At 36.5% G+C, this 243,793-nt stretch overlaps 4 protein-coding genes, 1 non-coding gene and 1 pseudogene across 10 annotated transcripts; 1 reads left to right on the top strand and 5 right to left on the bottom strand.

The window, feature by feature from the left end:
* The first annotated feature begins 858 nt into the window (after positions 1–858).
* RPE (ribulose-5-phosphate-3-epimerase) lies at positions 859–17,303 on the top strand. Of its 2 annotated transcripts, none has more exons than XM_045855453.1 (6): positions 859–1,044; positions 7,124–7,203; positions 11,827–11,966; positions 12,345–12,479; positions 13,042–13,128; positions 14,718–17,303. In XM_045855453.1, exons 1-6 carry the CDS (start codon positions 923–925, stop codon positions 14,838–14,840), a joined length of 687 nt encoding a protein of 228 aa, XP_045711409.1. In that variant the 5' UTR covers positions 859–922; the 3' UTR covers positions 14,841–17,303. The 2 variants fall into 2 exon arrangements, with proteins under 2 accessions (XP_045711409.1, XP_045711419.1); XM_045855463.1 differs by having other exon boundaries at positions 909–1,033.
* Positions 16,523–130,200, bottom strand: KANSL1L (KAT8 regulatory NSL complex subunit 1 like). 4 transcript variants are annotated; one of them, XM_045855422.1, is made up of 16 exons: positions 129,987–130,200; positions 126,601–126,671; positions 112,329–113,445; positions 92,370–92,511; positions 83,713–83,910; positions 81,316–81,437; positions 65,811–66,015; positions 39,240–39,405; positions 36,848–36,955; positions 26,269–26,397; positions 24,319–24,434; positions 23,419–23,543; positions 22,092–22,146; positions 20,532–20,644; positions 18,970–19,123; positions 16,523–18,147 (listed from the first exon to the last, which is right to left on the bottom strand). In XM_045855422.1, the coding sequence occupies exons 3-16, from the start codon at positions 113,414–113,416 to the stop codon at positions 17,920–17,922; spliced, it is 2,949 nt and encodes a 982-aa protein (XP_045711378.1). In that variant the 5' UTR covers positions 113,417–113,445; positions 126,601–126,671; positions 129,987–130,200; the 3' UTR covers positions 16,523–17,919. The 4 variants fall into 4 exon arrangements, with proteins under 4 accessions (XP_045711378.1, XP_045711361.1, XP_045711369.1 ...); XM_045855405.1 differs by lacking the exon at positions 126,601–126,671; XM_045855413.1 differs by lacking the exon at positions 126,601–126,671 and having other exon boundaries at positions 130,023–130,200.
* Positions 34,150–35,327, bottom strand: LOC123829585 (annotated as a pseudogene).
* LOC123830070 lies at positions 57,853–57,959 on the bottom strand. The gene has a single exon (XR_006787689.1). It is a non-coding gene; the product is annotated as a U6 spliceosomal RNA (small nuclear RNA).
* Positions 130,201–144,802: 14,602 nt separating the features above from the next.
* On the bottom strand, positions 144,803–176,932 carry ACADL (acyl-CoA dehydrogenase long chain). Its single transcript, XM_045855141.1, has 11 exons — positions 176,831–176,932; positions 171,387–171,542; positions 167,721–167,858; positions 166,255–166,419; positions 162,559–162,625; positions 161,545–161,709; positions 160,758–160,859; positions 159,446–159,559; positions 153,317–153,444; positions 150,105–150,191; positions 144,803–145,928 (listed from the first exon to the last, which is right to left on the bottom strand). The coding sequence occupies exons 1-11, from the start codon at positions 176,905–176,907 to the stop codon at positions 145,838–145,840; spliced, it is 1,290 nt and encodes a 429-aa protein (XP_045711097.1). The 5' UTR covers positions 176,908–176,932; the 3' UTR covers positions 144,803–145,837.
* A 39,465-nt stretch (positions 176,933–216,397) lies between these two features.
* Positions 216,398–239,494, bottom strand: MYL1 (myosin light chain 1). 2 transcript variants are annotated; one of them, XM_045855487.1, is made up of 7 exons: positions 239,236–239,494; positions 226,275–226,302; positions 222,263–222,406; positions 220,051–220,224; positions 219,517–219,594; positions 217,251–217,293; positions 216,398–216,703 (listed from the first exon to the last, which is right to left on the bottom strand). In XM_045855487.1, exons 1-6 carry the CDS (start codon positions 239,347–239,349, stop codon positions 217,265–217,267), a joined length of 567 nt encoding a protein of 188 aa, XP_045711443.1. In that variant the 5' UTR covers positions 239,350–239,494; the 3' UTR covers positions 216,398–216,703; positions 217,251–217,264. The 2 variants fall into 2 exon arrangements, with proteins under 2 accessions (XP_045711443.1, XP_045711451.1); XM_045855495.1 differs by lacking the exons at positions 226,275–226,302; positions 239,236–239,494 and adding exons at positions 226,567–226,591; positions 227,353–227,530.
* Between the last annotated feature and the right edge of the window lie 4,299 nt (positions 239,495–243,793).

Below are 243,793 nucleotides of genomic sequence, written 5' to 3'. Positions count from 1 at the left end.
AAGATGGAAGAAAGTACACATTTTCAGCACATTATGTTTTGTTATTTCAAAAAAGATTAAAAAAACACAACTGAACTGCAAAGAAAGGTGTGTGCAGTAATGGAAAAGGTGCTGTGCTTGATTGAAGGTGTAAAGACTGGTTTGTGAAGTTTCATGCTGGAGATTTCTTGCTGGACGATGCTCTAAGGTCGGGTAGACCAACTGAAGTTGATAATGATCAAATTGAGACATTAATTGAGAACAATCAATGTTATACCACAGGGGAGATAGCCAACATAATCAAAATATCCACATCAATAAATTTATTGATGAAAATGAAAAATGTGTCTTCTATGGAAAAAAACAAGTGGACTTTTTGGACAATGCAATGCATGCTTTCCCTCCCTTATTACAATCTATAATTAATTTGGTTTTAACCTTACCCAGCTGAGTGTCTGGCAGAGCTACAATTCGGCCCTAAATCTGTCTTTTTTAGGTCTTAAGATGAGTTCAAGGAGAGAAATATGAGGAAGGGGTTTTTGGTCTGTGTTTCTTAAGGGTAACAGGTGCTGGAGAGGAAAGGGGCATAAGTGGTAGAGAAACAAAATGTGAAGCAAGGGCATGAAGGAAAATAAACTATATGTATGTAAAGTGGAAAAAGATGAAAATAAACCCCTTGGGTTCTGAAAGGACCAAGTACTTTTTCAAAAATGAAGGTCACAGGAAGGGACCTTTTTTTGAGACGCCCCATCCTTATACTTTCAAGCTGGTCGCCCCACCCATTAGGAAAAGGAGGGACTTCCGCCTCACTGGGCAGCTTCTTCCGGCGGAGTCCGGAAGACTCTAAGGGAAAGAGGTGGTGTCAAAACTGAGCAGCCAATCAGGGCGACGCCTTCGTCTTGCCCGGGACTCGTGAGGTAACTTGCTCCTGGGAACCGAGACCATGGCGTCTGGCTGCAAGATTGGCCCGTCCATCCTCAACAGCGACCTGGCCAACTTAGGGGCCGAGTGCCTCCGAATGCTGGACTCTGGGGCCGATTATCTGCACCTGGATGTAATGGACGGGTAACTCCGCGGCGCTCGGGTCCGGGTTGCTGCGCGGGGCGGGATGGGTGCCCCTGTATTGAGTGCCTGTCGGTGCACGGCGTCCCTGTGCCGCGGAGCGCCCCACTCGGAACTCGGTATTGAGAACGAGACCGGGCTGGAAGCCCTGGAGGCCCTGCCTGGATTGAAGCCGAGGCGGCATCCCGGACCGCGAATGCGTCGTAGACCTCCACCTCTTCCCCTCTCCCCGCAGAACGGGTGGTCGGTCCCCTAGCGCTTAGCACCCGGAAGCGACCTTACATCTCTAGGGCGGGCCTCTCATTTTCAGACGGAGAAACTGAGGCCCAAGGGGATAGGCATGACTTGCCCAAGCTCATATAGGTTATTGGTGGCAAAGCTTGAGGAGACCGCCTTGGCACCTGGAGTGAGATCGCCCGAGTTCTGCCACCTGCTGGGATGACCTGGAACAAGCCATTTAACCTCGTTGAGCTTCAGTTTCATTACGTGAAACATGCGAGTAATAGTAGAATATACCTCTTAAGCGACTTTGAAAGGTGAAATGAGGTTGTACGCGCCCAGTTCATAGTGCCTGGCATAGAGTGAATTCTCTATAGTTGTTAGTGGTGTCACTGTTCGAATTTTGATTTTGCTGTCCATTTTCTCTTCAGGCACCCTGCTCTTCAGAGAGGTCAGTTTTTTTTTTTTTGTAGTTGTAGCACATAATCAGTATTGTTTAGAACCAGGATGGTGCTGGTTTCTTAATCTGATTACAAAATGAGGAAACTTAGAGAAAGCAGTAAGAATCGCCCTGGGTTCCTCAACCTTGTGACAGAGTTGCAACTTGGGTTTACCAAGTAGTTTCTGAGCCCCGCTGATAACTCGTCATAAAATCATAACAGCCATTACCTTGGGCTGGGGTAGGAAAATAAATGTATTTTAAATGGGTAAAACCTCTGTGTGCCTTTATGCAAATTTGCAAGTTGTGTTATTTACAAAACAACCAGTTATTTCTCTTTTTAATGTCGTTCCTCTTAGGAGTTTTATCTTTGTTCTCTCTGGTTCAGTTGTTGTTTCTCTTTTGCATTCTCAGTTGCCTTGCCCACCTTACCTGTGTGCTCACAGGTATAGTGTGACAGTGGCAAAATCTTGACCTTAGAGTACTCTGTAGGTCACTGTAGGCAAAGAGTATAAGAAGATCAGTAAATATCTCTCACAAAAGCTTGATTTTTAGTTTGCTATCATATGTAATCTACTTAGATACTTTTTTGACCACCTTGCTGGAAAGCCCTGAACGTTACCCTCAACAGGTAATATTGTTGAATGGAGTGTGTACCTCAGAGATGGTAGCTACATTTTTTTTTTTGTCTGAAACACACAGCTTTGTGTCAGACACCTGGGCGTTTCAGGGTAGAACGGGCTCCATGTATGTGGATGTAGTCTGTTTGACACAGAAAACAGTATGGTTTTCAGGAAGTCTTGTTTGGGTAACTGAGTGATTGGGAAAATAATTTTCAGTTCACCAAATTCAGAATGTTAATGATAGCAGTAGCTCTCAACCGTTTCGGTTCTGACGCTTCTTGTGAATGAACTCGTACAACCTGAGGAGGTTGGCACTGTTACCAGCACCAGCACCTGACAGTGGGGAATCAGATGCAAACAGATTGTCACCTGTCCTCAGTTTCAAAGCTAGGACTGGAAGCATGCAACTGCTGTGTTGTCTCAGAAATTAAATGTCCTCTGTGGGTACTGGGCTTACAGAGAATGGCTAAGACATTCTCTGTACTTAAAGAGCAACTCATAATTTATATACTTATTTTTGCTACTTATTTCAGAGCTCTTTAGCTACACTGTAAGCTCCCTGAAAAACAAGGTGTGTCTCTCTGGTTCAACTCTGTATTCTCTGCAGGTAAATCACCATAACAAGCCTAGTTATAGTAGCTTGAATGAATGAAAGGCTATATCATAATCCTGAGCTTAATATAAAAGTATTTGTGTTTTTATTGACTCCACTCCCCATCTGCCAAGAAACTTGTTGGTTTAAAAAAACTACATTCTGCATACACTACCTTTTCCTTTTAAGCTTCACAACTTTTTGAGCTAACTAACAGCTATTCCTATTCCTCTATTACAAAGGAGGAAATCAGGTTCAGCCCCTTCCTGAATGTCCCACCAGAGGAGGTGAAGCCAGGCTGAGCTGTAGTGTCTCCTAGGCTGGGGTGTGAAAGTCAGGGTGCGGACTCCCACTGTGGCCAACCTCATTTTACCTTCTCTCCTTTCTGGGAACTGATTCCATGCTTCTCTTGGCTGGTTCCCTTTACAAGTCTCCAACTTTACACTTGGTTTGGATGTGCTTTTGTTTTCTGGTCCCCCACTCCCACTGAGGCTTCCATTTCTCTCCTGATTAAAACTGAATGTCTTCATCTTGAAAAACAAGTTCTGGAAACACTCTCGGGGGTGGGGCACCAATATGGTTAGATAGTTGAAATAAAAGACAAGAGGAAAAGAAAATTAGAAGGCACATAAATGTGTCATGACCAGGTAGGAACTGGAAATATGTTGGTCCTAGGTGTGGAAACAGAGCAAATAAGCAATTTCTAAATTAAGTACCAGAATTTAAAATTGGAGAGATTTCACATTAGTGCTAGATTTTGACTTGGGGAAAACACCTGAAGGTTTGCCAGTACCGGGAGGTTTCCACAGTCTCACAAATCCCCAACAGGCTGGAGCTGAACGGCGGCCACCGTTAGCCAGGCCAGATGTTCTTCGTTGGTCTCCTGTCCCCATTTCCATTCTGCTCTCCCCGTTACCTGCCAGCCCGTGTAAGCCCATGAGTTTGTGATTCCTGGCTCACAGGAATTGTTTTCTGATTACAGTTTTGTGAAATTTTATATCAGTTAGTCTTTGCCTTTTTGGGAGATTTGGTAAAGGCTTGATCTGTGTGAAATACATTGCGTGACAATTATAAACAAAGTTTAGGGTTGATAGAACATGATGAGAGAAAATAATTGTGTCTCTGTGTTATAGTAATTAAAGTATGATTTCAGTAAGTCCTTTGGGGAAAAAGATTTTTCTATCGCATTTTATTCTTTGCAGACTTTACTCCCAAAAATACCCTCATGGACAAAAGAAGTAATGTACTAATAATGAAGCAGACTTCCCTGATGAAATTTCTTTTCATTAGAGTGAAATGTAGTGTTTTCCAAGCTGATCTGATAAGTGCTCCCTGTGAACTTAAGAATTCAGATTCCCAGGTCCTCTTTGGTGTCAGTAGGCTTGAAGTAGAGCCTGTAAATCCTTTTGTTGCAAGTGTTCCATGGGTATTGTTGTCAAGAAAATTGGGGGTCACCCTGACTTCATGCTGGGGTGTGTAACCTTTTTTTGTTATGTCTTAGCTCTGAGCCTTTGGTTTCTTAGGGCATTGGTGAATTTTTGTTTTCCCAGTGTACTTGCTGAACCTAGTGCATTGAATTGACCTTCAGGTGGTGCAGTTCATCATGTAATTGGCGGGGGGGGGGGGGTCAGTAGTTTTATACACTCTGTCTCCCAGTGAAGTAGAAGTATATTTGTTTTAATTCTCATATTTTCCCAAGATGTGGTTATGCTTGTTCTCATGATATGAATCCTAAGTTTGAGACAACGAAAGTACCGGCATACCTTGGAGATATTGTGGCTTCTGTTCCAGACCGCTGTCATAATGTGAGGATTGCAGTGAAATGAGTGGTCATCTTTTCCCTGCTGTAGGGGTCTTGCTTTTGGTTTGTTTAAAAAAAAAAAAAAAGCAACACTAGTGAAGTGCAGTAAAACAAGGCCACACAGCAAATTAAAAGAACTGTGAACAAAATACAAATCTTTCAATTCCAGAGTTGTATAATATTAATTAAGCCTCACTGCCTGCTTCTCTGACCCTTGCTTCCAGGTTATAAGTAAACATAAGCCTCTTATCTATAACCCTAGCAGCCGTTGCTCTTAGGCAAATGGTAGAATGATTTCTTAAATACTAAAACCCCAATCTCCAAGGATCAAGGTGCCAAAAGTGAAAGTGTCTTGTACCCACCCACCTTACCAGTCCCTCTCAGATGTGTCCTGAGTCCTTTACATCTCCCGCTTAAGTCTCTCCTTACCTGGTTATTATATTGTTGGTGGAGTGGCAGGTGAGCATAATAAAGAACTTGGACTTTGGAGCCAGGTTGCCTGCTTTTCCTGCTTGCCTCCAGCACTGTCTTGCTTGGATGAATGCAGATAATGGAGTACCTATCTCATAGAGTTGCCGGATTTTAATGAGTTAATGTGGAAAGTGTTTAGAATGGTGCCTGGCCGATACAAATTTGAACTTTTAAATTAACAGTCTTTCTGCCTCTCATCTAAGCTTAAAATCCTAACCATGATGTATTTTCTGTCTTCAATGCTCACCCCCCCCATTTTATCAGTGAACAAATCCTGTCATGTTTACCTGTTCTCGTTTCCGTTGTTATTGTTCCTTGCCACAGGCCAACACCTCTTACCTCCCTTCTTCCAATTTACTGACAAGTCTACCATCCTACTTTGTCATGTGCATCTTATTTTTTTGTTTGTTTCTTACTTCATATTTGCAGCAGGATGACGTCCAGGCACTGAGCCTGGCATTTGATATCCTTGTGAGGCAGAGTCTGCTTCCTGCTTTTCATGCAAGCCCAGCTGGTCAGCACCATCTTCCTCCTTTGAATACAACTTGTGTATTTCAGCCTTTGCTTCATTTCTTTCCCCACCTTTACAATTCTGTTTGTTCTGTAAATTTCATGATGTCATCCTTCTTGTAAAGTGCTATACTGCTTGCCTCTGGAGTCGTTTTACCTCCTATTTGTCTATTTGTTACTGTTGAGCTTTTCCTGCAATCCTCACATGGGGTAATACCTATTACTTCTAACAAATAAAGCCCATATTTCAGTGGCTTACCATTATGAAGTTTATTTCTGATTTATGTAACAAATAGTTCAGTGTGAATGTCCTTCGATAATGAAATTCAGGGGCAGAGACTCCTTCCATCCTGTGGCTCTGCTGTTCCTTAAAGGCCTCTTTATTGGCAGAAGGGTAAAGTGAACGCAAAAAGGGAATACTGTTTAACCTGCTGGGTGCTGCAGTGACCTCCATCACTTAAACAGTCCACTGGTGAAGACTAAGTCACATGGGCCAGCTGGATGTAGAGGGAGTTGGGAATTGTGGTTCTTGGCTGGCTGTGATGGCTTCCTAACAACTGTACTATAACAGTAGATCATGAATTCTGGTGAGTTTTTAGGCATCTCTTACCAATGAGATTGTAAGGTTTTCTAGGCTAAGTAGGAGCTCTCACATATTTTTATAAAATACAGTATTCTGAAGCACACAGAGTGGTACTTAACGGAACACAAGGACTAACTGGGGTAGCAGGATGTTCAGTAATCCAGGCCTGAAACCTGGAGGACTTAGTTTGAATCCTGCCCCCACAAGTAATTAACTGGTTGACTTAAGGAAGTTATTTGCCCTGTGTTCTTCATATAACAACACATCTACTTCTGTTGTAGGGAGTAGGCTGTTGGGGGGAGGAAATGAAGAGTAAGATACAATACCTGACATGATGTAAACCCTCAGTGAATAGTGGATTTTAGTACACACCTTAAGTTTCTTTATTGATGACCTTTAAAAATGTCTAAATAAACTCACTGAGTGCCCTGTGGTATAGGTGGATTAGAAGTAGCCTCAGGTAGCCCGTGACAGACTAGGGTCCTGTGAAGACCCATATTAGAGTCTGGAACTTCCTAACCAGTATATGACTTGGGCAAGTCATATAACTTCTGGGGTTTTGATTTTGTCATCTTTCTAGTTCTATCTGTCAGGGATTACGAATAGCAGAGTTAAATCATGTAGCATTATTATGACTTGTTTAAATATCAAGGAGATACTGCATTGTAAAACCAAAATTATCCAGATATTTTTGGTGCTATTTAATACTGATGATGTTAAGTATTAAATTGAAAAATATTGCAATCATAAACATTCCGCTCTACCACCATCAGAATGCATATTGAGCAAAATACAGAAACTGAATTGAAAATATTTTCAGAGTAAGATTTTGTTTGTCTTGTAGGCATTTTGTTCCCAACATCACCTTTGGTCACCCTGTGGTAGAAAGCCTCCGAAAGCAGCTAGGCCAGGACCCTTTCTTTGGTAAGTGGGTGTTCCACCATCTGAAGCTGGATGTGTTGCTCCACTAAAGGAAAAGATGGTTGGTTTTATCAACTTTCAATTTCATCTAGAACCCCTTTTTCCCCTCGCTCTGTGCTGGGGCTTCCTTGGCTGCCTGTAATAAGCCAAACCCTTTCCTGTCTTGGGGCCTGGGCACTTTTGCTAATTTCTTTGCTTGGAAAACTATTCACTTGGCTAGCTCTGCTTCATCTTTTGGCCTCAGATCATTTCTCGTTTCCTCATAGAGGCCACTCTAAGCACCCTATCTTAAATTAACCCTTATCTATTTATATCAGCTTCTGGATAGTCTTCTTAGAGCTCCCTTTAATTTGAAGTTACTTTTGTTAGACTGCAAACTCCTTGAATGCAGGGATTTCATACACTTTGTTTATTGTGGTTTTCCTAGAGCTAAGCATAGACACAAGATTAGAGCTCAGTGTAATTTTAAATGAATTTATGAATTGATTCATTTATGGTCTAGAAATGAAGCCAATGATCTCATACAGATGGGAGCTTTCTGCACATGGGGCCTACATAGGTTCCCACTTCAGTGCTGTAGGATGTGAATTAAGACATTTAAGATTACACAGTAACCTAGAAGTTACTTCTCATAGATCATGAATTGAGTCCACACATTGTTGCTGCTCTTTTAAACTTAGTTAGCAGTGGCTTACTTAGCAAATCTCTTGTACATAAGTTTCTCGGTGGCTTTAACCATACTACAAGTTCTCAGCCCCATGTGGCTAGTGACTACTGTATTGTATAGGGCCACCATGGAACATTGCTATCACCATAGAAAGTACTGTTGGACAAAGCCTCATCCATCCACTTTGAGCGTACCAGAGAAAATGTACATTATTGCCTAATGTATATGATATGAGGGACACAATGTTCCAGCAACATGTTCATCATTTTGAAATTTCCAAGTAATGGAATGTAATCCTCTGGTAATCTAAACTTCTTTTTTATTACATTTTGGAAAATGAATTTCCCACTATAAATTTGCTCTTATGACTATCAGAGGTAGATGAAATAAGTAGCATTGTTTGCCTACAATGGCCACAATGCCCTCTGCTTCTGGCTTTGTGTGGATTTAAGCCAGAATTTTTATTCCCTTTTCTCTCCCTTTTATTTGGGCTCCTAGTGTTGCTTCTCACTGCTGTTTGTGTCTCTTACTATCAGTGCTTCCTGCCAGCCCTACTGCCACCATCACACATAATCTTCTTTTTCTTCCTGTTTTAGTTTGTTATTTGTTAAACTTAATAATTTATCTTTTTAGGATTGGGTCTAAAATAAAGATGAATGGATTCCATGTGCTTTAATGTTTGGGTTTGTGACCTTTTTTTAATTTTTAATTCTTGGATCTTATTTGTTGGTTAATTGAAACATGAATATATTTTAGGAACTAAATCATACGTTGTATGTATGACTGCTAGAGTTCTTAACTGTGTAATCTCAGTACTGAGTAGGAACAGCCGTCTAAGAATTAAAATGGTAGGGGAAAGTCTGTTTTTCTATTATCCAAGTCAGTGGATCTTCAGGTTTGGTCTGATGACCCATGGGAATCCCTTCCAGATGGTCCATGAAGTCAAAACTATTTTTACATTATAACATGATTTGCCATATTTGTACCGAGGATGCAGAAGCAATGGTGAATGAGTTTGCTGGTGCCTTAACCCAAATCAAGGCAGTGGTATTGAACTGTACAAGTAGTCACTAACATTCTTTATCATGGTGTGTTCATAGTAAGTGCCCTTGATGAGGTAGTGCAAATGGTTAATGTAGTAAATCTTGATCCTTGAATGGATGTCTTCTTAATATTTTGGGTCACCAAGTAGGTGATCTAAGGCACCTCTCCTACATACAGAGTATGCTGGCTTTCTCATGGAAACCGCTGTGCTGTTTCTTGAGTTGTGAACTGAACTACCTGGTTTTTGTTGTTGTTGTTGTTGTTGTTGTTTTAAGAACAACATTTTCACTTGAAAGAACAGCCGACAGATGAACTATGGTTATCAGACTTGGGTATTTTACTGACATTTAAAAAAATTATGTTAGCCTGTCACTTTAAGGAAAATATCTTCTTAGTTTTTGTTGCCCCCCGATAAAGTTATAGCTTGCAAGTAAAAATTAGAATTTTGATAAGCATGTGTACCTGCTGCTGTGAACTTTTCTGGTAAGATCTGTAGTGATATACTAAATGTGATTTTTTGGATAGCATATAATGAATGTATCTTACATGGAAGATCTGTGTAATGCAGTGAACCAGTACTTTAAAGGTCCATTCAAAGTGTAAGGTAAACCAACAGATTTTAGTGTAACAAAGTAGGAAAAGTTTACTGGTAGGGTTTACAGATTCCACATTGCAGGTAACGGTTAGTAAAGTACAACTTGCTGAGTTTGGGTGTAGAAATGAATATCCACACTTGTCTGAAAAGACTGATAATGTGGTCCTCCCTTTTTTGTGTACTATTCTTCCTTCTCTTCATATAAAGCAGCATATTGTAACAGACTGAATGCAGAGCAGATGTGAGAATACAGACATCTTCAGTTAAGGTAGACATTAGAGATTTGCAAAAATGTAAAATAATACCACTTACATCAACACATAAGATTTGTTATTGCTTATTTTTAAATGAATTGATAAGTAGACTTAAACATTTTCTTAATTTGAATTTCTAATACACCAACTATAGATAAATCTATCCCACATCAACAGTCCTTTTTGGGGGTTTTCAGTAATTTTTAAGACTGTAAAGGGAGCCTGATAGTAGAATATTTGATAACTGCTCATTGTGGTATGTTAATCACAGGCAAATTGACTGAATTGCTGACTCCCTCCCTGATCACTGGAGATTCTCCAGTAAGCATTGTTAGTGGTTACTGCAAGCTAAAAATTGAATGACATAGCAGTTTGGCAACTTAAGGAATGAGTAAACTAGATATTTTAAACCAGATTGAATTTTCCTTGTTTATAATAGAGAAAGGCCAAAGAGCTCTACCTTTTAAAAACAGTGTTTTGTCTGTTAAAGTGTGTGGATTGTTTTTTTGTTACTTTTGTTTAGAAATGTAAATTTTAAATCTTGATGTTATTAGTCAAGTGGTATATTCTTCTCTAGACATTTTTTCAAAGCCTTAATGCCTTTCATAGTCTTATTTGAGTTCTGGAATACTAGAATTTTTTTCTTTAATATAGTTGAGCTGTGTCAGAAATGTGCTTCCTTAAGCAAAATAAAAGACTCAGGTCTTCTCACTGGTGTCTGTCCCACGCGGGAGCATTTACTGTTTCCTTCTTCACCACAGTTATTTCTTGATTTAGCCTCTTTTAATCTGTCCTCTCCTTCTCAAGTCAAGATCTTGAAGAAGGCCATGCCCATTTTGCTTAACATAATATTTATATGTGACTCAAGCTTTTAGATTAGGGTACATGTCAGACTTCTGCTAACATGTCCTTCCCCCTCAAATTTGTGCTTTCCTCGGCGGCTTTCTGCCTCTCAGTTCATGGCGGTTCTGTGCTGGCTACTCCGACCCCAGTCCTTGCACCATCCGCCTCTCCTCTCACTGTCCACATCTGATCCTCAGCAACTTCTGTTGGCTGTGCTTGGAGACCATACCCAGAATCTCCCCACTTCCCACCTTCTTAGTTGCTGCCATTGTCCTTTCTCACCTGGGTTATTGCCATGGCCTTTTAGGTCAGATCTTGCCACTTCCTCACTTAGAATCCTGGAGTATTTTTTCTATGTCATTTGGAATAAAATCCAATGGCTTGCAGAGCTCTACACTGTCACCTCACCCCTTGCCTCTTTGCCCTGATCTACTCTCTCCATTGCTCCACCCCCAGCCTCATGGGCTTTGTTAGCTACCATCCTAGTGAGTGTATTGTATTTACTTTTTATTGTTTTTTTAAATTATGTGTCTCCCCCACTGAGAATGTAGGTGCATGACAGCAGGGATTTTTGTCTGGTTTTTTTTTTGCTCTATCCCTAAGGCCTTAAAATAGTTAATGATGCAGTAAGTGCTCAATAAAATATTGCTGAAGAGAATCACTTAATTTAGCTTTCTTATTTATTTATTTTTAAGGTTTTATTTATTTTATCTTTAGAGAGGGGAAGGGAGGGAGAAAGAGAGGGAGAAAAACATCAGTGTGTGGTTGCCTCCTACCCGCCCCACCACAGGGGACCCATCCCACTACCCAGGCATGTGCCCTGACCAGGAATCGAACCAGTGATCCTTTGGTTTCCAGGCCAGTGCTCAATCCACTGAGCCACACCAGCCAGGGCAGCTTTCTTATTTTATAAGTGAGGAAACAAGCCTTCATAGATAACATGACTTTTTAAAAAAGTTTTTTACAGTGGCATTTCCTGGACCTAGGCATATGCTTATTGTAGAAACATGTTTGTTTGTTTATTTGTTTTGAATGAATTTTAACCAGAACCTCATCTTCAAGATAAAAAGAGGCTAGTTATACAGAATTGTGACTATTTAACAATTATTGTGATGTCAGAAGAGTTTATATATGAAATGGGAAAGACTACAGGTTGGTTTCAATAATAAGAGCCAAGTATTTTCCTTTCAGTAATATTTAGGAGATGTGTCTTTTCTTTCTAGACATGCACATGATGGTGTCGAGACCGGAACAGTGGGTAAAACCAATGGCTGTAGCAGGAGCTAATCAGTATACCTTTCATCTCGAGGCTACTGAGAACCCAGGGGCTTTGATTAAAGACATTCGGGAGAATGGGATGAAGGTGAGAGGTCAGCGGTGACAGTAATGTGCTATACTACTCACACTCAGAGTTGGGACTGCAGGCAGGAAATGACAGGTAGATAAGACCGGACTTAAGCAGATGTTGTTCATTGGGAAGCCAGAGTTTTAAGTATAACTTGTTTTTTGTATAAATGTCATAATGTATAATACTTCTTTGGAATATTACTGGTTTTTAGAAACATTTATATTTAATCTCCTTGTTGACTTTTTAAAAAATAATTATATAGTCTGAACAATCTATGCTTTCCATTTGTGTTTTGTTTTTTAAGAATAGGTATTTCTACTGGGCCCGATATGCCACAATAATATAATGTGAAGTAGTTGTCAGTGTGATGTAGCAAATTTGTCTCTGTCACAGGTTGGCCTTGCCATCAAACCAGGAACTACAGTTGAGTATTTGGCACCATGGGCTAATCAGATAGATATGGCCTTGGTCATGACAGTCGAACCTGGGTTTGGAGGGCAGAAATTCATGGAAGATATGATGCCAAAGGTAAAAGAATTATTTGAATCTGGGGTGAGACTTTTATTATGTGTGTTTATTCAATAAACATATATTGAACCCCTTGTATATTTAGGTATGCCCTGTTCTGAAGGTGGGGAATGGAAATGCCTACAGATCCCTGAATACAGTATGATCAATGCAAAGAGATTTAGGTGTGGAAATCAGAAAATATATCTTAATCTTGAAATTTTCTTTTGAAACCATTACCTCTACAACCTTTAGAGCTTTGTGGGTTTTCATTTACTATTGAGGGTATTGTGTTTGTCTTTTTTCCATGAAGTATTTTCTCTGTAAAACCATGACAAATTTGATGCTATTTGTCAAATAGAACAAAGCTTGCATTTAGGAAACTTAATTTGGTTCACTATATTAGAAAGGAAGTTGTCCCCAGTCATAATTTGTATTGATATAAAGTTATTGTGTGAGACATTTGGAGTCCTATGTTAGCGGCTTGTACTGGCTGTTTGATTTTTTCGTTTGTTTATTTTGTTGTGTCCCCATCACCCTCATATCCACTTCAGGAGTCACTTACTTCCTTGTGTGTATCTAGGTTCACTGGTTGAGGACCCAGTTCCCGTCTTTGGACATAGAGGTCGATGGTGGAGTGGGCCCTGACACTATCCATAAATGTGCAGAGGTGAGACTGCTCCTCAACTGTGGCCGTTTCCATTGTCTTGTGGGCCAAAGAGGTTTCCTATACATTTCCTAAAGTGCCTTTCTTTCTTGGAAAAGTACTTTTTGTTCAAATGTAGAACTAGGAAAATAAAAAAGCAATAAATGAATATTCTAAAATCACATAATCATTAAACAGTAAGTTTGATTATATCAGAAAGTTCTTTTTTGAAAAAGAATGGACTGAGTGCCCGTCTTTAGAAGATCATTAACTTCAGGACCTTAGAATGAGCCTTTTTTCTAAATAGGGAAAGAAAAGATACCTTTCTGTAAAGGGAAAAAATTGTTATTCTGTAGAACTTATGTGTTAGTTACCAATCTGTCTCTTGTAAGAGCTTACTAGAATCGTTTTTGTTGAAGTTTTAGATCTGATCTCTGAATACTTCCTAACACTGTGTAGAGCTGAGATGAGCTTTTCCCTAGTAGTCAGCCAAGCTGCGTGAGTACCCTGAGCCTCATTACAGAGGTGCCAGCCCTTCGTGAAACACTGCTGGTGGTTAAAATTTATGTAGCCTGTTCTTACTAAGCAACATGGTCTAGTCTGCACTTCCTGCTTTTGTATAAGTGCTACACTTGTCTGTTTGGTATTTGTGAAAAGCTTGACTGTAATGAGTATTTATGGAAGAAGAGCTGGCCGAATGATTAGTGAGGGTAAATCCTTTGACCCCCTCATGGAATTCTTTTTCCTAAACTGCTTTGCCATTCTGCTGCTCCTGTTTACATTAAGAGATGTGTTAAATCGTAACCTTATAAAGCTTTTTTACTTTTATGAGGAATGTTGTAGAGGTATAGAATGCACTGTATCATAGAGTTGACAGCATTTCATTGGAAAAACTTTCTCAGCTTTAGTGGTTCTCCAAATAGTCCCCCTTTCTTCTGCCCGTGAATCACATAATGGATTGGGTTTCTTCCCTCTTTGAGTCAAACCCTAGGAAGCAGAGAGCTAAATTTGGACTCCTATTATTTGCTTTCTTGTATTTTTGTTTTTACATTTAAAAACATCTTGAAGTTCCTTAAACCACCTCAGAATTGTTTCAGAATGTAAGGAAGCCTAAGTAAAAAGTCATTCCATTCCTTCTGGCATCAAAATGAGAAATTATTTAATGTTGCCATGTTTTATAGTTTTACATTTTAGCAACATTGTCCTTTCAGACTATCTACCAATTCATTACATAATTCAAAATTAAAACATAGTTTTTAGTACTAGCTATGGGGATATTGGTATATTTGGAAAATCTTAATAGAGTTGAGGATTAAGGGTTTTTAATCCTTACCTAAATATTAGCAAAGATGCAGTATAGCTTATTTAGAGGTCATTACAAAAAAGTCAGTGGTTTCTTAGACACATCAAAAACCATTTCGCATCTTCATTTGTTAAGCATTTTAACGTCTTTCTTCATTGAACCAGATTGCTTAAATTTGTTTACCTCAAAGGGGCGTCTGTGCAATTTAAGTGCTGACAGATGCAAGCGTAGAAACTCTAGTCCGGGAATTCTGTTGTAAGTTTTTCTGCTCCTTTCTTTGAGGCATAACCTAAGTGTTTACTTCTTCCAGGCAGGAGCTAACATGATTGTGTCTGGCAGTGCCATTATGAGGAGTGAAGACCCCAGATCTGTGATCAACCTGTTAAGAAATGTTTGCTCAGAAGCTGCTCAGAAACGTTCTCTTGATCGATGAAAGCGCCAGGAGTCCAGTGTTTCTGCCCATGAAATCCTTTTATTGGAGAACAAGAATACTGATTACCAAATCATACCACAATTTAGGCAGTGCTGCTTTTCTGAGCAATTATTCATTCCAGTGACTAGCATCTATTGTGCAGAATATTCCAAGAGGTTATAAATTGTTATGTATTGCTTTAGTGATGAAATTTAAAGATTAGTGTGGCGAAATATCATTTTTACTGGGAGACTTGATTTTTATAAACAGTAAAAATGTGGTGGCTGTCTTAAGGTTATAAAAAATATGTCTTCTAGGGAAGGCATATTAGCTACTATGAAAAAATGTTTTTCTCCATTTAATTTTCTGTTGTTTCTCAACTGTTTTCCAAAAGCAAATTAAGTCCTTATGTTTTCTGTTCTGTGTCATTTTTGATTTGTGTATATATGTGATAATGAGTAGAAAAAAACTTAGGGAAAAAGTCTAAGTTTGAATCGGGCTGGGATGGCATACTGTATTCTTCCTGGTTTTAAAACATCTATTATTTACTTTGCACCTTATATTTTATATATGTAAACAATGTGTGAAGCCCAAGGATTTTCAGGTGATCTGTTCTGAAATACAAGCATAGATTTTTATCAGGGCGTTACGTTAGCTTTGCTGCAGAGGCAGGTTATTCAGTGATTTCCCTACCACCACCTCATCCTCAATCACACCCCGTTTTTAAGGACATGAGATAATGTGCTAGCTCCAAGCAAAAAGAAAAGCCTCTATTTAGAAGTAAAATTGGATTGACTGTTCTGCTTTCCAACTATTTGACCTAAGCAAATCAAATCAGCCAGCCTCTTTGAACTTCTATTAACTGATTTATACATTGAATGTAATAATTATAACAACTCTGCAGGGTTGTGTTGAGTATTAAAAGAGATACTATTATATATGTAAAACTTCTGCTACTCTTCCTAGAATTGTAGCATAGAATTGAGTAGGTATTATTATAAAGTTTGTGTTTTGTAGGTTATAAAGTACTTTGATATAATCTCATTAAATCTGTAAGTCACTCCTATGAGTGGGCAGACAGGTATTTTTGTCTGTGTTTTAAAAAATGAAGATACTAAAGCTCAGCAACAGGCTGCTAGCATGGAAAGGATCCAGTAGGGATTTCTGGTTTATACTCTTTGTAGATGGAGGCCCTGGGAGGTGGACTAGGCAAAGGGAGCTCCCTTTACTTACCATTGTCTTATTTCCCGTCTAACTTGACCCTGTAGCAGAACCAGATGGCTGAGGATATCCTGGAACTGTGGATTTTGACCCCAAGGATATATATTTTATTAATCCAAGAAAGACCAGGTAGGCTAAGAGATGGGAAGGTACAGAGTCAATCCATAAACTAAGTGTTTATAATTGTGTCCCAAATTATTCTTTGACAACAGATGTGTGTGAACCACTTCATTATTGTAAATACTCTTGCTGTGTAATACATATAGCAAGAAATAATAGGAGCAGTGTCATTAAACTTATCTAGGCTACTGTGAGTTTTAAGAAAAAAAATTTGAAAAATAAGATCAGCACATATGGAATAGAGTTTGCTTGGTTTTTCCAACTTTACAAGGTAAAAGTGTGTATCTTAATGTTGTTTATTTTGGCGTGGGAAAGTTTTGTGCCATGAATAGATGACATTTAATCAAATCAGACAACAGGCATATAGAAATAACTTTAATTAAAAAACTTACATAGAAGATTATAATATCAGACATGACAGAAAGATTTATTTGCTCGGACAACTTGGGTTTGTCTGGCATTTGTTTTCTTTTTAAAAAAATAAATGTACAGTAAAACTACAAGCAAGAAATTGTCAGTATTGAGTTTGAATTCTTTTTCTTTAAAGGGATTAGCATAATTTCTAATCCCTAACAAAACAGTGTCAAATCCCCCAAGTCTAGGCCAGATGGCCAAGATTGTCGGTTATTTGGGTACTACAACTTGGAAAACCTTTTTTTACATGAGAAGGAACGATTCATATAAATTGTCTTCAACTTTTACACAGGAAAAGAAAATGATGTCATAGCTTCAAAGGGAATTTTCCTTAATGTACACCCCAATATCCAATATTGATGATATTGAAGCATTTTCCTTTAAAAAGGTTTGATTCTCACTCTAGGATACAAGTAAGAATAGATGCTTATTTGAACAGAGTAAGCTATGGTAAAGAATGACCAATTAACTAGAAAAATAGTAATATTTTTTATACTGACAGAACTTTCCTGTGTGTTGCTTATTTTAAGTTAGTGTCTTCTCTTCATGAGGTACATGACGTAGATTAAACTCAAGTTTTAAAAAAGGTGATAGGTGATAGTTTTTAAAACACCAATGTTTAACTTCACTTTGCTTGTCTTATTGTTAGGGGTACATAAAAAATGACCTGTGTGTAGTCTAACCGATATCAGTGATTTCAAATAAAGGAATATTGTGTTATCTGGTGTAGAAATTGCCATAAATAACTTCTATTGGTTAATCACATTTTTTAAAATCCCTCTTCATAGCCAATACTTTTAGGTGTCCATTGCCCTTGGAAACCTACGCTGCTTTATCTATAGTGCAGCTCTTATTTCATGGGGTAGTTCATACATGCATTTTTTAGTGGTATCTGTCAGTGCATATGTGTGTATATATGTATACTCTATACACACATTTGTATATTCTAATACCATTTGTGTAGAAAAAAGAAGAGCTGTCATTCGATGTATAGGGGTATATGTGTTTATATGTATGTATATGTGGGTGTAAAATCTTTTAAAAATTATTTACCCAGTAATGTGATTTGATATCAAATTGTAGCAGTTAACTTTTGGTGCTTTTGATTTGCATCATAAACACAAATGACTAGCACTTGTCTGTAAGTGAAAAGCCAGTTAGTTGCCCCTGTGGTTTAAGAAGGAAAGACATACGTGCCCATTGTATAAATAGCATAAAAGATTACTACATGCAGTACATGCTCGTACTCTGGAATTGTGACTGCGGGGGTCGGAGACAGAGAACAGGGCTTATTTTTTCTCTCCTGTTTTCCGTTCAGTTACATCGTTTGCTTAACCTGTTTTTGTCACCTATTTTTTTTAACATGAGTAAGTCCTACAGGAAAGGTTTTGTACTCTTCCATTCCATCTGCGTGCTTTTTTGGATGTTGGCTGTTCTCTGGTGCACTGGTACAGAAGACTTCACCGTTGAAAGCTGGGCTTGATCTTTCAATCTGATCTTTTTCATCTTGGCATAGTAAGGTTTCTGTGTCTTCATCCTTCAGTGGAAAAGCCCGTCGTTCCCACCCCAAAGACTGAAAGAAAAAACATGTTCAGTTAAGTTTCAATTAATTTGTTTTGTTTAATCAGTGTATCAAGTAATCTGTAAATATCAACTTTGTAATAACTATCTATAGTTTTGTTCTTAAGCACATAAAGGTGCAAATTTTCATGTGAATTTAAGTATTTAGCAACTCAAAAATGGAATCTACTGAGTATTGTGTAGGGACCTTAGAGAATTATTTGTCCACTTTGCCCGTCCCATGAAGAGGAAACACTGCCACAGGGCACTGGTCTTCACTGTCCGCCTAGGCGCGCTTTGAGAAAGCCCCTTTAGACTTGAGCCACTTCTCCACTTCACTCTCCATTTGCGTCCCCTAATTACAGACAGACACTTATTGACTTGCCCTTTCTCTCAGCTTTCTACACTCTCTCCACTCGAGATAATGATCCAATGCCTACTTATGAATAAAAATGCAAGAACTTTATTGACACAGTGTTAGAAAACAGTCCCCTTGCAACTCTGTGGATCTGTGGGGGTGGGGAGACAAGGGCAATAGCAGCTAACATCCACTGTGGGCCAGGTGCTGTTCTCCACTCAGATTTGTTTTGTAATGAAACTTTGGTAGTATCCCCATTTCCTGACATAAACGCGTAGGTGGGTATTGACATGTTCCATTAAAAAGTAAGTATTTATAGTGACAGAACTAGAATGTTGGAGTACAGACCCTCTGATTTGTTGTACTAAGTTTGTTATGTGATGATGACTCCTTAATTTATAACAAGTAATTTTTACAAACAAGTTTAAAAAGGATAAAAGGCAATTAAAAGGTTTAACTGGTCATGATTAGACTTACCTTGATTTCTTGATTTTCGTTTACTGAAGGTGAGCCATGTGCATGCAGATCCTGGCTCCGAGGACTTTCGCTAGCACAGTGCTGACCGCTGTTACATTCACTAGGGTATTCTTTCAGACGTAAGTCTTGTCCTTCAACACGTTTACTGTAAGCCCTGGCAAGAAAATCAAGAAAACATTTAATTATTTCTTGAGGTCTTAATATTTTAGGAACAACCCAAGGTATCATTAAGCCAATTTAATTAAGTAGGTATTTCTTAAACACTCTGCCACAAACACGTTTAAAAATGCATCTGCTGATCTTCCCGGTGCTATTATTGTCATATCTCAAAGACTTAAATTATATATATATATATATGTATTTTTTAATTATATTTTTATGAAGGCTTTTGCTGAACTACGATACTGGTTTTCGTTTTGTTTTGGTTTGACTTTTTTTTCCCTGTAAGAAAACAAGAAATGACATTTGCTTGACCCTTAGAGTTATTTCTGAGTTTCCATGGTATCCTATGATTACTGTAATGTCATCCGTGAAGGACTCAATTCACATTTTCCTCTGTACTTCTGGAAAGTTATATCTCTGGAATGTGGAGAAAGATGAGACTTGAATCCCATATATATTTGGATATTCTTAGAATAAGGATCTACAAAAAATCTGGATATCTTGAGACCCAGAGAAATGTGTTTTAACAATACTGATTACATAAGAGATGCCCTCACACCAATGTGACTGACTACCAGACTCAATATGATTTTGAGTCTTGGCTATATTAAAAAATAGTCAAATGTAAATATAAAATACCAGGGATTTTTCTCAAATATAGTCACACCTTGGTACTCATCTGCTTCAGAATTTGTCAAACCCTGTACTCGTCGAATTTTGACAAAAAAATGTTTCAGCACTCGGTGCTTGCAGGCCACTTGACACTGCTCTCTCGTGATAAAACAGAGTTGATGTGTCGGTCTCAGGGTAGCTCGTGAACAGTTCGGCACTCCTCCCAAGTTCCAGAACAAGTTAACGACAAGTACGAGGTACCATGTATATAATTATTAATATTGTTTTTAGGGTTTATACCCTATTCTCTCAAAGTCATGTTCAAAGTACAGTATTTTAGACTATTGGTTTTTTAGACTAAACAGGTTGTTGTTGTTTTTTTGTTTTGTTTTGTTTTAGAATTTCTTAAGAAAAACATTTTTGACATGGTTTTGTTAAAGCAGATTACCCAAATTCTGATCCCTAGTGTTAGGCCCACTATTACAATACACTGAAGTGACCTCCTTTATCTAGGCAGAATTATCACATTTTCTCAGTTAAATCTATTCCTGAGGCTGATAGCATGAGATATGAGTGCAGTAAAATAAAGAAACTCATTTCATCACTATGTATTAGCCCAAATGTATTTTGAGTGTAAGCTATGTGCAGTGTTTCCCTTCTCGTGCAAATAGCTGATGTGATAAAGGATCTTTTTTATTCCTTTTTAGTGATCCCTCCATATTCACACAGAATTTTTGTTGATTCCTTGTGGATTCTGTGCTTTTGGGTTTTAAATGTATAACACCTGCCTGCAGCTTCTTCGGTGCCACTTGCTTTGCTCCCATAGTGACCATCTGGCTTGCTCTCTTGCTTCATATTTTTTGTGTCTTAGGGAAAAGACTTCATCAGAAAGATCTTCTATCTGGAATTAGAAATAAAAAGCTTTGCTTTTATCAGAAACACTTTGAAATGTGAAACCAGGTATTCCTCATCAAGAGAGCAAGAGGAAGAATATTCTCAAATGCAGTCTAAATCAAGAGAACAAGTGTTTTGAGATGAGCTTCAAATAGAGAGTTAAAAACTTTTGAAAACTTTTTTTTAACTAGTGGATCACATTTGAACACTTAACTAGATTACTAATAGGTTCACAGTACTTTCGTTTTGTATCCAGTATTCTAATGCTATATTCAGTAGTTGTACTGATTGCTCATTGTGAAGTGCACTGTTCTAGGAACATGTTAATATTGAAGAAAAGTCAAGATTGTCTGAGTTAAATTAGAATTATTTTAACAAATGACTTACCTGGAGTTTTAAGACTTTGGTGACAATGTTTTAAGAATTTGGGTTTCCTGACTGGGCTCACACTGAACTAGGGAAGTGGATGGAAGGAGGGAGGGACATTAAAAAGTAAATTTTGGTAGTTGAAAAACATGGTCAGAGGGCACAGAAAGACTGTTACAGAAATGAAACATCTTTTACATAATATACGGTTTCTATATCACTTTGGTATGTGTTTGGTTAAATAGTATGTTCTTTAATGTTTTACCCATACAGATGCCCAATCCCTTTCCTGCAATTCCAAAAATACGGGAAAAAAACAAATTTTCATGAATTCATTTGGTGACATAGCCTGATCTGAAATGGTGTGAGGCTATTCTATGTCTTTATAAATTTTTCACTATAGAAACATTAAATTCTGATTATGAGAACTGTTCTAGACTCCTTACTTGTATTACATGATATATGTACTGCATTATTTTTCTAAAGTTCAAAATTTTTCAAATTCCAATCAAATTGTTCCCAAGATTCTGAATATGGTGGACTTGACTATTAAGACTAAATCTTGTCATGCAGGAAAATATGACTTAATATGGGGAATGAATGTAGAGATTCACATAAATTCAGTATTTTAACAATTCATGTAAGCAAATCGTATGTTTTTATTTCCTTTATTATTTTTTAAAAAATTTTAAAAGATTTTATTTTTAGAGAGAGGGAAAGGGAGAGAAATATCAGTGTGTGGTTGCCTCTTGTGCACCCTCTACTGGGGACCTGGCCCACAACCCAGGCATGTGCCCTGACTGGGAATCGAAGGAGTGACCCTTTGGTTCACAAGCCGGCACTCCATCCACTGAGTCATACCAGCCAGGGCTGTAGTTCCTTTATTTTTTATACATTATTATCTTTATAGTCAAATTTGCAAAAAAACCTTTTTTTCTAATCAAAATATCCTTAATGAAGAACTTTGTTTTCATAAGTAAAATGAAAAAAAAGTAGTATGTTAAAGGGCTTATATTTCCACAAGTATCAAATTCAGCAGACTTTATAATACATAAAGTGCTTTTATCCCATAATAAAAGGCAACTTACCTCTTCTTCACATACATCATATTCATCCAAAGGCTGAAGAACAGCCATCCGCCAGCTGTTGAAGATACAAACCAATTTCAAACAGCTCTAGGTCAGTAACTGATAAACTGGCTCAGACACACACACACACAGCACACCATCCTGGCCTTGTTTGAATTTAATAACCAGATCACAAAATTTCTCAAGATTAAACAGCCATCTCAACCATCTAACCCTAGCCTACCACATAAATTCAATTACTGTTGCTATAGAATATCATAACTACAAATAATAAATGTTATTCCTTATGTGGAATATATCAACATTCTCTGTAGTAATTCTCATAATACCTCCTAGAGTATTAGGAGTTCTTAAACCTCCACTTAGTTACTGAACAGAATTAGAAATGAGCTGTGATAGACAGCAGTAGGAATTACTGGAGTTGTCACCCAGCTCACACCTGTTTCCAACCTCTTCTTTTTTTTAAATTATTTTATTTTTCAATTACAGTTGTCTGTATTTTCTCCCCACCCCTCCCACCTCCAACCTCTTCTGTCAGTGCTTCCTGGGGCCAGATTCCTAGTCTTAAGAAACTGCTTTCAGCATTGCTGAAAAAAATCAAATGATTTCATTGCCAATAGGAAGCAGATCTGTGTATGACATTCAAGGACCTCCACAGTTGGGTCCTAGCTCTTCTAGCATTTAACTCCCTTTATTGCTCTGCACAGAGCCTTGCCTACGTGTTCATATGCCTTTGTTGTGGTCTCCCTATGTCAGTACACTTAACCTTCCACCTATAGGATGTGTTCACAGACTTTCCCATTCATCTTTGTGTTTACTGTGTTTATTGCTGACTTGGCAATTATCTACATCAAAATCTTATTTTTGTTGTCACATGTGTTACTGTCTTAGAGTGTAAATACTCCTTGTAAAAAGAGTTGCTTGCTTTGAATTCATTTTGCAACCTTGTGTAAACCTTCATTTTAAAGAGCAATTATTAATTAAATGAAGTACAATTATTTACATTCCTAAAATACCTTTTAGAGCCATACACATAACAGATAACTACATAGTGAATAAAGAAAAAAAAGACTGCTAAAGTAAGTAAGTCTCAGGAATTCCCAGTTCTTCACAAAAACTGAGAAGTAAAGTTGGGATACTGTACGGCACTTTTTTCAGCATAAGTAATGTAAAGCTGGCTCCATTTCCCCTCCGTAGTTACACAAGTGGGAGGAAGGGGAAGAGGAGCAGCTTTCTTTTATTAATTAATATTTTAGCTTTGCTCTGAAAATGTAAGTTTATTCAAGAAAAGGAAGGAAGAAAGAAAACAGAATGTAAGTATACATACCTTGGAGTAAGTATTTCCTTATACTGGAGTTTCTCTAACTTAGCTGGGGCCACTAGTGACATGGGAATCACAATATTATCTATGTCATAAGAACTCTCACTCCGCAGTCTCCGTCGTGCAGTGTTCTGCAGCAGAGCAAAACAGGGTTATTATAGTTGTACAGCACTATTTAGTTACCTGTGACTATACTCTCAAGTTGTATAAAGATGATCTGGAAGCATAACTTTTATATTTTATAAAAATACTATTAAAAATATGACCATAAAGTGTTGAGAAAAGCAAGGAAGTATACCTGTCTTTTGTAAACCAGACAATGTCTTTTGGGAGGCGGGGCAGGTATGCAGCGTACATTTGTGTGTGCACATGTAACAAACTTTTTAAGACCATAAAAAGTAGGAATGCCTTAAAATGCAAAACTCTTTATTATAAAAGAGTACCATAAGGCAAAGATCATTTAACAAACTCAATTTTTATTGGGAAAGACTTTACTTGGTAAGTCATTTAGTAAAGATCGTTACTACAATCTTCATTTATGTGTTCCTGGTCCCTGCGCTTCACACTTTTTTCTAAACCTTCCCAACTTTTTACCTCTACTCTGATCAAATGAAAAAATAATGCAAGTGCTGGATTCTTACTAGTAATGTTATATTTAGCTTCATGATAATGAGTAGGGAAGGTTATGGTAGTTTGTTTTTAACAGAAATAAAAGCCATAACCAAGGATTAATGAACAAGTAGCTCCCTACTGAAAGTTAATCAAATTTATTGTTCCCTAATAAGTTAGTTCAAAATATTCTAAGATGTGCTAGTAAATTAGGCTATTAACAATATGTACTTCATTCACATTGGTCAGTTTTAAAATTCTGTGAAGCAATTTTAGAGTTTAGTATGCAAAACGTACTTGTGATGAATTCTGGGTTCCTGATGTAACACTGGCATTAGTAGCAGCAGTCAAATTGCTATGGGATCCTGGTTCTGTGCGTTGAAAAGCAAATTTTTCACTTTTGGTTCTTTCTCCTGCCATGGGGGAAAAACATTGAAAATGTCAAACAATGTGACTTACAAGTATTAGAATTATTTTCCTACTAACGTGATTCCTTTTATGTTTATTAGTTTTCTTTTTATTATTTTTTAAACTTATATCAAAAACAAGAGAGTGGAAAAGAATTTTACCCACAATTTTATTTTCTGGGGTAATTACAGTTTTATACATTATTCTACTTTTTGGAAGATCTTAGCTTGATCTTCTATTACTTTTTGAAATTTTTTCTAATAAATTACTAATTTAGAAAAGTTCTTTTTCTCTATTATTTTTATAACATCCTGTTACTTTATCAATGAAATTTTTCTTAGGGTAAGTCTACTTTTTTTAGAGGGTAGGGTATTTTCTGTGTCTCTTTCATGATCCTTTTTTCTATTTGTTTTGGTTCCCTACTTGTGAGTATATATATAATTTATTCACTTATATATTGCCCTTGTTTATTTTACTTTAGTATGACCTCAAAAAATACTTTTCTGTGTAATATAAAGTCTGATACCTAGTCCATATTTAGTTTTTCCCCACTTGTTAAAAAATGTCCTTTATGTAATTTTTTCAAACCAGGATCCACATATTGAAATTGATTCTTGTCTCCTAGGTTTCTTATAATCTAGAATAGTTTATTTTTTCATGATATTTTACTAAAGAGACTAGATGAGGAGTCCTGCACTTTATGGAATTAATCTAGTTTTTTTGTAGTATAGAATCAAACTTGTTCCATTTCCATGTTTCCATCAAACTTGAACTTATATTTATCAATCCAAGTGAAACATTTACATCTTAGGTAATTTGTATTTCATAGTGCATCTTATTAAGATATGCAGGTTTTCCTGTGTTTCACTGTAGGCATGTCTGAACATTCTTCAAAGGCTAGGTTGTCTTAAGAGTGAGGCACTAAAAAGCATAATGAAATCTCTGGTTGTGGGTAGGAATTTAATTTTAACTTGGTCTGTTTTAGCGGGATTTCTAGAGACAGTGATAAATCTGTGACGTCCATCATGTATAATTATAGTCAGTACAGTACATCTTGAGTAAAATTAGTATATCTGGGGAACATTTTATTAATGTATATACAGGGTAAGTTAAAAGAAGGTTTATAGCATATGGAAAATAATACAAAAGTTAAACAATATAAAAATAAACTTTCACATACAACTGTAAACCTACTTTTGCCCCACCCTATATTATATCCACTGGAACAATGAACAAAAAGTATATAATTTGTTACTTAATGTATATCTTTTCAGTTGTTTCATTTTTATCATTAATTAGCCATAACATGGGAACTTTCTGAAATCCCCACAAAATCCTCACTTTATATTACTAGAAGAATCTTAGTTTGAATGATATCTCTCTCATTCATTTTGGAACTGTTAAGTTCGTAAAGGAAATTGAACTAGGTGGTTGAGTTACCTTAAGTGAATCTTATCCAATTTCTCAAAATTCTGACTAAGAGTCAGTGTGTTGACACCTCCACAGTATGTACCAAAAGTGGGGATACATTTCTCTGTGTCAGCCTTGCACTAACATAATTTTAGTCCAGAACACAACCTTTGAGAGTAAGTCCTGTCCAGGGCTATAATACATAACTCTGGTCAGGGAACAAAGGAAAGAAACCCTTAATTGACACAAAGTGGATGGGTGCACAGTCCACAATTAATTCTAAATTGATTATGTGCATGTGCAAATTAATGTTCATAGGACCATGGATGTTTTGTATAATTAGTGACTCCTGAATTATCAATTCCCATGAAGCAGGGCTGGTTTGGAAATCAGAATTTCAGTTTTAGTAATATCCTCATTTTAACCTACCTAGTGCTGTTTCACTCAAGTGTCTTTTCTTTCTTCCCTGTACCAGCTGTGCAGAAGATTCTGACCTTATTTGAGGCTTGCATATAGGAGAATATCCATTTCTCCACTGACTCAGAGAAGCGTTGTGCACTAAAACAAGTGGAAAGAAAGGAAATGGATAGTTTTAATTCCTTAACACAGATAATGGACATTTTAGTGTTTCTGCTTACAACATTGCAGGATATTAATATACTATTTGAAATTACATATAATAAGATTCCTTACATCTTTAGGAATTGTCCAGTTTCCTATAGTAGCTCCATGATTTAAGGGGATGGAAAGGGATCTTTTTTCAAAGTTTTCTACATTACAAAATGTTACAGAAGAGATTGGTTCTTTCTATCTGTAAATCTTGGTTGAATATGACTCAAATCCTTGTTAGTTCCTGCTTACCCTTGGATCTGGAATTAACTCAGGACCAATTAAGATTTTACAGAATCTAAACAGACTGGGACCTCTTGAGAACATAGATTTCGTCGGCCTCTGACAGTGCCTACCACTATTCTTTCACTTTTTTAAAGCAATGAATTGTTAAAACTTTATGTCACTTAATATCTCTGTGCCTCAGTTACTTCATCTGTAAAAATAGGGATAATAGGCATTAGAAGGATGTCTAACATGGTTAAGTACTGAATAAAGGTTAGTTTCTTCATGATCACTGTCTCTTGGAACCCCATATTACCAGTACTTGACTGATCAAACTGGCTGCTTGTTTGAAGGGTTTGGAAATGTGGGAAGGAGTGGAAAAAGGAATATGTGGGCTGAAGTGCCAGATTCTCACCAACACTGAAAAGAAACACAGCCTAGTAAAAGTAACTGGGATTCTTGATTTCAAGATGGCATAGCACTCTAGAAATGACAGATAAGATTTTTATAGACAAGCACAGATCTGCACATATACATCCATACTAACAAGCAAAAAAGGGAAATTGTCAGTGGAGCAGAATCAAAGACTACCACATGGAATTAGACTGAAGAGCAAACTCAATGCAAAAACACATGGAAAATGTTACCACAAAAATGTGATCAACATCAAAGGTGCTCTGGACCTGGAGGAAAGGGGAACTGAGCAGGACAACCACCTGGAGCAACTGATCAGGCGCCAGCACCTTAGCCAGGCTGAATGATGAGAGATTATCCACCTGAATAAAATTGGAGAGTCTTGAGCACAGAGATGGAGAGAGAAGGCAATGTCCATGTACCCGACTTTGAAATGTCCTGCCCATCCTTAACTGCCTCTGAAAGATAGTATAGAGTGCAAATTTCTACTCTTCCCATGAAAAGAAGTGGATACTAGTGTTAGAACTTTAAAGATGAGAATACAATCAAGACTCTAAAAGTCTGAGTACCAGATACACCATAAAAAAAAAGAGGTACAAACAGGAAAACTACCTGAAGAAATAGTTGACAGAACAGATCAACAAGTCTTCAAAGTACTAGCATTGCCAAGAAAAACAGGTGAAAGGCCTCTAGAGAGACCTTAGAGATGGAATATAAAATTTTCATATTTAAAAACAAAATCCAACAGCCGAATTAATGTTCAGAGCTAAAAACCAAAATCAGTGGGTTGGAAGCAGTCCACAATTCAAAGGAATCCAGAGTGATGAAAAAAACAAACCAGAATTGGGGGTTAACGAGTGAGATGAGAGAATGAACAGAGGGCTATATTTGAAGAAATGGTAGCCAAAAAATTATATTAATGCTAAGATTTTGAGAACTCGAGTGTCAAATGGGAAAAAAACCATAAAGCATACAGCACATCACAATGAAAATATCCTCAAGTTACCAGAGAAAGAAGGATATGATGATTGCAAAGGAATGATAATCAGATGGACATAAAGCAAAACAGTGCAGGGACGCGGTGGCTTCAAAGAGCTCAGAGGAATATTAGAATTCCTAGATGGCCTCTAAGATTTTTTTAAGGGGTCAGGACATGTTTTATTATACGAAAAAACAGATACCAACAGACAGCAGGACAGCAAGCACTGTGACGATTGTAGGAGGCAGCTGGGGAGTAGCTAGGAACCAGTATGGCACTGTCTGGATTGGGAGACCACTTGGACACTAAGCCACAGGAAACTTGTAAGCAAAGAGGACTTCCACCTCCTTAGAGCACACTTGCTTAATGAAAACTGAAGGAGTGAAAGGATTACAAAGTACAACTTCAGTAACTGGCTGGTTGGAGAGTTGTTTCTGGACAATAAAAGCAAGTGGGAAACAGCAGATTAGTGAATGTCTGCACCAGCAGCAGGCCCTAGACCACCAGCTTATGTGAGAGCACTTAACGGTGCATGGCCACAGCAAGCCACTGGGTGTGCCAGCGTGGATGCACTTTCCAGGGGGATGTAAGGGAGACTGCCAATATACCAAGTGCTCAAGCTTACTAGGAAACAAACACCAAGAGGCACGGACTCTAAAAACAGAACCAGTATGCCATGTGGGTAAGTCTGCTGCCAAGATTTACCGCTCAAAAAGGAATGTAGAGAAAGATGTTAAGCAGAAGGCAAGATGGCAAGCATAATTCTAAACTCTTCTCAAAAGATATAACTATAATTGTGAAAGTTAGGTTTTAATATGTATGTGTGCCTGGCACATGTAGATGTTCCAGTAGTGCCAACTCTTGTTTTAATAGAAATATTTTTAAAATGGAGCATTTTAAAGCAAAGGCCGGACAATTCACCTTTTTCTTCTAAAAGCAATTCACCACCCTCTTTATCTTCTAAAAGCACATCATATATTTTGAAGAAAACCACGTAAGTGATGCTTTTTTATTGAATTTTACTCAAAAGTTTTCTTCATACTTAACATGTTTCTTTTTTTTTATTGTTTTGTAAGGTTGCAATGGACTCTTGAAACAATGGGCAATATATGACATTTCAGTCTAATTCCACACATTTCTCTTAGTCTGTTTTATTTATAATAACTTTCCCAGCCTTTGGGTTCTTGCTTTCCCAAATCCTGCCCTAAATTCTATCCTAAAACACTCAGTACCTCTCCTGCCTTCCCTTTTAATTTATTCATTCAGTAACTTCATGGAGGTCCAGTTATGCCAGACATAGACATAGTGTTACATATATCTTAGGGACACAGTGGTGAGCAAAAACCAGCATGGTGCCTGCCTGTGATGTAGTTTTATAGGCATTATCTCCACAACTGCAGCTAGTGTGCAGACAGAAGTACTATTGAGAGAAGTTAATAAGAATAAGACAACTCTAGGAAAGGCTTTCCCAGATAAAGCAATAGATTTCAGCTAATAGAAGTAGCTGACGGCAAAGGGAAGGAAAAAATGGTGCATATGAAGGCAAAAGGAAGCAGGACGAATTTGTCAACAACAACAGCAGTAGTGTAGAGTAAGGAAGCACAGTGAAAAGTGCACCATGAACAGGTAGGAGCCAGCCTACATAGGTAGGGCTTCCGATTAAGAGTATTTCCTGTGTCAAATACTGGAAGGGAATGGGGTTAGGGAGCAGGTATGATGTCATTAGGTTTGCATTTTCAAAAGATTGCTTAGTACAGGGATTGCAGGGAAATAATTGATTAGGCAATTTCGGTGGTATAGATAAGGGATCATTAAGCTGGACTGAGAGTAGTAGAGATGAAGACAGTAACAGATGTGAAACAGATTGGTAAGACTGCATTGAAAATGTTTTGATACGAGAATTGGAGGGTGGATGAAGAAGGCTACTGTGGTTGTGCTACTGTTCTTCTCTCATCTGTCCACTCAAAGAATAATAAACTTCAATTTGTCATAATTTCAGACTCAGAAAACTTGGCAGTAGTACAAAGAAGTCCTGTGTACCCTTTACTCAGATTCCCCAAATGTTAACACTTACCACATTTGCTTTTATCTTTCTGAATTCCAATGAAATTAAGTTGCTGGCATGATACCCCTCTAAATACTTTCCAAAATAAGTAAAAGGGCATTCTCTTATATAGCCACACTGATCAAAATCAAGAAATTAATTCTAGTAGCTAACTACAGACCTTACTCAAATTTCATCAATTATTCCTATGATGTTCTTTATAGAAAATTCTGATCACTCTGTATTCAGTTGTCAGTTTTCATTATATCTGAAACAGTTTCATTGTCTTATCTTTTATGACTTTGAATATTTCGATGAGTACAGGCCCTTAAATTGGCATTGTCTTTTCTCTACGTCCTTGTTATTCTAAGTCAGCATTGCTGTCACAACTGCCAGCTATAATGGGCAGTCCACAGTAAATCCAAAGTCTGGAGAACACATACCACTATTTACCTTCACACAATCTACCCTACACATATACCAGGCCATTTGTGTGTACTTGAACACATTGCACTGTCTCATGGCTCCATGACAAGTCACGTGTTTGTTTCCATTTTAAAACTTTGTTACTCAATATGCCCCAATAGCATTTGAGTCACCTAGGACCTTGTTATAAATGCAGAATCTTGGACCCCATTCTAGAATTGCTGAATCAGAATTGGCATTCCAACAACACGGCTAAATTCCATTTAAGTAGAGCTATACATCACTGTCTTACTGGAGTTCATCTTGCTCTTTTCCTATCACTCTTAACCTCTCTTCCCCTGCCTTCCTCTAGGCAGAGTTATACACTTCCTCTTCTTTTTAGAACATTTTCATTATATATGTACCCATTCACGTCTCAATAATTGTGTCTGCTACCCATTACAATTTCTTTGATTTCCTGATTCACCTTTGATTCTTCACTTAACGCTCTACCTGGCACAGAGTAGACACTCAATGAATGTCTACTTTTACTTAGTTCTCTAGAAGTCACTAACAGTAAAATTAATGACTAGCGAGTTAAAATATTTATACAGGATGAAACCTAAGTAGTGCTTATTTGGGTTGGGAGTGGTAGGACAGGAGAGAAGTGGATACAAAGAATACTTCATTATTTGCCTAATAATACAGCATTCAACTCAAATGTCCTTAGTTCTTAATTTCCCATTACTAACATTTCATTACATTACTGAGACATTACTATTAATTCTATGCCTAACACATTTACACTGATCTATTTTTTTTACAGTCAGATAAGAGCAACATTAGAATAAATATAATCACCTCACCTCACTAACATATAATTTCATTTTTGTATATTTCCTTTCAATAATACATTTCATACTTCAAGTATAATTTTATTTGAATATATGTGAAATGTTTTTTATCTGATAACTAACTCTTCATTGTTATTTTTTGAGATGGTCGCCTAACATTCTTCGATTAAATATAATTTAACTATTCCCTAGCCATTAGAGCTGTCATATTATTTCTATTAAGGACATTTTTGAAATAAATTATTTCATGCATGCATTTTTCCTACTTTTAAAAAAGTTTAGTCTCAGGATAAATTCTAAAGAGAATTAAATTATGAAAAAGAACCAGAACATAACCTATATTTTTCTATTATTTCTTTATTCTTTTTTCCTAAACATAAACAATTGTTCCTTGTCCTAAGCACTTTAAATTTACTGTGGGAAATTAAAAAAAAAATGGAGACTAAGATAATGAACTCCCACGTACCTATCATTCAACATCAAAAATTATAAATTGGTAACCAATCCTGTTTCGTCCCCCACCATTTTTTGCTAAAAGTGTTTTAAAGTAAATCCCACACATATCATTTACATGTACTCATATGTCAGCTTGAATCTCCTAACAGATACAGTTTGTGTATTTATATAAGCACATGCATTATCACATCCAACAAAATGAACAATTCACTGATGTCCAACATCCAGTCCAGGTTCAAATTTCTCTGTCTCAAAAGTTGTGCCTGTGTTGGTGTGCAGGTGTGTGTATGCACAGCTGAGTTCAAATCAGGATCCCCAAAAGGCCTACATGTTGCCTCTGACTGCTAAAAAGTAGCATTTTTACATGTATCATACATAAAAGTAAAGCCTTTTTTTTCCTTTTAGATTACTTAGCATTCTTTGATAAATGTTTCCATCCTTATATGAGTTTAAGATATTATTGACCCTGGCAGTGTGGCTCAGCTGGTTGGAGCATTGTCCCGTTAACCAAAAAGCTGTGGGTTGGATCCCCAGACGGGTCAGGGCACGTGCCTGGGTTGCAGGTTTGATCCCCAGTCGGGATGTGTACGGGAGGCAGCAAATTGATGTTTCTCCCATATTGGTATTTCCCTTTCTCTCTCTAAAGGCAATGAAAACAATGGTCCTCAGGTAAGGATAAAATTTTTTAAAGATTTTATTTCTTTTTAGAGAGGGAAGGGAAGGAGAAAGAGAAACATCAATGTGCAGTTGCTGGGGGCTGTGGCCTGCAACCCAGGCATGTGCCCTGACTGGGAATCGAACCTGTGATGCTTTGGTTCGCAGCCCGTGCTCAATCCACTGAGCTACGCCAGCCAGGGAGTATAAAATTTTAAAAAATAAAAAGTAATTTTAAAAAGATATTTTTGAAAGCTGTATATTCCACTACATTAGATAGCTAACCATGTCTATTGTGCTCAAGTTGTTTCTAATTTTTTACTAACACAAATATACTAAGTAAATATGTTATAAATAAAGGTGGTTCTATATTTAAGATTAAACTATGTTCTTGGAAATGGGTTTATTGAATCAGAATACAGAGTTGACAGGTTAGTAATTTATTGTGAGCAAGTATATAAGTAGTTGTTTTCATTTTCCTCAATGGTCTTATTTTAAGAAGTAGATACTTTGAAGGTCTTATAAATGCAATTCACAATACTTCCCAGAAGGCTTATATCAATTCTTAGTGGTACCTCAAATATATGGAGGGTCCTATTTTAGCTACAGTCTTACCAAAATTGATGATTATAATGTTTAAATTTATTAATATAACCAGAAAAAGGAGTCTGGCATATAAGTATTCACCGAATACAAATAGTTTTTCTAATTCATAAGATAGTTTTTACATTAATTTTTTAACTCATCTGGAATGTATTTGAATGTTTATCCATCTTAAATTTGTTTTAAGTTAGAGGTCTCATTTTATCTTTTCCTAAAAGTCATTATTTAATGCCACTAATTACTACAGAAACAGCAGTTTGAGCATGTGCTCTGAGCCATATTGCTTAGATTTGAATCCTAGCTCTGCCACTACTCAACTGTGATCTGGGGAAAGTCAGTCAAAGAGAAAAGTAGTACTTGCTGTACAATATTGCAGAGATTAAAGCAAACAGATATATAGCCCTTCAATTGGTACTGGCATATAAGGAGTACTTCCTAATTGTTCTTTATTATTTATTGACTAGGCCATCCTTTCCAGCTGATAGGAAGCACCACCTTATCATATAATGAACCCTTTGGTCTGTCTCTAGGCCTTTTGTTTCATTTCCTTGATCTGGCTTCCATCAGCACCAACATGTCACCACATGTATTTCTTCTTATGCAGTCTAAACTGAGAATGCATGTAAATGGGTCTATGCAAAATGCACCAATTTAATTTTTTTCCAATCAAAATAAGAAACTAGTATGATCTCATTTCTATTAAGTTCTGAAGGTTGACAGCAAAAGTAATTTTGCTCCTATGAAGGTTAAAAAATCATTTTTTCATAAAATACAAGAGCAACCAATTTCACCATTGAGTAAAAGTAAAAACTGGATTCTTGTTTAAATTAGTCCAAAGTAGTATTTAGGAACTTAATAGTTATAGGCTGCTGCACTGACACCATGACAACCCAAACTGTAGGGTTGGGTCTGGTTTTGTTTTGGTTTTCAATATCTAGTGCTTATGGATTTAGCTCTGGAAATGTTGTAACTGTAAGGCAAGGATCTGATTGGATTCCACCATGGGTATGCTCCTTGGGTTGGATGCCGGAGGGTGAGGCACATTTTGCCAGGCCCGTGTCAACTACCTAGTAGTCATCAAGGTCAAAAAATTTATCTTTTCCTCCTTGGTATTCCATTCCCTAGAAATCTACACGGTACCACAAGATACCTCTAATTTCACCAAATCCTTTCACAAAGTACGATCTTTCTTGTGACTTATCTGTGACAATTCCCAGTGTAGCATAAATTTTTTATAGTTGTTTGCAAACCGTTCCAGCAAAGGCATGCTCTAGTTCATGTTTTTGTCCTCTTTGCCTGTGAAAAGAGATTTACCCATCTCTTCTGGAGTTAGAGAATTTCCTCCTCTTCTGTGCCTTGGCAGTGAAGAACGTATCTCACTACATTCAGATTTTCATGGCCTATTAGAATTTCTACAGCTCCCATTTCTAAAGCCTTTAGTGTATCTTCAACTCCAAAACAGTACTTGCCATGTCCTGGCTGATTTCATCAAAGTATCATTCTAGTAATTCACTCTCTTGAATAAATTTCACGTTGAAGAGTACTTCAGTAGATAACTCATTAGCTTGGTGGAATCCATTTTCACCACCACAGAATGTATCAGATAATTTTAAAACTTTTGAATGCACCCTCTGATCAAACATATCAGATTGACTTAGTTCAGCTTTAAAGTCAACTGATCCAGCTAAAACAAGACCAGCCCCATTCACTTTGTCCCTGGAAGTAGACAGCTGCATAGCAGTCTCAGCTGCTTTCTGAACATAGTTAATGTCACTTTTCCATTCTTAAATGGGCAAAACTCAAGGCTGACTGACCTCTACCATATTTCCTTGGGGAATTCAGAGTGAATTTGTGTAGGATTTCACAGGTGTTTCCTTGGAGTGTGCCAAAAAGTGCACCACTACCATCTATTACAATGAAGCCAAACTTGCTACCCTCTGGTGGTAGCGCTGTAAGAGCCTCTGGATGGAATTTGTTGTCACGCAAATACAATGATGCATTAATTGGTTTGAAACTTTCTTTTCCTTTCCTTCTTCTGTTATAATTGTACCACAGTAAACAACCAGGCCATTTGGAGGTGCTTTGTTATAAAGTTTGAGACTTTATTGTACAGATGTAAGGGCTCCCAGGATTGAAAGGCAGTTTGATTGTGACTTAATGTTAGAGACACAGTTCCAAACTCATCTGCTAACATTTTTGCCACTCCTGAAATCTGGTCTTTGGGAGGAATGGTCAGTGATTTCATGCCTGTGCATCATCGCAGGCCACCTCCAAGCTTCTTGATTTTCCAGATCCACACATCCCTGTCCCCAGCACTGGGCCATCTGCCATCTTCTCACTGCCTCCGCCCTAAGGCCCAGGCCTGGGAGGCTGCAGTTCCTCACTGCCAGCTCCACAGGACTTGAAGGAGTATAGCTTCGTAATACAGTTTGATATCTGACACCTTCTTATTGATTTTTTAGTTTTTATTGGCCACTCAAATATTCTCTGAGATAAACTTCTGAATAATTGTTTCATTATAAGAATACCTATGTGATTCTGACTAGAACTACATTATAAATTAATTTGGGGAAAAGGGACATCTTAAGTTATTTAAAACTGTCTTTTGACAGGAATGGGGTATTTCTCTCCATAACAGCACGTCGTCTTATGTTCCTCAGTAAACTTTTGATGTTTTCCTCATATAGGCCCTTGTTAGGTTTATTCCTAGATATATTTTAATGTGTGTAGGGTAACATTCCTTTACATATTCTAACTTGTTATTACTGGTATTTATAAGTTAATTTATAAACTTTATTTTAAAATCTGGTACTTTTCAGAATTCTAATTCTAAGAGGCATTCAGTTGATTCTTAAGTTTTTGAGTAGATGATTATTTCTTCCTGAAATAATTTTATCTTAAAAGTAAAACATTTTTATGACACTTTTAATACTGATGTTTTAGCTTTGCAGATAGTAAAAATATGTTGATACTTTTTTCTGATAGCTTCCAAGCACAATGTCCCCACCCCCATTCAGAGTACTCAGAAACATTTCATTATAATTTTTCAGGTTTTATTTTATAATTTTAGTTTTTTACTTGAAATTCTTGAACCAGTTAGAATTAATTCTGATACATAATATGAAATGACTGTGCAAATGAACTTTCCCCCAAAGACTAACAATATTCTTTAGTGAATAGTTCTCCATTTTCTCACTGATTTCACTTATATAATAAAGTATAAGCTGTTAGTCTACCTCATGGGTCTACTTTCTTAAATGTAAGTAAAACTGAATCTAAGCTAATAATTATAGGTTTTTTGTCATACTTCCATAAGTGGTTGTGCTAGATTCTCTCAATACTTTTTCTAGCAATTCTTTTTATATCTTCTCTTTATTTTTCCCAATGGGCTTTACAGTTATTTTGTTAAGTTAATCAAATTCTATTAGAATTCCTAATTATACTGCATTAAATATTTAAACCAATAGGGAGAACTTACATCCTTATTAATCTTACTGTCCAGGAATGCTGTTTATCCATATTTATTTAAATTTCTTTTTTTATTTATCAGTAGTATTTCATAATTTCCATTCAGTAAGTATCACACATTTCTGGTTAGGATTACTCCTGTGTATTTTCTGTGTGTGTGTGTGTGAAAAGTGAATATTAAAAATTAAAGATTTACATTTATTCCTTTGATAAGTTTTATTTCTTTCAAAAGCAAAAATAGTATATGAAAAATATAAAAGGTATATATATAAAGTACAAGATCTGTAAATGACATACCAGGGGACGGAGATAGGATACAGTCTCCTACAAATTTATTTTCGGCAAGATCTCCTTTTATTTCAGTCTTTTTTAACAATGTTTCAAAGTGAAAATGGAGAGGCACATCTGGAAAAATAAGTTAAAAAACCATATTTTCAGTGAACACTACTCTTTATAGATTCATTAAGATTGCTTTCTTTCCATAAATAGCACATACCTTATAAGCTTAGAAAAATAAGGAAAAGCTTAAAAAGTCACAATTCTCACAAGTGGTAGAATATTCTTTCAAACATATAGGTAGTGGTATTTTGGAATTGCTGATTGAATGTTCTAAATAAATAAACATGATGAACAACTAAAATAGTACATAGATGAACAGAATTGTAAATATTCACAAATGAAAACAGATGTACCCAAAATGTCTTTAGTCAAACATACAGCCAAACCTGGGGACTCTTTTTAAGATCATTCTATCCCATCTCCAAAACCTTTGCATTGGAAATAATGAGGTTTCCAAAAGATAAAATAGATGGCTTTAATTACTTGAAGGAAAAACTTTTCAGATGCCACTTTTTATGAAAATGTCAATTTTTACATTTTCTTAGGTTACCAGTATTATGAATCACAAAATGAATCTTTTACAAGTATTGAAGCCTATTGACAAGATAGCTCTCATTAAAGAGAGACATTCAAGTCACTGTTTGCATTCTATATTCTCACAACCAAAAGAGAAGCTAAGTAGTAAGATGTGCTTCACATTTATCAAGGGTTATTTTTTAAATCAAGAACACAAAAACAAATTCATCTTAAAAAGCACTTATTAAGAGAAACCTAACCTTTTTCCTAGGAAACATAATTTTATAAAGCAGTTGATATACTGGACATGTTACTGAGAGAAGGTATTTATTTTTTTAAGAAAACTATGAACACATAGCAGGATAGACCTAGGAAGGGTCTGAATTTTAAACAAAGAAGCATCTCTCCCTCAAATGATGTATTTTGATGGCAGATCCATACTAAAGTGTGAAAAAATATGGAAAAAAAAAGGGTTCATGAGTATCATCATGGAGGCTGGCTGAAACATTTCAGGATTCTGATATTTCCAATTACCAAAACATAAGTTTGTTTCTCCAAAGAACTAGCACTTACTTTCATAAAGAGACTATCATCTATTCTACCATTGTTCTTCATGAGTTGTGAGAAAACATGATATAACTAGGGAAGGTTCTTGTTCTACCCAAATACCTTCCTTAGCACCCACACTGTTGCTGGTGGGCTTTCATCAAAATTCTTCATAACACTTTATTATACGTATTAGTTTACATTTCTATTGTCTTAAACTAGACTGCAAGTACCTTGAGGGATTTATTTATATTTATACTCCTAACTCCTATTTAGTACCTAGTATACAGTACTAGGTGTTCAGATTTTTACTAAATGAACACAAGAAGAAAAGAATAATCCTAATTAGTAGGTGAGAAAGATAATCTTATTATAGGGGGCATAAAAGGATTGAGATAAAGGACTAGCTCTCAGGGTTATATCGTCAGAGCAAATGTACTAATAAGAAACAGGCAGTGAAGAGTAAAAGTTAGGAATATGGCTCTGGAGGATGACTATCTCAGACCAAATCCTACCTTTATCACTAATTATCTGTGTCATCCCAGATGAGTAATTTAATATCTCCAACATTCTCGTATGTATCTAAGATAGAGGACAATAGTGCCTACCATCATAGAGCTGTAAGAAATAAGAAAGGGTAACATGCTTTTATATGGCCCAGTGTACACTAAGACCAAATGCTAGCTGCATTACTATTATATTTATTAGTTTCTTTCTATTAAGGTTTCCTCAAAGATGTAATCAAATAGTTCTTGCCAGGAACTCACTTCAAAATATGAAGTACTTAAGACACCATTTTAATTCTGGTAAAAACCAAAGTAAGATTCAGAGCAGGGATAAGTACAAAGACTAGTGCTTTACAAAGAGCAGCAGTCCCTGGACGATTAGGACCAAAGGCTGAAAGGAAACGAAAGCCCATTTGAGATATTCCTATAAAGAGAAGAACCTGAGATAACCAGAAGGTAAAATGTTTGTTTGTTTGTTTCTTTTTTTTTTTTAAAGCTCAGTATGTACTTTAGTTCTTAGATAAGACGGGAAAGGTTCCAACAGAAGCCAGTAACTGGAACCTTAAAACCACTTTGGGATGTGGGGATGTATATGTCTCATTTACCCTGTTGTAGATTATAGATATTCTCAGGCTGTGACTTAATTCCTCTATGAAAACTGTTTAGTTATAATATCCAGGATAATTGATAACTAAAATGTTATCAGATTCCTTGTATTTATAGGATTAAATTTCACTTAGAAAATATTCAGTTACTTAGAAAATTTCTATAAGGGGGCTTACCTGATGGCAATGATAGAACAGAGTGGAAAGAAGAATCTAGCTCTGATACATGTTCTCTGAATATTTGAGACTTTGAATTGTGTTCACAGGTACTCCAAGTTGAAGCTGACTGCAGACAAGGCATTTGTGTAGTATTTAAAAACACAGTTTCTTTTGAAGGCAAAGTCTGCAAGAAAAAAAAACATCATTTAAAGACTTCATTTTTTTTCCCCTTGAAAACTGAGAAAGAGAGAATGTAACAGTTATAGCACAGTATCTGAATAACAGAGAAAGAAGTCCTGGCTTAAGTCACCTTGGAGAAAGACCTTTAAAATGACAGGGTGAGAGAAGTTACTTAAGGCCATGAATGTGATGAGCCTTGACTATTCCTTTTCAGTTTTTCAAAATGAAGAGCAACGTCTATAAAAATGGGTCTTTTTTCCATCTTGTAAAATAACAATGAGGAGAAATGAGTTTGAGAAACTTTGGGTAAAAAGAAAGTGGTTACACTCCAGATTAGTGAGAACTCTAGGAGATCGTGAGCAAGGACTATGGTAAGAACTGTGCATATTCTTTGCCTCGTTGCAACCTATCACAACCAATGAGTGAAACTTAAATTTCTGCCTTAAATTCTACTGACAGACAATATCTTCAATGGAATAACAGTGAAGTACTATGAGTATTTTACATGTTTACATTAAATTTAATTTAAAGTAAAACGTTAAAAAGATATGCATGAAATATGCAATACATTACATGAGTCTGAGGCTTTTAAGATAAAGATTTGAGTCCAGGAACCTCAAGAAAACCATGTTAACTAAATCAAAAAAGTATGAATGCTGACCAAATGAATTTTAACTTATTTGCTTAAAAAAAAATTAAAAAGTGAATAAAACTTCAAGTGCATGTATGCCTGAGACTATTTCATTGGAAAAAAAAAGTCCCTGTTAATGTATGCTAAAATTTATCACATAATGACTTCTGTTTACATTTCATTGGCCAGGACTTAGGTCAGATGGTCACACCTAGTTACAAGGAAGGCTAGGAAATGCAGTCGTTATATTCTGGGTGATCTAGTAAACAGATGAGTTTTTATAAAAAGATACAACATGTGGATACATGATTATAAGAATGTTGAGTTATTTCCAAGATTTATTTTAATTATATGTATAAATATATAGGAACAGTTAGTTGCTGTTTCTTACATTTACAAGACGCACTGGTATTTTTGACTCATTATAGAATTATTTGCTCTTTCTTGATGTAGTTCAGAAAGGTATAAGGAACACTTATTTGAAATTACAAAGAGAAAAATGTTAATTTCGCTTTTTCCATATATGGCTAGAGCATTATGAATAAAAGTTAATAAAATCTGAATATTTACCATATAATTAGTTTTCTCTTGAAATTTTTCCAAATCCGGGAAACCCATTAGCCAATTTGAAACTATCCTAAATAATTATGGAGACAAGTGAGGGGCATCTAGGAAAAGGCCTTTTTTTTCCCTGCAGAGAAAGTGAAGCCCAGGAGGCTGAAAAGGAATGGATGGAGAAATAAGAGAAAAACCAGGAGATTCTTGCCAATAAAAATGCAAATGTCTAGAGGGTGTGATCAACAATACCATATGGTGCATAAAATTCAAGTCAAATCCTGGAAAATACTCATTAAATTTTATAACTTCAATAATGAAACATTTCATATGTACAAAAGAATATATAATTTATATTTTTTAAAATAACTTAAAAAATGCCTATACTCACCATCCTACTTTACGAAACAGAACATTACCAATACCTGTGATGTCTTTTCCCTCTTACACTGCCCACACAAGGCTGTAAAAGAGACTGCTACTACATTGCCACTTTCCTCCTGATACCTGTGCTGTCTCCCTGTTCAAAGCTCCTGATTTTTGGCTGGGCTCGTTTGTTAAGCTTTCTTGCATTTAAAAATGACTGAGTTCTAGCCAGAACATCGTGAAGAGAAGTCATGTGTGCAATGTCCAGGAAGTGATCTTAAGAAAGTCACTTACTCCTTCATTCTTCCACCGTGATACCTGTAACAGCTGTGGTGGTGAGCCTCTGTGCCCACGTGGGTGAGGGTAATGCAGAAACCATTAAACAGGCAGGAGGAGCCTGGCTCCTAGGTAACCGTGTAAAGCACAGCTGTCAGGACTAGAATATTTTCAATCTACTACAAGACAAATAAATTCACATCCTGTTCATGTCACTATTTGGGGTTTCTGTCATTTGCAGCTAAACCTGTATCTTAACCAATACAACATGCCTCCTTAATCATATTTCTCCTACAATACCCAGGAGTAACTGCTATCCTGAATTTTATTATTTTCATAACCTTTCCAAATATTTACTGCTTAAATCTGTATGCTTTAAAAATGTAGAAGGAATAATATTAAGCATATTTTCCTGCTTTACTACTCAAAATTATGTATAATCAATTCATCAGTTCTCCTGTTTATAAACATCTCGGCTATTTTTTGTTTTTATTATTAGGGACAATGCTGGTGTAAATATCACTATACAAGAGTGGTCAAAAGTAAGTTTACAGTTTGTATGAAAATAATACAAATAAATAATACAGTAATTAATATTAATTATTTTCATACTCACAACTGTAAACCTACTTTTGTCCACCCCTGTATTTGTGCCCTGACACATGGGCATAAGAATGTCTCTAGCGTGCGGTGATAGAAATAGAATTACTAGGTTATACAAATGCATGAATTCACATATTCAACTTGACTAGATGATACACTGTATTAAAAAGCACTGGTAACTAACTGACACTTCAGAGCAGATCTTAGGTCTCATTGCTTCGGACCCATGCCAACACAGTTATTGTCAGACTTCTTATTTTTGCCAGCCTCAGAGCATACAAATAGTATCTCATGGTTAAAATACACATTACTGTTTATTTTGAGCACCTTTTCATGCCTATAATTGGCCATTCGTGTTTCTTTCTTTAGGGAAACACATTCTTGCTGATCTTTTTATTGGGATGTCTTTTTCTTATTGATTTTAAAAGTTCACTTTATGCTTCTAGAAAGTTCTATATATTGCTCCCTGTCTGAGCTTCTTTTCACTTTCTTTGGTATCTTTTAATCAACAGATATTCTTAGCTTAAATGTTTCCTTTTATAAATATCTACCATTAGAGGTGCCAGGCCCATTCAAAGGGGAAAAATAGCCTCATCAACAAATGGTGCTAGGATAACTGGATATTCACAATTAGGAAGCAAAAGAATGAAGTTGAACTCCTACCTAACTCCATATTACAAAAATTAACTTGAAATGGATCAATGACCTAAATATAACAGCTTAATGCCATAAATATCTTAGCAGAAAACATAGAATAAATCTTCATTATACTGGCTTAAGCAATAGAGTCTTAGGTATGACATCAAAGCACAAAAAAACATAATTGGACTTCATCAAAATTAAAAACTTGTATATCAAATGTTATCAAAAATAAAAACAGAACCTGCAGAATGGCAGAAAATATTTAGAAAATATATACCTGATAAGGGACTAGTACCAAGAATATGTAAAGAATTCTCGTATCTCAAAAAAACAACTCAATTATAAAATAAGCAAAGAAAAAAATAAGCAAAGGACTTAAATATTTCTCCAAACAAGATACACAAATGGCCAACAAGCACATGAAAACATGCTCAGTATCAACAGTCAGGGAATGCAAATCAAAACCACAGTGAGGTACCTCATCACACCCACTAGGATGTCTATATTTTTTAAAAAAGGAAGTAATTAAGTGCTGTTAAGGAATAACAAATGTAGAAATTATGGGACCCTCATACATTGCTGATAGAAATTTAAAATAGTTCAGCTGGTGTGGAAATTAGTTTAGTGTTTCCTCAAAAAAGTTAAAGCGTAGAATAATCTGCTCTTGCATTTTAACATAAATAGTAGCATATGAACTGTTTTATATCTTGTCTTTTATCCCCCGGTAAATGGTACATCTTAGAGACCTTTCAACATTAGTTTGTGCAGAGCTTCCTAGTTCTTGTTTATAGTATTCCAGTGCATGGAGACTCTAATGTATTTAACCAGTTGCTAATGAGCATCTGGGTTATTTGTAGTTTTTGCTTTTACAAGCAACGGTGCAATAAATTATTTCATATCATATATAAATTCATATTTAAAATAATTTGAGGTAGAATTTACATTTCATAAAACTAACCATTTTAAAGTTAACAATTCAGTGGCCCTTAGTACATTTACAATGTCGTGCAACCACCATCTGTAGTTACAAACATTTTTTATCACTCCAAATAAAACTCCTTACCCGCTAAAAGCAATTTCTCCCTATTACTTCACATCCCTAGCCCCTGGCAACCACCAATCTCTCATTATGGAGTTATTTATTTTGAGTATTTCTTATACATGGGATCACACAGTATGTGACCTTCTGTGTCTGACATTTTTCAGTTAGCATAGTTTTTGAGGTTCATCCAGGCTGCAGCATGTGTTGGTACTTCATTCTTTTATGGCTGGATAATACTCCATTGTGTGTATATACCACACTTTGTTTATCCACTCATCCACTGATGGATATTTGGACTGTTTCCACGTTTTGACTATTGTGGCTAGTGCTGCTATGAACTCTGTGTGTATGTTCTTGTTTATAAACGTGTTTTTCATTTTGGAGGGATATACAGGCATACCTGGGAAATATTGTGGGTTCAGTTCCAGACCACTGCAATAAAGGAAATATCACAATAAGTGAGTCACACAAGTATTTTGGTTTCCCAGTGCACGTAAAAGTTATGTTTATACTATACTGTAGTCTATTAAGTGTGTAATAGCATAGCATTATGTCTTAAAAAGCAATGTATATACCTTAATTTATTACTTTATTGCCAAAAATGCTAACCATCATCTAAATCTTCAGCAAGTCATAATTTTTTTTTTTTTTTGCTGTTGGAGGGTCTTACCTTAAATTTGTAAAAAAAATGCAACACCTGTGAAGTGCAATAAAGTGAAGCACAATAAGACAAGGTATGCCTGTACATGGAATTCATCCATGTTGTTGCATGTTTCTGTATACACTGTGATATAGAACTTCATATATCAATATATTTATTACAGTGATTCATACAATTGTAATTATATGAATAGCTCAAACTGGACTGTTTACAGTTTGAAGGGACTATGAATAGTGCTTGCCCGAACACTAATACACCCGTCCTGTTGACGCACAAATGACGCTGTTCTAGGATATCATTCTAGAAGCAGAATCTTAAGTTACAAGTGTGTTTATCTTCAACTTGACTAGGAAATACCAATTTGCCAACATACTGTACCAATTACTCTCCCACCAGCACTGTGTTGCTGTAGCTCTACATCCACACCACTACTTGGTATTATTTTATTTTTGATAATTTTCCAATCTAGTGGGTGTAAGGTGGTATATCTTGTTTTTTTTTTTTTAATCTGATTTCTTTCAAATTACCGACACTTTTTAAATTTGTTGGATGGGCAGAATCTCTCTTTTATTAAGTGGCATGTTCAAGTCTTTTGCTCATTTTTAATTGGTTGGCATTTTTCTACTTTAGTAATTCTTCATATTCCAACTATGAGTTCTATGGTTGTTACATGTGTGGCAAGTACCTTCTCTCCCACAGCTACTTGTGTCTCACTGTCTTTTGAACAGAAATTCTGCATTTTAATGTGGTCAGTTTCACAACTTCGTGGTTTATTAGAATGTTTTCCTACTTTGAGATCATCATATATTCTGTAGTATCTTCTAAAGTGCCTTTTAATGTTTCCTTTTATATTTAATTCTATAATGCACCTCTGAATGATTATTGTATGTCATAAGGGACAGAGATTCAATTGTACTGTTCCCATTAGAATCACCAATTTCCCCATCACCAGTAACTTAAAAGATTACCCTCGCCTGACTGCTCTCTACTACCACCTGCCACTACCTGACTGACTACCACCTGTCTTAAATCAAGTGTCCATGTACACTGGCTCTGCCTCGGAGCTCTCTAAGACTTTACTGTTTATTTCTCCAGCACTACACCAATACCACACTGTCTTAACACTTATATATATAGCTTTAATATCTGGTAGAACAAGTCCCCCCAATGTATTCTTTGATATTGTTATATTTATTTTTAACCTTTGCATTGCCATATAAATTTTTCAATGAATTTGTCACATTCTGAAACAAGCAAAAACCAAAAAACTACACAAATACATAAAACGAACTACACTTTGAGATTTTAATAAGCATTGTATGAAAGCTATGAGGCAATATGAGAAAACTGACTTCTTGTAATATTATAGTATTCCTAATTATGAATATATAACCATTCATCTACCTCTCAATAATACCTCTAATAAAGTAGCATTAAATACCTCTCAATAAAGTTTTAGAAATTTTTCTGTAATAAATTTGTACAGCTACATATATTACAAAATACTCTAGCTAACTATATTACAAAGTACTTCACAAATTTTGTTAATATTGTAAATGTTATCTGACTGACTACTAATTTAAAAGTTAATATTATTTTTTTCTGAAAAATAATTTTACAAACTGATTATGACTCTAAATAATTCATCTGTTTATTCTTTTGGATTTTCTACAAAAACAATCTACAAATAACTATTTTGATCCCTCCATTCCAAATTATATATATCTTTTATTGTTTGTCCAACTGTGCTGGATCATCCTTACAGCAAAAGGTGGAATACAAAATGACAACAGTGGGCATCTTGTGTCATTCCCAACCTGAAAGGAAAAGCTCCCAGTGTTCACCATTAAGTGTGATGCTTAACATACACTTTTGTAGCTACCTTTAAACAATCAGATTAAGAAGCTTTTCTTTCATCACAGACAAAGCAGTTTTAAGAGGGAAGTTCATAGCTATAGAGGTCTACCTCTATAGGTAGACCTCTGTAGGAAACAAGAAAAATTCCAAATAATCTAACTCTACACCTAAAGGAACTAGAAAAAGAATAACAAACCCCAAAATACAGAAAGATGAAAATAAAGATTGAAATAGAAATATAACAGAAATTTAAAACAATAAAAAAATCAGTGAAACTCAAAGCTGATTCTTTGAAAAGATAAACAAAATAGACAACACTAGCCAAACTCATTAAGAAAAAGAGAGCAAGAAAAGTAACAACACCACAGAAATGTAAAGAATCATTACAGAATACTACAATTATATGTCAACAAATTCAACAATTTAGAAGAAACACATAAATTTCTAAATGCATATAACCTTCTAAGACTGAACCAGGAAGAAATAGAAATTCTAAATAGACTGATCATTAGCAATGAAATTGAGGGAATAATCTAAAACTCCTAGGAAATAAAACTCCAGTGCCAGATAGCTTCACAGGTGAATTCTAGCAAACATTTAAAGAATACCTATCCTTCTTAAAATATTTCAAAAAACAAGACGATGGAATGCTTTCAAACTCATTATATGAAGCCAGCATTAACATGGTTTGAAAACCAAAGATATTAATTACAAAAGAAAATTATAGGCCAATATCCGTGATGAACATATATGCAAACATACCTCAACATAATAAAGGCTACATATAACAAACCCACAGCTAATATCACACTCAATGGTGAAAATCTGAAAGCTTTTCCTCTAAGAGCAGGAACAAGACAAAGATGCCTACTATCACCACTTCCATTCAACAATAGTATTAGAAGTCCTAGCCATGACACTCAGACAAGAAATAAAAAGCATCCAAATCAGAAAGGAGGAAGTTAAACTCTCTTTACTTGCAGATGACATGATACTATATATAGAAAACCCTAACAAGTCCACCAAAAAACTATTAGAATAAATTCAATAAAGCTGCAGAATACATAGTCAATATACAGACATGTATTGCATTTCAGAGACTTCTGGTCAGGATGGAAGCATAGGTAGACACACTGCCTTCTTGCACAACCAAAAGAAGAAAAGCAACACATCAAAAAACCACTAGAACTGAAAGAAAATTGAACTGTATAGAAGTCTGATAACCAAGGAATTAAAGAAGAAACATCCACCCAGACCAGTAGGGGGGCAGAGATGAGCAGCTGGGCAGAGAGGACTCCTGGCGAGGCAGTGGTTGGAAAACTGGGGCAGGCAACGTGGTGGCAGGAGGGCCCAGGTAAGACTGGCTGGTGGACTGGGCAGTCCCATACTCGTGTGCAGACAAACTGGAACAAATGGGGGTGAGACACTGAGCAACCCAGGGTTGCAGTGTGGGGAAATAAAGCCTCAAAATCTCTGACTGAAACACCTGAGGGTGGGGGGACTGCAGCAGCAGGAGAAACGCCCAGCCTCACAGGAGAGTTCATTGGGGAGACCCCCAGCATCCTAGGATGTATATAAACCCACCCTCCCAGGAAGCAGCACCAGAAGGGCTAAATTTGCTTGTGGGAAATGGGTGAAGTGACTGAAAACAGGCAGAGTGGAGCAAGTGCCATTGTTTCCTCTTGGACCCCTCCCCCATATACAGTGTCAGCAATGTGGGCTGTCCTGTCCTGGCAAATACCTAAGGCTCCACCCCTTACTACATAAGAGGAAAGCCAAAACAAAGAAATATGGCCCAAATGAAAGAACAGATCAAAGCTCCAGCAAAAACAGAACTAAGCAATGAAGAGATAGCCAACCTATCAAATGCACAGTTCAAAACACTGGTAATCAGGATGCTCACAGAAATGGTTGAGTATGGTCACAAAATAGAGGAAACAGGGAAGGCTATGGCAAGTGAAATAAAGGAAAATGTATAGGGAACCAACAGTGACGGGAAGGAAACTGGGACTCAAATCAACAGTTTGCAGCATAAGGAAGAAATAAACATTTAACCAGAAAAGAATGAAGAAACAAGAATTAAAAAAAATGAGGAGTGGCTTAGGAACCTCCAGGACATCTTTAAATGTTCCAACATCCTAATCATAGGGGTCTTCACCAAAAGGAGAAGAGGAAAAGCATGAAATTAAAAACTTATTTGAAAAAATAATAGAGAACTTAACTAATTTGGCAAAAGAAATAGACTTCCAGGAAGTCCAGGAAGCTCAGAAAGTCCTAAAAATGTTGGACTCAAGAAAGAACACACCAAGGCACATCATAATTACATTACTCAAGACTAAGATAAGGGGAGACTCTAAAAGCAGCAAGAGAAAAGGAGATAATTACTGACAAAGCAGTTCCCATAAGACTATCAGCTGATTTCTGAAAAGAAATCTTGCAGGCAAGAAGGGGCTGGAAAGCATTTGAAGTTATGAAAGGCAAAGACCTACATCCAAGATTACTTGGAAAGCTATCATTATCAGGAAAGCTATCATTTAAAATGAAAGGGCAGATAAAGTGCTTCCCATAAGGTAAAATTCAAGGAGTTCATCATCACCAAGCCCTTATATGAAATGTCAAAGGGAGTTATCTAAGAAAAAGAAGAAGACAAAAACTATGAACAGTAAAATGACAACAAACTCACAACTATTAACAACTCAACCTAAAACCAAAAACGAACTAAGCAAACAACTAGAACAGGAACAGAATCACAGAAATGGAGATCACATGCAGTGTTATCGGGGAGGGCTGGAGAATAGGGGAAAAGGTAGTGGGAATAAGTAGCATAAATGGTAGGTAGAAAATAGTATAGGAGATTAAGAATAGTATAGGACATATAGAAGCCAAAGAACTTATATGTACAACCCATGGACATGAACTAAGGTGAGGGGGGAGGAAATGTGGGTGGGAGGAGGGTGCAAGGCAGAGAGAAATAAAGGGGGGAAATGGGACAACTGTAATAGCATAGTCAAAAAATGTACTTAAAAATATATTGCATTTCTATACATCAATAATAAATGAGCAGGTGGAGAAATTAAGGAAACAATCAGCCCTGGCTGGTGTGGCACAGTGGATTGAATGCCAGCCTGTGAACCTAGGAGTTGCTGGTTCAATTCCCCGTCAGGGTACATGCCTGGCCTGCAGACCAGGTCCCCAGTAGGGGGCCCTCGAGAGGCAACCACACATTGATGTTTCTCTCCCTTTCTTTCTCCCTCCCTTCCCCTCTCTAAAAATAAATAACATCTTTTTTTTTTAAAGAAAATAATCCCATTTACAATGCACCAAAAGCATGAAATACCTAGGAGTAAATTCAACCAAAGAAGTGAAGTCCTGTACTCTAAAAATGATAAAACACTAAAGAAAGAATGTAAAGAAGATACAAATAAATATAAGGACATACCACACTAATGGACTGAAATTATTAATATTATTAAAAATGTCCTTATTGCCTAAAGCAAAATATGGATTCAGTACAATCCCCATTTAAATACCAATAGCATTCTTCTCAAAACCAGCACTACCAATCCTAAATACATATGTGGAACCACAAAAGATCCCAAATAGCCAAAGAATCTTGGGAAAGAACTAAGTGGGAGGTATCATGCTCCTCAACTTCAAACTATACTAGAAATCTACAATAAAACAGCTGGTACTAGCAAAAAAAACTGATCTACAGATCAATGGAATAGATCAGTAGAGCGCTCAGAAATAAACCCTTGTTTATATGGTCAATTAATCTACCACAATGGAGGCAAGGTTATGCAATGGATTAAAGATAATCTCTTCAAAACTGGATAATACATGCAAAATAATAAAATTGAACCAGTTTCTTACACCATATACAAAAATAACCTCAAAATGGATTAAAAACATAAATGTAAGACCTGAAACCATAAAACTCTTTCCGGATACGTCTCCTCAGGCTTGGACAACAAAAGAAAAAAAAATAAACAAATGGGACTACATCAAACTCAAAGTTCTAGTACAGCAAAGGAAACACCAACAAAACAAAAAGACAGCCTACTGAATGGGAGAAGACATTCACAAATGATAGATCCAATAAGGGTTAATATCCAAAATGTATAAGAAACTCAAATAACACACAAACAAAAAAATCCAAATAAAAAATGGCATTTCTCCAAACGGGACATAAGATGGTCAACAGACATACAAAAAGATGGTCAACATCACTAAACATCAGGAAAATACAAATGAAAAACACACTGAGATATCACCTCACACATGTCAGAATGGCTATCATTGAAAAATCAACAAGTAATAAGTGTTGGTGAAGACGTGGGGGAGAGGGAACCACCGTACACTGTGGATGGGACTGTAAACTGGCACAGCCACGACGAAGAAGAGTATGGGGAATTCTTCCAAAAATTTAAAACAGAGCTGCTGTGCAACCCAGCAATTCCACATTTGGGTATACACCACTTTTACCTAAGTACACTTGCCTCGGCCCGCGAGGCAGTCAACGGGGTCCGCCGATATACCTGTAACGGATGAAAAAGGATGGGACAGGAGGTGCGAAAGAACGACAGCAAGACAAAGGATTCTGATCAAGCTGTAGTAAACTAATTTATTTTCCATTGTTAAACCAATCATGCATCCCTGGTATGAAACCAGCTTTGTCAAATTTCATATTCTTTTTATATACTGCTAGATTTAGTTACTACCATTTTGTTTAAAATTTCGGCATCTCTGTTAAGAATGAAGATCAGCCTAAAATTTTCCATTTCAAAACTGTCCTTGTTTATATAAAGAGTATGCAAGACTCAATTTATTTTCTTTAAGTTTGCACAGGGTTGAGTTATATTTTCCTAGAGACTATTCAGTAGCATTCAATGTTCAATTCGGTGAAACCATCTGAATCTCAAATTTTCTTTTAAGAAGAGTTTTAATTATAGATTCAAATTTAAATGGTTATAAACTATTCAGGTTTTTCATTTCTTTTGGTTTAACTTTGATATGCTACACATTTTTAAGAGTCTGGTCCATTTTGTATAAATTTTCTAATTTAAGGACATAATGTTGCCTATTTTCCTCCATTGTTATTTTTTGAAAGATCTGTATTGTCAGCAGGACATACTGCCACTCTGTGTAAAATTTAGGACTCTAATTTTAAGAAAGGAAGTTGATATTGCATAGGCAAGTAGCTGGGAGGTAACAGAACACAGCACAAACAATACTGACTGAGCTGTAAAATGACCAGCTCCAAGGTACATCAGGAGTAACCTTGATATAACTAATAGAGCACAGCAGCATCTTGGCAGCTGAATTATAGCAGAACACTTACAAGTCAAATTAAAGTCTTACTTTAAAACAGTAGAATATCATTAAAAGACCTGTATATATTTTTTTTCTGAAGATATTCTATTGTTACTGAAATTCTAGATATGTTATTTGTTTAACCTTTGTCAGGATCCAACTGTGGCCATGAAAAGGACAATGGATTTTTAACTTCAAAGAAATCCACAGGAGGACTGTTTATATGCCAATATTCTTCTTATACTCAGCCCTTCTGGAAGAAAGGCAAAGAAAAAAAGAAGAGAGTAATAAAGCAGCCTAGGAATAATAAGAATGTATGGTGTGGGCCAAGAAAATCCACTTTTAATGAAATAATGAATAAAACATTTCATTCCTTAGAAATGTTTTAAATGATTAAAAAATAGCTACCTTACACTTTGAGACTCTTGCCAAAAATGTTATGCAAGTAAACAAAACTACTACAAGATTTAACATTTTAACAAATGTGTTTTTAGAGAAACATTAATAAGCCATATATAAACTAGTAATGATTCGGTATCACTAAGCGTTCTTAAAAGCTTTTAGATACAGTTAACACTCAATATTATTTTGTATTAGATTCAGGTATACAGCACAGTGATTAGACAATCATATACTTCATAAAGTATTCCCTCAAGATTTTTGAGAAACTAAAAATCTATTACTATTTGTTAAGCAACTCCCAAACTGCATATGCAAGTGATCTATAAACAATAAAGCACTGCATTCATCTATATATTTATAGATTACATTCTTCCAAGTAACACAGAAAGTAAATTAGTCATTTTAACATATTAATGTTGATGTGACACATTAGTACAGGAATGGCAAAAAATACAGCACGTCTGCTGCTAGTCTCTCCTCATTTGTGACCAACATTAACAATTGCTCAGAGCTCTCCCCCAAGCCCAGACATCAAACTCTTTCTCAGGCAGAGCTTCAGACAGCCAACAGCCACTACCAATCAGTTCCAATGGGCAAAAAAGATGGGGAACATTTTCTATTCTTTCGTAAGTGACTGGAAAGAATTAATACACCACATCAAGGAGAATGAAATGGGGCTATAATAAAAAATAATCGAGGACCACATAAGTTTAAAGTAATGACTTAAGGCTTGTTTATTTGGGTTCTGAAACATGTTTTGCTCATCCATTTCACAATGGAGTTCACAGAATTATGAATCAGATGACTCCAAGGCAGGTTTCGGTCATGTTCTACTGTAATGTATTTCCTAATGTGGGTATTAATTATCACAAGACTTGATTGGGCATTTTACAAAGTGAACTAAGCAATATCATAATTTGTTATGCCTCTTCTTCCTCTCTTTAAATTTTTTCTTCAATCATATTAAATCATTTAAGTCTAATCATTTCTTCTTTGAAGTGTTTTTTATACCTGTCCATTTCATTCACTCTTTATAACCTTACATCTGGACTACAGTAATTTCTTCTTAATAGATCTTTTTTTCTAGTCTCTTCTCAGACCAAGTTATCCTGTTAAAAGGAAACAAGTCAATCTTTCAAATACATTGATCATATCACTTCCCCAAACCACAACCATCACTGATTTGATTCCTCAGAGTTGTCATAATCATTGAATCATAATCACCATCATCTCTGTTATCCACATTTGACGAGGACTTATATGCCAGGCATTGGGGCTAGGTATATTTCAACTGTGATATCTTATTTAATATCCACTAAATTCTATAAGATAGACTTATGTTTTCTTTTCTTTACTGCCTGATTCAGCTGATGTCTTAATTTGGGGTTACCTAAGCCTCAACACAGATCCCAAGTGAAAGACTGCTTACTGGTGACATACTCCTCCCATCCCTTATGCTGTAACTACCTTCGATTGATGGTGTCTATTTCTCCATCCCCTTAAATCTGGGTTGGCCATGTGACATACTTTGACCAATAGAATGCAGTAGAAATGATGTTACTGAGATCCAAGGCCTAGGACTCAATAGACTTGCAACTTTCTCCTTGTCATCTTGACGCATTTTCCTGAAGCGTGATGTAGTAAGGCCATTCTAGCTAGCTATTGCAGGATGAGAGGCCACAAGGAAGAGACCTAAGTCTCCTCAGCCAACAGCCAGCATTACCTGCTAGAAAAGCAAATGAGGCTAACTTCTTCCAGCTCCAGCTGACTGTAGGCACTTGAAGGTAGTCCTAATTTTTTCTGGGTCAGAAAAACGAGGCAGTGATTTTCACAATACTACATGCTATTAAGAAGTAGAACTTCAAGTTCAAGATTTCAACCTGAACAATACATTTTCCATAATTCAAGCATAAAATCACTAAAATGTGTTGCCTCCCCATGTGAAATAAATTTTAGGCTCTTTAGGATTTGTTACCCTCCACATTTATCTACAATAAAGCATATCTTTTCAAAGATATAATGTTACAAATACTATACATTTAATTCAAGAAGGGACTGAAGAAGCATATTATGACCAAAGAAATTTTTCTTTAATTTTTAATTGCAAATAAATTTGTCCTTTAAAGAAAGCAATCAGCCAAATTTAGTTAGACTTTTATACCAGAGTATTATTCTGAAGAATATTAATATCTTAAATGTGCCTGCCAATGCATTTTCTTATATCTAAAGATATTTTTATACTAGGTGGATCAAGCAGTATTACACCAAGCTTTAAAAAGCATAGATTTTTCTAAGAATAAACTAAAGTGTCCTAGTAATGAATAGGCTTAGACAGCAAAAGATGTGATTCAGCTAGAAGAATAAAAAAGCCAAAAAAATTGAAATAGATTTAAAAATCACATGGAGTTTTAACAATTGTTGGTATGGAGGGAGATTTCATGGGAAGAAACAGCCTGAAACAGTTCACAAAAGATTCAGATCAGATGTTTTTAATCAAGCTCATGAAAGACATAGTGTTAAGGCTGAGCGTTACCACTTAAAACTACAAACCTGCATTTTGTCTACAAAAGCCTAATTATGTGTCTTTTCATTCTCCTTCGTGCTTTCAGTTTCCCACATTAAATGGGTAGTGAATATTAAATAAGAAATGTATATATATATATATTATTTATAAGTTAAAACAGTGTCTGGCAGATAATTGCTTAACAAATATTAGTTGTTATTATTTGATATCCTCACTGGAGATTGATTAGTATTCTAAAAAGGGCAAAGTAAAGTGAAAGTTCATAATAATTTATACTTGTCATTAATTTTGACCAGCAAAGGAATGGTAACCCCTCCAAATAATGATTCTAAATAGTTATTCCAATCTTTGTGCCTCTATTTCTTTCATCTTATGGCTCTAGCAGAATAAGTAGAGTAACAGTTGCCTATAAAAATGTGGGGGATAAGAAGGGTATGTAATAAACTCTTAGATCTGCCAAAGGAGATTTCTAGGCAGAATGTTCAAAGTGCCAGTTGGTTTTATTTATTGCCTGTGATAAAGTTTGGATGGAGTAGGATGAGCTTAATACAGAGCTGTAACGTTTTCAAGCAGAATTTAGAGGAGGTAAGAGCCAAGGCTTGCTGGGTTCACAAATAAGAGTTTCTTGTTTCTGACCACTTCAGACAGAAAAGGGTTCACACAGTAAGCAATGATACCAATTCAAAGATCAAATCCAGGGAACTGTCAGTAAAACTGGGGCCTCCATCTCAAGGGTGAGACTGTAAGACCTTCGTTAAGACCTTGGAATGGTTTTAAGGGTGTTCATAGACTGTACATCTAGTCAACAGGGCGTCTAAGGATCTTAAAGTTGGGCATCAGTGATTTTCTCTTTTGGTCCAAAATTGTTTCTAAGTATCTTAAGGCTATTATCCCATAGCTGCCTCATATGAAGTCCAAAATCAAGAAGAGATTTGTAAATATTACTTTTTCCCCATGGAATTCATTTTAATATGATACATAAGAAGTCCACAAAGTTTTAAAGACTTGAATCTTTAAAATTTAATCTGTATTATATATATTTTTCCATTACCATTTAGTTCCCTAGTGTAAGACAGACGTAGTTCAAATGAAAAGGCCTCCAGGCCTTCCCCTTCTACAGACAGGTAGGTACGGATAGTGAGAAAACTAATACATATGCAAAGGGCCAACTCAAATAACACATGGATTTTCAACCATGTGGGCATCCTTTTTCTTGAAGGATAGTAAATGTTGGTAGATGAATAGCTCTGCTTGCCTGTAAAATTTGGGGGTTCCCGCCACTTTGATTCATTTTGTCCAGTCTCTGTCCCTTTCTGGGTGGTGTTGCTGTTGTTATATTTTTTAAAACCTAGGGGGTCTCCCCTACATATATGTGAAGATGGCCTATGTCATTAGACAAGTGTGTTCTCCCCAGAGCTTTTCTGAATAACCCATCTTTAATTCTGGCTTCTGCTGAGAAGGTTCATTCCTTGAGTCATATGCCTAATCTCTCCAGCAAAAGTTTGTCCAGTCACACCCTTGAGTTCTCTCCAGAGCATGCTATAGAATTTCTTGCAACAGGATAAGACTTTTCCAAATTATCAAGCTCTGGTTCCTTTTGCGCAACAACTCCTTCCTCAATCTATCAAGTTCCCCTCATATTTCACTATAAACAACAAGGAGAAATCAAGAGTGCACATTCCACACGTTGCTTGATAATTTCCTCAGCTAACTGTCCAAGAATTCAATGTTTACACATTTGATTTTCCACTTAACAGTCAAATATTAATCAGCCAAGTTTTCTACTACTTTATAACAAAGACTGTCTTTCTTCCAGTCTATAATAACATTTCCTTCAGAAATCTTAAGAGAAGCACTTTGAACAACTGTTCATGATAGCCTATGTATTCTCTAAGATGGCAGCACCTTTATCCGTCCTTGTGAGATCTCATCAGAGTCTAGGCTTTTTGATCATACACCTCAAAATTACTCCCCACTACCCAATTCTAAAGCTGCTTCCACATTTTTAAGTATTTGTTAAAGCGCCTTCCTTTATGGTACTAAACCTTGTATTTGTTTCCTTGGGCTGCCATAACAAATTGTCACAAATTGGGTGGCTTAAAACCATAGAAATCTACTTTCTCACAGTTCTAGAAACCGGAAGTCCAAAAATGAGGTGTTGGCAGAACCACACTCACTTTTTAAAAAATCTTTATTGTATTTTTTTCTATTACCACTTAGTCCCTTGATGCCCCCACCTCCCCTCAGCAATCACCACACTGTTACACTCCCTTTGAAATATCTAGGGGAAAACAGTTTCTTGCCTATTTCAGCTTCCAATGGTTCCTGGCATTCCTTGGCTTGCAGTGATATAACTCCAGTCTCTACCTATACCCTCTCATAGCCTTTTTATCCATCCCAGTTCCACAAATCTCTCTCCTTTCTCTTATAAGGGTACCAGTCACAGGATTTAGGGCCCATCCTAAATCTAAAGTGATCTTATTTCAAGATCATTAACTTAATTACATCTACAAAGACTGTATTTCCAAATAAGGTCACTATATTATTTTGTTAGGTCTGCCATAACAAAGTACCACAGAATGCTTTAAACAACACGAATTCACTGTTTCAGAGTCCTACAGGCTAAAAGTCAGATGAAAAAGGTTGCAGCAGGATTGGTGATTTTTTTTTTTTTGAGAACTGTGAATAAGACTCCGTTCCAAGCCACTCCCCTGGCTTCTGGTGTTTGCTGCCAGCCCTTGGTGCTCCTTGATATATAGAACTCTGACTTCAGGCTTCATCTTCACATGGCATGCACCCTGTGTGCATGCATTTGTGTCCACATTTTCCTTTTTATCAGGGCACCGGTCATACCAGTTGTGGCCCACCCTAATCACCTCATCTTAACTAATTACATCCACAACAATTCTATTTTCAAATAAGCTCACATTCTGAGTTATAAGGGGTTAGAACATCAACATAGGAGTTCTTGGGGACACAAATCAACCCATAACAGTATTTCATTCCACTATCTTTTTGCTTGCATGGTTTCTTTTATTTTTTAAATTTTCTTTCCTTTTTTAAAAAAAGATGTTATTTATTTTTAGGGAGGGGGATGAGAGGGAGAAAAAGAGGGAGAGAAAAATCAATGTGTGGTTGCCTCATGTGCACCCCCAACTGGGGACCTGGCCTGCAACCCAGGCATGCGCCCTGACTGGGAATTTAACCAGCGACCCTTTGGTTCACAGGTTGGCACTCAATCCACTGAGCCACACCAGCGAGAACTAAATTTTATTTCTTATTTACAATTTACATTCAATATTATTTTGTATTAGTTTCAGATGTACAGCATATTAGTTAGACAATGATATACTTTACAAAGTTTTCCCCAATATTTCCAGCACTCAGCTGGAAACATATATAAAAGTATCATATTTTACTATGTATAATGTGCATATTTTTGCCCAAAGTTTTTAGGGAAAAATAAGGATGTGCATTATACATAGGCATAATGATCACATACCATGGGTATAACAATAGGTACAATAATCCAGTGTATCATGTGCACCAAAACATGGGTGCACATTACACACAGAAAAATACAGTATGTGATGCTTTACAAATCTGCATATCATACTTGTGCGGGGGCCATGCTAATCTTCTCTGTATCATTAGAATTTTTGTATATGTGCTGCCAAAGCGAGCACTTCCATGGTTTCTAATTAGAAGTCAGCTATAATTCTTATCTTTGTTCTTCTACAGGTAAGATGTTTTTCTCTCTGCTTTTTTTTTCATGATTTTCTCTGTCTTCAGTCTTCTGCATTTGGAATATGTTATGCCTAGGTGTTTATTTTTTCATATTTATCCTGCTTGATGTTTTCCTGCTTGAGTTTCCTGCATATGTGGTTTGGCACTTGTCATTAACTTTGGACAATTCTCAGGTACTATTACCTCGAATACTTTTTATTGCTCCATTCTTATCCTCCTGGTGTTTCAATTACACCTTTTATATACCTACCATCTGAAATTGCCCCAGAATTCTTGGCTGTGCTGTTCTGTTTTTTTTTTTCCATTCCTTTTTCTCTTTGCATTTCAGTTTGTAAAGTTTCTACTAACCTACTAAAGCTTGCCAAATCTCTCCTCAGCTATGTCCAGTCTACTGATGAGCCCATGAAAGGCATGCTTTATTTAGGTTACAGTGTTTTTGATTTCTAGCATTTACTTCTGATATTTCTTCAGAGTTTCCAACTCTCTGTTTATATGACCATTTGTTCTAGTATGTACTGTACTTCATCCTTTGAAGACTTTAACATACTAATCATTGTCATTTAAGAGAACTGGTCATATTTGAAGCTGGTTCTGATTATTTGTCTCTTCAGAGTGGGTTTCTCCCAGCGTGCCTTGTAATTTTTTGTTCAAAGTTGGACATGACGTATCAGGTAACAGAACTGAGATACACAGGCCCTAAAATGTTATGTTAATCTGGCTACCAGTTGGACTATTTTAATGTCTGCTATAGTTGTAGGTGTCAGAAGCCTCAAATTCCCCTAAATGTCCTTATTTTTGTCACCCCTGTTGACTTCAGAGTTCCATAAGTACTCCTCAGAATCTCTGAGGAAGAATCTCTGCCTTATAACTGTGTAACCCACTGTTACACCACAGTCTGGTTGGCTGGTGGCAAAGTGTGAGGGAGAGAATGCATATCTAGGATAGCAGCACCATTCTGTATAACCTTATGATCAAATCTCAGTCTTTGAGTGGATATGTGTTCCAGGTCTGTGACCTTAACAAGTGTTTCTTACTTTCCACACCCATTCCAACTTAGGTGAAACAGAAAGGCTACATGGCACAGGAGTGGGAGAAATGTTCTTCTCCTAGGAATAAGGCTCTGGTAAAATCTTTTCCCCTGAAGAGTAAGCCTTGTTTTAGACAATACTCTGGGCTTATTTCATAAATGTTATACTACCCCTTCCATGCCAGAGCCACTATGAATCATTCTTGTCTCTTCACTGTTAGAACTTAGGGGGTTGCCTAGAAGTGAAGTCCATGAAAGTATGGGAGCTTCCTAAGAGTATGGTCCCACACTCTCAAGCTAATCCACATTCGGCATCTTGCAATTCATCAAAATTACCATGTAAGTGTTCCTACCAGTTACTTCACAGTTACTGTGGCTTCTGTTCCAGGTAAGTAGACCATGGCTGTGACTCTCTGTTTTGCTACTCTCCATATTTCGTAACGGCAGTTTGCTATGCAACCTCAATTCCCTAACGGGTCCATAGAAAGTCCTACCAATTGTTTAACAGTAGATGACTTTTTTTGTAACTTACACATAGTTGTTAGCAATGAGATTAATAATCTACTGGGTTGGCCAAAAGTCCATTTAGTTTTTTATGTAAAATAAAAGACACATTTTTCATGTTCACCAATAACTTTATTGATTTGGATATTTTGAGTATATCGGCTATCTCCTGCTCCTGGCTTCTAGTGGGTAGAGGCCAGGGGTGCTCCTAAACATCTCCAAATGCTTAACACAGCTCCAAAGCAAAGAATTATTTGGCCAACATGTCAATAGTACCAAGAAACTTCACAAACCACTTTGACACATTTGATCAGTCATAGCACCTTTTCCATACACTGCACAAATCTTTTTTGTGTTTCAGCTGCATTTTTACTTTTCTTAAAATAATAAAGCCTAATTAGTATTGCATATTTTCTTCCATCTTCAATATTAAAATGGCTGCACAAAAATTCACCAATTTTGAAAGTTTTTTTAAATACACATTGATATATATGACAGCTGTCATAATACAATCGAAAAAATTGTTTCAAATGAAACTAAAGACAACTAAATGCTACTAGAGCCATCTTATGGGAAAAACTAAATGAAATTTTTTGCCAACCCAGTACTATATGGCAAAGACTCCCACCTCTCACTATTGCCCTTCTGAAGGCTTTTCTCAACCAGTACTCTAGTAAGAGTTAAATACTATAGAAAATTATTTTTAAATTATTTGCCAGTACTTCCAAAAATATTTTCAATTCTTCCAAGAATGTTACACGGTTAGTACCATTCTAGACACACATGGGTTAGTTTATTACATAAAATGAATGGCTTAACCACTTTGCCCCTTAAAATTTCAATAGAATAGTATTTGCTAGAATAATGATATTTTCTTACATAAATGCAAAAGTTATCACATTGAGGAAATTCAATATTGCTGCAATATTTTACATAATCTACCATTATGGTCCACCTTTGTTAATTATCCCAATAATTTTCTCCCTGCAAAAGAATTCTGACTTGGATCATATATTCATTTGGTTACCCCCTATCTTTTAAGTCTTTCTTTGAATCTCTTACAATTCCTCAGCTTTTCTTGGCTTTTAAGACATTGACTTTTTTTTTTAAGAATACAGGCCAGTTCTCATTTTTTAATAGGCATGTTTCTGATTTTGGCTTTGTCTGATGTTTTCTCATGACTTAATTCAGGTTATATCCCTGGTCAGAATACTACATAGCAATATTGTGTCCTTAGTTTTGATCACTCAGGTGAGCTTATTACCTGGATCTCTACCATTTGTATGGTTAAGACCATACAAATACCCTGCTCCTCATCAGATTTCTCAGTCCTGATGCCAGACTTTTTACCTACTTATGATGCTTGCCGCATCAGTCTTTAACATGATTATTGCAATGATTCTCTAATTTCATTACTTACTCCACATTTATTAATCAGCATTCAATTGTATGTTGAAGTTCACCCAGTCCCCTTTTGATCAGTTTCCCACTCTCATTAGTGTAGACTGATGGCTTCCTACTTTTTCAATTGTTCATTACTGTCCTTAGTTATTTGGCCAGATTTAATCAGTGAAAGCTTCTGCAAACCAGCTCCTAGCTTCTTTTGTTATGCACCCAGCATTAATTTTTGAGCTTTCCTCTTTTTTTAAAGATTTTATTTATTTTTATTTTTAGACAGGGAAGGGAGGGAGAAAGAGAGAGAGAGAAACATCAATGTGCAGTTGCTGGGAGCCATGGCTTGCAACCCAGGCATGTGCCCTGACTGGGAATCGAACCTGCGACACTTTGGTTCACAGCCCGCGCTCAATCCACTGAGCTACGCCAGTAAGGGCTGAACTTTCCTCTTTTATGGTAACATTAAGATGTGCCAGGCTCATCTAATATCTCCTTTTTCCCAGCTCTGGAGATACACAGTTCTCCAAAGATCCCTGTTCCTTCCAGTAGGGAATGGTATTAGTGCCAGGTGTACTCACTGCTACTAGGGTAGTTTGAGTCTTGACCTGTCATATCCAATTTGGTAGCCATTATGCACATGTGACTATTTAAATCAAAATTAATAAAAATAAATTAAAAATTCAGTTCTGCAACTGTACTAGCCACATTTCATGTGCTCAATAACTCTGTGTAGTTAATAGTTGCCCTATGAGTCAGCACAAATGTTTATACAGCATTTCCAGCATTACAGAAATTCTATTGCACATTACTATTCTAAACACTTTCACAAGTCAAATTTAGGCAACACATACACACAGCCACACAAACACAAGTTCTCACTCTCCATTACATTTTAAAAATCTTCCTATGTTCTACATTAATTGTTTCTCATTATTAAACAATTATTTGTTGAGCACATACTATCAGACAGTTACTGTTCAAGGCCCTGTAGATTTAAAAATGTAATTCCCCGTTCTCTGAAAAAATAAATGTGGACTTCCAGTCATGATGGAGGCAGGGGTAGACACATTTCACCGCTGAATGCAACCACAAAAAGAATTACAACTAAATCTTTAAACAAATAACACGTAGAACTGCCAGAAAACCAAACTGTATGGAGTCCAACAACCAAGAATTTAAAGAAACCACATTCACCAAAACAGGTAGGAGGGTTGGAGACATGAGGATGGGTGGAGAGGCGAGGAGACATGGTGTGGCGTGGAGAGGTGGCGGTGGCAGAATGGACATGGGCAGTCTACATTCACTGTGGTGGATAAAAATTGGGAGGGATACCTTGGGAGTGAGTGATCCCAGCCTCAGGCCAGACTGCACAGCCTAGGGTTCCAGCACCAGGTAGATAAATCCCCATCACCTCTAGCTGTAAAAAGCAGTGGGGATTGGGGTGGCAGAAAAAACTGCCAGATTTTCAGGAAACTGCTTAAAGAGTCTGCACAGTCTTAAAACATACACAAACCCAACCACTCTGGTATTCAACACCAGGGCAACAACTGGAAGGGTGCCAGTGGCATACAGGGAGTGGGTCAAGTAACTGGAAATGGTACGAATGCCAGGCAAACCCCCAGAAGCCAGGCAGCAGCACTGTCTCCTCTCTAAGCCCTCCCCACACACAGAGTGTGAAGCAAATTGCCCCACCCTAGCGATTATCTAATGCTCTGCCCCACACAATTTACAGTCACCCTGTAAAAGGAGTCAAAACAGCTCTGCTGAATACATGGAAACAAACACAGGGAGGCTGCCAAATTGAAAAGACAAAGAAATATGGCCCAGATGGAAGAACAGAACAAAACCCCTGAAAAAGAACTAAACGAAACGAAGATAAGCAACCTATCAGATGCAGAGTTCAAAACACTGGTGTGATCAGGGTGCTCAAAGAACTCACTGAGTATGGCAACAACAGAAGAAATGAAAGTATACTAACTTAAATAAAGAAAAATCTACAGGGAACCAACAGTGAAGGGAAGGAAGACGGGATTCAAATCAACAATTTACAAAATAGGAAAGAAAGAAATATTCAACCAGAATGGAAAGAAGAAACAAGATTTTTTTTAAGAAATGAGGATAGTATAAGAACACTCTGAGACATCTCCAAACATGCCAACATCCAAATCTTAGGGGTGCCAGAAAGAGAAGAGGAAGAGCAAGAAATTGGAAACTTATTGAAAAAATAATGAAAGAAAAGTTCCCCAATTTGGCAATGGAAGTAGACATACAAGTCCAAGAAGCACAGTGTGCCAAATAAGTTGGATCCAAAAAGGACACATCATAATTACAATGCTAAAGGTTAAAGATAAAGAGAATCTTAAAACCAGCAACAGAAAAACAGAGAGTTACCTACAAAGGAGTTCTCATAAGACTGTCAGCTGATTTCTCAAAAGAAACTTTGCAGGCAAGAAGGGACTGGCAAGACATATTCAAAGTAATGAAAAGAAAGTAAGTACCTACATCTGAGATTACTCTTTCCAGCAAAGCTATCATTTAGAATGGAAAGAAAGGGAAACTGCTTCCCAGATAAGGTAAAACTAAAGCAGTTCATCATCACCAAGTCATTATTATATGAAATACTAAAGGGAACTCTATAAGAAAAAGAGGATCAGAACTATGAACATTAAAATGGCAACAAATTCACAACCGTCAACCGCTGAATCTGAAAGACAAAGGAAAGCAGCAGAACAGGAACAGAAATTATACATATGGAGACCATTCAGAGGGTTATCAGCTGGGAGGGGGAAAGGGGAAAAGCGGGTAAAAATGCAAGGATAAGAAGTACAAATTGGTTGGTACAAAATAGACAGGGGGATGATAAGGACAGTATAGGAAATGGAGAAGCTAAAGAACTTATATGCATGACCCATGGACATAAACTAAGAGGGGGGTTGCTGGAGGGAAGGTAGTATCAGGAGGAGGGGGGCCAACAGGGTAAAAATTGGGACAACTATAATAATATAATCAAAATTATACTTAGAAATTAAAATGTAGAATATAGTAAAAATATTTAAAAATATAAAAAAAATAAATGTATAAGACAGAAAAATAAATGGTTATTGTAAAGTGATATATTATTATAGTACAGGGTGTTACATCAATATATACATCAATATGTATGTCAAGGAAGGCTTCCTGAGAGAAATAAGGATAATTTGGGGGTTGAGGCATTTGCTATCATCCCTCAGTTTTTTCATCTGTTCCAATTATTCATTTAAAATGCTTTCTTTATCTCTCCCATACTTTTTTCAAAATCCTGTTTATCTTTCAAAGCCAATCTTTTATGATACATTTCTTAATACATTTGACCAAAGTCCCCTCCCAAACTCCAAAATACACTATCTTTACTGATTTCAAGCACACAAAGATTTGGTTTATTTTTGTTGCTATCAATGTAATGGGTTCTAAGAATCCAAGAACATAAGCTTTGCAATCAGACTTGTTGCTTAATAGCTGTGTGACCTTGGGCAACCTACTTAATCTACTTACATCTCAATTTCTGCATCTAAAGGTAGGGTTAATAATAACTCATTTATATTTGTATGTTTGAGAATTAAATAAAACAATGGACTGAAAATGCCTAGTACTGTGACTAGAATACAATAAATTATATGGTTCACTAGTAACGATAATCTTACAATTGTTCCTTCCCTTTTTTGCTGAAACTTCTAGATTTTTTCCCATCTTTTCTGGCCAATCTTTACATTATCAAGGCATGTATATAGCATGTTATTAACATCTAGCAAATCCCCTAAATTATTCAGGCAGATTCCTCACAGTCTGCAATTTATGACATATTCACATGTAAAATATTTTAGATAGATAATATTTGTAACTATAAAATTATAAAGTCAATTTCAAAAATATTATTTCTCTATTGCTTATAGCAACTTTAAACAAAACCCATTAAATATGACTTCACATATAAAATTATTAAACAAAAATATTTCTCATTTGGTAAATTTTGAAATAAAACTTAATTTAAAAAATATTTTCAAGTTGGTGAAGTATACTAGTACTATCTGAACTACTACTAAATGGAAAAAATCAATCTATTAATAAAAACCAATTTGTCAGAATCCACATTCCTATGTCTAATTGGATCCTATAAAACCATACTTACAATTGGTTACTAATGAAACAAAGCATCTTGATATTGATACAAATATATCTGAAATACTTAACGTAGTTATTATAGAAACAGAACTAGAGAAAACTTACTTTGCCCTTCATCACAGTTTGTTTAGGTATGCACTGAAGATATCTGGCTAACATTTTGCTAACAAGCAATAAATATGCTTTTCAAAATTAGTGCTTTTCATGAAATGTATTTTATTTGTAAAAAATTAAGCATGGAGGTGTAAAATTCAATCTAGGAAGAAAATACCGAATGCTCACCAGGATTAGCAAATGCCAAACCGGAAATGGAGAATAATGCCATTTCCTCTAAAATAACTGAAAGCTGGGAAGATTTTTACTTTTTTCTTTACTAATCAAAGACAAATATGCAGAACATTTGTGTTTTCCTTACCAGTAAAATTTTAAAAATCACCTTGATATGGAATTTCCCTTCAAATTATTTGAAGTGTAATAGTGTATTAAAAAAATGGAGATGTGAGAAATTTCATAATACACACTAATGTTTAAAAAATTATTAAATCCCACTAATATACTGTCGATACCTATTATATCAGTTATAAATGATATATTTAAAACTTTCTAGATGTAATTATTCTAAATAACAGTGTACAAGCCATATCCTCTTTACATAAAATACATTCATAATAAAATCTCTGTTCATGTTTCCCAAAGGCAACCTTACCTGCGGAGTCCAATAAAAAGTAGGGCTCAATCTGTAGAGTTTTCGTTTGTGGAAACTCTGGAGTGGCCTTGTTCGAGCTGCTGTACTCATGAGAGTCAAGGATGGAGATTTCAATCTTGTCCTGTCTTTTTTCCTTTTCTTACTGTGCTTCTGGTTAAGTAACCAGCTACTTGAGGAAGAGAGCTCATCTAAATTCTCTGAAGTACTGAAATGCCATGAAGTAATTGGGGAGTGGAGGGAATAAAACAAAACAAACAAACAAACAAAAAAGACAAAGAAAACTAAATGTAAATTGCCTTAATCTATTATGACAGAAGAGTATTTATTTTAGCCAACTTTGTGGTAAAAATTGGTGAAAGAATTGATATTGAGGAATTACATATTCAAGTTGTAGAAATAATTTTTACCTCTATTTTCTCCTGCAAAACAAATGGCCTATAGGTTAGAGATGCTCACATGAGTTCACCAGGACAATGTAAGTGTTCACTGTAACTCAACAATACAGTGTTGTAACTATTTAAATTATTTTTTTTTTGCATTTGGATGAAATTACACAGAATTATAGGTTTAAAACAGCCAAGCTCATCACTGCATTGTAGTTCACTACATACTGTTCTGGTGAATTTTGGAAAAAAGAAGCAATCTTAGTTTATTTTGGAAATTTTTAAAACTTATGATACAGAAATCACAACTATAGAATAATGAAAAAGGTCACACAAACTGCATATGAAAAAGCATATTAAATTTATAATTATTATTCATATTAATTTTAAACATTATATTTAAATATTTTAAAACAGAAGAACATCTGGGGAAAGTCAATGCTTATTGCCATGTAAATTTAACTTCATTTATTCCAGTACATTTTATATAAAATAATTAAGCTTTTTAGTCACTACAACATACCAATTTCAATATTACTTACATCGACAGAAACTACTTCATCTAGTATTCTAAAATGAACAAGTCAATTTGCTATATGTAGTATATATGTTCTAATCAGCATATAAGTTCTAAATGTGCTATTTGGTTCAAGTAGAATCAATATTTAATGGTAAAAGTGAGATACAGCTTTTCTGTAGTACTATCAGTGGTCTCCCCATACCCATAATTTTCCCCTCCAGTACCTTCCATGGCAATCCTTTCGGAAGATAAGTCTGATCCTGCCCTGCCTTTTCCTTCCATGCCCATGCTGCTCAGAATCTCTCAAAGCCTTCCCACTGCTCTTGAGACAAAAACCCTCAGTGTAAAAGGCCCTGATGGGTCTGGCTCCTGCCATCACTCTCCTGTCCTGTCTTGCATCACATTTCCTCTTGCTCCCACTGTTCCAGCCATACCACCTCATTTCATTTCCAGTAACTCACACTCTCTATAACATAATATAGTCATATGTTATTCCTGCTTCCTAGAATTGTCCCACATCCTCCTTCACCTACTTAATTTCCAATAATCATTTGAGTCTCAGTTCAAAAGTAAATTCCTCAAGGAAGCCTTTAAACCTTTGCCAGTGTCTCCAAATACTAGGTCAAATCACTTTATGAGCTCTGATAGCATGTTTACCCTTCCTTCATAGCATTTTACATGGTGAGAATTTTACATTTATTTGTGTATTTGATTAATGTCAGTCTCCCTTTAAGTAGTGTAGATACCGTCTGTTTTGTTTACCTTTTATCAGAAGTTCCTGTTTATATATATATATATAAAAATATATGCACTGCCTTGAGTTCCATTCTAAATCTTTAACTCTTTGGTTTACAAAAGTTAGTTTTTGATAGTAAGATATAATGTATCTCATTTTACCTTATAATCAAATGACAAATTTATAAGAATAAGCAGATGAGAGCTATAAGATATTTTGATTTGTAAAAGAAAAGGCATTAATCAAGTCTAAAAAACATCTGAGAGTTTTATCTAAAAATATAATCACAAAGTCCTGACGTCATGTTTTATTAACACTGTTCAATTTCTCTAAGTCATTTAATGACTTTCTGAAAGCACTGGTTTTCTATTACAATCCTGGAAAATCTGGATGACAACAGCAGGCACTGAATTTGCTTTAACAGAGTATAAATAGAAAACTTCGAGTGAATTTTTTAAATAAAAATCTATTTCTATATATGGTTACTATAGGAACAAAGGCCCAGAAGTGAGTTAATTAATCGTTTACCTGACATTTTACTATAAATCACTACCAAAATCAATTTCTGCAAATAGTATGTGCTTATATCATCATTAATAAATAAAACAACCTAAAGATATCGGCATATGGGGTTATATATTCACTTCTTGGTATCATCTTGGTGGTGGTGGTAATGGTGGATAGATGTGGAAGGATCGTCTAATTTTAAACTTTTTTTAACAAAGCTAAAATTTTTCATAGTAAATTATTTAAATATTTAATAACCTTTCCTTAAACCAAACTGTGTTCTTAGAAGGACTAGAGTAAATATCATGATGTTCTGCTCAAATACCTTTAGTAAAAAAGAAACTTTTGGACCTGGTTATAAATTTAGAATGCTAGAACCATAAAAGCATAGGAAAGATTTCAACAAAGTTATTTTTAATTTCAGGGAATAGAAGAGAATAAATATTCAACACAGAATTTAAAAATACCATTTTAGACCAGTGGTTTAACATTCTCCCCACATTTACCTGGTCTCATATTTAAACACACTTAGGAAAAAGCAGAAATCAGTCATGGAGAAGAGAATTAGAATGTGCATTCTCAAGATTAGGATAGGCCCAACCCCAGTTTCCCATACATTCATATACACAAATACCCACGACCCACCACACTGCTTTCCATAATGCCCTCACAAAATGTACATTCACCAGGAAATTCAAAATGTGACCTTATTTGGAAATAGTCTTTGCAGATGTAATTAGGTAAGATGAGGTCATACTAATTCGGGTGGGCTCTAAATCTAATCACTGATGTCCTTATAAGAACACAATGACAAGACCCACCCAGGGAAGACCCTCCATGTGAAGATGCAGGCAGAGATGGGAGATGGTATGTAAGTCATAGAACACAAAGGACTGCCACCAACCACCAGAAGCTAGGACAAGACAAGGAAGGGTTCTTCTCTAGAACCTTCAGAGAGCAGGGCCCTACCTGACACCTGGATTTTGAACCTCTAGCCCCTAGAATTGTGAAAGAATAAATATCGGTTATTTTAAGCCAACAAATTAGTGGCGATTTGTTAAAACAGTACTAGGAAACTAATATATCCATAAAAATACACACTTAAGAATATTGTTTTTCCATGATTTGTAATCTCTACTTCAAGTCTCCTTTTCACCACTTGGGAGTTCTTTGGTGAATTCAACCAATACCAACTAAGGTAGGCAGCAAGCTTTCCCAAATATGCCTTGATGCCCAGTGTCTGCCAACAGTTGAGTTTATGGCATTCTTTTCCTTCAATAGTGTTTGAAGAAATAAATTCATCATAGACTCAAGTAATTCAGTGAAGGTTAGGATGATAGTAACCAATTTTAAAGAAATTTATCAAATCAAACTTACATAAACTTACTAAAATGGCCCACTAGCGGCATTACTTACTCTCCAAGTGGTAAAAATAAATACCTCTTTCAAATGACTAATAGATCAACAACCAGGCATTACTTTTGTATAGAGAAACAGAGCCTTGACTAGGCTATTTCCCCTCCCTTGGATATTAAGTAACGGAACTACACCCCTTACTCAAAACTACAAGTCTCTTTAAATCTAGCAATAAGAAAATGTGTTAATGTATACTGTAAAATGGCATTCTAAATTAGATGTGGTCGCTCTAAAAAATTCAGGCATATACCTCTTCTAAAAAATGAAGGCACATCTTAATGCAGCCACAAAAATGGAAAAAATATTTTAAGTATAAAAAGCTTCAGATAATTCAGGTATCATATTAAAATAAGATACAAAATTCCAATAGATTGCAATTATAAAAATAATAGGAAGGAAATACATACTGAGCAATATAAGTGATTCCCATTTTATTCTTAGCATTTTGCGATTTTCTAGTTTTCCTACAATAAGCTGACACTATTTTTATAAGAAGAAAACAAAAAAAACGTCATCCAGAAATTAGTCTTTTTTTGTGTTAAGGGACTTCAATAGTAGCTAAAAGAGAATAAAAGACTTCAGAAACATAATAACCAAATGTAATACGGACTTTCTTTGGATTCTGATTCTAACAAATTAACCATAAAAAGACAATTTTGAGACAACTGGGATAATTTGAATATGGATACAGAATTTCATGATAACAACAAATTATGGCTCTTACATACCGTAAGAATAATAAGCACATGATTACATGATGGAATGTTTAAAAAGCTTATCAAAGAAATATACAGAAGTATTTACAATTAAAATAACTGATAGGTTTGCTTTTATAAAGTCCATAGAGAAAATTGTGTCAGGAAGGGAAATAGCTGAAATGAATTAGCAAAATCTTGAGAACTGTAAATGCTGGAAATACATGAATTCACTTTACTATGCTTTCTATACATTAAGGTTTTCCATAATAAAAGGTAGAGAGAAAAAGAGAACCACTATTGCAGTGCTATCTGCCTCTTCACTTCATGTGGGACTTCCACAGGAAGCCCATAAAACAGTTATATTTTTCTGAGAAATGAGACATATTGTCAAATATTTCTAGCTACTATATAGTTTGGGAGATACAGTTCAGATTCTTCAGTGTAACCTCTGAGCTGTTTTCTGACATATGAGATTTACATAATTTAAATTGGGACTCTGTTTTAGTAATTACTGTTTTTCATTTTACAGAAATCTGTAAACAAAAAACTTAAAAAACATGAAAACTAAAATGTTTTTCAAAATCCCATCACCTTATACATACAAACACAGCTTTCAATAAAATTTTGGTTTATAGCCTTCAAGTCTCTTCGAAATATAAAATCATACTGTACACTGAGTCTGTTATCCTGATTTTCCCCCTTAACATTCTAAAATAAGCATGTTCACATGTGATTACGTACTTTCCATGCACATAATTTTTTAATAGTTACACTGCATTCTATCCAGTGGTTTTATAACAATTTATTTAAATATCCCCTATAATATTAGGCTTTAGAGTTATATTAATAGAAGTAAAAAGGGAAAGCAAATGTTTACAAAAGAAAATAATTCCTACTGCCATCACTTTAAAAACACAGAAGGGAAAGTTTTATTTCCTTACTGGTGTCACGTACATCTAGCTAATATGAAAAGTTATTCATAGTCACCTAAGATTATGTTGAACACGTCAGCCTGGAATATGCTGCTAACAATATTTTCTTATATCTTAGAAGTGACTGTAAAATATTATGAGGGTAAAAGAATTACATGATATGTGATTAATCTGCCAGTTTTTCAGTTAGGGTACCTAATTAGAAAGAATGACTGCATTTCATGAGATAACTGCCATTAGTGGAAATAAATAGCATGGCAGTGATTTGCTGAAATTTAATTTCATATTGTATTCTGGGACTCATTAAAGCAAAACAAACATCAACAACAACAATAAAAATCAAGACATTATTTCAAGTAGAAATTCACTTTCTCAGAGATAATGCCCCATGGGGTAAACAAATCCATTTACAACATTTTATCTTCATTTGAGTACAAGATCTAAAAACCAATAACCATCTCTATGATGATAAAGTATAAAGCTTCATTTGTTTGAAGACTTAATTTGTTCAGATGAACCATTCCTGGTGACTCATCCTGATGACTGCTGCCAAGATTAACAAAGCTTAAAAAAAAAAAAAGATTCTGACTTCTGAAAGATTGCCTCTAAATAAGATGGGGGTGGGAATCAATGAATAACAAGTGGACAAACAGGTGCCCTGTAAAACAATTAACCAAGCGAATTTACTTTAGACATTGTGAGAAAGTACCATTAGGATATTAAAAAACTGGCCTTAAATACTTTTATAAATTTTATTAAATGGTAAATTCTAAGTGGTTCACTAAAAAAATAATATACAGAATAGGTGACCAAACTTTAAAAATTCAAAACGTAAATTTCTTCTAACCTACTTATACACAAAAATTACAATATAATGTGATGTAAGGCTAGACTATATAGGCTTTAAGTGAACTTCACTTACGAGATTACTTATCTAGCAATCTCAACTATACAGAATGCAGCTGGAATTGCAAAAGCCTTTTAAATACCCTAAAAAGATCTCAGTAAGCCCATGCACGAAAGCTCATTCTTGTTGCTATTCAGAGAGGGCTTCTCTCTTACTAGAGAATGTCTCAACTATACTACTAATACACCTACCACTTTGGCCATCTGATTTTCTTGTCCAGAGTTAAATTAGATGAGAGGAAGCAGGACTGCAGGAAGCAGTCAAGAGAGCAACAACTAAAGTATCAATCCATGAGGAAGAAGAAACAAATATGGAATGCTAATTACCTGCAAGAAATCCTGAAAGGTCTTTCATTCACTCAACAAATACTTATTCATGTTCATGATATGACTCTTACTAATCTAGATGCTAGGAAAACAGCAATTAATAAGACGGACAAAAGAATGTCCTACTCTTACGAAGTTTACATTTCATTCAGGAAGACAGGTAATAAATAAGTAAAAAAATAAATAAAATACCACAATTGTTATCTCACTTGATCCTCACAAGCCAGGAAGCAGAATGTTCTCCTTTTAATTGTGATGTATAAAGTTGCCCAAGATCACAAGCCTACCAAGTGGCAAAGTAGGGACTGATCTCAGATCTAATTCCACAGTGACACTCTTTTAACTTTTCTTCATAGCACTTGATCAGGGTATACAATTATATTTATTTGTGTAATTATTAGGTTGATATCATTTCTCCCTAACTAGACTGTGCTACGAGGACACAGACCACATCCCAATTTTTGTTGTTGTCTAACATCATATATGCAGTATGTATGTATGGAAAGATATATACACACACGCACACACGCACACACACACACCTCCACGATGTCCAATCCAATGCCTGCACACTGAAGTCATTAGGTAGGTATTTGTTAACTATTAAGTAAATTATTTTACAGATATACAACTATTAATCTTAATAGGTCCTGAGGATGTGGTCATAGTGATAAATCTGAGTTATCAAAAAGAAAAGGAATTAAATCAGTATCACCCAAGAAGCAATGTGTAATATATTTTACTCAAACAATACTTTCTAAAGGGTTTATTTCAAAGTTTTTTGCACTTGAAATGAATCATCATTCTTTCTACTGTCTTGGGTATGTCTTTCCATAATACCATCTAGATTGTTCTTAAGGATTCTAGCACATGTTGGGTAATTTCTCTCTATTCACTATTTCTCTTGATTTAAGCTCACATAAAATTATTACATCGAAAGCAAACCACAACAGTGATGTGACAAGATATATACATTGTAGACTGTATTGAACCTTCATGTTTTTATTTTTCACTTATTCGAAAAAATGAAATTCCTCAAAAATAAACATTTACCTGAAGAATATTAGCACTAGGAATATTTGTGTTCCAGGAAATTTAAAGATAAAGAAGTGAGATGTAAGAGAATAATGACTTGCTTAAGGTCACTAAATGTCCACAACAACAAAATGTATAGTGTGTACTCCTATAACCGCAAGTTACCCTAAAGCTACTGAATTATGTATTAAAAACAGTAATTGATTACAATAAACAAAAATTAAAAATTTGTGGGGAGGTGGAGGAAGAGATTAAATACCCCAAGATGGTCTTTCGAGAGATATGTTTTAGGTAGTATGCGAATAAAGCCCAGTAGTGTAAGTGTGTTCACACTGAATTTTAGAGTACTTGATTTAATTACAGAACTCCATACAAACTAAGCAGACCAAAGACAAGATAGTAACTTTACATCTTCCAGATGTGACTCATACCTGTATGATGAATGTCTTCAGTTATAGCTGGCCCATAAGTCTTTACATGCCCTCAAATCTTTATCTTAATCCAGGCCACTTTGCAGCATTTATTTTAAAAAGTAACAACAGTTTTATATCAATGACTAGTATACTGCCCAATATAAGAAAGAAATAACGAACCACATCTACAACTTTAACACATATTATGTCATTACATAAAAATATCAATGGCTAATATTTTTAGGCTTTTTCTATGTGGTAGGCATTGTTCTAAGAGTTTTATATAGACTATCTCATTTACTTCTTACACAAACATATACTGCATGTCTACTGTATGATAACCATATCTGGTTATGCAAGACATACACTAATTTTTAGTCAATGACCTGTTGAGTTGTATACTATATTTTAATAGACCCAACAAGTATCTTTTAAGATAATATGACTGTAGATAGAAACTGGATTAGAATGGAGACTGAATGATTGTTAAATGTTGGTTAAGACTTTATGAAATCTTTGAAACAGAGAGACTATAAATATTTGGACACCACAATGACTTTAAAAATGTATAAAGCAAATATATATATTATTTATCATAGTAAATTACTAAACTTCCTGTTACTCTTAAACATACTTTTTGTCTATATCTACAAATATTCTGCAACTTCCTATTCTCGTACTGCTATTATTAGTTTGACATTTGTACTAATTTACACATTTTAGTTGAGTATGTGCCTCAAAACTTACAACTGAATATATGAGTACTTTTCAAGTTGTTGGGGCATTAAAAATACACTAGCGGAAAAGAACCTATGCAACCATTGTTCATACCAGCGCTATTTACAATAGCCAAGCACTGGAAACAGTCTAAGTGCCCATCAGTAAATGAATGGACTAACACAGTGGTACAACTACACAATGTAATACTACCCAGCAGAAAGAAAAAAGAAGGAATTCCTACTCTTTGTGACAGCATGGATGGAACTGGAGAGCACTACGTTAAGTGAAATAAACCAGTCCGTGAGAGATAAATACCATATGATCTCGTTTATTAGAGGAATCTAATGACCAAAATAAATTAATGAGCAGAACAGAACCAAGACATGGAAACAGGGAACAGTCTGATAGTTGCCAGAGGAAAGGGGGTGAGGGGAATGGTGAAAAGAAGGGGAAGGGAGTAGTCAAAGACCATGTATGCATGACCTGTGAACATGGACAACAGTATGGGGATTGACTGTGGGGGTAGGGGGTGGGCTGGGTAGAGGAGGGCAAAGGGGGAAATATTGGGACAACTGTAATAGAACAAGAATAAAAAAAAAACTTAAAGAAATACACTATAGCTACTGATCCTTTTTTTTTAGCCATTCATTTGTTTTCCACAAGTATGTTCAAATGCTTTCATTAGAAGACAGAACAGACATCCTAGATTAAGACAAATTTAACAGAAAAAGACAATGGCAAGGGTTATAAAATGAACAACTAGATAAGTTTTTATCACCAAATTTTATGGTAACATATTGAGATTTAATTCTTTGTTTATCTTTCAACAAATTAAATGTCATATTCCTACTTGTCTTAAAATTTTGATATTCTATGGTTATAATTTTAACAATGTGGGACAAGTCAAATTGTGCTCACAAGTTTAGGGTGAATAATGTCACTTAAATACATTTTCAGAACTATGACAACCATTGTACTTTCTAGTTAATCTTTTTGGAAGTATATAATTTGTACCAAATTTTTCTTAACTTTACATTGTAAGATATAAGATAATACGTACAAATAAATACATAAAATATTTATCTCATGTTTAACTTGTAAATATGATAATGTAATATCTCACCTTACTTCTCCCATAAACACAATTCAGGTCAAGAAACATTATCAGCACCTAAGAAGCTTCTTCCCCCACATGAACATTCTCTTCATACTTAACTTAGAATGATAGAAAGTTAAATCCATACTTTTAGCAGCCTCCTGAATAATTCAATGTCCTGAGAACAATTTAGATTCATTATCTTCCTCCTGATGTATATGCTATCGTTACCATGGACTTCTTTTTTTAACCCCGTTAAACATATTTTACTACTGTTTGTTCACATATACCCATATAATTATTTACCATTGTATTTCTTTTTACACCTCAATGACCTGTCTGGGGTCATTCCTTTCTATTGCCTAGAGCATATCCTTTATGGTTATCATTAACTAGAGTCTACTAGATAAACTCTCTCCATTTTAATTTGTCTGAAAACATTTGTTTCATATTCAAAATTAAAAGATGTTTTTTCTGGGTAATTTTCTAGGTAGACGGTATTTTATTTATTTATTTATTTATTTATTTATTTATTTATTTTTGACACAAGGAAGATACAATTCCACTGTACTCTGGCTCCAATTACTACTCTTGAGAAGTCAGCTGTCAGTCAAATCATGGCTTCAATTAAGGCAATGTCTTCCTCTTCCCTGGCCTCCATTGTTGCTTTTAGATGTTCCAATGGTCTCCCCCCGCCATGTTTTCTCTATATTTCTAATGGTAGATTTCTTTTTATTTGTCCTCCTTAGCAAATCTGGTTTAGCTTCCTGAATTTGGTGTCTTTCATTAAATAGGCAATTTTCAGCCAGAACCTCAACTACTGCCCTTGCTTCCTTCTCTATCTCATCTTCCAGTTCTCAAATTGAGTCTCATATTAGACCTGCTCAATATGGTCTCCACTTTTCAAATGACTCTTGTATTTTCCAATGTTTTATCTCTGTTCCTTCATTCTGGAATTTTCTTCTAATCTATCTTCTACATTACAGATTCTCTCTTCAATTGTGTCCACGTTGCTGCCAAACTCAGTAACTAAGCTTTTAATTTCAATATTTCAATATTTTTAGAAGTCTTATTTGGCTCCTTTTCAAATGTTTGCTATGTTGTTTTTATAGTTTCCTTCCTGAAGACATTTTCAAGCTTACTTTTAATTTCTAAAATCAGAACAAGTACTGTTTTTTAAATAATCAGTGTTTCACAATTCTAATATCTGAAAACTTTATAATCTGTTTTTGCTGTTATTTACTCTTTATTCTCAGTCTTATTACTCTGTTTCCTCACATGTTTGATTATATGTTACTGTGTGCTAATCACTGACCTTGAAAAATTATTCCTGATAATTTCCTGGGGCTAAGAAAGAAGGTTCTTTCCTCCAGAGAGAGTCTGCATTTGCCTCTGCCATCTAAATCATTTTTAAACTAGGGACTCTTTGGATGACTCCATGATGCAAATTTGGACTGAAAACTCCATGTGAAAGTCCGTACCATGGTCAGAGCATCTCAAAGGCAGGTTTTCTTTTTTCTTTTATCTTCTGCTTTGCTCAACAGCGAGGCAAATCTTCCCAGTGGTACCCAAAGGGTGGGGCAAGAGAAATAGTTTACTTTCTGATTACGTTTACTGCAAGGGTGTAGCCTTGGAGGAGGGTGGTCCTAGCTAAATATGGGAAGAATTTCATTTAATCTCCCACAGGCAAGGCCATGCTTCCTCTAAACCCACAAACTATTAAAATTTCATTTGATTTTTCTGGACTTAGCTTTGATTTCTCTCTATCTGAGAAGCTGTCAAAATCTTAATTATTTCAGAATCTGGCCTCAGACAAAATGAGATTGCTGTGCTTTGCTTAGTTTTCCGAATGCTTGGTTTTTCTGAGCTGGTGGCTTAGAAATATCATTAACAACATTCAATAATTTCTCATTTTCAAAATAAACAATAAAATATTCTTATACAATCCAACAATTCCATGTCAGGGTATATATCCAAAAAATTAAAAAATGGGGACTTATACAAGTATTTGTATTCATAATAGTCAAAAGGTGAAAGCAACCTGAATGTTCATCCAAGGATCAATGAAAAATCAAAATGTGGTCTAAACATAAAATAGACTATTCAACCTTAAAAAGAAAGGGAATGTTAACACATGCTGTAATATGCATTAACCTTGATGACATTATACTAAGTGAAGCAAGCTGGTCACTATGTGATTTCACTTACATGAGGCACCTAGTCAAATTCATACAGACATAAAGTAGCATGGGGGTTGCCAAGGACTGGAAATAAGGAACAATGGGAAGTTAATGTTTTATGGGTGTTTCATTTCAGGAAGATGAAAAAATTTCTCAAGATGAATGTCATTGTTGCACAACAACATGAATGTACTTAATGCCATTAAACTTAAAAATGGTTAAAATGGTAAACTTTATGTTACATACATTTTACCAGAAGTTTGAACAGTTTTATTCAAATGATGAATTTTCTTACCTTCACATTTACTTAAATACACAAAATGAATAGTGTTCATATGCTTAACAGGGACATCTTCAGAAAGTGCTTTGTGTCAAGTCTGAATACTATTAAACAGACTGAGCTGTTACTCTTGAAAAGCTTTGAGTATGAAAGACATTTTCTTCATATATAATTATATATAAAGAAAACAGTAACAACATACTGGAAAAATAGCAAGATACAAGAAACAAAACTAGGCCTCAATTCGACATTACTCACAGGGTCAAAAGGCTCATAAATAGATAAATTTTACATTGTTTCAACATAGATACCTTTAAATAAAGCTTTTTCATATTATTATATGACTATCTCTTCAATTCATTTTCAAAATCTATGGTAATTATCCCCAAATGTCAATAAGGTAAAATAATCTGTTAAATTTGTAGATTTTTCACTACTACGCATTTATAACTAGTTTTACCAATATAAATTAAGTATTATTTAGGGGTTTAAAAAAACCCTTAGAAACCACATAATATCATTCTCCAGGGATGGGCTGCCCATGCTACAATAAAAGGTGGTGGGTGGGAAGTACAAAAAGAAGAAATAGTGTTTCACTTGTTAATGTCTATCCAAATGTTTGCCTAACTCCTCCAACTCCATTTCCCACTCTTAACTGGGCTATAACCACTTTATAAACAACTACCTCTACACCTATCTTAATCTCTTCCATGCCACCCTGAAGAATATATATCTTCTCCTGTCATAAGGTCCCTTTATCATAACTTTGTGATATGTAGTTTTACATTCTCCATCTCTAGCTCTTTCCCTTCCCTTTATTTTAATAAAGTTACTTACATTTCTCCCATCTCAAAAAGAAAAATAAATACCTTACTTGACCTTGTACATCCATTCTACTTTATAGTCTACAGTCAAGCAGCCGTGAAAGTATAATCTCAATTCCTTCTCTCTACTTCATCTCCATCCTCATCTTTATTAACCAGCTCTTACTGCTTTCTCCAGCATGCCACTGCACTGCTCTCGCTAAGGTCTCAATTATACCTGACTAACCAAGAGACACTTTTTAGCACCTTTCTCTGGCATCTGACACAAACACAACATCTTCTCAAAATTTTCTGCTTTTCATTCAGTTTTTACTGTCTTGTCTGAAATATACTCCAGTTTCAATGTTCCTTGTTAAATAGATTTGTTTTTATGGTATATATTTTATGGCATATATTATCACAAATAGAAGTTTTACAAAAATGCTAAGACCAGGAGTATATCCCAAATCTTTTGTTTCATACAGCAGTTTGCTGGTTATCTGGCAACAAAGGTTTAAAATTTGCTCACCTTCTCTTTGATGAAAAGTAGCTATATTTTATTTTCTAGCAAATGTTAGAGAATAAAACAATCTTTCCTTGAAGGGAAACATAATATTTTGATAACAAATATGAAAATAAATTCTTTCTGAAAGAAATGTTTTACATAATTTTGAAAAAATGTTGATTGTTGCTAAACATAAATTACTAAGTAAAATTAGTAAGATTAATTAAATCACATATCAGCACATTTCAAAAAATAAAGAACCAATTTTTCTCTGCTTTTCATTCTTTTAAACAAAGGATTTTAGTAGGCTTTGAACCTGTCAAAAAAACTCTCTAAAATAAACCTTCTAAATAGTTTATAAGAACAATTGCTTGACATCAGGAAAGATGGCAATTACCTCCTGATTTCAACAAGGCCATTTTAACTATTAGACAAAGCTGAGAAAGTATGATTTCGTAAACATAGCCAATGTTACATTTCTTTCATTTGGATATATGTATCTTTACTAAGTATCTTTTTCAACTATGACAACTGTTAAAAATAAAATATTCAAATAAGTCACATAATTCCATTATGACTGTATGATATTTTAAATAATTACATGGTTCACCTACTAGAGTACAAGTAATTTAAAAGTAATATCTTCATCTTCTTTATCTTTGTATCCCTAGGAGGTTGACTATATAGCATAAAATAAATAGTTATGCAATGAATACTTTGTAAATGAATGACCAGTTATACAGGCAAGTAAGTTAAAATGTACACACATTCACACACATACCTAAGTATATGTGTAATACCTAGTTAAGTAAATAAAATATTACCTAAAATAGGCCCATATCACAATGCACATACATCAATGCACATACATCAATTTGATAGTATTTAATGGCTCAACTTGTAATTACGATTTCTTAATTAGGATATGTTCTTATAAATAAATATACCATAGTTTTCTTATGGCATTATGTGAGTAACATGTGAGAACTTTTACTTTCAAAGTGAATCATAAGTGATACGAGGAATGAATATAAAGTCAACAAAAAAGTAAACCAAAACTAATAAAAAAAACTAATGACCCAGTATATATAAAACTGTAAAAGTATTAAATATTAGACTTTTAAAATAAGTTAGAACTAAAAATCAAATAATAGCATTTCCATGTTAAGACTTGGTTTAGATTCACAAGTCTCATTAAGAATGTGATAGCCATTTAACATAATTTTCACCATAGTCTAAATATTCCTTTCAAGCTATATTTAAAAATTTTATTAATAATCATACAATTATTAATATAAAAATTTCCCAACACTCAATTATACTTAGTCCTCTATAGTGGTTAAAGCAAAGATGTCCACATTATTGAACATTATTATTGGAAAAATAGTAGATGAAGCAACAAAACTATATTCTATTAATATCTTTAATTATAATTTCATCTTTGAAAGGAAAAACTCAAAGAGAAAAGTAAGCAAAATAAAAGTACAAATGCTATTCCTCAAAACAATCAGGATTTTGTATATTTATATATCATGTAACATAATAAATTGTTACTGTTCTAGGAATTATATTAATTACATCTAGAAAAAAATTCACCTTATAATACTGAGACACAAAATGGCTGTGTAAACCTTACTTGAATTTTATGACTATTTATCATTCTTCTATACCCAAACCATATCTAGAATCTTTTGTCTTAAAATGCATTATAAGGGCACTGTGGAGCTTAAGAATATAAAATGTACCAAATGGAAGATGTATTAAATAAAGCAGTAATCTGTAGCATATGGTATCACTGTTTTTCTTTTTATAGAAACATTATAAAACTTCCTGGAAAGCTGTCTCCCTTGTTCTCAGATTTATACTTACCTTAATTATATATGTTTCATGTTATCTAAAAATATATCTATGGTCTACTGATAGTACTCTAATAGTGCTTAAGAAAGAAAAAAAGCTGTAATACTTAAAAAACAACAGAACAAAACAAAACAAAATAAAAAAATACGTGAAGGCAAATTTGGAAGCAAATCTATCCCATTGATACCTACCTCCTGGAAATGCCATTGGCCAGACATTTATGGCTACAGGATTTGGAGGAGAGGGGTGATGAAGTTGGGGACAAGTTGAGAGGGGCAATCAAACTGTTGATGATTTCAGTCAACTGTGCACTCTGCAAGAAAACAGTCAACTGCTAAGCAAGAAATGTGAGTTAAATCAACAGCCTTTTAGTGTCTATTAAATGCTTAATTTCTCATGGAACAAGTAAATGTTCATATTTTATTGTAAATACAGGTTTGGGCAAAAAGTAGGTTTACAGAAGTGGGTATGTGAAACAGTTTATTCTTGTATTATTATTTAATAATAATTATATTACTTTTGATACAAACTATTGTAAAACCTACTTTTGCCCACCCTTATACATGTATTTTAAACTACAAAAATGATTTAGACAGCTACTCATATTTTTATTTCTTACATGTAAATTTACACTTTAAAGTACTACTCCTTTTTCATATCCTTTTTTGTTACAGTTCCTTTATCTACTCATCCTGTTCTCTAAAACATTTGAAGTCAGCTAACAGCATCTAAATACTTCCTTTGAGGCAGCAAAATTAATAACAAAAATCCTAGCTGTAATTTACTAGGTGTGTACTATGTGCCAGGCACTGTATTAGCCACTAGAATATTTCTAATTGTTACAACTAACCTGCAAAGTACATAATATTAGAACTTCTGATAATACAATATATAAGGTCAATTACAGATGAGGAAATCCAAGCAAAGAAAGATTAAGCCACTTGACCAAGGATTATAAAGTTGATAAGAAATGGAGCTCTGATTCAAATTCAGGCTGGACTTTCATGCTACTTTGTTTCTTACTATTTTTTCTAATTCAAAATTATCTAGGTTTTTTTTAGGTATCTAAAATTTCCCTTTATCCTAAGCTTAAATATATGTACTATGTTTGTAATGTGTAATGAATATTAAATAATTCTCAAAACAATCATCTGAAATAACTAATAAACACAGAGCACACCAATAGAAACTGTACCAAAAAAAATGACAACTATTAATTACATATATAGTCTATGTTCATTATTTAAAAAAGGAAAGCAGGGAGAGGTTTAAAAAATCAAAAGAATATCACCTGTAATCACATGCATAGAGAAAGCCATTGCTATTATTTTGGTGTATATCCATACATCTACAGTAAGTGTTTGAGCACATGTGAGCGTTAGTGTATATACAACATGTGTGCGCATGCACACACCCTCCCTTTGAATTAAATCATGACACATCAATTTCCTAAAACTTGGTTTTCTCACTTCATATTGTGTGACTACATTTTTAAAAATCCATAGACCTATTTCATCATTTTATTAATGTAAGATATTCTACTATACAGGGGTATATGAAATAATTATTTTTAAACTCTTCATTTGTATGAAACTAATGACATGCTATTAGAAATAATAAGATTCAAGAATACTAAATCTAAAATTTGAATTCTTCAAAAAATCTTTTTTGAAAAATGCCTTGAAATGTTTTCACCATTTATTTTCTTGAAAAATAATGCATACTTAATGACTTTATATTTAAAATTACTACTCATTTTTAGATTGAAGCTCATATTCAAAATTAATAATACACATCAATTCTTTATCCAGTAATCAAGCATTTATTGGTTTATTCATGCAAAGAAATGTACAGAGTGTCTATTTTCCAGTCTGAAACACTGACATGCTCTTCTCTTTTCTGCCTCCAAAAATATCATCCAAAATATTCTAAGCCACTGGAGGTCACTGGTCAGATATGTCTGAACACGTGGCCCAGAGAAACAACATTACCACCAACCCTTACTTAGATTTACCCTAACAACCATCCCACTTCAGCCCAATAAATCTCATATGTTTGAGATCATATTTGAGATAGTGAAAATTTATTAGGAACTTACTCAACTTTCTATTTACATGATCATTTATTTGCACAAATATTAGTGAAGAAAAGTATATTGTTTCACTCCACTTTACACGATCATCTTTATGAAAGCACCCATATTCCAATATTACCTTTCACTAAAAATCTGTCAACAAATTATTCAAATAATCATTGATCATTCAGATTTACTAGGTGAAAGCAGTGTTCTTTCCCTGTGAAAGAAGTCCAGTGATAAGCAATTTTGTTTGAAAAAAAGATTTTTCCACCCTAGTATAAATGAGTTATCATCCTCTGGCTATTACTAATTAATACCTTACATATTATATTTAAATAATCTTAATTACATCAATAATATAATAGATACCAATCATATACTAAGTATTTTAATTGTATTTAATGTCAGATTGCCAACTTTAACAACCCATACCCCAAGGAGATGCACATTTATTTAAACAGTGTAACTTAGAAGTCATTTCATGCCACTCACACTGTGCTCTTCTCATTACCTGTTTCTCTATGTTGCGAAGAAGCAGTGTAGGGCTACTTGGTGACATTTCAAAATCCTGTTCTGGTAAAGGGTCTTGACTCTCTTGGGGAATCTGAGGGTTCCTTGCAATATTTAATGAAGTTGCTTGGTCTGCAAATTGTATTTGTTTTTTCAAAGTGTCTTTTGGAAGTTGACATTCTTCTAGGATCACTATCCCCTAGGCAAACGGCAATTAAAGAGTTGAAATCAAAACAAATTGACTGCTAAATTAACCTTAACGTTATAATGCACTTGAAACCATGCTTCTTATTACCCCTTGGAAATCAGAGAACACACACTTGAAAGTAGTTTTAAAAATTGGCTGATTTAAAACATGTGCAGCTAAAATAACATGTATGCCTGATGGATTGAGCCTGTAAAATATTGTCATAAATTATATACATACAGTTATTTGTCTTATTGGTTTTAGTTACTAGCATTAAAAGTGTGACATGTTTAGAATAAAGCTGAAGGCTTATATGCAGAATATGAACATTTCAGACTGAAATTTAGAACATTTACTGATTTAATCTTATGATACTTTGGTTATTAGCCTCTCCATTTGAGTTTTATATTTGAGCACTCCCATTTTCATAAATTAAAATACCAAATTTATAAACATCCAACAACGATCTAACATTACATTAACTCCTTTCAAAGCCCTGTGAGGACAGGCCCCGAGCCTGCTGCTGCCAGTCAGTGACCATGGGCAGGAATGCACCACTGAGAAAAAGGACTCTCCAGGCCAAAGTTCTTGATGTTTAGGGTGAGCTTATAATAAAGACACAAGCTGTTGACGTCGATGGGGTATTTTCTGAAATGTAAGTAATCAAAGGAGTAAGTGGGGATCTAGCTTCCTCTACACACACACACACAGTATTTTTCAGACCCAAATGTAAGGGAAAGGTGCGTCTTACAGTCCAAAAAATTTGGTGCTTTTCCTTCAAATGGCTAGCTAAACTTTCTCCCACATTTCCCAGCTGGTTCACTCCAACTGCTATCACCCTTAGGCCTCTCAGAGGGAATGGAAACAGGAGAGAAAGGGGGAAAGGAGTGTGCAAATAAGAACTTAATGATTTTATAGTTAGTTCTCACCACAAAACTTCTTCCCTTTCTACTCTTTTTTTAGCCCCTGTGAAGAATAATACATGTTATTATATAATATGTAGTAGATGTAGATTTTTGCAAAATGCCAAAAAGCCCCTACAGGCTAGTTGAAAAGGTATTAAATGCTTCATGTGGTTAAAATATTATATTCTTGAAATGAAAAACAGAGTAACACATTAATGTAAATATCAGTATTTCAAAATGGAACAAATTAAATGACTGCTGTGGGTCAGCTTACATCATGTATGAGTGCTACTTATAGGATGAAAACTGCCTATGGAGTATAATATGCTATGTATGAGTAGTTCAGTTTATACTACAGTGACTATAAACCTGTACAATGAACACAGTCATGTTGTTAAACGTACATTTTATGATTTTGCAGTAATATATACCTTGACGCTTGGTAAAAGTAACAGATAAATTCTTGGTTTTATTTATTTATTTATAAATATATTTTATTGATTATGCTGTTACAGTTGTCCCATTTTCCCTTTTATTTCCCTCCACCCTGCACACCCCCTCCCACCTGCATTCCCCCCTTTATTCTTATCTATGGGTCCTACATGTAAGTTCTTTGGCTTCTACATTTCCTATACCATTCTTAACCTCCCCCCTGTCTATTTTCTACCTACCATTTATGCTTCTTAAATGGTAGGTAGCTCTGTACCTCTTCTCCCTCTCACCCCCTCCCACTCCACTGCCAAGAATCCTCCATGTGATCTCCATTTCTGTGATTCTGTTCCTGTTTTAGTTGTTTGCTTAGGTTTTTTTTGTTTTTGTTTTTAGGTTCAGTTGTTAATAACTGTGAGTTTGTTGTCATTTTACTGTTCGTATTTTTTACCTTCTTTTTCTTAGATAAGTCCCCTTAACATTTCATATAGTGAGGGCTGGACAATGATGAACTCCTTTAACTAGACCTTATCTGGGGAGCACTTTTTCTGCCCTTCCATTCTAAATGAAAGCTTTGCTGGACAGAGTAATCTTGGATGTAGGTCCTTGCCCTTCATGACTTCGAATACTTCTTTTCAGTCCTTTCTTGCTGCAAGGTTCCTTTTGAGAAATCAGCTGATAGTCTTACAGGAACTCCTTTGTGGGAAACTCTCTCCTTTCCTCTCGCTGCTTTTAAGATTCTCTCCTTATCTTTAATCTTGGCTAATGTAATTATGATGTGGCTTTGTGTGAGCTTCCTTGAATCCAACCTCTTTGGGACTCTCTGAGCTTCCTGGACTTCCTGGAAGTTTATTTCCTTTGCCAGATTGGGGAAGTTGTCCTTCATTATTTGTTCAAATAACTTTTCAATTCCTTGCTCTTCCTCTTCTCCTTCTGGCACCCCTACGATTCGGACGTTGGAACGTTTGAAGTTGCCCTGGAGGTTCCTAAGCCTCTCCTCATTTTTTAAAAAATTATTTTTTCTTCATTCTGTTCTGGCTGAATTTCTTCCTTCTGTTCCAAACCGTTGATTTGAGTCCTGGTTTCCTTCCCATCACTGTTGGTTCCCTGTACATTTTCCTTTATTTCACTTTTCATAGCCTTCATTTTTTCCTCTAATTTGCCACCATATTCAAGCAATTCCGTAAGCATCCTGGTTATCAGTATTTGGCACTGTGCATCTGATAGGCTGGCTATCTCTTTGTCACTTAGTTGTGATTTTTCTGGAGCTTTGATCAGTTCTTTCATTTGGGCCATTTTTTTTTTGTCTTGATGCACCAGTTACATAGTGAGGGACAGAGCCTTAGGTGTTCACCAGGGTGCAACCCACATCGCTGCCTCGTGAGGCAGTATATGGGGGCAGGATCTGAGAGGGAACAATGGTGCTTGCTCCATTCTCTGCCGGTTTTCAGTCATTTCCCCCTCTTCCCACAAGCAAAGTGGGCCCTTCTGGTGCTGATTCCCATGTGGGTGGGTGTGTGTACGTTCTAGGGCCCTGTGGGTCTCTCCAACGAACTCTCCTGTGAGGCTGGGAGTCTTTCCTGGCACCTCAATTTCCACAGGTGTTTTCAGTCAGCGGTTTGAGGCTTTATTTCCCTGTGCTGGAACCCTGGGTTGCTTGGTCTGTCTTGCTCCTGAATTGTTCCTCCCAGTTTATCTGCACGTGAATGTGGGACCACCAGCTCTGCCAGCTGCTGCCTCACTGTCCGCCAGCCTCCAGCTCACCCATCCCAGCCCTCCAGCCTCCGCCTTGCTGCAAGTCCTCTCTGCCCAGCTGCCTGTCTCCGCACCTCCTACCAGTCTGGGTGAGTGTTTCTTCTTTAACTCCCGTGTTGTTGGACTTCCATACAGTTTGATTTTCTGGCAGTTCTGGTTGCTTTTGTTTTTAAATTTGTTTTTGTCCTTCTTTTGGTTGTACGAGGAGGTACAGTGTATCTACCTACGCCTCCATCTTGGCCAGAAGTCACAAAAAATCAAATTCTTATTTTTATTTATACTTACAACAATGCAAGTAACTTTAAAAAGTAAAGGGGATCCGATTTTTAATCCCATCTTAATGACCATTTTCCTAATATGCACAAATATGGCTGTCAAGAAATCTAAAAAATATGTACTTAAAAGAAGTTTATTTGATATTTAAAAAATTAAATTAGACTTGATAAATATGTATCATTTGTCCATTCAAATTTGTACAAGTCTCTTACTAAGTTTTTTGCAAGTACCTCATGCAAAAGAAATACAAGTTTTTACCATATCAATTTAACTGTAATTCTCTTTGGTTTGATTAGTTTATATTATGTGCCAGGCTCTGTGAATTAGTCTGATTTCATAATCCCTAGTTATAATATATTTCTATGGAAAAACTGATTCTTAAGTTCAAAAGCCCAATTTATAAACCGTTAAAATACTACATATAAACACTACTAAAATACTACTATAAATACTACCTTTTTTATAAGTAGGGGCCCTAATATAGTTAGTTCAATGAAGAACAGTATTTTTTAAATTTAACTGGGGAGAGACTCATAGCCAACTTCATAATCTATTTTTCCCTTAAACTACTGCCCTGGATGAAACTCTCACAGTGTGAGAAGAACAGACCATGACTTTTCTCTGTCATGGCTGAGAAGACAGAACAGGGAAGAAGAGTGCATCCTCTGGAGACACTGCAGAGATAGTTTCTGTTCTTAAAAACCAGAAAAAGAACATGTGTGTTGGGTCATCACCATGTACACTTCAAATATCTTTTAATTTCATTTGTCAACTATACCTCAATAAAACTGAATTTTTAAAAATCAGGAATAGTCTAATGATAGATAAAACAAGTCAAATAACAAAGATATGAAAACTCTTTAGAATTACGGATTGAGATAACTGAGACAAGTGAAAACTCTAGAATGAGAAGAAAGCAAATCAACTTCCCCAGAGGAAACAACTGTTTCTGATAATAACACTAGAGAGGTCCCCACCCCAACTCCCAGGGTCTTCCTAGAAGAGACATAATGTGAAAAAAGAAACAATTGTCTTAGCAACATCTTTATTATTTATATAAAGTCATCAAGACTAATTTTAAGCAAAAAACTTAAATAAAAATTTTAAAACACAAGAAATGTACAATTTAAAATGTAGAAGACCCTATTACAGGATAACAAACAAAAATGTAAAAGAAAGACCATAGCTAGCCTCTCAACCAAGAATAACTATTTAAAAATTTTTTGTAAATGTGAGAAGAAGCTGTTGTCTTACTGAACAGCTAAAATAGAGAAAAGGAGAAATATGCAAGTTGTAATGTGTTACAAAGCTGTTACAAGAACAAAGAAGAGATGTTAATATCTGCTTTCCCCTTCCTAAAATTTTTTTAAAAATTTAGGCCACCTGGAACCTGTTAAACAGAGGGCAAATGACAGCTTAAAGACCTAACACTACTAGTAAATCTATTATGTGCGTTTCCTCACCAGTCACAAACTGGCACTTAATTAAACAGACTATTTATAAAAGAGTATCTATCAATCTCTTTCCCTTCCCCTTATCTCTGATTTAACCTAGAAGAATATTTTTCATTCCTTTCAAGATGTATTAAACAGAAAGTTTCGGTCCACTCAAAATAATCACTATTCTCAATGCTTTTTTTTTTTCTTATAATAACTCAAGAAGCTGTAAGAGCAAAGAAAGCACTTATTTTCCTATTAAGTATAACAGCAGCTCAACTACATGGTGGACAAATAAGCAATTAAATATCTTAAATCCTAAGAAATGTAAGAAGAAAGTGTCAAAATAAAGAAATATTGTATTTCAAGAGCATAATTTTAATGACATTTTCCATAAAACAAATATAATGTCATTCTTAAGAGAACAAATGGCCACATATACATCTAACCTAAACCAAGATAAATGTAAAGCCATATAAATTTTTATTTATTGATTGATTTTAGAGAGAGAGTGGGAGGGAGGGAGGGAGGAAGGGGAAGAGGGAAAGCAGAAGGGAGGGAGGGAGAGGGGAAGGAGGAGAAAAAGAGAGAGAGAAAAATATCAATTTATTGTTTCACTTATTTATGCATTCATTGGTTGATTTTTTTTTAAACTTCTTTTTTTTTTTTTTTAAGATTTCATTTATTTATTTTTAGGGAGGGAAGGGAGGGAGGGAGGGAGGGAGGGAGAAGAGAGAGAGAGAGAGAGAGAGAGAGAGAAAGACATCAATGTGTGGTTGCTAGGGGTTATGGCCTGCAACCCACGGATGTACCCTGGCTGGGAATCGAACCTGGGACACTTTGGTTCCCAGCCCGCGCTCAATCCACTGAGCTACGCCAGCCAGGGCTCATTGGTTGATTTTTTTGTATGTGCCCTGACTGGGGATCAAACCCACACCACACCCTTGACGTAACAAGCCGACACTCTAATCAACTCAGGTACTGGCCAAGGCAGGCCATATAAATTATTACTAGGCAGTTTACATTTCTTTCCTTAAAATAATTTATTTAATAGATATAAACATATAATCAAACTTTTAAAAATGTTTAACAATTACATAGCACTGCATAAAACAAACAGAATATTAAATATCTTTTCCCAAGTCAAAGCAGTATGAACTAGACTGTCTTGATTCAGACATAAAAGTTAGTCATCAATTTAACTGGAAACCCACTTTCTTGGAAATTTGTAAGTTGTTTTAAACTTGAATCATTCTTAAAACTCTTTTTACTATAAAAAATGCTTGGGATATATCCTTTCAAGAATGTGATCAAAGAGCAGATATTTGGTGATCTTCAAAGAACTGGGAAATCACTACAACTGAAGGCCCCAGTAGAGACACAATTACAAATGAGGAACAGTTGCTATAGTAATTGAATAGGAAACTTCCATCAGGAAACTATTCTTGAACACAGTGCCCTCAAATCCAACTGATAGAACCGGTCAGACCAAAGTTTTATTTCTGTCCTTCTACCCACCTTCCTACAAAAATCACCACCAAATTCTAAAATGCATTAAACGATATTTCATTACTGTCTCCCTTCCTCTCCCGTCCTTGCACAATTCATACTTTCTGCTCCAAGCTATACTACTATGTTATTCCTAAAAAAAAAAATTGTTTTTTGCCTTCAAACCTTTAAGAAATGCCCTTTTCTATTTTCTAGTTCCATTGATTCATTGAGCAAACTATTATTTATCCTCCAAAGTCATACTGAAGCATCAACTCTTTACTGATGTTTTCTCTGACCTGCTAACCTCTAAAATAAGAGTTAAGTATTCTCTCTATGCCACTTCTGTATGTTATTAAAAACATGTTATCACTCCACATATTAGATTACTTGCAACTATCCAGCTATGTGGTCTAATTCTCCTACCAGAAAATAAACTCATGATAAAGCTTAAACATTATTAATCTTTATTTATGTGTAGACCATAGGTGGGGTTGGGCTAACCACATGGTTCAAAAACTTTCCTTCATAGCTTTTTCTTTTCAGACCAATCACAGTTATACTTACAGTATTATCTCCATTACAATATTTTTCCATATTTTTTGCCATGTAGAATAGTTTCCCAGAAAAACAAATTATAAAGAGATATTTAGCAATATTTAGATCCATGGGATTGCAAAAGAACTCTTTATGTTATTGCTTCTATGGGAAAATATACCACGTTTCAAGCAAACAGCCTACAATTTGGGGGAAACAATATATCTGCAAGCTGAGGAAATCCCATGGTTAAATTTCCCATGGTTGGAATTAAACCTGTATTTATTTGTGTGATCATTTACTTAATTTTTACACTCAACAGACTGTAAACCCTACAACATGAGAGATTTGTAGTATTTACAATTGATCAAGAATAGTATCTGAATTCATTCACAAACACACACCATCACCACTCAAAGACAGTAAAAAGGATAAGTTAGTCTTAGACCAAAAAAAAAAAAGTATAATTAATTACAGAGGCCCAATCTCCAACATTCAGTAACAAAACAGCAATAAAGTAATATTTCACACCCATTACACTGGAAAAATCAAGAGGTCAAAAATTATATAATGTTGGCAAAACTGTGGAGGAAACAGGAGCTGGCCAGTGGGAATACTTATTACCCAATCACATCAGTGAGTATAGGAAAGTCGAAGACAGTCATGCCTAAGATCCAGCATGCTGCTTCCACTTTTAGGCATATAGCCAAGAGAAGCTCTCCACAGGCTCACAAAAAAAAAAAACTTAAAAGACAGTCATTGCAGTATTGTTTTTACTGGTGTAAAAATGGAAACACTGCCTATCAAAAGAAAGTAAGAGAAGAGATAAACAATCCATTGTATTCATAAAATTCCACTCATTTAATTAAATACCATACAGGAGGTATAAAAATGAATAAATAGTATACTGAGCAAAAAGAAGCAAGTGCAAAGGAGTTTGTAGTATAATTTATATAAACTTCAGAAGCATGGAAAATAAATATCATTTGTAGAAATACATAGATACCTATCTGCCACTAATATAAAAACATATATACTGAAACTTACGTAATTCTATTAACTGTCACCCCATTAAATTTAATAAAATAAAAAAATACATAATAATATCAAAAATATTGGAATCAGAATAGTGGTTACAGTGGCATAGAGAAAGAGAATGGGATCAGGTAGGACTACACACATACTTCAATCGTATGGATACTGCTTTACTCTAGAAACTAAACCCATACTAGCAAAAATTTAATATACGATAAACTTGAAGGTGGTACACAAGCATTCATCATATTGCTTTCTGCAACTTTTTATGTTTTAAAACAAAACAAAAAAATCTAAGGAAATATAAGATACAGTATTTCTTACATATGATAAAATAAATGCCAACAAAGTAGAGGTTTACAAAAAACACTTATCGTTTCTATTAACTGAAACCCAACAAAGTTCTGAATTGCTTAAGTATGATAAAATGATCACAATATATGTACAAAGGCATTACAAAGATAGCTTCAATTTACAGCAATTAATATATCAAAAATCTTAATATTCACTACATTTTTACAAAACCTGTAATAATTATTTTGTGTGGAGAGATGAGGAGAAACTCAAACAGTATAATTGTTTTTAAAGAACAGAAAAACACAGAAAATACCTTGGAGGCACGAATCTGCCTATGGACATCCGTTAGTTGTTGGATTTTGTATTCTAGCTCTGAAATCTGGGCTTGAAGCCATGTCCATCGGCTGCCAACTCTTGCTCTGTCTACAAGCCACTTCCATTCAGTACTACAGTTACTGTGAACAACACATACATTGTTAGTCAAAGCGCAAAGGCAATCAAGTTCTCACAGAGGCTGCTTAATAACTTCCTTGACTCCTGTCATACAATCCTAATTTCCTTCCCAAACATCTAATTACATGAACTGAAGATGGCATATCAATTTCTTATCAAAGAAAAAGACATAATTTTCTTATCTTTCTATTCCACAAACACTTGTTTTTATTCAATATTACTATCCAACAGTAGGATAATCTCCTTTGCTACTTAATAATTAATGCTGAAGGGTTGAAATAGAAGTGGGCCAGCAAAGAAAAGGAAACAAGAGTGACAATACTAACACCATGTACAAACTGTCACATGAGGCTTTTCTATGCAACCAGATGTTGCACACAAAAACAGTCATGTATCAGAGAAGTCATTCGAACTGTGCTAGATCTAAATCTATGTAACAAACCCTAGCTATTCAATTGTACTCTGTGTAAGTTTTGTTAAAACAAATCACTATTACCTCATCAAATATTTAAAATCAATTTAAAGAAATTATCAAAAATTATTAATGCTCTGCTACATTTAAAATAAGCATATCAAATATATAGATTTTGACATATTTATTAAAATAAACAGCTTGTTAAAAAGCTGATTCCTAGCATTCACAGGGCAGATATGACCAAGAATTTATATAAAGGTTATTTTTCATGCATATTTGAAAATAAGGGTTGAACCCTAGACCATCTATATTTGGTGAGGGTGCTGCTCTGGTACACATTTTTAAAGATTACAAATTAATTACTTTATGAAAATATTCCAACCATTTCAGCTAGAAAACAGTTTTTTGGGAATGTGTGTGTGTGTGCATGAAAATTAATTAGGAGCTTCAGATTAAAGGAAAAATGTGACAGAGACTGAGAGTGTAACTGAAGGACAATAACTACTTAATGGCAAAACACGAACTTCATGAGAAACTTGTTTAAAACAGCACTTATTGTCAAAATCCGTACAATGTACAAGATCAAGAGTGAACTCTAATGTAAATTATAAACTTGGAGTGATAAAGATGTGTTAGTGTAGGTTCACAGATTGTAAAAAATGCACTATTTGGTGTAGTATGTTGTTAGTGGGGGAGGTTACATTTGTGTGGGTACAGGGGATATGTGGGAACTCTTGGTACTTTCTGCTCAATTTTGCTATAAACAAAACTGCTGTAAAAAATCAAGTTTATTAATTTTTTAGAAACACATTTAATCATAATGGAAAGACTTGCATATATACTTTAGTCATAGGAAATACTTAAGAGATCATTTATTGTCAGGGAACCATACAACTGTAACTTTACTGTACATAACTTACCCATTATAATAGGATTTTATATTATCAATGTTCCCCAAAACTTATTTTTTAAAAGATTATAATTTCATACAAAATGATTAAGAAGATATTCATAAATTAGGGCTGCTCTTGGCATTATTAGTTATTCAGTTTATAATCAGTATTGTGATTTTATAAATTTGATACTCTTAAATCACATTTTCATAACTATGGACAAAATAAAAGAGAGTGCCTATTCAAAATACCTATTCATATATAATATTTAATAACACTAACTAACAATCATGAGACTGATAGAAAAGCAAGGGCCACTTATACAGTTGCATAAGTGAGGATAAAGTGTTGGATTTTATGCAAAAAGAAAGTTATTACCAAGCTCATAACAAAAACATTTTTTCCAAACACTCTGGCTACTAGGTAGGGGAAGCATTGAAGTGGGACATGAGAGGAAATAAGGAAACCTGTTAGGGTACAGCTTTAATAATCTGGATCAATAACCTGGATATGACACAGATAGTGATCTCCAAATATTTCATGTGCTGTTCTCCATTTCCCAGCCTTCCTTGCAGTACAATTGGAACCATGTGATTAGTTCTGACCAATGGGCTGTGTGTAAAAGCAAACTAGTCATTTCCAGTCCACTTGACCACCTTCAAAGCTACTAGTGCAGAGAGTATAGTTACAAGATGGAGGAGGATCACAGACCAAACCACAATGGACTTTATGTAAGCCAGGTGAATCTCTGAGGTATTAAACTACCGAAATTAGGAGGTTAACTAGTTACTCTAAATATAGTCTATTCTGACTAAAACACTGAGTAAAAAATGAAAATGGCTTGGACTGGGAAAGGTGTGGGAGATGAAGAGTTGAAGAGAATGAATTCAAGGTTCATTTTAAAGCTGATAGGACTTGTAGAAGTATGGCATGGTAGAAAGCATGGGGAAATCAAAGATGATCTTAGATGTTCTTTCAGTAAATTTTGCTCCAGTTGGAAAATTTCCCCACAACATGAAATTTTGCTTGGCTGTCCAAACTGATGGTTAGCTAATGGTCAAATATAATGAAGAAAAAAAATTTTCATGGAGTTCATGTTATTGTACTTCTAGTAAAAATATTCTGATATTCAAATTATATTTAGAAAAATCACTTTTATGTGCATAAACTATATAATATTATTCTAACATAGAGAAATAGCAATATCAAGAAACATAAAATGAAGTAAAAATAGCCTCTTCAACAAATGGTGTTGGAAAATCTGGACAGCTACATGCAAAAAAAATGAAACTTGATCACCAACTTACACTATACACAAAAATAAACTCAAGATGGATAAAGCACTTAAACATAATTTGTGACACCATAAAAGCCCAAAGGAGAACATAGGCAGGAAAATTTCAGATATTCAATGCAGCTATATTTTCACCAATATATCACCTAGAGCAAGGCACATAAAAGAAAGAATAAGCAAATGGGACTTTATCAAAATAAAAAGCTTCTGCATATCTAAAGAGAACATCAGCAAGATGAAAAGAGGACCAACCATATAGGAAAATATATTTGCAAATGATATTTCAGACAAAGGTTTGATCTCCAAAATATATGAAGAATTCACATGACTCCATTCCAGGAAGACAAACAATTCAATTAAACAATGGGCAATGGACCTGAACAAACAATTCTCCAAGGAGGACATACAGAGGGCCCAGAGACATATGAAAGGATGCTCAGCAACACCAGCCATCAGAGAGATGCAAATTAAAACCACAATAAGATACCACTTCACACCAGTCAGAATGGCCATCATAAACAAATCAACAAACAAGTGCTGGTGAGGCTATGGAGAGAAGGGAACCCTAGTGCACTGTTGGTGGGAATGCAGACTGGTACAGCCACTGTGGAAAACAGTATGGAATTTCCTAAAAAAATTAAAAATGGCACTGCCTTTTCACCTAGCAATTCCACTGCTGGGATTATACCTTAAGAATCCTGAAACATTAATTCAAAAGAATCTATGCACCCCAATGTTCATAGCACCACAATTTACAATAGACAAGTGCTAGAAGCAACCTAGGTGCCCATCAGTAAATGAATGGATCATAAAATATGATACATTAACACAATGGAATACTATGTATTGCATGCAGAAAGAAAGAAGGAGCTCCTACCCTTCACAAGAGCATGGATGGAACTGGAGAGTATTATGCTAAGTGAAGTAAGCCAGGCAGTGAAAGACAAATACCATATAATCTCACCTATAAATGGAACCTAATCAACAAAACAAACCAGCAAGCAAAATATAACCAGAGACATTGAAATAAAGAACAAACTGACAGTAACCAGAGGGGATGTGGCAGGGAGATAACAGGGGAAAGAAGGAAAAAGGGTCATCAAGGAACATATAAAGGACCCATGATAAAGCCAAAGGGGGTAGGATTGAGAGTGGGAAGTGGTGGGGGGCTCGGGGGAAAGTGGTGGTGGGAAAATGGAGACAACTGTATTTGAACAATAAAAAATGATAAAAAAAGGAAAATACCAATATCATAATAAATTTAAGTCAACTAAATAATGCTGGGGCTTTGTGGTACATGAAGTGAATTGTCTGTAAAGGATACATTATCCTACATTTTAATAGGAGTGAAAAACACGTTCTCTACAATTAAAGTGGTAAACAGGCTTTTCCAACAAAAATGCTCCCTTGGTTGAAAACCTGTTTTTCTCAAAAATAATTAACATTGCAAACAAGTTACAGATAAGCATATGGTTATCTCACACAAAAGGAGATTAACACCTGTTGTACACCAAAGTCAAAACAGGTTTTATGTAAACAACTTATACAACCAATGATGTAATAGCTTATATAACTTAGATCATAACCAATGAGAACACAGATGATGCACCAACAAACAAATAAGAATATGAGGCATACTTAGTGTCTAGATTTCCCAATTAGCATGTAAGATTGGCCCACTAGACCACTAACATTGACGCCCTGCATCTCTCTGGGGTGTTTAACTGATCATAGACTACCACAAGCAGACCATAAAGAGGGGCTCCTCCTTCCAGTGAAAACATTTGTGAGTGGAGACCACCTGGGCAGTGAGACTACTCAGTCCCCAGAATAGCTGCATATGCCTTCAATCCCCATTCTTGCTTCTTTGCAGTCATCACTTAACTTGCTCAAGAAAAATAAACACAAACTGTTTAAACCAAGTTGTTTTGAGTACAGTTTCTCTTGGCACTGACTTATCAATATCATGAAGCTACATCCCTGTTTTGACCTTGAAGTGTAGTTCCTCAGAGTAAGTCAGTGCTTTCTAATATTACATCTTAAGTTACCAAGACTTAAAAAGGGTCTGGTATAAATTAAATTTTTCCTTTAACATGAAGAATTTTTTAGCTCACTAACAACAATGAATTAACTACAACAAAGAATAAAAAAAGGTGGCCCTGGCTGGGTAGCTCAGTTGGTTAGAGTGTTAGCTCCATGTACCAAGGTTGCAGGTACGATTCCTGGTCAGGGCACATATGAGAAGTAAAAAGAAATGCATAAATAAGTAGAACAACAAATTGATGTTTTTCTCTCTCTAAAATCAATAAAATGAGCCCTGGCTAGTATGGCTCAGTGGATTGAGTGCAGCCTGTGAACCAGAGGGTCGCTGGTTCGATCCCCAGTCAGGGCACATGCCTGGGTTGCAGGCCAGGTCCCCAGTAGGGGGCACTCAAGAGGCAACCACACTTTGATATTTCTCTCTTTCTCCTTCCCTACTCCTCTCTCTAAATATAAATAAATAAATCCTTTAAAAAAATAAAAATAAAAATAAAAATAAAATCAATAAAATGAAAAAGAGAAAAGGAAGACCCATCTGTGGAAAACAACTATCCCCCCCAAATAAGAGTTATCTTGGGAAAAATACATTAAATCATGCCAAACTTGCCCACTAGTGTTTGCTCACCTAGAAAGAGCTTATCCTTTAGACCAGAGATTGGGTAAACTTTTCCTGTAGACAGTCTGATAGTAAATATTTTAGGCTTTGTGGGCCACATGGAGTCTTTAACAACTACTCAACTCTGCTATTACAGCATGAGAACAGCCATAGATGGTACATAAATGAATGGGTGTGACTGCATTCCGATAAAACTTTGTTTACAAAAACAGTCAATGGGCCAAATTTGGTCCATAGTCTATAGTTCTCCAATCCCTGATGTAGGGCATGTTTTCATATGTTTCTCATGTTTCCCAAGGGATTATGACTTCCTTGACAAAGTGTCTGTTCAAGTCATTGGCTTACATTTAATTATGTTATTATCTTACTTATATGAGACCAGTGTCAGACTACATGTATTGGACATACATATAGCTCCTAGCCTGCAGCTTGCCTTTCATCTTCCTAATGGTGTCTTTCAAAGAGCAAGATTCTAATTTTGAAAAGTCCAATTTATCAGATTTTCCTTTTATGGATAGTTCATTTTATGTCCTAAGAAATCTTTGCTGAACATAAAGTCATAAAGATTTAATCATGTTTCTAAAATTTCAGAGTTTTAGCTTTTAGATCTATAATCCAGTTTATTTCTGTGTATGGTATGAACTTAGGGTCTAGATTCATTTCTTTATATATGAAAAATTTAATTTCTGAACCATTTTTAAAAGATTCTCTTTTTCTTTAATAGAAAAAAAAACTATCCATGAATAAATAAAAGACTGTCTATAAACACATGGTCTATGCACAACACACACACACTGTTAGCATATCTATCTCAATGGCTTAACTCAATACCACAGTATTACTGTAGTTTAGAGTAATTCTTAAAATCCAGTAGTGTAAACTCTCCAACTTTGTTCTTTACCAATAGTTTTGACCATTCTAAACTTGAGAATCAGCTTGTCAATCTCTACAGAAAAAAAAAGGAAAATAAACACCTAGTTACGGTGCATATTATTTCCTATATGTATTATTGTCAACTGCAAATAAAGACAGTGTTATTGATTTGTAATCTGGATGCCTTTTATTATTTCTCTTACCTTGTTTGACTGGCTAGGAATTACACTACAATGTTAATTTAAGTCATGAGAGTGGACATCCTGACGTTCTCCCTGATCTTACAGAAAGAGCATTCAGTCTCTCATCATTAAATGTAATGCTACCTGTATACCTTTTGTAAGTGTCCTGGTCAGATTTAAGAAGTTTTTGTCTATTCCAAGTTTGTTGTAAGTTTCTATCATGAATGGGTTTAAATTTTGTTGAAGTATTTTTGATTCTATGGACATAAGTGTTTGTTGTTTCTTTTTTTATTGAGTTTCGAATATTAAATTGACTTTGCTTCCTGGTATTAACTACTTTGATCATGATGTATTATCTTCTTAATATTTTGGTTGACTCTACTTGGTATTTCATTGGGGATGTTTTGCATCTACAATAAGAAAATATTGATCTGCTTTTTTTCTTGTAATGTCTGTGTCTGGTTTTAGAATCAAGCTTATACTTGCCTTATAAAATGAGTTAAGAGATGTTCTCTCCTACATTTTTTGGAAAAGTTTGTGTTGAATCAGAATTGTTTATTATCTGAGTTTTAAGAAAAGTAATTAGCAAAGCCAACTGGGACTGGAATTTCCTATCAGAGAAGGTTTTTAATTATTAATTTGATTGCTTGGATACAAGGTTGTTTTTTAAGTTTTCTATTTCTTCTTTGTCAGTTTTGGTAATTTGTCTTTCAAGCACTTAGTCTATTTTGTCTGAGTTGTTGAAATTGTTCATAATATTCCAAGTATTCCATTAATGCTTATAACATCTGTAGTTATACTTTTCTTTCCTATTATTAGTAATTTTTTCCTGATCAATCTAACTAAAAGTTTATCAACTTAATCTTTTCAAAGACCCATCTTTTGGTGGTTTCTCTAATTTTGTCTATACTTTTGGGCTTTATATTTCATTAATTTCACTCTTTGTAATATCTTCCTACTTACTTGGGGTTTAATTTGATCATGATGTTGCAGGAGACATAGAACAAAGACTTTACACTTTTCTTCTATTCTTATATAAGCATTTATAGCCATAAATTTTCATCTAAGCACTGCTTTAGTAATCTAGTAGCTGCATCCTACAAATTAGATATGCTGTTTTTCATTATCATTCTGTTCTAAACTTTACAAATTCCCTAGTTGACTTTGTTTCATCCATGAGTTATTTGGAAATGTGTAGCAGTCTAATTTCCATATTTCAAAACTACATATTCACCATTTCATCCCTTTGTATAGATCTGAGTTTTCACTCTATCATTTTCTTTCAGCCTGAAGGACACCTTTTATGTTCTCTTATAGTATTGGTATATTGAGCAATATTTGTTTTGTTTCAAAATATTATTTTGTCTTTGTTTTTTACAAGATCACTTCACTAGGTAGAGAATTTTAGGTTGACTATTTTCAGCACTTTAAATATATCATTCCATTGTTTTCTGGCTTGCACACCTTCTGATGAGAAGTCAGTTCTTTTTGTTGTTGTTGTAATATCTTTGATCCAATATGTAAAGTGTCTGCCCTCCCCCTTACTGCTTTTAAGATTTTTCTCTGTATCACTAGAACTTAGTGGTTTGATTACAACATACCTTAGTGATTTAACTACAAAATGAACTACAAACGAGTTCGTTATTATATCACGCTTCTTAAATCTATGATTTTATGGTTTTCAGCAAATTTGGAAAAAATATGGCTATTATTTTTCCTGCTTTTTTCTTTCTCCTCTCTTTTTTACATTGAGAAGTCCAATTCCATGTATGTTAGAATTTGATATTGTATCCATGTCACTGATATTCAGTTCATTTTCCTTTTGGTATTTTTCCCCAATGAGCTTCAGTTTGGGTAGTTTATGTTGCTGTGTGTTAAAATTGATTGAATATTTCTTCTGAATGCCTAGTGTCTTGTTAAGCTGAAACAATAGTTTTCATTTCAGAGTTTGTATTTTCCCCCTGAAATTTCAGTGGTTCTTTTCTATGTATTCAGTTTCTCTCATTATATCACATTTTGCTTTTAAGCCCTTACATATGTTTACAATAGGTATTTTAAAGTCTTTCCCAACTACTCTATCATTATGTCTGTTATTTCTGTGTTTTTGTTGATGATTTTCTCCTCCTTCTTTGCATGTCTAGTAATTGGTTGTGTGTGTGTGTGTAACACATTTATTATGGACACTATAAATATTGTTGAATTTCTGGGTTTTATGGTCTTCATTTAGAGTGATTTTGTTTCAACGGATTCGTAAATTACTTGCTGTTCAAATTTATTCTTTTCAGTCTTGCTTTTAAGATCTGTTAAGAGTTATAGAGTAGGCCCTGGCCAGTGCAGCTCAGTTGGTTGGAGCATCATCCCATAACTTAAGTGTTGTGGGGTTGATTCTTGGTCAGGGCACACACCTAGGTTGTGGCTTCAATCTCTGTTCCATGTGCATACAGGAGGCAACCAATCGATGCTTCTCTCTCATATCAATGTTTCTCTCCCTTCCTCTCTTCTCTAAAAGCAATAAAATAATGTCCTCAGGTGAGGATAAAAAAAAATTTAAAGAGGCATAGAATAGCCATTGACTAGGGCTAATTCAGTCTTACTCTTGAAATGTGGCCATTCTGGGGTCTCTAACAAATGCTCCAAACGTTCAGCGAAGTCTCTCCACTCTGTTTATTCAGAACTCAAACATATCTGAACTGTGTATGAGTGCTGGAAATTGTTCAGATTACAGCCTCCTAACAGTTCTTTGTCCCTGTGGAGTTTTATGTACACATGCATAGCTTAGTATTCAACAAAGTTCTCTCAAGGGGGCCACATGAAGATTTCTGGAGCTTTTTCTTTGCATAAGTATATCCCTCAACTTCAGTATTCTCTACTAATTCCAGCTACCTCAGCCTCCCAAACTCTAATCTTTATCTCAGTTAAGATCACTGTGCTCTACTTAGCTTTCCTCTCCCAGCACCAGAGATCAGAGGTGCCTTCAAGCAGAAAACAAGGGGAATCACAGGAGTCACTTCTACTGTTTCTCTTTTCTCAGGAATCACTGAAACTCTGCCCTTTGCTCCCTTATACCCACTGTGTCCATTTTCTGAAAACAGTGACTGTCTCATGTACAGGGTGAGACAAAAAAAGCAGGTTTACAGTTGTGAGTACATAAAACAGTTTATTCTTCTGTTATTGTTTATTAATTGTATTATTTTCCATACAAACATCTGTAAACCTACTTTTACCCTCCTTTGTATTTTGTCCAGTTTTCTAGTTACTCACAGCCAAAGAGCAAGTATAGTACCAGTAACTCCACTCCATCATTGCTAGAACTCAAAGAACTTTTACGTGTGTCTGTGTGATCTCTCTTTCTCCCTCTCTAATGGCTTCTATTTTTGTTCTAATATTTCACACCCAAAATTTCATTGCCTTTAAAAAAATACAACAGTTGCACATTGGGCTAACATCTTTAAAGAAAAAAAAAGTATGAAAGTAGTCCATAGATTCCTTTGTTGAGTGTCCCTGTACAATTTCATGGAAGTAGAATTTTTTATCCATACTGTATCACCCATTTATCTCTCAACTGTTCTGTGAGAAGAAAAAGTTATATCATGCTGAGCTACTCTTCCCTATAACAACCTTTATGCTAAATGTTACAGAAACTGCTATGAATGATTGGGGGGGCATGAGGGAAACCCCAAACATATGGTATTAACTTAGGGGTAGGACAGCAAGCAGACAGGAAAGAGGTAGTATAGGTTAGTTTCCCTTTCTATATGACATGATATATACTATATTAGGAAAATATGATCATTTAAAATAGAGATCAAGTACCTACCCAAGACTGTATTTTAGCAGAAGCAGTTAGAGAATGTTATAATGGAAAAAACAAAAAAGACAACAAAAGAAAATTTATAATGTTCTGGCTGTTCCTTGCTGTTTAAGCCTAATATAAATTAATTTATGCAAGCAGTGATTTACAAGCAGAGAAAAAACCTTAGGGTGGCTCCCTCTGACTACACTACTTCAGTCAGAGAAAGACAAATACTATATGATTTCAATTATATGTGGAATCTAATGAACAAATTGAACTAAAAAGCAAAATAGAGACAGAATCAGCAGGATGACAGCTATTGGGCTGGGGAAGTTAGTGGGTGGAGGGATTGAGCAAAAAAGAAAAAGGACTCATGGACATGGACAACAGTGTGGTGATTGCAGGCAGGGGGAGTACAAGAGAGTTACATGGTAATGGAAAAAATACAATAAAAATTTTTAAAGATTTTATTTTTTGAGAGAGGGAAGGGAGGGTGAGAGAAAGGGGGAGGAACATTGATATGAGAAACATTGGTCAGTTGCCTCTGTTACATGCCCTAACTGGGACCAAACCCTCAATCTAGGCATGTGCCCTGACCAGGAATCAAACCAGCAACCTTTTGCTTTGGAAGACAACACCCAACCAACTGAGCCATACCAGTCAGGGCCACACTATTTCTAATTTAATAAAAATTCAATAATACAGGGACTTAAAGGATCAGGCAAGTTAACTGCTTCTCTACAGATGACAACAAAAAATATATTCCAAGAATCTGTCTTAAGAGTTCTAAGCCACACAATGAAAGACAGCCTAGGAGCAAAAATCAGATGAATGTACTATTTTGGTGGCCTCAAGGTAGCAGTCATTAAACTGAGGGAGAGAGGAAAATAACTAGTAAATTAACTAGTCTTTACGATTAACAACTATAACCAAATAAGAACTTTTGCTGTGTTATTTTCACATATAAATGACTGGAGGCCAATTAGAAAGTAAATGACAAAGCTCTATTAGTAAGAAACAAACACAAACAAAAAACAGAAAACACCACAAGCCTAACCTAACATGTTCTACCTAGGGAACCCAAATCTGCATCAACAGGACACAGGGTAAGAATACAGGTAGCCTTCAGTAAGAGTACACCAGCACTCATTTCCGATACAGACACAAAGGACAATGGATAAGAAATAATTCTCAAAATGGAAAGTCAGGGACTATGGAGCAGAATCAGGATCCTATCAAGTCCTTATTCCAGTTCCAGAGCAAGAAGTCTTATTAATTACAGTAAGGACCAGGAACTATCATGTGTATCCCATTCTTTTCTCTTCCCAGTGGGAGTTTTTATTTTAGCTTTTCTGTTTCTACTCCAATATATATAGACAAGTAAGAGGGCTAGATGGTTAGAAAACTTGTCTATTAGTTTATAGGTCACCACATCATAAGGAACCACATCTTGGATTTGACAAAGAGAAATTTACTCCACCTACTAAATATCACTTTCAGTTGTGATCCTTCAGGAATTGATGTGTTTTCTCTATAAGAAGAGAGTGCATGGATATTTGGGTGGCCAACAGGGTAAATTGAACAAACAAACTGCTTATTTTCCCTCAAATCCACTCTCTATTTTTGATAATAAAAGCCCCCAAGTTTTACCTGAGCCCATAGCAGCTCAGCTACAGACATTATTTTCCAGCCTTACTTGCAGTTATGTGTGGGTATGTGACTAAGTTCTTGACAATCCAATATGAGCCAAAATAATGTGTGCAGCCTGTCATTAAAAATGATTGGCTGTGGAAATCAGATGAAGTACTGGTGAATTAGTTTCAATAACATCCCACAGAACAGCAAAGCCAACAGTTCCCTGCAAACAAAAAAACCCCATAAGGCAAAGCTAATTCTTCACTATTAAATGAGAAAAAAAATTCTACGTATTCATTTTGAGGTCTTCTTAATTTGACAGTTAGCATAAACCTTAATAAACCCCTCCCTCAAAAATGTTTTGTGTCATTAGGATCACTTAGGTTAAGTTCTGATTAAAGTGTTCATTCTCTTTAAGAAAATTAAGCCTCATTGACATACAAGTTGATAACTTGAATACTCTACCACATAGTTGTATATATGTTCAGGAAAAACAAATAAGCAAACTAAATGAATAAATAAATGAACAGTTAAATTCTAGGAAATTTTGACACAGATAAACCAAGTGGGGAAGCCATTTAGGGTGTCCAAGGAAAATCTCAGACTGGAACTTGAAAAGGGCTCCCTAAAAGGAAAGAGAAATAAAAGGGAGAAAAAAATCTTAATATATTGTGCATTTCTGACTAGAACTCTGGTAGAACCAAATGCATCAACTGCCTAAACCAAAATTTTCAGTGTAAGTTTACAAGAATTGACAAATGAGATTGCCAAATTTAGTCTTGTTCTCCTACTACCATCTATCTGCCCCATTCCCCCCAGCCAAAGAAAAGATATGAGAAAAGAAAAAGGTTGGGGACCACTTATTCACCCTAATGCTATTCTATTTCTATTGTATGGTAACAATTTTGAAAGCTAATGGTCTGATAAATAGTCTTAACTGTGTTTTTATTTTTTTAAAGATTTTATTTATTTATTTTTAGAGAGGGAAGGGAGGGAGAAAGAGAGAGAGAAAGAGAGAAACATCAATGTGCGAATGCTGGGGGCAGTGGCCTGCAACCCAGGCATGTGCCCTGACTGGGAATCGAACCTGCGATGCTTTGGTTCGCAGCCCATGCTCAATCCACTGAGCTACGCCAGCCAGGGCTTAACTGTGTTTTTAAAATCCATACACAATATCCAACATACATATTGAGGCTTACAAATAAAGAAAATAAATTTTTTAAAATGAATCAAAATGTGTTTGCTAAACAGTCTGAAGTCACATACTTTAGCAATTCAACAAGTATTGGGTGTGTGTGTGTTTGCATGTGTGTGTCTTTTGTCCAGGAAACCGGGTCGCCAGGCAGTGTTTCCAAACTACAGTAGTCCTCACTTATCCACAGGGGACATGTTCTAAATCTCCCAGCAGATGCCTGAAACTGTAGTTAGTACCAAACCCTACATATACAATATTTTCCTATACATGCATACTTATAATACAATTTAATTTATAAATTAGGCACACTGAAATTAACAACTAATAATAAAATAGGACAATTATAACAATACACTGTAATAAAAGTTACATGCGATCTGTCTCTTTTCATGTTTTCCACCCACAAATTTTAAGATGGAAAATGCCTTTCCCATCTTAACTAAGCACTTATCATGCACCTTGGCTGTAAATTTACAGTATGAGGTGTCCCAGCAAAACTAGCACAAATTTATTTTTTCTTCTGTACAACTTCATAGAAGCTTCATTCTTACCATACATCTTAGCAACCTCAGCATATGACTTCTTTTCTTTTCTTAAGCCAAGAACTTTACCTTTTCACTCAATGGAAGCACTTTAGAGCTTCTCCTTAGCATATCTGAATTGACATCATCCCCACTCTTACACTTTGAGGTCATTATTAAGTAAAATAAGGGTTACAGGAACACAAACACAGATACCGGTGATAAGCAATCTAAGAACCAAGATGGCTACTAAATGACTAACAGGCTGGTAGCACATTAAAGCGTGGATAAGCTGGACAAAGGGATGATTCATGTCCCGGGCAGGATGGAGTGGGTGGGACAGCATGAAATTTCATCATGCTACTCAGAATGGTGAATGACTTAAAACCTATAAATTGCTTATTTCTGGAATTTTCTCTTTAATATTTTCAAACTGAAGTTGACCATGGGTAACTGAAACCACAAAAAGTCAAACCAGAGACAAGAGGGGAAAGGGCAAGCAGAGCTAAAATCCAGCAAAAGTTCTCCATTCCAAGCTCTGCAATTAGAAATCTAAACCTGCTCAGAGGAAGAAGCACCTTCTATCCCATACAAACGGGCTAGTGATGGCTCTGCTGGCCACTACAATGGGCAATGGGGAAAAAAATGAGATAAAAGATCATTAGATTATACTTGCTACTCAAAAAAGTATCATCACTATCAAATCAGAATTGAGTACAACTGTTTCTGCTGTAACACAATATATGCATTCCCAAATAATAATGTGCTCTATAAAATAAAAATAGCTGAACTTACAGAGAAAACACAATTAGAGCCAGACTACTCAAAATCTGTGGAATTTTCAAATCTGAGTCCTAACAAAACAACAACAATCCTTATAAAAATATTAGTATAGTTTACGTTTCCAGTGGCATGTGTATCAATAAGCCAGTTCATCCTTTAAAGTTTCATATCCTGAAGCTCATGCTTCTCCCTTTGAAGTGATTCCTTGAAGATACTCACTTCTAATAGAGAACAGGTCACGAAAAATTAAAAAGATCATCTAGAGGTAGCTTTCTCCATCAATTTCTTTTTAACAAAAGTGAGCTATCCTTATAGCTTCTTCAACAAAACTTACAATTTCCTCAGATCTTTTAACATAGTGGAATAAATATCAATTTTCAAGCCAATAAACCAGTACTTTATTGCAATATAGAAAGGTACTTTTCCAGAATTTTCAGCATTTTTTCTTAAACTAAAGCTCTCTCTTTAGTTGTGAAGGAGCTTTCCTTTGATCATTCCAAAACATTAACGTGTTTAAAGTGGTTTGGAAAAAAGTTCCAAACCAAATTCCACACTATTGACATCACTCCCTTATATGCCAAATGTTTAAAAACGGTTTTCAGAGAAAAGGAAAATTATACAGGTCACAAATAGGGATCTAGATAAAAAAGAATGCTAGAGAATAAGTGAAGGTAAAATAACAGCTTTTATTTTGCTTATCTTTAATGGATCTAATTGATAATGGATCTAATGGTTTGTTGAAATAATAGCAACCAATAATCAATTATGTATATGTGTGTATGCTTATTTGCAAGTGAAAGTGACACAAAGGACAGGAGAGAAGAATTAGGATTATTTTGTTATTATAAGGCACTTGCACTACCCAGGAAGGGATATGTTATTTGAAAGAAAACTTGGATTAGGGGTATATGTACATTGCAAACTCTAGGGTGACCACTAAAAAAAAGTTAAAAAAAAAAGAAGCATAATTGATATACTAAAAAAGGAGAGAAAGTAAACCATATAAAATGTTCAACTATAACTACAAAATCCAGAAAAAGTATGGAAGACAAAAATGTTCTTATCAAGACTGCCTATTTACATACCAAAGTAAAAACTTAGAGAATATTTGAACATACAGGAACTAGTTTGGGGAAACATCTCCAACATCTAAGACAGTTGTTTGATTTGGAATATACCGGCAAGTTTCCTTGAATAAAACAAAGAAACATTTCTTTATGTGTCAAAAATTTATCCTGAAAGTAACTGATTTCATTTCCCACAAGAAAGAAAAAAGAAATGCTAGAATTCTAAGGTCCTCCACCAGAATTGAGATAACATAATTGCACTAGAGTCTGCCAGTGACCAATCCACATCCTCTTGCACTTGCTGGTTTCAGCACACACAGACCTGGCTTCCAACTACCTGCACATGTATTTCTTTCACTAAGGTTTTCTGTTGTTTTTGCTTGAGCCTGCTTTGTCACTCAAGTACAAAAGATTTACCACAACCAGGAACAGCCTTCACTCAGTAACTGAGGGGATTTGCTGCACAAATTCTCCAACTTCCTCACCTCAAATGGTTAATTCAGGGATGTAGTTTACACTGGTTCCCCAAGTTTCCTGTGGAATATTAAACTCCATTCTTTCACAATAGCAAACCACCTGATAACAGATTACTAGCTGCTGAATCTGTGCCTTATTATGTGTAGGAACTTTGCTTCAATAGTTCATCTAATTATCTACAGAAAGAACAAGAATCTGATTCAGAGAGTTAAGGATAACCTCAACTTTTGCTCAGTGTCACAGAGCAAGCCATGATTATAACACAAGTATATCCAAAACCTCTGCTCCTTCACCAAAGGAACAGAACATCGTGGAAACTGCGGGGAGGGTGTCCGTTAATATTAAAATGCTGCTATATTTATTTCCAAAGAAAATTTAAAAAATTTTAAAGAAACTTAAAAAAATTTTTCTAATTCATACTATACTCCTAACCAAAAGTTATTTTTAAAGTGTATCACTTATGTCATCATGAATTAAACTACTGCTTAAATTTTTGGAGGGAAAGGAAAAGGGGAAAATCAAATATATACTTATATCTTATATATTTAAAATAACAATGGTAATGGTAATGGCGAATGTGTGATTGCCTTCCAACTTCCTAAAACAATTACATTCTTCACAGCTAGGAAAATTCTAACTCTTCCTAGTTAAAGGAATTTGTTTTTCTTATCAGGGCTATAAACTTTAAAAAAAAAAGAGAGAAGACAGAAAGATAAAAAGAAAAGGCATTTACAATGATATAATCTGAGATTATGAAGATAAATAAAATACATTTTACTTATCAATTTTTAAAAGTTGCAAATGTTAATACTGTAACAAAATAATTACTTTTAAATGTCTGTATTTTTGCATAGTTCATCCATTCATTCTTTGACCACACATTTGTGCTGGTTCTAAGATAAACACAATTCATCTTGTGCCATTTTTGGTATTAGAGACAAAGGAAGAAAGTAAAGGAAAATCAGTAAACAAAATGGAAGATAAACAGGGAGAGCGAAATTTCATGGATTGCTGATCTCAATTTTCTCTCTTTTACAACTACATATACAAACACAGAAAAATTCATTCATTCACTCAACTAATGCCAGACAAGCAGTAAAAGGTACTCAATGCTAGGCAGTGGGTATGAAATAAAGGAAAAAGTAGTACTCACCCTTAAAGTTGTTTAAAATTAAGTTGAAGTCAACTTTAGTATTTGCCCCTGTAGACCTTATAAACTAAGAAGTCAATTTATATTTAACAGTGATAGTAAAAATGTAATTGTGTTAGCACCCACTTAAAAATTTAGATGCACAAAATGTATCTTTTTTACCTATTTTAGGTTTAAGGTTTAATTCTGAACTTTATTTATTAAAAACAATCATCCACATTTGACAAGTGAGTGTCCAGAAATATAAAGAAGAAAATTATGAAAAAATTATCAGGATGTTTTCAATTTTAAAATAAACAACTTGAAACACAACTAATTTTAATTAAAAAAACCACCATTTTTACACTCACATCAAAAGACACAAAAAATTAAAATTCTTATTTGTTCTCAAAATTCAGTCAACATCAAAATTAATAAAATGTTAAAAAACCATTGTTCCCACAAGAAATCTATCAGATTAATAAAAATCATCAAAACAAACAAAATTTAATATTAAAATTTTAAAGTGGTATAAAAAATGTCAGATATTGTTCAAATAGCAAAAAAACAAGTAAACAAGCCTAAACAATTATCAAATTGTTTAATTCATTGATTAGTGAATTAAAGATTTCAGGAAGTTATTACATAAATTTCGTATTACTGATTTGAATCGATCACATGAATGTACCTTAAAAAAATTGTATTTGACTCCTAGAACTATAAATATGAGCTTTACCAACTAAGGCATTATATTAAAAGGTTAGTAATGCAAGAAGCTAAAAGTATATCTAAAGAATATTAAATGTTTTAGATGAATTATTTTCCTAAAATGCATAGTATCTTTGAAGCCCTTCTGGTTGATTACAGGAAAAAGAAAGAGAATGAGAATTGAACTTTCCAAGCCTGAACCTAATTTCTTTCCAGGCTACTTTACTTCAATTTTCCTAACAGAACTGGCAAAGTTAAAAAGAAATGAGTGCATGTTGCCTGATGGTTTGTATAAAATTTTTTTTCAATAGCTTGATTTTCTTCATTTGTGTATGTTTTATACAAATGTCTGAATATAGTGTTCTTTTAATAAACTCAGGAAGTACAAATATTAATACAAAATGTATTGAACCTATCAGTAATTATTTGCTTGATATATAAGAATTATAAAAGTATAAAATGTGGTTTCCACCCTTACTAGGTATTGGGTTATTAAGACTAATAGATATATTAGCAAATCATATAGGATAAAATATGATTTAATGGTAAATTGTATGGCAGACTAAATGTTGTAGGAGATCAATTAAAGAGAACATTAATGAAGGTCAAAATTGTCTAGAAAGACATGATTGTCTTATTTCTGTTTCTACCTTAAAAGAGACACATCTATCCATTAGCTCTTCTCAACAAAATAATAAACAATGTACTCCATATACCTACTAAATTTTAATAATTTAGAAACTAATAAATTTCTGTACTTCTTTTAGAACACACTTAATAATTCTTGTGGATATAATTATCCATGACACAATGGTGACAAAGTTGCATGATCCAACAGAAAGAGCATGGCCTTAAACTAATGGGGAAGATTTGTAGCTTCACCACTTGACTTTTTGACGATGGGCAAGTTACTAAATCATGCTGAACCTGCTGCTTCTTAAGTGAAATAAGGTAACAACAACTACCTCCTGTGGCTGTTGAAAGGATCAAATAATATATCACGTGGTAAATAAATAGCACAATGTCAGAAAAATATGTTCAATAACTATTAGCTCCCACATTCAAACAAATTTCAAATATAGTGGTAACAGAACACCAAAGACTTTGCTTTACATTTTATTCTCACTATGAAAATTAATAACAGTTCTTTTTATTAATAAAAAATGTGTTCAGCTTCTAATTTTATGATTCTCATTCATCTTTGAGAATTTGATAAAAGGGTTGAAATTCCTCCTCCCAAAATACCACATATATGCAGGATATTTTGTATCAATTTAGGGACATTAACAGATTCTCTGAAAGCTAGATTAAAAACCATGTTCTATCTGGCTATTTAAATAAAATTAATTCAAATTAAATAAAATTAAAACTTTAGTGCCTCAGTTGTGCAGGTGACATTTCAAGTGCTCAACAGCCAGTCACACGAGGCCAGTGCCTACAGGATAATGGATACAGGACATCCCGTCATCTCTGAAACTCTATTAGATAGAGCTGTTCTCAGATGTTAACATCAGTAAAACTATTTTGCTGTGTGTTTTTTTAAATATCTATAAACCTCTCTTTGAAGTAGATTCCCAAGAGGGAAGAGGATCTGAATATTTAGAGTCTTTAGGGTCCAGCCCATAATAAGCATTCAACAGGTAGCTGGTAGCTGACATTATAGTTTTGTTTTGGCTACATTAATCTAGCAAAAATTGACGAAGTTGGTGAAGGCCAGAGCTGAAAGCTGTGAATATAAATATACAAACAGTTAAAAATAAAAGTAGCAGGTCAACTTATATATACTCTCAACTGACAAACTTCTGAAGTCAATGGGGGCTCCCCATGTGCAAACTTTCTATTTTTTGACTTTTAGCTATACATATTGGCTAGATCACTTAAGCAAAATTTTAGGTCTTGTCCATAGCCTATTCTGTTCAAGAATAGGAAAAATGCTTCCTTAGAGCCAGTTAGGTTTTATTATTCCTGTGTTGGTTTTTCCTAGATAGAGCAGTTGAGTAACTTATTTTTAAATAGTATGTATATATTTACAAACAGTAGTTTAAAAGATGAAAAAATGTTACCAGTTCTGTAACTTAAAGATTACAGCATTACGATTTTAGAAAATCTATCTCCTTTTAATATTTCTTGAAATCAAGACAAAATTGCTGCTATACGCAGAACAACAGTAAGAGATCTAATAATAATTGTGCACTTACACTGCCACATTTTTTCTAATGGTATATTCTTCCAAATCGTCGTCAGAGCTGCTATCAGTTGCATCAGAATCCAGACCCTCTTCAACATGAGACAACAGCCCTGTAGCAGATAGTGCAAATCTTTGGATTTCTGCAGCTGTACACTGTGCAAAGCCATTTTTTGTTTCATTCCACAATTTATTCTCCGCAGTCAATAAGTTGATGTCTGGCTTAATTTCAGTGCATTTAGGTAAACCATTATTCAAAATTGTGGTAGGTTCATGAAAGATCTTCATTTTGGGGAGCTGATGTTTCATAGAAAATTTCATTTGCTGACCATAGTGCTTAACAACATGCTTTGCTAGGAGCATCTGCAAATGTTTCTGAGTTCTTCTGGCCTGGTTAAGTAAAATTTTCTGTTTGCTTACACAGTTAAGTAAACGAGCATTCACTTCCTCCTCTTTTTCAGCAGCTGAAGAACTAATAGGCATATTTGAATGGCCTGGACCAATTTTCTTTTGAGCAGAATCCAATAAACCCCTTTTAATCTCAGCATCAGTAACTTTATCCAAAAGTGCATTCTTTTGGTATGATTTACAGTTTTGTAGTTGGACTTTATCTACATTAGTGTCTTTGGTTATATTTGAATCCAAAATAAGTTTTACATCTGTCATGCACTGGCTTGTGTTATCTGACAGAGGTTCCTTTTTGATGAACTCTTCAGAATGAGAATGACAGATTTTACTGAGCTGAATGTTGCTGCCATTACACAGTATGTTTTTCAGCTTACTGCAGTTGGGTTCTCCTAATTTCTTTTGTTTATAATTCTTATTGTATTTATTTAATGTAGAATTAGAACCCATTAAAAGAACTGTCTGATAATGTTTTGAAGACTGAGGGGAGCCAAAATGTTTGAAATTCACAAAATTAGTGTTAACAGTAGGTTCAGGAGTTGGAAATCCCAGCATCTGAGAAAAAGTGTCTCCCTTTAGCTTTTCATCTACAGTTCTTGGACCTTCCATGCATAGCATCTTGTCAGACTCCATGGTACTCGGTAAAGATGAAAAGCAGATACCCTTTGTTGTTGCCTCCCTCAGAGCTGGGGTCATGGCGAATTCTGCAGATAATTACTGGAAACCTAAAGTAATGTAAAAATAAATAATCAAATATCTAGAAAAGAGTTATGCTTGTATATGTTTCAAGGGCAATGTTTTTAAATGTTTGATTAAAACATGAACAAATTCAAACTCCTTTATTTCCCAACTCTTACCACTATCTCTGCTCTTTTCTAGCTCATAAGAAATCAATAGCTATTCTTCACTCTGCTGTGGGCCTATACCCAAAAGTCTAATTAATTAAAGTTCCACACTACCTAGCTCAGTAAGCATTAGCCAAGTATTTGTGGATATAACATAGCTGGCACTTAAACAACACTGGGGTTAAGGGCACCAACCACCCACACAGTCAAAAATCTGCATATTAATACTTACTCCCCCAAAAGTGATAACATATATAGCTGATTCACACATATTCTGTATGTGATATGTATTCTTATAATAAGTATAAACTAGATAAAATAAAATGTTATTAAGAAAATAAGGAAAGAAAAAGATTTACAGTTTTAATTGAAAAAATAAAACAACTGTGTAGAAGTGGATCTAAGCAGTTCAAATAAGTGTTGTTCAAGGCTCAACTGTTCATCTCAAGATTCCATTTTTAAACATCTAGAGACAGTCAAAAAATTCCAACCCTGAATGTGGGAATCATACTTCAAAAATGTAACTCAATCCCATACTTTCAGCCAAAAGAATTATGTTTATAAAATATAATAAATTGTTCAAAACCTCCATTGCTCAATTTAAATTTTACAATCTGAATAGTATTAATAACAATAACTAAAATATACTAACATGTAAGAAGGTGTAAGTAAACTGAACTACAAATAAAAAAGTGTATAATTTTACAACTGTTAAAAATAACATGATAGTGAAAACTCGTCTAATCTGCAATGTGCAAATCTTTCCTGAAAAAGCACCTGCAATAATGTTTTTCTTTTTCACAAATGCATAGTCATCAGTTATCATCATAGAAGCTGTTAATCCTGGAAAATGGGACTGTTACAGATGACCATTGAAGATTAATCCCCAAATTAAACAAATTCATTGTATTTTATCAAAAGAAAAAATGAAACCATATATTTTGAAATATAGAAAATGTTAATTCAGTACCATTAAAAATTATGAAGACTGAATAGTGAAAAAAAATTATCATTAGCAATTATAACTTTTGGAATATACTTTGGACTATAATACTCCATAATTTAGTTTAAACACATATGACAGTTAATAGTCACTTAAATGGCCATGCTATCATTTTGTATGTCCCCATATAATGTGCTAGCTGTAACTCTACACCTTCAATTCCTATGTAAAAACATAAAACCAAAAGCTAATTCTTTGTAAAGATTAGTCGGAATGGTCAAAAGGAAAAAGAAGCACAAAACTGTCTATGCAGTTAAAAAAAAACACATATAGGGTTTAAAAGCAAGTGATCTACTAGGAAAAGATATCTACAACATACATAAAAAACAAAGAATTAGTATCCAGAATACAAAAAGAACTCCTACGAATGGACAAAGAATAAAGCAGTCAGGCATTTCACTATTTTGGATGATGACATCCAAATAGTCATTAAATATATACTCATCTCACCAGTAATGAAGGAAATGTAGATTAATAAACCAAGAGACCAGTCTTCCAATCACCAAATTGAAAATAGTTTAAGTCTGAACATATCACAGGCACACAAAAGAGCAATGTTTTTAATAGCAAAATATTCTTTCAAGGCAATCTAGACATCTAACAATAAGAGAATGGATAATAAAACATGATGGAATACTATATAGCAGTTAAAAAGAATGACCTAGATCTATATGCACAATATGGGCAAACCTCAAAAACAGTATAAAGTTTAAAAAATGGTGCAGAATATATATAGTATACCATACAAATAAAATATAAACACAAAACCATACCTACCATATAGGTACATATGTGTCTGTCTGTCCATTTGTTTAAAAAACAAACAAGAAAAATAATCACCAAACTTGTAACAGTAGCAGCTAAGTTCCATGAAACAGAACAGAGGTGGTTTAAGAGAAGCTTAATTTTAACTACAGAATTTTCTTATTTGGGGGTCGGGGGAAGACTAAATACACAATGAACCAATGTTAATGGTTGTTAATTCTGTGTGATTAAAAAAAATAGATGTTTGCCTTTTCTATACTTTACCATATGTCTAAAAAAAGTAGATACTTATGTATAATTCTCTTCCAAAGTTTTTATGTCTCAAAATGTATACACTTTTATATAATGCCTAAAAAGTAATAAATCTTATAGTAACAGATTCTCATTTCTCCTAAATTCAAAAAAAAAGGAAAAGAAAAATTACCAGATTATTGGGTTATTATTATATATTTTACATTCTACTTTCATGAGATATATAAAAATAATTATAAAACAAGCTATTGGCATTGGTAATTTTTTTTAAGAATTAATCAGTCACTTTGTAACTCAATGACTGTATCTCTAATCTATAAACATCTATGCCAGTATTTAGGTAACTATATTGCTAAGGGAACTGCCTTAATGACTGTCCTTGCGGATTCATATTGAAAAGATACTATACTCTACCTCCTCCCTACCCACTTACTCTATCTCAAAATTTGTACAAAGTGCTAAGGATATAATAAAAGAGGCTAGTAGAAGGAGCAGAGATGGAATATCATGAGGCAGTACAGTTGATGTTAGGCCCTGAACAAACTAAAGGAAAAAATAAAAATAAGAGGTAGATAAAATATACACAGGTTAATGGCTAAGAACTAGAGTTGGCAGCAAAAAGAGAAGGTAAAGAAATAAATGTAGATTGAGAGTCAGTCGCTAAGGCATTTTATGGTAGAGAACTAGAATAAGACACATAAAAATACCCCTCAAGATATCTAGGGTGTACCTGGTATGATAGGAAGTTTTAAAAATGATTTTAAAATCCCCTTCTCCTTATATTCATACCCTTATGTAATCCTCTCCTATGAACCCAGAGTATGGACTAGGTTTAAGGACTTGCTTTTAGCAAAGAGAAAGCAGCAGAGGTGATGGGATGTCACTGCTGAGAATAGGTTACAAAGAGACTGTGGTTTCCATCTTGCCACCCTGTTACTCAGAGATGCCAAGGGCCATGCTGTGACCTGCATAGCAAAGACCATTGTCTCCAGCCAACGGATGAACTAAGGCCTGTCAATAGGTGGGTGAACGATCTGAGAAATCAATCCTTCCCCAGTCAAGCTTTCAGATGACTACAGCCAGAGTCAACACCTTGACTGCAGCCTTGTGAGAAACCTTGAGCCAGAGGCACCCAGCTGTGACCTGCAGAAAAATACTATAAGCCATTACATTTTAGGGTGATTTGTTAACTAGCGATAGATAACAAACACAATTAATACAAAGACAATTGGGTTGTAGTCTCTGGAAGGTCAACCCATATCACAGTTCCTATTCTAGGATTTATGTGAAGTTCCTCTATATTCTATTCTCAAGCGTATCCTTATGAGAAATTATAGCCTGAAAATCTCTCTAATTTCCAGCCAAAAGAAATTGATGAAAACAGTTGTCCCTGTAAATTGTTTTTTTAAAAAAGGTCAATTATGTTCACAGTTTTAATATGAAATGTAAGTGCATTTATTCCAATTATTTAAATATGTAATCACTGCACATAAAAATGTTTCCCAACTGAATATTGTAAATTCTACCACTTCTGACAACCTCCATAAACAGCTGCACTTATCATTAATACTTCTAAGGCTTGGATTTTATTACTATTGTTATTATTTTTTTTTTTTTAGGGAGGGAGGGAGAGAGAGAGAGAGAGAGAGAGAGAGAGAGAGAGAGAGAGAGAGAGAGAAACATCAATGTGCGGTTGCTGGGGGTTATGGCCTGCAACCCAGGAATGTACCCTGGCTGGGAATCGAACCTGGGACACTTTGGTTCCCAGCCCGCATTCAATCCACTAAGCTACGCCAGCCAGGGCGGATTTTATTATTAACCACTATATCACCAACATGAAAAACTATATGATACATAGCAGATGCTCAATAAATATCTGCTGAATAAATAAGTGGTTGCCATATACTTAGAAAAAAACCCCAAAGTCATCCTTGCCATGCCTGCGAAGTTCTACATTATCAGATCAGTGACTACTTCACCTTCTGCAACTCTCTCCACGTGTTACTACACTTCAGAAACAATGACCTCTGTGCTATTCTTGAAACATATCAAGCAAGTCCCTGCTTCATGGACTTTGTGCTTGCTATTTTCTCAACCTAGAAAATTTTTTCCACAAAGAAGACTGGCTCCCTCACTTCATTTATGTTTCTGCTCTACAGTAACCTCGTCTGAGTTTTTTCTTGACCAATATATTTAAAATAACTTTAGCCCCTCACTTCATGACTCTCTATTTCCTTACACTGTTTTAGTTCCTCATGGCACTAGCTAACATTTTATTACATTCTAGGGAGGAATATAGTTTGTTCAATGTTCTACTCACCAGCACTTAAAACAATGCCTGATATACAATAATTGTCAGATATTTATTGACAAAATTAAAGAAACACACAAATCATAACTTTTAGAAGCGGCCAGGATTTAATAATTAGTAGTAAGCAATAACACATATTTCAATTACTACTTTTAAAACAAATGTTACAAACAGAGTAATAAATAAAACAGATATGTCACAAGCAAGTGTGGCTTATTCCATAAATGCCAAGACTAGCCCAACATTTAAAAAGCAACCACTGAAATTCACCACATCAAAAAACTAAAAAAGAAAAAAATATGATCCCAATAGATGAAGTATTCTACGCAATCCAAAATCTATTCATGATTAGGGGGGAAAAATTTAGCAAATTAGGGAACAGAGGGATACTGCTAACCTGACAGAGTATCTACACAAAAACCTAAAGATCACTACATAATTAATGATGAAAGACTGAACACTTCTGCCCCCAAGACTGGGAATGAGGCAAGGTGTCTTTTTTTACCACTCCTATTTATCGTCATGCAGGAGGTCCTAGCCAGTGGTATAGGAAAAGAAAAAAGAAATAAAAGGTGTACAGATTGAAAAGTAAAAATAAAACGGTGTCTACTCACAGATGAAATTACTTTCAACATAGGAAATTCCAAGGAATTTACAAAAAAGCTCCTAGATCTTAAATAAAATCTTTAAAAAAAAAAAAAAAACCTGGCTGGCATAGCTCAGTGGATTGAGCACGGGCTGCAAACCAAAGTGTTGCAGATTCGATTCCCAGTCAGGGCACATGCCTGGGTTGCAGGCCACAGCCCCCAGCAACCACACATTGATGTTTCTCTCTCTCTCTCTCTCTCTCTCCTCTCTCTCCCTTCCCTCTCTAAAAATAAATAAATAAAATCTTTAAAAAATAAAAAATAAATTAAAAAAAGCTCCTAGATCTAATGAGTTTACTAAGGTAGCAGATACAAGGTCAAGGTACAAAAATCATTTATATACTAGAAATGAAAAACTAGAAATAGAAAAATTTTTAAGTATCAATTCCAATAGCTCCAAAATCATGAAAACACTTAGATATAAATCTTACAAAATATCTCCATGATCTATATACTGAAAAAAAAATTTAAATCAATGAATATCTAAGTAAATAGAATGACATACTGTGTTCATGGATTAGATTACTCAATATTGTCACAATGTTTATTCGTCCTAAAATGATGTATAGATTTAACACACTCTCACCAATCGAAATCTTGACAGGATTTTTTCTGATATCAACATGCTAAAAAATGTATATGGAAAGGCAAAGGTACCAGAATGACCAAAACAACAAAACAAACTGGAAGTACTCATATTACCTATCAACTTATAATAGCCAAAATAGTGTGGCTTTGGCAAAAGAATGACCACAGATCAGTTGGAAGAATGAGAACTCCAAAACCCACATAAATGGTCAACTAATTTTTAACAAAGATATAATGATAGTTCAATGCAGAAAGACTAGTTTCTTGTTGTTGCTGTTGTTATTGCTATTTTAAACAAATGGTTTTGGAACAATAGGATATCCAAGTGCAACAACAACCACAACAGAAACACAACTCAGCCTTGAATGTATGCCTCATAACTTATATAAAAATGGTTACATCCACCACAATAGATTATAGACCTAACTGTAAAACATACAACTATAAAACTTCTGGAAAACAAAAAACACAGAAAACCTTTGTGATACTGGGTTAGGCAAAAAAAATTTAAGATATGACACCAAAAACATTGTTCATAAAAGAAAAAAAACTGACAAATATAAGTTCCTCAAAATTAAAATAAATACTAAATAAGATAAGCATTTAAAATTATTTTAAAATAATTTCAACATAACAATTGACAGTACAACTCCTGGAAGTCACTAAGTTTACCATTAAGGTTAAATCTGAATAATGGTTTCAACCACTATACATTTTTACATTATAATTATTTTGAATCATGATTTCATTTATGCACAATGAACAACTGTTTGAAGGCAGAATGTATAAGAATACTTACTTGAGAGCATAGAACAATAATAATTCTGCAAATTCACCTCAAAATGATCTCTATTAGTTCCACAGAGCTGTGTTCCACATGATCACAGTACTTTACAGCTCTTAATTAAAGCAGGAAATGAAGAACTAGCCAACATTGAGTCATATAGGTTTGTCTATTTTTGGTAGAAGCCAGAATTTTTTAAAAGATTTTATTTATTTATTTTTTAGACAAAGGAGAAGGGGGGAGCAAGAGAGGGAGAGAAACATCAATGTGTGGTTGCCTCTCCTGCACCCCGTACTGGGACCTGGCCCACAACCCAGGCATGTGCTTTGACTAGAAATTGAACCAGCAACCTTTTGGTTCTCAGGCCAGTATTCAATCTACTGAGCCACACCAGCCAGGGCAGAAGCTAGATTTTAACTTCCATTTAACATATATTCAACCTAAAACCTAACATTCAATAATTCAGTTAAAACATATTAAACAATGTGTAACAGATACTATCTTGGGTAACAAGATAGCAGTGAACATGAAATATAAGGCTTTGATTCTTATAGAGCTTACAATTTAGCAAATGTTCGATTTGGATAAATATTCAAATAAGAAAATATCATGTAAATAAGGGTTCCATAGGATCTTTATGAAAATTAAACAGAGTGACAGAACATGACTACATTAGGATAAAAATTAATTTAGATTTATAGATGAAGGAAGGCCTCTGTTTGAGTGACATCTGCCCTGAGACCTGAGATGACAAAAACAAGCTAACCAAGATTTTGGTAAGAGACTTCCAAGGAAGAAAGACAACTAATAGAAAGCTTTGAGGAAGGAATAAAATTGATCTTTTTGTGGAACAAATGATAAATATGTCTAGAACATAATAAGCCAAAGAAAGAGAGTAATAGGAAATAAGATCAAAGAGGTAGACAGATAGATAGATAGATAAGACAGAAGATAGACAGGGCCCAAACCATAGACACTGGGCATAAATCAAAGGAAAGCCACTGAAGGTATCTGGATAAGGAAATAACATGATCTGCTTTACATTTTTATTAAAAAATAATTGAGTGTTCTGTAGATAAAAAAAAATTGTATCGGAGAGAAAAATGAAAACAGCTTCCATGAGCAACAACAGGGAGACCAGTTAGGAAGCTACTGAAGTAATCTAAAGGAGAGATGGTAGTGGTGGTTTGGACTAGTGAGATGGTAGCAGATATGAGAATGGACAGATCTAGCATATGTTTCAAAGTAGAGCTGAGAAACTTTTGACTGCCAAGATTTTGTGGGGCTTAAGGAAAAGGAATCATGTATAACTCTTAGGTTTTTACTTCAGCAACTGAGTGGTCAGTGGTACTATATTTTGAAACGGAGCAGACTTGGGGAGACAGAAGGTTGAAGAAGAAAAATTAAAAGTTCTGTCTGGGATATGTGGGCTTTGAAGTGCATATCAGCCATTCAAATAGAAGCAGCTGGGTAAACAAGTCTAGAGTTCAGGCAAGAAGTCATAATTATAGATATTACTTTGGGGAGTCTTTGGCATATAAATAGTATTTAAAGTCAAAGGACTAGAAGAGTATATCTAGAGAGAGACTATAGACAAAGAGAATGGAACTGAGGATCAAGCTCTAGGGTTAACTCATATTCATTTGATCAAAGGAGGAAGAGCTACAAAAGAGGAAGGGCCTTATTTAAACACACACACACACACACACACACACACACACAACCTTAAAAAGTCTTTCTTTCAGTGAGGTAGGAGGAAATTCCAGAATATGGAACTGTTCAAAAGTAAATAAAGAAGATATGGACAGCTCTATGAAATGCTACAGTAAGGTCAAATAAAATGAGGATAAAGAAGTGGCAGATGACATATTACTATCTAAGAAAACTGTTGAAGAGTGTGTTTCTTTGCTAAAAGTAATGAAGAATTTTCCAGCTCCAGCCTGTACTAGCTTTCCATGTTAGGGAAGGGAAATTCCCAACACTCCCCCCACCCCCCAATTAGCCATCTTTTCCCACCTAAGTAGGGGTTAAAACTGAGACTAAGTTCACAGCCCAGGGGCACAAACTATGTAAAAGACACACTTAATCATCAATCAGACTTTAGAACACTTCCCCTTCCCCTCACATCTTACTAAAGGCCTATTCACTGGAGTTCCTTTTAACCAGTACATCATGTCTCCTCTTCTAACAAGATATTACAAGTTATACTAAAAAACAAAAAGTACAGTCTGAACATACAAAGCAAGCATCAGAATCAGATTCAGATATGGCAGAAATGTTGGAATTATTGGACCATGAATTAAAACAAGTTAAATAACTAATCATGGTTAATTTGCTAAGGGCTCCAATGGAAAAAGGAGACAACTTGCAAGAACAGGTGCATAAGATAAGCAGAGGGAGGGAATTCTAAGAAAGGATCAAAAAGAAATGCTAGAGATCACTAACACTATAACACAAATGATAATGCCTTTGATTGGCTCATTTGTTGACTAGACAAGGCTGAGAGAAAACTCTGAGTTTCAGAATGTATCAACAGAAAATTCTAAAAACAAGAAACAGAGAAAAAAAGACTGAAAAATAGACTATCTAAAAACTGTGGGACAAATACAAAAGGTATTAACATAACTTTTATGTAATGAGAATGCCAGCAGATGACAGAGAACAGAAGAAATACTTGAAGTAATAATGACTGAGAATTTCTCCAAATTCTCAGGAAGGCAGGATTTGTTTTCATTCACTACTGTATCCTAGACTATTGTTTGGTACATAGCAGGCATTTAACAAATATTTCTTCAATAAATACCATCCAAAATAATAAAGTTATTTTAACATTTCAAGAAAGGAGGTTCATTAGATGTTTTATTGTGAAGGGAATCTTAAGGCTAGGAAACATTAGCATGGAATATCTCTGTCCAATATAAATATCACTTGAATTACATTTGTAATTTTAAATTTTCTACTAGATATATTTTAAAAGTAAAAAGAAACATGAAATTAATTTTAATTTCATCAAACCCATCCCATAAAATATTACTTCAGCATGTGATCAACATAAAATTTCTTGGTAGGATACTTTATGTTCTTCTGTATGTGTGCTATGTCTTCAAAATCTAGTGTTTGGTTTATATTTGGCAAAAAAACAATTTGTACCAGTCACATTTCATGTTCTCAATTGTCACATGTGGTTAATGAACTGCTTACTATACTGGACAGTACACAGTATAAAGTATATGGCCCCTTACTCCCACCAATTAAATAGGAATCAACCATTAACTAAAATACTTCTGTCCTCGAAGTTCCTAGCCAAACATGTTGTTTAGTATTTTTAGACACCTGTAATACTCCAGGTTATACAGAAAGAATATGGGAAAAGAAAATCCCCAAAGACTTTTGTAAGAAGCATCCTGATCTTATGACTATTCAGTTTTTAATTATGCACATAATTGTGTTGGGGAAAAAGTATTTGGAGCTTAGCTAAATCTAAGAAATTTCCTTCTAGGTTCTAAAATACTGCATTTATTTCAGCCACCACCATAATTTTTGATAATTATTTATCTCATACACACCCAAGAGACTCAGGCAAAATAGGTCTCTTCTCTAAAAGAAGTTACTCTAATGATATGGGACTTCAAAAATCTGGAAAGGATAAAACTGAGAAAAAAATTAAATTCCTTTAACCACAACATACAGAAACTAAAATGTTAAGCTAACAGGATTTAAGAAGCAAAACCACAAGAAACCATATCAGTACCCTTTCAAAGCAAGCAACTTTGTAATTTTGATTATCTGTCAAGAGGCAACAGCTCTAGATAATGCAAAACACATTTATATTTCCTGGACATGAATTTAACTATTATGTTTTACAATGTAATTTTCAACTTACATTCTAGTTGAACTAAAAATAAATAAATAGCAATTTCTCTGCACGTCTTCAACCCAGAAATTTTGGGGTTGGCAAGAAAAAAAGAAAAAAGCAACAGCCTGTTGTAAAACTGTTGCAGATAATCCACCAGTAAACCACCCCCCAGTGAACAGGTTAGAGCTCAGTATATACCCATTTTTCTTAGAGTCTCATTAAGAAGTACCAACCAGAGAGAAAATTTCAGCAAGGCAAGCCAAAGTTTATGCTGTAAATAACAAACACTTAAAAACTACACAGAATCGAAACCTTTTTCTTTCTTTCAGGTTATATTAAATTTCATTATTATATACAGCCCTGGCCAGGTGCCTCAGTGGTTAGAGAGTTGTCCCATGCACCAAAAGCTTACAGGCTCAATCCCTGGTTTGGGCACATGCCTAGGTGGTGGATTCAATCCCTGGTTGGGGGAAGTACAGGAGACAACCGATTGATGGTTCTCTCTCACATTGATGTTTCTCTGATTCTTTCTCTTTCTCCCTCTTTCCCCCCAAAATGAATAAACATATCCTCTGGTGAAGATTAAAAAAAATGTTTTGTTATTATACATAACATCAAATTAATTCAATAAAAAAATGGGGAGACTATAAAGTCTACAGTATAAATTCTAATTTTGATCTACAATTTAATAAAAAAAATTATTGTAAACTAAAGAGGAAATTAATTGTTCTGACAGTATTATTACTACAAATAAAAAGCCTTTCCCTGTTGTCTAGAAAATGTTTTCATTAGTGACCATCTTTATTTTTAAGATTTATAAATCATATATATTTATGAATTTAGCATTAATTAAACGCAATATCCTTGGACATGATACATACTAAACATGTCATCCCTCAAAAGATATACAGATAATTACCATGTCAATAATTAGAGTTGATCCTGACACTTAGTAATCAGGTCTATACAAATTAATACATAGATCACATACACCAAATACTTTTTGACATACTTTCTAAAAAAAATTAAAAATTTGCCAATCTGGCCTACAGAGTTAAAACTGATAATCTAGAGTCTAGACGGTATACATTAAGAACCACCTACTCAGCCATAAAAAGAATATTTTACTCTTTGCGACAGTATGGATGGACCTGGAAAACATTATACCAGGGTGAAATAAGCCAGCCACAGAAAGACAAATACCATATAATTTCATTCATATGTGGAATCTAATGAACAAACTAAACTAACAGGGAAAATGGGGACAGACTCATAGATGGAGAGCAGGACGACAGCTCTGGAGGGAAGAGGAGATGTAGTGGGTGGGTGGATTGAGCAAATAAGGACTCATGGGCATGGACAACAAGGTGGTGATTGCTGTGGGAAGGAGGGTATAGGGGACTAAATGGTAAAGGAAAAAAAAATACAATGAAGATTAAATTTAAAAAAAATATATACCACCCTTCTTCCTGAGAGGAAACACTAGAAATTGAAGACCAAATCTGATTTTTCCTACCCTAAAATACTGCTTCAGATTTGACTATGATTTATATTCTAGCATGCATATGTATATTCCATTTAGTCCATGGAAGATATCCTATCCAAACTACCCTTAAACATTAAATTTGCTCTTTCAACTGGAATCTTGATAGTTCCAATTCTTCCAAATGCAGAGCAGTAACACAAACTAGGAATGAAGTTATCACAAAGAAGGCAGACTCATCGGTGAGTTAAAAGAAAGTGAAAAGACTACCAAGGGCATTTTGAGAGATGGGAGAAGCCTGAAGTAAGAATGAATATTAAATTACTTCCACACTTTCAACTTAAATATGTTTCAGATAGCATCGCTTATAATAAAAGAGCAAGAGAAGGAAAAAAAGAAAAATTCTTCTAGCAAAATATGAGCAGCTCTTTCAAACATTACCAAAATATACAGGAACTCAATTTCTAATTTCTAATCTCATAAAGCAAAAATCCTATTAAAACAATACAAGTAATGAGAAAGAGTTTCCATTGGTAAAATTTTATTCCTCTACAAGCCAGGAATTAATGAAAGGTATGAATTCAAAATACAGTGTTGTTTTCAAGATTTGTTTATGCCACATACGGGCATTCTCAATTTACAGCAGAAAACATTGCAGTAATTGGCATGACCAGGGTACAGTTACCTCAGTACTTTGTACTCAACAATGTTTATAGAAAAAACTTCCACTTTGAAAACTTTGCCTAAAAAAGGAATTCTCTTTGAAGACTAAAAGAATTTAATTAAAGATAAAGCTACTTGGGTGGTCATACAACACATCAAACAGATCATACTTCAAGCAGAATTATTATTACTCAGTTATAAGTACATGACTCATAAGAATATAAATGAAATGGCTTTTTTTTCTCCTGTATACATCAACTTGGAAGTATGTTTTTCTGTGTATATCAACTTGGAAGTACATTTAGAATTATACTATCACATTTGCTCAGTCTATAGATTTTGGCTCCAATTTAACTTTATGTGGTTAAACACTGATTAACAAATGACATACTACCAAATAAAAAATTTTAATTACTTTAAAAAACATGCTTAAGAATCCTTGCTTTTACAGAACTAGAAACATACACTAAATAGAAAGTTCATTAAAAACATTAACAAAGCTTCAACATTATAAATGAATGCATTTCCTCACGATTATGCAATACTCAGAGAACTTTTACATCCGTAGTATTTCTAAAAACCTACAAATATTACCAAGTATTAAAAACTTCCATTATGAATTGTCTTCAGATTTTCAATATAGACTCTCTACAGGCAAATACAATATTACCATTTTCACTAACATTTGCTGGTAGTTTATTTATCCCACATGATCAGGGAAGAAGTGCAGCTCAGTGAAATCTCTCTTCAGGACCTTTAAAAGGAAAAAAAAATACAAATCTTTTGGAAATGCTATGGCTACCTTCCTTGCCTTTCTAAATGAAACATACTGAAAGTAAGGTCAGAATGTATTGATAACTCAGGGACATCCGTTATAGTCCTTAATACAGTAAGGATTTAAGGACAGAAGTATAAGAGATGACGTGCTTTAAAGTCAGTAAATCGACTGCTAATTACCTAGTAGCTGTCACTTCTGTTGTAAGCAAACCCATTCCTTGCTGTTTATAACTTGACAAACCTAATCAAGAAATCAAACCTAATCCCAAAAACAGCTCTAAAACCTGAAGGAAACAGCTTTCTCCTTCAACTACATGATACTGTATAGACAAATGTAAAAGGGCAAGGAGATAATTGAATAAATGAAATTATAAACAAAAATTACACATAAGTTTTACATGGTAGATTAACGGCAGTAAAAGATGTTACAGGCAATAATTGGTGCGTTATCTAGAACAATCTGAATAATGAAACTAAGAAACTTTAGACAGTAGGCTTTTTTTCAGACAGAAAAGGCTACAAGTGAAAGAATGATTGAAGTGAAATTTGTAAGTGAATTCCATACTAGACAGGTAAATGAATAAAGGAAATGAAATAATCTGGGTTATCATGATAAATGGTCTCAAAGGTGGATGGAGCTCTTAGATAATGCAGCAGTTGGTGCAATGGAAAGTCACTGGACCTTTTAGTAGACAACTGTGATAAGATCATGCCCTCCCACCACACACATACACACCCGAATGAAAACTTAAAGTAATAGACCAGTGAAATTACAAATAATACACAGGATATTACCAAAAATGTACTAATAAATTAAGACACAAAAAGATTTCCTGAGCTTCCAGAAGTCAAAAAGGTAAATATTAATAGGCAATTAGCAAGTATTTATTCAGTACCCACTATGAGCCTTGCAGCATGTCAAATGTGAAATATATCCCTCTCCCTCAAGAAGCTTACAATAAATTAGGAAAATAAATATATCATAGACATTAAGTAAAAGAAAAATTATGCAAATTAAAGCAAGGTTTTCACTTTAATGCTAATACCAGATTTACAGATTTGTAATACCAGATTACAAAGTTGTAATGTGACGCCTGGTCATACACTAGATGAGTAGGAACCATTAACAACATTCTGGACAGTCACTTGGTAATGTTACCAGAATTAAACACACACATACAGACTCCCTGACCCAGTAATTCTACTTTTACAAATCTGAGGGAAAATTTTTTCCAAGATTTATGTAAAAGGCTATCCTAATAATGAAATCTACACTAGCAAAACGTTAGAAATATCCCAAATATCTGCCAGTAAAAAATTTAAGTGATAGTTACATGATGTAATGTTAAACAGCCAAAAATAATTTTTGCAAAGACTATTTAATGATATGGGGATGTTTACGAGCTAAAGTTAGATGAATATGCTGAATGCTCCCATTTCTAGGGAAAATACACAAAATTGGGTAGGAAAATATTTAAAGAGAAATACAAATTATTTGTATTTTTTACTTGCACTCATCTGGATTTTCCAAATTATTTTGTAATAAGATTATGAGCAATTGATGTTTGAGAAGGCTCATTAACAGACACCCCAAAAAAGTTTTTAAAAAATCAATGTGAAAGAACTGGCCTGGATTAAGAGAAATTTCATGTATTAAAAAAAAAAAAAAAAACAACGAAAAAAGCCTCCCCAACGGCTGGGAAAGAGAAGTAATGACTGTCTAGATTAAACCTTTAAAACTATGAGGAAATGATGGCACCCTTGACACTGATCTGAATCAGTAAATTGAAATTGAGGGAGATCAAAGATAACAGTTACAACAGATTTTGCAGATATTCAAATATATCCCATTTCATGATTCAGTGTTTATATTTTTCCGGTATGCTGGTTTTATACAAAACAAAAACTCTGACTTTTGTTATAAAACCATATTACGTAGCAATTTTTTTATTTGTAATGTTGGTAAAGATTATAAATCCCTATTACTAACACAAGGCATTTGATTTCATAATAATCTCTTAAGGCAAGGACAATGCCATGAAACTATTTACAAGAGAAAACAGAGATCGGAGGAGAGGTTGTGACTTGCCCAAGAAGGCAGCTAGTTAACAACTGGAAACAGCAGAGACCACTCACTACTAAGCCTCTTTCTCAAGCAATCTACAATCCAGAAGACCAGATGTTTCTCGACTATTAATTATTCTTAGAGCCACTTTTTCCTAGTCAAAAAAACACTACTGGTCTTGTCTGCAGTACTGTAAATATCTCACTCAGGTTTTTGTTAATCTGCCTCTTCCTGCATTTTGAAAACATTCCTACTAACCAAACCTCCGCACGGAGTTAGGAGTTAAGCAAACCGATTAAGGAAACATGCAAGAAAGCTCTCCTCTTAAATCCCACCCCCTGACTGAAGTTTGGGGAAAGCAAAAGGAATGTGCTGCCCATAACTTAAAAAAAAAACAACAACCCCCCAAGCAAGGAACAAACCAAACACTTAATTTTTTCGGATTAAAAAAACATTACACGAACGTCCATCCAGTGCTTCCCTCTTGGATGTAAAACTACCTATCGTACTCCTTTCCAGTGGTTTCTTTAACGACCAGAACATAGCCTTCTACTTCTTGCTACGAAACTGCACAGAGCCTTAAATTTTCCAGCAACATCGGTCCCTTCTCACACCGAGAAGCGACACAAATTTACAAACATCATTCCCCAGTAATTATCTGGACTCCCTACCTCCACCCCATCTAATTCTACAGATCAAATCAACGTTTGCCTGAAATACAATGTGAAATAGACAAAACAAGGGTCATGACTAGCATAACAACCGACTCTCTCTGAATCCCCCAAAACAGCGTTTGCCACCGCTGCACCCGCTGAGGTGCCGCAACCCAAGCAAGGGGCGGGCCCGAAGACCACGTGTTCAGCCTTCTGCGCACGCGCTGCCAAAACAAAAGGAAGGCCTGCCAAGCCCCTCCCTCCCCCACGTGACTGTTCCTAGGTCCGCCCCCAACCTCTCCCTCCACCCCTTCCCTCCCCTCCCTTGAGCTACTGCCAAGGCTGTTAGGTTTAGCCGTTTAAATCTGGCTGCGGTCCGACCCCTGCCCTACAGCACAATCCTGTGCGGGACCCAGAGTCGCAGAGCCCAGAGAATTCGAGGGGCAAGGGAGCTGCCAGTCGGTCACCTGGCCCGCAATCTAGCCAGTGGTCTTCTCCGCCCTCTCCTCCCCGCGCAGCCCCCAGCCCCAGCAGAGGAGACCCACCCCCCGCCGCTGCGACGCCGGCCACTCGCCTGCTGGGGCGCCCTGGCTCCCCTCCGCCGCCGCACCTTTGGTCCGGCCGTGGTGGGGGCTGCTGAAGTGATCTCTAGCTGCCCGCCCGCCTCCCCCACCCAGGGCGCAGCTGACTCGTCTCCAGAGCGCGCCCCGTTCCTGTCCCGGCTGCCGCCACCGCCGCCGCGGTTTAACAGTCCGCCCGCAGCCCGCACCTCGGGGCAGCTCGGGGGACAGAACCCTGCCGTGGTGGAGGGGCAGTGGGCGGGGCACAGCGCAGGCCAATGGCAGCGGGGGAGGGGCAGCACCATGCAAATGAGCTCTGGTGGCGGGGAAACCCCGGCCAGGGCGGGGCCTACAAAAGCTTTCTGGAAGTGGTTGGAGCCGGACCCCACAACACCACTGCAGAGGCGCAGTGGGCTGCACCCTCGGGGCGTGTTTCGCGTCTCCTCTGCTTCCTCCTTTACCCTTTCCCCGTGCCAGCTGGGAAAAGCATAAATACACAACAAAAATGCTGCTTGGTGACTTCCCGCCCCTGCTTAGCTATTTCTGTGCCACTGTGACAGTGGAAACAAAGCGCTGGGGAAAGTAAGGCTGCTTTACTCCCTGCTGCTCTAGCCAGCTCCAGGCGTCCTGACTATTCCTCCCCGCTGCTCCAGCGGCAAGTTTTAACAAAGCTTTGTCATAGACGTTGAGTTTACGTGTCTCCGTGCATTTGCTTTTACTCGGGCTGTGCGTTCAAACCTAAAGTCATAATTCTGTACAATCCCCAAGGGGCCCTGGAATAGGGTGACAAATCTGCCTTGGATCCAGTTGGATCGTGCTGTAATAAAAATCTGGATCACCAATTCAAGCATTTTTAAATCCGTACAGAGCTACTTTGAATGGCGTTGGAGTTAACACCGTCCTGCAGTAGCGCAAATAAACGGAGTTTTATGTGGAGATAGTTGGCCAGGGACACATAAAAGCATACTTCAGAGTTTTGCACCTGGCCCAGTGCTCCACTCACTACTAAGCTACACCCAGCATTCCCCCAGCCACAAACCCAATTTTTTAAAAACAAAAACAAACAAAAAACCCTCGGCACTAAATATACCCCTTTCGATGATGAATTACAGGCTTTCCTAAGCACCTAATTTATGCATGGAATGATTCGGGGATGAAGCGCAATAGAATTTTAGATCCAGAAAGACAACTGTCGTCATTTCAACCTTATTAATTGGCTATGATCCTGGGGCGGGGGGAGGCTGGGGGGGGCGGGGCGGGGAGCACAAGGAGGCGGCAGGGGAAGGGAAGGAAAATCCAAGTAATTGGAGTTACAACAAAGCATAATACATGACACAGATTACTGGAATTGGAAAATATCCGGCTTGTTACTGGCCTTTTTGGCAGATTGTGACCTGACGGAAATAATTTTTATAACAAGCTGCATTTATGGGAAAGATATGTTTCAATAATTGATCAAAACAATAACTGTACCTTCATTTGGGATAAAGGAAGAGTTTTAGGAAATTAATTTACCTTCCTTGGAATAAAAATTATAAGCCAATAGTGTGTTGTGGAAATTAAGTCAACAAATATTTATTGGATATTTATCATATTCAAAGGGCTGTCATAGTCCCTGAAAACAGTGTGAAAATGATTAAGGCATTAAAATGTGTATTGCTGTTGTTGTTGTTTTTTAATTAACAGTCTGGGAAGTCAAGTAAGCATGTGTTGAGATACTTCAAAGGAAGATTTTCTCGCTAGAGCTGGGTATTTTAAAAGACTTTAGGCAGAAAAGGAAGAAAGGCATCAAAAGTTAGGACATAGTACCTTTGAGTTTGAGTAGAGGTTGTGTATATCATATTATTGGGCTGGAAAATTACAATGTCAACTAGATTGAGTAAATCTTGAATAATAGAAATTCAGATTTTAACCTGAAGGAACTGTAGTGCCAACAAATCACTTGAGGCTCCAGTTTAGTCCTATGAAATAATTATCAATTACTAAAACACTCATGTATTCACCAAATGGTTTATGAATAGGAGATACGGCAATAAGCAAAGTTTCTGTCCTCATGGAATTAATAGTGGATGATATAGGCATTAAGCTTTGTAGTTACACAAGTAATAATTCAGAAGGCAATTTTACATACATTATCTAGTTTGCTCATCAAACAACCCCTACCAGGAGGTAGGCTATTTATAATTCTCTAGGTGAATTCTTTTATAGTCAGTCCGGCAGTCTGCCAAACTTGCAGACCTTAAATAAAAATTTTAGTTTGTCAAGCCATCATACAAGTAAAATTTTATCATTCCTTATATATTTGGTTTATGATACCTTAAAAAAATACTAGGAATTGGTGGGAGGGAGGGGTTGGAAATGAATTCCAGTTTTTCAGACACTATAGAATACCACAGCTCCTTAATACAAAAATTGCCATAACTGAACCATTTTTCAAATTGTTTTCTACATTTATTGTTCAGCAAAAGTCTGAAAATTGCATAAAGTAAATTTTTTAAATCAAGGATATGTCATTATTCAGAAAGTACATTAAAAGCATTCTGATTTCCAAGAAAAATATAATAGTGGCTATCAGACACAAAAGAACCAGCAGGGCCCTGGCTAGTGTGGCATAGTTGATAGGAGTATCAGTCCATAGACCCAAAGTTTGCAAGTTCGATTCCCAGTCAGGGCAGATAACCCAAGTTGCAAGTTCCACCCTAGTCCGAGTGGTACAAGAAGGCAACAAATCAATGTTTCTCTCTCATATCGGTGTTTCTCTCTCTCTTTCCCTCCCTCTTTCTCTAAAAAGCAATGAAAAATAAAAGTTCTTTGGTGAGGATTTAAAACCCCCCAGCAAGAATAAGCAGAAGGAAAGGGCACCATTCTTGCTGGCATAATTAGTACCTGTCTGGAAGTGTCCAGGTAAGCTACATTACAATGATTTCATGAGATAAACTTCTTCCGACACTTTTTAGCCAGTCCTTTCATGCAGGAAACACCTGTGTGGCACTGAATATACAGCTGACATTGTAATAAATGCTAGTGATACAAGAGAAAGCTCACACCCTAGTCTTAAACAGCTCACAACCAGGGAGAGGTTACAAGCACAGTGTTTTCTGTTCCCCTCTCCTGCTCTGTTTTCCTATTGGCACTTACCACCATCTAACATAACACAGATTTTGATTGTTTTGTTTTTGTTTTCTCATCTCCCTGGACTATAATGTAAGCTCTATGAAGTCAGACTTTTGCTGTTTTGCTCACTGCACTGCTGTGTTTTCAGAGCCGAAGACAAGGCTTGATATACATAAGTTGTCAACACATATTTGTTGGATGAATTTATGCATTTAATTCTCACATTTTGCAAAGGGAGTTATGTTCATTTTCTAGAATAAAAAAATGGAGGTTAAATATTGTATTCTATATTCTCACACTAATAAAAGGCCAATCTTGGATTTAAAGGCAACCATACCTACCTCCAAAGCCAGAATTCTTTCCTCACTAAACTCTCATGGAATAGAAAGCTGGTTTGGAAGCCTGTACTATTTATTCCTCTATGTTTCCATGCCCAGGGCAACTTTCCTCCACTGTCATGTTCTAGCATATTTAATTCCTTCTTTTTGTGATGATGTTTAGAAAGTGGCATAGGAGAAGCAGTAAGGCTAAAGGCAATTACTATTTAGGATAGATTTAACTATAAGTAGACAAAGGGCGGGCGTGGGTAGCAGGAGTATAGGATTTGAGAACCAGGGAGAATACAAAAGTAGTTAGAAATGGCCCATGGCTATAGGGGAGTCAAAAATGACTCCCTGTGTATGCACATTTATTCACAATAGCCACAAACTAAAGACAAGTCTGGATACATCACCCACTATGGTTAAGAAATAAACAAAAATACTTAAAAATAAAACAAAAATAAATAAATGGGACTACAACAAATTAAAACTATAAATAAAAATAAACAAATTATAGTACATCCTTCAAATGGAATACTACTCAGGAATAAAAGAAACAAATTATTGATACACAAGATAACATAAATGACCCTGTCTGGTATAGCTCAGTGGATTGAGTGCGGGCTGTGAACCAAAGGGTCGCAGTTTCAACTCCCAGTCAGGGCACATGCCTGAGTTGCAGGCCAGGTACCCAGTGGGGGCCATGTGAGAGGCAACCACACATTCATGTTTTTCTCCTTCTCTTTCTCCCTCCCTTCCCCTCTCTAAAAATAAATAAATAAATCTTTTTTAAAAAAAGATAACATAAATGAGTCACAAACAATGTGCTGAAAGAAGCCAGACATAAAAAGAGTAAATATTGTATAATTCCACTTATATAAAGCTCTACAAAAGACAAATCTAACTAAGAATGACAGAAAACAGGTGAGCAGGTGCTTAGGCTGAGGTGGGGAGGATTGAGTGGGAAGAGTATGAGGAGTGATGGGAATACTCTGTTTTGATCATGATGGAAGTTAAATGGGTACATGCATTTGTCAAAGCATTGAAATGTTTTCTTAAAACAGATACATGTTATTGTATGAGAATTATACTTCAATAAAGCTAGTTTTTAAAGCAAGGCCTCTCTGACGAAGGTTGACTCAGAAGTCTCAATGAGTTTTAGGTCCAGAACATAGACAGAAAAATGGAAAGCTCGTTTGTACCAGTTAGGATATGGATAGTACGTGTGAAATGTATCTGAAAGCCCAGATAATGATGGCATACAGAATAAGGGTTAATTATCTCTCTTATAAGTTATTTTATTGATTCTAAGACACATTATTTTTCAAACTTAAACATTTCCAAAATTAGAACGACCCGTTATTGATGTAATAACAAAGCATTGATTCAGTTTTATTGCCAATGGGCTTTTTTTTTCTTAATAATATACAAATACTGGTGCATCTTAAGATTTAATAAAATGTGGTTTTAAAAATGAAAGTTTAAATAGAGATGAACCAGAACTGATATAACAGCTTCACAAGGTCACCAGGAACCCAGGCTCCTTTCTATTATTCTCTTCTGCCTCCGTTCTCAAAGTAACTTCATGGCCCCACATGGCTCCTGGAGCTTTAACCATCACATCCACTTCCCAGGCAGGAAGCAGAGAAAGGGAAAAAAAAAGGTTAGCAGCCTTTAAGTTGCTTCCCCTGAAGTTCCTGTCCACAATTCTATAACTTTATTGTGTGGACATATCAGATGCAGGGAGACCAAGAAATACAGCTAATGTCGAACACATTGTCAATCTCCAATAATATAAACACTGTTATTTAGGAGAAAGGGGAGAACAGATGATAGTTAAGCAATGTTCTTCACCAGTTTCCAAAGTAAAATGTCTAAAACAGCTAAATGTAACAAACTGATATAGGGGCAGGGAGGTCAAAGAAACAACTAAAAGAGATTTTTTTGAACTATGTTCCCTTTTTTTTCAGGCTCTGTGGCTTTGCCCATGATTGTTAAGGATGCAGAAGACATTGATATAATTAGAAAGACTAATGGTGCGCAAGTCTACAAAGGTAGACAAAGGTAGTTTAGGACCAAAATATGGAAGGATTTGATGCAGGTTTAAGTAAGGAAGGAATATAAAGCTTATTCCATAGGTACTAATGGAACCATTGAAGATTCTTGAATAAGTGAAGTAATAAAATTGCTCTTTTGAAACACTAATTTTATAAGTCTTTACATTAAACAGGCATATGCAGAAATACTGGTGAGAAATCACTACAATCAAAATAATATCCCAACATTCTGATTCATTTCATATGCAATGTGAACATCACGGCAATTTCTTGAGGTCCATAAAGGTACTACATATATGTTGTAACACCAGTTCTGTTTCCTCAATGACATATCATCATGTGTAAGAACCTATGAAAGTTGTTTTGGTCATGATGGGCCAGGTTATGATGCAGTAACAACCCCAAAGTCACAATGACTTAACACAAAAAAAGTTTATGTACCTCACACAGACTTTGTTGCGAGTCCAGGCAACTTTCCAGGGCACTTATCTTGACTGTCTGTCCAATCTGGGTTCCAGGCTTTGATTTTAAGTTGCCTCCACAGCAATTTAGCAATTGACTGCCACAGGATAAGACACGTCATTTCCATCTGTAATCCTTTGGGAAGGACTAGTCATACCGCCCTGCCCAATTGCAAGGGAATGAGAAAATACTAACTTATTTGCACAGATGAATGTTAAAACTTTCTACTATAAAAGTCATGTAACATTTTTTTTAATGGCATCACCAGATGAGGCTGTGTCTCATTTGAGATGTGACAATCTCCAGGCACTAATTCCAACAACCAAGATGTAGAGTGTAGTTTTTATAGTAGATATTTTTTAGTCGCCTATTTGATTTGTATTCCATAATTTCCCTTTCCTAATATTTTCTTGATTTTCATGCTAGTATCAGTCCTCCACCCAGCTCATGTGCTCTGAGTGAATCTGTTCCTACCTGCCTGTCCCAAAGTGTGCCTTAACTGGCTTAAGCCAATGAATGCATTCCACTTCCCTTAGCACAATCATTGATTCACAGGTTGGCGTGTGATTAAAAACTAGCCCAATGTGAGTGAATTTCGGCACTCACGCCTAACATGCTGGGCAAAGGTGCATTCTCTCACTCTAGACATGAACAAGAAAGCCCATTCCCATGACCCAGTTTTAGAAGCATGCCCACACGAGAAAAGGCAGAACACAGACGTGGAAAGCAATTGGTAAAGTGGATCCTTATTGACAAAGCAAAGCTGTTTAGTCAACCAGCTTCAAGTCTACCCTAACTCTGAGCTTTCCAGATTTGTGAGAACTCTCTTCATTTTTTAAAGCCAGATTTGATGTCATTTTTCTGTTTCTTTCAACACAAAATACTCTACCTAATGTAATATTCTATTGTAAAATGAAACATAACTTCTCTTGGGATATGTTAAGATAAACTTCTGGTGAGTTTAGGTTTAAGAAAAAGACTGAAAAAATATGATTTTTAGTAATGAAAATAATTTCAGGAAGGATTTGATGAAACCAGAAGGTAAAATAAAGAAAAAATAAACAAATAAATCTGGCAGTAGCTTGAAACCGGAAAATTCCCACTAAAATAAACGAGGGATCTTTGGAAAATGGCTGATTTCAGCTGTAGGGCAAACATTGTTCATGGTTGGTATGGGAAATGTTGTTGTTCCAGAGAGCAAGGACTCAATGCTAAATAACAAAGGATTACATGATGTCTGGTATTTGCCTTAAAATAATCCATGAATGCAGGGAGAATGTGGGGAAATACGTGACTGAACATTAGTCGTGAATGGATGATTGCCAAAGCTGGGTGCTGTATACATGGTGGCTTATTATGCTGGTCTCTGTATTTTTGCGTACCTTTGACACTTTCACTAATAAAAAGGGAAAAAACGTAAGAACAAATTTGAAAGGACTCTAACTGGCCTAAGGTGAAATTATGCATCAAAAAGAAAAAATGGCTGCAATTAGTTAAAATACATCAAATTTCCAAAATCCATGAGTCATTATTTATACCAAAGGTATCACTACCACTGAAGGTTGCTAGGACACCCATTCATTACAAGAAAAACTGATGAAAGGAGAAAATCAAGAATTCATTCTGCTTTTCATTTACAAATTGTATTTCAGGACATGGCAGCCATGGAGGTATAACTCCCAGAACTCCCTTCAAGAAAGCCCTTTCCGTTTTGTGGTAAGAAATACAGTTGACTGCCCCTCCAGCGGTAGCACCTTTAGGATCCACATTAGCTTTTGACCTGAGGCCACCTCTTTCCAGGCAGTCCACAGACAACTAAGCAGGGCAAAGACAGCTGGTGTTGGCCATTTCCACCAGATGTGGGACTTCTCCAGTGGACAGTCTCTCCTCCACAGGTCCTTATTGCATTGGGCGAGACTGTCAGATCTGCTTCACACTCTCAGGCTTTGATGGTCCCTGCCCAATATGACTTCCTTCCCTTTTCATTGTTCACGAGTAGTTACCTCTCAATAAACCTCATGCACTTTCATGTCTCAGCTTCTGATTCCTAGAGGGCGCATCAGACATACAGATTAACCAAAAAGTTGATGAAAGTCCTTCTTTATGAAAGTCAATAAATGCACAAGGAGTTAAAATATTAGAAAGTCATCTTTTATAAAAACTGGCCACTTATTACTTTTACTGGGAAATAAATAAGTAAGTAAGTAAGTAAATAAATAAATAAAATCCATGAGCCTGAATCTAATCAAGCCTCTGGCTCTATCAATTTACAGGAAACACAGTGACTAAAGGAATAAAGTAGAGATTGCCATGAGAAATCAATCAGGCAAGTCAATAATGTTGGACATTCTACATAATAAATGACTAGGGTTTTTTCCCCAACAAATCAGTGTTACCGAGGAGAAAGAGAGAAATAATTCTCAACTCATAAAATTAGGTGACCGTTACCCTGTTAATAAAACCAGGCAAAGACAATAAAAGAAAAGAAAATTACAGCCGATGTTCCTTATGAAAATAGATGCAAAAATTCCCAATAAACTATAATCAAATTAAACCAAGCTATACGTGAACACTATAATACACAGTGACTGAGTGGGATTTATCCAAAGAATGAAAGTTCGACTTGATATTCAATATATAATCAATGTAATCTGTAATCTTAGCAGTTCAAAGAAGGAAAACCACATGATTATATTAACTGATGCAAAAAGCATTTGACAAAATTCATTATCCATTAATGATTTAAAAAATCTCATCAAATTAGGAATAGAATGCAATCTCTTAAATCTAATAAAGATTATCTACAAAAGTCTAATTTTTAAAAAATCATATTTAATGTAAAAGCCTGACTACTTTTCGCTCAAGGTTAGGAACAAACCATGATGTCCACTCTCACCATTCAAGGCAGTATAGTGTTGGCAAAGCGGGAAGGGAGATACATAGATCAATGAAATGGAATGAAGTCCAGAACTACAGCCATACAAATATGAGAATGCAAAAATATAAGATTGGTTCAAATATATGAATGGAGAAATATGGTCAATTGATTTTTACAAAAATGCAAAGGCAATTAAATACAAAAAAGGACACTCTTTCCAATGAGTGGTATTTGAAGAATTAGACAACTATATGCAAAGAAATGAACCTCAACATAAATCTCACACCTTGTAAAAATTACTAAATGGAACATACATCTAAATGAACAATGTACAATATAAAGTTATTAAAATAAAACACTGGAGGAAAACTTTAGGACTAGAGTTGGGTCAATGAGTTCTTAGATGTAATACCAAGTACACGATCCATAAAAGAAAAAAGTTAATAAATTGGAATTCATCAAAGTTAAAAAACTTTTGCTCTACAAAACATACTGTTAAGAGAATGAAAGGACTAGATGCAGGCTTGTGACCCCCCTGGGACCTGAGAACATGGAAGATTTGTGAGATGCTGCTACAAGGCGATGTCTCAACTGCTTTGCTGTCTACCAAAGAGATTGTCAGAGACATATTCTTCCTGTTTAAGAGTTCTGATGGAGTCTGAGGCTTTTGGCTTCACCACCCTTAAAGTGCAAATGCAGCTATAAAACTATTTAGTAGCAACATGCAGTGGACTCAGCAAGAGTGTCCTGTTATTCTTGTGGCAGTCATCTGGTCTGCTTGTTTCACTGTCATCCTGTGCAAAGGCCTCAGAAAACTGACACCTGTGACTGTTCACCTTTTCACTCTCTGTGTAAGCAATAAACTGAGTCTTCAAAAGATTCATTGTCCCTTTACATGCTAAATCTGTCAGCCTGGCTTTGCCTTGTGCTTGACAGCATAGGGATACATGAAGAATCCTCAAAGTTCAATTAAAAAAAAATTAAAAAAAAAAAGCAACCCAACTAAAATATGAACAGAATTCGCCGAAGAAGATATGTGGCAAGCAAACATGCACATGGAAAGCTGTTCATTGTCATTAGATATTGGGGAAAGGCAAATTAAAACCATATACCACTACATACCAATCAGAAAAAAATAACATAAAAAATACAAGTGCTAGAGAATTGAACTCTTGCATTGTTGGTAAGATGGCCAAAATGGTACAGCCATTCTGGAAAAACAGCTTGGCAATTTCTTATAAAGTTAAACATTACATTTACCTTTCTAGTGCAACAATTCCTCTTCCTAGATATCTTAGCAACCAAGATTTCTTTTTTTAAAAATTATTTTATTGATTATGCTATTACAGTTGTCCCAATTTTCCCACTTTGCCCTCCTTCACCCAGTGCCCCCATTCTCTCCAGCAATCCCCCTCCTTTAGCTCATGTCCATGGGTCACGCATATAAGTTCTTTAGCTTCTCCATTTCCTATACTGTTCTTAACATCCCCCTGTCTGTTTTTTACCAACCAATCTGTACTTCTTAATCCCTGAATCTTTTCCCCCACTCCCCCCTTTCTCCCTCTCAGCTGATAACCCTCTGAATGATCTCCACATATATGATTCTGTTCCTTTTCTGCTTCTTCACTTTGTTTTATAGATTCAATGGTTGTTGGTTGTGAATTTGTTGCCATTTTAATGTTCACAGTTTTGATCTTCTTTTTCTTATAGAGTTCCCTTTAACATTTCATATGATAATGGCTTGGTGATGATGAACTGCTTTAGTTTTACCTTGTCTGGAAAGCACTTTATCTGCCCTTCAATTCTAACTGATAGCTTTGCTGGAAAGAGTAATCTCAGATGTACGTCCTTGCTTTTCATTACTTTGAATACTTCTTTCCAGTCCCTTTTTGCCTACAAAGTTTCTTTTGAGAAATCAGCTGACAGTCTATGGGAATTCCTTTGCAGGTAATTCTCTGTTTTTCTGTTACTGGTTTTAAGATTCTCTCTTTATCTTTAATCTTTGGCATTTTAATTATGATGTGACTTGGTGTGATCCTCTTTGGGTCCAACTTATTTGGGACTCTGTGCTTCCTGGACTTGTATGTCTATTTCCTTCACCAAATTAGGGGAGTTTTCTTTCATTATTTTTTCAATAAGTTTTCAATTTCTTGCTTTTCCTCTTTTCCTTCCAGCACCTCTATGATTTGGGTGTTGTTACGTTTGGAGATGCCCCAGCAGCTCCTTATTCTATCTTCATTTTTAAAAACTCCTTTTTCTTCTTGCTATTCTAATTGAATGTTTTTTTTTTCTTCCTTAAGATCCAAATTGTTGGTTTGATTCTCAGCTTCATCCTCTCCACTGTTGGTTCTCTGTAGATTTTTATTTCACTTAATGCAAACTTCATTTGTGACTGGGTCTTTTTTTATGCTGTTTCTGTACCCAATGAGTTCTTTCAGCATCCAGATCACACCAGTGTTGTGAACTCTGCATCTGATAGGTCAGTTATCTCCGTTTCATGTAGTACTTTTTCTGGAATTTTGTTCTCTTCTTTCATTGGGGCCATATTTCTTTGTCTCCTCAATTTGGCAGCCTCTGGTGTTTGTGTCTGTGTATTAGGTAGAGCTATTTTGACTCCCTGACTTAGAGGCATGCATATTGTAGAAAAGTCACCTGTAAATTATGTGGGGTGGAGACTTAGGTAATCACCACGGCATGGCAACCCATGTCACTGCTCTGTGGCTCTGTGTGGGAGAGGACTCAGAGAGGGGACAATGCTGCTGCCTGGCCTCTGGAGATTTTCCCAGGAGGAAGCTATCTTCTGGCACTCACTCTATTTCCAATCACTTCGTTTTCTCCCCATAGGCCACTTGTGCCCTTCCAGCTGTTTCCCTGGTGCTGAATCCCAGAGGGTTTGGGTCTGCATAAGTGCTGAAACCTTTGCAGGCCCTTTAAGAGGAGTCTCCCGAGAATCCTGCAGTTTCTTCTGCTGCCCCAACCTCCATTGATTTTTACAGCCAGAAGTTATAGGGAATTATCCTCCTGGTGCTAGATCCCTGGGCTGGGTGGTGAGGTCTGGGTCTGGGATCACTCGCTTCAGAGGTATCCCTCCTGATTGTTATCCACCGCACATGACTGTGGTACCACCCATTCCTCTGCCGCTCCGTGTCTCCGTGCCTCTTCATGTCTCCACTTCTCTCCCCTGTCTGGGTGAATGTAGTTTTTTAAAATCACTGTCAGACTTCCATACAGCTCAATTTTCTGACAAATCTGGGTGATATTTGTTTTGTGGTCTAGTTGTAATTTTTGCTGTAGTTGTGGGAGAGGAGAAGGGTGTTTACCTGCATCTCCATCTTGACCAGAAGTCAACATTTCTTCAAGAAGGCAAATGAATAAACAAATTGTGAGACATTCATACAGTGGACTACTATTTAGCATTAAAAAAGGAGCAAGCTATTAATTAATGCAACATGAATGAATCTTAAATGCATTTTGTTAAGAGAAAGAAGCCATTCTTAAAAGGTTACATATTATATGATTCCATTTATATGACAGTCTCAAAATGACCAAGTTATAATAACAGAGAACAGATCATGGGTTGCTGGGGGCTAGAGGTATAGGAAGTGTGTAATTATAAAGGGAATGAGGGAGTTTTTGTGTGGGTGGAACTATTGTGTATTCTGATTGTGCTGGCAGGTGCATGCATCTCTATACATGCTAAAACTCAGAAAGCTGAAAAAGGGCATTTTTACTGTTTGTATGTAAACCAAAAAATGGGGGATGGTGGGATGAATTTACTCTATGTTAATTTAAAAAATAAAATTTAGACAGGAAGAGGAAAAAAAGAGAAAGGGGGAGACTATGATAAAAAAGAGTTAGGAGAAAATTCAAAAATATGTAATTTGTGGACTTTTTTGGATCCTGAATTAAACCGATCACAAAAGACATTCTTGATACAACCAAGAAAATTATAATGCTAATTTGGACCTATATGGTAGATTTAAGTGTTGAAAAGATGATAGTGAGCTTGTAGTTATGTAGAAAGAATCTTAATCAGTTAGAAATGTATTCTGAAGTATGTGTGTGTGTGTGTGAGAGAGAGAGAGAGAGAGAAATAGAACTAAGTCTGGGATTCGCTTTAAAGCAATGAAGAAAAAGGTGGGAGAGATAACATTGGTAACTGTTGAAGCTGGGGTTCATTCTACTATCTTCCTATTTTTAAGTATGTTTGATGTTTTCTGTAATTTGTTTCTTAAAAATGGAAAATTAGATTTCAAAAAGAGTAGAACTTCTTTTGAACATGTATTATAAAGCAGTAGACATGATAGGCGTAAGTTTGGTTTCCACTGCACTGTCAAATCTTTCCAATGACTCAAAATAAATAAGTGCTGTGTGTGCCAAAAATAATACTGACATATGAAAAAATCCAGTCTCCTAGAAATCTTATACCTTGAGCAATAAACTACTAAAATTACTAGATTAGTAAAGATTTGCAGTTAGATTTTACAATAGCAAATCAAAACAGCTTCTTTTTCATAATGTCATTTCAATGACACCATCAGAGAAATAAAGGGTAAAAATAATTTTAAAGCAATAATTACAATTCTAAAAATCTCAGCCAAAAACCAAAATTACTTGGGCTTTCTGATTCTCGTTAATTATTTACACAGTGTGGCTTTCTTGTGGTTTGGTCCAGTCTGTTCTTCTGAGCATTTTTATTTATTATTTCTTGAGCACTTAGCACTGAGTGAGATGTAGATGATAAATTCTCTTCTGAGAGGACAATAATCAAAGCCACACAAGCAAAACACAAAGATTAGCTATTTAAGAAATGAAAACCAAAGAAAAGGTTAAACACTGTCCGAACTCCCCGTTTTGCTTTGCTTTTTCGGGGTGTGAAACAAGATTAGTTTGCAAGATAAACAACCCATTTAGAAGAGATGGAAATCATCCCAGAGATCATTCCAAGAAAATGTTCTACCTTAGCTATCCTTACAGTTTCTGATACATAAAAAGTACTTGAACCTATTGCTAGCTCTAGTGGACTGTAGTAGTTTTGTGTATGTGTGTGCGAGTATGCTTTAGGCCTGCCCAGCAGACTTGGCTGTTCCCTTCCTTTTGGTAATACCACTCCCTGTTTCAGGAACTGCTTCCCCTAGTCTCTGTGCACCTGATGGGACTGTCACTCATAGTGCTACTTTCTTCTACTTTATGATGACATTGGGCTGAAGGATGCGAGCCTGGAGCAGCCCAAGGTCATTTTTATAGGCCCTGTTATGAAACTTCTCTGCAATGTCCATTAGGCCAATTTGCAAACAGAAGTCAAAATAGGTATGTATGGTGTAAGCGCCAGCAGGTCTAAGCCCTAGAATCAGGTCCTTTAGACTAGCTTCTACAGTTCCATAGATGGTACTAGCTACTCCACAACAACCCTTTTAAACTGGCACATTCAAGTTTTTCTTTGGGATGGTATGAATTGGGTTTCTTTTGTCATTTGCACCTGAAAAAAATCTTAAGTTAAATAAATGGCCCAAGGTCCAATGGCTCTTAAATGATAAAGTTATTCAAACCCAGGTAGGTCTACCTCTATGTAGCAGGCTTTCCTTCAATGCTAATTTACTTTGCATCCTAAAGATGCTATATTTCTAACATGTAGTTGCCTTCAAGTTTGGAAAAGGAAGGGAAAGGGGTTGAAAAGAGAGGGTCAGTCTGCTTAATCCTATGTTGTGTTCTGGTAGTATGAGGGAGGTGAGTGCTGCAAGTATAGTAATATCTAATATTACTCCAACTCATGTTGCACGGTATTTGATGCATATGAGTGAGAATTCAAGCCAGCAGTCATACAAACTTCCACCCAAGAGTAAATCCAAAGCGTACAATTCTAGGAATGGTATCAAAGTATATTCTCTTCCCTCTGTCTACCCAGTTTGTAATGATTGCATTAAACAATAATGTTTAATACCAACAATAGCAAATAAAATGTTTAGGTTTTCTGAGTTGAAAAGGAATACACATTTTTGTTTCTATTAAAAACTACTTTTATTCCCTGTTTCACCAGTATATGCAAAGAAAATCAAGTACTAAAATGATGTTAGCCATTTACAAATTAAATTACTGGTTTATTTTTTGATAAGAATTACTTCTAAGTCTGAAAACAAATGTCATTTCCTCGCTTTCCCATTTTAAATGCTTATTCTCTTTTATTGCATTTGTAATTTGAAATTATCTTGTTCATTGATTTACTTCTTATGTTATTTATTAATTAATTCATTACAGTAGACTGTTCCAAAATGAAAGTCACTGTTTTGATACTGATAAAATACACCGAATGCTTAAAGATAAAGGATGATGGATTATTTTGTGCTCTCCTATTGAACTGGGTGTCAGGAGGTGAGAGAACAAACAGCATTCTCCAGCGGGGTTAGGCAAGGGCTTAGCTGAGTGCCAGGCAGGCTTCCTGATTCAGCGAGAGCACCTCTTCATTTACCGCCGTTTTACAGGGACTCCCTGCATAAGCTTTAGTTTGAAGAAAGGGTTCCATTACTTAAAAACAGAGGTTTAGGGTAGTGTGGGAGAATTCCACTGTTCTGGGAAATTTAGAGCAAAACATAGCTGAAACTATTTTGATTCTAAATTATATTATTTCCTTTCAAAGTCAATATGCTATAAGCACCATTAATATTTTTAATATTTTAATATTTTGTTGTTAATATTAATAACAAAATTATTTCTGCTTCAATTTTAAAGATTTAAGCAATTACACAGTTTTAGAATTTTAGGAAAAATGAAACACTAATGCCTCTAGAATTAGAAAATCTTTGTCTTTTAGCTACATAAAAATTAAAAGTTAAACTTTGTGTTTGAGAATTTTAGAGTCTTTGGAAAGATTTCTTCTCCCATTGTGTTAATCTTATATTTGCATTTGATTTTTTTTCTATAAGAGAGTATATGAAAACATGTTTAGTGTTTCCTCCCTGTCCAGGTTGCATTTTATCTTGAGTAGATGTAAAACCAGATTAGTCGTAATAGGATTCCAGGATGCGGGCAGATGGCTATTAGTCTTGGATGATGTCTCTTGCAATCAGCTCCTTCATTATTTCATTGGTACCACCATAGATTGGCTGAACTCGGGCATCCACGTAAGCTCTGCGTAATTCAGAAAACGATTGAAGAATAAATAAAAAATATTAGATGTTAATTTGGTGTCACCACAAAACTGTTGATGACTTTAAGGTAGTCACTTCATAAAATCCAACCAATAAAAGTTTTTCATAATTACTTTTTTCCACTTTGGCATTCATCCTCAATTAGTATAATTACACAATTCTATTAAGAGAGTGATCATCTGTATACTTTGTTTTAGTTTGCTTAAAGATATTAGAAATTCCTAATAACATCTGTAGGTTTGTTTTAATTTTGTAAAATTCAGCACATATAACAGCACTCTTTAAAATGTCCACTTCAGATTTAGAAACGGGTACAATCTTTTAATGTCTTGTTATCTTTTATGATTCCTAAAAAAGTTGAAATCCACTGGTTTTGTAGAAAACAAAAGAGAAAAGAAAGTGCATATTTTCTAAAAATCCCTTTGGATTCCTGCCACCACTGCTGCCATCAGTGGTACAAATAGATGTTTTAGAAAATGTTACTTCCCACAAAGTTAACAAGTAACTTATTTTTGGAAATGGTTAATAGTCACTCCAGTAATGTATGAGGTTACAATACTGAGGGCTGAGTTCACTAGCCACTCCCCCCACAACCAAAAAAAAAGTTATAAAAATTTACTTTGGCAGCAATGGTAGTAACAGTGACACTGTTCTTACCATTTCTCATCTCACTTTATCCTGCCAGCTCTGAGATCAGGGAGGAGAAACATTATATTGTTTTGCAGGTAAAGGAACTGAGGTGCAGAGAAGTTAATACATTTACTAATTAATGGTTGCTATTTGATGGTCAAAAAGGAAATTGGCAGACTGGAATGAGAAGGCAGGTGTCCTGCCACCCTGGCAAGTGTCTCTTGTATCGTAATACTTTCATTGACACAGGCGGGCAGGACTTTCATAGTAGACAAATTCAAAGGCATTTCTTTCTCAAGCATAAAACCTGTTTGTTTGTTTTTTAATTGAATTTTTGAGACAAATTAAATGAGCCAATTCTGGACTTCTCCTTTGTCATATTCATCCTGAGACCTTGGAAAGAGTAAGCACTCAGTCAGTATTTGCTGATTTGATTTATTATATTACACAGGTATTTTAGTGTCTCAATGCCAACTTTCAGAAAATACTTGAAGTCTAGGGACATTTGTGTTTTCAAATGTGTGTGTGTGTGTGTGTGTGTTTTATTTTGAACAGATTCCATTGCTGCCCACAGAATCCAGCCCCTGCATTTGGAGGACCTCCCTAGCATTTCAGTCTGCTTCCACAATCTGAATGCTTCTAGACATTTTTTGATTGGGTTGGGCATTTTTTTTTCCACATGACAGAAGTTCCAATGGAATTGCTAATGACAGAAATCAGTAGAGCTTTTATAGGTTACTAATTAAATTCAGCCATCAACTAAAATTAACAGAGAAAGGCAGCAGAATAAATGTTTAACCACACGATGACGAAGCTGTGTCTCAGGCTGCTCTTCCTAGCAGTGGCAGAGAAGTCTCGACATGGCAAAGGCTGTCTCACTTCTCCCAGATCCCAAGCCCCACGAGTAAGACTGAAGTGAACTCATGCTAAAGAGCAGTTACTTAAGGACGAATGACAAATAAATAAAGTGAAACAAAACAAAAAAAGTATCTCCTTTATCTGAGAAACCAAAACTCAACAACACACACACACAAATAGTATAGCTTAATCTTAGGATATGTCAAACACACATAGAAAGTTTTTTTCTATTAAATCATAGTCTGTGTACGTCCACATACTGCCTAATGTGTCTAATTAGCTTTTTTGATATTACCTATTATTTTCTTTCTTGTAATTTTATAAAAAATTCCTTCCCCATGTCTTTGGGGAGAAAAATAGTAGTCCAGTTGAAAAGTTCATACAATTTTGAAGTAACAAGCTGCCCAAGAAGGGGCCTATTATACCTGAAAGGAAACGTACATCTCTCAGACTGAAACTGGGGATTCCAAACACTGAGCCATGACTCCACAGTCTGTACTTGCTACTGTCCTGAAGGGGCAGCCTCCCGGGCCATGGGCATGGTGACTCCTCCTTACCTGCTACACTTTTCTCAGAACCTGAACTAAAACCAGACACTGAGCCTGCTTGTCTGCTTTCCTCGTGCAGCTGTGACTGCACAGTTGAGTAGAAAAGTATAAACACCCATTATTATGTTGCTTTTTCCCCATAGTGAATATTGTGAGTCAATTATTGTGAGTAAAACATGAAATGCACAGGAAATATTTCAGTGATGATTTAATTTGTGCTGGCAAAATTCAATGTTTACTTTTTATTTCATGACTATGCAAAGATAAAAATTAAATCTGCTTTGGATTAAGGTCTGTTTGAAGTAGTTCTAAAAGGATATACCAAAATCCAAATCCAAGGTTTGATTAAAAAAAAAAAAGAAAGAAATCATTTAGCAACTGCATGCCCACATTCCCAAGAAAGTAAAAAGCCTACTTATTGCTGAGTTTGTATAAAAAGTTATAAATTATATACACCCTGTGCTTAAAGCTTTATGAGCTACCCAGTGGCCATAGAAAACTAGTAAATTATATCTATGGTGAAGCTTCTGTTCTTAATGTAACATTAATAAAATGTTTATTTTCCTCATTAAGGACTATAAGTGTATCAGATGTTCCAATTATACTTGCCAAAATGATACATTTGAAAGTTAATTTGAGTACTAGTGTGATAATTTTCCCTTTAGATATCTGTATTTAGATTAAAATTAGAAAAAGTTTTTTAGCTTTCTCATCCTCTGATTCAGAACTAAATTGGATTTCTCTTGATATAGCAAAAAACTTTCTTGGGAAAATTTTATAAACTGAAAATATTGCTAAATAAAAGGAATATATATTCTCTAGAGTGATAAAGAGAATTGCTACAGAGAGATTCCTGAGGCAACTTCATGGACAGATAAATGGTTAAAGAAAATGTACCATCTATATACAATGGAATACTACTCAACCTTTAGTCAGAAGAAAACTCAGCAGTATGTGGCAATCTGGAAGGATCTTGGAGACATTCTTCTAAGGGAAATAAGCCAGTCACAGAAACACAAATACTACATTGATTCCACCTACTGGAGTTATCTAAAATAGTAAACCTCATAGAATCAATGAGGAATGGTAGTTGCCAGGGGCAAAGGGGAGGGAGGAAGATGGAGTGTTACTAATCAATGAGCTTAAGATTTGTTAAGCAGGATGAATAAGCTCTAGAGATCCATACTACAACATTGTACCTCCAGTTTATAATACTCTACAGTACACTTGAAATTTGTGAAGAGGGGAGATCTTATGGTGAGTGCTCTTACCGAGGTAAAATAAAATAAAATAAAAGAGAAAAGAAAAGAATTAACAGTCACTCAAATTAAAGGAAGAATAATAACCTACTTTTTTTAAACCTATTATATTAACACTAAATTTAAATGGCAATAACATTCATAGCTTAGGGTAAGTCATCAGACTTTGTTCATTTTCACTGTGAGTTGCTAGCAATTAGAATCTGGAAATTATAAAAATTTAAAATAGGCATACTTTTGAACTAGCAATACTACTTTTGAGACTCTTCTGTTGCAATCACAAACACATGTATTTAAGATAAATGTAAAAAGGTGAATGTTGTAGCATTGTCAGAGTAAAAAACTAGAAATAACCTGAATAATAATGGATAATCGATAAAACATTATTCAACTATTTCAAAAGTGATATTAGTCCTTCTATATAACAATTCAAATAAAGCCACGCATCAAGCTTTAGTATATTGGTCCCTTCGCTTTCTTTAAAAATGGTAAAATCCTAGGAGGGAGCCAATAACATAATGGTGTTTCCATCTGCTTGAAGATACTCTGTAGTAGCCCTGGCTGGTGTAGCTCAGTGGATTGAGCATGGGCTGCGAACCAAAGCATCGCAGGTTTGATTCTCAGTCAGGGCACGTGCCTGGGTTGCAGGCCACTGCCCCCAGCAACCGCACATTGATGTTTTTCTCTCTCTCTCTTTCTCCCTCCCTTTCCTCTCTAAAAATAAATAAATAAAATCTTTAAAAAAAGATACTCTGTAGTCAGTTGAAAAATTTTGCATCTTCTTTCCTTCAGTGTATAAAGTACAGTGATTTTTCTTTCTTTATATCATCCAGAAGAGTGTAACAAAATAGCCACACTCACCTTGCAATTGGGTACTCCCACATGTATCCCCAGCCTCCATGGAGCTGTACACAATCATAAGCTACACGGTTTTGCATTTCAGAAGACCTAGGTGAACAAAACATAAAGTGGAAAAGAAACATTTGAAATCAATTTGTATGAGGTGCTTCACAATTAGGGAACAAATGATTTGTCAAATGCATACATTTATCAAACAATTAATAATAGGTATATTGTCCTGGCTGGTGTGACTCAGTTGGTTAGGCATTGTCCTGCAAACTGAAAGGTCACCGACTTGATTCCCGGTCAGGGCACATGCCTGGGTTGCAGGTTTGGTCCCAGGTCAGGGCGTGTATAGAAGGCGACCAGTCAATGTTTCTCATTTACAATGATGATTCCCTACCTCTCTTTTCCCCTCCCTTCCCCTTCTCTCTAAAAAGAATAAATAAAAAATAGGCATATTAGCCAAGCAGAGATATAATTGTATATAAATCATATATGAAATAAATCTCAGGACAATTTTCACATAATGAATACTTTCTTCATCAATTATACTTCTGGCTGGGTTTTTGTTAAGCCTGGAAACAAATTGTGGAAGGCACAGCCTGTTAGGTTTTTGCTACTTTACACCTGAAAAGGACATAGTAAAAACTTGAATTTGGTCTAATGTATTTAGATTCTCTAGATGACCTAAGTTAACAGTATACAGCCATCTATTTCCTTTTACTTTGGAATGCCTTTTTTTTTCACCAAAGATGTCACTTCCTACCTGAAGGCTACAGGTCTGAATTCAAGTAACAGTGAAAAAAATTTCTTAGGGTTTTCAGAAATAAACTGAAAGTAAAAGTGAAAACTTAAGGGGGCACACTACTATTGAGTAATGTGACCATAGGACACTTACTAAAGGTTACCTGGAAATTACCATCCTTAAAGTACATCCTAGTATAATAATATGAAATACTTGAGAAATACGCTTTTTGATCTTATCACAAAAACTTCAACTATCATTAAAATTTATAAGCTAATTGGAAGGGATTTTATTTATCTTAACGTAAAAAGTAAGTTCAAGATTACTTTCTACTTTTCAATAGCAGAAAACAAAAAAAGGTAAGCATGGACACATTTTCCTATTAAAAAATAATCTTTAACTCAAAATAACAATATCCTGTAATAATTAACAGACAAGGCTCAAGGGCAACAATATTTGGAATCCTATAAATTTTTGTATTTGGCAAGTATTAATATGTTAGTGAAATATTTACTGGGCTGTAACTAGTTGCTTTGTCCGCTTCAATGTAAAGTACCAGTATGTCTATACACCTGGGGTTTTCAAGAATAACGAAGTCTAAAGCTATCTAAATATCTCTTTTTTAAAAAATATTTTATTGAAAATCAGTTTTATAGTTTTTAAACCCATCAAAGAACTTGCTATGTTGGGAACCGCCCTGACTGGTATCAGAAAACTGAAACCCCCGCCTAGCTAGGCTAAGGGAACGCCCTTGGAACCGTGAGCCGGCAAGGAGACAAAAGCTTATCTTCCTGGCAGTAATGCTGTTTCTGCTGCCGAACCCCAAAAAGCTTGGTCGGTTAGCCAAAGACGGGTAAGATTCCCCACGGGGGGAACAACCCAAGCCAGGCACGATCACTTTTGGGAGGCCCCCCAAAAGAAGGACTTGGGGGGCTGCAGCAAAAGGGGGGTGATGGACCCTCACTCCTCGGCTTTGACAAAGTCTGAGTTCTCAGCGTCCGGAAGAAAATCTCCTTATCTCTCGGTGGCCTTAGTTCCCGCGCTCCATCTAAGCCTGAAACAATGACGGGGAAGTACAGCTCGGTACTGGGAAGTGCGGATTTCCCGGGGTGATCAGGCCTAAGGAAGAACATGTAAATTACTGTGAAACCTTCTTTGTTTAAGAACGCTCTCAGTTGAATGAGAAGGGTCTTAGGAGGAAGCTAGTTTGTTCCTCAGCCTTACAGCTCTTTGACCCCCCAACTCAATAGACCGGCAGAGTTCTTTGTTTCCTATATTCCTTACTTTCCCTAATGAGTATTGTACGTTACCTGAGTTATTATGCAAAATGAGCCTAATAAAAGCAGGTATGGACGGTAAATCAGCGCGCTCCCCACTAGGGGGGGTGGCCATTCTGTCCCTACTTCCCCACAGAAACTGGTTTGTCTCTGTGCATGTGTGTTTTTTCTCGCGTATTGTCGAGCCATCCACAGTGTGCCGTGGTCACTGCTAGCCGGTGACCCACGCGCAACATTGCTATAAGTACAAATATAAAATATTACTCCTCCAAAAAATGTCACCCCTCCAACCCCCACAAAAGTTCAAGTTTCTAGTAATTCCACATCAATTTCAACCTGGCAAATTTATCATTTTGGAATCATTACATAAAGTACTATTCCACATATTTTCCCATTCTACTTCTGATTAAACTGAACATGAGTTAATGAATAATGACAGGAATTTTTTCTAGGTTATTTTTGGGCTAATGAGATGTGAGAATGTTTGCTTTTAAAACAGAGAAAACCAAACCCACATCCAGAATCTGATTTAAACTGTGTTCGTGCATCTTAAAATACACAAAAGCCTTATGGGGTCCCTTTTTAAAATAATCAACTCGTCTTTAATACTATGGCTACTCATCTTCAATACAAATGTAAGTCTTTCTGAAGTTAATGGGACATTGTTTTCCTCCCACTGAATAGAGCATGTGCAACTTTTGATTAGAGAGTCAATTCTTCAGAAAATTTTCTTTGAAAAACACCTCAAATAAACACCTTGGAAAATCCTGTCCAAGCTACTCATTTCACAAATAACAAAATGTTTTCTCAGAGAGAATGAAATTTAATTTTAGTTATTCAATGAAAGAATAGGGACTACTTCAGGGCTCCTAAGTTTTACTGAAAGTGTTTGGTCTCACTCTGCTGTCACGCTGCAGATAATTTCAAATTAAACTTAATTGAACAAACTAATCCGTCATCCTACTTCAGTCTCTTACTGTTTTATTTTGAATGGCATGCTAAATGTTAAATACCAACTTGAGTAATTTCTCGCATATTATAAATAGGCCTAATGGGGCCTTTCAGCATTTTTTACAAAGTTGGTTTGTACTGCGAGTTCCATTGACACAGCCTTCTCCCTATAAGGCCCTCAAGGCCGAGTTGAAAGTTGGACGACTTCCGTAACAGTCTGTGCAAACACTGCATTTTAATCGCTGTGGCACACATACCAGTATTTCGCCATGGAAGCAGTGGCAGAATCCAGACGTTTTGCTATATGCAACTGGAGACAGCTGTCCACAAAAGCTCTGGTTACACAGATCTCTGTTTTTAATTCTGCTAGTTTATGCTGCACCGTCTGAAGTTGAAAGGAAATGAAAGATAAAAGTAAGTATGGCAGAAAAGCATGTTTTGAGTCACCTAGCATATAAAAAATTAGATAATAAAAGATTCTTCAAGCAAACCAAAGGTAGAGTTACTAGGTTTTCTTTTTTTCTCCTGAAAGCAGGCCTATGCTAAAGAAAGAGCTTAAATTTAAACCTGCAGTATATCATTGCTAAGGAAACTTGTAATGAAAGAAAAGGTGCACAGATAAATGCATAAATATCTTATGTTCTAGATTTAAAAACGTAGACCATTTAGGGGAGTTTCCTGAAAGACACGGGGACTGATGAGTGAGCACCATCTTGTGGCGCGGCCCTTTAGGTAGTACAACTGTGAAAAAGGTGTTTTCCTCCAGAATGGAAATCCACGAAGTGTTCTCTTTTAATGAAATTAAGTAATCACATTTCTCAATTCTGCTTCTATGTCTCAGCATAAAGTAACAAAATAACAAGCCTGAGTGACAACATAAAAATATGTTATGTTGCACAGTATTTCATCTAGATCCGTAGAATGCAATAGAAGCATAACAGAATGGAGATCTCAGCGGATCAGAGCCTGTACCCCCAACCTCTGCTGCTTCTCCCCACCCATCTTCTTATTCCTCTCAGTAGCTTGTCTAGCAGTGTCTAACTTGAACCAAATGGCGAGCAATTGTAAATGCTAATCTACCTATATACCTCCTCCTCCTGCTGGCTGTAGACAACCAATAGTATTCTTTCTATCCAGATCATCCTCAGTTGTTCTCGACTGCTCTTGCTCCCACCAAATTGTCTTGCATTCCCGACTCTTGGCTCTCAAATCTTGAACTTTAAGTTTACATGTGGTCTTGTTAGCGCCAACTCTTGAACTGCCTTCAGAAGCTGGATTTGATGTCAAGTGCTGGCTTTCCACTTTGGGTAATCTCCAAAAATGTATCGCATTAGTTGACTTGATAGGTTCAACGCCTGGCTATACAGTCAGCTGGCTCTACCTTCTGTGTGGAAATTTAGATAGAAATAGAGTTTTGATCATTGTGCTGTGGAATATTTGAGTGAGACCTTCACTGTGGCTAATAAAAGGAATGGAAGTTAGTGGCAAAGGTGACTCAGTGAAACTTAAACTAGAAATTAAATGTATGCCACCCATACACTGGCAAGTCCAAAGCCATGACTGAGTTCTCAAAGGAAGGTTTGGGGGACCAGATTCTCAGAGGAAGCTGGCCTGTCTTTACTACTGGTTACAGTAGTTCTCAAACCACAAAACTGAACCTTTCAGCATCAACGTGGTGGAGAAAATTTGGGTACTTCCATTTCTGGAAAAGAGTAGAAAAGGAGAATGAGAAGACCCAGGAGGAGGCAAGATCAGAGTGTGTCAGGTGGAGCAGGTGCTCTGATGGACAGATTCCTCGTAAGTGTTCCAACGTAACTGCTGTGCTGATGAAAAACCCAACTGACAGCATTTCCCATGGCATTAACTGTCCTGTTCTAGAAATAGATGATGTGGCTGGCATCTAATGATTCCAAAACTAAGCAGTGGGAAGGCTGATGCCACACTTTTCCCACTGATATATCTTGGACTCTAAATCAGAACATGCTGGGTGACATCAAAAGCTTCTTCTCTTCTTGTTCTTTCTCTTACTTTTTCTATTTTTCTTTCTATTCATTTAATTAGGTCAAATATCTACCTACTAATCAGCACAAAGTTTCCCACTCCCACCTCACACATCCAAGTTTACTCATAGAAAATCTAAACGTGGAATAAGAAATGGAAAACAAGTGGGGAAATCATGTTCTATACATGCACCACAGATGAATATATGTTCCACGAAAGTCCCTGCAACTCAGTTCTGAGCCTACTTCTGGTTTATTTAGTTCGATGGTCCTTCATTTGGAAAACCAGAGGGAAACTGACAAGTCTCAAGAAACTTTTGACCCAGCCTCACCCCTGTGGGATGGCACATTTGTGAAGTCATGCACTCTTCATAGGAGAGAAGCAAGATCTCTAAGTCCAATTCTCTCACATGAGAACTGTCCCAGTGGGAATGCTAGGAGCTTCTAGAGGCTGAAATTAAATTTCAGATCAGGAGGGGCACATTTAGAATTCCTGTGTCAGCACATTTGGTGAGGTCCAGAGTTCTGAAGGAACTGAGGTCTTCAAGAGTGCATGATTTAACTCCTTGGAGATAAAGAGATTAAATATTTACATGTTATTGGCATTGAGTTAGGCATGACTATGCAGACTTGGTCTTTGCTCTTCACTGCAGACACTATGTCATACTTTTAGAAATGATTCTCTACCGAATGGCAGCTCCTAATTGTACCACACATTATTAGCAAGGTGCTCTCGTGAATGATCAACATGCTCATAGCAGTATGTTTTAACATTCATTAATAGTCACTAGACCATATCACAGCTAGCATTAAAAAAAAATTTCCCTTGTTACCAAGTAGACCAGATAACCAGATAGAGTCTCTTTCAGGGTTCTGAATGACAAAATTCTTAGAATCACAGAATTGTGGAACTGGAAGACACCTTGGAAAGTTATGCAGCCTAGCATTCCACTTAAACACCACCACTTGTTTCACTTTCATATATTTCACCTGAAATATAAAATATAACATCTTGGGTTCACCGTCTAATTGTACAGTTAATTAATCTTAAACTCAAGGCCTTACAAATTGGATATTCCCTTTTTTGAGGAATGTAAGAAGTGTTATTTTTCTCTCCTATTCCATTTTCTATTATTTTGTGTCCTAAGAATTAAGAGCACATACCACTCAGGAAATAACTAAAGTTTGCATTAGAAAAGAACACTGAATTTTCACTTCCTTGAACATGGGCGAAGAGAAGGAAAAAGAAAAAAGCCTATCTACCTTAAATTTCTGGGTAAGAAAACTAGCATCTGAGTTAAGAGTGTAGGTTCTGGAGTCAGAATATCTATGTAATCTTGAGCAAGTTACTTAACCTCTCTATCTTTCAATCTCCTCTGTAAAATAAGGATAAATATAATAGTTACTACATGAAGTTGCTGTGAAAAAAATGAGACAATTCATTTAGCAGTGTCTGGCACACAGGCACAATGTAAAATAATGATAAATGACAGCATTATCTTTATTTAATATCTGAATTTTACAGTTTTATTGTCTATTTAATGGAAAATTTGACTTAACATCAAATATAGAAAGTATGAATGAAGAGAAATGGAAGTCCTATAACTATTTAAGTATGGTAGGTCTCCATCTTAAAAAGAAAGTAAATTTTTGTGAAACACATCCAGAGGGCTGGAGAGGACCACCATGTTTAAAATTCAAGGATAAAAAAGAGAAAGAAAACTGAATTGTTATATGTTCATAAAATGATATTTAGCTAAGTATAACATGGCATTTAGAAGTCTTCTATTTCAACGTAATGACTAGAACTATAGTGCACCCAGCTCTAGAATAGGGTGTGTAGGCATGTTCTGGTCATTCTTCGTCTATGAATACATTAAATTCATAGATTGAATATTAAAATATTATTCAAAGGTACTTATCTAGATAAATCAGAAAGACTAGAAGAAATATCTCAGAAATCTCAAAACAGGCATTTACATGGAAACCAATACTACTCATGTCAATTAACATACCGGTGGAAGTAGAATGCTACTGCCACCTAGTGAAATTTTAGTAAATTACCTCTGAAAGAAAGCAACCAAAAATTGGCACCTGCTTTGCGAGGGATTGAAACTATTCTTTTTGTTATCACACACACACACACACACACACACAAATATTTCCCTCACATTTAATGTCTAGGAAACGTCAAACCACATTTAACATTCTGAGCTACACATTCTGGGTAATATTACAGTTATCTTTGTTGTGATTTAATTTGACTTCCATACCATAAGCACAGGAATTGTATATTTCCAAGAGGGAATAAAAATATATCTTTTTGGTTCATTTTTTACATTATTCAAAATAGGTCTAAATGCATGAGCATTTTAATAAATATTTTTGATGTGAAAGTGGTGGTGGCTGGACTTCAGAAGCAAGTGATACTAATTCCACTTTGGGTATGGCTGGGAAAGTCACAGGGCGATACTAAGTGGCATCACCGCTGTTATATTGCTTGAAGCCTATAGGTATGACTCATACCAACAAAGTTACATCTGAGCACATGAAATTTAGAAGGCAATCAATACCTATGTGCTTTGTGAAACAAAAAGGAATAAATCATGTATGTGAGTATTTTTCAGTGGGAGACTACTGGCATCTTGACTGAGACAATTAGTTGTCCTACAAAGCATCTCTGAGCTACAGAACATTTAACCACACTGGCCTCCAGGGCTCTGCACCACCTTCCCTGACCTTTGTAAATGCCTGGGGGGAGGAGGGCAGTGATGGAGAATCACTGATATGTGTAGATCTTGCATTACATAAATGCAAGGGAATATAAAGTATAACATCTAGGGAAGTCAAATCATACAGTTTTTTAAAACATTTTCTTGGCTAAGCATGTGCCTCATTTTATAGATTCAGAACAACTGAATGTAGATCTGTTATGTCAGTTAGAAAGTTAGGATGTAAAGAAGTCTTCTCAGAATGGGAAAAGTTAACTAGATGAATATATAGGTAGGAAAGGGGTCCCAAAAGACATGGAGTTGGTCCAGGCCAGGAGCAAGAAGTTGATAAAAAAGGTTCCCTTCATTGGAACAAAGTAGAGGAAGACATTGCTTAAGAGGGTGAAGCTAATTTAACGAATGCTTCCTTTGCCAGACAATATTCTATGCACTTTGTGTGTATTACATCATCTAACCCTCACAGTAGCTCCCCGAGGTGACATTATTCACATCAGACAAATAAAAGAATATTTCTGAGAGGGATAATACAACTTCTCTAGATCACAGGTATGCAAGAAACTGTGCTAGGAGTTAAACCACAACTGAGCTTAATTTCTACAATGTTGGTTCTAAAGAGCTACCAAAGTGTTTTATCTCTTCTTTTCCCCTCCCAAAGCCTTTCAGCCGTCATTCTACTTAAAACTTTCAAGTTGATTTTCAAAATCAGGTGTTTTTTTTTGTTTGTTAGTTTTTTTTTTTTTGCTGGTGAAATGTTTCACCAATTTGAAGGCTGCATTGTTTATAAACTATTCCTCCATTTAAGGTGACACTAGATGATCTAAAATTTGATCAGCATATTTAGTGATTATGGACATCATATGCTGAGTTCTTCTGAAAAATACCTTATACTTGCTGACCAAACCAAAGTTAATGAAACACCATCATTCACTTTCTCTGTGCCTGAACCTAGGCAGCTAAACCCTTTTAGAAAAGCTGTTACACAGAAAAGTAGAAGGTACCCCTAGACGTTCATGATCCATAACTTCATCTGGGTCCTCAATACTGCTAGCAGGCTTACCATTTTTCTCCAGTTAGTTCAGTCTCTCACTCTGAGGAGGGGATTGCAAACCTCCAATTACCATTCACAGCCAGCTCAGGAAAGAGTTGCCTACCATTAATACATGTTTACTTCCTCATTTCCATTTATGCCTCTGCTCATTCTATTCTGGCACCATCCCTGCACCAGTCCATTAGTGACTCTTACAAAAACACCTCCGTATCATCACGTCCAATGGGCACTCTTTGACCTTCCTCTTATTTTCCCTCCACGCAGCTTTGGCTCCACTTCCTCCTACTAAAAATTCTCTTTTCCTTTGGCTTCTGGGACACTTGCCTGATTTGCTTTCTCCTTTTTAGGTGTTCATTCTCAGTTGCCTCTGCAGGCTCTTCCTCTCCAATCCCACCTTTAAATTCTGTCTTCCCTGCCCCCCTCAGGATTCTGTCCTAGGATCTCTTCTTGCCTTATTGTCTATTCCTTCTTCCTCGGTGGTCTCATCCACTTCTATGCACTCTATTACCACCTCAATGAGATTTACTCTGTATTTATGTGTAGCCTAGACTAATTTCAGATGGGTAATTGATATCATGTAATACTAAATCATGACAGCAAGCTTACCTGTATATGTGCAATTGTTTTCCCAAAAGCTTTTCTCTGTTTAACGTACTCCCTGGTTTCTTCAAACATAAATTCGCTGGCTGAACTTGCTGATATGGCAATCAAAAGCCTTTCCTATAACCCAGAAATTAAGTCTTGAACATTATTTTAATTACATGAGTGGTTTTCACATGATTTCAATGATAATAAATCCCATAAATAATCTTTAGAAAACTCCAAGTAGTTTATTTCTTAACTGTTTACGAAAAAGGCTCCTACGGAGATTTCTAATATTTTAACATATCTGTAATAACTCCCTAAAGCAAATCCTTTACATTTATGATTGATTGTCTTTACTATATATATGTAGCTATATATGCAATTTATGAAATTTCCTCCTCTCTTGATTCATCTATGAGAAAAGAATTCCGAAGTCGCTCGTTTTGACTTATTGATCTCTGCACAACACATACCCTGCAATATCTGTGGAAAACAACATTTTAAAGTGCATAGCTTAAATTCTGCCTATTAGTGCAAAAGTATTCACAGTTAGTTCAGTTCCATCTTGCTGGTGATTTTGATACTCCATTTCTTTTTTTAAAGATTTTACTTACTTGTTTTTAGGGAGAGTGGCATGGAGGGAGAAGAAGGGAGAGGACCCCCGCAATGTGCTCTCGCATGCCCACAACCCAGGACCTGTGGGTCCTGGCCCACAACCCAGGCATGTGCCCGGACTAGGAATTGAACTGGTGACCTTTTGGTCTGCAGGACAATGCTCATAATCCATGTCTGTGACAGTGTCTCTAGCCCTAGCCAGTGTTCCTGGTCCCCAACTTCATGTTTAGCTCATGCTACGGCAGTTTCTAGGCAGGGGTGACCTCTTCTGCTGGCGGGTCAGGCTTAACGGTCACTCAGCAACCACACTCCAAAACACAGGTGTGAGGGCTGGCCCTATATGGCTAAAACTACTTAGTTTGGACTTAACAGTTTTCCTCTTTGATTGCCAGGTATTATTATTTTTTTAAAACCTGCCAGACATTTTGGCTGATAATTCCTTATAAAAAGATGATAATTCTTGACTTGTTGTTTAAAAGCTGAAATAGTTACAAAAAGGAATCACAGAACTGAAATTTTCCCTACTCATAAGCTTTGACTGAATATCCCCAAGTTCAGTTATTTACTTATCTAACCTACAACTATTTTTTACATCTTTAAATTATAGTCAAATGATTGGCTGTATTATAAGTTTAATATGCATGGATTTATATAGTTCTATATTACTTTATTCAAGTCTATTATCTAATCAGAAGGCAGAATTTTTAATACTTCTCACCTGTGGAAGCTCTTTCATGAGGTAATAGAAGCCCTTATTCTCTTCCCCCAGGAGGGCACTAGCCGGCAACCGTACGTCTTCAAAGAACAATTCTGCAGTGTCCTAAGGGGACATACAATTAAGTACAACATTACCCATTTAAATCTCATGAGGACCCGATGAGGAGATTATTTCCACTTAAGAACCTGGGGGCCAAATTGGAGTGGTTAATGAACACAACCAGTAAGGGGTAAACCAGGGATTCAAATCCAGGTTCATCAGACTCCAGAACTTCTGCCTGACCCACTACACTGCACTGTCATTCTAGCTCCAATGCTGTCCAGATCTGTAGGCACTGACAACTAAGGATTGCTAATGAATATTAACTAATTTTTTTTCTTTTTAGTATTTAAAAAATCACAAAGTAGTTACCAAATAATAGAAAAATACTTTAATATTTCATAATTTTCTTTAATCAAATCCAAAGAGGGCCAATTATCATTTAATTTCTAAATCATTTAATTTCTAAATCATTTATAAAGATGTTTAAAACATGCTGATTCACTTGCACTGTTCACCACAGAAAAAGATACAGTTGCACAAACAGTGGAATAAATATCCATGATCATTTCTGGAAAGCATTTTTTTTTTAGGAATTCAGCATTGGAAGGTTTGATTGTGCTTTATGTAGTTCCATATATTATACAAGGCATAACTGAGTACATTCAATTATTTATGCACAAAAACATATTATTAAAAATTGAGTAAACTTAATTATTACCTGAATGTGATTCATATTATGACTTACCTGGGCTTTTAGACCCATTTTTTGGAGGTTCCGTCCCTTGATAAATCCTTTCATTCCATCTTCCACCAGAAAAAGGCTGATGCCATGAGCAGGAGAGCGAGCGTTGGGATTTGTCACTGCTACTACAATCACGACGTCACAGAGCTTCCCATTAGAAATGAACACCTGAAAAAGCCCAAGCACACTGTGACGCTCCACAGTAATCCAAGTCCATGTGCAAGTCAAGGCTGGGGGAGGTACAGTCAAGAAGACTAAACCAGACAATGTATGCTGAATAACTCTGTATTCTATCCAAGTAGCGAGACTGTTAATTACGGTTACATAAGGTTATTAATATGTAGAAGGAAAATAACCCAGTGCTTCAAAGGATGAAGCTTATGCAGGCCTAACAGAAAATGAACGTCTTCTTTTTTAACACTCAATCAGCAACAAATATATTTACTGAGTATATACCAGACATCATTTTTGGTAAACAAAAACTTCTGCTATCAGTGATATTAGATTTTAAGGAAGATATTTACTCTTGAGCTTTCCAGTTTTATCAGTGGGTTGATGTGCTCTTAGAAAGATTGAAGGGCTCTCAAATTCTATCAAAGATATCTTCCTCTCCAAAGACCTTTTGAAATGCTTCATGATATTTACAAAGGAAGCATTTTCCCCAGTTGCTCATCAACATCAAATTTATTAACTATTGTTTGTTCCTTGTTTGACGTGAGCCTTACCTTCTCTTTTTCTGGCTTGATGAAGATTGTTTGGAATCTAAACTAATATTTTGTATATTGGTGAGGGGGCATGCAAATGGAACAGAGAAATGGAATAGATCTTTTATAATGTAACAGGTGCAAAATTCTACTGGCAAAACACAACAACTCAGTTCCTGTGTGAACTCAGACAATCTCAGTTCCTGTGTGAGTCTCCCTAGATATGGCCAAGTCACTCCTTAGCAGTCTTCGAGACACTGTTGTCATGGCCTGCCCCTGGAGAGAGGGGCTCTGGAAGCCCCTCCTCACACACCTTGCTGCCATTAAGAATCCAGTCACTTCCATCCTTTTTGGCATGTGTTCTTATTCCTTGCAAGTCGCTGGAATTGTAAAAAAGGTTAAAAAAAATCATTAATTAATAAAAATGGAACCATGCCAGTGTTCTTACGTAAGTGTATAGATGGTATGATCATTTGAACTGGTTACACCATTGTAAAATTGATCTTTAATATTAGGAATTCTCACCCAAATGCTCTAAAATATCTAATGTATTATATTCAAATCTTTTATACAAATAAATATATGAGTTAAGATTGCATAAACTAGTCAGATATTATTGAGCATAACAAGGCCCAGAGAGCATCTGAGACCCCCAGTTTGGACTCAGGTGATTTTTCAAGGCCCACCTTATCTGTGAGATTGTTTGCCACGTACTTGCCTGCGTCTGTTCACCTCGGTTCCTTCCCTTTCTCTCTTAATCAAAAGCTTAGCTATTTAAAAGGCTATTTCAAATGCCACTTCCCCTAACAAGCTTCCTCTCCAACTAGATTATTTTTTCTAAATATAAAAGAAGTTATATCTTTAATACCATAAACAAATATTCATAATTAAAATACAAAAACACAGACAATATTCTAGACAAAGGGGAAAATGATTTAGTAAATATTTTACATACTGGAATGAACATTTAAAAATATATTTTTTTCGGTATTTCTCCATGGGAACAGATATATACATGTATGCATTTTGATAAAAATGGAACCATACATATGATTTTGACCTCCTAATTATAGCCAAAGTTTTTCTATAAAATAAATTTTATTAGCAGCATAGAGTTTCATCCTATGGCTTTATAATGATTTTTTTTTAAACAATCTCCTATTGTTGAAGTAGCTTCCAGTTCAAAATATCCTATAATGACTAATGACCCCAAGGATGGCGGGTCCTAATCTCTGGAAACTGCAAGTGCTACCTTATATGGAAAAAGGGTCTTGCAGTTACGTTAATTTGAGACGGGGAGATTATTTTGGATTGTCTAATGGGCCCTAAATGCAATCACAAATGTTCTTATGAAAGAGAGGCAGGTGAGATTACAAAGGCAGAAGAGGAGGGGAGATGTGGCCCCAGAAGCAGACACTGGAGTGATGAGCTCACAAGGCGATGGATGCCGTCAGCCACCAGGAGACGGAAGAGGCAGGAAGCAGATTCTCTTTACATATGAATCACACTCTGTCTATGTATTATACAGGTTATTATGGTAGCCAAATAAGAAAATCAACGTGGAAGCATATGAAATGTTAACGTATTATACAAATATGCGTAATTATACATAATGGAGTCCCCTAGGTATGTGCAAGGGAAAAAACCCAGTGAAACCCTGGATCTTTGCCAGCAAACTCGACCTTTTTTCTGTGAAGGCCAAATCAAAGCAAGAGAACAGCATGGCCAAGCCATCTCTGAAAGCAGGTGAAATGGACCATGTCCCATCTTCTTTATTCTTCCCCTCCCATACATGTTTTCTTTTAAAATGTGTGTGTGTGTGTGTGTGTGTGTGTACAATTTATTTGTTTTTAGAGAAAGAGGAAAGGAGGGAGAAAGAGAGGGAGAGAAACACTGATGTGTGAGAGAAACATCACATAAATTGGTTGCCTCTTGCAAGCCCCTGACTGGGGACCCGGCCTGGAATCCAGGCACGTGCACTGACCAGGAATGGAACTGCCAACCCCTCGGCCTGCAGGCCAGCACTCAAGCCACTGATCCATACCAGCCAGGGCCATGTGCCTTTTCTTTATTTCTCGCTGTAATTCCTCAAAACCCTAATCATCTTCACATGCAGCTTTTCTCCATTTTTGCATTCTCTTAGCCACATAGCCCCTTTTCTTGTCCCTAAATATTGAACTACTTGGCTATCTTTCCATTACTCTCACCAAACTTCCCAAAAAATCTGCCTCTTTTTTCTCCATTCTTATTCTCTTTCCTTCACAATTACATAACCACAGATAAGGACAAAAAATGTAAGTGAACAAAAGTCAAGCAAGCCTTTGTTTGTATGAGTTAAGTTGGATGAGTTAAGATATGTTAAGATCTTTCATTATCCTCTTGCCTCTAGGTCAGCACAAACACCCAGTCGGTTGGAACCGAAACATAGTATGATGCGTCAGAATACTGGGCTGTCAGTCAGTTATCTTAGAGAATTATCTTAAAAGCAAAGAAAGAAGATTAAATTCCTACCTCTTTTAGGTAACAGTTTTAGGCAAAAGAAGTAAGCCAAAAACCTTTTATTTTGGCAAAATTAAGTATCAGTATTGGCCTGAAATTATAGGTTTCTATTTGGGAGAGATAAACACAATTGCAGCATATTGCCAAATGACACTATGAAATATTATGATATTTAAACATAAACAGCACTGTCAAAAGAGAAAATCTAAAACATTAGGGCCTGATGTTTGCAGAAACAAGCCTTAGATGTTTAATTCTGCTTTGCCACATCTTTAAATTCTTCCTCTCTATTGCCTGTTGCTTGTTGGTCTATACATTGCTGTTCTCTTGGACATAAACCATTTTCCTTACCATGCTAGCTTGTCAAACTATTGTTCTCTCTCTACACTTCCTTTCACCACCCAACTCGGAAAAAGATTAGTCTGTATCCTCTGTCTGTTTTCTCAATACCCACATCACTCCTTCCGAAGTTACTTCTGCCCTTCCTCTCTGCTGAAACCACAATCAACACATTACCCGTAGACTGTCATGACATCTTCTCAACTCTCAACCTTTTTGTGGCCTTGACATTTCTAACTCCTCACTCCAATCCTATCGCCTTTTCAAACTCATTCCCCCTTGTGCTCATGACGGAAATGTATAGATTTCCTTCAAACTCAATCCTTCTGTCTCTGTTGCCACATTTTGGGGGGCTACAGTTTCAAGGGAAATGTAATACCCAAGCTTTCCACCCTTTCACTTTACCCCTTGAAATCCAGTTCCACCATGTGATATATCCAGTCATTCTTGAATAACCGGTTATTTCTCATTCATCAGATCTCAGTGTAATTATAATGATTTTTCATAGGCTTTCTCTAGCACTCATATCTAAATTTGTTTTTTCCCTTCCCTACCAAACACACAGGCACCATTAGTCTCTATGTAAATAGTCCCTTGTTTCTTCATAGTGCTCATCACAATTTATACTTGTGAATGTATCTGTTTCTTCTCATTCTCTTTAATAAGCATGTGGGCTGCATCTATTTTGTTCACCACTGTATACATGGCACACTGAAGGGTCTTACTAAGTAACTGCCAGATGACTGAAAAAACAAACATTCATTTTTATGAACGGCTTTTAAAACCTACTGCCATTCCGGCATGTCTCCAGAGTTTCAAGTCCATATTTTAAAAACCTGTTGAACATTTCCATATGCATGTCACACCACAACTAAATTTCATCATGCCCCAAATACAACGCATATCCTATCATTTCATTTGCATTACCTTATGTAAATAATATCTCAAACATAGCAGGTATTATAAACTGCTTTATTGCTATTTGCATATAAGGCCTTATTTTCCCATTGGAATTTGAAGTTCCTTGAAGGTATGAATTATGCTGTACTCATCTTTGTATTCTTCCTAGCATATTGCTCATAGTTTTGTATAAAGCGAGTACTGAGACAAATATTTGCTGGTAGAGCTTTGCCTCCTACTCTTCAAAACCATTAATTGCATGTTCATTTACCTTCCAGCCCCGGGCTCCGTCATTGCTATGGCACCAATACATTTCCCTGCAGTCATCCGGGGGATGAAGTGCTTAATCTGTTCTTTTGAGCCATAGTTCGCAATGTAGGCCATGACAATATCTGAGTGGAGACTAAAACCCGGGCCTGAACAATTCGAATAGACTCTTAGGGGAAAAAAGAAGAATTTAAAGCACAAAATCATTATTTTGTTCAGTTTTTAGTTTCTGATTTTCAATAAAAAAAAGCAACAACACAGTATTAAAAGTCTTATAGTGTTATAATAGCATGTATTCCCCAAAACCTATAAAGTTCTTGAAGGTTTTCTCTCTTAGTCTTTACTATTCTTTTACTTTCTGGTTCTAACATAATAACAGTACTCTAATAAAGTTTGATGAACACTTAGTAAATTAAAAGATAAAACATTAAAAAATATTAATGAACTACAACTGTATCACCCTAACACAGCAACTAATTTCATTTTAGCAAATTACCTTTATTATAACAATCTATTCTAATATAGCTGCAGTCATAACATGAATTTTGCACTTAGCTGTCTTCTTTTTAAATTATATGAAAAGATCTTATTTTTACCTAGTTGTTATAATAATGATCTTAAGTACCCACAAAATATTACAAATTACTTGTGTATTATAATTCACCTTTTCATTCTCCCACTGCCAGACATTTAGATTGCCTCCAAATTTGGGGTTTATGATCTAACATAATAATTATTTCTCTACATAGCTCCTATTTTTTCTACTAAATTATTTCCTTAAGATAAATTCCCCAAAGCAGTATCCTAGATCAAAGAGCAGAAATATTTTTATTTTTATGAGTATCTATACTTTTAATCCCTGAAACATTTATTGTTCTACCTTATCATGCCACCAAGAGTTCAGGAGAATGTCATTTTCACTGCAACCTTGTCAGCACTGGGTGTTATGATTTTTTGTTTTCACTAACTTTTATAGATAATCAAAGTGATATATCTCAGTTAATTTAATTTGCATTTGATTGGTAGTAAGGATGGACTTTCTTATTTAAAAAACCTGCCTGCATTTTTTTTTTGCTGAATTGTTGGTTTAAATCTTTTGCCCATTTATCAACTAAAATCTTTATTTGCTCTTGTATTTTAAACTTTTATTATATTTAATGGAAATATTTTTCTACTCTTCTATTCTCTTTCACATATCTTTTTAAAAGAGAGAAAAATAACCAAATGGGTCAATTAGAAATGAACTATCTATGTAATTTCCAACAGCATCTGTTTAAGCAACTTAAAAGGGGATTTCCTATATTCCTAAATTTAAAAAATGTACAAGAGTATATGGGTGATATAAACCTTTACATTTTATACTGAATTTTCAGTGCCATAAAAGATTAGAAAGCATTATTTATGATCATCTCAGAAAGGTGAGCAGTGTGCTTACAAACAAGACTGAACTTCCAATGTCCCCATACTTACAGCTCCTCAATAACAACAGCTGTCGAGTAGAAGTCCCCACCGATGCCACCGTGATGCTCTGCAATATTGATACCGAGCAGTCCTTTTTTCCCAGCTTTTTCCCAAAGCTCCCTACTCACTTCTCCAGCTTTCTCCCATCTGCAAATAAGACACATTTTAAAATCAGAAAAGCTTTTTTCATATTATTCTTTAAATTGACAACTGAAATTCATGAGTACTTTTGTGCAGAAGTACACTTTTAATTCAAGGAAATTATTGTTGACATCTTCATGCCCTTCTATTTGCCTCTGAGTCCTCCTATTTGCATCTGACTGTTTTACTATTTCTCCTTGTTCTTGTTCTCGTTCTCACTTATATTTGCCACGCACACCCCCCTGTTCTCCCTTCATACTATTTACTGGACCTCTGAATTGCATCCACTGACATTCAGGGGTTCGGTATCTCTCAGCTGATAATCTTAGGCAGCAAGCTTAGTTGTGTCATATATCATATAGTCATGGAATTTGCCCAGCCTGTCCTGGAAAGACAGCTGTGTCTGCACACTTCCTTACCGTGCTGAACTTATGGGATAAGCGCATGTGAAGGGGCTGACAAGAGCAGTCAGCATCATTACAGTTGAAGTAGGAACAACGAAGGAGCAGAAGCGTCTCGCCGCACAACTCTGTCACGTGAACTGAAAAGATTATGTGTGTGGGTAGGATGGTGCAGCTGCTGCTTTTCTTTAAAAATGACATGATGAGGAAAGATATGGCTAGCTGGAGTTTAAGAACCTGAGAATTTTTTTGAAGTGGTAATTAGGCAGTGAGATACTGGCATTTGAAGGTAGTGATTAAAGGTAAATACAGACACTTCAAGAAATTCTTGAAGTTCTTAAAGGAAAGAGTTTGATTATTATGTGTTGTTTTGGTGTGTTTTGTATACTATCTAAAATAGCTTTGAAAATTATTTTATGATCTACTCCAATTTGTCAACTTTCATCATTTTACTTCCAGTTCTCACTAGCAATTTTTCTGGAATGAAATTTAAGAGATTAAAAAAATGAACAAAAAATTTTCTTAGAGTGAAGTCTACTACATTTCTTTTGTCTTTAAGAACCTCATTACTTTTCACCAAAGACTAGTTGTATACAGCATCAGAGTTTAGTTAGTTTTTGTCGGTCTTACCGAGAAGTATTAATAAAAACTTAATGAAAGCTATTTCTAAATAATTTTTGGAAACCATTCCAATTGTAGGAAAGTACTGGCATTGAATAAATTTTTGGAAACATGACAAAATCCTGTTTTAAAAAATGACAATTTTTGGTTAATAGAGTTGGTGATCATTATTAATTAATTAATCTCATCCAGTAATAAAAAAAATACTTTGAGGTAGCTAGTTCCCTACCAAGATTTGCATCATGCTGGCCTTTTGAGTTTTTATGTATTTTAATTCATTCATGAAGCAGAAAAAGAAATACTATGGAATTGACTAATATTCTCTTGGCACTTAACCAGTTTTCAAAAATATATTCTTAGATTGATTTATAAGTTTTTAACATTTTTAAAAAGATTTTTTAAAAAGATTTTATTTATTTTTACAGAGGGGAACAGAGGGAGAAAAAGAAGGAAACATCAATGTGCCTCTTGAGTGCCCCCTACTGGGGATCTGGCCCAAAACCCAGGCATGTGCCCTGACTGGGAATTGAACTGGTAACTCTTTGGTTTGCAGGCCGGCGCTCAATCCACTGAGTCACGCCAGCCAGGGCAATTTTTTAAACTGAGATATAACTGACATATAATATTATATTAGTTTCAGGTGTACAACATAACAATCCATTATTTGTATATATTGCAAAATGATCACCACAGTAGGCCTAGTTAACATTTGCCCCCCATACACAGTTACACATTTTTTCTTGTAATGAGAGCTTTCAAGATCAACTTTCAAATATGCAATGCAGTAGTGTTACTATAGGTAGCAGCCAGGAATGAGTAGCTGGAGGGGAAATGAAGCAGGGCCCCCACCATTACAGCCTAGTAAAGAATTCGAAACAGGAGGCTGGAAACAAAAGGGAGACATGTCCCGCTCACTGACCTAGCAGTCCTGAGCCTGGTCTGATAAGATGACCAGGCATCTGAACATCACCAGCAAAACTACGGTAGCATAGGAGGAGGCAAGCCCTTTGAAGCCTGTGTTTTCCTCTCCACTAGCTGGGAACAAAAGCCTTTGTGACAGTGTATTTATCAATCCAAAGGTCTGGAGAGGGGGCAGGGGGAGGGGAACTTAGAGTTTAACTGAAGTAGACAACCTCTGAACTCCAAATAGTTGATGCACACAGATTAGTGGGTGCCTGCTTGTAGCCAGGTGCTCAAGTGTACAAAACTAACTTACTAACAAACTTACTAACAGCTTTATTTCCTCCATATGTAGGGCATTCTGACTACCTGAGTGCTTGCCTCTATTTCATAAATAAGCTTGCTATCTCATCTCTCCTATACGTGTTTGTCTCTCACATGAATTTGTTTCTTGCCAGCGGGGCAAAACGCGAGAAACAAGCTGGGGTGGGGGAGCCCTGACTTGGGTCTGTTCCTGTAACAGGAATATTGAGTACAGTTACCATGCTGCATATCACATCCCCATGACTCATTTGTTTTATAACTGGAAATTTTTACTTTTTGACCCCTTTCATATTTTTAATTATATATTTTAAATTTATTTTTTAAATATATCATATTGATTATGCTATTATAGTTGTCCCATTCCCTCCCCCTTTATTCCCTTCTGCCCTGCACACCCTGTCCCACCTGCATTCACCACCTCCCCCTTAGTTCATGTCCTTGGGTCGTACATATAAGTTCTTTGGCTTCTACATTTCCCACACTATTCCTAATCTCCCCCTGTCTATTTTGTACCTACCTATTACGCTTCTTATTCCCTGTACCTTTTCCCCCATTCTCACGCCTCCCACTTCCCACAGATAACCCTCCATGTGATCTCCATTTCTGTGATTCTGTTCCTATTCTAATTGTTTGCTTAGTTTGTTTTTGTTTTATTTTTAGATTTGGTTGTTGATAGTTGTGAGTTTGTTGTCATTTTACTCTTCATTTTTTAAATCTTTTTCTTAGATAAGTTGCTCAGTGGCAGGACACGCTGCAGTGTTCCCAGGGTATAGCATGGCCCGTGTGACTGGGCCTCAGCTTGAGTTGACCCCAACAGAGTCAGTGAGGGGTGAACAGAGCAGTCCTGGGACCTCTGTGCCCACGAGACCACCCATGTGCCCTACCCTGTGTGTGGTGCAAGGGGGCTCCCAAAGAGAAAAGATGGTGGTGGCTATGGCCTCGCACCCTCAAATCAAGGGTTTCCTTCTCCTCTCCCTTTCTCACAAGTGTGCCCCCACCCACTGGCCTTGGCGCCAGGTCTGGGGGTTCCAGGGGATCCCTGGTGTCTGCACTTAAGGGGTTGGAGGGGCTGCCCCACCCTCTCTATATTTTAATTTTCATTTATAAAGCTTTGAACTAGCTTAGAAATCTTGTAATCTTATAGTATTATATTGAGGACAATAAAAAAAAGTTTATAAAGCACTGAACACGATATTTTTCTTTCTATAGAACATTCCACAGCATTCTAGGAAATAGTCATTATTGTATTCTTAGTGTGTATTATTTTGAAGAAAAATGTGCCACTTACTCCGCATGATATGGAATCACTTCTTTTTGAAAAAACTTCCTTACGCTTTCCCGGAAAATGTCATGCTCGGAAGAGAAGATTCTTCTAATTCCTATGTCTGTGAGTTTTTTAGCAGAAGGACTTTCAAGGCGTTCCTCCCCTCCAGAATGAGAACATCTTAAAAATATATATGCATACATTAAGAAAATTAAGTGAATTGTTTCTCTTCATACCTAAATTATTGTCACTGAACAACATGAAAAAATCTTGATGATTTTCTCCAGAGACACTTTAGAGGCAGGTAGAAAGAATCTGAAATTTGACAAACCTGTTTCAATTTGAGCATCACCACTTTTGATAGGATCTTCCTTACCTGGATAAGATTAAGAAGTAATTTACCGTTTTTTTAAATGATCTTTTTTATTTCCAAATCCATAAAAAAAGAAAATCATGCCTGGAACTAACTCTAAGTGGGAGTTGAGGTAAAATATTGTAACAGTGATTGAAAATAACTAGTTAGTGATCACAGTTACATATTCTGTAACAAATCAAAGTGTAATATTAACCCCGTGCTTTTAATCAACTCTATGTTTTCCCTCTGGCTGAGTTCTTGCTGCTGGTGAAACAACCCATTCAGAACGAGGAGCACACGTTGGCAATGAACCACAGATGGCGCAAGACAATATTAGAATGAGAAGAATGAGTTCAAGTGGGAAACACAGGGCTCTGTTCCAGCTGCTCCCCTCACTGCCAACTCCTTTTCTCCAGAGATTCTGCATGTCTGCACTTCCCTGGTTTCAGTGTTATCAGTGATGTAGACTGAATCATGTAAAATTCAAATATTACAATAAAATAATACTGTTAAATCTTCATGTCACATAAAATGTTTACAATTAAGCAAGCCCCTCCAAATTAATATTTTATCCAGGATGACACAAGTTCACATAGCGAGTGTATAAGATATAAACTATGTTGATGCTATTGTTGCATTATAGAGCCAGTTTGGGTGTAAATCTAAATCAAAGTGCCCACCAAGCCAGGAAGAGAGTCCTCACCAGGAAATGAAATTGGTCAGCACCTTCATCTTAGACTGTTCAGCCTAGAGATTTATGAGAAATAAATTTCTGTTATTTAAGCTGCCCAGTCTATGGTATTTTTTATGGCAGTCTGAGCTGACTAATACGCTTAATATACACTTTGTGTCGTTTTGTCTTACACTCGTCTTTTATACACTTGCTTTAGTTGAGTTTTAATTTGTTAATACAATTGGAGATGCGTTTTACATGGTAACCTTTAGTTGTGAACATTTAATACTACAATTTCTACACTCAATCTGCCTTTTGTCTTTGTAAAAATATGTTCTGGTTGCTACTTGTCATCAAAATCACTTTGAATGCCCTATTCATTCATATAGTCAATGAATACTTTCTGAATGCCTATTATGTATCAGACACTGTTCAGCGGAGACCGAATAATAGTAACAGTAATGATCAATAACTTAAAAAGCAAATGATGTAATATATTAGGAGGTAATAAGTCCTACAGAAGAGAAAAGCAGATCAGGGACCAGACTGCGAGTGTCTGGAACCGGGAAGGGAAAGGTCGCAGTATGGGAGTGCAGTCAGGGTTGGTCGAATTAGGAAAATGAGATTTGAGCAAGCAAAGATGCTAGAGTGAGTGAGTCAAGCAGATTGCAGGCATAAAAGAATGTCAGAACAAGAATAAGATGAGGGCAGAGCCTGTGAGGCAAGATGCTCTCTGATGTTCTCTACAAAGATCAAGGAGGCCAAGCGCAGACGGAGTGAGCAGAGTGAGAAGAGGAGCAGTGGGTGAGGACAGGTGGAGTGGGACCGGGACACGCAGGGTCCTTGCAGACCACTGTCCTGTGGCATCGCACAGGCTAAAATTACTTTCCCATCATCAAAGTGATTGGTTCCAGTTTCTTGCTAGTAGAAATAAAACTGTAGTGAACACCTTTGTCCATACAGGTTTTCTATACTTGGGGTTTTTTCCCTGGAAGGAAAAATGTGCTGAGGCTAAGCAACTGGTACTTTAAGACACTGAATCATTTGTTAAAATAATTAGTAAATAAAAGAGCAGAATTTACATTCAAGTCTGCCTGGATCTTAAAATTTTTATTTCCCATGTTATGTTAAGGAAACCTTTGGAATATTTCTAAGCAAAACACACAGTGCACAGGAAAGTGAAAGAAGTGTCAGAAAGAATAAAGACGTTCAATTCAGTCGAAAGTGTTCCAGAGAGAATATGCAGAGGGTATAAAATCAAGACATTTGGCGGCAAGTCTGTTGGAACACCCATTTCTTACTTTAAGGCCAAGGAACCGGTACTGAATAAATGGGCCCCTTTTCTTCCTATGAAGACCAGAAAATCTGTATTGAATAAACTGGCCATTGTTTTTCTAAGGCTAAGCTCAAATTACTCTTCTTCTTCTTCTTAAACCTCATTTATATTATAAAGGGGAGACAGACCCCGCTTTTGGCAACATTTGGGAACTTGTTATATATACACAATCTCAGATCTCACCTAAGACCTACTGAATCGGATCTTGTATTTCCCTACAGTGATTCATACATACGCACATTGGAGTTTAAGAAGCTTATTGTGATAACAGCAAAATCTTTGACCTGTTCAGAGGGTCTCTGAGGTCCTCCCTTTCCCAACATTCCCTGTATGAGAAATTTCCTTCCTACACTTCAACCAAAATAACTATTCACAATAGACCTAATGCAGAAGTAGATGAGAACTGAGCTGTCTTCTATTTAGCTGGACAGCAAAAGCCTTAGACAATGTGACTCTTCTCATTTTGTGGGGGGAGGGTAATTTTTCATAAAAATGTTATGTTAACATGTAATGCATTTATTTTTGTTACTTTTCAATGAACTAAATATTTTTAAAATTTCTCAGTGTTGCAGATGTCTATTGATATTGATAGCTACAACCCACATAAACAGATCTTTGAGATTCTCTATTTTCAAGAGCTTAATGGAGTCCTGATGTTACCAGAAAGGGGACAGGGCCAGAGCAGCTCCACCTAGGGCCCACTGGTAGTGTGTGGGTTCTTGACATTGCATAGGAAAGATTTCACACAATGAGTCTAAGTGATTGAAAGCTGGGAACAGTGAAACAAGGAAGGGCCTAGGATAACAGTGTGGAGAGCAGGACCAATAAAATGGCATTTTTCTGATCAACATAGCCTAAAGTACATAAAACAAAGTGAAGTCCCTTATGTTAACTAAAATAGCTGTCAGTCAGCTATGACACTGTGGCTCAAGAAGAAAATTACCTAAGTCAAAGTAAACACGTCAGGCAAGGAGGCACACCTAAGGTATCTGTACACGTGGTCGGAGCAGCCATGTCTACAGAGCAGGACCACCCAAAGGTACTCTCCTGGGAAAATTCTCCACTTGCCAGCAAGGGTGTTAAGCAGAATAGCATGTACCTCCCATAGGCTCCTGGGCAAATTCCCCACTTGGCATTTGGGATGCCAAGACATTTTTTGAAGACCCAGAAGGGTGAAGCACACCACTTTGAAGGTATAACTGAGGCAGGCTCCAGACCACTGCTGAGACAGCTGAGCTCCACACATCAGAGTGCTGCTCCACACGACACTGCTCTCCCTTGGCATCGGCCACTGGAGGCCTGTGCCCTGCTGGACTGAAGACTTCATCTGCCCAGCTGCCACCTGGCTCAGGAGATCCCTGTCCACCATGCTGTCCCCTACACCTTCAGACTGAGATACTGGGACTCGAGTTTGTTATCCCCCATTGATTGCTGCTTGTGTTTTATTTCTCTTAGATGGTTAGAATGTGAGTAGGATATTAATATATGTTGATGTTCTACTGTGAGTGGCCCTGCATTCAATAAAAGCTAAGTGAATAGCAGCATAGTTACGGTGTGTGACTCTTGCCTATTCGTTGGTGCCGGGCTTCTCAGCAGGCAGCTAGCTGAGCAGCGGCCAGGCTGAATTACAGGAAAGACTGTATCACAAACATACACTTGTGACAAGAAGCAACAGGAGAGAGACTAGGCAGGGCTGCTGTGGTTCTCTGAAAATGTTTTCAGGAAAGAAATGATCCTAGGAGGGGGCTGCATCAGCTGTCTGGAGAGTCAGAGAATAGTTCAGGGGGTTGGCCCAGGACCAGCTGGTGCTGCCCATTGCTCCCCTGGTTGCAAGGCACATGGGGACCTTTAGAGTTTAGGAGAGCTTGGGCTGGTCCTTTGTTTTGAGGGTTTTGAAGGCTGGGATTCATGGAAAGTCTTTGAGGAGGATCTCAATAGAATATTTATCAGCTTTTCCAAGTGTGCCCTTCCAGAGTCGGGGTCTCCACTGATTGGTCAGTGCCAGGACAGGGGGTCTAAACCACATGACCAGGCCAGCGGTGTACCAGTGGAGGAAAGGCCTCCCTGGGGGTGTGGGGGTGGTGGCCCGAGGTGAGTGCCAGTTTTGTCCATTGCCGGGTACCCAGAGCTTTCCACCTGGTGAATGTAAATTCATCTGGCTATAAACTCTTCCATTAGTTTGTTTAGCTTTCTGTTTTGGTTTTCCCACTCCACTTGTCTAGGAATTTTCCTAGCTTCTTACTAACACGCCTCTCTGACATCAAACAATTTGAGGATCATTGTCTTATGAAGTTTTGGGGAAGAGCTTAGAAAAGCTCTTCCTATAGTCCAGTTGCCTCCTCGAGAAGCCATCCCCACCCTCTTCAGGAATAGCAGGCATTTGTCTCCCTGGTCCGAAAATATCTGAAAGTACCTCAATGTTGTAAGGAGCTGACTTACAACAGGAGCTGTTGTAATACCCTCATTAATAGCGAATCCTCCTTGATTCCAGTTTATCCAATGAATGGATTTAATGTGTCACCCTGGCATCTGAAGATTTGACGTTATAAATACTACCTTAACATTCATCAAGCCACTTAGAGACTGTCTCCACGAATTCCTCTGCGTTTTATTAATTAGAGCATTTGTTCGCAAATCTCAAGTAACGTTCTTGTGTGATGGGGCCGTGCCAGGTATCTCCTGTTCCAGAGTGTCTTCTGGAAGACACTTCCCCAGGCCCCAGCCAGTGCTTTCTCCAGATCAAAGAGGCCACGGGAGTCCCACCACCTAGTGGGTCCCTGCCTCGGGCCACAGTTCTGAAGTCAAGGCAGCGCGAGCTCTACGCCCAGGGGTGACCACCGACCCTGCTTCTGGTGTCAACTGCAGAAGCAAACCAGTTGGAGTGGAGCAGGAGAGACTGGGTTCGGCGACACCCGCCTTTCCACCCTCCGATGGTCCCAGTAGCTCCCACTGCATCCCAGACCCTTCCGCACCTTCTCCGGTGCCCCAGTCCTTGCTCCAGCGGCCTACGCGCAGTTCGGTTCTGAGTCCCCAGGAGGGGTGGGTTCCGCTGCCCAGGCAAGGCAGCCTTTTCTGCAGGGACAGCTGGAGCCGGGGGCACTCACCTTGCTGAACGCGGCGGACACGGCGCGCACCGGCCCTCCCACAAGCGCAGGGACCCGCGGAAGAGGCGTGAAGCCATGGCCGGGACAGTGAAGGGAGGCGGGGCGGAGGCCGTGACTTTTGGGAGACTTGAGGGCGGGACCCCCGGTGGGCGGGCTGTCAGCGGGACCATCCCACTGGGCAGTCCCTCCTGCAAAAGGACACGCTGCCCTGGAATTGAAAGCACCCGGAGGGCCCAGTTGGAGCAGTACCCCGCAGCCCAGACGCCCCAGGCTCTCCGTTGCGGAGGGTTGCAACACGTTCCTCTTGAAAGTCCTACAGAATTAAAACAAAACCATTTGTTCTTTGCCCTGCAGAATTCTAACTAGTTCATCTAAGCAGTTCTTTTGAGAATTTGTGAACGGCTTTGAGGCACGGAAGTAAGCCGCCTAGCTTCGAAATGGACCCAAACACAAGCCCGCAAAAAGTTTTTTTTTTTTTCCAGCATTGAAAATTGATTTACTTTGCACATACAACTATACAAACACTAGTTTCAAAGAATTGTGCTGTTATTTTTTTTTCCGGCAAAAATTAGTGACCACTTCCTGGAAAAGAGTTATAAATATATTCAGTATGCAAATCAAACTCGTTAGTTCAGCTCTCCAACAGTATTTGATTTGAATTCATGTCTTGCCATTTTCTTTTTCCTCAGGTTCTCTAATACTTTATAATCTACATTTCAGTTGAATGAAGTCTGAGCTCTTGACATTTATGGGTTTGGTTTTTTGGTACTAGGGTATCTCTGAAAGTTTTGAACGCTAAAGATTTCGCAGAGTGGATTGGAAGGGGCTTACCCCATTCTAATAACTGATGGCAATGATCAAGGGCCTGCAAAGGTGCAAGGGAAAAAGGGATTCTGTGTCAGAGATTAAGAACTAACAACTAACAATGCAGAATATAAAGGAGTTAAACAAGAGAAAGATTAATTCCAAAGAGTAGTGTGTGAGTATTAGCTGATAGGGGTTGACGGGGCTCCCCATGCTGGTTTGCTAGAATTCTGGACTTGCCGGCTGGTCAACTGACATGACTTTGACCATTAAGAATCTATGTCAGGGTATTTGCCAGCTTCATGGGATTACTGAGGGTAATAAAACACGACATAAGTGTGGTCTGAGAATCACTGCAGTAGCTCCTCTTGTTGAATCAGAATGTCTGATGATGAGGCCCAGGATTTTGTATAGTAAACACATCCCACAGGTGATTTTTTTTTTTAAATAGGCTTAATGCATTCACTTTACTTTCCTTGTATAAAAACACCATGTGGTGGCCAAAGCTTGAACCTGGATCTTCTGCATGGAGACTCTTCTAAGGATCTTTACTAGAAAGTCAGTGAATTCCTATCAGGGAAACTGGGTGAGTATGGTCTCTTTAGAGGTGTTTGGGTGAGATAGCTGTAGATCTTGGAAATGGCATAAAAGGCGGCCTTGGCAAAGCTGTCCAGGGTGGCAGTGCAGCCTCCAGCTTTCCATACAGTCATCCTCAGCAGCTTCTTGGGCGAAGAGGCCCAGATAATAACAGTGTCTCTGGGGGTAGGTATCTGGGGCACCGGCACAGAGATGCAATGGCCTCTCACCTTGCGAGGGATGGTGTGGGGCGTGTGGATCTTGATCCCCAGTAGCCTTGCTATCCTGCATTTATGGAGAAGGGGGCCAGGGCCAGGGCCCCACACGTGGTGGTGGTTACCTCTTTAAAGCACCTAACACTGAGATCAACATGGCCCTTGTAGTTCCTGAGGGCAAGAAATGCCTTGAACTTGGTCCAGTGGCCAGCTCAGATTTGCTTATACATGGGCCTAATCTTCAAAGATGTTGTTCCATTTGTCATATGTATGTATTTTTTCCTGCATAATTTGAACATATGTTGGATATGTCACATCCCTTCACCCCTAGTATATATTCCCTAAAAACAAAGGAGTTCTTTTAGTAACCACAGCACAGTTATATGTAGCTATTTAACCTTACGTTCTTAAGTAATCTACAGTTCTTATTCCAATTCAACAAGTGTCCCAACAATATACCCTTTTGTTATGATGAAGTCTGTTAAAATAAAAATAAAAAAAAACAAACAAACAAGACAAAACCAGTTTAGTCATACAAACAAAACTTAATTTAAGCCAACAAAGTTTAAAGTAACTCGATCATTTCTCAGTTATGCCTCTGAAAATCGGACATGAAACTTGAACTAATCCTCAAGGTGGATATGTAGAAACAACTGACCAATTCCTTATCATTTACGGAAATTCCAATATTATAACCAATCACTGTGCAGAATAAAGAGTACTATTTCCTCACTGTACTAACAGTATAACCCTGAATCTCATTCCATGTTATGGCTTGAGTGCCTCTGGTTCTGAAGACCTGCTTCTTTGGTGTGTGTGCAATAAACTTATACTGATCAGTGCTTTGGAGATTCACTGGTTTTACTTTGGCTATTTCTGGACTTTTGACAATTCCTCCAGGTTTTCTTTCTCATTGATGGCACTGACATTTTTTGAAGAGTAAAAAAGCCAGATATTTTGTAAAAATAACTCCGTCTGGTGGTTCTGAGGTTTCCTCACGGTGGAATCAGTACATAAATATATAATATGATGTCTGCCTCAGCACAGAGCATTAGAATGTCCCTGATGCTAGTTTGTCCCATTCTTGGTGAGGTCAGTTTGAACCTTCTTAATTTTAAATCCTTAGTTTGGTTAAAATGGTGTCCACCAGATTTCTTTACTGTAAAGTTACTGTGTTCCAATTTGTGAAATAAGAACAAATATGCTTCTAGGCACAGAGTGATCTGAGCTAAAATGAAATGAAAGGTTTCACAAATTACCCAGTATTTCATGAACACTTTGAACCATTTTTATCTTTCTGGCAGGAATAAGTCATGTACCCAGGAGTCCTACCAGGCATGGTTTTATTAGTTGAAATATCAGTTAGGGGCCAGAGTAATCAGGGAATGTTCCAGTTGGTGCATGTTAACTTTAGGAGTTAACAGAAGGGAAAGAAGGATAAGGTCACTGGAGGCATGAGGGACAAAATTATGAAAGAGGTATGGGAAGCAAGGACAATAAAGAAACCCGTCCAACTGAAGGATATGTGCTGGAAAGAAGTAGAAATTCAGGTTCACATGAGCTATAGGGTGTAGTGGATAGATTTCCATGTGAGACTACAAGTGTTTGAATCCTGGCTCTGCTCCTTAACCATTTGTCGGTTGTCATTGGGGGGTTGAGTGGGCTGGTGTTTATCAAGGGCGTGCCGCAGAGGTTGGCTGCATTGTAACCACTCAGTTACTCTTGGCCAGTATGTTTATTGTTATTGAATATCACGCCAGGGAACCATTCATTCTCTTATTCAGTAAATACTTGTTGAGTTTCTCCTAATATTGAGGGTTCATGCTATACAAGATAAAATCCCTGCTTTCAAAGACTCTGGAATAGTTATGAAAATAAGACTGGTATAAGATTATACAAGACACAGTATGATAAATGTAGGAGAAAGCTAACGCTTCAGAGTGGGGAGCTGGCACTGTGGGTGGCCTAATTGGTTTGCTTCTTTTCTCGCTTAATTTTTATGGGATAACAGGAAAAACATGGGCTATAGCATTCCACAGATGAAGGTTGAAAACCTCTGTCTGAGTTACTGAATTGCTCTGTCCCCGTTTCTTTATTTGTAAAATGGAGATATTAATAGTATCTACTCTCAGGGTGGTGAGGCTAAAACAAGGCAAAATATGTCAAGCATTCAGTCTGGCAGCAATAGGAGCACAGTACATAGTAACACCATTACTGTTTTTCCTGGACTTAATTCTTAGGAGAGGCCACGCTCTTCCCAAGTTGCCAGGGAAACACATAGGACCCAACCCTTCTGGTTTGATTACTGCCCTTCATTCAGAAGGGATTTGTGGGACAGAAGGAGATTCGACTTTGGGTGGTAAATACATAATGCAATACACGGATCATGTGTGATAGAATTGTACACTTGAAACCTATATAATTTTAGTAACCAATGTCACCCTAATAAATTTAGTTTTAAAAAAAAGCTAAAAAAAGGAAAGAAAATGGACTTGTGGCAGCTGCTCCTCCTAGTTTCCAATATTTAGGCCAATATCTTTATTGGACACTTTAGATAATCCTTTTGTTGCTGCCAGACTGCAGGGCGAGCAAGAGTTACTAGTGCTTGCTTTAGGTCTATGTCTGCCTGCTCTGTTATTAGGGAAAATGAGAGAAAGAATGGCAAGGCCTCTTTTCCTAATACTATTTAAGAAAATGCTGCCCTCACCTGTCCTCTGGCCCAGAAAAGGTTGTAATCAATACTAGGTTTTGTTTTTTTTTTTAAGCTAATAGCAGAAAAAAGTTTCATTTCCCCAGCTTCTAGAACCGAATACTAATTCTGGCTAAATGCACTAGTCCGGTATGTACAACCACTGAGAATGTTAGACTTTAAACTTTCTTCGTCTCTGGGGGAGCAGAGTATTCATTCTCTAAAGGAGAACACAAAAGCCCAGACCATGAAGGAACAGAGGTTTTGTCCAACTCTTTGGAACCTTTAAAACGTGTTAAGCTCTAATGATGATTATGGCAGTATCACAGGATCACACATCAGACACAGGGAAGCTCATGATAGTGGAGCCAAGAAGTAGACTAAAGTTAACAGATTATCCCATAATGAAAACAGAAGCAAAGGAAGGCGCCACAAGGGCAGGGTTCAGCTGGCTTCTTCTGGACGTTGGGAAATTGCTCTGGCTTGCCTGACTTTTCCGAAGGCTCCTTTGTTCACGGGCGGTCTGGAACACGCACAGACTTGGTTGGTACCACATGAATTTCATGAACCTCCATTTACTTGCCCATAAATGGAGAATAATGTACCCATATCATGGGGGTTGTTGGAAAGATTTATCAGATAATAGGGACCAAGTGGTTAACACAGTGGCAGGAGTATAATAAGCATTCATAAATGTAAATATTAAGGAATATTTTTATTTTGGAGTGCAGAAGCGCAGAGTGACTACTAAAAACACTTAAAAAAAAGCTCTCCAAGTTCAAAGAAGGAAAAAAAATTACCCCTAGTTTTTCAATTGAAATATAAAATTCTGAACCCTTTGGAGTCTATAAAGAAAAACATACCCTCTAACCATATTTAGCTTCCCCTCCCTGATGCTTATAGTTCTTATTTGACATTGTATATAGATACACTATCTCGTGCTTGCAAACTGCTGTCCGCCTGCTTATGCTTCTACTCTGATACCTCCTAGCAGATGTCGGGGTTCACCCGGTCCTCTCCTGGGCTGATGAGAGTGCCCCCTTCTCTAGCTGCAGTCACTGGGTTTCAGTCTGTTTACAAATGTAAGAACACTGAGAGATTAGGAACTACTGTTTTATTCTTTTATATTTTATTTGAAGGGTAGCTTGATAACAACAAAGAAAACCGAATCTGGAATTTGTTTTTCTAAATTTGTTTGATATATACATATACGTACATATATACACATGTATACATATAGGAGAATTGCCTCTGTAGGGTATACTCTTTAGGTGGCAGGCATCTTAATCAAAGGAAAATATTTAATCAAATTAACCTATAATTACAAGCTAATATTGTTGAGTGTCAGCTTACAGACTAAACCATGTGGACTGTGAAGTACACTTTTAAGTCAGAGCATTATCATTTTTTTTTTTTTCAAAATTAGCTGTCCCCCTCTGATCTCCGCCACCTGGGGGAGCCCCTTCACACTCCTGTCTCCTCTCCCACATTTACGCATGCCCACTCCTCCTTCCCTTCGGTCTGAGAGAAAGAAGGATCTGTTCCCTTGCTCCAAAAGTCCTCTCTCTTTCCTCCTTAAGGTTTTTACTGATCTGCCAGCCCCCACCTACCCTTATTGTAGGTACATAAATGTACATAAAATACACACATTGCCAACAACAGAGTAATGCCACTTTACTAGTTGGCAAAGAATAGCAATGGCTTATGGGAATAGATAGAAGTTCCCGAATCTGTGGCCACGAAAAATTTATCGCATGGATTCCATTATAATTTTTATATATAAATTTCTGATCTCTCTGAAACTTATTTTGGTATAATAATGTATTTTTCCCAGATGACTAACCATTTTTCCCAGCACTATTTATTGACTATTTGATTTTTTATGCTGATTTAAAATGCTATCTCTATCATTTGCATTCCATTTCTTTTTCTTTTTTTTAAAAATTGAATTTATTAGGGTGACATTGGTTAATAAAATTATATAGGTTTCAGGTATATGGTTCTATAACACATCATCTGTACATTGTATTGTGTGTTCACCACCTCAAGTCCAATCTTCTTCTGTCAGCATTTATCCCTCCCCCACCCCCCCCAACAACCCTCTCTTCCCTCCCCACAACTCCCTTTCCTACAGGTAATCATATTACTGTTAGCTGTGTCTGTGAGGGTTTTTTTCTTATTTCCTTTACCTTTTTCACCCAGCCCCACAACTTCCCTCCGCTCTGAGAACTGTCAGTCTGTTTGTTCTCTACCTACAGCAATGGTGGCAAACACAGGGCCTTCCACCTTGTTTTATCTAGCCTGGCACCTTGTTTCTATCCGGTGGCAGCGCCAAGCTCCTTGCCTCTAGTTAAGTAGTTATGTTTATACTGTCCTCAAATTACATCCGGCCCTTTGAAGGCAACCTTGAGGCTGATGTGGTCTCTGGTGAAAATGAGTTTGACACCCTTGACCTGTAGGTTGGTTTCAATTTTGTTAGTTTACACTGTTCATTGGATTCATATTTGGGTCTATTTCTAGACTTTCTATTCCATTTATCAGTTCATTCATTCAACAAATATTTGTTGGGAGCTTTCTACTTGACTACATGTCAGACACTCTTTCAGGTGCTATAGACAAAAATGAGCAAAACATGTTTCTGAACCCTGTGGAGCTTGTCTGTGGAAGCAGACAATAAACACATAGATATGAATCAGGTGATGACAGTGCAATGGGGATAAGTCCTGTGACTGTTCATGAGACAATTATGCACTGTTTTAATTATTTTGAACTTCGGCCCCAGAGAGAATGGGGTGGAGAATAAGGAAGGAAAGACAGAAGGAAGGAGCAGGGGAGAGAGAGGCAGAGTTGTGTTAAAGAAACACTATAGAAGAGTGAACGCTCTATCTGCTCTGCCACATACCTATCTGTAGAACCCTGGGCAAGTTGCTTATCCCAGATCTCAGACTTTTCAACTGTGAAATGGGGGTACTGCAGTGGATTGTTGTGAAGCAAATAAAATGTAAAACAAAATAAAGCAAACAAAGTGTGAAGCAAAGTGAAACTACCTGGCTCACTATAATCCTTAAAACATTTTCTTCTCACACTTCTTACATTTTGGGTGGCCAAAGCCTCCTGCCATTCAACTGCTTTTCTTTCAAAATGGAATTTTCAGAACATGGCCTGGGTTGGTGGTGGGGTTCAGAAATATTGAGTGGTTGAGGAAGACTTCGTCTCTCAGGGGAAAACTGGTGAAAAAACAGCCCACCCCTGCCTGAAAACCCACACCCAGTCCTTCCTGGTTCCAGGAACTTCAGGGGTTTTAAGTTGAGAAGGAAGGGGAGAAAATGCAAACGACTTTGGTGCCCACCAGTGACACAGAGCGGGAAGGCTATATAAAGAACAACTCCTGGAAGCTTGCTGCTGTGATGCAAGTTGCATTCCAGGGCAAAGTTCATTACCAGTTTTCATACAGGAGGATAAGGTGCAAAGTTTGCAGGATTGAGAAGACCCTGTCCTTGCCGGCCATGCAATATTGTGTCAGCTTTCTGGTCCCTGGCCAGTTTCTTGAGGTCAATAGGCAAGTGTCTCACTTGCAGGCTGGGCGGAATCTGCAGATGGAGGGTGGATATTGCCCCAGCTACCAGGCCTTGTTGAAAGAGATATAACATCAAGTGAAATCCCAGGCATTTTCTTTGATTACCCCAAAGGTGATAGTGTTTTTTTTTTTTTTTTTAATTTTTAATTACCCAGAGGGAGATAGTTACTAAATGACATTTTCATTGTGAATTTTCACCCAGGTGTTCTGGAGGAAATACAGGCTATGCTATAGTATGTCACCTTTACAGCTAATGAAAATTCTAGCACAATGTTACCTTTCTAGATTGCAAAGAGTTGATAAATAAAGTCTTGTTTTTGCAATTCTAAAGTACTTACCTTCTGGGACATTTAGCAAAGTGTCTTCACAATCTATAAAGCAAGCCATAAATTTGAAGGTAATTACATTGGAAGGTTCACTCACATAAAATATGTAGATATAGATACCTTGATCTGCTCCAAAGCTGTATAAATTTGCTTTAGAGATAAACTTTATCCTGGTGCACTATTGCAAAATTAGAGTGATACTAAAATCATCCCTAGAATTTAATAGTCGGACTCCAGTGGGGAAAAGGAAAAGATTCCCCCACCCCCTCATTTTTAGTACCTTTGAATTTTCTTCCTGCTACAGAGGACAATTTAATCACAGTTTGATTATGGAGGAACTTTGTTTATAATTAATTTATTTAAGTTGCTGACAAGTAAAGTCCCTTAAAAATACAATAGCAACAAATATTATCTCTTTACCTAAAATCAATATTATTTGGGGATATTCTACATGGTCTCTCACCTTAGGACTTATGAAACTTGGAACTAATTGCTTGTATTTTTGCAAAAGTGTTTTGCTTAATGTTGTGGCTGAAGTTGAAACTGTTTGGCCACATTACAACCATTGAGTTTCTGTTTGTCAGATAACAGTTAACTGTGGAAAAGTTCAAGATAGGTGCAGCTTCTTCATTTTTCCACATTTTGATGGCAGCTCATAATAAAAGCAAGTCTTGCACCAAATTCTACCATGTATACAGACATTTAATAAACACGTGTTTATAAGTAAGCACAAAACAATTAGTACTACAAGGGAAAACCCCAGGTCTTTGTCCCCTCGAGTGCTCTACTGACCTTTGCATAAGAGTCTACTTGGAGCTGACTCAGAAATATTCCAGAGGCAGATTCTATTAACCTGAGAGTTGATGTCACAAATGCAAAGCTTGGGCACAGGACCATTTGAGGACCAAGCTCACATGGGACAAGAGTTATTCCTTTTTCTGGAGTATCCATGCTGAATATGCTACCTGCCTGTTAGTCACTTAGTAGTGATTTTGGCGATTAGCTTGATTGTCACAATAAATCAGTGCTGTGTTCAAGTGACCCTTATTTTACTTCGTAATGATCCCAAAGCACAAGAGTAGTGATTCTGGCAATTCAGATACATCAAAGAGAAGCTGTAGGGTGCTTCCTTTAAGTTCATAGTATATATATGGTTTGGTATTATCTGCATTTTCAGACACCCACTAGGGATCTTGGATCATATTCCCCATGAGTAAAGGTCACCTCTACCCTTGACTTGTGGCCTCCAGGGCTATCAATAAAGAGGAAAAGAGAGTGAGCAGAAAATCTACAGGGAGACTTGCCTTTCAAGGCCAGGTCTCGAAGCCAGGCCTCAAAGCAGCCTGTATTCTTTTCACCCATGTTCCATGGGCTGTAACTAGTTACATGATCCCACGTGGCCTCACTGAGCTCCAGCCAGATTGAGGAGGCTGGGAAATATTGTCTTCCTTTGTACTCAGGAGGGAAAAAAGAAAAACGGTTGGTAACCATACAGCACTGATAGCGTTTCTGCCATGTCCATCTGGTAAAATCCTCCCACTAGATGCGATTTTCCATATTTTCATTTAAAAATTTTGACCTGCTGAGTGAATTATCTGTGTTTTTAAGTATATTTTATTGATTATGCTATTAGTTTTCTTATTTTTTTCTCCCCTTTATCCTGCCTCTGCCCTGCACCCCCCTTACCCTCCACTACTCTCACCCCCCTTTAGTTCATGTCCAGGGGTTGTACATATAAGTTCTTTGGCTTCTCTGTTTTCTATACCATTGTAAACTTCTTCACTACCAATTATGCTTCTTATTCCCTGTACCTTTCCTCACTTTCTTCCCTTCCCCCTCCCCCCTGAAAACCTTCCATTGATCTCCATTTCTCTGGTTCTGTTCTTGTTTTAGTTATTTGCTTAGTTTTTGTTTTTTAGGTTCAGTTGTTGATAGTTATGAGTTTATTGTCATTTTACTGTTCATAGTTTTTGATCTTCTATTTCTTAGATAAGTCCCTTTAACATTTCATACAATAATGGCTTGGTGATGATGAACTCCTTTAACTTGACCTTATCTGGGAAACACTTTATCTGTCCTTCCATTCTAAATGATAGCTTTGCTGGATAGAGTAATCTTGGATGTATGTCCTTGCCTTTCAAGACTTCAAATACTTCTTTCCAGCCCCTTCTTGTCTACAAGATTTCTTTTGAGAAATCAGCTGATAGTCTTAGGGGAACTTCTTTGTAGATAACTGTCTCCTTTTCTCTTGCTGCTTTTAAGATTATCTCTTTATCTTTAATCTTGGGTAACTTAATGATGATGTGCCTTGGTGTGTGGGCTCTAGCTTCTTTGGGACTCTCTGGGCTTCCTGGACTTCCAGGAAGTCTATTTCCTTCACCAGATCAGGGAAGTTTTCCTTCATTATGTTTTCAAATAAGTTTCCAATTTCTTGCTTTGGTTCTTCTCTTTCTGGCACCCCTATGATTCAGATGTTGGAACATTTAATGTTGTCCCATAGGTTCCTAAGCCTCTCCTCAGTTTTTTTAATTCTTAGTTCTTCATTCTGTTCCAGGTGGATGTTTACTTCTTCGTTTTGTTCCAAATCATTGATTTGAGTCCTGGTTTCCTTCCCTTCCCTGTTGGTGGCCTGTATATTTTGCTTTATTTCATTTTGGGTAGCCTTCATTTCTTCCCTCATTTTGTGCCCGAGCTCAATCAGTTCTGTGAGCATCTTGATTACCAGTGTCTTGAACTCTGAATCAGATAGGTTGGCTATCTCCTCATCACTTGTCTCTTTTCTTGGAGGTTTTTTTTTTTTTTAAGATTTTATTTATTTATTTATTTTTTTTAGAGAGAGGGAAGGGAGGGAGATAGAGATAGAGAGAGAGAGAGAGAAACATCAATGTGTGGTTGCTGGGGGTTATGGCCTGCAACCCAGGAATGTACCCTGGCTGGGAATCGAACCTGGGACACTTTGGTTCCCAGCCCGCGCTCAATCCACTGAGCTACGCCAGCCAGGGCTTTTTCCTGGAGTTTTGATCTGTTCTTTCATGTGGGCCATATTTCTTTGTCTCAGCATGCCTGTTATGTTGTAAGGGGAGGAACCTTAGGTATTTGCCAGGGTGTGGTAACCCTGTTTGCTGCATGGTGGCACTATCTGTGGGGAGGGATCAGAGAGGGAACAATGCCACTGGCTCACTCCGCTGTGACCCTACTTTCCAGTGAACTCTCTCCTGTGAGACTGGGAGTTCTCCTGCCATCACAACTCCCGCAGTAGTTTATAGCCAGTTTTGAGTCTTTAGTTTCCAGTTAAGCCAGCCCCGCCTCACCTGTGTGGTCCACTACCTTGCCACACATCCTCACTGCTCGCTGCCCATCTCCCATTTCCGCCCCTCTTACTGGTCTGGGTGAGCGTTTCTTCAACTCCTTGGTTCTCAGAGTTCCCTGAAGTTTGATTTTCTGACACCTTTGGTTGTTTATTGTTTTTAAATTGGTTGTTATCCTTCTTTTGTTTGTGTGAGGAAGCGAAGTGTTTCTACCTATGCCTCCATCTTGGCTGGAACTCCAAATTATCTGTGGGTTTATCTTGCTCCCCTTTGAGGTCAACTCAGTCAGTTAGGGACATGTGTAATTACACAAACATTTACTGAGTTCCACAGATACAGAGATGATCATGACCTGCCCTCCGTCCATTAGAGACCACTGTCTTGGATGAGGCATAGCTGTAAAAGGCACAATTATAAAGGTATTTACAAAATGCCAATAAAGCATAGAGGAAATAGTTTCTTGATAGTAAGGACTATGTATTATTTGTGTATCTCTGCAAGTACATAGAGTGTAGAAGAGAATCTGGCACATGCTGAGCACTTAATGATATTTGATGAGTAAGTACAGTGAGTAAGCCAGGTAACAAGGAGAGGAGTAATGGATTCATAAGGCCTTTGAAATATGCAGAGGGACCTATATAATATATAGGGATTTTGGCTTTCATAATTAAGTGTAAAAAATACAAAAAAGATTAAATGATAATTTTAGGCATATAGAGGAGGTAAAATACTGAGAAGCCTTAAAGAATATTGGCCTCCATCTATAATTTAAAAAGAGGTAAAGACCTCTTCACAAAACTGTGCTTTGGTGAGCATAATATTTGTGGGTATAAAATTGTACTTTTTATGATTTTGGCATTATACTCAACATATGTATTATGATGTTTAATTTCAGTTGGTAAGGGGACTTGATAACTTTAGAAAGTAATAAATAATCACCAGATGCAGTGAAATGTAGGTTTTTTTCCTGGAAGTTCTACCTCCTATGTAAAGTTTTAAGAAAGAGTTCTGTTATCTCATGTACCTACCTCTCATGTGAGTAAAAGCTTTTATTCAACCGTGAGTGAGTATTTGAGTCTCCTGAAGAACATCTTCAAAATAACCTGCTCCCATGTCAGATTTCAGGAATTAGTCGCTGAAATGTAGAGCCCTAATTGAGAACCTTTGGTGTATAGCACCTACCTTCTAAAATTTCTGTCTCCCTGTATTAGTTTCCATTGCTGGTATAACAACTTGGCAAGAATTTAGTGGCTTAAAACAACACGACTTTACTACCTTACAGTTCTGGAAGTCAGAAGTCTGAAATAGTTTCACTGGGCTGAAATCCAGGTGTCAGCAGGTCTGTGTTCTTTCCAGAGTCTCTAGGGAAGGGTCTGTTTCCTTGCCTTCGTCATTTTCTAGAGGTGGCCTGCATGTTTGGCTCATGGACCCTTCTTCAGTCACTGCAACCTCTGCTTCTGTCCTCACATGTGCTAACGGCTCTGATCCTCCCACTTCCCTCTTATAAGGGCCCTTGTGATTGCATTGGGCCTACCTGGAATCAAGAATCCACAGTTCTTAATTTAATCATATCCTCAAGGTCCCACTTATCATGTAAATTAACATCCTCACAAATTCTGTGGATTAGGACTGGGGCATCTCAGGTTGAGGAAGCCATTATTCAGCCTTTCACATTTCCTTCATATATATAATTTTTAAAATGTGATGATTAGTTTAGATTTGTGAAGAGTAAATGAAAAATACATGTGAATACAACATTTCATTTAAACTCTGACACATGAACTATAGCAAAGAAATATTAGCTATTATACTTTAAAAATAGGTTTTTAATAGAATTTTAATGAGTCCAGCATCGTCTTGTCTTGTTCACTGCTACATTTGTCCTGCACGTGGTATGTTTAGTGAATACTTGCTACATGAATGAATGAATGCTGAACATCTACAGTGGATTGGACATTGACTTTTCCTTACATTTCATCATTTCCTTATATTCCATAATTACATGAGTCAGTTCTTCATAATTAATTTTTCTATCATCTTTGTTATTTTATGGTTCCTGTTTCTTGAAGAACTCTATGTATGCTAATAACTATTGAGAATTTTGAATTCTGTTAGAATCCTGGTGATAGTTGCTTCATCTCTAGTCAGTTGAAACTTGAATAATGAGCTGGCCAGACTAAGAGTATTTCCTCTTATTTCATGCTCCCTGCTTGTGTGATCTGCCTTTTGACTTCAATCAAGAGTAAAGCAGCAATTAGAGCTATAGAGAGTAAATAATACAGATTTTGTTTCTGAACATGAAGCTAGAGAACTCCTGTTTCGAAAGCTGTCAGACTTATAAAGATTCATTAATTAGGGTTAAGTAATTCAATTCCCTGAAAGATATGTCTAGGGAGGGTGGATGCTTGTGGAGAAACTCACTCATTGCTTAATTCAGTTTTCCTATTCCATCTAAAATCGTTGTAATTATACCAATGGCCTAATTTTTGATAACAGCAGGAAAATGACATTAAATATGACAGCTCTAAGAGGTCCAAATTTGTAAATGAAGGGGGGACAAGAGGCAAAGCTCAGGTGGAAATGTGAAGCCCACCTGACGCTCACCCCCTGCTGGGCTGCCTGGTTCCTAAGAGGTCATGGACCGGACCAAGTCCTGCGGGGCTGGGGACCCCTGCTATATGAGACACCGAAATGGAGTAGCAAATGGTTTTTCATTTTGTGGACCATCTCTTCTTTCCAGGTAGAGAGAAGAACAGGCGCAAAGCCTGGCGGGAGAACTTGGCGGTTTGGCATGTTTGAAATGTAACACAGAGAGTGAGTGGGACAGTGGCGTGAGATGTGGGAAGGGGGTGGCAGGGTGGGGCCAGGTCATGCAGGGCCCTGGGGCCCAGAAGAAGGAGTTAGGATTTCATTTTAACATCAGAGGAAAACCATGGAGGGGTTTTAGGCAGGGCAGCAGAATGATTATTTATGTTTGTGAATTGGAGCCCAGTTAAGAGGTTGCTGTGCCCGTTTAGGTGAGATAGATGGGAGTAACCCAGAATAGATGTGGTAGTGGAGATGGAAGGAAGTGCACAGACTCTCAATAAATATTTTTTTGGAGATGGAATTGACAGAGCTTTCCAACTGTCTTAGCTGTTCAGTCTGCTATAACAAAATACCGTGGACTGGGTAGCTAATAGACAAACCGAAATTTACTTCTCACAATGTGAAGATCTGAAGTCCAAGATCAGGATGCCAGCATGGTCAGGAGAGGTCCCTTTTCTGGGTCCTGGGCTATTGGCAAAGGCCTGTGTGAAGTTGTTGTTTTTTAGGAATTTTAAAATAGACTTGATTGTTTAGAGCAGTTTTAGATTCATGGAAAAATGGAGCAGAAAATACAGAGAGTTCCCATATACCTTCTGTTTCCGCACACGCACACTGTCCCCACTATCAACATCCGGCAGCGAAGTGGTGCATCTGTTACAGCTGATGAACCTACGTGGACACATCATTATCACCCAAGTCCACAGTGTGTGTCAGCAGCCACTTTTTGTGTCATATACACAATGGGTTTGGACAAATGTATAATAACATATATGCCCCCCATTGTTGTGTCCTACAGAGTGTTTTCACTTCCCTAAATATCCTCTGTGCTCAGCCTAGTTATCTCTCCACGCTGCCACCCTGACCACCAACTCCTGGCAATCACTAATATTTTTATTTTCTCCATGGTTTTGCTTTTTCCAGAATGTCATATAGTTGGAATCTTACAATATGTAGTCTTTTCAGATTGGCTTCTTTCCCTTAGTAGTATGCATTCAAAGTTCCTCAGTGGTTTTTTCATGGCTTGGTAGCTCATTTCCTTTTAGTGTCAAATAGTATTCCATTGTCTGGATGGACTACAGTTTATTTGTTCATTCACCTGAAGGGTATCTTGGTTGCTCCCAAGTTTTAGAAATGATGAATAAAACTGCTACAGATATTCATGTTCCATTTTTTTTTTTGCTTCTTTGGGTAAATACCAAGGAATGTGATTGCTGGATCTTATATTAAGGGCAAACTTAATTTTCCAAGAAACCATCAAACTGTCTTTCAAAGTGTCTGTATTATTTTGCAGCCCACTAGCCATGAATGTCAGTTTCTGTTGCTCCACATCCATACTAGCATTTGGTATTGTCAGTATTTTGGATTTTGGTCATTTTAATAGATGTGTAGTGGTATCTCCTTGTTGTTTTAATTTGCAATTCCCTAATGACATATAATACTGAACATCTTTTCATATGTTGATTTGTGATATGCATGTCTTCTATGGTTAGGTATCTGTTCAGGTCTTTGGCACATTATTAATTGGTTTGTTTTCTTATTGTTGATGTTAAAAAGTTCTTCATATATTTTAGATAACAGTCAGATATGCCTTTTGCAAATATTTTTTCCTACTTTGTGGCTTGTTTTCTCATTCTCTTGACAGTGTCTTTTGTAAAATAGAAGATTTTAACTTAATGAAGTCCATCTCATTAATTATTTCCTTTGTGACTCATGCCTTTGGTATTCCATTAAGAAGTCATCACCATACCCAACCAAGGTCACCTAGATTTTCTTCTCTGTTATCTTATAGGAAGGAAGTTTGCACTTTTGCACTTCTCATTTAGGTCTGTGATTCATTTTGAGTTAATTTTTGTGGAGGATTAAAGTCTGTGTCTAGATTCATTTCCTAATGTGTGGATGTTTAGTCATTCCACTACTATTTGTTGAAAGACTATTTTTTCTCCGTTGTGTTGCATTTGCTCCTAAGGATCAGTTGACTATAGTTATAAGTCTATTTCTGAGCTCTCTGTTCTGTTTCATTGATCTGTTTGCCTATTCTTTTACCAATACCACGCTGTCTTAACTACTGTAGCTTTATATAATCAGTCTAAAATTTGGGTAGTTCCAGACCTCCAACTTTGTTCTCCTCCTTCAGTATAGGCATAGCTCAGAGATATTGCAGGTTTATTGCAGGTCACCTCAGTGAAGCTCATATTACAGTACAGTAGTCATATGAATGTTTTGGTTTCCCAGTGCATATATAAAAGTTATGTTTATACAATACTGAAGTCTATTAAATGTGCAATAGCATTATATCTAAAAAAACAATGTTCATGCCTTAATTTAAAAATGTGTATTGCTCCAGAAGGCTAACCATCATCTGAGCCTTGAGCAAATCATAATCCTTTTTTGCTAGTGGAAGTTCTTGCCCCAGTGTTGATGGCTGCTGACTGATCAGGGAGTGGGGGTAGGGTGGCTGCTGAATGTTGGGCTGGCTGTGGAAATTTCTTGAAATAAGGCACTAGTGCAGTCTGACACATTAACTGATTGTTTCTTTCACTTGAACGCCTAGAGGCCATTGTAGGGTTATTAATTAGCCTAGCTTCAATATCGTTGTGTCTCATGGAATAGGGATGCCCTAAGCAAGGAGGAATGGCTGGTCCATGGACTAGTTAGAGCACACACAAAATTTGTTGTTTGCCATCTTATGTGGGCGTGGTTCATGGGGCCCAAAAATGATGACAAGGTGACATTCAATATCACTGTTCTCAGATTGCTGTAACAAATATAATAACAATAGAAAAGTTTGAACTACTGGCAGAATTACCAAAATGTGACACAGAGACATGAAGTGAGCAAATGCTGTGGGAAAAATAGCACTGATAAATTTGTTTGAGGCAGGGTTGCCAGAAACCTTAAATTTATTAAAAAAACACACAGTATCTGTGAAGCACAGTAAAGCAAAGAGCAAGAAAGACGGGCATGCTTGTGTTATGTAGGCTGTTCTTGCTTGTTGCCTCTCCACACGTTCTTCGCCTAAAGCCATGCGGTCTGTTGCGACCTCCTGAGTCCACATCCTGTGATAATAATGTTATGAACATGTTTCTCGCTTATCTTCACAAACAGATCGACATTTATAACATGCATTTTATAATGAAACCAGAAGATGGCAATAGAGTAACATAAATCTAAACATCAGAGGTGGTTTTTGTAGCTTTTGTCCTTCAGAATATTTGCCTTGACTAGTTCTCTAGCCTCTTGTTTTCCAGTTCTTGCAAATAGCTTGTTATGCAAGTGGGCCGAAACACATACCCCACCCACGCCTCCCCCAAAAGGAAGAAAATGAAACAAAAACACAAAAGAAAGGATGCCAGATAAAAATGAAACCCCACAAATGTCTGCATCCTCTTGCTGTGTGCCCCAGAATATCCAAGACCCTTTCTCAGTCAGGCAAGTTCTCATTTCAAGAAGTTTGTGAGAACACAAACAAAGTGAAGGCTGTCTGGAGGAAGTGGCGCGTCCCAGAGCCGTGAACAGACATGCATGTAACTTCTTTCAGCCCTAATCTTTGATGTGTAACGAAACCTAGTGGTTAGGTTTGTGGGCTTGCAGAAATATTTGGGTTCAATCCTAATTTTATGATTTACAGGCTGTGTGATCACGGGCAAGCTTTTCTTTCTGAAACCTAATTTTCTCGTAGTAAAATAGGGGTAGTAATAGCTGTTATCTTGTGGTGATACTGTAGGAATTAACTGAAACAATACATTTAGTTCAGTGTCTGACGTGTAATAAAAAGCTAAAATGTGTTAGCTATTTTCTTACCACTAAATTTGGTTGAAAAAACTTGCTTTGTAATTAGTTTTGAAAGAATACTAACTATTGAATTGTGTCAGAATCTTTTGTTGTTGTTGCTTGTTTAGTATGTAATTAAAATAAAATAAAAGGGAAATAAAAATTTTCTGGAATAGGTTGCAACTTTCTACTTATAGTGGATGTCAACTACTGCCATTATATCAGGGCTAAATAGAGACTGGTATTTTTTAGTATTTAGAGTGTTTTCCTTTCTTTGCTGTAGATATAGATTATGCTTAACAGTGAGCATTCAATCTCCTGTAATCCGTTTGTCAAGTAAATACAGGCTCATTTCCACTCATTGATGATGCCATTACAGCTTTATAGATAGATAGATGGAGCTAGACTATATGAAGTGATCTTACTTGTGACTGATGGTAGTAAAAATGTCAGTTAATTGACATCTTTCCATTGCTTGAGCTATCCTATTGATAGCTCCAGCTATCAGTAGGAACTCAAATGGACTATATGAAGTTTTGCATTTTAATTTGCATAAAATAACAAACTACATTCAGATCAGCTGAGGGGCTCCAACCAGAGAGAGATAGAGAGAGAGAGAGAGAACCATTAAGGATAACTTGTCTTCACAGAAGTCTCTGAGCCTGTAGAAAAAAAAAATCACATCATCATACCAACATCACAATAGCTTATTTCTTTCATAGCAGTTAAAACTGAGACCAGACTCAGAGAACTGTCAATTGTCCTACCCACTGTCTTTATACACATGATGTTACCTGTGTATTGTTATTTTGTTTCTCTCTTTGAAATCCAGACAGCACGTGTGCTGGGCGCTGCTCAATGTGCTGAGCACAGTCCCTGCCCTGTTGGAGTTTAAATTGTGCCAGTGGGGGAGGTGCTAAGACAACAAATGAGCACATGGCGGTACATCCAAAGATGATAGGATCTGGAGGGATAAATGAAACAGAACAGGGACAGGCTGTCCAAGGCCAGCGATCGGACTCATCTGAGCAGGTATTCAGGAGAAGTGAGATAAGAGCCAGGAGTGTAACCAGCGGAAGAGCTGTCTAGGTGGGGGAATAACAGGTGTAAAGGCCTTGTGTGCTTGCCATCTTCAAGAATCAGCAAGGGGACTGGAGTAGCAAGAAGAGAGTGTGACAGAGGGAGGATAATTCAGGGGTGAAATGAGAGATGCAGTGGGATCCGGATACTGTAAGACCTTACAGGACATTGTATGGTCGTTGGCTTGTACGCTTAGGTAAGCTGGTCGTGGATTGGAGTTTTAAGAAGGGAGTGAGGTAATTTCACTAGTGTTTCAAAAGGGTCACTCTGGCTGTGTTGTGGAGAACAGGTTGTAAGATGGGCAAGAATGGAAGTTGGTAGAGAGTTTCAGAGGCTATTGCTGTAATCCACTTGGGCCACAGTAGCTTGAAAACCAAGGTGGTAAAATAGAGGTAGAGTGGGGTGTGGTCAGAATTTGGGTGTTTTCTGAAGATAAAGCTGACGGGAGTTGTTAACAGACTGGATGTGGGAAGAGAAAGGGACAAATGAAAGATTATTTTAAGGTTTTCCACTGAGATGGGGAATACTGAGTAAGAAAGAGGTTTTGAAGAGGAAAATTAGAATTTCATTTTTGGACGTGTTGTGTTTGAGAGAACTATGAGACAAATAAAGAGGTTGACCAAAAACTTAGATATGAGACCTTGGAGTTCTAGGGAGAAAACTAGGCTGAAGAATTAATTTAGGAGCTATTAGCATAGGGATGATATTTAAAGTCAAGAAACCAGGTGGAATCCCCTTGGAAGTGTGTGAAGAGAGAAACAGATGACAGAGGTTAGGGAAACAAAAGAAATGTCAGGAGACAGGAAGAAAACCAGAAGATCCTCAAGTCCTGAAGAAAGCGTTTCAAGAAGGAGGGGCAAGCAATTTTGTAAAGGGCAATGGATGGGTCAGTTAAGTTGAGGCTGAGAATTCAGTTATGAATTTGGGGTAAAGTGCTGCTTTGATTGGAGCAGCTGTGGTGGAACGGTGGGAATGAAAACCCAGTGGGCTCAAAAAGAAACATTAGAGAGGAGGAATTGAAGATGATGAGAGGAGACAATGCATTCAAAGGGCTTCTTTGTGAAGGCACAGAGAATTGGGGGAGAGCTGGAGGGACCAGTGGGGTCAGGAGTGTTTTTTAAGACAGGGGAGGTATTACAAGTGTGTATGGTGATGGACATTGTCCAGTAGAGAAAGGAAACTAATAATGCAGGGGGTGGAGGAGTTATAGACGCTATTTCCTTGAGAGTAGGAGGGGATGGAATCCACGTACAAGTGAAGGAGATAGCCACCGCCAGCCTTTCCAGAGTAACTGGAGAGAAGGCAGAGCCTATGGACACAGAGAGGTGGGGAGGACTTACGGAAGCCCTCTTCTGGTTTCTTCTGTTTACTAAGGGAAATAGGGAGCAAGGTCATCCTCTGAAAGTGAGGTGAGGCAGGAAGAGTTGGAGATTTGAGAGGAGAGGAGAAAGTATGAAATAATTATCCAGGATCATGAGAAAGTAAACGCCTGACAGAAATGTAATAATAATATTACTGGACTAAGCGCATGCAAGGTCGTGAAGTGAGACCAGTCACCAAGGGTGTTTTTCCAACCACTGTCTTCTGTGCGGGTGTTACAAAGTAGCCTGGACGATGGATGTGGCCGAAGCTGAGGTTTGGCCATGTTGGCAGTACAGATGACAACAGGAGCAAGGGGGGATTGAAGAGGTATGCAGAGGTGTGATTATAATTATGGAACATGGGCGCTAGATAAAGTGTGAGCTGAGGGCATGAAAGGGTGAGAGACAGCGGAGGATCAAGTGGAAACAGGATCAGTGGTTTGCAGAGTTATTGGATGAAGCTGTTAAAAAGGTGGAAATAGAAGGTTAGGAAATGCTGTGATGTTTGAATCTGAGATTTTGGAGGGTTTCCAATTATTGGCAATGGCCATGTCCAGGGGCATCACTGTGAGATTAGATGGCCAAGAAAAGATTGGAGAACAAGATCGTTGGAGTGGAAGGGCCATGGCACGGTGAGGTCAGAATGCTGGAAGGATGATTTGCAAACTTGTGTGGGTGAGCGACTTGGGGGTCTGTAGTGACTACAAGGAGGAGGGGCAGCCGTTGGCATGGCCTGATGGCAGTAACTTCAAAGCTAGAGTGTTCTGCGGTGGGGGGAGAAGAGTGTTCTGGAAAAGATTCACCTCATCTCTAGACTGTTTATATGAGATGTGGGGAATAAATAGGTACCACTCGGCCAGAAAAGGGTCCTCAGGGGAAAGCCATTTTGGTTAGAGTAAGATGAAAGGAACTTGAAGAGATTAAGGATATACTTTCTCTCTCTCTCTTTCCCTCTCTCCTTTTGAAACTGTTTGATGTATTTTTTCTTTAAGATGTTAATATTGTTTTACCACAAACTGTTTTAAGAATATTGCTGCACATCATTGCTACATTAACTGGAGATGAAATGTTTATGAAATAATCTGTATTTTCCTTATGAGGCATAGATTTTTTTGGTAATGGAAAGTTCAGTTGAATCCTTTAATGAAGTGTAATGTAAGGCATATTGAACCAATTAATCTAGAAGGCTAATGTAAGAATAAGAAATTTTTGTAGCTACTCAGATGATCTGAGCATAATTATTTAAGAGCACAATTAATAATAACAGTATTACTTAAGATAAGACAGGAATTGTAGGTTTGCTTCTGATAAATAGTTGCCTTACCTAAAAGTGAATTAGTTTTTTCCCCTCACAAATGGGGATAAACATTTATAATTACATGGATTGATTTTCAAATGAGACTTATAAAGAATGATGACTTCGTTTGGATTTCAAAAATCAATTTTATACACACAACAACTTGGATTGAGCTCAAGGGCATTATTCTGAGTGAAAAAAGGCAACCCCATATGACTCCATTTCCCTGGCATTCTTGGAATAACACAGTTACAGGGACGGAGAACAGGATGAAGGGTTAGGGGCTGGGCAAAGGGTGAGTGTGGCAATACAGGGGTAGCAAGAGGGAAACTTGTGGTAGTACAATAGTTCTGCATTTTGATTGATGTGATTACATGAAGCTACATGTGAAAAATTATATAGAACCACACACACACACACACACACACACACACACACACACACACACAGATGAGTGCAGGTCTAACTGGTGACATTTGAGTCAACTCTGAGTTTTTCTGATGTCAACATGCTGGCTTGCTATTGTGAATAGTTTTATGCAAGATGTTGTGCTGTGGGGGGCGGCAGGAGGGGAATGGAAGATTCGTGGCCCTTCCGTGTGTATTTATGTGCAACTTCATGTGAAGATACAAATACAAAAAATTGACAGAAGTCCTGCTAAGTTTCCCAAAACACACACACACACACACAAATCAAACATAAACGTCACAGGAATCAATGGGTGCATAAATATGAAATAATGAATTGTTGGGGAAGAAAGGTATTACATTTATAAGCAACATGTAAAAATGCCTTTTCTATTTTTATGCCATGTGTATCACAAACAATTGACTAGTATTCGAACTGACTTTCTGGCATTTGACTAGGAAATTACTTTTGATACTTTCCACATGTTTGCCTTATCAGCCCATCATTATCTAGTTTTTTTTTCTGCTAACCTTCTTGACATAATTTTCCTTGGAAGTGGGTTGCAGAAACCTCACGTGTCCATGCAGAAGAATTATTAGTACTGCTTTTAGAGGATGGTACAGTGATGCAGTCCCTGTTTGCCTTTTTGCCTCAGCTCTTTAGAATTTCGGAGCTAATATATAAGGAACACAAAAAAGATTTACATACAAGAGAAAAAAGAATTACTTGCATACGTAAGTTTATAAATAAGATAAAGGTATTTATAATGTCAGTATAAGTAAATAAGTTCTTGTCATGTGCCCTAACTTTGGCTTTTTATAGCCCTCTCTGTTTCATGTTTTTTAGTAATTGACCCTACGTTGTTATCACCTCTAATGCACATTTGACTTCAGTCCACTTATTTCTTTTTCTCAGAGCTCCCTGTCTCTGCCCAACTCTCTTCCAACTACCAGAGTATATCTTTTATAAAATAATCTCTCTCTTTAGTTTTATTAACCACCTAAGAGGAGAAATATGGAGATGCATCTACAGCAGGTCCTAGGAAGGAACCGAGGTGTTCTTAAGGCAGTGTGTTGCTCTGGCTGTTGGCCAGACTGTATTCTGGGATTGACTGTGTGTGTTTAAATCCTCACATTCAGAAGGGAAGATCGAAGGGACGGACCCTGCTCAGGGTTCTGCAGCTGGTTAGAAGTGGACCCAGGGCTCCTCACTCCCCTTCCATGCCCTTTTCCTGTGTGTGGTGAGGATGGGTGAGGAATCGTTCACAGGCGTGCACATTGCTGACGTTACCAAGTTGTGCAAGAATTTCTAAATGAAAGGAGTTATTATATTTTGAAATCTAACAGTAATGAAAGTACTTGAAAATGTGCTACCATAATATGTATTTTTCTATTTGTATATTTAAGCACCATCCCATCTCAGTAATCCTTGTTCCATGAAGGGTCAGGCATTATAGAATGTTTTCTAGGTCCTCATGGATAGCAGAGGATAACAATGATTTACATTTATCCAATACTTTTATATTTTCTCAAGGGTTCTTATTTGATTTTCATAAAATCAAGCAAAATATGTAAAATTGGTTTTGCTATCATTTTGTGGCTTAAAAAAATTAGCCACGGCCAGACACAGTGGCATGGGAGAATTAGAGCCCACATCTTCTGGTGCTGAATTTAGGGTTCCTCCGTCTAAATAAATCAAACTGCTTCTCAAGTCAGCAAACGCGGCTTAAAGACCTGTGCAGGAACAGGCTGTATCTCCACACTGGCTGCTACCCGGTGCCACGGCCTGGAGAGACTTAAGACCAAGACAATGCAACCCAAGGTGAATGTGGACCCGGGAAGTATAGTTAATATCTGGCAATATTTATTGTTTAGTCTTACTTCAGTTTACGAAACAAGGTGTTATTCAAAATGCAAAATATTATTTCACGGCGGAGTTCAGGAAAAATTACATCAAGTATTCAGACATTGTATGAGACTATGTAACAATAATAGGATTCTAGATTCCGCCTCAAAGGGATACTACTCCACATATAATCATATTTGGTAAATTAGGTGAGAGGGTTGCCAGAAACTCCTTTGCATGAAGACACATGAGCCTTCTAAGACAACTCACTGAGGAAAAATGGAATTGTGCACAATGCAATGATTAAGTAAAAAAGTCTTGGTTCTCGGTTCTTGGTTCCGGGTGGGGGTGAGGGGAGGGCAGGCTGGCTCTGATCACTGCACGGTGCCTGTCATTTGGCTTGATTCCTCACCCCAGCCCCAGTAAATGGATGTGTGTGCTCTGGGTTGTTGCCCTCCCTTGTAACTCTGTTTTGCAAATGAGGAAAATGCACCTTCTCTGGGCAGAACTGAGTGCTCAATTGTTCATTTGGGCACAGATTGCACACTCCTATGCAGTATCCCATGCATGCCCTATGTGGGGAAGGTATGAAACCATAACAAAAACTAATTTCATTTAAACTATTCACTATCGATCATATCAGTAGTAGTGTGTAGGGGCCCTTTCATAGAATTTAACATTATGAGAGAGTGGACATTGCCTACTTTTAAACCGAAAACTGTGTTGCTTTGACAACTTAAGAGTCTTCAGTGTCTGAATAGGGACAGGAGATATCGGTGCCCAGAAGACATGGCCAAGTGTGACAGGTGCACAGGGATGGATTTTGGGTGTCCAACAGGCATGTTGGTGCCCAATGATCCCCATGCGAATGGCAAGGACACAGTGTATTTGGTAGTACCCAGCAGGTGCCACCAAGCTAAGGTGCATTTGATTGGTACCAGTTGTTCACCAGGTCTCCAGCAGTGGTCCTGGAGGCCTTGCCTCAACAAGGTGGTGGTGGTAGGTGAGGGCACATTAGTGAAATCTGGCTTTTTGCTATTATTGTCTGCCCGTTTGTTCCCACAATCTGCTGGGAAGTCTGGAAGTTTGTGTACCTCGGGTTACACAAACTTAGGTTAATGCATATTGTACTAAATATTTTGTTTGAGCCTTGGTTGGTGTGGCTTAGTGGATTGAGTGCCAGCCTGTGAACTGAAGGGTCGCTGGTTCGATTCCCAGTCAGGGCGCATACCTAGGTTGTGGGCCAGGTCCCCAGTTGGGGGTGTGTGAGAGAGGAAACTGATCAATATATCTCTTGCACATTGATGTTTCTCTCCCTTACTTTCTCCCTCCCTTTCTTTCTTTCTAAACATAAATAAATAAAATATTTAAAAATATTTTGCTTGAGGTCAAACATTAAAAATATTTTAGGAAAAAATGTGATCTAGTGTGATTCCTATAGAATGTGATATATTTTTATTTCCTGGGAAAGAAAATTTGATAAGCTTTTGTATTTTTGTACTGGTCACATCCAAATAATCACACAATTAATTCATGATATAGAAAATGATCCTCCACACCCCAGGAATAGCTATAATAAAAGTGAGCTACCTCAAGAGGTACAAATTGACAGGGAGGTGACTGGGCATAGTCATTGCAGAAGGGATGCACAAAAATAGATTTTAAAATTTAACTAAATGGTCAAATTCAATGAAGAGGAAAATGACTTTTTGGGAGGGGAGACATTCACTTAGAAAAGGCTTTTTGGTATTTGATTTAGTAATTAATTTTGAGAGATGGAATGCTTCAGTACAAAGGCATTGTTGGCTTTTTATGTGAAAGAGTCAGGATTATAAGAAATTATACTCCAAAACTAAGTGTGTTTTGAGTGGCCTGGCCTCAACGAGGGGCCTGCAGGAAATACGCCTTACCCTGCCCTGAGAGTCTCCCATTTGAATGTCTCCCTTCCTGGGTCAAACCCTCTGTCACTCGCCATGGATTTTACAGCATTCTTATGCAATAAATATACTCCTTTTACTTTCAGTCAGCATACTAAAGCATTTTTTAAAAGCATGTACAGCCCTGGCTGGCGTAGCTCAGTGGATTGAGTGCGGGCTTCGAACCAAAGTGCTGCAGGTTCGATTCCCAGTCAGGGTACATTCCTGGGTTGCAGGCCATGACCCCTAGCAACCGCACATTGATGTTTCTCTCTTTCTCTCTCTATCTCCCTCCCTTCCCTCTCTGAAAATAAATAAATAAATTCTTTAAAAAATAATAAAATAAAAGCATGTACAGCACTCTTCCCAAGAATAGTTTTGCTACATGTATTACATAAAACATGAATGGTACTATTAAATGAACAAGATTGGAAGTTGTGGAGATGACCCTTCCATTTGTTGACTGTGTCCCATCTTGTGGCACATGCGTTGCATTAGAGGGGACTTCCTGACAGGGACCATCTTCAGTTATTAATTATTGAATGGTTGTCCTGTTCCAAAATCTGCACTATTAATAGAGAGAACCACCAATAATACATCTGCTTTACATAATTAGAGCTTGCAAGGTGAGATAATAAGTGTCAGTAATTAAGAAAATTGGGACTTTTTCCTTGGAGGAGAGCTTTTATTCTACTTTTTGAGACATGTTAATCCCACTTCCACTCTCCTCCACTTCAAAGGCTTGCATGGGTCGTTGCAATGACATTCTCGGAGCTGCTTGCCCCTGTTCTGCAAGCTCAGGGCTCTGCCGCTGCTACACCACAGGGGGTCACTAGAGACCAGCTTGAGTTCCTGCTGCCTTTAGGCAGGTCATTTCAACAGGGTTCTGTGTATTTGCTAAGGGGTCCGTTGTTAGTCTCCTTTCCAAAATTATTTTATCCCTGTCAGTGTAGTGATATGCATCTTCAGGATGGTAGACAACCAGGGGACCTCCTCAATGTAGGTAAGTGAGTAGGGTAAAAGCCACAGTTGTTCACTCCCTAAGACCTTTTATATTAAACTCAGAAGGGACCTTTTAGAGACAACTCACCACAAATATTTAAAGAAAAATTAATTGTAGGAATCAGAGTTGTTTGTTGTGATATGCGATATATAGGAAACACAGAGCAGTAAGCCACACACGGTCATCAGCTCGCCCTTAGGGAGTAACTACCACATACGCCGAATGCAGGCAAGGTCACCTAACACACAAGTGTCCAGTCTCCACCATTCCTGGGAAGGAGTTTTTTCTCCCCTGTTTTTATAGAAAAGAAAACAGAAATTTCGAAAGATTAAGTGGCTTGCCTATAATCTCATTTCTAAATCTTTCTGGCTCTTTAACTCATAACCTATCACAACAGCCTGCAATAAATGCAAATAACATTCCTCAGTACTTTATAAAACCATAAGTGACTCATCATTTATTCAATAAATATTTAATTTATAATTTTATATTCCACCTCATTCCAAAAAGGGTGAGGAAGCTTATAAAGCAAATAGAATAAACTCAGTAGGCTATAAATGAGAAAAGAAAACTAAGTCAGGGAAAATAAAAGCAAACGAGGCAAATCAAGGGAGAGAAAGTGATTACAAAGTGTATAACAAAGCTATACGGCAAGTGTGGACCCAAGGGCTTACGAGACAAGGGGAAACCCTCCTTGCCTTTTAGTCACAGCATTCAAATGTACACTTCCAGTATTTCTTTCTTTTTTTCCCAAGATTTCATTTATTTATTTATTTTTAGAGAGAGGGGAAGGGAGGGAGAGGGGAAGGGAGGATGAAAGAGAGGGAGAGAAAGATCAATGTGTGGTTGCCTCTCATCTGCCCCCTATTGGGGACCTGGCCTGCAACCCAAGCATGTGCCCTCACTGGGAATTGAACCCAGGAACCTTTGGTTCCCAGGCCCACGCTCAATCCACTGAGTCACACCAGCCAGGGCTCACTTCCAGTATTTCACATGTGTTCTTTAGTTTTGTTCTTTTACTCATCTGCTAATATCTCATCAACCAACACATGAGAATGGAACTGAAGCTGATCTGCTGTTGGATATACTTAATTTCCATCTTTGTTGATTTGTTTTAAATTTAGGGAACACACGCTTCTCACTGATATCAGAAAGACTTTCAGTTTTGAACTCGGTTCTATATAATATGTACACAATACAATAAATATTCAAATAATTCCAGAAAGACAGAGGTGCAGGCAATTCAGTGCATGAACCCAAATGGCGTTGCTGGTCAAAGGTGAACTGTTAGTCGATAGGAAATGACACAAAAAGACAGGTGGAAACAGCCACTTGACTAGAGGCCAAAAAAAAAAAAAGAGGTTAATTTGGATGAGTAGTTAAAGAACGTTACTGAATAGTGTTCAAAAGAGTGAGTTGTATAGCAGTGAAACCTCAAAGGCTCATGCACAGGAACTCATGTCACAGAGTCCTTCCTGCACAGAAGCTGGAGGTGGGTTGCAGTTTTGTCCAACAGAGCAAGGCAATGAGGAAAAAAATAGTTACATGTTTTACCATGTCATGAAATTAGAAAACAAAATCCATTGTTCAGGATAACTCTTCCTGATTCTGAGAGAGAGATTTTATTCTGTTGTTTTGAGAAATAATTAACATATATCATTATATAATTTTAAGGTATAGAGCAAGATGGTTTGATTTACATATGTTGCAAACTGATTACCACAACAAATTTAGTTAACATGTATCACCTCATACAAATGCAATAAAAAGAAAAAACATTCTCCTTTTGATGAGAACTCACAGGATTTCCTACGTATAATACAGCAGTGTTATCTACAGTCATCATATTATTCATTACATCCCTAGTACTTATTATTTTTTGTACATCATATCCTCATACCTGATTTATTTTGTAGCTAGGAGTTTGTACCTCTCCACCCCTTTCATTTCCTTCAACATTCTTTCCTCCTTTCTGGCAACCACCAGTCTGAGATTTTTTTCTAAGAGAAAAATCTATGTGATACGAATAGTTAATTTCTCTTCCTTTAAGAGTCAAGAGGTCGCCATTTGGCAAAAATGTCTTAAATGTGTGTAATTGCTTCTTGATCTCCACAACCTTTTAAATAAAATACAGGAATTCATCAGATGACAAGATCAACCTCCAAGGCCATCCACGATTCTGGAAACAAGTGTGTATTAAGGCAGATTTTTTGTTTGTAGGCAAGCATAGTTCTAGAGAAAAATCACACACATGGGGAAGTGATGGTGCCACAGCCAAGGAAAAAAGGGCATGGGATTTTAACTTCAGTTCTGGTTACATACAGATTTTTACGAGGGGACTTGCAAACACCAGTTTGGTCTCTACAGTAAGGAAACCCAAAATAAAAGAGTTCATTTTATCATTATTACTGTATGGGGGTCTTTATATTTTCTATTATAGTATTGTCACCTTTCTCAGTTTTGATGTTTTTATTCAGTTGGAACAGAAAAATTAGAATTTTGGTTGTTTAGAAAACTTTAGCGAAGTATTTTTCCCATTTACTTATTTATTAATTGTTGAGTATGTTATTATGGTTGTTCCAATTTCTCCTTCTTTGCCTCTCTCCACCCAAAACCCCCCACTCCCTCCGGCAATCCCCCCTCCTTTGTTCATGTCCGTGGTTCATACAATATGCTCTTAGCCAGCTCCATTTCCCATACTTGCTCTTAGCATTCCCCTGCCCATTCTGTAACTGCCAATTTGTACTTCTTAATCCCTTCCCCTTTTCCCCCATTCCTTCAGGTCCCCCTACCCACTGGCCACTATCCCAATGTTCTCCATATCTATGATTCTATTTCTGTTCTGCTTCTTTACTTTTTTTGTTTTTTAGAGTCAATTTGTAACCGGAAAAGACACTGGCATTCGGGTTGCCTGTCACTACCAAATCCAATAAGCAATGACGGTGATTGAATCTTTTATAGGTGCTTTATTCAGATGGCCGGCGATCCGAGAAGATGGCAGGTTCATACCCTAACAAACCATCTTGCTCTTTCTTTCCCAGCCAGATCTTTTATAAGGGGGTTGGGGGAGGGCAAACAAGGTGTCAGCGAAAGCCTTTGAAATTCAACAGTTGCCTCCAAGGGGGAAGGGTAGTCACTTGCTTCTTCCTGGTACAGAAGTCTCCAGATGAGGTAATCCCCAGTCAGTGCCCCAGGAGGTCAACTGTTTAAAATTAAGGCGCCAGGATGGGCCTTATCTGTAGTTGCTGAAACAAAAACTTAACATACACATTACTTGCTAGATTTATGACTATTTACCTTAAGTTAAATTTTCCCAAGTCTTAAACCCCTATCAAATTGTTGATAGTTATGTATTAATTTCCATTTTACTCTTCACAGTTTCGATCTTCTTTTTCTTAGGTTCCTTTAACATTTCATATAATAATTGTTTGGTGATCATGAACTCTTTTAGCTTTATTTTATCTAGGAAGCACTTTATCTGCCCTTTGATTCTAGATGATAGCTTTGCTGGATAGAGTGGTCTAGTTTGTAAGTCCTTGCTTTTCTTCACATTGAATACTTCTTGTCAATCCCTTCTACCCTGCAAAGTTTCTTTTGAGAAATCAGCTGACAGTCTTATGGGAACTGCTTGGTAGGTAACTCTTGGCTTTTCTTTTGATGCTTTTAAGATTCTCTCTTTATCTTTAACTTTTGGCATTTTAATTATGATGTGTCTTGGTGTGGTCCTCTTTACACTCATCTTATTTGGGACTCTCTGTGTCTTGGACTTCCTAAATTGCTATGTCTATGTCCTTTACCAAATAAGGGAAGTTTTTCTTTATTATTTTTTCAAATAGGTTTCCAATTTCTAGCTCTTCTCCTCTCTTCCTGGCACCACTATGATGTGGATATTTGAATGTTTGAAATTGTCTCAGAAGCTCCTTACATTATCCTTGATATTTTGCATTCTCTTTTCTTCTTGCTGTACTAATTGGATGTCTTTTTTTTCTTCCTTATGTTCCAAATCACTGATTTGATTCTTGGCTTCATGCACTCCACTGTCAATTGCTTGTAAATTATTCTTTATTTCAATTAGTATGTCCTTCATTTCTGTCTGGGTCTTTTTTATGATGTTGAGCTACCCACTGAGTTCCTTGAGCATCCTTATAACAAGTGTTTTGAACTCTGCATCTGATAGATTGCTTATCAACAATTTGTTTAGCTCTTTTTCTGGATTTTTGTTGTGTTCTTTCATTTAGGCCATGTTTCTTTGTCTTCTCATTTCGTCAGCCTCCCTGTGTTTGTTTCTATGTATTAAGTAGAGCATCCTTGACTCTGTTATGGTAGCATTGCCTAATGTAGTAGGTGTCCTGTAGGGTCCAGTGGCAGGATCTCCCAAGCTGTGTACTCAAGGTACACCATCTGTATGGGCTGAGTACTCCCTCCTCTGGTAGATGAGTATTGATTGCTGTCAGCCAGTCAATGGGAGGGATTTACCCAGGCCAGACAGCTGGTAGGACTGGCTGTGACCCCTGGCCAGCAATCACCTCCCTCTGTGGCTTGTGGAGGTGGTCGGGTGGTGCTCTCACATGGTCTGTAAGTCTTCACTGGGTGCATAGGCTCTGCAATTTCCTGGGTGGTGCAGCCCAAGGTCAGCTTCCACCTGTGTTCTTTCTGGGGCCTCTTGGCGCAAGCTATAAAGCAATCTGCAGATAGCTGCTGCTAGTGTCGGGCCTGGGGCCACTCGGTGAAATGAATGGGCACTGGGCTCAGCTGTTGCTTGTTTGAGCAGATTTAGGAAGGTCTAAAGCCTGTGCCTAGCCAAGACTTTCATATGGAGAAGCCACTGTTACCAGGTTGGGTGGGCCTGTACGTTGGATGCAGCAGACCCTTAGGTAATCATCAGAGCGGGGCTTATCATGTGAGCCAGGCTGCTGGAGACTCAGATGTGGTGCTGCTGCACTGTGGCTCTGTGTGGGGGAGAGCGCAGAAAAGGTACAATGGCCGCTGTCTACAGCTCTGTCTGGAAGGAAGCTGTCCCCCAGCTCTCACCCTGATGCCAGACACTTTAGTTCCTCTCCGTATGCCACCAGTGCCCTTTGAGGAGCTGCTCTGGTGCCGGAGCCCAAAGGGAGTGAGTCTGAGTAAGTCTGTGTATGGTACAAGGCCCTTTAAAAGGAGAGGCCTGAGAATCTGCAGTTTCTTCTGCTGCCCCAAGCCCCACTGGTTTTTATAGCCAGAAGTTATGGGGACTTATCTTTCTGGCACTGGAACCCTGGGCTGGGTGGTCTGGTGCGGGGCTGGGACCCCTTGTGCCCAGTATATCCCTCTGCTTTATATTCACTACATGTGGGTTTGGGGCCAGCTGGTTCCGTATCAGTTCTGCATTTCTGTGTCTTTGCCCCTCCGTCCCTTCTACACATCTGGATGAATGTAGTTTTTTAAAACTTCGTAGTTGTCAGACTTCCATACATCTCAATTTTCTGATGGTTCTGAGTATAATTGTTCTGTAGTTTAGCCATAATTTTGCTGTGGTTTAGCCATAATTTTGGTCGTGTGAGGAGGTGAGCTGCATTTACCTCTGCCTCCATCTTGACTGGAAGGCCCTCACTAATTCTCTTTTTATCTAGGTTTAGCAGACTCAGCAAATACTATGTGTTAAATCTTAGTCGAAAGCCATGTGAACTTCAAGGGATATTAAATCTATTTCTGATTTAGTTATATATTACCCATTAAAATATTATTTGATAGAAAATGCTTCATGTCCAGAAACCTTATGAACCATTTTATCATCTTTTTTATTTGATCTGGGAAGTTGATTTTCATGGATAGTAAATAAAGTTTATATCTGGAAAGATGAAACCGTGAAGTCTATCAACATGGTTATTAAAGTTCATACTACCAATCTTTCCAAACAGAGTTGACATGGCTTACAGGGAAAGCATTTCAACAGGGCAAAATCAAAATAAAGGTAAAAAAAAAGGTGTAAAGAAAAGAACAAAGTAATGATATAAAGAACATTGAGAAAGATCCTTAAAAATTAAAAGTAATAATTTTTTTTCTGAGCTTCCTGGCCCCCACTGCAGCAGGCAGACCGAGTGCTTTCACACGGAAGTGGGCTGACACTGCCCCGCCTTCATCTGGCACAGCCGGAGTTCTGAGAGGAGGAGCTGGGCAAAGACACCAACAAACCAGGAGCAACTTGTTTAGCAACAGTCACCAACATAAATGACATCTTGAACCTTGCAAATTACTGTCTAACAAAAGTAGCTTTATCTGCCTCTTTTGAAATAATGGGGTCAAATTATTTGGTGATTTTTCACCATAAACAATGAAATGAAAATGAAGTAAATTGGTAATTGTGTGGAAGTTTCATTAAATATCTGTTTAGTTGTTATTTGGATGCCTATTCCTTTTAAAACCTAAACTTCTTTGTGATCTTTGTTTTTTGCAAGTGAAGTACTTGTCTTTTAAAAATGACTTTGTTACTGAATATTCCTTTTGACATTAGTTCTACTATCATTAGGTAATTTAAAAAGTAGTACATCCCTATTATAAAAAGTCAAGAACAGCCACCCCAATAAATTGAATAAAAAAATGATGCTTCAAATACAAGTACATTAATCACAGTTACTGATTAACTACGGGGTGAGGGATTAGTGCTTTAGAGTGGGGGAACTTCTTCCTTTTCATGTTAAACTTGTCAATACAATTTTTACTTTCCACAAGAAGCATGTTTAATATAAAAATAAATTAAATAAAAAGGAGATCATATTTTAAAAAGTCAAGAATGCCCACAAAAAGTTAAGAAAGCATTTGAACAAAAAAATCTCCTAATTATACCTGTTCATCCATGCCATCAATAATACCTGGGTATCTTTCTCAGCCTTTTGAGTGTGTGCCTATATATTTTGTAGCTTAAATTTTATTGTTTTTTACATGCTACAACTAAATGGAACTTGAATTTGGACCACTGAGACAAAAATCAATTCCAGAGATGCACTAATTTGATTGAATCAAATATTGGTGGATTTTATCTGCCATGTGATGTTTAGGGGCTACAACTTATGGAATTTGTAATATAAATTATGAACTCATGTATTGATAAAGTGATGATTTGGATTACTCATATATTGGGAAGAAACAACTTTTGGAATTAAAAATGTATAATAACTGGGTAAACCTATTTTGAGGTTGTTTTTTTTTCCTCAGCTCTCTGGTCTTCCCTGGTCTTTCTGTCTCTGGCCTTCCCTTTCCTTTCCCTACCCCTCCCTCTTCCCTACTCTGTGTTATTCTACAGCATTATCACCTACTTTCTCTATTGTTTGCTTGTACATTTGGTTTATGCCACCAACTGAATGTAAATTCGTGGGAACTGCTGGTTTTTTAAAAAATGTTTTGCTCACTGATGTGTGTAGATAGAGGAGGGCCCACCCACATGAATAATTTTAAAGCGTTATCAGCTTAGTATTGTGCTCATATTTGACATTATTGAAATAGACTGATTTGATGAATAACAATCCCTAGACTCTCAGGAGCAGCAAACTTATGGCATGCACACCACTACTTCCATGTCTTATTTTATGGAAGACTTTACAACAATTTTCAATGCTAATCTGCCATGGCTTTCTTTCCTATTAAACTTGGGCACAGCTCCATAGTACTGGTTAAAATAATGTTCCAGACAAACACTACCAATTACCGATTGAAAGGAGTTTGTAGCCATTTGTCATCTGGTTCTAGAAGGTAGATTTATACTTCAAGTTCATCTTACCACTAATTGTAGGAATTTTCACTTATCAGTACATTCTTGTGTTCATTAATTAGTGAATACATTCACTAAATTTTTATTACATACCTATTGGGTTTTACTACTTACCTAATCATTCAGGATACAAATGTCAATGAGACATGTTTCTTACCTTCAAGGTAAGGGGATAGAAGACATAGGAATAGTTCCATTCATGCTTTTAAAAATATTTACTTAGTGCTAACCATCTATCAGGCATTGTTCTAGGTTCTAGGGATATAGATAAGTTGTGACTCAAATATAATTATACTGCATTATTGTATTTATATAATTATATACACACATACACATATGTATTTATATAATTATGAATACAATAGTAGGTACCAGGTGCTGTAGGTGTGCATCAGTGGGGGGACGTGGGCAAATGAAATGAGGGAAGGTCAGTGGAAGGGATGGTGCCTGAGCAAAGTCTTGGAAGACATAAAATCGTTTTTCTGAATAAGAGCTTTTATAATAATTTTAAGATGTTATGGCTATAACAGGCAGCATTTCATTTATTTAGCCTTTGTAATAAATAGTCCTTACTTAGGCAATTTATCTATGTTTTCTCACAACAGGGCTTTCTAAATACTCTATTGTATGTATGACAAAATTAAAATTACCCACCAGAACGGGTTGAAGGTCAAGTCTGTGCTCTCACCCACTGTACCATCCCGTGTGGTTGGAACAGAGAGTGGTTAGTAAGTAAGACCAGGAGAAAAGTCCCTAGAAGGTCTTGTGTGTCCTTACAATCTTAGCCCTGTGTCCTCTAGGCCATGGCGAATTATCAAAGATTTAATTCGATACTTCATGTATACCCAGAGAATAGTGCTCAAAAAATCGGGGAAAAATGTCTGAATTCTTGCTGAATACAAAACAATTCATGTTCTGATTTGTTCTAATTCATAAAACAACCCTTTTAAACACCATTTTATAGAAGATAAACTTGTGACTTGCAAAGGCAAGTACTTGCTCTGTGGTCACACAGGTCAGAAGCGGCGGCAGAGGGTTCAAGCCTGAGCCTGACCCTGAAGCACCTGCCCGTGAAGGCTCTGGTTTTCCTGAAGGTCTGTTGGTGGTGGAAGAGGAAGCAAGAATAAACCTGTGTTTATCATCTGTACATTTCTTCTGAATTGTAGTTCAAACTGAACTTTACTAGGTGTCATCAGGTGATTACCATTAAATATACTTTTATATGGATTACAGGTTTTCTGTAATATATACATTTTAAAAGTATAAATATATTTTCACTTATTATTTTTAATTTTTTTTTTATTGCACCACCAGGCCTTACTAATTACCTACTACTATGCTGACAGCATTGTACTTATTTTCGCCTATACAATGAGTATTATTAGATGAGTTCATTTTCTTTTTTCAGGTTGGAGGAAGACAATAGTGAAGGATAATTTTAATAGTTTTTTCAAGGATAGAAAGGAAAGCCTAACCTATTTGCTGCTCCAATTATTCTCGGCCACCTATGTGACTATCGACAAAGAAACTGAACTGATACCACATTTTAAAAGTTCAAGCAGACTAGTGGCATTTCTGGAGTATTTCTGGGCAAATTGAATATCTGTCCCCGAAAAGTCTGAGCTTTATTTTATCTCAGCAGGTCCACCCCTGTGTTTGCAGGCCTGGGGAAAGAGTTCAAATAGAGGTCCACTTACCATAAATGTAAATATTTAAAAGTTGTCAAGCTAACAAACTGTTGCATACTAATATATTCTGGTTCTTCTTTGACAAATATGGCCTCATAATAACCTGAAAGGGTGGGTTAGAATTCTCGGACACCCTGGTGGTCCGGTGGCCTGCTGTCCAAATCCGAAGCCCAGCTCCTTCCTGTGCGCAGGGCCTTGTGGTTAACTCTGTCCTTGCTTTACACCAAGCAGGACAGAAACTGGCTTTGGCCCCTTGGTTTGCACACACCTGTGACAGTCTTCCCTTAGGACAAGGGTGTCAAACTCATTTTCACCGGGGACCACATCAGCCCTTCAAAGGGCCGAATGCAACTTTGGAACTGTATAAATGTAACTACTCCTTCACTAAGGTCAAGGAGCTCAGTGCTGCTGCCACATAGAAACAAGGCAGAGGGCCAGATTCGGCCCGCGGGCCTTGTGTTTGCCACCTGTGCCTTAGGAGGCGAGACCTGGCAAGAATCCCATCTAGGTTCTGGAAGAGACTTGGGTTCATCTGGGCAGGGAATTCTGGCGTTCTGGGTATCCAGTGTGAGATCAAGGAAAAGGAACAAGAGCTCTGGAGGTGGCCTGCAGTACTTCTGGGTAGAATCCTTGGTTCTGCAAGAGTGTGTCTGGAGGAGAATGAACAGGGCCCTCCCAAGTGTGGGGTCCAGGGCATGGATCAAATCATCCCTGGCCAAAACTAATTCTGCTTCTCAGTTTTGCAAGGCCATGGTAGAGGCAAGGTAGCTCTGGCCAACCTCACTGTAGGAACTGGCAGCTGAAGGCTAAGGAAGGTATAGCTGATAATTTATCTCACCAAATATTAATTTATCTTGATATAAAGTTTCTGGAAAGATTCTCAGCAGGTGTTTGAAACTCCATCACTCTTTCTTTTGCACTGACTTTCCTTATCCTGGGGCTCACCCATCAAACTGTGAAATTGAGATCATTTCTTGAATTACTGTATCATTTTGTTGTTCCTTCGCTTCAGTTATATTGACAGTTCAAGGGAGCATAACTCTTTAGTCTGGACTCCAGATACTTGCTGTTTAATCTTTTCTGTTCTTTTGGGATATAGACTTGGTTTGCTGAATAAATCACTAGACTCATCATTTCCTCTAGGCTTAGATCTTAAAAGAAGATACTCTTTCTCCATTCTGTTAACTTCCAAGTTTTATTTTCCACTATAGAAAAAGACATGTAAGTACAATTAGAGAAAGATATAGTAAGAGTTCTTTTTGCTACAATGTTTCTTGAGAAATATTACTATGATTTCTAAAACTAAAAGTTTGTTTCCCCAATTTAGTAACGGTTTATTATATTCTTAGAGGAGAATAAAGTAAGTTCCAGTAAAGTAAGTTACAAATATACGTTAAGGCAAAAAGAATTTTTTGCGGGGAGGGTCAGGAAGTAACTTCAAGATCATAAGAAAACAAACTTAAATATATTTGCTTATGCAGTGAGGGCTTTTCAAAAGTTATTTTTAAAGACTGAGGAATTAAGCACCTGTCATTTTCGCCAGCTGCTGTAGATGTTAGGAATTACTGTCACTCTTTCACTCACTAGTCTATTTTGCACCTGCTGCTACTTGAGTTATGGGCATTTCGCACATGATAGTTTAATAAGGTTAGGTCTCAGGACAATGTACTAGATGTTATCCCACTGGGAGTTAAAGCAGTTTTATAGGTCTTGAGAGAAAAGCATTAAATATGAAGCTTGAGACAAAAAAATTTATTACCAAAAAATGTAGATATCACATTTTTCTAAGTGAAAAACATTATAGGAGTGTAAAAGATGGAAAATTTAACCACATGTTAAAAAGAGAAGCCTTTAGTGGTTGGACTGTTTGTACCAGTCAACTTCTCTCCATGGTGACATTTGTAATTTTAAAAAAACCATTTTGATTGCCTTGTGTAACAACCAAATATAAATAAGTATTGCAATCTGCACTGGTTAGTATGGTTGTCTTGAGCTGTACATGACTATTTAAATTAATTAAAATGAGATATCATTAAAAATTCAATTGCACAGTCACACTAGCCACATTTCAAGTGCTCAGTAGCCAGTTGGGGCTAGTGGTTACCAAGAGGACAATGTAGACACAGATTTATATTTTTACTGAAAGTTCTGCTAGACAGGGCTATGTGAAATTTCTAGTTCCTGGATTTAGGCAAATTTGGTCTTAAAGATCGCAAAGCCATTGTGAATTTTCCTTACGAGGGACTGCGGCGATGTCCCGACATCATCTTGGCTATGAAACCGTAAGTCAAAGTTGAAGCTGTTGGCTACTGGGATCTGAGTGACTTTGGCTAAAGGTAGAAATATCATGTTGACATGAAGTTCCCAACATCAGGAAAAAGTTATTTCAGCTTCCAAAAATGTCTAGTGAAACAGATCCTTTTTAAAGATTTTATAATCCCATATATTACAAATGTATTTTTAGAGAGTGGGAGAACTACCACTTCACCCCTTCTAAATAGCCAACTATTAACTTGCAAAATCTGCCTCTGTTGTAAAGAAAAGTGATACATGAAAGCATTATGATATGATAAAGTAAGTTTACACTATGAACTTTTCTATCAATGAGTCTTACCATTTAAGACATGTACTAAACCAGTGAACCAAGACTTTGGGACATGGATATGCTAAGTAGAGGGGATCATAGCAGGAGAGAGAATATTAATAGACATGTTCTTAAGTAACAGTCTCATCCCAGAGAGGTTTTTTTAAGTAACAGCTGAAAGGTCACTTTAAATTTTATCCTTAAAGACATTCAGTGAGAAGGAGCAGAGCTTATTAGAATTTTCTAATAGGCTAGATTATCACTAGACATGAAATAGATCAAGCCATGAATACAGTGATTTGCATAAAACTGGAAAAACCTGCTTTCATCTTAAGTTGCCTGGATAGTTTATATTAAAACATCTCTGATTCTCTGAATTTCTTTAGTTCTCCATTTCACTTTTTCAATAATATATGATTATCATTATTATTCATTTTGTTATGGCTGTGTAGACTATCATGATTCATTCTAGCAATTCATCAATATTCCATACATTAACAAAGGAATTCAGATTTTAAAAATTTTGTTCTCTAATCAAGAGGATAAAAACACAATGCAACTTGAATGTTACAGACTGACCAAAATGATTTATTGATTTATTAATTTACGGGTGTTCACCGACCCACAATAGACAATAGAAAGTGGTGCCTGGGTTTGGGGTTGTCGGCATCTTATCCTTGTCTAGAACAGGAGACAGTTGGTTTGTGTGGTGCAAGCAGGACTTAGAGAGAAACGTAAGCTATAAAAAAATTCAGGGAATCCCTCAGTCTAGAACAGTCCACCTTGTTCTGTTTTTCTGAGTGATGGCAAACAGATCTGGACATGGGTGTTATAAAGTAAGTTTCCGGCCAGTCTTCCTAAACAATGCTTGATCTGTAAAGGAGAAGAGAAAAAGAATTAGATGTTGATCACATGTTTCAGAAAGAAAACTGGGAAGGAAATAATGTGAAGTGTAAAAGAAAAAAAAGCACAAATGAACGAGCACTTCCAAAGTCATCCATCTCCTCACTGTCAGAACCTGGTTACAGTGCTTCACTTTGGCTGGGATAACATGGTTTTCTAGAGCAGTAATTGTTAAAAACTCTGTGTTATTGAATCAACTTAGGGACTTACTTTTTATCAGTGTTATGTTCCAGCTGAGTTAATCAACTAGTATCCGCCTTGTTGAATGCCCACTGTATTCTCGTAGTACAGTCAAAGACAGGGTTTACAGATGCAAGGAAAAACCTCAGAAGTTTCTTATTATAAATTTATACAAAATGCTCTATTTATAAACAACTCATTTCAAGGAGTTGAAGTTTCCTGGTTAATATAAATAGTTTTAGGAGCTAATACTAATTCTATCTACAGAATATAAAGTGAAGCTGTTAAGTTTAAGAAAATACCAAGAAGGTTTACAGTAAAGAGAAAACATACACACCTTGAGAGCTCCATTCAGATGGACATGATGTGCTTGACAAAGGCTGTAGGCACGACACAGACAGTTTAGTTAGAAAACGGCCAGCTTTAATAAGACAAGTTTTGTGAATTATCGCAATCCTAATTATTCTGAGCTATAACACTGGAATTTATTTTTTGTGCTCTGTACAGCCCACTATACGTATTACTGGATTTATGGCCTTTCCTCTGATTTTGTAAATTTAATTTCTGAGTAAGGGGTTGACTGTTGGGGGTGGGTGTGTCAGGGGCAGTACATTCATATGGGTAAATTTTTCTTCTTTAAAGTATGAGCTCATAACAAAAAAGTGTTTCTCGTCACTGTCTCCAGCTATCTTGTTTCTCTCTTTATAGCTAAGTTGATGGAGCTATTATGTCTGTATAAGATAATACAAATATATGTTTCTAAATTTTTCTGTACAAATTGTGGCATCCTCTTACACTAGTTTTTCCTCAGTAATATATATTGCAGATATTACCATAGTCGTAAACAGGAGTGTCATTTTTTAGGGCTTTAGGGTATTTCATTGTGTGGATGTATCTATATGATGTATTGTACATTGGTGGACATTAAGTTGTTCAAATATTTGGCCATCACAAACAACACTACTAATGAATAAGTATGTATCACTTGTTTTACTTGAGTGCCAGTATATCTAAAGGCTACGTCCCTTGAAGTAAATTTGTTCAAGTTAATAGTAACACATCACCACGTACAGATTTAAATGATTTGTATTCCTAAAAGGAATGCGTGAGATCAGCTTTCTCCACACACTCTCCTCAACCCAAAGTGGGGTCAAATTTTAATCCTTGGCAATCAGCTTATTTAAAAATGTTATCTCAATGTGGTATTAATCTATATTTCTTTTATTATTAATGAAGTCTAGCTTATTATGTGGTATTCATACATATTTTTATTTCCTTCTTATGAATTGTCTGTTCATATATTTATTAATTTTTTGGTTTGTAGTATATCTATTAATTTATAATTAGTTTTTTATTAAGGAAATTAGCCCTTTCTAATATTAATTGCAAAAAAAATTGGTTTTTGGTCTGCTATTCTTCTGACTCTGTTTCTATATGGCTTTAGCCATATAGATTTTAAAACATTATGTGATTGAATTTATCAAAAATTGAAATGCTTTCCAGGTTTTATATAAGTGTTAGAAAGGCCTTTCCACTCAAAAACTTATAAATCAATTCTTTAATGGATTTTATGCTTTTTGTTTTTACATTTAAAATTTTTGAGCCATTTGGGATTTATTATGGTATGAGGTCCAGGTCTGATTTAATTTTCTAGATTACCGTACTATCCACTTGTGCAAACAGTGTTTATCGAATGATTCTTCTTTACGTAATGCACTTATTGTGATAACCAAGTGTAAAACATTGTTTATGGGGAAAAAAGTGAAGTTTAATGAAAGTTGTCAGTGAAGGCATGCTTGGCTGAACACTTACTTTCCCCCCTCCTCTCTTTCTCAACCCCCCTTTTTCTCCCTCCTCTCTGCTTTTCTTTTCTTTTCCCGCAGTCGTTAGATTTCATCAGTCTACTTTTACATCAAATTTATCAACATAGCCGCATTGAAATATGGCTAGGTCAGTCTTTTAGGGGAATAGAATGTTTCTCAATTTTATTGGAAAAGTATTAATTTACAAATTATACCATGCCACTTTATTTTGCCTCTGTATTGTGTGTAGTGTGTTACTTTTCAGATCCTCTGGCCGGAGCTGCTGTAAGTTGGTAGCAGGGAATAGATAATTGATCCCTAGAGATGACTTTCATTTAAGCTAGAACATGAGACAAGGAGAACTAAATTGTAGCACTATCCCTATCATTAATAATGTGAACTTCACTAATAACTGAACCTCTTTGGCCCTCACTTTCCTTATTTTCATAATTGCCTGATGTAAGGAATTTTGAGATCTCTGCAACTTTAATTTATTTTAATACAACCCTGTCTACATTACAGAGAGAGTATGAAGGTCTAATAATAAAAAGTACATGTAAAAACATATTTTAAACTATTTAACAATATACAGGAGTGCTAAAACCCACAAACCTTATATACAGTCAAGTCTTTACAAGATACCTTTTTAGAGTTAGAGTTCATGTATGATTGATTGATAACAATTAGCATGTGTATGTTCAATAAGGGAGGCAGAGAAAAAAATTATTTCAAGTTAAAAGGAGTCTGTAATCAATCCAATCATTTAAAAGTTGTTGTAACTACCAGAGCATGAGATTGTACCTTCATAGTTGATGCAGCCATTGGAGTCTTCTTGACCTGCCAATAGTGTTTCCACTTCTTCCTCTTTCATCTTTTCACCTGATGAAGCAAAACTCTTTGTTCAGAAAGAAGGGCAGAGAACGGTTTCAACATTCCACCATAAGTGACCAGTTTGGGGCTCCTGGAGACTATGACTATTCTCTTGGAGGATAGAAACCCAGCCCTTCTTATTCTGCAGGCACTTAGAATGTTGTCCATAAATGCTTTTGAATGAATGAATGAAACACACATTGTACCTGAATATCCAAATTATATGCTATGAGAACTACAATGCTTTACTTTGCTCATTTATTACCAGTAATTTAAGTTATCATTTTCCCCAAACTCATTGACACTGAAGCCAATTGAAATGGTCATTAATGTTTGGCTATTCTTTGTCATTTCTCCTTGTAGTCTTTCCCCTTTCCTATCTTGGTTATAACTCAATTTCCCTCAGTCCTTCACTCCTTCTTATACAGTCTGTCCTATCAATGCCACTAAATAAGTTTTTCTTACCTAGTGTGGCTAGAACGTGACGGAGCTCAGCACCCATGACTGTGCCATTGCCTTCCTTGTCAAAGACACGTAGACCCTCAACAAAGTCTTCATAAGTGCCCTGGTCCTTGTTGTTGGAAATAGCTTGCATCATGGGAAGAAACTGTTCAAACTCAATTTTCTTGGCATTCATCTCTGGAAAAAATTGCAATTTGAAGAGTTATTAGCTAACATAAAATGCCATTTCTGAATCTCAAATTAAACAGGAAAGTCCATTCTAGGTGATCTAGAAAATCTTCTTGCAGCTTAAATTTCAGTGGGTAAATTGCTGATGACAGAAATTTAGTACTAGATAATAGCATGAGCACGGGGGTCCTGGTGCTTGAAGTTCTATCCCCTGTCTACCATTTACAACTAAGTTGATTATGGGAAAGTTTCTTGGCGGATTTGTGCCTACACTTCTTTATCTCTAAAACAGAAATATTTCATAGTGTTAGGGTGAGAATTCTATGAGATGACACAAGACAAGTTTATTACAATACCTGGGACAACTGGGTACTTAATGTTAGTTGTTATTTTATTAGCACTGTCAATGTACTGTTTTCTGTGAAAACTAGGAAAGCAATATAAAATTATACTGATACAACAAATCATTAGCACATGAATATAGTAAAACTTAACTGAACTTTAACATATATTCCATCTTCGCCCTGAGATTTTGTAGGGCCTTCAATTTCTTTAAATTTTAAGTAATTTAAAAATGAAGCTTATAAGGAAAGAGTGTATGTCAAATGTTTTGTGATCTTCTGACTTACCTGCAGTTTAGGGGACTGCAGATGATAGGACTCTCTTTAGTATCTTTTGACAAGATAAGTGGTATTCATAATAAAAGTATAAAACAGACTACACAGGTGTATATGAATGGATAAGTTATGTACCCCTAAAATCAAAATCCCCTTTTACTAGCCGTTCCTCATAGAATAGAAACCTAGCGCACTGAGTAATAGTAAAAAGATTGAGTTGGCATGCTGAATAAATGAACAGTTAACCAATAATTCCTTTAAAGATAATTCCTCTAACTGATGGATGTTTCATCAGTTAGAAATGGCGCTTAAAACAGAAGCCTTGGCCTATTGCTCTTTCACTTTATCTCATGCTCGCAGCTACTTTTTGTGTGATTTACCTGGAAATTTTCCTTCAAAGAAAATGAAGTGTGAGGAATAGTCTAGGAGACTAATTTAGAGTTAGGTTTTTCCTTTTTTTGAAATGAGTTTTCTTTTGCAGCAAAGGAAAGTGGTCATTTTAATTATCAAGGAAAATAGAGATTATTTGCTGTCCCTTTTTTCCTTATGGCAAAGATAAACAGCCCACATGTCTACTCAATAAAACTTCAGTATCATTTTGTTTATTGTTTATTTGCTTGTTTAGAGTGATATTTTCCAATAGACCATTATACTTTTTCACAAACATTTGGGACTTAAAAAATTTTTTTGTTCCAGACTAAAAACTGGATTTCTGTATTGAGCAAAAAACTTCTGCACTTTTACCACCCATGCACGTCACTGGCTCTAGTCCCATGATTTAATTTGGGTGACTGCATGCAGGCTTGGCTTAGATTTTTGAGTCTCTCTGTAATTCTTTGGAAATAGAAAGTACTCTTATTAAAATGTCATCCTGTCTTTCTCAGTTAAGATAGCTGAGTTTCCTTGAAGATGGTCACAGAAGCAGGGTGTCAAAAGACAGACCAGCAGGCAAAGTCAGGGGGCATGTTCAGTCTCCTGAAAGCACCAGTTTCACTTCCCAGTGTTCATCAGAGCAGATCTTCATCAGAGGTGTGCCATTGTAATTTACTCAAAGCACCTTTGTCAAAATGTAATTTTGCCTTTGAAGGTTTGAAAAAAATGTGTAGATTTAAATATTATTTCATTTCATTAACCTTTAAATTATGAACATTAGATAAGATGATGATAATGATATTAGCATTAGATATTATTTCTTTCCATTAGCATGAAATTTTATCATGCTTGCAAATTCTCAAAGTAAGGTTAACTTACTCTATGAGGGAAAAAAATTGAGACTCTAGCTGGTGGCACACTTACCATAAAAAACAAATTAAATCCTATTCTGTGGAACTTTCTCAATAAATTGCCCTTTCTCTTACACACACACACACACACACACACACACACACACACAATGTATTTTCCAACTTATTGGAAAAACATGTGGTTACCTTCATTGGAGGGGTTTCCCAAAACCTTCTTGACCTCTGCATTGGTGGGATTTGTGCCCAGAGCCCGAAGGACATCCCCAACCTGGCTTAAGGTGATCTTGCATTCACCCGTTCTGTCAAACAGTAGAAATGCCTCCTTGAAGTCTGCAAGAAGCAAGAAGCATTAGGGTGCTTTTTTTCTGCCTCAGACCTAGAAATTAACCCTACTTTCATCAAAGATCCAGTTCAAACTCTGTTATTTTACAACTTTTGCCAACCACTTACATTATGATTGTTGGACTCTTCCTTTGTATAGTTCAAACAATCATCGACAAACCCTTTTGACACTTTATTTGGGGCTATTTTAAAGCAGCATTTCCAGTTTCAAGTAGTATGTTACTGTTAATCAGATATGGAAATTGGAGCTCCTAGTCATATTTTTTCATATTTCCTTCATCTGCTTGGGAAGCAGGGCTGGGTCAAGAAATTCTGAGGTCTTAAGAATTTCCCATATAATCGCTCATGCAATTAATAAAGTTAATGAAATTTCAAGAAAATAAATTTTGAGATGGGGTCGTGCTTATGTGGTTAACCCAAACTTCTCAAATTGTGGGGAAATAAACCTCCTCTTGAGGCACACATTTCCTAAATACTTCCCTTAACTAGTTTTCTTCAGGAGCAACTTCATTTTTCAGGCAAGAAAATCGGAAAGGTGAGACAAATCTCTAAGTTCTGTAAGAGGCCTTCTAACCACTTCAATGTATGACTCTAGCAGGAGTTGATTCAGAAGTAGGAATATTTGTTTGGATCTGTTGCTATGGTAATCTTTTTAAACTTTATTTTTCAGGTAATATATATCACAACATGTTGCTACATTAGCTTTAGATTTCAGTACATATTTTATGGAAATCATTGTAGATTCACATGCAATTTTTAGAACATGTACAAAGAGATGTCTTATAAATAGTCTGTCTTCTTCCCCCCAATAGTAACATTTTGCAAAATTATTGCACAACGTGGAAACTGGGATATTCACATAGACAGATGCCACCTATTTCATTCAGTTTTCTGTCTTACTTGTATTCACATGGGTTTGTGTATAAGTATATATTCTCATATTGTCTTCTTTTTAATCCCAATCACTCTATTCCTTACTTTTCCTAAATTTTGTCATTCTCCTTTGATAGAATGGTTTTGCCTTTCAGAATTACATTAACAAAGAATTAAGACATATAACCAAAAAGCCAGAAAGGGGTACTACTGTGGATTAGGGGCCAGTAAAGACACTTGAACGGAACCTTCTAAACTTAACTAAATGAAATTTCCTGGGGGACCTGAAGGCAACTTGTTGGAGTTAACACTCACAACACTCAAAAAATCATTTGTGAGTGAAAGAGCAGAAAGGCTTTCATAGTCTCACATCAAAAGATGCCTTCTAGATAGATTACTAGCGGAACACCCTATTTTACTGTCCCTCCATCCCCTAACCTGAGATTGCACCAGCCACACTCACTGCCAATTGTAGTGATCATGTACCATTCTTTGCTAAAATTTCCCCCTCATATTCTATGCAGTTTGATTATAAAAAATCATTTCCCTAATCTGAAAGCATGCTGCAGGCACTGTAGGGTTATTAGTCAAATATTACTTTTCATCTTTCTGAGGGACATGTGAAACTGAACTATTCTTGTTACTGGCTGCAGGCTTTCATGCAAATTGCTCAGAGGGCTCACTATTACCCTGGTCAGATACTTGATATAGAAATAGGATTTTATGGGCTGTAATAGAATCTCTCTGACATTAACCCTTCTGTTAATTTAAAGGCTAAGGCCAGAAACACATAGCTCTTCCAACAGCAGAATTTTAAGTATAAGTTTTTATCTTGAAGAGTCTAGAACATGGGTTAGCAAACTCCTGCCCTAGGGGCTGGCCACTGGTTTCTGTAAATAATGCTGGATCGGAATACAGCCATTCATGTGTGTATTGAATGGCTGTTTTCATATTTCAATAACAGAGGTGAGTTCTTTTTAGTGAGGCTGTATTGCCTATGAGGCCTAACAAATTTACTGTTTGGCCTTTTTTTAAAAAATTGCCAGGCCTTGGTCTAGGACAACACTGTTCCAGAACTTTTTGTGATGATTGAAATGTTTTGTATCTGGGCCCCAGAATGTAGATACTAGCCACCTGCAGGTCTGGAGCACTAAAAGGTAACTAGTACAAATGTGAAAATGGATATTTAAAGGGATTTACTTTTAACTCATTAAATTTTACATGTAAATAGCCACACGTGGTTAGTGGCAACACCTGGAGAGCACAGGAGGCCTTAGACCTTTAGAATGCTCTAGTTTTCTAGCTGTTATTTCTTCTTTCCTCCAAACTGGTGATACATTCAAATTGAGCAGACTTGAGCAAAACTAATCATTACACATGATGAAACAAAGTAAACAAAGGAAGTCTTCATTCCTTTCTGAAAGGGTATGATTTCCATTTCACTTAAACTGCTACCGCAAAACATTTGTTTTCCTGGCACAAAAGAAAACCAGTCCGCCACACCTATGTTTACTGAAATTCTATATCTAAAACCTATTTCATATATGGAGTAATAGGTTTAATAGTAATAGTTTAACACTTTCCTTCTGTTCCTGTAAGGGTTTTTATTCTTCTAGTGCTCGGCTCTATCATAGTTTGGCTATCAAAATGACACTGTAAATTAGATATTGAAAAGGACTAGGGTGTAGTAGCTGAAAATATAGCAGCATTGCTAGTTAAAAATGCACTAAAAATTAAACAAATTATAGTAGAGTTACCAACATGTTTCAATAAGAAAAAATAGTCCTTTGTAGTATAATCTCATATGATATTGAGTTCTGAGTCATCAAGTTATATTATAATCTGTCTCCTTGAGACCATCAACCATGGCATGGATACACATGAGTCTGTGTACTACAGTGAATATCTTTGTTTTTCTTAATTGGTGTTTGAACGTAAGATAGTCCAGACACTAAAACACTGAAAACTGTGGAATTCTTTAGGTAGACTAATGAGTATTCGAAAATGTTCTTATTAATCACCTACATTTATTATTACATGTATATACCATAACATGTATTATATATATTTATTGTTATGACCAATACTCTAATTTATATATCATATAACTAAGTTTTTCTCCCCTTCTCTTCTGCACACATATTTCTATCTCACTTTATTTGCTATGTGACATTGTCAATCCATAAAACATGCCTTGGTATACTAGTGAAAAAATAGGATTTTGCACGGCCTGGGATTCTTGTGTCCCAAGACTGAAAGGAGAAAAAAATGAAAATCTTAGGGAAAATATTCAGATTCTCTGGCGTGTTAAGAGTTATTTTTATGGAAGAAATTTCTACTTAATTTAAACTAATACCAGATTTTGGTCCTATCATCAATCCTCTGTGTCCTTGAGCAAGTGCCAGTGCCTCCCCGGGAGTCTGCCCTGCATCGCTGATGGTGGGTCAGGAGACATCTGCTGTCTTCCCCCTGCAGTGTTATGATAAATACTCCTCCCTCCTTGTCTCCGAATTTACTTTTATTCTACAGCCACTTCACCTGTTGTTTCTGTCAACGTATTATGGTGCCCATTGAAATTACGTAGATTTGGTCATTGGCAGTTTCATAATCAATTATATTTTCCAGGTGGCACAGGTCAGACCTGCCAAATGTGTCTTCAAGGATTTGATGAAAAAATTAGCCTCCCTAAATCTACATCTTTTATGGAGTATATGTATAGTATTGCTTACTGTATCAAATTGGTTTTATATAGGCGTCAGTGAACGTAAGGACCTACTTTGTAGTGTTTTTGTTTGCTCAATCCTCTGATGATAAGCAAGAGATCCAGTTTGCTGAGAGAAGTTAGAGTGATTGAGAGTGTTTATATTTAGAGTGGCAACACCAGTGGGACGTGATTAGGAAGAGCTAATCTCAAGGGAGTGGTTTTCCTACATGCCATCTCTGTGAGTGTGCGCATATGAACAACAGTCTCTTTTAAACTTACCATCCTGCTGTTCCTTAGAGAACTCGATCTGTTAGAAAGAAATTAACCATAAAGAAAACTTTAAGCAAACAAAATGTTCTGACTTTAGAGTGTATCCAAGCTCATTCCCTGAGTATTCTGTAAAGTAAGCTCCCAAAGTAAGCCTACTTTTCAGAGTTCAGGCATAGCTCGAATACTAACAGTTGAGCCACGCAGTTAACATGCCTTGAAGATAAGTGATAGTTCTGTTGACATTCCCCAAACTAGGCAGTATTCGGCCTACATCTGGAGTAGAGAAGCTCAATTTACTTACCAGCAATCTGATCAGCACTGAAGGACTGCAGTGGCGAGACAGGGGGAGAAAGAAAGAAACAACTAGTACTCTTTCAAATGCATTGACAGAAGAATTGAGTGCTCTCTGCTCTGAGATTTTTAGGAAGCCATGTAGGTGTCATAGAATAAGAATGTTGCCTTAGGATACTTTTGAATCTAGGAAAAATAAGAAGCTTCTGCAGAAGATAGTTAGGGAACATCTCTCTTAATTAATAAATAAATGATTTAATGAATGCCAAGTCAAATACTTCCTGGAACAGTAAAATACTGTCTAGCATGTTTAAGATATGTCTAATACATATACATGGTATTAAGAAGTACAGATGCACTGCATTAAAAAGATCGCCATAAGTCTTCTGTTTAACCACCACATTTTTACATAATGCACTGGAATTAGTTTACTTTATTTTAGAAATTGGCATCATTGGATTGTTTTTCCAGGTGTAATATTTTTTTTTCTAGAGTTGCAGGGTTTTTATTCTAAATTTACATATAATAAACCTTATGTGATATAGCAAAAGTTGATCAAGCATAAAGTACTACTTTTGGGAAGTAAGTTGTATTTTTCCAACTGGCATTATAGCTCAAATTAACCTCTTCTGTCCTCAGCCCACATCAACAAAAACCCAAAGTAGATTCTAAAGACTCATATTGAATATATTCTCTCCCCAGTTATATTTTTTGTCTGCCCTTTTTCCCTCAATAACATTTTATCCACTATCTATTTCCTCCTGTAAATGACAAATCCTTTTCTCATAGGACCCACCATGATGGAGCTGCTGGGCTGCAAAGTAGTGGCGAAGCTGCAGAGAGAGCTGAGGGCTGTTCCAGTCCCTGAGTGGGGGCCTCCTTTGCTGCGATTGCCTTTTATTTCTGGGGAAGCTGTGATCTCACAGCTAGCATCAGGTTTCAGAGAGAAGCGGCCCCTCCCCTTGGAGGGTTCTTTAGCTTTCTTAGGGCAAAGAGAAAGAGGAATCTGTACCCTGAGGGCTATTTTTAGGAAACCATAAAGTGGGAGTGGACAGCCATAGTGAGTCTGAAGTCCATCAGTACTTTTATGGTCTTGGTCCCTGAGAGTCTCTGGGAGTGTCTTCCTTCAAGGAGCTTTGAATTTGTCTAGGGGCTTGGGCTGATCCCTTCTTGCTGTGAATTTGGGACTTTGCAGACTTCAAGTGAGCAAGTTTGGGTATTAATGAAACATTGGATAGGACTGGTTTGGGGTTTCAAATGGCAATGGTTACAGAAAGAACAGCCTTTGAAGGCTTGTCCATCGTGGCAAAGTTCAAAGGACCTGAAATGCATCCCACATTTGTGTGTTTCTTAGGGTTTGCCCAAGTGGTAATCTGGTCAGGTCTTGACATCTGCAATTAATTTAATCTTGTAAGCTGTGTTCTCAGAGGTATAAAGCTTAGCTAAGCCAGGAGTGGTTTTGATCTTTGTTTTTCACCATTCTCCCATAGCTACCTTTGGGGCGGATATTTTCCTCCCTCTCTGTGTGCTTTATGATGGCTGACCAGTCAGAATTTTTGACTTTCTGAAGTTCTTAGAGGCAGCAAAGCTGATAGACTTTTAATTTTTTTGGTATAAGTTCCATTCCTGTTTTTTTTTTAATTAAATGTGCTGGTGTGAGATTGGAAAATAACATTATATGGGTTCAAGTGTACAATTCCATATGACATCTGTATATTGCACTGTGGTGTCACCACTCAGAGTCTAGTCTCCTTCTGTCACCATATATTTGACTCCCTCTACCTTCTTCAACCTTCCTCCTTCCCACTTTTCCTTTGGTAACTGCCATCCTGTTATCTGTTGATAGAGTATCTCTTCCATTCTTTTTCTCTCCTATTTGAGATTTTAAAATTTTGTGGAGGTTCTTAGCAGGAGGTGCTAATTCTGTTTCTATCACATCAAATATTTTATGGCTTAGTCTCCAGAATGAGAAACAGTCTGAAGAGGTTTCTCTGGAATGCAAAGCTGTGCTTGAGAATTTTGATGGCATCTCAGGGATTGGCTGGTAATGTGTTCTCATGAAAATAGAGGGCGCTCTCTTCCTAGAATGGTACTGTGCAAAATGGTACTGGGAAAAGATCTGTCTTTGTATGTCCATGCAATTTCCCATAATGTATTTTCAGTTCTCTATGTACTTAAAAACACATGGACATAAAGAATGTTAGAAATAAATTCTAACTTAAGTACTGTTTCAGTGACTCTTTTTAAGGAAATGATCACAGAAAGAATGAAGTCTCCCCTGCTAGACAGGTGTATACTTAACAGCCTTCCCTCAAGTGTTTAGAAAGAAATCAACATTTAAATATGTATTACTTTTTGTCCTGGCTACAAGTAGTGACAGAAATCCCATAGGGTCTTGAGTTCCAAAATGAGGATTGAAACTATAATTTTAAAAATAGTAGTATCCAGGTAAACATATCTTTAGAGATAAATTGACATTTTGAGAAAGTTAATAGGAAAATGTAAATGCTTTGAATCATTAGGGGGAAATTGAAAGGGAGGGAAAAAAGTGAAAATTTATAATCTTTGATAATTGTGTAATTTGGAACCTCATGACTCTGATGTAAATTAAAGCCTTTAGAACAGACCATATTTCTTTGTGTTCTTTTTAGTTCCATAATTGTATGTATTATGTCATTAAATTTAAATTGCCTATGATTAATATTGAGGAGTAGCAGATAAATATAAATAATAAAAAATAAAGTCATCAAAGTTGTCCTACATAATGCTCATTTTCATTTTTTTTCAAGTAGAGAAGTGTACCCTTGAATACATATAAAATATGGTCAGTTTGTGCAAAATCCATTGAGAAAACTTAGAAAGTCATTTTAAAAGTTATATTTATGTTATGAATAAGCTATTTCTAACTATTTGGACATTATGTAAATGTTTAATATTAACATAGAAATGGTAGGCAGTTGCTAAATTATTTAACTCTCTACTTTTTCCTCTATATCTTTATCACATAGAAAATGAGAGTTTAGATTTTTTTGTATCTGTTGAGAGTCAAAATTAACATTTAAGCAATTTATTAACAATGGCAGAGAAGATTGTAGTCTAGTCTAGTCTAGAGAATAAATTATAGTTTACAAGTTAGAAAACCTGGGTGCTGTGTTCATGGAATAAATGGGAAATGCTGTTTATTCTCTGGTACATTTTTACAAATGACAAAAACTTTTCTCTGGCATCTTTTCTGGCTTATAATGGTGAGATAACCATCCCCTTGAACATGCCTTTGACACATACAAAATGGCAGCTGGTTTTGAACTCAGTTTGCTATGCCGTCATTTGGTTCGTTTTAAAAATTAGATTTAAGTCTTTCCTATCTGGACTGCTCTTCTCTCATCTCTGCTTCTAAAGTTACCTGTTTTTCAAAGTCCTAATAAACTCTCCTCCTCTTGAAAGAACCTTTTCTCTCTACTTACCTAGCTCCTTCTTTTTACTTAGAGATGATGTTTAACTTTCCTGATTGTAAACTTCTGGGCAGCATAGGTCATTATGAAAGCCATTTACCTTTGTCCATGACGTGAACCCAGGTGCAGGCTTACCCTACTCTCTTGGAGAGCTTCCCCTGACATATTCTTTGATTTTTATTCCCTACCATGATAAAACACCTGCCTATAATAGATGCTCAACAGAATTTCATTAAGCTAAAATCATCAGTGATTTGAATATATATATATATATATGAATATATATATATTCCTTCTTCAAACATAAGCTCCTCCTCTTAAACATTCTATTCCATGAGGGAAGAGATTTCATCAGTCCCCTCAAAGAGCTCATGTTCTACTGCATCTCAGGCACCTAGAACTGCCAGACACATAGTAGACACATGCTCATCTTGACACATGCTCATCTTGAATTATTGATGTATGTGCGTTTAGATTTTGAGGGCCTTTTCTTAGATTTTGTGCAAATGTTTATGACCAGGACTTCTAATTCACAACCCCTCCATTTGTTTTTTTTAAGGTGTTTTCTTCCATCTCTGCCTACATGCTTATACTGGACTGATAGTAAAATAACTACATTCCACATTTGTATGAACCATATACTGTTTGGTATTGGATGTAGGTAGGTAGTACTATGTAAGTTACTGGTACTAAAAAATAATTTTTGTTGCAATATTTACAGATCTTTCCTCACTTTGAGAAGCATTTTTCTAATAGTAATCATGAGGTTTGGTTAACTGATTAAAGACAAGATAAAGTCTCTGGTATATAGTAGGAATTTATTTATAGGAAAAACATTAAAATGCACTTAATCAAATAGGATCTGGAATTAGTAGTATTAACCAATGTCATCCCAATAAGTTTAATAAAAATAAATATTAAAAAACTGCCAAAATTTGGTAAAACCAGAAGAACTATAATTAAAGATGACTTGGGAGACATGTGCTGTTGAATCCTGAGAAACAATGCCCTAGGAAGGAACCCAGACTATGGTCTTTAAACACCTTCTTCGTCACAGCAAGGTGTGCCAGGGCTAATGACAGGCGAGGCGGAGTAAAGCAGTTGACCTAACAAGGGCCAGTTTTCAATCAAGAAGGCAGTACTGTGGGTTCTTTGGTTTAATGCCTGGCAGACAGACAATGACCTGGATGTATGCAAACCCTAAGGGAAACTTAATTTATTAATTATCAGTCCAGACTCACAGAGTTACTGGGAATCACTGTAAAAGACCAGCAGAAATATTATTTTGAAACTGAGCCTTGTACTCAGAATAACTCAATTTAAAGGAAATAAGTATTTTTTTCCATTGTTTTTACCTTAACAAAGGATAGATACACTTAGGCTGATGAGTGTAATATGGTATGGAAAGAAGAAATTAAGGACAATGAGAATACAGTACTGGCCCAGGTTGTTGAATATAAGAGAGAATAGATGGCTCTATTGGATAATTGATCTGAACAGAAGAAGAAATGAGTGATTCTCTGTTAAGGTGTATAGACCAGTCAATTAAAATCAGACAAATTAGATCAAAGTCTAAATTATTAAAGCAACCCAATTCAGACCTACCAGAATTAACAGAGAGGCCTAAGTAAATTTTAATAAAAATTTAAAATGTGACCTAAGTCCACACTTCAGATTTCTCATCAGCTTTTCCCCCGGTTAATAGCTGATAAATAAAACTAAAATGTCTTATGAGTTGTGCTGTTTCTACTTTGCATATTTGTTTGCATGTAATTTGTTAAAAATCCAAGTTGTACTTTTGTTTCCTCCTTTCTCCTTTTATTTTAAAAATATGATCATTAGAAAAATTTGTTGTGTGTGTTGTGAGAAATCATAAGTATCTGCTTTTTCCTACTTTTCTGGAAAATAAGTTCTTTGTGTGACAACAGGGATATGTGAACATTGCCATCACCACTTTAGAGCTCAGAATTGGTTCTGGCCCTCTCGTAAAAAGTCACGTGTCCTTGGATTAAATTACTTCTCTTGCCGGTATTGCAGCTTCCTCAGATACAAACTATTAATGATTTCTAAGCTTATGGTTCTACAATATTGTGAGGTTTTCCATCTTTTTGTTGGTAGAATCTACCTCAACTCACTTTTTCTGAAGAAAAGGTCAGGGTGCCTAAACATTTACTTAATAACATTATTTTGAAGTAGTTTAGATAAAGAAGAGTTAAGGAAAATATAATTAATACCATGTTCATCCGAGTCAGATGTTTTGTAAACAGGAGAGAGTACATACCATTGAGTACTTACTAGGTTTCAAGAAACTTCCTTGCTGTAGGGGAAAGAAGAATATAAAGTTGATCGTGATGTGATTTTATCTTTGGGGAGAAGTTTCTTCTCTGGATTCAGTTCACTATTATTAATTTATGGCTACAATAGCAAGGATTTATCATCCATATAATTTAAATTTTAACTAGTATAACTGAAGCCATTACTCTCTGTGTATGATAATTTTGCCCTCCAAATTCTGATTTGGGTGAGAAGCAAACTGTAGAAACTTGATGTAGAAACAGACTATAAAAGATCCTATTTTCATACAAAAAGTATTTCAGCATGAAAAGAAGCAGAAGAAAGTGTAATATCAGCAGACTAAATATAATCCTTTCCACAATTTCCATGAGTCAGATGGCGCTGAATGCTGGGTAATTATGGACCGACTCCTAAAGACAACTTGCCAGGGGGCTGGTTCATTTGCAGCACTAAAATGTCGCCAGGCTAAATTTGGTGCTGTCACTGCATGATCTTCCTGTCTTGCAAAGTTTTTGTTATCTTTAAAATTCAAAGTGCTGCTCACCATTAATTGGTGAACACATCTATTTCCTTTCCAAAATGCATTTTACTTCAAGAAGATATTATCCAGTCACATATAATTCAAAATATAATATTAAAGTGTTACCAATACCCTTTAATAGTTTCCCACTCCATTCTACCTGGTCTCTCCTTATGCAATTTTAGTGTTTGCACATGGAAACTTGGTGCTGATACCTAGAGACAGTCTCAATTTTTGATTTGTTTCTGAGGTTATATTCCCATCACAAATGGATTAACATTGCAATTGGCTGGCATTATAGTTGTATTAAAAATTAATTGGTATCATTGAAAGACCAGAGTAAAAGAAAATAAACTTTTATAATTACGTAATGAAAACTTAAAAATAACCTATACGTTTCACCCCTTCCTTCTAATTAGAAATCAACCATAAGTATTCTTTTCCTCAAACTAGTTAAGGTTAAGATTTTATCGTTATGGACGTGGCCTTATACTTCTACAAACCACCCCGGTGAATATGTGGTTGGGGTGTTTAAAATCATGTAGTTTATTTGTAAATAGAAATCCCATAACATTCTCAAAATATTAGCTTGAGGGCAAAATTTGGAGGTCAGTTAATTAAACATATATATTTATGTTTAATTAAAACATAATTATTTTAAAAATTCAATCAGTTTTGCCACATTTAACAGCATTAAAAATAATTTTGTATAGTTTAATTTTTTCCAGCTTTATTGGGGTATAATTAACATATAACAGTGATTTTCAACTGGTGTGCTGAATTTTTAAAACATGAACTGATTATTTAGTCAGGAATACTGACCTCTTTTCCATTAGACTGTCAAATTAAAAAATGATAACAGGCAACACAACAACAGCCATCTGGTGTAAATGAATAAAAAGTATACTTAATTTTTTTGTCAGATTAGCAAAAAATATATTTTTGGTGTGCTGCAGAATTTTAGTAATTGTTTACATGTGCCTGAGATGAAAAGGTTGAAAATCGTTGACATATAACATTGTATAAGTTTAAGGTATATATGTGATGAGCTGATATGTGATGATTTTGATATTGTGAAATAGTTACCACAATAAGGTTAATTAACACATCCATCACCTCACATAGATATCTTTTTTTTGTAGTGAGAACTTGGAAGATTTACGCTCTTAGCGGCTGGTAACTAAGTCAGCATGCTGCAAATGGGTGCCCAGAAATTATTCTCTTGTAATCAAAAGTTTGTACCCTCTGGTCACCTTCACTCTTCCCTTCTACTTCCACCCCAGCCCCTGGCGACTACCAATCTACTCTCATGACAGCGTTTTTCAAAATATACATGTTCTCTTCACAACTTTTTACAGGAAGCTGGAGCAGAGTGCCTAGGAGTCTTTCTTACTTCCTAACACCCCTCCTTCCGTCTGTAAAAGAGAACACCCAGCCTGTCAGCACCAGGTGCTAAGACAGGGGGTCGCTGTGCAGAACCGAACAGCGGTGAACTGGCAAGGTTGTCTCAATGACCTTGCTCGGATGTGTGCTCATCACTCCCTCTGGTGGCTACACAGGGCTGTGCAGGTGATAGAAGAACCACTGTACCTCACATGCTTGAGAGCAAAATATGCCTCCTTTACACATTCTTAGAAAGAGCAACTTACTCTTTATACACAGGAAGTAGGTTATACTGTGGTTAACATAGTGGACTCTGGATTTGGCTTTCTAGGTTAATCCTAACTTCATCATTACTAGTTATTTCACCATGGGCATAACACTGAACCTCTTTTAGACTCTTGAGTTGCTTTTTTTTTACAAAATGAGACTAAAACAACCTTGGTGTAATGTTATGAAGATTAAATAAGATAATAGGGCACAGAGTAAGTTCACAATAAATATGGTTGTTATATTATAAAGAACTTTATAATTTTCAAAACTTTTCATGACCGTGACCTTATTCAATTTTCCCAACAATTGTTCTAAGTAGGACTGGGTTTCTATTAGCCTTGTTAAATATGAGAAAAAGGATTTATAGATTAACCCAAACAATCCTATACCCTGACCAGAACAAGTAGGAAGTCACAATGCATATATACATTTGCCTTCACTGACTATCCATCAGTAAATAGATGTATTTATTGGGAATGCTGTATTTCCATCTTACCCATTAAATTGAAAGCTTAAATCTTCCCAAGGACATGGTCAATTGTTGCTGTGAGCTTTGTTATTTGATGAGTTTCTGTCAATGCATTCTGTACCTTTACCACTTTTTGTAATATCGCCTGCAGTCTAGTCAGGGGTGACCTGATTGAGTGGGGAATACAATGAGAATTAAAATGTAAGCAACACAATAAGAGACATGATTCAAAGTCCCATCACTTCACAGCATCCTGACATACAAGCTAAGGCATGCATCATGCAAAAAATGCACTTACACGTCGAAGAGTGTTTAAGACCTAGCCACGTGGTCATCTCATGTCTTATTTACTTGTGTTATTTCATTTGGTTGCAGTTTTGGGCAACAGGTGTTAATTTTTTTGTGTCTGCACCTACAACCAGAACACTTATGGGAGGTTTTGATTCTCATACTTGAGTCTGTCAGGCAGTGTCTGTGAGTCTTGGTGTCAGTGCTAGAAGTAGCAGCTCTGTGAAAGCGAAGGGCTGTCAGAACCACCCAGGGCAGTGACTTTAATGTCCACATATCAGCAGAAAATGTGTTTTTGAAAAAGGATGTTCATAAAAAATTCATGGGGATAAGACATCATATAAGCATTCCCTCAGATATCCAAGATTTTATGTCAGAACTTTGAAGAACTACTCTAAACAAATAACCAACAGATGTGGAGGAAATCAAATTCAAAAGCACATTTAAGAAATTGATAAAACTAATTAATAATATACAAGATTGTTCAGAGTTCAGGGTGAGTCCAATATATGACTCTTAAACATGGCATATTTTAAGATGAAACATAGATATTAGCTGGGAATAATATTGAGGAATTAAATGTTACCATGACGCTAACACTACACAAAGATGGTTACACTTAAACTTTACCTTTACTCAAAGTCTAAAGGAAGGTAGATTTTCAAATCATATGATTTATGAAAGAGTGTTTAAAATACAGTTAAGCTTTTTATTGAGTTCTTAGGAAGATAATGAACACATATAACAGCTCTATTAATATCTTTAAAGTTCATTTTTTCTTGAAGAAAGTTTATAACTTATTTGAGGTAATATAGCTAGAAGCATCATTAAGTAATTAAGAGCATCATAACATCGAATGTTTTAATGTATCTTTTAATTAACTTTGTCACCTAGTGGGATTAAATTAAAATTTTATAATGTCTTCAAGTTGCATCACATTCTTTGTTATAATGCCTATAAATACACACTGACTTCATATTAGTGAATGAAAATCATTGAAGATACTGAAATTCCTTTACAAAAATATATTCGTTTCAATTCTGTTGTTTTCTCTTTCTATCGAGAATGGGCTCTCTGAATGAAAGATAAAGGTGAATATCTTCCTGTGTCCTCTAGATTCATTTAACTTATTTTTGACTGTGTCCTTTATTGGGATCTATCACAACTCTTGTTCTGCAGTGAACTAGTGAAGATGGAACAGACCCATCTTCACAGAAACTCCAGGAGGATTTCCCTCCTTTGCTTAGTAGTGCTGACTCACACCAGCTTTAATGCAACTGATAGAGGAAAAGGTAAATCAATTTGCAAGGTTCAGAAAATTGTCCCTTTTCTACTGACTATGAACAAGTCATTAGTATGATACCTCTTCACAATGGTCAGCATGTCCATCATAAACAAATCAGCAAACAACAAGTGCTGACGAGGTTGTGGAGAAAAGGGAACCCTAGTGCACTGTTGGTGGGAATGCAGACTGCTGTGGTGACTATGGAAAACATTATGGAATTTCATCAAAAAACTAAAGATAGAACTGCTTTTTGACCTGACAATTCCACTGCTGAGATTATACCCAAAGAATCCAAAACACCAACTCAAAAGAACCTATGCACCCCAATGTTCATAGCAGCATTATTTACAATAGCCAAGTTCTGGAAACAACCTAAGTGTCCATCAGTAAATGAGGGATCGAAAAACTGTGGTACATTTACACAGTGGAATTCTATGCAGCAGAAAGAAAGAAGGAGCTCCTACCCTTTGCAAAAGTATGGATGGACCTAGAGAACATTATGCTAAGTGAAATAAGCCAGACAGGGAAGGACTAGTACCATATGATTTCACTTACATATGGAATCTAATGAATAAACAGAATAACAAGCCAAGTAGAGACAGACTCAATAGACAGCAAGATAACAGCTGTGGTGGGGGGGGGTAGTTAGGGATGGAGGAATTGAACAAAAAGGAGAAAGGACTCATGGACATGAATAATAGTGTGGTGATTATTGGGAGGAGGGAGTATAAGGGGAATAAATGATAATGGCAAAAATACAATAAAAAAGCAATAATTAAAAAAAATTTTAAAATGATGTTTTGCCTGTTCTTGGAGTCTTCTTACCTGCCACACTTAATTTATATTTATTTAGTTCTTCTTGCACAGTTTCTCAGGGAAGAACATTAATGCCTGTTTTCATTAGGGAGATATTTCATTTTCTTCTTAAGATGAAGGTAGTTTTTCCCCTTACCAGATTCTTACAGTCCCAGATACAAAGAGATGGTATTGTCTTATAAATCACAATCAATGTAAAGAGGAGAATCTTTGATGTTGATTTTTATTTTTAACGTTAGTATAGAGTGGAGATTCAAAGAAGAAAGACAGCCAGAGTAATTGGAGTTCCTGAAATGACTCTTGTTGTTCAATATAGTCAGTGTGCTTCTGTAAAGCATATTAACAGGGTTGCCAGAGAGAAAAAAATTGTTTTTTTCTTAATGAACTGTATGCATGCGGTCGACAAGGTGGAAAAACATTTATTACAAGATCTAACATTCATTTCTTTCCCTAAGTGGATATTCATTAAGAATAATAGTTCCTAACCAACCAAACAAAAAAAACCACACTAATTCCTAACCAATGTTAGATTCTATTAAAATTTGATTTTAATAGAAGCAAATCATCTGTCACCTATAAACTGAAGATAAAATATTTGTGGTAATCTACTCCTACTTTAAAACATAAAATTTCATGTTTAACTGGGATACTGTAAAAACTATGAATGTGTTTATTTAATTCCATCACATATATCTAAGGATGATCTAATTGAATATTTATGTTAAGGATACTTTAAAAATATACAATTATAGTAAAATAGTCAATGAAGTTTATCCATAGGTTAGCATCACCATCACAAATAAAGTGTAAAGTTAGCAAAATTCAGATTTATTATGTATAGAACTTTTGATGTAAATGAAGAGCACTCATATAGACACTTTTGCCCATTCGTTTTCCATATACGGCAGGGTTCCTTAGATGAAGATTTTCAAACTGCCCTGTGGACCAATCAAAGCCCAGTGAATGAGGAGAAGGTGCACATTTGATGAGTCACGTCACTGAAAAGTAACAGGCACATGCATTGCATCGTTTTCCTGAAAGCAGATACCCTTTGGGTACCCGAGAACTTTGATCACAGCAAAGTGTTGACACAGAAATTAATCACGTTCTCCTTAGTTCAAGATCAGTATGCAAGAGCTCAAATATATAAGCTAAAAGCCATATAAACAACAAGTTTTACAGTATTTTTTGGGTTAGTGTCATTTAGAAACAACTCACACATTCTGAATTAAATCCTGTGTATAAATAAACAAGATGACAGTTATAGTCATTGAAACACTTGAGTGCATAATTGTCCGCACCAAGACCCCATTTAGTGTGGTATCAAATTTTATTAAGCAAAGCTGAAGGGGAAATTAACTTGAATTGCAAAAATCTCTTTTTCAGATGAAATAAAACAGCTGTCCAATAAGTACATCCAGGGCAACTGGATCATCAGCTGTTTTTAAACTTTTCAAAAACAGTGGATGGATTAACACTTTCCTTTTGATATAACTTTAAAGTAAGGATCCAGTTTCCACAGAGATTACATAAATAAATAGACACAAGTATTTGTTTCAATATTTATAAAACATATTTAGACATATATGTTATCCATATGTTGCACTTTAACAACTTGGGGGATGGGTGGGTGGGAAAGGAAACTAGAAAACAAAACAATAAAATAAAATAGAGGAAATACAGGTCCCACAATAGAGGCAATACCACACTCATAGTAATTTTACTGAAATTCTACATTAAAGTTTATTTGCCTTCTAATTAGGATTCTCTTCTCCCCAAATCTATCAGTTCACTTAGTAATGCTGTTTTTCTTAATGAAAAATATATCTCTTTGCAAATTTCTATAGTTCCCTTCTGCTGAAAGATGTTTCAATGACTGAACAGTCCATCCATTTAATTACCTTGATGGCAGAGAGGTCGATTTTTTCTTCTTTGGGTGGGGCGGGTGCAGGTGCGGGGGCAGGGGCCGGGGCAGGAGCCGCAGCAGGCTTCTTCACGTCTTTCTTTGGTGCCATTTTGTTTAAAAGGTTGGGTTAAAAAAAGAGAGAGAAGAAGCACCTCCAAAAGTACCTGTCAAAATGATTCTTGGAAGAGGAGTGGTGGCTCGGTTGATCCACAGCCCAGAGTCTTGAAGGTGGACCCAGAGTATTAAATGGTATAAGGCCATGCATATATATTTCACTTAGTGCCTAATAGAATCTTGACACGTGAGGCTGGATTGGACAGCTCGCTGCTCGAGGGGGATGGCATTCCTGCTCAGTCTATAAATGGAGTCCAAAGGGTCAGGGCTTCATCAATTTTTTTAAACTCCTCTTGCTTTTTTTTTTTTTCACCTCTATATATAAAAGAGAAAGAAGTCTGATAAAGTCAGTTTGAGATCCTTTGGTGACAGTAAAGTCGATTGACTGATACTTTTTCTTTGTTGAATTAGAATTCTGCTGAAGTTGTAAATCTTTTTTTTTTTTCCCCCATGCCAGAGAAACTTTATTGAGGGATTTGATTTCAACTTGGAATTTTGGCAGGGAGTATCACCAACTTTCACCCAGCTCCTTTGCCACAACTTGCAAGAAAACATTGGTCAGCAAAGAGGTAGTGATGTTTAAAAATAAAGAGCAGACGGATAAGGAAAGCTCGTCAAGTCTCAAAGGAGTCTTCCTTCTAGGGAGTGCAACCTCTGTCTGGCTCTGGCTCTCTCTCTTTCAAACCGTAGCACACTGTATGCTGAGGAAAATAGTTTAAGACTGCTTCTTACAACTTAGTTTTCTTTCTGTAATTGAATGAAGGACATCAAATGATCAAATGAAATGGAAATGGCTGCAAGATTTAACTACTTTCTTGCAAAACAACTTTTTAAATAGTAACTTTCAAAGTAGACACCCGTTTGATTTCCTAAATGGCAAACAGTATGATTATTAATTTGTTACCTATTTTTTTATTCATACTAAGGAGATAAGATAAATACTTAAATTATCCTAAGGGGCCAGAGAGTTAAAGAGAGAAAAGAACTTTGATTATCAACATGGTGCAAGGTTTGGTAACTACTTTCCTCCCTGTCCTTGGTGTTCTCAGTTGGTAAGGCTGGACTCACATATCAAGAAGCATAAGAATAACCAGGTACCCTCCTCACTTCTGTCCTCTTAAATTCCGAGATGTTTAATTACTAAGTAGTTATCAATTAGTAAAAAAAAATCAGTAGCTAGTTTGGGATTTTAAAAAAGCCATATTTATATATTACATATATGAGCATATATACACAGATACATATATATGTGCATAAGTGTACACATATATTCTAATTTTTGAAGATAGTTGTGTTTAAAGATATGGATTTATTAGCTATTTTATTTTGATGTAATATGAAAGCATTCTCCAACTTGGAGAAGGTCATTATCCCTCTCTACATTACAGCCGAGAGGTTAAGACTGTCATCAGCAATGATTCACGTAGGCCACAACTGACCCTCAGCTCGTCAGTCTCCTCATCTCATGCGGTGGCCTGATCTGCTGGGTTATTTTACCCCTGTATGTGCAGCGGCAGCTTTCTGATGAGCTCCCTCCCCTGTGCTGCCCCATACCAAGGACCTAAACTAAATTAGTTACGGCCTAAGCTGGTGCTGATCCTTTCTTACAAATAAGACAGTTATGAGAATCTGAGTGTATTTTATCTCAGTATACTCTTTGTCTCAAAGTTAAATAATTAGACGAGAATTCAAAAAATAATGTGATGTGTTATAGTAGAAATCTGTCCATGGGTCTGTTTTTGCTAATAGTAGAAATCTGTCCACGGGTCTGTTTTCCCTTGGACTGTCAAAGGGTTTTTCTGTAATTCCTGAATGGTAGCCGTGCTCTTACTTTAGCTCACGGCCCCTATTCATACTTTGTTTCATATGCAGAAACCCCTAAGATCCATGACAGGTTTACAGATAAAAGAGTTTTATGTGTTTTGAGGCAAAAATTTGAAATAGGAACACATTTTTTTCATATTTAGGGGGAAATGATTTGATCTCACTATATATTTAAATCTCTTTGTGTTACCAAATACATATCACAGATTTATGACTTCACAGAGGAAAAAGTGTTGGTGTAGAATTTTCTACTTAAAAAGTAGAAATTGAAAAGTAAAGTGCCATTCACATTGTACAAAGGGTACATGCTATGAGCATGACATTACCGTTGGTGTTAACCTTGACCACGTGGCTAAGGTAGTGCTGGACAGACTCCTCCCCTAACCTATAGACTAGTCCAGCCTTGAGGAAAACGCCAATCAAACCCAACTTGCCGGATGTTCCACAAAATTCTTGACAAACACTTAAAAATTGTCATGGTAATCAAAAAGCAAGGGAAGTCTCAGAAGCTGTCACAGCCCACAGGAGCCTAAGGAAGCACGATGAGTAGATGCAATGTGCTGTCTGGATGAAATCCCGGAATAAAAAAGGGACATTAGGTAAAAACTAAGGAAATCGGAATAAAGTGTGGCCTTTAGCTAATAATAATGTATCAACATTGGTTCATTGGTTGTGACAAACACACTCTACTGAAGTAGGATGCAAACAATAGGGGGATCTAGATGTAGAGTACATGCAAACTCTCGTCTCGACTTGTCTGCAAATCTAAAATGCCCTAAAATAAAAAAAATCTATTTACTACTCCCCCAAATTAAACAGAAGTAAAAAAATAATTTACCTTGAAACTGTAAAGAAACGAGGTATCCCTGGCTGGCGTAGCTCAGTGGATGGAGTGCGGGCTGGGAACCAAAGTGTCCCAGGTTCGATTCCCAGCCAGGGTACATGCCTGGGTTGCAGGCCATAACCCCCAGCAACCGCACATTGATGTTTCTCTCTCTCTCTCTCTCTCCCTCCCTTCCCTCTCTAAAAATAAATAAATAAAATCTTTAAAAAAAAAAAAAAAGAAACGAGGTATAAGATCTCATACCTGCTCAGTATTTTTTTGTGTTTGATCAAGTGTATTATAGAAGGAACCTTTGAGAATGTTCACAATTTGTAGCACTGAGGCCTTGTGGCCTTTTAAAAAGTGTGTGTGGGGGGACGTAAATGCAGACAGCTGTACTTGAACAACAATAAAATAATTTTTTAAAAAAGTGATTTGTCCTATTGGACACAATGCATATATCACTTAGGCATTATTGAAGTTATGTGTGGAGAAAGAAGAATTTAGTGGCTTTCTGAAACTATGACCTTGATAATTTTATATGATAATCAGAATCAAAATGAATTTTCTCTTGACCCCTCCTTTTTATAAGACTATGTGACAAGAGTGACTTCTAAGGAGAAAGAAGGGCAACAGCTGAGGACTCATGTTCTCAGTGACAGCTGATACACTCTGTGCCCAGATCTTGCAAGTGTTCCTCGTGCTTAACTGTACCATTTGCTGTACACAGGGTTGGTTTAGATGCTTACCAAAGTACAGGGGAATGGCAGAGAAGGGGCAAGTTCCTTACTAAAGATGGCTCTTTATAGTCTACCTTGTAATCTCATTGTGGGTTTTCAAACACATGGCCAAGGTCCGACACACATTAATCTGTATTTTATGGGATAGGTTTGAGGTTCCTTTTGGCTAAAATAAAAGTTTTGTTTTCTTTTGGGAAGTTGGGCCTAAGAAGTATTTTCCCTTCCTTTCACTGGTCTTTTTCACAGCCTAACATGCTTAACCACTGACTAGGCGACTGCAGGGATTTTTTTACTCCACACATATTGACCAGCTACGACATGCTAAGCTCTGTGATAGCAGGTGTTGGGACAACTGGGTGAACAAGGTGGATTTGATTTCTGGTCTCTCGAAGTTCTCTTGGAGACTGGGAGCTATGAAAGATAGTAATCGACCAGATAAAATGACTGCAAATTGTCACAGGACATACAAAGAAAACAAACCAAGTGCCATGAAAATAATTACTTGAGGTGTGGTGGGCCTCCACTTTATATAGGCCTGTCTAAGGAGTTGTCTTTTCAGCCAAGAGGAAACCCTTTTCCTGGTAGTTGGTGGGCTTCATGTAATTCCATGTCGTAACAATGACTTCTCTAGATTTTAGCCCCTCGTCCACATACTCACTATGCCCGACAATTCATTTACCTAATCTTTTCTATCACCTGGCATTTATTCCTCTGTCTGAGCCTTGTCTGTAAACTACAAATCCACATTTGAATGAGATCTATATGGAAGCCACATCTTCTGACTTTTCTACTTAACAAATTGAATGAAAAGTAGAGTACAATGGTTCTGAATCTGTCCAGCCTCATAAGTAGCATTTATTTAACCACACACTATTCCAAATTACCATTTGCCCCTTCAGGAATCAGGCTATAATTGTGATTTATTCAGATAATAATTATGCATTTCATAAAGTTCAACCTCAAAGCTATAGCAAGTGGTGAATGGCTGAGCTATTCCTCTATCAGAATATTGACTAGAGAAATCTGATGTCCTTCTCACTATGTGACAATTG

Source organism: Phyllostomus hastatus, unplaced genomic scaffold, assembly GCF_019186645.2.
Source record: "Phyllostomus hastatus isolate PE091 unplaced genomic scaffold, TTU_PhHast_1.1 phas_contig_137, whole genome shotgun sequence".
Taxonomy (NCBI): Eukaryota; Metazoa; Chordata; class Mammalia; order Chiroptera; family Phyllostomidae; genus Phyllostomus; species Phyllostomus hastatus.
The sequence above is the reverse complement of the archived record's forward strand: the minus strand, read 5'-3'. Positions and strand labels throughout refer to the sequence as shown.

Bases quoted from the DNA above. Each gene is read 5' to 3' on its own strand.
- MYL1 (XM_045855487.1), bottom strand. From the start codon at position 239,349: ATGGCACCAAAGAAAGACGTGAAGAAGCCTGCTGCGGCTCCTGCCCCG. The intron at 220,225-222,262 runs GTAACCACATGT...AATTTTTTCCAG, and splicing joins GGGAAACCCCTCCAATGAAG to AGATGAATGCCAAGAAAATT. The intron at 217,294-219,516 runs GTACAATCTCAT...TCGTGCCTACAG, and splicing joins TGGCTGCATCAACTATGAAG to CCTTTGTCAAGCACATCATG.
- KANSL1L (XM_045855422.1), bottom strand. From the start codon at position 113,416: ATGACCCCAGCTCTGAGGGAGGCAACAACAAAGGGTATCTGCTTTTCA. The intron at 20,645-22,091 runs GTAAGTTGCCTT...TTCTAATTCCAG, and splicing joins ATGATGTATGTGAAGAAGAG to ATAGAAGATCTTTCTGATGA. The intron at 19,124-20,531 runs GCAGGTGTTATA...TTTTCTTGCCAG, and splicing joins TGGCACCGAAGAAGCTGCAG to GGCTTACAGTAAACGTGTTG.
- ACADL (XM_045855141.1), bottom strand. From the start codon at position 176,907: ATGGCTTCACGCCTCTTCCGCGGGTCCCTGCGCTTGTGGGAGGGCCGG. The intron at 167,859-171,386 runs GTAAGTGGCACA...TCTTATTTGCAG, and splicing joins GTGATTCCATATCATGCGGA to ATGGGAGAAAGCTGGAGAAG. The intron at 162,626-166,254 runs GTAAATGAACAT...TTACAATTCCAG, and splicing joins ACGGAGCCCGGGGCTGGAAG to CGACTTGCAAGGAATAAGAA.
- RPE (XM_045855453.1), top strand. From the start codon at position 923: ATGGCGTCTGGCTGCAAGATTGGCCCGTCCATCCTCAACAGCGACCTG. The intron at 1,045-7,123 runs GTAACTCCGCGG...TTTGTCTTGTAG, and splicing joins CACCTGGATGTAATGGACGG to GCATTTTGTTCCCAACATCA. The intron at 7,204-11,826 runs GTAAGTGGGTGT...TTTTCTTTCTAG, and splicing joins AGGCCAGGACCCTTTCTTTG to ACATGCACATGATGGTGTCG.